This window comes from Sciurus carolinensis, chromosome 10 (assembly GCF_902686445.1).
Source record: "Sciurus carolinensis chromosome 10, mSciCar1.2, whole genome shotgun sequence".
NCBI lineage: Eukaryota > Metazoa > Chordata > Mammalia > Rodentia > Sciuridae > Sciurus > Sciurus carolinensis.
Genome location: NC_062222.1, coordinates 69,224,305 through 69,470,535, shown reverse-complemented (window position 1 = coordinate 69,470,535; position 246,231 = coordinate 69,224,305). Strand labels below are relative to the sequence as shown.

Genomic DNA, 246,231 nt, shown 5'->3' with positions numbered 1-246,231 from the left:
CACTATATTATAAATGTATGTATAATTTATATATATATACACATGTATATATACCATGTATGTTTATATGTACATATATATACATATATATATATATGTATATATATCCACCCACCCTTCAGTTGGTCCCATGAAGAAAGAAGACCACCACTAGGAAATAATTCTTCTCTTATTCTGAAAGAAATTATGTCAGTTATTTCCACTACTTGCTTAAAATAATTTATTTTAATGCTTAATATTTATTTTAATATTGTTAAACTGCCAAGCTAGAATTCTGAGAGTCACTCTCCTGGAGACATCTGAGTATTGATGGAACCCAGCACCTGGGAAAGGAGGTGGTGTATGTAACCCATGCCAGGCAATGTTTGATCATTTGTTGGGTTCAGGGTATGCTTGTCATACCTGCTCTACATGGTTGGTGAGAGCAGCAAACTAAATTACAACTGGAAATAACCATATGTTGAGCAACCTCTAAAACAATGAGAGGGAGTCTGCTTTTGGCACTTGGAAGAAGTTGCTTTGACAGAGAGTTCATCTGATGTAGGAAAAAATGGTACCTGCAAACTGAAGTCTACAAAGGAGATCGCACCTACCCACATTCCAATGCTGGGTAAGTTTCAAAGTAAATTGCAAGTTTTTAGAGTGAAAGCGGATTGGTAAAAACAAAGGAATTAACACTAAACAGTGTATTTGAATGGGAGATAGGGACCTAGTACTAGAAAATCACAAAATAGAGCCTGAGGCTCCTGGTAGGATGGTTCAGACAACCGTTCCCTTCTCCACAGATCAATTAAGACTAATAAATTATGCCCATTGTCACAAATAAAGTAGGCCAAGGTCATTAGGTTCTTTCGTGGGTTTCAGTACACTTATTAGAACCGGTGCTGACTTGCCATGGCTCAGCACTTCCAGGCATTGGATAGGGAAATCCATCTTATACTAAATTTTAGTATGGAACTTTTTTGCCCCAAACCAGCCATGTTCTTCAGTATTTGCTGCTTTCTCAGTAACACAGCTGATATTTGAGATTCCTGTTTACTCTTTTGTCTTAGTCCACTCGGTTCCCCCTCAAACCTCTACCATCCATTACACTTAACCAGAAATGTTGAAAATTAGAGTCAAATTTGGGGACCAAAACATCAAGAATTTTGTTGGGGCCAGGGCTTTGGGCCTTGGAATTAAGAGGACAAAACATTTTGACCTTGAAAATTTCCACAGATTACTCCTAGTAATGAGACTAGCCTTTAGAATTTTGCCCTTAGATTAACTATTGTGACCTGGGCAAGCAGCTGTAGCCGAAGACACGGATCACATGAGTCCTCATCTTGCCAGTCACTAAAGTTCTGGAAGTTTTTTGAGTACCATTTTTAAAGAGAGGGGGATGCAATCACTGGGTCCAAAGCAAGAAGCATATAGACTTTCATCAATGTAGTAAAATTAAGTTATTTACCATGCATGTGGGCTAGCAAGGGCCTTACTTACTAAAATGCTGGTGGAAAGGGTCTTCAGCAAACACTGGATGCATAAGTACTAAGTAAGCAACATTTACTGGTCCTAGCAAGCAGCACACGTGGCATTGGCAGGTGCCTGGGAGCCTTAACAACAGCAAATCATCCAGGCAGGACTTCAGCAGAAGCAATAAGTCACACATGCAGCCAGGTCAAAGGTGGACCAAGTAGGTGGCTGAAGAGCATATGCTTCTGGAAAAAGATCCCTTGGAACTCACAGGGATCTACAATCCCCTCTCGGTTCCACTCCTGTAAAAGCCATGTCACACTGGACGTGTTACAACTCCCTCACTGATCTCCCAATTCCTTCAGAACTAAAATGGGGATGTGAAAATCTGCCAGGATTAATATGTGCCTATATACCCCGAACAAAAGAAATGAAGGCTATGCCCACACAGAACTGGCAACAATCCAAATATTTATCAGTAAGTTCACAGATAAACAATGGGTAGTATATCCATAGAATGGAATACCCTAGGCAAGAAAAAAAAAAAAAAAAAAAACAGATGCACAACAACATGCATAATTTCAAAATAATTATACTAAGAAGCCAGACTTTTAAAAATGTACATAATAAATAATTCTATTTATATAAAATACTCAAAAATTCAAAATAATTTATGGTGCCAGAAAACAGATAGTTGAGTTGTCTGAGGCTGGGAATGAAGTAAGCGCGGCAAGGGATGGATTATGAAGGACAAAGAAAACTGTTGGCAAAATGGGCATGTTCATTAGCCTGACTGTGAGGATGGTCCCACGGGGCGGACATATGCCAAAACTCATCAAAGTGCACACCTTAAACAGGCGCAGTTTATGCAGTAGTCAACTACCCTCAATAAAGCTGAAAATAAGTGTCAGAAAACATGTAAGGAGGGACGCAGCAGGAATCAAATCCGTGAGCCACTCTTTTCAAAAGTGCACCATTTCAATACTTTTTAAGGTGATACAGTCATTCAAAAAATACTGACAGAGTGTCTACTTTGGGTAAGTACTAATATAGATGCTGGAGACCATGGGTAAGTCATATAGTCCAATAAGTCACTGCAGATGGTGACTTGAGTGCTAGGAAGGAAGTAAAGCAGAGACTTACTGGGCACAGTGGTGTGAGCCTATAGTCCCAGCTATTCATGTGACTGTGGCACAAGAATCACTTAAACCCAAGAATTCAAGCCCAGCCTGAGCAACATAGTGAAACCCTCATCTCAAAAAATAAATACACAAAAAGTAGAAATAAAAATTCCTTTAATGTAGGAGCTGGGGTTGTAGCTCAGTGGTAGAACACTTGGCTAGTCTGAGTGAAGCACTGGTTTTGATCTGCAGCATCACAAAAAATATTTTAATTTAAAAAAATGTTTAAACCAGGGTGTTATCACTACAAGTTACTGGGTGAAATAAAGGTCAGTTGATCTAGGTTAGTCACAGAAGGACTCCCTCAACAGATGCTATTTAACAAAATCTCCAATAATTAGGAGGCAGCAGTGTGGAAAACTGAGGGCAGAGAACTCTGGGAGAAAAAATAAAAACAGCAAATGCAAAGGATCCAAGGCAGGAACAAGCCTGATGTGTCAGAGAACAGAAAATAGGCCACCGTGGCAAACCCAGTAAGCTGGATGACATGTGGAGGAAAGATCACAGAGGAAGGCCAGAGGCAGAGGCACAGGGCCTCGGAGGCCATGAGGCAGCGTGTTTCTCAGGGAGGGAATCTTTCTGCAGTGATGTGACATGGTCATTTCTAAAATGCCACTATAAAATAGGCTATAGGAACGTCAAAAACAGAAGTAGGAGGTCAGCAAAGTCTACCTCTGTAATCCAAACAAGATGATGGGGCTTGGACAAGGGTGATGGAGATGGAGGAAGAAAGGGATTCATTTGGAATACATTCAGGAGGAAGAACCTGGAAGAGCCACTAATGAACTGAATTGAAGAAAAGGTGAGAGATACAGAGAAATCACAGATGGTCTCTACTAAGTTTGTAGCCTAGCAATGAAGTAGAAATGGTGCTGTTTAGTGGATGGGAAGGAAGATACCTGTTCTTGAGATAGAGTAGTGAAGAAACGAGGACAGAATGGTACTGAAAGCAGGACCCTAAGACACTTACAGTGAGCCAGGGGAGGGGTTTCTTTTCCCTGTGCATTGCTAGCTTGAGTACTGCAGCAACAAGACTGAGTCAGGCCCAAGTCACAGACTTTCTTCCCCTGATGTTAGAAGTCTGCTCTACTTTGTTCTTCCCTCTCTCCCTGGCAGGATTACTGTGAGGATACAAACAGAGCACCCAGAAAAGTTTCTACCATGTAGCAAATTCTTACTCATTTTTTTTCTTTCCTTTTTTCTTCCTCTGTTCCCACATAAAATGTTTTTACTGAAAATCACTTGATACACTTTGTCAACTTAAAATGAAAAAAATCTTCTCAATTCCAATTATTCACTAGTAACTTTCTGTCCTGAAATATTGTTCACTTAAAAAGAAAATTATAGCAGATAATTCACCTGAAATTTAGGTATCCAGTCCATTTTTTTCCTAAAGGTCTGCCTCTCCTCTGTAGTCAACAGGTTTTAGAATGTTCAGTGTTCTTTTTCTCTGTGCACTCTCCCTGGATGAACTCAGAAACATCCATGGTTTCAGCTTTCATCTCTACACTCTCTCCTTCCTGAGCAGCACATCTGGAAGCCCACTATTACTGGAGATTTCCACCAAGTGTTTCAAAAGAGCTTCAAATGTCAATGTATTTGAAATGAAATGTACCTTCAATATGCCCAAGATGATTCTTCCTTTCTCATTCTCTATATTATTATGTAATAACACAATTTGCCCTGTGTCCCAAGCCCACAATTTGAAAGTCATCCTTGATTCCTCCTTTTCGTGCATGTCTTTTTCATTCAGACATCCTATAATTTCTACTTCTTCCAGGACCTCTGAGTTGCAGCTGTATTACGGAGTCTACCTTCACTTCCTTAAGCCCTATACTTTGTCACACCTGAATTAATGTGAAACCTTTTAAAACAACACAGAGATAAATAAATAAACAGAAAACCATCTTTGAAGAAACACAGTACAGAGAGAAGAAATATAGTTTGAATCATCAAATGGATAAAATTTCAGCAATTGTGGATAGAACAGGAAAATGGCAAGAATTTAGAGGAAAAAATGAAAACCAGATGACAGTTAGAAGATAAAACAGAGGAAATCCTAGAAATTAGAGCAAAAGAGGAAAAATGGAAAAGAGGAGAGAAAAGATTTTTAAAATTAGACTAGTACAGAAGATCTAATACAGGAATAATAATACCTCTACAAAGATTAGAGAAAGTAAAAACATGGACATATCCACAAAATAGTTCAAGATAATTTCCTAGAACTGTGGAATATGACTTTCCAGACCACAAGATCTGAGGAGCACCAATTGCAAGGGATTCTGGTAGACCGGCTAACACAATCGGTGTTGGGATTTACTCTGTGCCAGCCACTGTTCCAACTGCTTTACGTATTTACTTACTTACTTGTCACAACCATTATTACCCATTTCTTGCAGATATAGAAACTAAACTCTGGAAACATTAAATATCTTGTCCAAGAGGACCAAGGCAGAAAGTGACAGAAATGGTATCAATTCCAAGTGCCCATGCTCTGCACTCGAGGCCACAAATCACTGTGCTCCCCTGGCTGTGAATAGTCTTCCACCAAGATTCCTGTCAGTACACTGGGGGCTAAGAGAAGATGCCTTCAACTTCCAGACAGAAAAAGCAGGTCTCGAGGAAAATGCTAGGTAACAATAATAAACAGAAGGAGGAAATGGAGGAGAAGGTGAAGGAGGAAGGACAGGAGACAAGGAGGAAAAGGAGGTACTAAGGCTTGCAGTTTTGAAGGAACATTGGTTACAACCTAGAATTCTATACCTAGCCAAGCTAACAGTGACATCTGAGATTAAAATAAGACATCAGACCATAATACCTCCAAAAATTTCCCTTTTGTACACCCTCTCAAGTAACTACTAGAGAATATGCTCCAATAAAAAAAGGAGTAAATCAAGAAAGAGGATAATCAGACACATAAGAAACAGGGGCACATACACAGAAGAATGTGAAATAAATCCCCAGTATGATGACACAGAATCATAGAATAAGACCTTACTCTTGAGTAGGGAAATTGGTCAGGTTACAGCAAGAAAAGACTTTTCAGGGACTTCTTAGGAAGGTGAAATGAGAGAATACACCATGATATTTTGAGAAAACTGACAACAGGGGTTATTAAATAATGTATTTATTTAATGATAAATACTAAAAATTAAGGAATTACCAAATCCAACTAATAAATCTTACCCCAAAGAGTGGAAATTTAATCTTAATTTACTACATGATTCAAAATATATAACTATTTACATAATGGTATGGTCTGAATGTTTGTGCCAAAATTCATACATTGAAATCCTAACCCTTGAGGTAATGACATTAAGAGTTGGGTTCATTTAGTAGGTAATTAGGTCATGAATAGGACTAGGGCACTTATAAAAGATACCCCAAGAGCTAGCTAGTACCTTCCATCATTATAAGAACACAGCAAGAAGTGCCATCTATTGGCCAGAAAGCAGGCCTCACCAGACACTAAGATTATCTTTGATCTCAGATTTCTCCACCTCCAGAACTGTGAGAAATAAATTTCTATTGTTTATATTTTGTTTCAGCAGCCCAAATGGAGTAAGACATATAATCATAAAAATGTTAACATTCAGTATTGATCTAAGCAAAATTAAAATACAATCTAACTATATTTAGAGGGTGATGACAGTATTATGCATGTGGGATGCAATTGGGGAAGAAAATAATACTCTGTTCTACACTGGTAAATCAATATATTATACCTAAAAAGGAAAAATCAATAGGTAGCAGTAACAACTTGTTATTCAGAAACGTGGAGGTAAATAACAAAGTAGGTGGAAGAAACAAAATTAGCTGTCTCTGTAGAGATGAAAATGAAAGTAGAGGTGGCACACACCTGTAATCCCAGCAACTTGGGAGGCTGAAGCAGGAGGATCACAAGTTTAAAGTCAGCCTCAGCAACTTAGTGAGCTCCTAAGAAACTTAGACCCTGTCTCAAAATAAAAAATAAGAAGGGCTGGAGGGTTGTGATTCAGTGGTAGAGCACTTGCCTGGCATGTGTGAGGCCCTGAGTTTGATTCTTATCACCACATATAATAAATTAATTAATTAAATAAAGGTCCATTGACAACAAAAAAAAATATTTTAATAAAAGGGGGAAGGGGATTGAGGATGTGGTTCAGTGGTTAAGTGCCCCTGAGTTCAATCCCCAGCACCAAAAAAAAGAAAATGAAAGTAGGGATGGGGTGTAAGGAATTATTGTTTTTAAAAATAAATCTTTATTTGACCCTTTAAAACACATTTTTTAATTTAAAAAAACTGATTTCCATTGCAATGCAGAAATTTTTCTCAAGGAAATATAACTAATAGAGTAAAGGGGATGTCTAAAACCCAAATCTATTAACTAAAAGCCTAGAGTTTTCTTTCCATTACCATCTTACCTAAATCTGATTTTTAAGAAATCACATGTAATTTTTAAATTGTCAGATACATTGTATAGTAGATTTATGGACTTTATCTTAGGAAATATACAGAATTTCCAAATAAACAGTTGGCTATATTATTCCTGGAACTTGATGGATCAGTGACAGTGACACTAAAAGGGAAGAGCCTGCTCAGTGGACCATGAACTACAAAAATAAGCATACAGCATTAATCTCATCACAATTCAAAACATATTGCTACAGCTGGATGGTATTAAAGTTTTCAAGAAAACAATGAATTGGTTTTGATTTCCAAAGAAATAGAAACATGCTGAATTTTTTACTAAAGACTGATCTTTGGCTGAGTAATCATAAAATGGTACTTTCCCAGACTTAACAACCCAGCTGTCATATTTATGATAATAATCTAGGTAGAGGAAAAACACAGTCAAAATGGCAGTAAAAAACAAAGTAGAGGACAGATGTGTAAAGGAACAGAGAAAAAGCAGTAGATCAGGGTAACAAAGTAAAAGTCTAGCTCCCTATACTTTCTGCCAAAAGAAGTGGGAGTATTTCTGGTTGGCAGATAAACATCTTACACAAAGCACATTTGAATTTCATGAGGCAAACATGGACTAGGAATGTGGAAATCCCACCTTCTCAGAGTCATGCAGCCAAGGCAACATACAAAGACTGCATTCCTGACAGCACTTTACAGGGCTAAGTATCACTAAATCAAAGGAGTTAATCCCATGAAAATGCCTGAGAGCAAGTGGTCTTCCTTTGAGTCATTATGTGAGAAGTGGAAGAAAAAATCAAGAGAATTCAGGTAATGGCATCTAAATGTTTTAGAGAAGCAAATACCAGATAGAACCTCTTAATTGAGGTCACACTATAAGCTCCCATGGATTATGTTTCTCTAGGTATGCTTTTATGGGTCCACATCTTTGCAGAATAGGACATATTTATGAAATCTGCATTTCTATCATCATAAATGAACTGATATAACTTCTATAATTTATATCAAAATAATCCAGTGGTGAGAACTGGGGTATGGAAAATGAGTCAGCATAAGTAACATAGATTGGCCATGAGTTAAGTGCCGTAGTTGGGTAATGGAAACTGAAGTTCACTTACTTATTCTTACTTATCTTTTGTGTTTGAAATTTCTCACAATAATAAGTTGTATTCTTTCTTTCACCTTTATTATCAATTTCTTTGGAAAAACTGGAAGATGTTCCACTTTGAGAAAACTGATGTCACTCTAGCAGAGCATGAACAGGCTAGAGCTGAAAGTCTGCTGACCCTTAGGAGGAGGCACGTGTTTGTCACTTCTCCAATCTCTTTTATGTCTTCACTGACCCACTTTGTTGATATATATTTTACCTACTTGATACTAAGATGTATGGGTTTGCAACATTAATCTTATCCATAATCCTAAAATTCCACAGTGATACCAATATATCAAACAATGTATGGTATCAGACATCATGGTGCATAACTGTAATCCCAGCCACTCAGGAAGCTGAGGCAGGAGGATCACAAGTTCAAGGCTAGCCTTGGCAACTTATCAAGCCCCTGACTCAAAATAAAAATTAAAAAGGGATAGGAATGCAGTTCAGTGATACTAGCCTAGCATGCATGACATTCTGGGTTCAATTCCCAGGACCAAAAATAAAATTGTATATTTGGGATAGGGATAAGGCTCAGTGGAGCGCTAGCCTAGCATGCATGAGGCCCTGGATTCAATCCCTAGCACCACAAACACAAAACGAAACAAAAACTATCTATTGTTGAGTGATATCAGCACAATGGCCAAATAGGAAGGCCCGGGCTCCCATTCCCCAAGAAGACACCAACATAATAACTAAATATAAATCTAATCACTTTTGTAAGCATTCCAGAAACCAGTTAAGAGGTTGCAGCAGCTCAGGCAAGTGCAAAGCCAAGAAGAGATGCAATGAAGTGGGAAGGAAAACTCATGGCAATTTACTTGCCTAGCTACTTCCCCTTCACTGCACAGGGCAGCAGTCAGGAGAAAAACCCCAACCTTAGCTTCTCCCTCAGAAGGAAAAGAGAAAAGTGAACTGTGCACCTAACATTCTGGTTTTTCAGTGGGCTCTTCAAGGAACTATAATTTTTTTTTTTTTTTTTTTTGCCTGATTTGGAATGCTGCATCATAGAACTATGAATTAGAAAATGGTTTGGGTTTTTTTGTGTGGTTTTTACTTTCTTTTTTCTTTTTTTCCAGTGCTAGGGATTGAACTCGGGGCCTTGCTATGCTAAGCAGTTGCTGTACAACTGAACTACATTACCAGCCTGGAAAATGGTTCTTAAAAGAATCATGGCTTAAATACCAGGTTGAGAGCTACTGAGAAGAAAGGCAAACACCCCAGTGTATTTCAGCACTGGAGCACTGTTTTTTTAATGCTCAAATCTCAACAAAAGTTTGCAAGGCACAAAGAAAAAGGGACGCATGGCCTAACTAAAGAAACAAAATAAATCTCCAGAAATCAACCCTAAAAAATGCATACTATCTGACAAAGATTTCAAAATAACCCTTTTAAAAAATGATCAGTAAGCTAACAGGGAACATAGATAAACAACCACACAAGATCAGGAAAATCATGCATGAACAAAATGAGAATATCCACAAAGTGATAATAATTATTAAAAAATCAAAATCTTGAGCTGAAGAATCCAATAACTGAATTGAAATATGCAATAGAGGGGTTCAACAGCACACTTGATCAAGCAGGAAACATCCAGAGTCAGTGAACTAGAAAGCAGGTCATTTGAAATTAACAAATCAGAAGAACAAAAAGAAAAAAAGAATAAAGATAAAGATGACCTACTTAAAGAAATAATGTCGAGGTGCAATAGTACACACATATAATTCCAGTAACTCAGGAGTTTGAGGCAGGAGGATTGTAAATTTGAAGCCAGCTTCAATAAATTAGTAAAACACTTAGCAACATGGCAAGATTCTGTCTCAAAATAAAAAAGACTGGGGATGTAGGCTCAATAGTAAAAAGCCACTGGGTTCAACCCCAAATACCAAAAGGAAAAGAAATAATAGCCAAAAAACTTCCCATAGTTGAGGAAGACAATGGACATACAAATTCAAGAAGCTCAATGAAGCCAGGCTTGATGGTCAACACTTGTAATCCCAGCAGCTCAACAGTCTGAGGCAGGAAGATCACAAGTTCAAAGCCAACCTCAGCAACTTAGTGAGGCCCTGAGCAACTTAGAGAGACCCTGTCTCTAAATAAAAAAATTAGAAGGGCTGGGATCAAGCACAGTGGCACACACTTCTAATCCCAGCAGCTCAGGAGGCTAAGGCAGGAAAATTGTGAATTCAAAGCCAGCCTCAGCAACTTAGCAAGGCTCTAAGCAACTCACTCAGACACTGTCTCTAAATAAAATATTAAAAACTGCTGGGGATGTGGCTCAATGGTAAAGTGCCCCTGGGTTCAATCCCTGGTAGCAAAAAAAAAAAAAAAAAAAAAAAGCAACTCAATGAACTAAGATAAACCAAAGTGACACACACCAAAACACATTATAATCCAACTGTCCAAAGTCAGACATTCAGGGGGGTGGGGTTGTAACTCAGTGCTAGAATGCTTGCCTAGCACATGTGAGGCGCCGGGTTCAATCCTCAGCACCACATAAAAATAAATAAACAAATAAAAGTATTATGTCCATCTACTAAAAAAAAAAGAATTCAGGTGTAATGGTGCACACCTGTAATCCTCTACTTGGGAGTCTTAGGCAGGAGGATCTCAAGTTTAAAGTCTGCCTGCACAATTAGCCAGACTATCTGAAATTTTTTTAAAAATACCAGGAATGCAGCTGAGTGGTAGAGCACCCCTGAGTTGAATCACCAGTCACAAAAGAAAAGTGATAGTTCTTATTAAGGTATCAGCAAATTTCTCAGAAGAAACCTCGCAGGCCATAGGGAGTGGGATAGTATATTCTAAGTACTGAAGGAAACAACTGCCAACCACAAATACTGTATTTAGCAAAACTGTCCTTCAATAATTAAGAAATTAAAACTTTCCCAGACAAACAAAAGCTGAGTGAGTTCATTACCAGTAGACCTTCCCTACAAGAAATGCTAAAGAGAGCGCTTTAAGTTGAAACAAAAGAACACTAGACAATAACACATAATCATACAAAAATATAAAGCTCTATAGAACAAGTAAATATACAGTCAAAACATAGGCTTCCATAGTATTGTAATGTTGGTGTGAAAATCATTTTTTTTCCCCATGAAGACAGCGTCTTACTATCTTGCCCAGCTAGTTTCAAACTCTCGGACTCAAGTGATCCTCCTGCCTCAGCTTCTAAATAGCCGGGACTAGTGGTGTGCACCACCGTATCCAGCCTTATGAATCAAACTTGGTATAGAATCTAAAATACCAAAAGCATAAAAATATAAATTGCTGGGTTGCAGGGCACCATCCATGACCTGCAAAAGAATTATTAGGGAATCTGGCTTCCAGAACTCACAATTATGGAAAATTGTTCGGGATTGCCTGTAGTATGTGGTTACCCTCCTGTTGGTTCACTGCCGAAGTTCAAATGCAGGCCCCAGATGTGGGAATGTCCCGCTAGAGCCAAAAGGCTTGTTTAACTCCACCCCATCCAGTTTCTCAGGGAAGAAGCTCCAACCGACTGCTTTTGATCTGTACCGCTATAAATAAACCAACCCTCCACTCCTTAGTTGGTTAGACCAGTCCCTTATGGACTGCTAAATCGGTCATACCCCTGCTTCAAAGATAATTCTGTCTTCTGTCATGATAAATAAATTCCTTAGATATTATTTCACAGCCAGTCCATCCCTTCTACAGGAACCCCTTCTCTCACGCATGTGGGAAGTGCAGCAAGATTGGGTGTGGTGGCACACACCTGTAATCTAGCAATTCTGGAGGCTAAGACAGGAGGATTGCAAGTTTGAGGCCAGTCTCAGCAACTTAGTAAAGCCCTAACTAGTGAGATCCTGTCTCAAAATAAAAAAATAAAAAGGGCTGGAGAGGTAGCTCAGTGACAAAATGCCGCTGGGTTCAATCCCCGGTATAAGTTTATATAAATGGATATACTACATAAAAAGATGTAATTTGGGACATCAATGAAAAAGCGGGGAAAGGTAGAGATGTAAAGGAGTTTGTGTCTGTGCCATTGAAGGTAAGTTGCTATCAGTTCTACTTAGATAGTAATAACAAAGATGTTTCATGTAAAAATTGTGTATTTGTTAATTTCCATCTTAAACTATTTGAGTCCCATAGTCAATCATATCATGGCCATAATCCAGTAAAAAGTATTCCACTACAAGAAGCAAGGATATAACTAAAAAGTACTTTCTATTATGGAACTCTTGACCATTTAGAAAATTTCCATCAATACATGTATATTGAGTTCTGGGGATGTGGCTTGGAAGTAGAGTGCTTGCCTAACATGCACAAGGCCTGGGGCTTAATCACCAGCAACACACACACACACACACATACACACACACACACACACACAAAAGTGAAGTAAGTGTATACTGAGTGCCTGCCTGAGTTAGGCATTGGACTAGGCACTGGAGTACTGACATAAGATAGCATCCCTGCTCTGGAGTCATTTCAAGAGAAGGGACACACATGAATGCATTTTTACTCAAATTTATTTTACTGTGTAATTTTATTTCAATATGGGCAATTTTAAGAGGTCCAAAATATCTGTCCAAAGACATGACTAGAAGAATCTTAAAGTTATAAACAAGCACTGTTCCTCTCAAGAAAATGAAGAACTAAAGCTTTCTCAAATCCCAGCTTTCCTCAAGGACTATTGAAATGTTTTACTCTGGAAAGCTTTTTGCAAACACATACATGTTTCATTCATTCTCAAAGCCGTACTGAAGAAGGATGGAAGCATAAGACTCATTTGCCTAGTCTAGATAGGTGTGAAATGTTTGAGGTTCCCTGATGGCTACTGAGACAGACCATAAACTGACACATTGGGGACATCAGGATGTGGCCTTTTCCACACACAGTTTCCATGCTACCACTTTTTTTTTTTTTTTGAGGCTGGGTGTTGCTATGGTTCCCAGGCTGACTTCGTGATCCTCTCCTGCTTCAACCTCCCAAGTAGCTAGGAAAACAGGTATGCACCATGCCTAATGTCCACATTACTTTTAAAAGGAAGATATAAGTGAAAAGTTGATTATCAGGGATTATTGTTTTTAAACAGATATGATCAGGAATTGCCATAGCTATAGGGGTCATGTACCGAACTAAAAAATTAGGTCATCTGATCTGAGATCATACACATTGACAAGAACAAAACCAAATTTTTGAAAATTCAAGATTTCAGGTTTCCAAAAGGTCAACAGTCATCCAAATATTATACATGTTTGATACCTAGATTACAGTGGTGCAGGGTACTGATGTTCCAGTTTCAGCTAAAACCAGAGTAATTTTCACTGTGCTCCAGGAAATTTTCATTTAATCACCATGACAACCTTATGAATTAGGTGCCGTTACTATCCCCACTTTACACATAAGATCACAGACTCAGAGACAAAGTCAATTATCCCAAATCACATCACTATAAGCAACTGAGCTTGATTTGAAGAAAGGCAGGTAGGTCAAAAGTCTGTACTTTTTTTTTTTTTCTTCCAGTGCTGGGGATGGAAATCAAGGCCTCTTGCATTCTGGGCAAGTGCTCTATCACTGAGCCACATCTCCAGACTCTCTACACTCTCCCCACCCCTATAGTAGGTTCAACCCCAGGGGAACTCAACCACTGAGCTGCATCCCCAGTCCTTCTTATCTTTTAGTTTGAGATGGGGGTCTCACTAAGTTGCCCATGCTGACCTCAAACTGAGGTCTTTCTGCCTCTGCCTCCCTGGAGTAGGTGGGATCACAGGAGTGTGGCACTGCACCAGCCCATCTGTACTTCTAAACTCTACGTCATAGTGCCTTTCATAATAAGGATAAGAATATGAGGGGCTGGGGAGATAGCGCAGTTGGTAGAGTGCTTGCCTTGCGTGCACAAGGCCCTGGGTTCAATCCCCAGCACCGCAAAAAAAAAAAAAAAAAAGAATATGAGAAGTTCCTGAAATGCCTACTGAATCACCTAAAAAGCATTAAACTATGCTTACATAATATTAATGTCAAGTATGTTTTATTGGGTTCAAATTCTAGAAAAACGGTTCATCCACATCCAGCACTTTCCAGTCAATTCCGCGTTCCCCAACCATTCTACAATGTGAGTGTTCCTCATAACAAGACCTTCTGTGTACTTTCATGTCACTTTTACATACACATGTGTGTTCCACATGCTCCTGGGTCATTCCAGAGAGAAAGAGTGAAATTGAGAAAAAAAAAAAAAAGACTATTTTTTAGGAAAACAAAAACAAAGTTCTACTTGCTAATGTAAAACACCATGTGAGAGAATTGAGTGATGATTCTCTAAAAATTGGAAACTAGAGTTACCAAAATGAAGTCTACCATTTTTCTTAACAAAAATTTCCACAGTTTATCCTTTTTAAGAGAATTTCTCTCTCACCTTCTTTTTGGTTCTTCCTTAGGATCTCAAAGATGCCAATTCAAAATGTTTCTTCAAAATAATACCTCTGACAATGAGTTTGCTCATTCCATAGTGCAGTTTTACAAAAATCAAAACAAATAGCACAAATGATTCAACCCCAGATGCATTGTCATGTACTTACAGTGCTGTTGTTTGTGATACCAAGGAAAAAGAGTGTGCCAGGGACCCAGATGATCTGCCAAAGCTGTTCACTAACCCACGCCAATGTGCACTGGCTCATCCACCAGTGGGCATTCATGCATCTGCATCTTTACACAGTGAGAGAGTTCTTCATCCCCTCTGGGTATAGGAAATAGAGCACAGACTCGATTATGAGATGCTTGCCACTTGGGTGGAAGAGGTCTTCTCAAACCAACTTTCTTTTCCTTGAGGGAAAGCTCAATTTCCTCAGAGGCTTGTTCTTGGCATTTAAGTGCAGTTAGGCGCTTCATTTCATAATCCCTTTCAAGTTTGATGGCTAAAAGAAGAAAACACATGAAGCAATCCCAGTGGCATTTTTCAACGGGCATCATTTACTCAAAACAATATCATAAAGTTATGTCGATAGCTTCACATTGCTGAATAATTAAAAATATGACAAAGCTACAGATAGAAGGTGTGGGAAAAAAAGGAAGTATGGCATAAGAAAGATAGGAGGTCTCGGGGTATATACACATATTTAAACATTTCTCTGATAATAAGCAACTGATTCACGTGATTATAATTTTTAAAGCTGATCTTAAAAAGCTTACCTTCTGCTGAAGGGAGCAGACCTTTCTTGGTTTTGCATTTTGAGAGTTTTATAGGACGACCAAGTGTAATTTGTTCCAAGAAAGGCAATTTGATATCAGCTAGGTTCTGGTACCAAGTCCTTGTAAGCACTGCAAGATCCCAAGGTTCCTGTCTGGGGCAAAAATTCATTGATTCATTTAAGAAACACTTAACACACACACTGTAAGGAATACAGAAGACATCTTGGTAGCCCTGAGTCCTATTTGCCACATTTGGATTTCCATGGAGGTATTTAGGATTTTCCAGAGTTGTAACTCTAGCCTGGAGAAGAAGTCTTACATTAACTAATGCAGAGACCTATTGAAAAATGACCAGAAATTACAATTTCAGGAACTTTTGTTTACAGTGCATCCTCCCTGGAGTCAATCCAATCTTTCCATGTAAGTGAATGTAGATAAGAACTGTGGGCTCCAAAGTCTTTTATGGCTAGTTAAATTAAAATATTGTCAAATTAAGGAAGTATAGAGGATCATCATCATGCATTGATGACATACTCTAAGGCTTTAGGTGTATGATCTGGGGAAGAATGAAACTCCAAACTACCACATTATAAATAATCATTATGTGTTAGGTCGGAATTTGAGCAACTATATGAGGGATAGCCGAGCCACTGAGGCAAAGGGCAGCGTACCACTCAGTGACCAAACAGGGGCAGAAAAACACTAACCCTTACCTCCACCTGTCACTCAGCAGGACCCCCGGCCCATTCTGGCCTATAAAGACCCTTGGCAGCCAGAGCCATGTGCGATTTTCTCTGATTCCCTACCCTGACCTGTACTGGGTGTGTTGGGGGGTACTGGGAATTTCGCCCGAGAGCCAAATGCCAATAAAGCTTGCTTCGGCTGCTTTCTGTCCGATTTTATTTGGCCACTAGCCGTGCCCCCAATCTTACACTATGAGCTGGGCACAGTGGTGCTTGCCTGTAATCCCAGCAACTCAGGAGACTAAGACTGGAGGATCTCATGTTCAAGGCCTACCTCAGGCCTTGACTTAGTGAGACCCTGACTTAGTGAGACCCTGACTTAAAATGAAAAATAAAAAAGGGTTGGGGAGGTAGTTCAGTGGTAAAATACCCTAGGGATCAATCCCAGTACAAATAACAATAATAATAATTGCATGAACCCTAAATGAATTATTTTATTTAGCTTAATACTGAAATTAAAAATCTGCTACATGTTTCTCACTACAGACTATGTGGGTTCAGCCCATGGAAAAATGGAAAGACTTGCTTGGGTCTGAGTAGGAGAAGCACAAGTGTTACACACCTGTTTCAGACAGGTTTTGCACCTCTGTGGCCAAAAGACCTGACAAGAACAATTTTAGAGGAGGAAAAATTTATTTGGGGTTCACAGTTTCAGAGGTCTCAGTCCATAAACAGCCAACTCCATTGCTGTGGGCATAAGGTGAGGCAGAAAGGTGTGGAAGAAGAAAACAGCTCAGAACATGGGACCAGGAAGAAGAAAGATTGCTCTGCTCACCAGGGACAAAATATATAGCCCAAAGTCATGCCCTGAGACCCACCTCCTCTAGCCACACCCTACCTACCTAGTAGGTAGTTACCACTCAGTTAATCTATTCAAATGGATGAATGCCCCGCTTAGGTTAAAGGTTCTTCAAAACCCAATTAATTCATCTCTAAACTTTCTTACATTGTCTTATACATGAGCTTTTGGGGGACACCTCATATCTAAACTACAACACCACCTAACTGAACAAAATGTAATTGTGAGTTTTCTCTGATTTTCCTATTGCTCTGGTTTTATAACCTTATAGGAAATCCCCATTTACTTCTTACAATATTAACAAGAAAAATTCACTTGACTAATAGTAAATATATGATAAGCAGAGGGGTTAAAAATAAATCCAAAAAATGTGTAATAAATATGCAGCACTATAATACCAGAGTAAAATTACTGTGTCGGCAACACGTGTTCATTATATGTTCTCTATATTCCAGGCAACCTGCAAGTACTTGACACACATTCCTTCATTCACAATTCACACCACATGGATAGGCACTTTCATATCATTTTATAGATGTGATAGTCAAGGCCAAGGCCCTGAGGAGGTTTGAAGAGGGAGTCAGAACCCAGGTCCTCTTTTTGTTTTGTTTTGTTTTGTTTCAGTACTGCAATACTAGGGATTGAACTCAGGGCCTCATGCATACTAGGACAGTTATCTACCACTTAGTTACTAAGTTACATTTCCATCCCTACCCCATTTTGTTGTTTGTTTGCTAGGGTGTTTGTTTGTTTGAGACAGGGTCTCATTAAATTGCCCAGATTGCTCTTGAACTTTCAATCCTCCTGCCTCAGCCTACCCAGTTGCTGGAATTACATACAGCTTCCAGGTCTTATTTGCATCACCACACCCAGCTCCTACATCTTATTTGCAAAGCCTAGCTTGTCCACTTCCTACAAAGCATGTAAGATGCTGAACTCACCCTTTGTGCCAACTAACGAAATGCTCTAAGGTAACATCTGGCACCGGGGTATTTTTAAGTAGATCTGAACTCTCTAAAAAGGTATTTTAAGATGGTGGGTAATAGAAAAAAGTGTTGTTTTGGAATAAAAAGCCTCAGATCTCTAGCCCTGTACTTTGTTAACACAGGTCAATGATTTGGTCAAACTCTCTGAACCTACATTTTCTCATTTGTGTTACTTTGGGGTAAAGAGCAAGTAAGATCATTTGCATATTCTTATAAAAGCAGTTGCCTTTAAAAATAAAATCAGCACCATACACAGGAAAATACCTCATATAGTCCAGTATCACATAAGGAATACAGGGGTATCCAGTATCTATACTTTAACAAAGACTCCCCACCCCAGAGGATGCTTACTATGATAAAAATACTTACACTTTATAACAACTGCCTTGCAAAATGGTTTTCACTGTGTTCTTTCTTGGTAAGCCATAAGCCATCGTGGTCCACAGTCCAATTTCCTTACATAGGTGCCTGATGTAAAGTCACAGGTGTTCTGTTCACTTTGCCTGAAGATTACAACATACCTAATTAATGACTTTCATTTGAATTTTTTTTCCTCAGTGCTGAGGATGGAACCCAAGTCTTCTGCATGCTAAGCAAGAGCTCTATCACTATGCTAATCCTCAGTCCTCACTTGAATATTTTTACAGCAAAATAAATATTCAGAGAAAGTGTTTCTGAATTCAGAAGGCCTTTAACAAACGTTCACTGAACTGGAACCCCAAATGTAAAAGCTTTATTTTCTATGAACTCATCAATTCTTGCCTCCTTTTTTTTTTTTTTTTTTTTTTTTTTTTTTTGGTATTGGAGCTTGAACCCAGGGGAACACAGAATTTTAACCACTAAGCCACATCCCCAGCCCTTTTTATTTCTTATTTTGAGACAGGGTCTTGCTAAGTTGCTTGGGGCCTCACTAAGTTGCTAAGGCTGACATCAGCCTCCCGAACCGCTGGTGTTACAGGCATGCGTCACCACACACAGCTCTTGCCTCCACTTTAGGAGAAAATGCCAGGCAAGATTTGCCGTTCTAAGTGGAGATTTCTTTAACTGCATCAGTGTTTTGTCATGACATTTTGTCATTGCCTGAGCATACCAAACCATGACAATCCCCGCATCACACAATATGTGTGCTTACAGCAGTACCAAACCATGAATGGCTCTGCTGGCCCAGAACTTCTTGCCATCAGCCCGAGACTTTTAAACCAAGCAACCTTTTCAAATTTTTCCTCAATCAAAAATCTGAATCTAAACCAGGTAGCAGAATTCCAGCTACTCGAGAGACCAAGGCTGGAGATTCCAGGCCAGCCTAGGCAATTCAGAGAGACCCTATGTCAAGATCAAAAAATAAAAAGGGCTAGGATGTCGCTCAATTGTACAGTCGATTGCCCAACGTGCTCGAGGCCCTGGGTTCAATCCCCAGCACCCTAACCGAACCAAAGTCTGAGTTTAAAATGTAGCCAACTCTTAGCACTATTGCTGGGTCCTGCCCTTGCGCACGCATTCGGGCAAGTCTTCTTCCCTTCCCTGGACTTGCAGTTCCTGGTAGGAACCGGTTCCCGGGAGGGGTGGAGGCCTCTGCAGCCGCGGGGCCCCGACAAGGAGGCAAGAGGCGGGCAGGACCTCGCATCTTCCCACGCCTGGGCCCCGCCCTTCCTCCGCCTCTCCCCGAACTCTCGGCGGGCGCGGCAAGGCGGGTCCCAGCGAGCCGACCCCGGCGGCCTCTTTACCCGGGCTCGTGGGTCTCCGCGGTCGCGGTCCCCCGCGGACCGAGGGCGGAGCGCGCGAGGGCTAGGCGCACATGGCGGCGCACACGCCGCGGGCCCGCGCCGCGGGCACACGACTCCTTTCCTGCTCGCGGGCCAGAGCTGCGGACCCCAACCAGGGCCGAGGCCGGGCAGCTCTGCGTCACACGGAAGCCTCAATAAAGGGCTTTGTGGTGCCCGCCCCGCCCCCGGGGTTGGCTCCGGCGGAGTCCTGGGGTTACCGCGCCGAGGTGAGGGTCTCCACGAAACAAAACCTGCGAGCAGCTAGGTCTTTCCCTGGAAACGACACTTTCAAACGTCAGGGGATGTACCGAAGCTATTTGCAGTTGGGGCTTACGTTGGTGAGCACCATCGGGGAAAAAAAATGTACCTAGTTCAGACATGTTCACTATGGGCAGTCGTCACTGGTGACCCTCGATGATAATGTTCACACGCTCTAGTGGATAAAGGCAGTTTTACGCGCTAAAAGCTCGAGGTTCACATGGGATCTTACATGTTCCTGTTGAGAGAGTCGACAGTCAAGTCATTAGAAATTAGTCAGTATGAGTTCATATTTTAATTCATCAGATGGTCAGCAAATAAGTTCACATGAAAATAGCTTACACTGTCATTCTGCGTGAGGGTTTGGGGTCAGAGCCGGGTTGGAGTTCTAGCTCTTCCACTTGCTAACTTTAAGATGTTTAAGTCACTCTCTAAGCCTCAATTTCTTCACCCATAAAAAGGGGATCCTACTGTACACCTTAGGGAGTTGTTGTGAGGATTAAAGATCATGCCTTTAAATGCTCTGCTACATAAGGGTGTAATTGTGAGCCTAGGAGCAACTCTATGAAATAGGCAAAGGGGACACTACATTTTATTCCAATTGTACACAGGAGGAATGAGCTAGGAGAGGTTAGAGAACTGAGCAGTTACATACCAAGCTCCAGAGCCAACTTTTGAAGTTAAACAGAGCAACCTGTCTACCTGATAGGCTGCTCTTGATCCTCCTTCCTGCCTGATTAGGAGGCTCAAAGGGTTGATTGATCTTTAGAAGGGGATTTCCTGCCAGTCAGAAATCACCTCTTCAGCATTTTTTTTTTTTTTTTGTTCCAATGGAAAATGAGCACTAAGGAGTGAAAGTGTGTGTGTGTGTGTGTGTGTGTGTGTGTGTGTGTGTGTTTTAGTATTGGGAATTGAACTCAGGGCTACTCTACCACTGAGCTACATCCCCAGTCCTATTGTTTGTTTGTTTGTTTGTTTGTTTTAATTTTGAGACAGGATCTCACTAAATTGCTTAGGGCCTCTAAAGTTGCTGAGGCTGGCCTTATACTTGGGATCTCCCTCCTCAACCTCCTCAGTTGCTGGGATTACAGGCATGCGCCAACATGCTCAGCTCAGGTGTTGATTTTTAACACAATAAATGGTGAAGCCCTTATGGAGTGTAAAACCAAAATAGTAGACTCATTCAAAAGAAGGAGCATAAAATGGGGAATAAAATGAGAGTACATCATACAAACATTGTAAGAAAGCACTGGGGAGATTTCATTTCTGTCATATATGTACATTATACATACACATATGTGTTCATTCATGTGTATACATGCACATACATGAATATATTTATGTGTTGTGTTACAATGTAAAATATAGTTTTTAGAGTGAGTCTAAAAATTGAAAACTCTCTAAGGTGATCTTAGAGATAAAGAGAGAGAGAGAGAGAGAGAGAGAGAGAGAGAGAGATTTCTGGAGACACACCCAGATAGAACAGAAAATGCCTCCTTAGAGTGAAAGTGCTTCATGAATACCTGGACTATTCCCCTTCATGGATGAAGAAATCTAAGTCTGTGGAAATGATGTGATGGGTTCACAGCCACACTGAAAGAAATCAGACAGTTTGTGATCTTTCTATGTGGGAACTCTTCCCTGTAAATGTATAAGATCACTGAAATTGTGTTCAGTTATTTCCTTTGTGACTCACTTTGGACAAATATGATGGAAGTTACAATATATGACTTCTGAGACGAGGTCATAAAAGGTACTGTGGCTTCCTGGATCACTCTGGGAGAGACCAGCTGCCACGCTGGGAGGACCCTCAAACTGTCTTTTGGAGAAATTAATGTGCAAAGGTATTTTCAGGTCTTTTGCCACCAACTTGTGAGTAAACTATGCTGGCAGCAGATACTTCAAGGCTCAGTCAAGCTTCAGATAACCACAGCCCCAGCTGTAGTTATGCAGTTCATGAAAGATCCTGAGTCAGAAACATCTAGCTGAGCAGTTCCAGGATTCCTGGCCCTCAGATAATACAAGATTAATAAATGTTCATTGTTTTAAGCCAGCAACCTTTTGGGGAATTGTTACACAATAGATAACATTTAATATACCATTAATAGTATAATAAAAATGAACAGTAAACCACATTATTATGGACATTGACTATGTAGCTAATTTTGCTAAATCTCATCCGGGATCACTTAACATCTTTAAATATTATCAACACGAGAAGTATCTACCACTCCCCCACAGGTAATGACAAAGAAAAATGCAATAAATTTTGTAGATGATGAAAGGCTATTCAATAAAAGTCTAATTTCCCCCCATAATGACTATTCCAGTATTTTCTTTTGAAATAATAAATCTAAAAATTCCCTCTCCCCACCTTCTTTCCCTCCCTCATCTTTTCCTCCTTCCCTCCTTTTCTATCTCTATGTCTGTCTCCATTTCCATCTCTGTCTCCATCCATCTCTCTCCTCTTACTTTGCTGACCCTACACACATCTTCCTATTAGATGAGGCTTTATTCACTGGTTTCATCCATTTCAAAGTTACCATCTGTCATTTGAATTGGTTAAAGGAGCATTGCTGCCACCTAGTGTTAAAACTAAGGCTCAAAGAAGAATACAAAGAAACATAACAAAAACCTAAGTGTGATAACTTTGACTATTTTGGGTGCTGTTCAATGTGTTTCATAATCATTTTCTTACTTAATGATTGCATAATAAATGCTACAAATAACTTAGTTATGGGATTACAGAGAAGAAAAAACTGAGGAACCTTAAGCATTAATGATTTTTTCAATGTCACTTGATTTGAACCCAAAACTACCCAATTCTGATTTTAGTGTTCTTTCCACCCCACTACACTATACATTCTCCAAGGGTGATGATTAGGGCAAGGTTTTAGATGATTTGCTTATGAATGATTTTGAAACTTCCCTTTTCAAATATTCTGATGAACATGAATAGTTGGTCTACTTTTAAAGAGCACTGTTTATATCTTTGAACTTGGTGTGCAAATCACAGATGCAGCTTACACTTGTTTCATGGCTCCTTCTTAAATTATTCTAGTAATAACACCAACTCTCTAATATTAAGACAAAGCAATACATCTGCAAAAACTTCAAAATCATCAAATAACAGCACCAAAAACCCTAAATGTTCTCAGTCTTTCTATATTAGCATCTTTGATTCTTTCACCTCTCTAGCCATTCCTTCACTTGTTTCCTCTCTTCCCTTCCCTTAGATATGTGCCTATTGTAATGGCATGAGTCTCTTTTTCCTCTATTCACTCTACCTCAGTGCTTCAGTGGCTCTGTTCTCACAAATGTAACTCACTTCTCTTTGGATCAGTCCCAATCTGATTCTCTTAGCCTGTCTTGGCTTCGTTCCTGAACTCATATCCTTCATTTCCATCAGTTTGAGGAAACTTCCTACCTGACTATCCTGTTCTGATGAAAATTTCAACATTACCAAAATATAAGTCATCTCCTAGGCCCCAAACCATCACCTCTATCTTTCCTTATCTGAGAACAGCCCATGAGTCTTCTATGAACCAGGCTTAGAGTGTTGGAGTCATTTTAAAAGCATATTGCCGGTATCTACTGCATGTCAGCAATCATTCTTCGCCTCTTCACATGACATCTGATCCTCACAGATTAGGAGAAAAGAAGGTGATAGTTTTCCTAGTAAAGAAAAAAAGAGTTTAAAGGGCTGTAAAATGACTTATCATTACACAATTAGTATATTACAGAGTCCAATTTGAACTAATTCCTAAGCTGCCTACTGTGGGATCTTTGGATTCCCCAGCCATGAGATCCCATTGCATTCTTAAAATAATACTCACCCACCCACCCATTGTGTTTTCACCAGACAAAATGGGTCTCTCTACCTTAACCATATTACTATCTGATAAGAAGAGAATAATGACCCTCCTATTGTCCAGACCTCTCCACTCTCCTTAGGAGCAGAAGTTACAATCTCCCAGGAGCCCTCTTCCTTGGGAGGCAAAGCCAGTCAGAATCCATTATGCTGAGATAATGAATATGGTGTTTGATTTATAGCCTAGAATTCTTCCCAAAACACCATCAGCAGTGATAAGGATCCCTGGCTTCTCTCAAGCCAGCACTACCCAAAACTTGTATCTACCAGGGAAAAGGCTTAAACTGACCACCAGATTTGAATTCTTCCATTTCCTAGTCTTAGCATTAGTTCTAAAAATAGGAAGACAGGTCTATCTTTACACATCTGAATACATGAGGCCTTTGAGGTCTTACAATATTGCCCTGAAAAGTACAAATTCAAGGATTTATATGCTTCAGTACATTTGAAATTTTATTTTCATGCTAAATTATAAGTTATTTAAGAGTATATCATTAGCTCGAAACTAAAAGCAATCAGAAAGTTGAGAGAACTCCGGTTATTAATCAAATATTTTTAAATGAGTCATATTTTATTGACTTTTCAAATATATTTAACTGAACACTTCTTGAGGAGGGAGAGCCCAGATAAGAGTCATGTGCTCTAATAGAAAGTCTAACTCTGAGGGGATAGGGGTGACTTAGGGATAAAGCCAGCATTTAGAGGCCCTGAGTACAATCCACAGCACTGGGAAAAAAAAAAAAAAAATACAGTGGCTACCCATGTGTTCTCTGATTACTCACTTTGTGGGATTCCAGCTGTTGTGTTGAGAAGCACTATAAAAAAGTCATAGGACGAGAAAATTCCTCTAGCCAACAACCATATGAGTGAGCCATCTGAGGAGTAAAACTCCCAGCCGGAGTCAAGCTTCAGATGGCTACAGCCTTAGCCAACATCTTGACTGCAACTTCATGTGGACCCTGGGCCAGAAACATCAGCCCAGCAAAACTGCTCTCAAATTCCTCACCTATAGAAACAGGGAGATAAGATGGTTATTTTAAGTCACTAAATTGGACTAATTTGTTATTGCCACAGATAAGGGACACAATCTACTAGGTTACTCTTACACAAGAAAGAGATAAGGAGACAGAAAGAAAGATAGGGGAATGAAGAGGAGTTGTGAGAAGAGATGGGAGAAGATGGAGTGAGGTGAATCCAAAGGCTTTCCCTCTCCGAAAAACAGGATGAGTCTGGGGCAACTGATGTAAGAAGTGGAACTTGGAAGACAGAAAGATGTTTGCTCTCGTCTGTGGTATAAACCTGTGTTCCTGAGAAATTTTAAATAAAGATCTATATTGTGGTGGGTTTTGTTTTTTGCAGGATAGAGGATTGAACCTAAGGCCTCACCTATGCTAGGCAAAATACTCTACCACTGAGCTACATCCCCAGCCCTCTTTGCTTTTTATTTTGAGACAGGATCTTGCTGTGTCACCCAGACTAGCCTCCAACTCACCATCCTCCTGCCTCAGCCTCCTGAGTAGCGGGGAATCGCTGGGACTGTAAGGCGTTCACCTCCCTGCCTAACTTCTATTGTTCTTTAGTAATAGTAATAATCCAACATGTCCCAGTCCTTTAACCTGTGCTGTGGTTGATGAACCTCTTGTTTAAGTCACCCAGACTCATCTCACCATCCTTACTAGATACCCAGTCTCTGGTTTTTCTTATAGCCAGGGGAGCCCTAGACAAAGATCTGGTCAATGAGACTCCAGAGGAAGCCTGCTGGGAGCTTCTGGGAATTTTTTTTTTTTTCCCTGCAGAGTAGAGAAACACACGAGATGAATTCTACTGAGAGGTTGTGTGAGGCCATGGTCGTGTGCTGATGAGAAGTGTAAGAGGGAAAGGTCTCAAGCAGGGGATGGCTGAGCAGGATAGAAAGCACCTGGGCCCATGAGCTGTTATAACAAACCTGGGCTGCCTCAAGCCACCCTCCTTGTTAAGAGGGTAGTAAACAGTCTTTATTGCTTCTACACTTAAGCAATAAATCATAGTATGATTTTCTGTTATTTGTGGTAGAACCATTCCTAACTGATATTTAAGATCAATATTCAGTTAAAGTAGTGCTCTCAAGTGGGGCAACGTAATTTATATCGACATGAGACACACTGCCAGAGTTTAAATTCTCCTTCAGAGTGGAAGCCTCCAACCAGGAAGTTACCTCTATGCCTCAGTTTCTCACCTGCATGATAGAGATAATTGTATTTATATCATAGGACTTTTGTGGTCATTAATTAAAATGCATATAAAGACCTAAAAGAGTGCCTTTCCAGCATTATGTAATATTATAGTTTGGATATGAGGTGTCCCCTGAAGAGTTCATGTGTTAGGCAATGCTGAAATGTTCAGAAGTAAAATTGTAGATTATAAACACTACATTCTAATCAGTGGATCAATACATTTGATGAGTAGTAGTTTGAATGGACTAGTGATTGGTAACTGTAGGCAGGTGGGGCATGGCTGGAGGAAGTACATCACAGGGGACATGTGGTATATATTTTGTACGTGGAGAGTGGAGTCTTTCTCTGCTTTCTGATCACCATGATGTGAGCTGCTTCCCTCTGCCACCCTCTCCTGCCATGATGTTCAACCTCACCTCGAACCCTGAGGAATGGAGCCGGCCTTCTACAGACTAAGACCTCTGAAACCGTGAGCCCTCAAATAAACCTTTCCTCCTCTATAATTGTGCTGGTCAGATCAGTTAGTCACAGCAGTGAAGAAGCTGACTAAAACACTAACCATGGACTGAACTTCTGAAAACTGTTACCCCAAACTTTTCTTTCTCTAAGTTCTTCTTGTCAGGTATTATGGTTACAGTGACAAAAAACGGAAATAACAAATGTAACAATTACAAATTGTCATTATTTTGAGAGTTTAAAAAGTAAAAACATAGAATTCAGAAATCTTCAAAGGGTGGAGAGGTATAGCTCAGTGGTAGAACACAGGCTTAGTATGAGTAAGGCCCTGGGCTGAATCCACAGCACCGAGCAAACAAAAAAACTTCAAAGGTAGCAGGATTCTCTCAAAGATATGAAGTCTGTTAACTACAGATGTATATTTTGCAGATAACCTGCTATTATAATCACTAGGTCACAAGGAGAAATGTAGATTTATTTTTAACTCTTTAGTGAAGAAAATATTAAACAGTTTCAAAAACAAAGAGATTCATATGATGAATCTCCATCCACCCATCACCCAGTGTCAGTCACTATCAATACATTTCCAATCTTATTTAGTCTGTCACTTTACCCACAAATACTGGGTAACTTTTAAAAATTCATTGATTATCTATGTCACTTTAATTTTATTTTAAAAATTAAATGTTTATATACACATAGATCTCTCCAGATCTAGCAACTTTTTAAAAAGAATTTTCCTTTTATACCTCCAGGTTTTTTTTGTTGTTGTTGTTTTTTTTTTTTTTTTTTTTTTTTTTTTTTTCTTTTTGTACTAGGGATTGAACCCAGGGCTTTGTGCATACTAGGCTAGCACTCTACAACTGAGCTACATCCCTAGCCCTTTCATCTTATGTATTCTAAATATAAGATCTCAGACTAAAGTCTTAATAATTGTAGTTGGAAATGCATGGGTTTTGGGGTTGTTTAGACTGGGTAAAAAATTCTGGTTTCAGTACTTTCTAGTTATGTGACAGGGAGCAAGTTACCTTCTTTGAGCTCTCATTTTTTTCACCTGCAAAGAGAAGCCATCTGCAGACCTGACCCACACTATAAGGTCACAAGAAATAAAAAGCATAACAATGGTGAATAATAGCTAAAATTTACTAAACAAGCGAGCCCCAGCCCTGAGTACTTTTCCTATAATACTTTGTTTAGTCCTTGGCACTTGGCCCTTGCTTAGTGCTCAGCAAATGTTCCCTCCAGTCTAAAAACAGGTTTTACAGTGGTAGAGGTGACAAGGAGCAGCATCCTAGTTAAGAGAGAGAGGCAGGTGACAAGAGGAAGTGCTTTATAGGGCAGAGTCCACAAAAGGAAGGCTGAGGACACTAAAGAAGTCCTTCCCAAATTTGAAAATAGTCTGAGTGTTGCAACAGGGAGGAAGAATGAAAAGGAAGGACAGACATTAAATGGAAAATCTGGGCATGGTGGCTCATTCCTGTAATCCCAGCTTCTCAAGAGGCTGAGGCAGGAGGATCACATATTGGAGACCAGCTTAGGCAATTTAGCAAGCCCTGTCACAAAATGTAATATCTTTTTTAAAAAGGACTGGGAATGTGACCCAGTGGTAGAGCATCCCTGGGTTCAATACCCAATACCATAAAAGGAAAAGAAATTAAAAGGAAGGGTGGAGTCAAGAAGAAAGGAAAGCCTCCACACTGAATGAGTCTCTTCAATGCTCTCTTGACCTCACAGGGCCTCTCCTGCCAACAGTGTCATCACTCTGGACTTAACCTTGGGAGTTGGTCCAAACTCAAGCTTTATCAGGGTGAGGCCAAGATTCAAATCCACATCCATCCCAGGGTTCTATTTCATTCCACACAGCCACAGTGTGCCCTTTGAATGGTCTGAATGACAGTTATTTTTTACAGAAAAGGTGTCTGGTATGAAATGTTAGGCAAGATTTTGGGGTGGGCTGGGGAAGCAGCCTGGTGACCTGAGATTGGCCCCAGAAAGAGCACCATCACCCAAAAGACAATCCCTAACACTGCTCAGGCTTCTGGGCTTCCGATTACTGTTGGATAGACCCAAAGATAATGTTTAGTTGGCAAATCAGGGCTCTCTTAGGCCCATCCACAGTCCTGATCACCTCACAGTGCAGTTGGCTGACCTTGAGAATAAGCTGTCTCCCAGGAAATTCTCAGGTCAGCAATAAACTGGCAACATATCCTGAGGGGTAGGAAGGGATGATTTTTAAATCAATGTTTATTAGAGAAGAGGGCCTCGCTTTCCTCTTTTTATCTCTCCAGAGGACTTCTGTGACTCTACCATACAGCAGGAGATACAATACTTCTCAAACAGGGGTCTCTGGATGCCATGAGAGTCAAAAGGAAATTAATTTTTAAATATATTTTCCTGGACCCTGCTGCCAAATAGTCTGGTTCAGGTGGTCTGGGGTAGAGATCAAGGACCAGATTTTTTAAATAAGTGCCTATGTGATTCCCTGAAATGTTTCTGGATATTTCTCCAAGAATGGCCTGAAGAGACCCCTGGTCTGAGATGATCACAGGGAGTCTTGGGAAAATGAAAATTTCCTAGGAAATTTCTGCAACTGAGACTAGAGGAAGGAAACTCAGAATTCTGGATTTCCAAGAAGCCTTCCAGTTAAAGGCTCATTAGAGGCTGGGGAGATAGCTCAGTTGGTAGAGTGCTTGCTTTGTAAGCACATAGGCCCTGGGTTCAATCCCCAGCACCCCCAAAAAAAGAAAAATTTTGGAGCTGGGGATACAGCTCAGCTGGTAGAGTGCTTGCCTCACATGCACAAGGCTGTGGGTTCAATCCCCAGCACCTAAGAAAAAAGGCTCACTAGAAATCTTTAAGAACCAATTACCAGGGAATAAATAATTAAACATTCTTTTGGGTGGGTCATGACCTGGAGGATATACTTTGCTTAATTCCATTCAGCAACTTCAGGGGTATGTTCATGAGAAAACTACAACCCCAAGACTCAAGTGAGGAATGAGACAGAGACAGGGTATGAATATGAATTAGGCAAAATCAAGATGGAAACTCATAAAAGAATTTGTATAAAGTTTCTCCAGGAAGAGTACAATACATGTTTACCCTCTACTCAACCTTGTTTTGCCTGCACACAATTTATTTTACATGTAGATGTTCAATAAAAATCTGCTGAATTGATTAATACATTCCCCTTTGGAGAGCCATATGTTCAACCTGTACACACACACACATTATTGGTGGAACCTAAACAAGCATATGTGTGTATAAGGACAGGGGCAGAATAGGTGGTGGTGGTGGTGGTGGTGGTGAAAGGAAGTGGGTTTGATAAGGAAAGGAAGATAAAATTCCATAGACTTTAGTTGTAGTTAGAGAAAAAGTATAACTACAAGTTGAATTTTGTTTTACTTCCTCTCCTATCCTGGGATGTTAAGCAAGCTACTTTCATTTCTCTATTTCAACCATGCCTCTTTTATTTTTTTTTTTCAAAGGAACATGCCTTGTGGAATTATTTTAAGAAGTCAGTAATAAGAGATTGGAAAGTACCTTTCCTCTTAGCCAAAAATGCACAGAAGAGAATTTCCATCATCTGAGCCAGTTCAATGAAGAAGTTTTCTTGTCTTGTCTTGTCTTATCTTTCTCCTCTCCTCTCTCCCTCCCTCTTCTCTCCTCTCCCTCTTCCTATCACTCTCCTTCCTTTCTGTAAACTACAGATCATTAGTTTAGTAAAATTCTCAAAGAATTCATTATGTGTAGAAGCTCTGATGACTTCTGGGATAGCAAACAAGACAGTTACTACACACTGTTGTTGGAGAAGCCGCAGAACTCAGGATCCAAAAGCAGAGGTTAGGGGATCAAAGAAGAGTCACTGACTAGCGCTTTTAAAAAGCACAGCCGGGCACGGTGGCACATGCCTACAATACCAGTGGCTTGGGAGGCTGAGGCAGGAGGATCGTGAGTTCAAAGCCAGCCTCAGCAACTTAGCGACACCCTAAGCAACTCAGTGAGGTCCCGTCTCAAAATAAAACATAAAAAAGGACTGGGAATGGGATTTAGTAGTTAAGTGCCCCTGGGTTCAATCCCTGGTGCCGAAAAAAAAAAAAAAAAAAAAAAAAAACCACTGGTATAGGGGGACAGGGTCCACTCTGGGAAGTCAAGCACTTCCAGCTGTCAGAGTAGGCCTGCAGCCTCAACCTCACTCTTGGTCAACAGGGTCTGTGCTTGGGAAGAAGAGCTGGGTATGAAGCAGTGAGAGCAAGGACATGTGGATCCCCCCACCATATTTGTCTTTCAATATGGCAGAGAGCAGGGATACATCAGCCTCTTTGTTTTCCTCCCACATATAGCTACTGGTTCACTTCTAACTACCAAATCCATGTAAGATTTTCAATTTCTAACTCTAACATAAATAATACAGGGAAGGGGCTCTAGGCACTGCAGTTCCCCCTTGACCAAGCTAACATGACATTCATCAGGAGTTGGGGCAAACTATGTTGAAGATAATTCCCAAGAAGCTAACACATGCCTGAGGGTGGCAAAATCAAAGAGTCTGAGGAACAGTTCTAAGCTGTTCACAACTACTCAAAAGTTTCTCTGGGTGGTCTCTTAAGTCAGCACTACACATGATCTACCCACAGCGAACTGATTACATGGAGGCAGAAGATACCTAGTTTAAAAAAATGTAAGACTGATAGACCACAGGTACAATAATTAAGGATGATCACTGAATTTCCATATCTCAGTAACACAACAGCTATTAAGACTCACTTAAAATTTTAATTTGTTCTCAGATTCAGATGTATGTGGCATGGAATGCTTATCTGTTCAAATAGGTGTTGGCGCTCACTATATGCCACAGGAAAATGAAACATCTTGCACAAACCAAATACACACCTTCCTACCAGTCCTTGTTTATAATACTTCAAATCCCCTTCCCAACGGATTCCCCAAAAGATTTAAAATAAATAAAACTTGATGATAAGGGGGAGAGAAAGAGGACCTGAGCCACGTAATAAAATCTTAAGTTCTGAGGTTTCATAATCTTAGTCTAGAAGAATTGACCATAACTCTGTGTGTGTGTGTGTGTGTATGTGTGTGTTACTGGGGATTAAACCCAGGGGCACTTTACCACTCTGCTACATACCAGCCCTTTTTATATTTTGTTTTGGGACAGGTTCTCACTAAATTGACTAGGCTGGGCTCAAACTTATGATCTTCCTGCCTTAGCCTCTGGAGTAGCTGAATTATAGGCATGCACCACAACATGCAGTTATAAACTCTTTAAATAAGGTGATTTTGCTAAAAACAGCAGAACTTCCAGGGAACTAGATTAAACCAAAGGTGGATTTATAATAAGAATATTGGCTTATCTCATGGAAAAGGAGCACAGGAATGCAGCCAGTCCTTAGGCAGGGCTGAAACCAAGAGGTGGAAAGCCAGGAACACCCAACTCCACCTCACTTCATTTTCTCACAATGCATTTATCTCTGAGCTCTTGCTCCTTCCCCCTGCAAATTGAAATTATGTGTACTTCAAAGCACAAGATGGAATACAGTTACTCTTTTGAGTTTGAAGCACATGAAAACTAACTTTCAGTCCTAATACCGCAGAGAGAGAATATAATTGGTTAAACTTGGGTTCAATGCTCTCACCTAAACCAGTCAGCCTTGGGGAGGTGGGGGTGATGGAGGGAGTAGGAAAAAGCTTCAATACACAACTACAGTCAGGGGCCCATCCCTGTGGATGACAAGGATCCATTCAGAGATAAGGGGAGAGGGGAGTCTCAGACTTGGCAAACATTTCCTAAGCTACAAACGCTCTTTCTTGACTTACAGAGGATATAAGGTTAATCTAATGTCAAGCAAGCACCCAGAGATAACTAATTTCCTAGAGAGACTCCAAACATCAAGCTCATTTTTCAGCTTCCTACAAAGGTAGCAAAAACAGCAGGAGTCAGTGCAAAATCAGAGGCCTAGCCAGGTGCAGTGGCACATGCTGGTAGTCCCAGCTATTCTGAAGGCTGAGGCAAGTTCAGGCCAGCCTGGGAAATTTAGCAAGACCCTCTCTCAAGATTTTTTTTTTTTTTTTTTTTTTTTTTTTTTTTTTTTTTTTTTTTTGTGGTGCTGAGGATCGAACCCAGGACTTTGTGCTTGCAAGGCAAACGCTCTACCAACTGAGCTATCTCCCCAGCCCTCTCTCAAAATTTTAAAAAATAAAAGGGCTGGGGATGAGCAGTAGAGCACCATTAGGTTCTACCCCCAACATTGAAAAAAAAACCAGCCAGAGGCCTAAAGATATGAGTTTGGGAAAAGTGTAGTGTAATTAAGTCAGGATCAATAACTAAGCAAAGTATTTCCAGAAATGTATAGGCATTGTTGGTTGCCTTGCCCAAACCATTTCTTCCTTGTTACACAGCTCTAGTTTTATTCAGGTATCTACCCTCCTCCCTTCTCTACTTGGTCACAGGCTGGTGGGGATGCTGGTGACCTTCCAACCCTTAAGGGTGACCCCTGATTAGGCTAAGCCAGTCAAGATGGTATCGTTCCCCTTGTCCCTCATTGGGTTAGGCCTGTGCCTATTGAGACAGGAAATAAAATCAAACAGAAGTTTCTAGGAAAACTTTCCTCCTCCCCCAAAAGATACAGATATAGAGACTATCTTTCTTCCACTCCATCTTCTCTGTCTGGTTATTGGGTACACCTGGAAATGCAACTATTCCTACTGATGATAATGTCATTTCTCAATGAATTACCATCTTGGGAGGCATCCTAGATTTGAATTTCTTATGTGAGATAAATTATTTTTAAAGACACTTTGAATTTTTTGTTTTTTAGTTTTGTTTTGTTTTCATTCACTTGATGCTGAATTCATCCTAACTAAAGCTGGGGGTATGGAGAGAAATAAGCTATAAAGAAAGCAAAGCAGATGCCCTGTACTGAGTCAGCAACAACTCTGGAAGCTGGCTGACAAAATGATAAAGGATACCAGGTGCAGTAGCTCACACCTGGGTTCAAACCCTAGTACAAAAAAAAAAAAAAAAAAAAAAAAAAAGAATTTCTGCCCAACCAAATTATTATGCAAGTATAATAATTTACATTATTATAAGAATAATAAAGAATAAGAATGTTTCAGCCAGGTGCAGTGACACACACCTGTAATCCCAGCCACTCTGGAGGCTGAGGCAGGAGAATCACAAGTTCAAGATCAGCCTGGTAATTTGGCCGGACCCTGTCTTAAAATAATATAAAAGGCTGGGGATGTAGCTCAGTTGTAGAGTGCTTGCTTAACATGCATTAGACCCTGGGTTCAATCCTTAGCAACACACACACACACACACACACACACACACACACACAAAGGAAAATTTTAACATGCAGTCTCAAAACAAACAAACAAAAAAACACCTACACTGAATTCTTTCTAGGAAACTCCAAAATGAAGGAATAAGAATAATGGGATCCAGTAAATAAGACCTCCATCATGAGAGGTAAAAAGAGGTTCATAGAAGTGGACCAGTCTTTGTGTAAGGTAATAGTACAATGCCCCAGAGAAGATGTCTTCAAGAAAGTGAAATGATTAAAAAAAAAAAAAACCTGATGAATCTGGAGATGACAGAAGTTTTACAAACCTGTCAGAATTTGAGGAAATGGGAGAATTATGCAGAAAACTTGTCAATAATATATTACCTAACTCAACTTGGAATATCATTATATGAATATTGATTTAGCAAAATTTTGATATAATTTTATAGGCAGGATGACTGGATAGGAAGAGAGAGAGTGTGTGTGTAAGAAAGAGAAAGAGAGAGAGAGTTGAGGAATCTTCAGTAGTAGAGAGTGAGTAGATAATGCCTAAAATTTTAAAACTAAGTAGCAATAAAAGCATTTTATTTAGAGATATAAAAGGAAATACAAAAATTCTCACCTAACAAGAATGAAAGTTGTAACCTATAAGGAGAAGGAAATTGTGATGGGCAGGGAGCAGGGAACTTCTTTTCATATAATAATCTTTTGAAACTCTTTGTTTTTCTACAGTCATATGATTTTTTTCCAAGGCTGGGGATGTGGTCCAGTGGTAGAGTACTTGCCTAGTATACACCAGGTCCTGGGTTCAATTCCTAGCACTGAAAATAGAATCAACTGTGATTTTTTAAAAAAATTAATGGCAGGATATAAAGAGAAACCATCATTGCAAAAGGGAAAAAGGAAGGAAGACGAGAATTTTATGTGGAAGTGTGAAAATATCATCCCAAAGGAGAGGCATGAAAGGCCCCTATTGGTTGTAGCAGATTATGTCAGGAGGTCCTTAAGTGCCATCTGAGGGTGTGAAATTTATCTTGAAAGAAGTAGAATTTGAGTCATTGTGGGTGTTACATACAAGATTTATGCTTGGGGGAAAAAAGAAAACCACTCTATGCAGGGTGGAAAATGTTTTGGAAGACATAAAAACTAGGCAGAATGATCAGGTAGAAAGTTTTGCATAAATTAATCAAGTCAGAATTGAGGGCTGGAAACAAGAAATGCTTGCAGAGGGTCTGAGAAGCAGAACAACTTGAGGAAACTGAAGTGGAAATGTGGCAACTGCTTAAACACAAGCACCACTGGGGAAGGAAGGAGTCTTCGAAGGTTCTGGTTTGAGCAGCCCTAAGAGCCCAGTAGCAGCGCCTCTTCATAGGAATTTCCCCATCTCATTACTTCGGTGGAATAAAATCAGACTGGCATAATTCCTCTCACGCCACCCTCATCCTTCGCGCCCACTCTTGGGAATATCCAACACGCAGGTCAGATCTCTTACCTCAAACCTTAATAGACTTAATTAACATAAAAGTGCTGCATATTAATTTCATGTCTGTTGTCTGAGACAGGAAAACCCCTGGAACTTCACCAAATCTCTGTCCTTCTGAGTTGAGATGAAGAGTGTGGAAAGTTTTACAGGGTTTGGGGAGGTGTGTATTTCTTGATTGATTTTGGTTCTGCTTGTGCCTTCCCAGTGTTCTCAGTGAGAACATCTGATGCTGAGACATGTCATCCTTGAATTCAAGTCCAGCTCTTCCCCAATGGCTAATTACCTGTAATATTTTCATATAATTTATTGTGAAGCAATAAAGACAAGAGAAGGCATACCGTCATAAATACCTATTATTTTTTCTACCAAGCAAGACTCTGCCTTGTTTAAATTACAGAACCCTTGGTTTCCTTGGGAAACTACCCATTACCACTTTTGGTACCCATGGATTGGGTGGAACTGGCTTCACAACAAATCCCAGGGATGATTCTCTGGCACTGGCCTAAAGTAATCACTGTACATGCCCTCTGCCTGGTCACAGTGACAGGTTCACAGGTGAAAAAAGGAATCACCAGGCTGGGGTTGGGGTTCAGTGGTAGAGCACTCACCTAGCATTCATGAGACCCTGGGTTTGATCCTCAGCACCACATAAAAAATAAAGGTATTGTGTCCACCTACAACTAAAACAATATATTAAACAAACAAACAAACAAACAAACAACCGGAATCACATTAATCCAACCAGCATCATTCCCAGAACTTTGGTGAGAGTTTATGGTAAAGGAAGATCTCTCCTTTTTGGAACTACAAACATATAAACCTGAAGGTTCTGGGGACACTAGACAGGACAAAATTGACTCAGAGATGGAGAGATCCCTTCCTAAAATAGATTTTGAGCATGTGAATCCAGTCAGGCTAGAAGCTAAATCAACCCATGAACTTTACAGCTTCAAAATCAGGCTGGGGATATAGCTCAGTTGGTAGAGCGCTTGCCTTGCAAGCACAAGGCCCTGGGTTCAATCCACAGTATTGAAAAAAAAAAAAAAAAACCACAAGACAAAAGTCTTCCCTATCCATTTAAAAAATTCCCACTTGAAGTGGGCTGTTTGTGACTTCTAAATGATAGAATACTCCAAGGTATAAAAGGACATAAAAGATCAACAATAACAGCAGGAGGATGTCCAAGTGGGAAAAATGCTTTGATGGCATGCACCTGTAATCCTAGCAACTAGGGAGGCTCAGACAAATTCAAGGACATCCTGAGCAAGACTCTGATTCAAAATAAAAAATAAAAAGAATTGGAGATGCAGTTCAGTAATAGAGTGCCCCTGGATTTAATCCCCAGCACCACAAAGGAGAAAAGAAAAAATGGCTGGATAGGGTTGAATTCTATTGTTAGTATGTTGCAAATGTTGTCTTTGTTGCCCATCCATCTTATATGTATAAGAAAGCTAGAGTTCATAGTCACATGTAGTTAAGTGAAAGAGTCACAACTTAACCTTAGGCCTTGTGACCACAATTTTTATTCCCTATATAATATTGTGCCACAAAGCCATTATGCATAACTGCACTCTAAACAACATGTGTATATTTTATACCCCACCTTGGCTATCTCCTCTAAACTTTGACATTGTGACATAAGGGAAAATCAAATAGATGGAAGTCTGTCACTATTAAATTCCTCAATGTATTCCATCTGACCCTTTCATTCCAAGTATCACTGTCTGTCCCCCAAAGTTCAGCCAGTGTTTTGTGTTCTTTTTTTTTTTCCTTCAGTATTATGTTCTTAATTAAACTATTTAAGGCTGCCCAGTGTGGTGCACATGCCTATTATCCCAGTGACTTGGGAGGCCAAGACAGGAAGATCATAAGTTAGGTCAACCTCAGCAACTTAGTGAGAGAATTCTTTTTTTTTTTTTTTTTTTTTTTTGTACTGAGGATTGAACCCAGGGCCTTGTGCATGCAAGGTAAGCACTCTACCAACTGAGCTATATCCCTAGTCCATGAGAGATTTTTCTTAAAATAAAAAAAATAAAAGAACTGAACTCTACCAACTGAGCTATATCCCCAGCCCACGAGAGATTTTCTTAAAATAAAAAGATGAAAGGACTGGGGATGTAGCTCAGGGGCAGAACATTCCTGGGTTCAATCCCCAGTATCATTAATAATAACAATAAGTAAAAATTTAAAATTCATCATGTTTCTCATGCCAGTTCATGACTGAATATTATGACGGATATCTGCAAGCCTACTCTTCTCTGTTCATACAGTTTCTTTTCCTTCCACATTACCTGTCCATTTTTCCTCACATGAATAATGGTTTGTTTTATTTTACTTTATTTTGCTGTATGGGGATTGAACCCAGGGCCACATCCACTTAGGCAAGTGTTCTGTCACTGAGCCACATTCATCCTGGACAACCATTTTAATGCATTAATATGTATTCCTTTATTTTAATGTCCCTCTAAAAATGTGTTTTTATGAGGATTTGGAAAAACTTATATAATGATAATATGATATATATGCAATTTGTTGTTGTTTTCATTCAGGTAGCTGGGATTTCAGGCTCAGGGCTGTATTTTCAAGACCCAACCATGTTCTATGTGTATGAGCCATTACTTCTAATTGGTACTCCATGGTGTGATAAAATTTTATCTATCTACCTTTCACCCCATGGCAGACATTCATTCAACATTTATGGAACAGTTACCATATCCCAGGCATTTCTAGGAAGTTGGGTTACCTCAGTAAAGAAAACAGGGGGAAAAAAAAGAAAAAAACTGCCCTCACTGAGCTCACATTCTAGTTAGGGTCGGCGTGCAGAAAAAAAAACAAGAGTACCTAACAATATATTAGAATGTGTAAGAATGCCAAAGGGGATGAGGTAGGGATAAGTTACAGGTTAAAATAATGTGTTCAGGATTATTTTTACAGGGAAGATGACAATTTTAGCAAAGTGTTGAAAGATGTGAGGCAGACAGCTAAGAAGCTAGCAGGAGACTCCATGTCCAGGTAAAGGAAGGCCACCTTGAAGACCCTGTGAGGTGCTGACTTGCACATTCAAAGAAGAATATGGAGGTCTTCAAGCTCAAGTGCAGGGAGTAGGTGAGAACAAAAGAGAGTGATCAGTTGTTCTGTGGTCGGGTTGGTAGTAGGCATGGGTTCATTCGGTATGTCTGTCGCATTCCGCCGAGGCTGCAGTTCAGTGTTGGGAAGGCCTTTTTGGGTATCTACCCGCCTGCAGGCCCCTGATCCTCCCAGGCCGGTCTGCGGCTTAGCGATGGAGTTTTAAGACATTCATAGATGTGTAATCCTTAAATAAAACATGAGAGCTCTGCAAGCCCAGCTAGGGGCAGTGCACCTTCACAGAGATCCTGAGCTAACCTCAAGACTGAAAACTTAAGGTTTTGGAATCTACCCCTTTGTAGACTGTTGGGATGCTTAGGATTTTGCTGACCCAAAGGTTGGCCTCTGATGTTAGACAGTTCCTATGAATGTAACACCTTGCCTGTGTTAAACTGAGCAGCTGCCAGTGGGCAAAAAACTGTCTAGAAATTTTGGGACTAAGTAGAAACTATTTGCTTGTGTTTTGTCTTATACAAGTACATGGTTTTCTTTTTAAAATTTCAATAAACTATTTTAAAGCAAAAAAAAAAAGAGAGAGAGAGAGAGAGATCAGAGAGGTGAAGCACCAGCAGAATGTGTTGGACCCAAAGCACTTTAATGACTTTGACTTTGGGGCTGAGAGTGTTAGGGATGACACCCACACCCTCACACATGCTGGGCAAGCAAGCACTGTCACTGAGCTGTATCCCCAGCCTAAGACTCAACTTTCACTCAGAGTGAAATAGGGAGTCAATTAAGAATTTGGAGCTGAGAAGAGGCATGAGCTTTCTTATGTTTTAAAGGGATTACTCTGGTAGTTGCAGGTCGCGGGGGGCAGATATTGAGTCTAATTTCCTCCAACACTCCATCACAAACAGTATGTAATAAACAACCTTATTACAAATGTCCCCTTATAGGTCAGTGTGAGAAATTACATTGTTTATAAACCCATGGGCTGGCTTAATTGCTGGGTCATGGGGAACGCTTATTTTTAATGTAGTGTTAAAAAGAACTGTAGCGAGTTAGTCGAGTCCTTGCCCTGGCTTGAAACCGACGTGCGTTCCGCTTCCCTTGTTCTTCCAGTCTTCGGTTTCCGCCCTGTCGTGCGCCGGCAGTATGGCCCACAAGCAGATCTACTACTCAGACAAGTACTTCGACAAGCACTATGAGTACCGGCATGTCATGTTACCCAGAGAACTTTCCAAACAAGTACCCAAAACTCATCTAATGTCTGAAGAGGAATGGAGGAGACTTGGTGTCCAACAGAGTCTAGGCTGGGTTCGTTACATGATTCATGAGCCAGAACCCTTCTCTTTAGACGACCTCTTCCAAAAGAGCAACAAAAATGAAGTATATCTGGGATCATCAATTAAATCTTTCACAAATTTAATGTATATGTGTATATAAGGTAGTATTCAGTGAATACTTGAAAAATGTACAAATCATTCATCCATACCTGTGCATGAGCTGTATTCTTCACAGCAACAGAGCTCAGTTAAATGCAACTGCAAGTAGGTTATTGTAAGGTGTTTAAGATAAATTTTCTTCTAGTCAGTTTTTCTCTTAATATAAGTGCCTGTTTGACATTACCTGTTACTTTTGTTAAATAAAGTTTGTATGTTGCATTTAAAAAAAAAAAACTGTAGCTGGACAGTAGGTGAAGTGATGAAAGCAACTTTATTCAGGTCTACTGCAACAGAAGAGATCTCAGTGTAGAACGGGGGATGGATTCTGAATGCAACAAAGATAATGGAATTTACAGTCACGTGAGGGAGGGGAGGTGTCAGGGCATGGAAAATTACAAGGAGGGCAACAATTTTGCGCAACTGATCTAATAGGTATCTTGCTAATGGCTGGCTATTGAGCAGACATCATATACAAAACTGTGGGAGAAGAGGAATTGAGTCAGATACAGAGTGGTCAGAGATTGAGTTCAGGTGGTTCTACCTAAACTGACTTATTAGGATTCTTGCTAAAATTGGGTAGGCAATGCAAAGAAACAATTGGAAACCCAAGCCAGGCATGGTGGTACGGGTCTGTAATCCCAGCAATTCAGCAGGCTGAGTCAGGAGGATCACAAGTTCCAGGCCAGCCTTAGCAACTTAGTAACACCCTAAGCAACCTAGTGAGATACTGTCTCAAAATAAATAATTGAAAAAAGGGCTGGGGATATTGCCCAGTGATTAAGCACCCAAAAGTCACAACCTACTTGGGAAGATTTAGGGGAACTTGACTAAAGTTTCGTCAGGGAGACAGCCTTTGTTACTAAGAATTTGCTCTCCAGAAAGACTGTGCATTAACACTCTCATCAGCTGAGCATAGAGATGACTACAGTTGTATGTATAATTCCTTTTTTCTTTTCTTTTTCATTTTTCTCCTTTTTGCCGATTTAATATGTGTAAATTGTTATTTTGTTGTTTTAATTAACGTTTATTATTACTCCTAAGTTTGAGCATCTCTTTGCCTCTCAGATTTTTTATTCATCATATTTAACTTGCCCATGGTTGGTTTGTTTGTTTGTTTGTTTGTTTGGGGGGGTGGCAGGCTGTTCCTTTCTCTTTCTTATTGACTCAACCTAATCCCCTTGCATATTCTAGTATATTAGTTCCCTATTCATTTTAGATGTTGCAATACCTTTCCCTGTTCTCTCGGTTAATTTTGCCCATGCTATCATGGACTGTAAGAAACCCTTGATTTGGGTATAAGGTATCATTATTTTGCCTTATTCTTTGGACTTTTCTAGTTTCATTTAAGATGCTCTTACCCATCCCAGTTTTTAAATTTTTTTTCTAACATTTTCTTCAGGCTCTCCATATCCTTGAGTATCATTCCATGGATTTAATAAAAAGCAGATGGAAAACATTTGAAAAACAACAACACCACCAAGACTTGGAAAAGGACTGGGTTGTAACCTGCTTTATATGTTCAACTCTCAGCATGGGAAGAAAATAAATACTTGGGAAAAAATCGCACCTGTATAAACACATGCAGATTTTTCTTGTTATTATTGCCTAATTGGCACAGTATAGCAACTATTTCCATAGCATTTACACTGTATTAGGTATTATAAGTAAACTAGAGATGGCATAAAGTATGTGAGAGGTTGTGCATAAATAATATTTAAATACTATATAATTCTATATAAGGACTTGAGCATCTGTGAATTTTTTAAATTTATTTTGGGGGTGTTGTTTTTGTTTTTTGTTTGTTTGTTTGTTTTGGTATTGTGGACTGAAACCAGGGTTGCTTAAACACTGAACCACATCCCCAGCCCTTTTTATATTTTATTTAGAGACAGGGCCTCAATAAGTGACTGAGGCTGACTTTGAACTCACAATCCTCCTGTCTTAGTCTCCTGAGAGGCTAGGATTATAGGTATGTACCACTGAGCCTGGCCTGCATTTGTGGATTTTATTATAGGTGGTCAGCCTGCACTCAGTTCCCCTAGAATACTAAGGGATGAGTATATATTGTTTTGTCTTCCACATTTATGCACTTAGTCATCTGTAGTCTATCTTGTACATAATGTGAGGAAGAGCCCCTGTTTTATTATTTCCATTTGATGACCCAGTTTCCCATTTATCTATTTCTGTGCCAACAACACCCAATAATTATTAATATATCTTTGTACTGTATTCTAATACCTGGGAGGGCAAGACCTACAAGATTCTGTTTCCAAGGTTGAACTGTTTAGTACTTACTCCTTTGTGTAAGTTTACCAGTTTCCTTAAAATTTTAAATAAAAATTTGATTCGGTTTATTTGAAATTTATAGATTATTTCAGAGAGATTTGATTCTTTATAATATTAAGTCATCTCACTCAAAAACATAGAATATCTTCTCACTTATTCATTTTTATTTTTCTCTCTTTTTTCTTCTAATTTTTTCAGATCTTCTGCTCTCTTTATTGCAATTTTAAATTTTTCTCCATGAAATTATCTTTGCTGTTGTAAATGGTGTTTTTTTGTTGGCTCGTTTTTTCGTTTGTTTTTGTTTTTGTTTTTGCAGTGCTGAGGGTAAAACCCAGAGCCTCACACATGTTAGGCAAGTGGTCTCCCACTGAACTGTACCCCAGTTTATAAATGGTGTATTTCTTTCTTTTTTTTTAATTTTTGTGTGTGTGTGTGTGTATGTGATACTGAAGATCAAACTGGGCCCCACACATGCTAGGCAAGTGCCTCACCATTGAACTATATTCCCAGCCCTTCCTGTATTTTTACTATTGCTTTTTGTTTCTTTGGTTATTACTTTTCTTCATATATCATAGTTAAATGTTTAGACTCTCTGTTTAAAATTGATCATGTTTCTTAATAAATATATACAAACTATTTTTTTCTTAAGAACTCTCTGGCTGGACCTAAAAGTTTCTATATATAGTATTTTCATTATTATTAATCTCTAAGGATCAAGTTACTTTCCTTTTTAACATAAAGTTTAGTAATATGTAACTTAATTTTCAAGTGCGTGAAACTGTATCTATTCTTTTATAATTAAACTTTACTTGCTTTGCAATATGCTCAGACAAAGCTCTACTCAGAATGACCTTAACTGACAAGGGAGGAAAATTCTTCCAATACAATAACCTACTGTACTTGGTGTCCCCCCCAAAATTCATGTCTACCCAGAAACTGTGAATGTGACCTTATTTAGTAATTGTCTTTGCAGATGCAATCAAGTTAAAATGAGACCATATTGGATTAGGGTGGGACCTAATCCAATGACTGATACTCTTAAAAGAGAGAAATTTGGACACAGAAACTAAGGAAAATGTCACGTGATGATGGAGGCAGAAATTGAAGTGAAATGTCTTCAAGCCAAGGAACACCAAGGATCTCCAGTAACAGCTAGAAGCTAGGAAGAGGCAAAGAATGAGTCTTCCCTAGAGTCTTCAGAGAGAGCATGGCCCTGCTGACTCTGGTTTTAGACTTCTAACAGGGCTAACTCAGTGGTACAGTGCTTGCCTTCAAGGCCCTGGGTTCAATCCCCAGCACCTCAAAAAAAAAAAAAAAAAAAAAAAAAAAAAGGCAAATGTAGACTTCTAGCCTCCAGTACTGTGAAACAATAAATTTCTATTGTTTTACACCACTGATTCATGTGCAGTTGCAAACAATCTGACAAGATGGTCAGAGAATGAAGACTGAAAGATTGATGACAAAGAAGTTCGAGGAAGAGGTATAACAATAGGCTTCTCTTGGAAAGGACACAGACTGCAAAGATATTTATGTCTACATGAATGCTCACCAAAGGAGATTCACTGCAGAGGAAGCTCTTAATAACCAAGTGGGAAAAAATGGCATCCTCTGTGGATGTCAAACGATCCCTTTGCCAGACACCCAACACTTGCTCAATGGGTCAATAAATAAAGTGGACATGAAGGCAGGAGTGGAGGCTAGGCACAGGCACAGCGACATGGACTTCTTACCAAGGCGGACCAGGCTAATGCTATTGGAGCCTTATCAGCCGACAGCAGACACAAGCGAGGACTCCCTGATACGGCACCATTGCCAGTGATCAGCAGCCACCTGGTAGTGGGTTGATTACATTGAATATCCCATTGCTCACAGGTTAGAAATCATCCTCATTAGAATGAACACACTCTGTATATAGATGCTTTCTTTACCCATGATGATATGGAACCTCCCAAACTCACAGAATGCCTTATTCAGCATCATGGTATTCCACACAACTCTACTTCTGATCAATAGATTCGGCTATAGATTCATAACGTCTGCCCCAGTATCTGCCCCAGTTTCATCCTTCTAGGGTTTGAACTAGAACATTCTCAAGTAGGTTCTCATCAGTTGGAGGTATATTCATGTTGATATTCATTTGCATATTAAAGCACCTTTTCATAATCATATTCATGTACGTGTACATGTGCACATTCATAGTCCTATTCATGCACTTTTCATGTATTTGTACATATTCATATTCATGTACATGTACACATCCATATCCATATTCATATTTGTATATATGTACATATTCATATTCATACACATCAAGAAACCCATTCCACAGTAATGGGAATGCAGCAATGAACTCATGCCTCTAGAATTTAGATACTCTATCATCTATAAGCAGCTACCCTAACTTAAAGGTAGAATCACTTACTTAAAACTCATTTGTGGGGGCTGGGGAGATAGCTCAGTCCGTAGAGTGCTTGCCTTGTAAGCACAAGGCCCTGGGTTCGAACCCCAGCTCCAAAAAAAAAAAAAAAAAACTCATTTGTGGTCGACTGTCAGTCTATTCAGAGTGCTCTAACAAAATACTACAGATGGAGTGGCTCATGAACAACAGAAATTTACTACACTCAGTTCTGGAAGCAGGGAAGTTCAACATCAAGATGCCATAAGAACTGGTGTACAGGGCTGGGGATATAGCTCAGTTGGTAGAGTGCCTGCCTCGCAAGCACAAGGCCCTGGGTTTGATCCCCAGCACCACAAAAAAAAAAAAAAAAGAAAAAAGAAAAAAAAAAGAACTGGTGTGCAATGAGTTCTCTCTTCCTCATAGACATTCCACTCTTCCTCTCTTCCATCCCTCCTTTTCACTCCAGTCTCATAGTGAAAGGGGTGAAGGGAGCTCTCTGATTCCTTTTATTTGTAAAGAACTAATTCCATTCATGAGGGTTCTGCTCCCACAACCTACTCACCTCACAAATGCCTCACCTCTACACACTATAATCTAGGGGGTGAAAGTTTCAACATACAAATTTTGAGAAAGATATGTACATTTAGACCACAGCAGTGCCAGCTGTGAATTGGGAATCCCCAGTATAGGGGATTTCCGGGGACCTGTCTTCATGCTTCCATGTCCAACAGTAAACATTATTAAAAATTATCAAAAACAGGCAGGAACATTGAAGACTCTCATACTTTATAAATGAAGCTTCAGGTCACTTCACTAGGACACCTGACCATTTGAGCTTCTGGCTGAAAATAAAGGAAATACAGAATAGGTAGTGGAAAAAAGAAGTCATATGTATCAACTTTGGTCTCAGTACCAGTTATAAAACAAGGACTATAGTAGCGTTGCGTATTTTTCTCTTTGCTTGTTATATGTATGTTTTGGTTTAATTTGTAAGTATGAGCCATTTCCTTTTATCCCCTTATAAAAGTTTTGGAGGTTAACTTTACTATTAAGACTTTATTTGTTTTTTATATTTTTGGCACTGGGGATTAAACCCCAAGTGAGTTACATCCTCAGCCCTTTTTCATTTTGAGAAAATATCAGACTAAGTTACTTAGGGCCTTGCTAAGTTGCTAAGGCTGGCCTTGAACTTGCGGTCCTCCTCAGTCTTCAGAATCACTGGGATTACAGGTGTGCATCCCTACACCCAGCTACGATTTAGACTTCAGGTCACAATATTTAGTAGAGTTCTGACTGAACTTTAAAAGCAATTAATACAGTCAGTGGTAAAATGTGATTTTTTAAATTATAATTTAAAAAATTATGGTGAAATATCCATAACATAAAAATTATCATTTTAACCTTTTTCTTTTTTCTTTTTTTCTTTCTTTCTTTTTTTTTTTTTTTTGGGTACTAGCGATTGAAACCAGGGTCTACATATAGTAGGCATGTGCACTGTCACTAAGTAACCCCCTCCTAGACTTTAACCATTTCTAAGTAGAAAGTTCATTGGCACAAGGTACATTCAGATTTTGTGCAACCATCACCACCATCGACCTCCTGGATTTTCTCATCTTCCCCAAATAACGTTCTGTACCCATTAAGCAATGTCTTCCCGTTTTCCCCTTCTGGGCTCTGGCAACTACCACTCTACTTTCCATCTCTATGACACTGACGACTCTGGGTACCTCATAAAAGTGCAATCATATAATATTTACCTTTTTGTAATTGGATTATTTAGGGTATAATTTTAAAAATTTTGTTGTAGCTACAGATGGAAATCATGCCTTTATTTATTTATTTTTTTAATGCAGTGCTAGGGATCAAACCCAGTGCCTCACACATGCTAGGCAAGCACTCTGCCACTGAGCTACAGCCCTAACCCCTAAGGTACAATTTTAAAGGTAAAATCATAGCTCTTAAGACGACATAAAATAAATGTCAGAGATTTTATTATCTCATTAATTAATGGAGGAACCAGTAAGATATTACAAGTAGATTTTTAAAAAAGGAAATCAAGGAACCATACATACATAGGCAACAAGGAATTCTAGAATGAATTTCCTATAAAATGTGCAAAATAATCTGATCAAAAGGAAGTAAGCCATTGTATTCCTCTAGATACAATATAGTCAGCGTTCAAGTATGATGTTGTTATTTCAACTTTTAAATCAGTCTCTATGGGATAAAATAATTTGCATTATTAGTAGTTTTCTACAATTTACAGTGCTGTAAAATAGCTCAAAAGTAAGGAAAGGAAAAGATAACCAAGGAATATGCTCTAGACAGAATATCTAGTAACCATACACATGGAACATGGATGAATATTGTCAATATAGTACTCAGGAGAGGAGAGTTGCAGGGGTCGCTGTTCCAGTTATCAATTTTTTGCTACTCAGCTCCAAAGTCATTTTTCTTTGTCTTGCTTTGAGTTAATGATCTGGATCCCAACCCTGTGAACATTGTTTGCCGACTGGTTCAATGTTATGTATATCAGCAGGGGGCACTAGAGGGACACTACAAGGCACAGCAGAGGGGATGTTTCTTAAGAGTCTTGTTCCGGGCCTTTCTCCTGTGTAGACAACCACAACCTCTGTCAACCTTCCACCACCACTTCAGTGGATGTCTGCCAGTTCACCATTCCCACATACCAATTTGGGGTTGCATCAGACTGGTGAATTTCTCTGCCATTAAGTGGGCTACGCCTCACCCCCTCCCAGGAGGTCTGAATCTCAGCCTTTGGGGTGATGTCTCTTCCAACTTTGTTCCTCCCCTAGGTATTTCCCTCAACCTTAAATGGAGCAAAATTGCTTATATTTGCCATTCCATAGTTACCTTTGATTTCCCTTAATAATTAACCAGGTTTTATTAGTTAATAAACTTTATATTAAATTTCCCTGTTAAATTATTGATATAATTCCTGTCTCCTGACTGATACAACCATACCATTTGCTTTCTCCCATTTATTTCCTTTTAAAATTTTTTTATTTGTTCTTTTTAATTAAACATGGTGGTAGAATGTATTTTGACATATTATACAATTGTGACAGAGCCACTTCAGTGTTTATAGCAGCTCAATTCACAATAGCTAAACTATGGAACCAGCTTAGGTGCCCTTCAGCAGATGAATAGATAAAGAAAATGTGGTGTATCTCCTTATTTATTTCTTAAACTTGGGCCTGGAGATGTGATTGTGTGACCCAGTGATTGAATGCTTGCTTACCTTGCTTGAGGCCCTGAATTTGAGACTCAAAACTCTGCAAGAATAAATAAATTTTAAATTTTAACATAATGTGTCTAATGTGGATTTTTTTCCCTTATCTCTTTGACATATTTGAACCTTTTCAATCTGAAATTGTTTGCCTTTAATTATATAAAATTTAACTTTATTTCTTCAAATATGTCCTCTTGTTTTTAATTTTACCTTTTAGAGCTCATCTTACATGAATGCTGGCACTTCGATCCTTCTATCCTCCGTAGCTCTTGGGTATGTTTTATTCATTATCATTTCATGCTGCCTTCCCATCTGTTTAGCTGTAAGTTTTTAAAGGAGAAATCAGCAAACTACAACCTGCCACCTGTTTTGGTAAATAGTGTTTTATTGTCATAGTCATACTTATGCTTTATGGACTGTCTGTGGCTGTTCTGGTGCTAGAACAGCAGAGTATACAGTTGCTACAGAGACTACATGACACATGATGTTTAAAATGTTTACTACCCAGCCCTTTTCAAAAAAATGTTTGATAATCTCTATTCTAGAGAACAGGAAAAATCTTGCTCTTCTTTCTGTCCTGAGGGCCTTCACTAACCTTGCCCAGGTTCATTGAATGAGTGAATAAATAAACAAACTTTGAAGGTACTGTTTCAAAAGGTAGAACTGAGATGTTATTTCAAAAGGTAGTAATACAGCATTCTCCTTTAAGGGAACAGAATTAAGCAAAGACACAGAAATAAAAATCCAAGGTAGCTTTCCAGTGAACTGTCTATCAAAAGTGAAGTCAAAAAGACAAATTTAAGAAAGAGTCGGCAAGATCTTCAGTCTAGAATGAGGAGTTGATACTTAATTCTCTTTGCAAGTGCTATATGTGTCACATGATCAGAGACATGCTTAAGGAGGATTTGTCTGGTAGCACTGTAAAGGACAGATTAGAGAGAGGAGATAGAAGACACTGGGGTTGAAGAAAGGTGTGTAGCAACAAGTTAAAAACTCCTATGCATTATGAAACTCATACTTGTTAGAAAAAAAGGGCAGTCAGGTCACCAAGACCCAGGTTTTCTGCAGAGCATTCACGAAAAATAGTTATTTTAATTATAATGATTGTGCACCTGGCTCTTACAGCAGGGTTACATTCGCATTTCTGACTTCCAGGTAGAGTCATATAACTAGGAATTTCTCTATCTGCCCACAATCTATGCCTGGCATTCTATACATTTTCTTCCATGGCTTCAGGGATTATGATTGCAGCCTCACTGATTCCAATCCATTTTCTCAGGGGAACGACTATAACCTTTCTTAAATGCAACATGGTCAAATCAATTGCCTACCCACTACATTTAGGATAAAAGGAAAATTTCATAGGTTAACGTGTAGGACTCTTCACCATCAGTTTCCAGTTGACCTTTCTTTTCTTTCTTCTCTATCTTTTTTTTCTGGTGGTGCTGGGGACTGAACCCAGGGCATCAAGCATGCTAATCACAGTATACAACTGAACTACACTCCCAGCCCCTGTCTTATTTCTATCACAATCATATTTCTATAGCCTCATAATCTTTGCCTTGAGTTCTGTTCTCCCTCTTAGTTTGTGTATTTTGGGGGGTAGGGAACCTCTACTGCCTCTTACCTGGTTTAAACTGATCCTTCCTCCTTCCCACTCAGTGACAGCATCCCTGTCCTCATCTATACCACCTTCCCCCAAGTCTGGGTTGTTTGTTTTCCTGCCACAAATATATGCTCAACTCTCAATTTAATCATGGTTTATTTACATTTTTCGGAAAGAAAGTAATACCCTTTGAAATATACATGCAGTCCTGTTGGAGTAACATAATTTAAACGGCTGGTTTAAAGGACTTGGATCTGGTTGGGCAAGGTGGTAAACACTTGTAATCCTGACGAATTGGGAGCCTGAGGCAGGAAGATCACAAGTTCCAGGCCAGTCTCAGCAACTTAGAGAGACCCAGTCTCAAAATTAAAAATAAATAAATTAAAAATTAAAAAGTTAAAGGGCTGGGGTGTACCTCAAGGGTAGAGTACCCCTGGGTTCAATCCCAGTCCTGCAAATTAATAAAAATAAATAAATAATGCTTGGATCTTACTGATGACAGTTTGGAGTCCTTCAGGTTTGCCATGAAAACAATTGTCCATGTTGTGATGCTAGGCACATTCCATGCCAGTCTCCCTCACCCCCACCCCATTCAAAAAGAATTTATATGCCTTTGATTGTAAAATAGAGGGAAAAAGTGAGGATGCCAGCTGTAAGCCCTTGGTTGCACATCTTCCCAGCCTACACACCTCTACTCCTTGGTACATAGCAGGTGTCTTCTGCCATTCTGATAGCTGCAAAGTGTGGCATACAGCCAAGTGGGAAGAGGGAACTGGCACAGGGGTGCAGAATGCCCCTCCCATTTGTGTTCCAGTTCACTTTTTCTAATACTGTGACCAAAATATCGGGTGGTTATATCTGTTATCCAAAACTCTCATGAACAAACAGGTCATAAGTTGTATCTGCTCAACTCTTAGAGCTGTCTTAAAATAACCTCATGGGAAAAACTTCTTAAGTGAAAGCAGTGACTTCATCTGACCCCAGGCTGCATATAGCACTTGAACAGCTACCCCTGGGTCCCCCACATCCCAGGACAGTGATAAAGAATGGGCAGGTCTGTCTAAATGTGAGACATAAACAGTCTTTACTGGGTTTAGACCAGGAGTCCTTGGGTCCTGAGGGCCTCTGTGAATTGGTTAATTGTCCTCTTCACATACTCTCCTGCCTGTCTACTTAGCCTTATAAGCTGTTTTTTCTTCTGGCAATGGATCTTGGCCTTCTCCTTTCTCTTCTCCAGGGTGACTGTATCACTGCGTGATGTTTCCAGTGACCTTGTGAGCCAGGAGTCCCAGGTAGGCAGACTTTCTGGTAGGGTTCAGACACACTACCTCAAGGGCAGTGGGATCCCATGGAACACTCTCCGGGGCAGCCTGGCCTTGTCCTGTCATCCAAAAGTAGGGCAGTGGGCATTTGTCTACTTATTTCTGTAGAAATTACCATAAATGTTGCAGTCCTTATAGCTCAAGACCATTACCTTCGGATCCAGCAGTACCTGCTTGGTCATGATGACCACCAGGTGGCCCAGGAGATGGCCTTGGCTGCTCAGCACTAGCACCTGCTCCTCCACCATCTTTAGCAGTCACCTAAACGTTAAGTTCTCATCCCTTGGACTATTCAGGTGTTCTGGGGATACAGCTTATGAGCTCCTCTAAGTCCCAGGGGGTTTTCTTGTTTATTTTACAATCTTCAGTAAAATCATAGTTAAAAATTGTTAGGAAACATCCCAGGAGTCTCACATGAAGTACCAGCAAAAAGAATCATCACTGAATTAAAAGGAAGAATTTTTTTTTCATTACTGCTAAAAAAGAAAAACAAACAAAAAACTAAAAACCAAACAGACAAGCTTCACCTTAGCAGAAATATAATCAGCAATAAATTTATGTGTGTGACTAGGTTGTCAAGGTCAAGAAAAAACAAGAATTTTACTGACTATGCTAAAAATGTAATTGAAGGATTCCTATAGTGAAGATGAAGAGTAGATAATGAAGCTAAGTATCTGCAGCTCTGTTGCATATTTGCTTTTCTTTCATTTGTCATAAATTTAAAAATTTAGATACAGTGTAACTACCTTTAAAAATACCCTGCTTATGAACCATTTATATAATATGATCTGGAGAAAAGTAAGTTTTTAAAATAAACTCTCTGGAACCAGGTGCAATGGCTCAGGTCTGTAATCCCAGCTACTCAGGAGACTGAGGCAGGAGGATGCAAGTTCCAGGACAAACTGAGTAACTTAACAAGACCCTCCACAACTTAAGAGAGACCCTGTCTTAAAACAAAATTTTTAAAAGGACTGGTAGCTCAGTGGTAAAATGCTTCCTTGGAATGGCTCTCCTGCTTTTATAATTTTTTTTATTTTTATTTTTTTATGCTGCAGGTTGGAGATCAAATCCAGGATGTCAAATGCAAGTTAGGCACACCTCCAATCCCTGCTTTTTCTTTATTTATTATGAGAAAATTAATTTTTGTTCATTTTTAAATAAACTGTCACCATTCAGGAAGCAAATCAATAAAAGTGCATTGGAATTGCTCATTTACTTGCTTGTTCCCCCATACTGGAATCTGATGTAAACAGTTCTACCTTTGTCACTGATGTGGCACATCACTTGGCACATTGCCTTAAGAATATTCATATAAAGCTATTAGCAGTTGTGCGTGCATGTAGCCCTTGTTACTTGGGAGGCTGAGGCCAGTGGGTAGCTTGAGTCCAGGAGTTTAAGACCTGTCTGGGCAACATAGAGAGACCCAGTCTCAAAAAAAAAAAAAAAAAGTATATTCATATAAGTGGAAGCAACCACACTCTGAACCAAAGTTGCATCTTCAACAAAATTTGCAACTCCACAGGCAGGAAGAAAATATTATCAAACTTCCAACTTCCATTTTAATATCAATATAATTTCCTTCCTTTCTCTCAAACTTCTCTCTTTTTTTCCCCCCTTTTAAGAGTTGGGCGTCTCAGTGTGTTGCCCAGATTGGCCCCAAACTCCTGGGCTCAACCAATCCTTCTGCCTCAGCTGGGACCACAAGCACATGGCACTGTGTCTAGCTCATTTTCTATATTCAGTACAGTACAGTACTATTGAAAAAGCACTATAGACCATATTATGGAATGATGTAGAAAGAAGAAAGGAAAACATTTTAAATAGAAGTAGTGAAAATTTTGAGATTATAGAATATTACTATGCTTCTATATATTTTACAATGAAATGCATTAGTTATATGGCAAAAGGTTAAAATATTTGTTATTGATAAGAATAGATATAAACCTGTTAGAAAACTGTAAGAACTTTACAAACACTCATCTGTTAGAGGTGACTCCTGTCCCACCCTGCTCAGAGATGACCTCCAATGTTTTCAACTTAAGACACCACCAAATTTCATCAGGGATACCTTAACTAGTTTAGCTGTTAAGATAAATTAAACCAGTCTCACTATGGGGGCATAGGGAGCAAAGGGAAAACAATCTATGGGAAATTAAGTGAAGTATCCCAGGGTTTCCTTTGGAAATGCAAAATTATGTTTTCAAGTATGTGAACAATGAAGGACTCATGAAGGGCAAAGCAATAGTTACCCTCCTCCCACCTCCAAAGAAAATAGGAAAGAACACAGAGTGCATGGAGGGATTTATTTTTCATACATATATTAATTCACATTATATATTTTATTACATTTAAGTAAGGTGATTTTCTTCATCCAAATGATTTCACTCATTTAAATCATTAAGCTGTGGGGCGGGGGGAGCAGCTAATCATTTGATGTAATCTTTTCTCATCTCTTTTAGGGAGGAAGATGAGATGAAGCAAAGACCGCTTTTGCTTTACTTGGTTATGTTCATAGCAGGAATTGGCAGCAACTTACCTAAACTTCAAGTTTTCCTTTCTTCCTTTGGGTCTATTTGCCAAATACCCCTATGCCCATTAGAATTTCCTGGGGATGGGTTAGTGGAGGATGGATTCAGTTTCCCACACCAACTTGTGACATTGAGCACAGTATTTATTTTTCAGCACTTCGCTGTCATTATTTGGGAAATGGGAACAATATATCTGTTTTATAAGGTTGTTGGGAAGATGAAACGGGCCCGTGTGTGAAAAGCCTTTTTAAGTTGTAAAACGCTCCCCAGATGTTAGTTATTATCTCCTTTAAAGGGCACAGAATCTGTTCCAATTGTATAGAAGATTGCAAAAAGCCTCCTTGACACTTTTAGTCAGAACTTGACCCTGAGCTTAATCTAGCTGTCAAACCAGGGTTCTTGTGTCCCACAAGAGCCTGGGGCAGGGTCACCCACGCAGTTGGTGCGGTCACTGCAGTGTTCCATCCGGAGCTGCAATTTCCCCACGATCCTCCCACCAGTCTCTTGGGTAGAGCCGCGACGTTCCTCGCCATTTGGGTGGCGCCAGCTAGAGGGCGTGGGCCGGGGAGGAGCAGGGTACCGCAGCTCCTGGGATAAGGGGCGGGGCGGGGCCTCCCGCGGAGGGCGTGGTCTCGGCCTCCCTGCCTTCCTGGGGCTGCCGGCTCGCGGATCTGGCTAGCGAGCAAGCAGACTATCGCGCGCGGCCCCTGCGCACTCGGCCGTCTTCTGTGCGCATCTCGGTCGGAGCTGCTTCCTTGCCTCCGCTGCTCCGGAGCCAACCCCTGCGCTCGCGGCTGCTCAGCCCGGGTAGGACGAGCTCTCCTGGGCTGTCTACACCCGCGCCCCTTCCCTCCGCACAGGTCAGGGGAGGTGACGAGGGTGCCTGACCTGGGACGCGAGAAAGAAGGGGTCTGAAAGGTAAGCGGAGCCCGGCGTCCCCGGGGCCCGAAAACCCATTGACCCCAAAAGCCGCAGCCATGGACTAACTCGGAAGCAGAGACGCTCGCTGCCTCACTGCCTACTTCCCAGCACCGTGACTCAAGTCCCTGGCGTTCCCACTTTTCCGGTGGAACCCTTCGGGGTGAACGGGTGAAGGAAACGCAACCCTCGCACATCTTGTTGCAAATCCGCAAGCAGGTAGCGTCCAGGAAAAACTGGATGGGGACTTAGGAAGAAACCCGTTCACCTTCCTCATCGTCCACAAATCCAACATCTGCTCTTGCTCCCCGAGTCTTGCGGAAGGTTGTCCCGTTGTTGGAACTTGGTCCCTTAGTTGCGTAATAGACGAGTCCCAGAAGTTTCTCAGGGAGTAAAAGCGAGGCTCTTCTCTTTTCCACTTCGAAACCCCTCCCCCATGCATCTGGTAGGGAGAGATTAGTGGTACCGATTCCATCAAATTGTGATTAAGGGGGAGGCGTGGGTCGGTGGGCTGCACCCTCTAGAAAGCGATGGGGAAAGTTGGAGGCATCTTCTGAGACTGACTTCCGGGGGCAGAGGGAGACTGCGTCTTAAGAATATGGGACTGGTTAATTTCTCTTGATTTTTTTCCATCAAGTGTCTGATCCTCTGTGACTGTCGCACTGCTTGCCCTCCGACGGCTCAAGCGCCGAAATCCGCGAAGGCGGGGGGGGGGGGGGGGGGAGAGGAATTGAGCGCTGTGTGAATCATACCTTACCTTAATGGTAGTTACATTAATGCTGTGAGACCTTCGAGCGTCTCAATTCTCCCCCCTCCCAACCCCCAAATTCCTTTGCAAATCTTAGAAAGACCCCTTGGCTTTGTAGGTTGGAGATGTGTCCTAATCTTCAGTCTCTGTTGGGGGAAAGTCCTTGCTGCTGCTGATTGGATTCGCCTTGTTTTGTTATGTTTTCCTTTAAGGGTAGGGCGAGGGTGATTTTAATCCTGTTGGTGCAGGATGGTGGCGGGGGTGGGGTGGGGTATTATTGACATACTGCCGTGGAACCAGACAGATTTAAAACCTTCAGTGAGAAACCGTAAATTTAAGTCGAAAACCCAGTGTTCTCTGGGACGGTCGCGAAGTGAGAAGAGCTCAGTAATGGAGGCACAGAAACATCAGGCAGAGGAGTCAGAGAGGTATGGGGATTTTGCTTGTGCAAGATTATTTTAGAGCAAGGTCATGCAGAACGCCTAGAACATAGCAGGATACCTGTCTTCTATCTACAAGGTGTCAGACTCCCCAGAATAGAGGCACAAAAAAGGAAAATGATCTTTGGACTCAAGAGTCAAGTTCTCTGAGGCTTAAGAACCTAGGCATGGCCCTGTTTCAATATTTACTTCCTCTGTCTAATGTATTTCCTCAGCTTGCCTTTCATCTTTAGTGGAAAGGATTCCTTGAGTGGATATTCTGGAAATAGATTCATAGGAGAATTGAAAGTTCTGGATGGTTCGCCTTCTTTAATTTAAAGGTATTGTCTCTTGCCAGTGTTCAAAAGTGTTGTATTTGAAGATAAGTATACAGAAAAGGAATGGAGGGAACTAAAGGATAATGATCCCAGGAGACAAACAGAATTCAAGAGAATAGATAAGTAGTAATTAAAACTAGGAAAACCCCATTTGTATTTAGCTATTTTTAAGGAATGAAAGAACCACGGAAAGAAACTGGGATAGATTTGATCTCTGTGAGGCAAAAAGGGATTAAAGAATGGGACTTTGGGGGAGAAAATAAGTTTAGGGACTTTTCATTTTTCAAATATAACTTACATGGACAATGAGGCTGGTGATCATGTGGGACTTGCAGATATATTGCTTTGAATTCTTTGCTTCTTATCTTGATAAAAAGCATATTATGACATGTTAGAGCTAATATGTCTTATCCATTCACTGTAGCAATTGAATTTCCATTGTTAGTATCTATCATTTAACTCTTCAACTTTACAAATATACAATTTTGACAAATCATAATGTATTCAATTAGAATACAAAGGTAACACAAAGATTAAGAAAAATGACAAAATCAAGTCTAGATTATTTTAAACATGGTTTTCTTCTGCAGTATGCAGAACATGCGTACCTTTTTTGCCACCAGAAGTCACTGTTCCACTATGCGGGCAGTCAGACCATATCAAAACTGGCTGTCTCTCCCATTTCCTATTTGGTTTAACTGAATTTTGTAAATTGTTGGTTGAGCCAACAGTTACTTTTTCAATTGGCTAAGATACTTGCTTAATTTGTGTTTGAATTAAATTTGGAAAAGAGACTTTTCAATTCAGGTGTATATATGAATTGCATTTTTATTAGACACCTCTACAGATTTTGGCCATGTATTTGTTCAAAGCTACTTATTGTCTTGGGAGTAGAAAAAAATGAGTGGTGAAAAAAATAAAAAGCTTAGAGAAACAAACTTTCCTAGCATTCACAGGGCCCTAGGTTCAATTCTCAGTGTAGGAAAGAAAGAAAGAGAGGCAAACTTGTTTTCAATGTTTTTTGAAAAGCAAGTAGAAAGAATTTCATGCTCAGCTCTGTAATGTATGTTTTCATTGAACAAATTTGCACAATCCTTTTAACATTAGTTGAATTATATCTTGAGATTGCCTTATACTTTCACTTTTTAAAAGTTAAAGTTAATTTATAGATATTTGGATAGTTATAAGACATACTGGGATGATATACCATGAAGATGTCTCTTTTAAGGTATGGCAACATGACTGGATTTTGTCCTTACTATTGAAGTCCCACATAAAAAGCTGTCTTGGTACTGAACTCATGTGTATGGTAGATATATCTGTTGAAGATAAAAGCCCGAAGTTCCCCTATTATAAAGCTCTGGACTGTTGACTCATTTTTCAGGAGATTGAGAAAGTATGTTAGAACACAAATTTAGGAACTGCATTTACCATAAGTACACAAAAGTTTTGGAAATAAGTCATATTTTCCTCATTAAAATATAAATTCAACCATGGTTTCTCTTCCCAAATGATATTTAATTGGCAATGACTTTTTAATAGTCTCTCTTTTATACACAATAGGAATTTATTTAATATGGAGATTTGAATCTCAGAATTTATTAAAATAGATTACATAAAATATAGGTTATATAAACCCTATAATCTGATAATGAAAATTCTATCACAGTGTAGAAGTAAATGTAAAATATATGGTCCTTTGTAGGTACACATCCTTTGTTAGTAATTAACTGTTTATATGTGTACAACAGATTGTTATAGATATTATGAGGCACTAAGGCCATCAGGGTTGCTAATAGGAGTTTCTGTCTTATGCCTTAGGACAGAACTCCTTTAGTAGTATTCTCCAGGGCAAGAAAATCAGCTGATTTTCTTAAATTATCTGGCCCATTTTAAACATGACTAAGGATTTCTTGTTAGAATGACTTTTTCCTATTAGATGACTGAGATTATTGTAGCAAGTAGAGCCTGAAGAACAATTATATCATTAATAAAATATCTCATATTCATTCCTGATATGTCATGAGTACTGAGCGTCTTCTTTGTGACTAACAGTACTCTGAGCATTGGAGAAATTCTGATAGTACCATGATCAAGAAAGAGCAAGGACTCAGGCAGGTAGAGCATAAATTTCAAAGCACTTCAGTGTTTACTTCACTTCAGCTTTCCTGTGACATATCATTTAAGCCTAATTGTAACTCTGAAGTTGAAGCTCATTTTCCATTTTAAAATCAGGAAATTGAGTTGAAGTTAAGTTACTTGACTCTGTGACTCAAAGCCTGGTGCCCTTTCTACCATGGTACACTATGTTGGCTATGTTGATATGTGGTTTCCTGTTTTTCAAGAATTACAGCTTGACTTTAAAATATAAATAGTTTCTCCTTGGTTAAGTAATTCTTTCTGATCATTATGAGAATGAAAAATGTATTTTTTATTTTGCATTCTGGATATATATTTGTACTTCCAAAGGAAAATATTATGCAAATCTATTTAACAGACATATGAGATAGATAGATAGATAGATAGATAGATAGATAGATAGATTTTTTTCACTGAACATTCTTACCTTCCTAAAAATTAAACACAAACACAGGGCCTTACAAACTGGCTCCCTCAGTGCAAGAAATTCATTAATCTTATAAAAGCTCAGATTATAGACTTTAAAGAGCACATCCCTGTGTAAATCAGATATTTTCATACCATTTCCTTCAATCTTATAGTGACATGTGCAGTGTACATTAGAATATTCTGGAAGGCTTCTTAAAACACAGATGTGCCCTGCCACCACCAGAGTTTCTGATTCAGTATGTCTGGGGCAGAGCCCAGGAATTTGCATTTGTATCATATTCTCAGGTGCTATGCCTGCTGCTATTTCTGAAACCACACTTTGAGCATCACTACAATATAGAGAGTATACTATAGTATAGAGAGTTTAAAAGCATGGTTTTCTGAATGGACAGCTTGAATTTTAATTTTTGACATGCTACTTGCTAGCTGTCAGAATTTAGGCAAATTACTTCTCATCAAGAACTGTGAAGGCTAAAGTTTTACCCTACTTGCAAGTAAGCAAGTTAACCTGCCACAGTTTTGAGAACTTCTTGGTTAAAGAGGAATGACTTTGTCACTCAGATTATCTATAGCCAGAGGATCAACAAGTTTTTACAGTGGTTTCCTTCACTGGGGTATTGCATTATAGGAAAGGAACTCCTAGCCTAGAAAATCCCATCTTTTATAATTGGCAATAAGTATGTCTCCCTATTCCAGAGGCAGATACCTTGATTGTGCCATATAGTAAACATACTGCACTTTGCTCTAGGAGACACTATTTTCCAGGGCTGTACAAGTATCCTGTTAAAGAGAGTTTATTCCAAGAAATTTCTTCAATGTCTTCAAATTTTAAAATGGGTATAATGCATTGTATGATATTTTACCAACCTATGAGAAATGAGGTCAAGAAATTTCCTACTAATATTCATGTGCTTTTCTTTGTTTCTCAGCTACTTCATGGTTACCCAGAACCAAGTGACTAATCTTGCAAAGTGGGAACAACATGTCACTTTACTTCTGAACCATTTAACTAGTTCCCCTGCCTCACTGACATTGAGGATTGAACAGGCCTTGTACATACAAGGCAAGCGGTGTAACACTGAACTACATCCCCAGCCCTTTAAATGACTGTCATAGGATCTTCCAACAGGTTGAGTTCTCAGTGTGGAACAAATCTCCCCTCCTTCCTCCCTACCCCAACACATCAATGTGTAATAGACATAGGAACATGGAATAAACCTTTGTTCTATCAAGCTCCAGAGATTTGCATTTATAGCATACCCTAGACTATTCTCACTACATTCCAGTGTCCACAGGGCCTATGTACATAGGAAAGTTAATGGTCGTTCATTCAAAAAATATAGGCTCTAGGGATATATGTGTAAAAGTTGGATATGGAAGCTGTGTGCAGGGGTGCACACCTGTAACCTCAGCTGCTCAAGACACTGAGGCAGGAGGATTGAAAGTTTGAGGCTAGCCTGGGTAATTTAGTGAGACCCTATCTAAAAATGATAAAGAAAAAAAGAAGAAGAAAAGAGCTGGGATATAGCTCAGTGGGTCAACACTGTTGTTTTTCTACATAATATCCATTTTGTTTCTTTCATTGTTAAGGTAATCTTAATTTTGTATGGTACCATATTTATTCAGCCTTAGATGATTGATCATTTTTGCTCTCAGTCAATAATGATTTGTATCCTGATTTCCTGCTTCCTTTGAAGCTAGAAAATACCAGATTACCTAGTTCTGTTTTTTTAATTTCCAAGGTTTTTTCAAGACAGGGTCTTGCATTGTTGCTCAGCCTGCTCTTGAACTCATGAGCTCACATAGTCCTGCCTCAGCCTCAGGATTAGCTAGGACTTCAGATGTTGTTTTAGTCAGATTTTTTGCTGCTGTGAACAAAAGACCTGACAAGAACAATCAGAAAAGAAAACAATTATTTGGGGGATCATGATTTCACAGATCTTAGTCCCTGGATGGCCGGCTCCATTGCTCAGGGACTGAGATAAGGCACATCATGGTGGAGGAAAGCAGGTCAGGACATGACTACCAAGAATCAGAGTGAATGTTCTGTACTTTAGAGACAAAATACATACCCCACAAGAATGCCCCCAATGACCCACCTCCTCCAGCCATATCCTACTTGTCTGCAGTTGTCACCAAGTTAATCCCTATCAGGGGATTAATGCACTGATTAGGTTAGATTTCTTATAACCGCATCAGTTCATCTAAATTCTCTTGCACTGTCTCACACATGAGCTTTTGGCAGACCCCTCATACCTAAACCATAACAGATGTACATCACCATGGCCATTTGGGTAGCCAAGGGTTTGGGGAAGAGCTTTTCTTTCCTGATAAAAGGAAACAAATATGGATAACACAGCCACACACCTCCCTTCTTTTCTTTTTTTTTTTTTTTTTTTTTTTTTTTTTTTTTTTGCCTTGTATGTGAATGAGATTTCTGAATGGCAGCAGTCTTTTGTACCTTAGATGACAGGCAAGCAGATGAAATGGCAGAGCAGAAAGAACCACAGTACACAATGCTGTCATTGATTGGCTAAAAGTACACCAGGAGCCACCCTCTTATAATTTGCTATAGGAGAAACCTAAACTTGTATTAAACTGTTGTTACCTGCAGCCAAACACATTCCCAACCCACACAGTGGATATAGTGGAAGGGAGAGTTGGTTGGTGGGGAAGTGTGGTTGAAGTTACATTCCAGGGCTACATTAGGTTCAATAATCTAGGAAGGCCTCTCTGAGAATGTGTCTTTGAAATGAGAACCAAGTGGTGAGAGAGGAAGTCAACAAAATATGGAATGTATACTGAGTGTATATGAGTGTATATGAGTGTGGGCAGCACCAGAATCCCACTGAATGGGCTTTGAAGTTATTTTAGTCAGTTTTTTCACTGCTGTGACAAAAAGACCTGACAAGAACAACTAGAGGAGGAAAAGTTTATTTGGGGGCTCATAATTTCAGAGATCTCAGTCCATAGATGGCCAATGCCATTTCCTTATCCTGAGGTGAGACAGAACATCATGGCAGAAGAGTGTAGTAGAGGAAAGCAGCTAAGGACATGGCACCAGGAAGCAGAGAAAGAGAATGTTCCCCTCACCACAGACAAAATGTAAACCCCCAAGGAACACCCCCAGTGACACACCTCTTCCAGCCACACCCTCCATGCCTACATTACCACCCAGTTAATCCATTGAAGTGGATAAATGCACTGATTTAGATCAGTGCTCTCAGCCCAATCATTTCACCTCTAAACTTTCTTGCATTGTTTCACACATGAGCTTTTGGGGGGACATCTCCATATCTAAACCATAACAGAAATGAAAAAGTCATCGTTGGGGGAAATTGGTTTCCATTATAGATTTCTAAGTTTGTGTGGTCTATGTAGTATAGGAGAGCTGGAGGATCTGTAAGTGGTTAAGTCAGTTTGAGATCTTGGGAGATTACAATCTGCTTGGGGTAGAATTCTGGAGAATGAGACTAAAACAGAATGTATGACTCATGACTCACCCTGACACATTGCCTGTTACCAAGAGAATGTTATTTATGGAAGGTATGTTTGGATAAAAGGGAAGTAGAGAATACCAGAAACTGACCAGTCCTAGAGTTCTCTGGCCCCTGGACAGAGTAGTTTTCCTCATTCTACTTTGGAAACTAGGTCATGGTTATGGAACTTTGAGACCTACCTAGCTAGCTCTGTTTATCCCATTGAAAGCTTTACTGGTGTATGGAATCTCCTGGGCATGTGATTTGGTTGGCTAAAAATAGCTAGAACAACAACAACCATTTATTGAGTACTTTCCATGAGCCAGTCATTGTGCTACAAAATTTACAAACATTATTTTATGAAAACCAACACGAACCCCATGAAGTCCCATAAACTGATGAGAAAGCTGAAACCTTAGTGAAGAATAATAATTTTCTGACATCCTGAGTTGCAAATCAGTTTTTTACCAGCATGTCATAAAGATTCCTGAGAGTAGGCTTCACAGAACATACTAGATTTTGGAAGTACTTAATGACCTAGGGCAGAATATTTGACAACAGTATCCTGAATCTTTTTTTTTTTTTTTGTATTCTCCCTTCTTTTTCTTTCCTTTTGTTTATTTATGTATGTCATGTGAGTCTTTATTGTACATATATATGTGTATGTATATACATACAAAATACTTTGTTATATACTTTGTTTTACCTGCTGTTTTGGAAGGAAAAGCAGTTTGGTGCACATGATGTTTTAATTTCCAAGCAAATTTGTACTGCACAGGGGTAAAAGGATGACAGAAGGGTGTCCTAAGAAGACCTGGCAGAGTATATCCCTAAATGAAATATAATCTGCATCATTTACATAAAGTTGAATGTGGATATTGATGACTTAAATAATAAGATCCACTATTTTTTGAATATCTGTGCTTTGTGGGTGTGCTAGACATGTTAACTGAGTGATATAAATTTACTCTTCTCGGTAACTGTGAGACTGGGGACCCATTCTCATTTCACAGATGGGAGCAGTGAGGCCAACAGAGCCTGACCTTCCTCTGGTGGCCTTGGGATTTTCCTTCTGCTGTACAACACCACTCTATTATTAAATAGAACCAAGTCAGTAATTTTCCTGCTTTCTTAATAGGAGGATTTGTAACTGTCCTACTCTGTTATTTTTTTTTTTCTGTATAATCTAGTAAAATTAATGTGATTTCAAGAAAACCTTCTGATTTCAGTATTTGTAGGCCAGCACCCCCATAATTTTTTCAGCATCCCCATATTTAAAGAAAACACTCTTAAAGCCTTATAAATTAATGAATTTATAGGTTATAATAAAAGATTTATAGCATTTACAGCATAAAAAGTGAAAATGGCTTTTCACATTTCCTGCTCTGGCCTCCTCACTCAAATCTCTTCTAGAGAAGCTACTATTAACAGTTTGTTGTATGTTATTCCAACCTTGGTGTGTAGTTGTGCACAAGCTTAAAAATTAAGCATTTTCTTTTTAAACAAGTGAGCTTACATTGTACGTTTTATTCAGATCTTGTTTAGATAAGCCTACACCTGATTCTTTTTGATGTCACATTATACCTCATTATGATACACCATAATTGATTTAGCTGTTTCTGTGATAAGCATTGGGTTATTTCTAGTGTTCTTTCTATCATAAACAATGTTTTACTGTACCTAGCTCATTAGATGCTGTGTGACTGTGTCTTTTTCTTTTTTCCCCCTGAGCTACATCCCCAGCCCTTCTCATATTTTGAGACAGGGTTTCTCTAAGTTGTCCAGGCTGACCTGAAACTTCTGATTCTCCTGCCTCAGCCTCTGAAATAACTGGGATTATAGGTGTTCACTACCATATTCAGCATGTGACTGTATTTTTAAAGAAGGATCCTTTGAAAAAGAATTGTTAAACTGAACCATATGCTAAATTTCTTTCTTCGGTTTTTGTTTTTATATTTTACAGTGTTGGGATTGCTACATACATTTCTTAGTAGTAGTGTAGAAGAACAATTTCCTGCTATGATTGGCCTCTTCTAACCTAACCTTATATCAGAATTGCATGGCCACCCCCTTGGAGCTGTGCAAATCTTGCTTCAGTCCCTTAACAGCTTTTCATAGGCTGAATTTGGTCCTTCCTGTGAGATAAGATTCAATAATCTGGTGATACAGCCTGCTAATCTGCCTTTGTAGGGAATGCTCCTGCCTCCCAGCCAAATTAGGAATTTGAGTTGAACAGACAGGCCCTTCAGGGACCATGGTCTCTTTCAATTTGTATCCCAGCCATCTACCTAAGAAGCTGTGGGCCTCCTGAATGGTGAGACCCAGAGGTGTGCTCACTCCTTCGGTCTTCTACTTATCAGTCCCTCTAGAATCGTCTTACTACAGATACATGACTTACTGCTCACTTGCTTGAAGTGTTTTGTTTTGTTTGGGGTTTGGTGGTGGTAGGGGGTGAATACTGAGAATAAAACCCAGTAGAGTTCTATCACTGAGCTACATCCCAGTCCTTTTCATTTTTTACTTTGAGACAGGTTCTCACTACATTTCTGAGGCTGGCCTCAAACTTGTGATCCTTCTGCCTCAACCTTCCCAGTTACTGAGATTATAGGTGTGTACCGTGGTGCCCAGCACTTCCTTTAAATCTTTGTTCAGATTTTTTTTTTTTAATCAACCACCTTAAATAAAATTTCAATGCCCTACCTCAATTTCTCTCTGGCATTCTGTACTCTGGTTTGTTTTTCTCCATGACATCTTTTGAAATCAAATGTATATTGTAAGCTCAGTGTGGCAAGCACTTTCTTCACTCTTAGTACCTGGTTTAGAGCAGATGTTCAGGAAATGTTTGTGGGTTCAGTGAGTAAATGAATACACACGTGAGTTCAGGGCCCCTCACTCAGATCGGCACCTACAAATAACACAACCTGCCTCCTTCCTGACTGTTCTTACTCTCGCCAAGGAGCTCTAAGGGTGGATGCTGTTTGGTTTTAAACAGGTTGGGCATCTTCATTGGGAGGGTCAGGTGGGGGACTGCCATTGGGGACTCTTCAATGTCTTTACAGAAGTATTATGAAGAATAATGCCAACACAAATGCAATAGTGTATTATTGATTGCTTACTGTGTGCCAGCAAGTTAGAGCAACTAAGGAGGTGGGGAAGAGAAAGTAAGCTATTAGCCGGGAAGAAAGGGGATGGGGAGAGCCTGGGAATATAGCTCAGTGGTAGAGCATTTGCTTAGCATGTGTGAGGTCCTGGGTTGGATCCCCAGCACAGCAAATGCATAAGTAATAAAATAAAAGAGGTAAGGTAAAGAGATGGAGAAAGAGGAAAAAAAGAGTAAGTGTTGGGGGAAGGAAAGAGAAGATGAGTAGGGACTGAGTTGGAGAATTTAGGGAAGTTGCTTAGGGCCCCTAGAGCTGTTTGCAGGATTGACTCCAAAACGTGGTTGACCCTGAAAAACTAAAGAACTCTGCTAGCTGTGAATTTCTGTAGATATTTGTAACATTCATGTTGCAGTCTCTTGGGAGAGGAGATACAGTAACAAATGCTATCTACCAGAGTGGAAGCATTGTAGATAGCAACTTACCAACTTAAAAATGTCATGGGGCGAAGGAGATACAAGACTTTATCAGGAGTCAGAAGGGAGCTCTGCAGGGCTGTATGCAGTGTTTTGTCCTTAAATGAAATTGTAACAGTTAGCTTTTTAACCCTAGGAGGCTGTAAATCTGTAAAATCATTACAGCTTTCATGTAGTATTGCCATTTGTATCAATTTGTTAAATCTGTATTGAGATATTTTGGCAATATACCTTTGCTTTAAGAATGTTTGAGGGGAAAAATAAAGAAACTATGTAAAGCAAGTTAGGATAAGTGCAGTAGGTTTACAAATAGATAATGAGGGGAGAAGGAAACAGCTGTTGAAAGAGTTGTTTCTAGAGGTACATAAGAGTAAGGGGACCATCTGCCCAGATTGGACAACAAATTTCTTTTTCCAAAATCTAGTCTTGTTTTGAGAGAAAGTTCAAAAATTTATTTATTTAGCATTATTAAGTACCTCTTATGAGTGGAAGTAAAATCTTAAAATAGATTGTTACTTTGTCCGAAGTGTTTTGGGTTTTGTTTGTTTTGATTTTGCAGTACTGGAGATTGACCCACTGCGTGACACACCCAACCCGTTCAATTTTTTATCCAGACTGATCCTCCCTCCTCATCCTCCACAGTAGTTGGGATTACATGTGTGCACCCTTACCTGGCTGATTTACCTTCTTTCTCTCTCTCTCTCTCTCTCTCTCTCTCTCTCTCTCATGTGTGAAGGGCAACTCTTGATTTCCTCTCTTTTGTATAATCAACATTCTTACCTTTCTTCTTAATTTTAATGAGGATGCTCACACACCTGTAACCTCAGGCGAATTACTCCTATCTATAAAATGGGATGTTAGTATTTATCTTGCAAGTTTATTATAGTGTTTACATGAAAAATAATTTCTAAAAGGGCTTAACACAATGCTTGGCAGAGAACAGGAGATGTTATTTTCTTTCTTCCTCATGATAAACTTCTACACATTTATTTATTTATTTATTTTTGGAAATGGTTTTGAGTAGTGACCTCAATTAAAAATGTATTTGGCCTTTGATATAAGCAGTTTGTCCCTGCAGCTTGGGAGTTGGCAAGGAATCATTTTCTAATTCAAATGAGAACTTTGAATTCTGTCTCCAAGAAGGTTTCTTACAGTTCATATATTCACAAGCTGCTGTTTCTCCTTCAGATGAACAGACCAGCCACTTTCCACTGACCGGTAGCCATGGCATTCACTGAAAGAGTCAAAAGCAGTGGCAGCAGGTAAGTGTGAAATCTGTGATTCAAAGACATGATGATATTTAAACTTAGATTCCATTTTTAAAAGAAGACGTTTGTTCTTTTTCATTTTTTGCAGCTTCAGAACTCTCTGGTACAGGAAAGTGTATGAAAATATCAGTTTTCTCTCCTTGGGTCAAATCTGTTAGACTGCCTACCCCTGCCCTTTATTGGCGGGGGTGCAGGGGGTTGCGGGTGGTACTGGGGATTGAACCCCAGGGATGCTCTACCACTGAGCTACATCCTCAGTCCTTTTTGTCTTTTATTTTGCGACAGGGCCTCACTAAGTTGATGGGTTGGGCCTTAACTTGTGATCATTCTGCCTCGGCCTCTTGAGTAGCTGGGATTATAGGTGTGCATCATTGTGCTCCTGTTTCTTTTTGTTTGTTTTGTTTTTGTTTTTGTTTGGGGGTGGTGCTGAGGATGGGGCTCTAGGCAAGCCCTGCTGCTGTCTTACCCTCCCAGCCCCATATTTTCTCTCTCTTTTTTTTTTTTAATTTTATTTATTTATTTATTTTTTTAGTAGTCGATGGATATTTATTTATTTATTTATTTATACATGGTGCTGAGAATCAAACCCAGTGCCTCATACATGCTAGGCAAGTGCTTTACCACTGAGCTATGACCTCAGCCCCCCACATTTTCTTTAAAGCTAGCAATTTCTTGTGTACCTTCATTCATTTATTTAAAATGTAAACAATTAGCTCAACATTCTAATTCTGTGTTCAAGATACTAATCCACGTTGCTCTGATTTGGGAAAATGAACACATTTAGCATCTGCAGAAACAAATTTGATAAATCCACCTCATTATGACAGCTTGAGGGGCGGGGACCCTGTAATATTATTTGTATTTTATCTTGCCCTTTTCACCTTTCTCCCTTATGCTCTGCACACTGACTTCATAGCCTCCTTGGATGTATTGAGTGTAGGCTCTGGAGAGAAAACTAACATTCTGAAGTAGTTTTCAAGAATCACTCAATTAAAAAAAAAAAAAAGAATAACTCAATTGATGTACAGAATTCAGAGTATCACCAATTAGTTTTTATTCCAGCTGTTAAAAAACAATAGGTGTGCTCACCTATGATCCCAACCATTTGTGAGCCTGAGGCAGGTAGCAAGTTCTAGATCAGACTAGCAACTTTCAAGACCATAAACAATTTAGTGAGATCCTGTCAAAATAAAATAAAAAGGTCTGGCATATAGCTCAGTGATTAAAGCACCACTGTGTTCAATCCCTACTACTCCCCACCGAAAGAAGTATCAAAGCATAGGAAATGGAGACACAAACTTGCTCAATTAATTGTTTTGATTTGTCTAGTCCAATGAACTTCTAATCATCCCCTCCCTTGTTGTGGGTTAGCATCCACATATCAGAGAGAACATTCTGCCTTTAGTTTTTTGGGAATGGTTTATTTCACTTAGCATGATATTCTCCACTTCCATCCTTTTACTGGCAATTTCATTCTTCTTTATGACTGAGTAATATTCTATTATGTTTATATACGACATTTTCTTTATCCATTCATCTGTTTTAGGGCACCTAGTTTGGTTCCATAGCTTGGCTACTGTGAATTGCACTGCTATAAACATTGAGTGATTGTATCACTGCACTGCGGTGTGCTGATTTTAAGTCCTTTGGTTTGTTGGGGTTTTTTTTTGGGGTGGGGGCTACTAATATTGAACCCAGGGGCATTTAACCACTGAGCCACATCCCCATCTCTCCAGCCATTTTAATTTTTTTTCTTTTTTTGGAGGGAGCGGGGGACGGAGCCTGGACAAGTTGCTGAGGCTGACTTTGAACTTGTGATCCTCCTGCCTCAACCTCACAAGCTGCTGGGATTAGTGGCCTGTGCCACTGCACCCAGCTTATTGGTAGATTTTTGGTGCCTATAATTTTGAACTGTCCTGTTGATTTCCCTTCTGGATCATTCAGGAAATCCTTCAGTTTCAGGTGGTTCTGATGGGACTGCTGTGGAACTGTGTATTCTCTTCCCCCACCCCAGGGAAGGCATGTGACCCAGGCTGCCATTCCACATCCCCCTGGAGCCTGGAAAACACTGTCGTCATTTGCCTTTAGGTTTGTTCATAATATTCAGTTACACATAAGTTTTAAATTCTTATGTAGTTAAATGTCTTGTCCTTTATGGATTCTGGTTTTGATTGTGTTTACAAAGGTCTTTCCTACTCCAAGATTGTGAAAATAATGGCATGTGTTCTTTGCTGGCATTTGTGTGATTTCATTTTTTTGCATTTAAATCAGAACTTGTAAGCTGGTAGCCTGTGGGATGAATCTGGTCAGCATATGGGTTTTGGTTAGCCCTTCACAACATTCTGAAAGAAATTATCTGCCAGTGTTCTTATATAACAAGTTATACTTCTATCTTCTCTTGAAAATTTTTAAGGTTTAGCAATGCAGGGCCTGCATTGCCATACAGCAATACTCAGAATTGAATAGCTGTAGCTCTTTTCAGTAGTACATAAGCTTTCTGATTCTGAGCTTGCCATCAGTTCTTATCAGTTGTGCCAGGTGATTCCCTTCAGCCTACAGATGGACCAGAACTCCCACATGATTTCCTCCTATGGACATCTGCTTTATCAGTTTGCCCAGAGAGACTTGATGTTGCAAGAAACAAAAAGTTGGGAAAGCTACACTGATATTTGCCAGTGCATTACAATTCCTGCACAACCAGATTCATACATCAAGTTCTTGGCTTTCTTAACTTGCAACTCACTTTACATTTTGGACTTTTTACTATTTTGCTCCTTCTGTAAAATTTTAATTAAAGTCTTGTATTTTTCTCTCCCTCTTCTCCCCACCCCCACCTCTTCAGTGCTGGGGATTAAACCTGGGTCTTGAGCATGCTAGGCAAGTGCTCCACCACTGAGCTACCTCCCTGACTCCTGTCATTAAAGTCTTAAGTATATGTTGTAAATTTTCATAATAGTAAGAAAATTAAAAGATGAGGGATATTAAGGAGCTTTTTTGTTGTTGTTGTTGTTGTTGTTGTTGTTGTTGGCGGGGGAGGGTACGAGGGATTGAACTCAGGGGCACTCAACCACTGAGACACATCCCCAGCCCTATTTTGTATTTTATTTAGAGACAGGGTCTCACTTAGTTGCTTAGCACCTCACTTTTGCTGAGGCTGGCTTTGAACTCGCGATCCTCCTGCCTCAGCCTCCAGAGCCCCTGGGATTACAGACATGCACCACTGCGCCAGGCACTTTTTTGGTTGTTACAGTGAAAAGTTAGACAATCATTTCAAAAATTATCAAATCTTCTCTTTCCTCCATTTAATTGAATACTGTGTTTAAATTCTGTCGCATTCTTTGATCTATTGTTGGGGTCTCTTTTGTTCCACATGTTGTGTCTGCTGACAATTGGCATACCGTTCATTGTTGTTATATAGCTTAATATTCAGACAGATTTTTTATCAATACTTCTTCATAGCTTGTCGCATCTTGTTGTATTTCCAGGCATTCTCTTCAAGTCACAAGTCTTGAAAAATTATTCTAGAAAAATTATTCACTGTTTTTCCCCCCAGTGCTGGGAATCCAACTCAGGGCTTTATGCATTCAAGGCAAATGGTCTGCCACCAAGCTATATCCCAGCTCCATTCTTGGTATTTGGATTGGGTCCCTTTGAATTCATCTATGACAGAGAGACTTCCATAGAATATTATATCTGGGTCTTTCTATGGAAGCACCTAGATATCTGATTGGTGAAAACTTTTTTGGGGGGGTGAATTGGAGTCTGGCGATTGAACCCAGGGCCTCGTGCATGCTGGGCAAGCACTCTACCACAGAACCACATCTCCAGCCCAGATGGATGAGAATTTAAGAGAATGAAGACATTTTACCTTTCAGTTATAAGATTTTTGTAGAGGTTTGATTTTTCAAAAATTTCTAGTTATTCAAATTGCATCCATTGTCTTTTCTGATACAAAAAAATCAATTATTTTTAATAATTAGTTAAGAGTATTTTCAGTGGAAAGATTTAAAAGGTGTTTTGCATTACATATATTTTCCGTTGTTGCTCATTATTTTTTGTAGCTATCCTTGCTCATTATTAAGTTTGAATGAGTAACTGCCCTTTGTAGTAACATTCTAACAATTGCAGTTATTTTTCTTTTATGTTATATTTATTTTCCCAGATCCTTATCTCCCTGCTATGGTCCTTTTAATTTTAATACTTAGTACAAGTAATAAGCTAGGGGAAATCCTAAATAGAGGTCTATTTTTAATATATGTAATAAGCTAGGGGAAATCCTAAATAGAGGTCTATTTTTAATATATATCAGTAGCTCAATTATGCAAATGTTTAACCATGATAGGTATTGAATCATTAAATAGTCCAGAGCAAATAAAATCATAGAATTCATGTGGAACTGATCCACAACTGGGACATATTTGCAAAGAAAACAAATGTGTATGGAGTAAGCAGCTCTAATAACTCAAAGTAAATGAAAGTCTGAGTGTGAACCCTACATTGCTCAGGGCTATAAAAAATCATAAGCATGAACAGTACAAATGTAATGTGCAAAGACAATTTTGTTTTGTTTTAGGTCTTGTTTTTTTTTTTTTTTTTTTTTGTACCAGATATTACCTTTTTTTTTTTTTTTTTTTTTTTTTTCCCCAGACAGGGTCTCACTAAGTTACTCTGGCTTTCAACCTGCTATCCTCCTGCCTCAGCCTCCCAAATTGCTGAGATTACATGTGTGCACCACGACACCCAACTTGATTTAGTTCTTATAAATAATAGCACAGGCATATTCTGATTTTCAGATTTATCAGCATTAGATACCATTGAATATGAGGCCACTTAAATTTCCTGCACTTTCTTCTCCTCGTCTCTCTTTAATTCTTTTTTGAAAATTGTTATTGGAGTATAACAGGTTGAAAAGAGCAGACATTATTAGTAGCGTTCAATGCATTTTCACAAAGTGAACACAGTTGGATAACAGATTCAGAAAATAGATACCAGCTCTTTAGACTTCTTTCACCTCTTTTTCAGCTGCTTCCTCCCTCAAAAGTCACTACTATTCTGACCTCCAGTTTCATGTACTTGTTTTGCCTGCTTTGGGAATTTTTTTTCTTGGTACCCTTGATTGAACCCACGGGTGCTCAACCACTAAGCCACATCCCCAGCCCTCTTTATATTTTATTTAGAGATGGGGTTTCACTGAGTTTCTTAGGGTTTGCTAAATTGCTGAGGCTGGCTTTGAACTTAAGATCCTTCTGCCTCAACCTCCTGAGCCTCTGGGATTATAGGTGTATTCCTCCATTGCACCTGGAGGAATTTTCTTTAAAAAAAAATCATACTATGTATTCTTTTGTTTTTCCACAAGTTCAACCTTATTTTTATCCCATTTATTCAGTACATTTAAATATCTTCATAATGATACATTTTTATTAATATAATACTTTTATAATCAAAGTTAAATATTTTTAATATTCTCTTTTCATCAACTTGTCAGTCTAATCTGATAATATAATAATCCCTACTGTCTTCTACCTCATTCTCTTCTACCTTCAAACTATTCAACTTTCAGTTTTAAATTGCTCAGATTGATGACATATTTTTTTATAATTATTTATATCCTTGCAAATTTTGTCTTTAAATTGATACAAAAGTTGGAAAGCCTGTAACCATTACTTACACTGTTTTAATCAAAAAGCAAAATAGTAGCCAGGCATAGTGGTGCACATCTGTAATCCCAGCTACTAGGGAGGCTGAGGCAGGAAGATCACAAGTTCAGTGACAGCCTGGACAACTTAGTGAGCCTGTGTCTCAAAATAAAAAAATTTTAAAGGAGGGAGCAGGGCATGTAGCTCAGTGGTAGAGCATGCACAGGCCTTGGGTTCAATCCCTGGCATGCAGCACCACCAACTCCCACACAGGAAGCAAAATAGTGTTTTAGGATTTCATGTGTCTGTGTTTAAAGTCAACCCAAGTATCACTTGACAGAGAAGGTTCATATTGATAAGGTCAAATGAATTCTTGAGTAAATGGTTCAAATTTATGCCTTGTTTTAAACCACTTCATCTTTTAACAGTGTTTGAATTTCTGGAGTTTCTAATTTCCTTTTGCTTTATTGAACAGAGCATGCCTTTTTGCCATTTTAGTAACATGTTTAACATCTCACCCTTCTGTATCAATTGCTTGAAATCTCTCTTTTTCTTCTTCAAATATTAAATTAAAAAAAAATTTTTTAAGTATGTGTTAAATTACCTTCTGAAATTGGGCCTAGGTCCTCAAAACCAACATAAGGCAAGACTATGTTCTGGGAAGTGCTTGCAGGGTGACTGGGAGAAAACATGTTGAGGTGAAACAAGAGAATGAAGGAAATTTCAGTAAGCATGTACTACCGGATATGCTTTGTCTTCTGCCATCAGTGTGGGTACTTCTTATAAACGTTGTAGGAGATCTGCTGATATACTTGTCAGTATTTGGGGAGAACTGAAGGACACAATTTTGTGAAGCATGACTCACTTTGTACTATGGCACCCTTAGAAGCCTTCTTTACCTAGGAGAGTCTGAAATAATGTTTAACTCTCCTAATTGAGAGGAGTCTTCAATTAGTGAGGAAGCTACAAGGTGTTAAACAGATTAACACCTATTATATGGACAGATTTCCTTTGTGTGAGTAAATCAGGGACTAAATTTCCAGATGCTTACCAAGGAGATTAATGGCTAAAGACCATGTTTTCCTGAAATAGTGATTGGCTTGGGCATTGTAAATAATCCGCACCTGGAATTGTGAAATGGGGAAATCAGGTTTCCTGTATTTTCCAAGTGAAGGAGTTTCAGATGTGAGTTACAATCACAGTCATGCTTCTTATACAGAATGTGTGTTTTCTTTATTTTGGAAAGAGTTGCCGATTGGCAGGTATGCGTTGTTGCCTTGTGCAGCTTCAGATGAGACACTCAGTTTGATGGATTTAGAAGTTTGGTTTTAGGCTTATCTCAGATCTGAGGAAATCATATTTGAAATTAGGTATTTTCCAAAGAGACAGTTAAAATCTGGGGGGAGAAAAGATTAAACTATAGAAATAGTAATTTTCCAGTAAAACCTTCAATCACATGTCAGATAGTAACACAGTTGTATGTGAGAATCTGAAGCCAGTTTGTGTTGAAACCTCTTCTCTGACAGGGATTAGGTGGGTAAATTGACACTTAACTTTTTTTTTTTTTTTTTTTGGTACTAGGGATTGAACCCAGGGGTGTTTAACCACTGAGCCACATCTCCAGCCCTTTTTGGTTATTTTACTTTGAGACAGGGTTTCATTAAGTTGCTTAGAGCCTCACTAAGTTGCTTAGAGCCTCAGTAAGTTGCTTAGAGCCTTGCTAAGATGCTGAGGTTAGTCTCTAACTTGTGAATCTCCCTAGTCACTGAGATTACAGGTGTGTGCCACCATGCCCAGCTAACTTTTAAAACCTCATTACAATAGGAATAAGAAGAATAATGATGTGAAGTGCCATCACAGTATCTGGAACAACATCAATCCTCTGTAAATGATTAACTTTCCTCTCAGGTGATGGTGGTGGAATGGTGGGCTTCAGGGGAGTCAGTAGCTCTGGTAATTCTCCTTCAAGGAAAAGGGCTTTGTTTAGAAGCAACTCTTTGGAATGAAGGGTTTCCTTTATGAGCTGCTCCAAGAATAGCACTGATAGGACAGAGAATGAAGGAGAAACAAAACTTTCAGAAGGAGACATAAAGTACAGTGATTTGCAGGGCATATGGATTCACTTAAGAGGTTTGACTTTGGTCTATTTTACATTTAATATTGGCTACAGGATTATCCTAAATCACACACAAAGAACTGTAAGAAAATTCTGCCACACACCATTTACTCTTTTACAAGTGGCATAGTCTTCTTTAAAAACAACAGAAATTTAATTGAGTATGATTTTACAAGTTGTTTTAAATATAATCATTTTTAGTAAATTTACTGAGTTGTGCAGCCATCATGACTGTTCAATTTTAAGAACATTTCCTGCAACCCAGTAGATAGAACTACCTGTTTACTTAGCAGAAGATTTTCAAGCTCTATTCATATTTTATCACAGATCAGGTTTTTTTTTTTTTTTGTTTTGTTTTGTTTTGTTTTGTTTTGTTTTCTGATACTGGATTTTGAATCAAGGGGTCTCATGTATACTAGGCAAGAACTCTATCACTAAGGGATAGCCTCAGCCCTTTATTTTTTATTATAAGATAGGGTCTTGCTGTGTTGCTCAGACTGGTCTCAGACTTATGATTGTATCAGCCTCCAGAGTCAAGTTGCTGGGATTACAGCTGTGCACCATACATAGCACCTGGCTTTCATTCCTTTTTATTGTCGAAAAATATGCCATTGTATGGATGTATCATCTTTTTGTGTATTATTTACCAGTTGGTAGATATTTAGGTTGTATCTCTTTCTATTTTCTATTATGAATAATGTTGCACATATATTTTTATTTCTTCTGGGTAGATATTTAGGAGAGGGATTGCTTACTTATAAGGTATATATGTTTAGAGTCATCTTTACATTTTCCTAATCTTACAAGTTAATGGACCTATGAAGCAGTTTCAAATTCACTTCCATGTGGCTTTTCTCTCGGCCTTCAGCCTGAACTTTCTGCTAACACAGACAATTGGCGAGAATGAATTAATGTCCATTCAGGTCTTTAGTATAATGGACGCTATCTAGATATTTGACATTATACCATGTTAGGTGAGGCCTTGGTTCAGATGGTAGATAAAAGGGACATTGAGGGGCTGGGGTTGTAGCTCAGTGGTACAGCGCTTGCCTGGCACATGTAAGACACTGGGTTTGATCCTCAGCACCACACAAAAATAAATAAATAAAATAAAGGCATTGTGTCCATCTACAACTAAAAAAAGTATTTTTAAAAAATGGATAGTGAGGGCTGGGGTTGTGGCTCAGTGGTACAGCGCTTGCCTTGCAGGTGTGAGGAACTGGGTTTGATCCTTAGCACCGCATAAAAATAAATTAAAAAAATAAAGACATTGTGTCCATCTTCAACCAAACAAATTTTTTTTAAAAACGGACATTGAGTTGCTTAGGATTATATTATCTTTGTGTGAATATTAATTTTATACTGGGCTGGGGATATAGCTCAGTTGGTAGAGTTGGCCTTGTGCATGTGTGAACCCATGCACAAGGCCCTGGGTTCAATCCCCAGCACCGCAAAAAAAAAAAAAACAAAGAAAAAACAAAACAAAAACACTAATTTTATACTATCTTCATGTGGGGAACACCCTTTCTCTTCTTTTTTGGAGATCTTCAGTCATAATAATCCTTTTCCTCTGAAGTTGTAGTAGCCATCCTCCTTTGGAATTTGTGAAACAGGGTTAGAAAGAGAATTTCAGTTCCAGTTCCCCCACGTTTCAGAACTTTGAGAGACAATATTTCAAACCCTGAGTTTTGTTTTCTGTACCTCATGATAAATCACCCTGTAAAGGACTCAGATTAGTAGTCTCATGTTACTAAAAAGCAGCAAAGACCTAGAGAAGCTCCTTGCTAAATATGCAAGTCAGACTCTGAGGAATCTGGGTGAGTAGCTTGTTTTTAGTTGGGAAAAATTTTTGATTTCTATACTAAAATATACATGAGGCCCTGTGTAGTTTCATTTCTGCTTTTGACCAACAAGTCCTGATGCCTTCATCAGATGATATCTTTTTCCCAACCTGCAATATAGAAGGACACCATTTTTGTTGCCTTAAAAAGAACTAAAACATGGTACAAAGTAATTGTATGTATTTACCGAGGTAAGATGTTATTTGGCTGGATGAGATGGTGCATACCTGTAATCCCAGCTACTCAGGAGGTGGAGGCAGGAGAATCGCAAATTCAAGCCCAGCCTGGGCAACTTTAGTGAGACCCTGCTTTCAAAATAAAAGGCTAGGGATGTGTAACTTGGAGGTCGAGCACCTCCGGATTCAATCCCCAATACTCCCCCAATTTTTTTTCTTTTGGATATTGTTAAGTGAACAGGTCTTTTAAAATCTACCAAAGATAAGAAGTCATCCAAGATTTCTTCTTAGTGAGTCTAAAGACTATGAAAGAAATAGAAAATATCTCATACATTATAGTGACAATAAAGAATTTGAACTGGGAATGTGGTTCTGTGGTAGAGTGCTTTCCTAGGCCTTGGGTTCGATTCCCAGCACCATCTATAAACAAATAAATAAAATATTGTCTGCAATTAGTCATGATAACCTAATTTAGATTTAAGTGCACTTCTCTATTCAGCACCGTAAATAAAAATTTTTATTTTGGAAATCTTCAGACATTAGTAGAAATACAAAGAATTTTTAATTTTCACATATCCTTTTCTCAGATATGACATTTCTCAGGAATTTGCCACACTTTAAAAATGTCTATCCTTTCTCTGCTGAAGTATTTTACTTTTTTCCTGCCAAAATATTTTAAACAAATCCCAGACATCTCTTCTTTTACTCCTGTATACTTTGTGTTCATCTAAAAAATATATGGCTATTTCCCTGTGTGATTACATACCAATCTCAAACATAATAAAATTAACATTTTGTTTTTATTTTATTTTTATATTTTGGTAACACTAGGGATTATATCTAGGGTTTTGTGCATGCTAGGCAAGCACTCTCACTGAGCCACATCCCAGCTTTATTTATTTTGAAACAGGGTCTCCCTGACTTGCCCAGGCTGACCTCAAACTTGTGATCCTCTGGTGTCAGTCTTCACAGTAGCTGGGATTACAGGCATGAGCCATCTTGCCTAGTTCAAAATTAACATTTTATATCTATCTAGTTCCAGACTTTACAGATGCCTTTTAAATGTCTTTTGAAATTGTTTATATCCTGATTTTAGCAAACCAACATTCACACGTTGCATTATTTTTTCTCAATTCTTTATTTGTAGCATTTACCCTACTTATTTAGAGGGTGGGGGGTATTGGCTGGTTGAAGTAGCTGAGCTGAATATATGTCACAGTTTTTGGAGTTGTCTGTTTGCTTCCTGTGAATGTATTTAACTCACTCCTATATGCCAGTGGTTCTCAACTGGGGCTAATTTTGCTTCCCCTCCCCCAAGAGTCATGTGGCAATGTCTGGAGAGATTTTTAGTCCACAGTCTAGTGGGGGGAAAGTCAGAGATGCTGCTAAACATCCTACAATGTACCAGACAGTTCCTGACACAAAGGCTTTTCTGGCTTCAAAAGTCCAAAGTGTTGAGGTTGAGAAACCCTGTGGTTCTATCCCTCAGGAATGAAAGTTAACTCTAAAGCTTGGTTACAGTCAAGATAAGTGTTTTTGCTTAAAATAGCTTAGTAGTCCTGGAGTGTTCTGCATCTTGATCTGGATGCTTGTTACAAGGGCACTCTGTGGAAATTCATGTGAATTGTGCTTTTTTTTTTTTTTCTTTCATGGTTCCAGGGTGGAACCCAGTCCCTTGTGCATACTAGGTTAAGTGCTGTGCCACTGTCCTACACCCCTAGTGCTGTGTACTTTCTAAAGTGAATGTTGTATTTTAATTTAAAATGTTTATTTTAAAAATTTTTATTTAAAAAAATAAACTGGATATGGTAGCTGATGCCTGTAATCCCAGCAGCAATTCAGGAGAGTGAGATTGGAGGATTGCACATTTGAGGTCAGCCTCAGCAACTCGGTGAGACCCTGTCTCAAAATAAAACTAAAAAGGACTGGGTCTGTAACTCAGTGGTAAAGTCCCCTGGGTTCAATCCCCAGTCCAAAAAAAAAAAAAGTACGTTACATTTAATTTAAAACATTTACTAAGGTGCTGGGGTTATAGCTCAGTGGTAGAATGCTTGCCTATCATGTGTGAGGAACTGGGTTTGATCCTCAGCACCACATAAATAAATAAAGATATCATGACTACCTAGAAATAAAAAAGATAAAATAAATAAAACATTTACTAAAACAAACAAAAAACACTTCATGCTATGTACTTTCCTCTTTTTGATCACCACCTCAGATTCTTAGATACTTCAAAATAGCTTTAGATCCTCTTTCTTTTTTAAACATCCTTAGTATTCAGTTCCTTTGAATATGAGAGACTGACTAGTAGAGATGGAGAAAGTGGATACTTCTGGCCTCATTGTTAGAATGGGCAAGCGTCATGGCCAAGTTAAGGTGCTGGCTCATTCCTTGCTAAGGAGAAAATTGTAGAGTTGCCTTAAGAGAGGAATACTTAAACCATAAGTAATGGTAGGCCACTTGGGCTTTCTATGAAGAAGAAAGGAGAGAGAAAGTCATTCCAGATGGAATGGTTTAAGACAGGAGTTTGCCTTTCATGCATGGTGGGATTTTGGAAAGGGACATTCTTGGCAGAAAGGATCAGTGAAGATAGGGAATGCATTAGGGGTGTGCTGGGAACCTTTTCTTGAGAGATGCCTTAAAGCCAGTTTCTCTCCCCTGTCTCTGATAAATAATTGGAAGGAAAGGCAATGAATTTTTTTCTGACAGTTGGTTCATACTAGGGGCCAGGGCTTCGTTTGCAAATGAAAGGACTGCTGTTGGAGTAGTTGAAATCACAATGGGCCCTGACTCTTTTCACATCAAAGTGTAAAAGAATCTCCAGGGGTGATAAATGGGGGCTGCTGGACTCATTACTTGTAAACAAAGCTGAGGGATGACCTCTAAATTTTTTTTAATTAAAAGAAAACAGGGTTTCCTAGTGGTGAGCCTGGGGCTGCTCTTCGTTTGAATTTTGACTGTTCCGCACTGGAGAAGATCTTTGTTAAGGTTACAGGGAAGGAAGCCGTCCCTGTCGCCTTGGGCCTGCCTTGATTCTCAAATTCTTGAAAAATGCTCCATGCCTAGGGCAGCCTTGCAGGTAGCCTTCCTGTGTTGAGAAGCAGAGGAGTCTAGGTTCAACCCTGCTCTCCTGGGACGATTTAAGGATTTAGACCCTTCCTCTACTTTTTTCCCACCGAACATCAGGAGGAAAACATTTACTTCTGTGTCGTATAAAAAGTTCAGGCTTCAGGAAAAACCTTGCCCTTTATAAAAGGAGTTCAAAGGCAGTTGTAAAGTTTTCATTTAAAGTTTAAAGATAATATTTTTTATTTGTGTAGTTATAGGGTTTTGCACATGAGCAAAACCTTTAGCTAAAACTATAGTATTAAACAGTGTACTGTATTGAAAGCAATACTATTAAAATAATATGCATTTTATGGAATTAGGACTTGGGAATGGCTGTCCAAATTCGACCCTTCAGTTGTAGGTCCACCTGCAGTAAAATCCTTTCCTTGTGAACTCAGCTCCCCACCAGGGTTATTGCACTGCTTTTTTTTTTTTTTTTTTTTTTTTCTTTTCCCAGTCCAAGTCCTAACCAGATTTTAAACAACTTGAGGTCAGAGACTGCCCTCCGTAACCTGAGTAAAACTAGCAAGGTACAGAGTACACAATAGTTCTAATGTATTTACTGACTTTCCAGATGTTTAGTGATTGCCTTCTGAGTCTGTCTTCCACACAAGTGCAAGACTTGAGACACTGAAAGTCCCTGGATGGTTGGCAGGGAAAAGCCATCCACCAGCTTAAGTGTTTTCAACTACAGTTAAGAGAATACTCTTGCTTGATACCAGAATGGTGAGGATGTGAGGATACTACCGGTTAACAGTGCTTTTGAGATGCTACAAGAATAAAGCAACTTTTTTTTTTTTTTTTCCTTTTAGTGCTGGGGATTGAGCCTTTGTACATGCTAGGCAAGTGCTTTACCTCAGAGCTACACTCCCAGTCGTAGAGCAAATGATATTTAATGGGTACAGTGAGCAGACTCACTGTACTAAGCATGTGCTAAGCATCTGATACACATGCTTTAATTTCAATCTCACAGCTCCTATTGCGGTTACATTTTACAGATGAAAGAAGGAAAGGAAAGGGTAACTGATTTATCAGTGGCAGAGAGTCTAGCTTCTTTCTGTCACCAGACCCCAAATTCTCAAGCTTTCTTCCACACTGTCCCCTTAGAAGCTGGTGGCAGGGTAATACTTTTTGAGCTCTGATTTGACTCTCTGAAGCCTGGGCCAGAGATTTTCTGTAGCTGACTGTTCTTTCCTCACACCATAAGTGAGTATTATTAGATAAAAGATTGTTCCTGGGAGAGAGTTGCAGTGTGGTCGCAGTCATCAGAGAAACTTGTACCTTTTCCAGTGAAGGAACAAAGCTGATTAATATGGGAGGTAGGTGGGGAGCTATGTGGCAGGACAAAGTGGAAAAGATCAGTTTATTTTAAAAATTGAAGCATGGAGGTGGTGCCCCTCCTAAGTCAAAACCTCCCCAGGTTGCCTCTCTCAGAAATGTTTTCATCCCCTGCCCACGTGATGATGTGTGCTCTCTCTGAACGAGCCCTATGTGGTCTGTGTAGCACTGCACAGATGTCAGGTGGTGGCCCTGTTGATAAATCAACCTCTCAACGGTTGGAAGTTGTAGCAGTTTTCGTTTTTAGATTATCTTTCAACATCCGGCAGAGACTTACTTTCCCCTGGTGAGCACTTGGTGACTGAGATAGGAAATCATCTTTAAGAATGGAGGTACTGGCTTTCAAATAAGACTACGGTATTTCATAAGTGAGAGTGGAGAAAATACCTTATTTGTCTTAAAAACCTATTTAAAAATATGTGTTCCTTAGTAGCTTGTAAAGGTCAAAACCAAAGAGCTAAGAGCAAAGGGAATGAGTGGAGGGGTTGAGAGGACATTTGGACCAGTTCTTGACCTCCTTGTTACTTTTGCCTTCAGTCCCTGCATCTACCTCTACTAGTGACTCTGGGCTCCCTGGGGCCCTACCACTTTCCCCATGAGAGGCAGCCTATGGCCAAGGGAGAGTTTGCTTTGAGACCAGTTACCTCTACTTTAGAATTCTAGCCCCATTAGGTATGTAATGCTGGCATTTAACTTATCCTCTCCAGACTTCATTTCCCTTATCTGTAAAGTAAGAATAATAATGAGCATTAAATATATCTTTTTAAAAACCCAGTAGGGTACTCCAAACCTGGAGTTGATGATGTTTAATATATAGTTTCTTCCCTTTTTGTTGGTCTGCTTTTTTTTTTTTTTTCTTTAAAGGAACTCTTTTTTTTTTTTTTAATATTTTTTAGTTGCCAATGGACCTTTATTTTACTTAATATGTGGTTCTGAGAATCAAACTCAGTGCGTCACAATGCTAGGCAAGCACTCTACCACTGAGCTACAACCCCAGCCCTGTTGACCTGCTTTTAATAATTTTAGTATTTAGGGCCAGGGGAATTTGAATTTTATAATGTTCCTTAAATGCTTGAGAGTTTTTAAAAGTTAGGGCTCCATTGGGCAGTGTAGGGAAAGCAGTTTTCCCATGCTGTGAGACCTAAGCTCTGAAGCATCCAGGATCTGGCAGTGTGTGTGAACTGTTTAATCACATGTTCCTGCCAACTATGGGCAGGTTCAGCCGATTATGAGACCAATTTTTTTGTTGTTGGTTTGGAACTCTTGAAATATTTGGGTAATTTAAAGTGGTAGGTGACTATGAATCAATGTTTCAATAAAATTCTTATTTACTTCCTACTGAAATATTACATAAAGCTGTGGATAAATGTGGAAAATCACGTACAGAGAGTAGATATGTACTTAGTAATACTTTTTAAAAAGATATTGATAGTCCTTTATTTTATTCATTTATTTATACATGGTGCTGAGAGTTAAACCCAGTGCCTCACATATGTTATGCCTAGCATATGTCTACTACTGAGACACAACCCCAGCCACCACCACCCGCCCCTTTTTTTTTTTTGCGATGCTAGGGATTGAACCCAGGGCCTTGGGCTTGTAAGGCAAGCACTCTACCAACTAAGCTGTCTCCCCAGCCCACCCCTGCCCCTTGATAATACTTTTTACCTTTGTGTGTGTGCTGGGGGAGAGGTGTGTACTGGGAATCAAACCCAGGATCCTGTAGAAGCCAGGCAAAAGCACTGTACTGCAGAACTACACCCCAGCCTGATTTTTTTTTACCCTTTTACTTTGAGAAAACAGAAAACATATATTTACCGCAGTCCACTTTGATTTTACATGGAGTTCTTTGTTCTCATGGTAATCCAAAATTCACTCAGTCTTTCAGCAGAGATTTGTGGAGAGCCTTCGATATCTAATGTGTCTACTAGAAGCTAGTGGGAGGGAAGGGGCTAGAGCAGGCATAGATTAGTCCCCTTTAGAGCTCATACTAGCTAGAGCTTGCCTCCTAGTTGCTGGGTTAAGGTATCACCATCAAGTATTTTTCTCCTAATGCTTTAAAAATTTTCAAAGCTTATACTTAGTCTAATGATGCAATTTAACCTCATAGGAATCTTACAAGGTAGGTCAGACCAGTATTTCCATGGAGGCTTAAAGAGGTTAAGTGATTTGATCATGATCTCAGGGTTAATAATAAAACTCTTCTCAGCCAGGAGTGGGTGTTCTTTCCCTTTCCCAGACCCCAAGTCTATCAAAAATTTCCTCCTCCTTCACATTCAGCTGAAACACCACCTCTTTCAAGACTCTAGGCACCCAAGAAACTCATCGTTCTTCTGGTGCATGCCTCAATTTGCCTGCTCTGCCATATTTTAATTTAACATGTCTCTGTTACCAGTTCTCCCTTCAGCCCCACTGTGTGATAATGGACTCAACATTTTTCCTTCACAGTGAGCACTGTGTAATACTTGGTCAGTAGAGGGTGCCGGTGGGGCACTGCTGGAATTAGGAAGATACTCTTCCTGGTTCTGTTTGTGCAAGTATGCGTGTCCCATGTGCATAGGAGTGTGTACACACTTACGTTCAATGGTGCTTGGCCCAGCCAGGTGCCCCAGAGCATGGAGTTCCTTGGAGACCTTGCAGCCCCTGCCTGGCCCCGTAACCAACTTACCTTGAGACTTCAGTGTGGATACATGGGTATACTGTAGGCCTCATGCTGACAGAAGTATCCAGCTTCTTCTGTGCACCTGCCTATCAGCTATAGCTCCCCTGTACTCCAAATGGGTATTTCTTGTTACTTTGCTGTTGTGAACCTGTTTCAGTGAACCTCTCTCTACCATCCAGCAGACTGTAATCCTGTCCTTTCCAATAAAATCTCAACTCCACTTTGGGGGAAGGAGGCCTCCTTCAAGTTGTCCTTTGGGTACCTTCTCTCACCTTAGGGTAAATTTTAGAATTTTCTTTATATTTTTAATAATTATTCCCCCAACACAGATTCACATTTTAAAAATATTAAAATTTTATTCACATTATTGTGTGGCTTCTCTTTTCTGAGTAGTCCCAAACTAATATAACCCCTGGTAGTTATTTTCTTCAATGTCACATATCTATGTAAATTGTAAATGACTTGTATATTAGAGGACGGTTAATCCTTCAACAGTGTCTCTAGGCTTTTCAGATAACTAGCAATTACTGAGTGGCTAAGTTTGCTGCTATTGGAATCAACTGCTATCATAAAGAGATGGAAGAGGGTTGATGTGGAGAATGACTATAATGTGTATTTATTTGACCTTTCTTGAGAAAACAACCCAAAGTTCTTGCTTTATTACTAATGTTTCTGTGAAAGCCTGTAACTGTTGAGACAATTACTTTTGTTGACCCAGCTGTTGAAAACTTCATTTTGCAGTCTGTATATAAAGTCTTCAGAATTGTGTGAACAGTGATTTACTGCTACCTATTTGTCTTCATTGACCTTTTAAAAACAAATTGCTATAAAGTACAGGCAAGCCTCATAGCCAGTCATGCCTGAACGTTACCTGTATTTCACTTTTCAGGCTAATTTGTCAGTGTCATCTCACAGCAGAGTTTTTGTCTGTTTTAGTCAGGGTATTGGGCTTGTGTTAATATTCTGAATTGCACATACTCGCTAAGTCTTTTCACCAACTCAAAGAGAAATGAAGGGATACTATGCTGGGGGATTTCCCCACTTCATTTGGCCTGCTAAGCCTCTATCTAGGAAAACACTGTGGCCAAACATCCAGGAATATTATCTGCATTTTGAAGATATTTGCTTCATGATGGCTCACAGGAAGGAACACTGGCAGTATCACTATTAGGCTAATGAGCATTTTGGGTTCTGCTGACTGACCTGTTAAGATTTGCTGACAGGGCTGGGGAGATAGCTCAGTTGGTAGAGTGCTTGCCGCGCAAGCACAAGGCCCTGAGTTCGATCCCCAGTACCGCAAAAAAAAAAAAAGATTTGCTGACAGCCAGGGCATCTGAGTATGCCTTCCCTTCTGCCAAGACCCTCACCTCCACCAACCTTTCCTTCACACCCCTACCCCACTCACGCCGAATCATGTAACCCTTTCACACTTCTGCAAGGTTTCTTCCCTTTATGAAGATGCTTTAAACTCCCCAATTTATATGAATGAAAGCAAACTTTTTTCTTTTCAGGACTCATGCTAACATCCTTGAATTGGGTATGGTTTTTCTGTATATTCCCCCCTCCCCAAGGGAACAATTTTTGTAATAATGACTCAAAAATCTGAAAACTATGTAGCTTCTCTGAAGTACAGCACTTCCCAAATACAGGTGCTGTAGAATATTTTGCACTTCAACAAATGCTCCACACCAACTTAATTTTGCATATAATGTGGTCGATCCTTCCCTCTTCCTCTGATTTCTGAAACACTTCTCGACTCATGAATATCACTGTTCTGATCAGGCCTTCCTAATTTCTCACCATACGTCTTTTCATCCTGTTTGATATAAGTCATCATCCTCAAATAACTATCGCTTGCTTCTTATGCTACTGATTTCTCTGTATGATCATCTTTTCTTTCTTATTTGTTAATTTTTTTTTTCATGCTTCATAGATATAGTTAAAGGTAGATGATGCTGTGGTGTATTTATGCATGCACATGGTGTAATTTTGTTATATTTAGTCTACATTCCCCCTTTCTTGTTCCTCCTCCCTCTCTCTCAATCTCCTTTGACTACTCCACTCATCTTCCTCATATGTACCAGCATCTTTCAAAGTGGCTTTACCCATCCAATGGGTGGTTCCCACATCTGGATTTCTAAACCAGAACTGCTTCAGAGTACTATCATCTCCCTCTGCCTCTTCTCTACCCACCTAAATGTAAGTCATTGTCTCCCTGTCTTAATTTCTTTCCTCTTCCTTTTCTTTTCCTGAGTAGGAGAAACTTAATTATACTCGGAGGTTTCCGGGGCTTTCATTTTGCTCCTCTCCCTAAAGAAACTCCCAGGGCTCCCTACAGACTACCATTTAGAATTTGAGGGGCTAGGGAGATAGCTCAGTTGGTAGAGTGCCTGCCTTGCAAGCACAAGGCCCTGGGTTCAATCCCTGGTACCACCAAAAAAAAAAAAAAAAAAAATTATAGAATTTGATCCCCTTTGTGTGGCATTCAAACCCTTCATTCCCTGGGTCTCATTCTGTTTCTCAAGACTTATCATCTTCCATCACTGCTGTCCTTCCACCAACCCTGGTGCCAAGCTTTATAGAAGGTCTCACATTCCAGATGCCGACTTTTGTTTTTCAAGTTCCATACTTTGGCATATGCCACTCCTCCCATCCCTGCTTCATCTGTAAGTGCTAGCAGGGAAGTACATGGCTTTACAGGAAAAAAATAGGAGGGGTACCTGGATGCAGAAGTGGGGATAATCAGGAAAGACTTCTGGTGGAAGAGGTGATTAGGCAGAAAATTGATAGACACTTAGGAGTTGAAGAAATTGCATGGTAGAATGGGGGAAATACTTTCAAATGAAAACTTGGGTAAAAAGGAAACAAACAAGACCCTACCAAATAACAGGCAGCTTTGGAGGAAATGAATGATGTTTGATGTAGAATGGGAAAAGAGAATAGCACATTGGGAAATGATTTGGTGAGCCACACTTAGAAATACAACTTTATATTTAGAAGCATGGAAAGCCATCAGAGAATTTTAAGTGGGTTAGGGGTTTGATATGATTTTAAAAGGTCATTTGACAAGTGGAAGGTGGTATTTAGTGGGACATAAGTGGAAGCAGAGCACCCTGCAAGGGAATTAATTAAGTAGTCTGTGGAAGAGATGCAGAAGACCAATGGGTTCTGCAAAATTTCAAAATAATGGAAGATAATTTGTTGGTACATTTGATGTAAAAAAACAAAGGGTCAAGAACAATTTCTAATCATTTGACTTTGTCACTGGGAGATGCTGTGTCATCAAGATAGGGAAGTCTGAGGTAGTTTGTGGTTTGATCCTTTTTTTGGGGGGTGGGGGGATATTGGGGATGGAACCCCGTGCCTCCTGCATATTAAGGCAAGTACTCTACCACTGAGCTTAGAATCCCAGTCTGAGATACCTTTTCGGGTAATCTAAGTTTGAAATGCCTATGAAAATCCTTTCAGGTAGAGATGCCAAGTGGGAAATCTGTTATCCAAGTCTGGAGTTCATTGGGGAAGATCTGGGATATCCATTTATTCAGTAGAAAATGAATCTATTGTGCATGAGATATCCCCAGGGGAATGAGAAGATAAGAATGCCCAGAAAGAATAAACTAAGTAGCAATTTGGTGTCAACTAAGTAGCAAGAAAGCTCAAGAGGTTGAGAAGGCACTGCCAAAGAAATAGGAAGTACTTGGGGGTAGAAAGCGGGAGGGAAAGTGAATGAATCCTGTCCTGGAGCAAAGGAATAGAGTGAAAGAAAGAGAGGTTTAGAGCATTAAATGCTGTTGAACTCCTGGTTCACTCCCCTCTTCAGTTAAAATCTCCCTTCTCCCTGCTTCCCAAAGATACGGCTTTTTAATTATGGCATATATTTTCCTAAATTGCTTTTTTGTGTTTTATTTCCTCATAAGATTCTGTGATAGGACTGGTGATGAAGAGCTCTCATCTGTGTTTCTAAGCATTGATATCTTACCTGGATATAGTGGATACTCAATAAAATAATAAAAAAATACATAAAGATAGAATTGGCCTCTGCCATCAAGAAAAAACTATCTTAACATTCCTTTATAGCCCTTCATAGAATTATCTGCACTCACAATGTCAAAAGTATGGCATTTTTGACTGTGCCTGGTTCTTATGATGGGCAGAGACCTCAGGAAAAAACTGTGGTGACCTTTCATAGGGGCTTACACTAAGGGAATATGGGAAATGGCACCTCTTGTAAAAATAACCTGGCCAGTGGGTGGTAGGTGAACTGAAGGAAAAGATTTATGAGCAACATCCTGTTCTGGAATCACTGCTAGGGACAGAGGAGGGGGAGAAATGGCTATATAAATCATGAAGGCAGCTCCGGAAATAAAGTCTGCCATAGAAGGGCAGTGGGGGGTGCTCTGTGGATATCTTTTGCATAACACATGGGTGAAGAAGGACCAATAGGTACTACTCTTTTAAAGTCCATGTGGGGTTGGTGCTGGGTTGGGATCATCCCAGAGGGAAAAAGTTGCAGAAGAAGAATGAGAGATGGCACAGTGGACCCAGAGTCACCTTTAGTTTTAGAGTAACTTGCTACGAATTGTGAAGACAAAAGAAGGGTGGGTGGGAGAGAGCCAACTGGTAAGGAGTGGAAGATTGTCCCAGGTACAGTGTGGGACCCTCCTCATGTAGAGCCTCCTTGTTACTTTCATAATCTGCACCAGTTTTTACTCAGTGCAGGATGTTTAGATAAAATCCTAATACCTTATCCAGAGGCTGCACTGGTTTGAAAAAAAATTTTTTTTTTCCTTTTCAAATGAACCAAAAAATCAGTCCATCAATAGGGGATTGAATTCTACATTAGGATGTACTATAAAATAGGAAAATAAATAGATTTGAAAAAGGATTTGATTGTTATATGAATCTCTAAGGTGACGTGATATAGTGTACACATTACAGAATAGAATCAATGATATCCTATTTTATGGGTAGGAAGATAATTTCATTTGTCTAGATAAATGTGTACAAAACCAGTCTGGGAATAGAACTATTCAGGTTTCTTAATAATATGAATTTTATTTATAGACTTAAAAGTAATATTTGTATATTTTTAGTGATATGCATAGATAAGTTTTGATTAAGTTACGATTACAGTGAGACACTTACTAAAATGTTATTTGATCCTGGGTTCCATCTCTATCAATGCAAACACACAGAGATACACAGAAAGGTTTTATTTGAATAAGTGAAGAAATAAACATTCATTCTGCTACTTCATTAACAAAATTAAAATGTTTCTCATTCACTGTGTGGTAGCTTTCCGTCACTGTTGACGAAATGCCTGAGATCATTGACTTAATAAGGAAACAGTTGCATTTGGGCTCATGATTGTAGACATTTCAGTCCATGCTTACTTGGTCCTGTTGCTTAGGGCCTGTGGCAGCACAGTACATCATGGTGTGGTAGAGGAGGCTGCTCACCTCATGGCTGATGGGAAGCAAAAGGAGAGGGAGCAAAAAGAGGGGGCTGGTGTCCCGATATCCCCTTCAAGGGCACAAACCCAGTGACTTAACTTCCTTTCACTAGGACTCTTCTCTTAGAGGTTCCACCCACTCCCAAAAGCACCAAAGACTGCGGACCAAGTTTTTAATATATAGGTCTTTGGAGACCAGATCATACCTGAACTGATAGCGTTTGCCTATTCAGTCAATAAATTTGTGAGTGTGTTGTACAGCAGGCATTGTTCTATGCAGCAAGGTATTGCAGCAAACAAGACAAAAGGGCTGACTTTCCCAGAGTTTATGTCCTGGTATACAGATAGGTAACTGTGTCATTCTGGGATTACAAAGCAGGGTCAAGGGGGATAAAGAGTGTCAGGCACATGAGGGAGGGAATGCTATTTATATCACTCTTTGGGAAAAGCACCTCTAATAAGGTAATCTTCAAGCAGAGACCTGAGGGAGTGAGCCAGGCAGATGACTGGCACTGGGGTAGGAGAGAACATTGCAGGCAAAGGGAACACATATAAAGCCCCCGAGGTGATATGTGCTTGGTGTGTGTGAAAAACAGCAAGGTCGCCTGTGAGGCCAGAGCAGAGTGAAGAGGGTCAGAGTGGTTGGGATAAAGTCTGGTATTTGCAGGAGGCCAATTGGAGAGGGCTTGTAGGTCACTGAAAATTTGTTTGGAGGGTTTCCAGAGGGTTTCCTTTTTGTTTTTTTTTCCCCCCTAGGGTGCTGGGGATTGAACCTAGGGCCACATGCATACTAGGCAAATGCTCTTCCACTGAGCAACATCCTAACCCTTAAATGTCCTTTTAAGAGGATAACTTGGGATATTTTGCAGTTTGTATTGTGGTGGACCTGGGGAATACAGTTTTGGGGGGAACTATCTCTGCGGTGGATGGGAATTATCCTTCCCTCTCATTTCATAAGTAGAGAAAGTCAAATGTTTGGTGCAGAAACAAAAAATATCACTGAGCAAGGACCAGGTTCTGAGCTTTACTGGGGACCACTTCAGCAATCTTATTCAGAAAAAGGAATCTAATTTTAGAACTTTTTGTAGCATGCCACTTTAATGCGTTATTTTTAATATTTAGGTTAATGATCAATTATTGTAAATATTGCCCATGATGGTATGTAGAACACCAGGAGTTCTGGCTTCAGTCCTATTCTTGCACAAAGATGATGCTTCTAAAATCTATGATATTTTCTAGAATTCTGGGTCAGAGTATGAGTTAGTGTCACTTTTTCCATGACAGGGTGAGAATGCACCCACACTTTCAGTTCCTGGGTTGCCAGCAGGTATTAATTAAGGAGCAGTTAGCTTATCTTGGAACCAGCTGTTCCCTGGTTGTGCACTCATGTTAAGTGTACAGTTTTCTGTTATAAGGCTGGTAAGTTAAAAAAAAAAATTCACCTCATCAGAAGCTTATCAATGGTTTTCTGTGTACAGAGCACTCTGCTATATTTTTTGACAGCTGTAAGGTGAATAGCAATACTATGTCTTTAAGGAGTTTACAATTTGTTGGGCACAACAGGAAAAAACACTAATGTTGTCATGGAGTTGCAAGATGAAAGTGCAAAGGAGGTAGAGATGAATTTTGATTGCCGAGTACAGGAAAGACTTCATGACTAGGGCAGCATTTGAACTGGGTATTAAAATTTGGAGGGTTGGGGATAGAGCTCAGTTGGTGGAGTGCTTGCCTTGCAAGCACAAGGCCCTTGGTTCAATCCCCAGCACCGAAAATAAATAAATAAATAAATAAATAAATAAATAAATTAGTAGTGAAATTTGGAGAGGCGCAAAAAAGGCATTTCATGACTGTTGGAGAGCTAATTTGGTGACATAGAAGGAGATGGGTCTATTACATTTTCTTCTATTAAAAGAATGGTTGATTACAGCTGAGATCAAAATTTGGATGCAATAGGAGGGGATGGAAAAGTGCCTGTGAGCACTTCATCTAAGCCTGAACTGTCTACTGTGGTCTTCACCAGGCCACACATGCCTGTTGAGCAATTGAAATGTGGCTGGGCAGAACTGAGATGTCCTGTCAGGGTATAATGCACACAGATTTCAAAAAATGAGTCTGGAGGAAACATGCAAAGAAGTCATCTGCAACTTTAATTACAAGTTAGAATGAAGACACTTTTGCAATAGATTGATTTTATTATTTATTTATTTATTTATTTGATTCATTGTACACAAATGGGGTACAACTGTTGTTTCTCTGGTTGTACATGAAGTAGAGTCGTACCATTTGTGTAATCATACATGTACATAGGGTAATGATGTCTCATTCTGTTATTAATAGATTCATTTAAAATAAAACATTATTAAAATTGATTGCACTGGCTTCTTTCCCTTTTTAATGTGGCTGCTTGCAAATTTAAAATGACATTAATAGCCCCTATTATGTTTCTGTTGGTAACCTAATTTAGGTTAGGGCTAGTAGCCCTAGAAGAGGAATTGAAAGCAGAGTGAATAGAAAAAGTGGAAAAAAGGAAAGGAATAGGAAAAACTGTGTAGGAGATTCTCTGGGACTTACACAAGGTGCTGTGGGAGGGGAACCTCCCAGGCTCCTGACTTGGTGTTGCAATCAGCTTGAAGAGGTGCTGCTTCATGGAGGCACTGAAAGGTGAAGGATAATAATGATTTCATGGGGTACTTGTTCATCACAGGCTGTACTGTAGGAGCTGAACATGGCAGCAAACCGTGGTGTGGATTAATGCTGGCAAAATCTGGAGGTGGGGAAACCAGTTAGGTTGGGTCCCATCACACCTGGTTGCTGCAACTCTTGGAGAGGGTAGCAGGAGAATGTGGCTTCTGGGTGCACAATAGATATAATTTACAGAATTGCTTTAAAGTTTATGCTGAAATTTACTTTAGTATTCCCACTTCTGCCTCAGTCAGTCTCTAATTTTTCCCCCTTAAATTACTGCATCATTTATAGTAAGGAAGAAAAATGTGCAAATTATGGTGTGGTCAAAAGTTTTAATGTATTACATTGAGATTGGTATAACACCTTATCTTTTGCCTTATTATTCCTGGAAGCAGATTGATTTGGTAAAGAGAAAGGAAGTATCTGAATAACAAATTGCTAAGCTTTATTTCCTAGAATCAGGATGGCAGCTAGCCAGGTATGGTGGCACATGCCTGTAATCTCAGCTATTCAGGAGGCTAAGGCAGGAGGATGGAAAGTTCCAGGCCAGTTGGGCAACTTATCGAGACAGTGTCTCAAAATTAAAAAAATAAAAATAAAAAAAAGACTGAAGGGTATAGCTTAGGGTATGTATAGTGCTTGCATGAAATATGTGAAGCTCCAAGTTTGATTCCCCAGCACAGAAAACAACAACAAGAAAGAAGGTTTTATAAGGAGGACTCTCCTTTTTGAGAATTAATGCTTTTATTGATACATTCATTGAACAAATTCTCTTGAACAACTGTGTTAGGTGATGTGTTCAAATCTGAGTCTTGAAGATAATAAAATGGGATCCCTGTTCTACTTATCCAGGGAGAGAGGGAAACAATGTGATAAATGCTCTCACAGAGGAGAAAGTGAAGGTTATGGGATCACAGAAGGCAGTGAAGTATCATGCATAAGATTTTTCTGGTGAGAATCACATTTTGGTCACACAAGTTAAATTCTGAGAACTTTCGTGGCTAGCTAAATCAGAGGTTGTCATACGGAAAACAAGCTGTCGGGTTTTGGTGTAGGATGTTCTGTCTTTCTTTCTGGCCTCTGATTCTAGGCCTTCTTTCCTTCTGAGTCTACTGACCATACTGCCTGGACTTTTGTAACAGGCTGTGGTTGTCTGCATCTCCAGTTAACTGTGTTCTCTTCCAACTCTCTGTGTCAGCCCGAATGATTGGTACAAAACCAAACCTGCTTAAAAAACTCACATCAGGGCTGGGGATATAGCTGGATTGGTAGAGTGTTTGCCTCGCAAGCACAAGGCCCTGGGTGCAAATCCCCAGCACCACAAAACAAAAACAACAAAAACAAAAAACTCTCACATTTTTGCTGCCTAAAGAAAAATACTGCAAGATTGCAACCCAATGTATACTCACCTCTTTAGAGTTTTCTCTTCTCTCTTGTGCACACTTCATTTTTTGTTATTTTCTCCCAAAGTCCATGCTGCTTTTCAACACTACTCTGTTTTCTTGGGGAAATTTGTTGTTGTTGTTGTTGTTGTTGTTTTTTTTTTAGTGCTAGGGCTTGAACCAAGGCTCTCCTGCTATCCCAAGCCTGTTTATTAATAGTTTTTCTGTGTACTAGGATTAGGTGTTGGAAATGCAATGGCAAATAAAATAGGTACTTATACTTTCTGCTCAGCGAAGTACATGGTCTAGTGGGAGAGGTGGAAATCACAATTTAAAAATTGACCTATGAATGCTAAGAGTATATAGTTTTGTGGTAAGATACTTGCCTTGCATGTGTGAAGCACTGGATTCAGTCCCTAAAACCTCCAGGATCAGGATAGGCCTCTGCAAAGTGGTAGCATTATTTAAAAGACATTTAAACTAGTACTTAGAGTTAAGTGTAAGAGTGGCTGGCTATCATTGGGGAAGTATGAGACCTAGGAGAAGAAATGTAAATGAGGAGTTGTGTAGTGTGATATATTCAGTGCTGGAAAGGTGTAACAAAGAAGGGACAGTCAATGACAAAAATATGTTTTTGTTGCTCCCCCACCCTGCCCTGTATCGGGGATTAAAACCTAGGGGTGCTCTGCCACTGAGCAACACCCCCAGATCCCCAGCCCTTTTAATTTTTGAGTCTTTGTCTTGTTAAGTTGCCAAGGCTGGCCTGGAACTTTCAATCTTCCTGCTGCAGCCTCCTGAGTAGCTGGGATTACAGGTATGTGCCACTGGACCTGGCATGTAAATAGGGTTTTTATTTGCCATACACTGGAAGAGGTTTGGTAATGGGTGTCTGAAGTGCTTTCTGTGCTGAAGTATAGAGATTTAAAACAGTTTGGCTCCCGTTTCCAGAATTTCAAGTATTTGGTATTACTGATATTATAATGCAAGGAGCCCAGAGGTAGAAAATGAGGTGGAGAGGTGGATGCTTTAGAAGGGGCTGCAGAAACTGGACATGGTGGCACAGGCCTGTAATCCCAACCACTCAGGAAACTGAGGCAGGAGGATCACAAGTTGAAGGCCAGTCTCAGCAATTTAGCGAGACCTGTCTCATAATAAACAAGGATTAGGGATGTAGCTCAGGGATAGAACAACCCTAGGTTAAATCCCCAGTGCCACCCCACTCCTCCCTCCGGTATCAGAGCTGGAATATATATTTTGGTCTCTCATTTGTATAGCCATGTCTGATAACTAGGACATGGTTTTTGTTTTGTTTTGTTTTTAAATCTCTGTGCCTCATCTAGAGCACACAAATGATGATAGTAACTGGTCTTGTCAGATTATTGTAAGGATTAAATAGGTGAATTCTTATAAAATGCTTGCAACAGCATCTGGCACACAGCAGGTGCCCAGTAAATGCAGGTGATGATGGTGCCTGTGGGCTTTGTATTGCTGTTGGCAATGAGCTTTGACCTGTTTCAGACCCATGAAGGCTTATTTGCAGATATAACTTGATCATGCTTCTGTTGTTCAAATACAGTTTTAAAGGGAGTCTGAGTGTGTATGGAGGGTGGAAGGAGCTGGAATTTCATTTCTCCAAATTCTCTGACCTCACCTTTTCCCCCTCACATCCTGTTTAATTACTTGTTCCTTCACCTGTGTTCCCACAGCGTTTTATCTCCACTGTGGCATTTTCCCATTGTGTTTTATACTTTGTGCTTCTTGTCCTGGGCTGAGTCCCCTCGGGGTGTTAAGGACTATGCATTAGTCACCTTTACATCTCAGTGCCAAGAATAGTGCTTAGCACTGGCACACACAGGGCACCCCATAAATGTTTGTTGAATCTGTGTGAAAGATTTACCAGGGAGTTGCCCTAACTTATAATTCAGGAGAAAGGTCCTCCCATGGAAAAGCCTGGGCTTGTTGCTATGGGAGGTTGTTTTCATTCTTTCATACACCAAGTATTTATTGAGTACCTATGGCACATGGTGCTGTGGCAGATACCAAAGTGAGTCAGATGCATGCTCTTCCCTGGGTTCTGTTGACTCTGATAGTCTTAATTATGGGTTTAAGGGAAACCATAAATGGTTACTGATAGATTTAATGAGAAAGAAGCTATGAAGTGGTTCAGTTGTATTGGGATTTTTGTTTAGATATATAATTACTCGATCAAAGAATCTCAGAATTATTTTTTTAATAATGTCTTTTTGGTGGTAACTTATTTTTCATTATTACATTTCATTTTTTTTTTTTTTTTATCACCACAAAAGCTGTCTAGTAAATCACTTAGTGCTAAGTTTCATAGTAAGCTGCCTTGTTTTTTGGATTTTAATCCTGAGGAGAAATGATTCCACCTGTGTGAGGTAGGGATCTATCCTTGTCCTTAGCCAACATACTTTCATGGGCTCTTGTTACTTTTTCTTGTATTTACTTCATAATCAGTGGTAGGTATTACATTTCATTAGAGGTGCCTACTTACAAGTTTTTATTACAGCTCTGAAAGCTTTTGGTTAATCTGCCTCTGCTTTTCTCACCACAATTCTCTGGCACTGGTATGCCTGTTAACCTACATTCCCCATGCACTTACTTTCTTTCTTTCTTTCTTTCTTTCTTTCTTTCTTTCTTTCTTTCTTTTTTTCTTTCTTTCTTTCTTTTTCTTTCTTTCTTTTTTCTTTCTTTCTTTTTTAAATAGGAAAGGGAGACATGTTTTGTTGTGACCATTTATAATTCTGCTCAAATCAGTTCTCAAATCCAGAAAATTTCCTCTTTTGGTCAAATGAAGTGCTTCCCATTGAATTTGCCTCAGGTTCTCTCAACTCCAGTGGTCTTCAAACCCCTAAGACCACAGAACACTCAGTCCCTGGCAGACCCATTCCTTTGCCCCTGTGTTTGTTAGCACACAGGGGCAAGTACGGTTGCATCAAAAGCCCTCAGTAAATATGCATTGATTAGCTGGGCGCAGTGCACTCTTGTAATTCCAGAGACTTGGGAGGCCGAGGAGGGAGGATTCTAAGTTAGAGACCAGCCAGGGCAATTTAGCAAAACCTTGTCTCAAAAAATTAAAAGGCCCAGGCGTGGTGGCGAATACTTATAATCCCAGCTGCTCTGAAGGCTGAGGCAGGAGGATCTTGAGTTCAAAGCCAGCCTCAGCGAAAACAAGGCACTAAGCAACTCAGGGAGACCCTGTCTCTAAATAAAATACAAATTAGGGCTGGGGATGAGGCTCAGTGGTCAAGTGCCCCTGAGTTCAATCCCCAGCGCCCCCCCAAAATAAGATAAAAATAAAAATAAAAAGGGCCAGAGATATAGCTCAGAGGTAAAGCACCCTTGGGTTTGATCCGCATACTGAGAAAAAAAAAAGAGGACTATACATTTAGTCTTTATTCTGTTTGCTGGCACACAACTCCTAAAGAAACCTAAGAGATATAGCAACCCTTTTATTCGAGAATACTGACTATACCAATTAAATTTGAGAACTGGACATTTGATGATATTAATTAATATTAAAACAATAAGTAATAATAGTTGATATTAAATTAATTTTAAGACATTTTGGATGGGATCAGAACTGTGGTTATGTTACTTTAAAAAGTGTTCATCTTAAAGTCTGTTTAAAACTGGAAAACCCTAGTCCTTGAATTTCTTACTCGTAAAATGAGGAAGAGGATTAAATGTTACTTTCTCTGATCTGCACTGCTGTTATGTAATAGCCACTCCCTCTTGTTTTCCTTCTCAGAATCTTACATTATTACAATGTGCAAGCAGTGGTGTTGCTTGTGGCTAGGGCTTTAATTCACCTACAGATACAAGAGCTCAGACTAGAAGACCCAGCAGACCCTAGTAAGCCTCACTCTTTTCCTGGCTGTTTGCTACTCCTGAGCAGGAGTGTATGTGTGTATTGGGGGATTGGCAGGGGGAGGGTGTGGGGGAGAACGATGTGTGAACCCAAAACCTCACAAGTGATAGGTAAGTGTTCTACCACTGAACTGCCTCCCCAGCCAATTCTTTATTTTGAAAGACAGGGTCTTGTTAAATTGCCCAGACTGGCCTCAAGTTCACAATGCCCCTGCCTCAGCTTCCTGAGTGTCTGGGATTATAGGCTTAGGCCTCTGCACCTTGCTTGGGCTAAGTCTTACTACAACAACCTCTTGAGTCAGGCTTCAGCCAGGGCATTGACAACCAAGAATTTATAGATGAGAATGAGTCAGACTTGGGGAGAACCAGCTTCTGTATTTGAAGCCCGAATTCTTCAATAGACGATAGCAGATTAATACCCATGTGGAAGCCAGAGGCAATAACCACTGGAGAGCAGTAGTGATTTAGTCCCTCCTTAAGGATGCATAACTTGTAGAGAAGCGATCAAGACCCTGCCCTGGAGTATATCCAAAAAATGCCAGGTAGCTGGTTTACACAAAAGAAAAGTGAGAAAATTCAAGTCCACAAGATTTATCTCTAGAGAACTGCACATGACAGAAACACTTGAACTACTACTACTACTTCTTTTTTTTTTTTTTTTTTTTGGTACCAAGGGATTGAACTCATGAGCACATAACCACTGAGCCACATTCCCAGCCTTTTATATTTTATTTACAGACAGGATCTTGCTGAGTTGCTTAGGGCCTCACTATATCACTGAACCCATGATCTTCCTGCCTCAGCCTCTTAAGCCCTGGGATTACAGATGTGCACCACCTCTTATAGTGATGGAAAGGAGAGGGAACGAAGTGTCTTACCAGTAGTGTCTTGAGTAACATGCTATAGTTGGTGGCAAACTTCATCTAAAGAAAGTGAAGCTTGGGCTTGGTGCAGTGGCCCATGCCTATAATCCCAATAACTAGGGAGGGTGAGACAGGAGGATCATAAGTTTGAGACCAGCCTCAGTAATTTAGCGAGGTTCTAAGCAACTTAGTAAGGCTCTGTCTCAAAATTTAAAAGGGAAATAAACAGAAACCAAAACAAAACAAGCCTCAAAAACAACAAGAATAACAACAACAACAAAAAAAAAAACCCTGGGGGCTTAAGTCTTGAATATAGACAGTTTAGCTGTCTAAAACAGTGTATTTCCCAGGAACTTAAATTCTGATAATAAATGTATGAGTGTTAGAAAAACTGTAGGGTTGGGTTGACTCTGGTGAGGTGGCACACACCTATAATCCAGCTGGGGAGGCTGAGGCAAGAGGTTTGTGAGTTCAAATCCAGCCTCAGCAACTTAGCAAGACCCTATCTCTAAATAAAATATAAAAAAGGACAGGGGATGTGGCTCAGTGGTTAAGTGCCCCTGGGTTGAATCTCTGGTATTAAAAAAAGAAAAAGAAAAACCATAGGGTTGAAAAATGGTTTTTTCTTTGCTGTTTTATCTTGACTTCTCAATGATGCTGCTTTACTTATTTGAGATTGTTGGAAATAGGTATCTTCCATATGCAGCCCCTTGCAAGTGTACATTTGTTTAAGAGAGAGAAAGGGAAACATCTTTTAGTTGAAATTGTTTTGGCCTAGCTTAGTGCAACTGAAATCATATATGATGAATAAATATATATATGTATATATATACATACCTATATATATATTCATAAAATGATTGTTCTAAATGATACCATCACCAGAAAATGTGTTACTCCTATCCCTAATGTTCAAATCTCTGCAAACTTTCTTTTTCTAAAGGAAGGGGTAGACTTCCCTGAACTTTTTTTTTTTTTAATTGTCAGTGGATCTTTATTTTACTAATATGTGGTGCTGAGAATTGAACCCAGTGCCTTGCACATACTAGCAAGCACTCTACCACTGACCTATGACCCCAGCCCTGAACTATGTCTTTAATGTAACTTGCTAATCACCATGAAAGACTTCAGTGTTCATAGTTCCTGAAATGTCTAGTAAAGAAAACAGGACTGGGCTTCCATGTTTACTTCAAATAATAGCTTTACATTCTTTTCTTTGGTTATTGGAATATGACAGATGTTCTAGTCCAAGTATTGAGTCCCCCCCCCACCCCCAAATCCCAAACACTCCTAGGGGAAACCAAATTAACCAATCACGATAATACCTCACTCTTTGTCTTTTGCAAAAGCCATCTATTTAGCTGAGCTCAAAAGGAATGTCCTTTTGGGAGTGCTGTGGTGAAACATAGCCAGATACCAAAGGGCTGTAAAAGATTGTGGGGTTCTGTGCCTGCTTCCTCAAGGGCATAACAATAGCTTCTCAAGAAAGGCTGCATAGCAGAGTGATTATGGTTATGGACCCTGAAGCCAGTATGCCAGGGGCATATCTCAGTCCCACCACACACCAGCTGCATGACTTTGAGAAAATTTCCCTTCTTCTTGGGCCTCATTTTCCTTATCTATATACAGCAAGGATGGTCATACTGTACTTGGTTTAAAGGATTGGGGTGGGAATTAATTCAATATGGGTGAAGGACTTAGAACTAGCCCAGGTAAGCTGGGTGTGGTTGTGCGCACTTATAATTCCAGCAACTTGGGAGGCTGAGGCAAAAGGATCTCAAGTTTGAGGCCAGGCTCAGGAACTTAGGCCCTAAGCAATTTAGCGAAAGCTTATCTCAAAATTAAAAACAAACAAACAAGCAAACAAACAAAAAACCCCAAAAGAACAGCTGGAGATGTAGCTCAGTAGTTAAATGCCTCTGGGTTTATTCTCCAGTATGCACCTGCCATACCCCCCAAATAAAAGAACAGGGCCAGGTATATGATGAGTGCTCAGCAAATTCATATCACTTTCAAAATTATTCCCAACACCTTGCTTGCCATTGAGCTGGAGCTTTGATATCAAAGATGATTACTAAGTATCCCAAAGTACACCTGCTGAGGGAACATTATCATGGGAAAAAGGCATCTTCATGTTAACTTTTAGAGTATAGGGCCCATTAAGTTGTTAAACAAAGAGGAAAGAGGCTTGTAAGGGTACTAACAAATCTCAGCTGGGAAGAGTTCCCAACTGTGAGTTCCCACCTTGGCCAAGTTTTAATTGGATTAGCAGGGGGAGTCCCCTCCTTTCTGAGAACATAGGCTACCTTGGTAACCTCAGAAACTCTATTGCTAAAAATTTCTGTTTTTTCTTTTCTTCCTTCCTTCCTAACTCACCTAGGGTCTCATGCATACTGAGCTACATCTTCAGCCTTGTAATTTTCTTCTATGAATCCTTGAGCTATTATGCTTAAAAATAATAACTAGCTCAATAACTTACAGATCCTCAACATGAAAATATTTAATTGGGTATTAATCAGTTTTTTTTTTCCCCCAGTTCTGTGAATTGAACCCAGGGGTGCTCTACCAGTGAGCTACATCTCCCACCCCTTTTTATTGTTTGAGACAGGGTCTCACTGAATTACCAAGGCTGACCTCAAACTTGCAATCCTCTTGCCTTGGCCTTCCAAGTCTCTGGGATTACTGGTCTGGGCCACCATATCCAGCTCTGCTGTTTGTTCTTTAGATGTACTATATTTTCAAGATATTTAGGATTTTGAAAATGGAGTAGGTATTTCTCTGAGTTAGTAAGTGCTTAGAAGACAATTAAAAAAAAAAAAAAAAACTCTCCTGTAGGTTTGCACAGGGCTTTAGATATAATAGGTACTTAATAACTATTGATTTGATTTGGTTTTAATCTTATTTTGCATATGATTTAAGTAAGAGGCAGAGTCCATGACAAAAAATTCTCAAATAAAACTTCCCTAAGTTTTTGGGAGAGCCTCAGTCTTCAGATGGAACTTAAAATTCTTACCGCAAATTAGGTTTTGAATTGTTTGGATTCAAACATTTGCTAGGAATAAAAACAGCACATTTAGGACAGGCTGGGACTCATAGAACATGCCAGTTGTTGATGTAGCCACTCTTATGTGGAGGAGGCCAGATCTTATTGTAATTTTTATGCTGCAATTTACTGATCATTGTGGCTTGTACAAATATGTAATTTTTTCCCCCCTCAAAAGGAAAAAACATCCTTTTAGAGACTGGGAAATATCTCCTATTTTCCAATTCTTAAATCCTTTCTTCTTTTTATAAGGTATTCAGGAAAATATACATAAATGGGGATAGTTTGAAGGGAAATAAAAGCCACCAACTATCATAGATAACTGCACTCAATTTTTGTTTAGGGATTAATGTGTTTTTAGATTAATATTGGATATAATGCCTGTTAACTTACCTTCAAGTGTATAAAATTCTTTTTGTTTTTCGGGGGATACCATGGATTGAACTCAGGGGCACTCGACCACTGAGCCACATCTCCAACCCTATTTTGTATTTTATTTAGAGACAGGGTCTCACTGAGCTGCTTAGCACTTCACTTTTGCTGAGCCTGGCTTTGAACTCGGGATTATCCTGCCTCAGCCTCCAGAGCCACTGGGATTATTGTAGGTGTGCGCCACCATGCCCTGCTAAGTGTGTGAAATTCTTAAGTGTTGTGCATTCTGTAATACTGTGCCTCTCAGACTTTATTGGGTATATGAATCACCTAGGAATTTTGTTAAAAATGAAGGTAGTTTGAGTTGGAACCCAGGACTCTGCATTTGCCACATCACCCAGTGTTCAGAGAGTAGCTGCTCCTTGCAGTGCTTCTGTTGAGTAGCAGTCTCCAAAGTAGAAGTTCTCAAACCTGGAAGCACATGAAATCTACCTGAGGACGTTTGAACAATACTGATGCATTTCTTAGGAGTCATTGACCTGGGGTCTGGCCTGATATAGCAGGAATTTGTAAATTTCCTTAGGTGATTCTCCTGTGTAACCAAGACTGAACCCACTGCTTAGTCTAAGGGATCTGAATTGTTCTCACTAGTTCATACCTGAGGGGAAGTAACTGTTTACAAAGTGATATTGTCTCTGTGTTTTAAGTTATTATTGTTTTCTATTATTTTTCCTATCTCCTCCTTTGGACCCCAGGTTTTGTAAGAGATCTTCTATTAAACAAACTATTTCTATACAATTTGCCACTACACCCAGCTTAAAGAAACTAAATTTGAACACGTACTGTTTTCTTCTTTTTAAATTAATCTGCCAACTGGACTTCCTGATCAGTGTGTACTAACTGATGTTAGCACTGTGAATTGGCATAATATCCGGAACGACCCAAAGCAGAGTCCTTCACACATGTTCAGAAGGCAAATATGTGGTTTCCATTGGACTTTCTGAAATGCTGAAAGGGTTTCAGGGATCTTCACTTGTTTCCTACGTGGACCCCCAGGTCAGAGTCCATTGAGTTCATTATGAGAGAAGCCCTCAAATTGTGCCTATTTTGGGGCATATTTCACCCTCAAACTCTTTTTTACCCCCTCAAGTGTGAGGAAATCTCATCAGCAGTAACTGTAGCAGAGTCCTCTGCAGCTCTGTGTCGGTGATCATTATCTTTTGGCTGCCTTTGCACCCAAGTGAGCAAGCTTTCCTTTTAATCTAATCCAGTTTCTTGACTTGACATGCACAAGGGTGAGGAGCTTGTGGTTGGTAAAGAGGAAAGGTTATGCTAGTTGGGAAGGCTTCTGAGAAGCTCTGTATTTGTTGGGGTTTGGATAATGGTAGTGGGATCTCCTGCACTGGAGAGAAGGGAAAGGGCAGTCCAGTGAAAAGACAGTGCTTTCTGCAAAGCTTCTGACCATCTAAAAGAAGCATGGGCTGGAAGGCATTCCTCTTAGTGGGGAGGCCAGGACAAGTTGGTGGATGAGGAGGTTACTAAAGGTGATCAAGGTGGAGATCAAGGTTGTTGGGTACTGTGTAAGAGATTTGTGTTCTGTTTTTCCCCCCCTTACTCTGGAGGCTGCAGAGACTGTTTTTGTTTTTGTGATTCTATACCCTGGTTGGTAGTAGTGCTGGAGACTGGAAGAAAGGATTGGAAAGGAAAATAATTCTCATTAAGCGATTGAAGCATGGATGACCTATGAAGAATCTGAACTAAGTGAATGATAGAGGGGTCTAGTAAGATTGGGACACACTATATATATATATTTTTTTTAATTTCAAAAAGGAATTGAGAGAGAAATGTCAGCTGTGAAGTGATAAAATATTGATTCTAAATAGCATTTTATAAAAATATACACTTTTAACCTTAGAGCAGTGGTTTCTAAACTTGATTTATTTTGAGGTGGGTAGATTCTCGTAAAGTTACCCAGGCTGGCTTTGAATTTGTATCCTCCTGCCTCAGTCTTCTGTATAGCTGGGATTAAGGCCCACATCATCATGCCCAGCTATATCTAAACTGTCGTGTACAACAGAATCACTTGAAGAGTTTAATGAAACTCAATTGTTCGTACAGAATTTCTATTCTGTAGGTTCTGTTGGGGACTGCCTGAAGTTTTGCAAAAGAAAGGAGCAACAGACAAACAAAAAATTAGAAGAGACAACTGGAAGACAAATATCAGACTGATAGGACTTAAACCCAACCATATCAAATCATTAAAATAAATGACTGAACATTCCAACTATAAAGCAGAGAGCATCACTTCTGCCCAACATAACAATCAGCTTGTAATAGATATATTTTAAATATAAAAACCCTGCATAGTATAAGGGAAAGGATAGAAAAAAAGATAATCTAACAGTAAGTATAAGAAAGCTGAGCTGACAGTTATATTAATATCAGGAAGGAAGAAGTAGGACCTATAGAACCAGGACTCTAGGGAAGATAGTATTAGCTTTGTAGAGGACAGAACTTTCTAGTGCTCATTGTTGGCCAGCTGTGGAAGGGGCTGGGCTGCCTTGTAATTACAACAGATGTCCCTGGAGATATGCAAACAAACTCCTCTGGTAGAGAAAGCATTCTTGCATGGAGAAGTGGATTAGGTGACCCCTGTCTCCTTCCTGGAGCTTAAGATTTGAGTATAGTTGTTTTGTTTTTATAGTAATTGTGGTTTTTAATTTTTATTATTTGTTTAGAACTACAGAACAGAAATATGTTCATTCTACAATATTTAGAAAATTTAAAAATTGCCCAGAAGAAAATAAGTCTAGATTCTTTCATCCAGAGATATCTACTGCTAGCATTTTGCTATTGAGTTCCACTTTAAAAAAAAACAAAACAAAACATGTAGCTCAATTTTGATGAAGCAGAATCCTTACGCTGTATTGAGCTTGCATTGTAACACAGGAGGGTGAAAGTATGTTCATGGGGGTGGGTGGTGAGATGAAGGCATTAGAGATCAGGTGTTTAAATACAGAAAATCAGAGGAATATCCAAAGTGAGAATCTCCCCTCTCCTATCCCTGTACTTTCCCTATCCCAGGAAAGCTCTGGGGTTTTGGTGCAATTACATGTTGAGAATAAGCCAGGAAAGGGAGCGACTGATCTTTAGTTAGGATGATTGATGACTGGCGGATCAGTAAGGGGCCTAGGGAGAAGAAACAGGTTGGATTTGGGGCCAGTTGGAGTCACACTTGAAGAGTCACTGATGATGTTGTACAAGATAGCATTTAGATGGAGAGGAGACAAATGAGAATCTCTGAAGTTTGATCTTTGATCCTGGACATGTAAACGAAAAGAACTGAAAGGTAAGATGAGTTGGCCACAAAATTAGAAAAAAGTCCACAGAAAACTTTTCAAGGAAGGGAGCCACTGGCATCAAGGAGGGAAGTAGACTTCTCTTGATCTGATATAAATAAATGATTGAGTAAGTAAGAAAATGGAAAGAGCAAAAAATATATGTACATATTTTTACAGAAAAATTCCAAATAGGTATCTGTGCGCAACTACAGAGGTGGAACATAATTCACTCCTCCCTTGCAGGGAAAAACACAAACTAACCAGTAGAGAGGGACTTTCTACAGAATATCCAGCCAGAACTCTTCAAAAGTGTCCAGGTCATAACAAACAAGGAGACTGAGGAACTCTCAGAGACATAATGCAGAGTGAGATATCCTGTGTTAGATCATGGGACAGAAGGAGAATGCTGGTGGAAACACTGGTAAAATCAAAATAAACTCTAGAGTTTAATTCATAGTAATTTACAATGTTGATTTCCCAGTTTTGACCAATGACAAATAGTAGTGAAAGATATAAACAATGGGAAAATTGCCTAATGGGTTATATAGGAGTCTTTTGCAACTTTTTTTGAAATCTAAAATTATTGTAAACATTTTTAAGAGTTTGTTTTAAATAGCTGCATTTGGACAGGCGTGGTGGCATGTGACCTGCAAATCAGCTACTTGGAAGGCTGAGGTCTGAGTATCTTGAGTTTGAGGCCGGCTGTGGCAACTCAGTGAGACTCTGTAAACAGACAAACAAACAAAAAGGGTCAGGGACATGCTGGGTTCAGACCCCAGTACCACTAAATAAATAGCTGTGTGAGTGCATATGTGTTGGTGAGGGAATGGGGAACCTGTGTTCTTTTGTAGGCTGTGAGTCAGTCATTGGCATGGATGGGCAGGTAACATTGGGGAGGGTGAACAGGAATATTTTATTAATGCACAAACAGAAGGAGATATAGAAAGGGAAAGACTAGAAGTAGTCACTCAGTGAAGAAAGGGGTGAAGTTGGGCAGTAGTCTACATATTTTTTGCTTGCAGTCTTCCTTAAAAATGTTGATTCCAAGATTCCAAGACCTCATTCTCAAATTAGTTAAATCAGGTATACTCTGTCAGACAGTCTGACTTCTGATGGCTCTATCTCATTTTCTGATTCTAATCTATAGCTAGTGTGTAAGGCCTGGTGACCTTGTGACAGGTTTGTTACCTGGATATGTTTAATGAGGACCCACCCATTAATACTTCTTAATTTGAGCTCAGAGATTCTCCCTGTCTACAGGGAACTGTTCTTCTGGGGCCTTGAAGGTGTTTAAACCTGGAACAACGCATCAAGTAAGTCTGACTTAAGATGGATTAGAGGACTGCTTTTGCAAACAGGGAAAGGCAAGGGGAAAGTGAGAGTCTGAATGCTGTGGGTAAGGAGAGCATTTGGAAATTAAGGACCTGGAAATAGAGTTACTTAAAACCCTCTTTGCCTTCATGCCTCCTGAGACTCTCCAGGTTGAAGTTTGAACCAGTTACATAACCAAGGTGGAAGACCTGAGAGATGTGGAGTAAAACTTTGGAATAGTGCCTGGGAACAAGGAACTTTCTGAGGAAAGGTGGGGGGGGACTTTGTGTGGAGGCCACAGCTGAAGGGAGAGCCAGTTAATTTCTAGCTGTGCTTATTAGCACTTTTCCCTGCTGTCTCTGTCCTGTAGGGAATAAGCAACCCCCCTCTCCCGCCCCCATTCCTTTTCCTGAGTCTGCTATGTTTGAGATCTTCCACTGGCAACCTGGAGCACTTCTTTTAGCAAAGTGATTTTAGCAGTGTCTTCATGAAACGACATTCCATTGAAATGGCAGTTCTTGGATCTGACTTGCATAACTTATAGATGAAAAATCCTATAAGTAGAACCCTTGAATGATCATTGTGTAGAACTACATACACTGAGGTATTTTAAAAGTTCTGAATAAAGCAACTTGTTTATATCTTTTAGAAATTTAAATTAGTACATTAGAAAGATTGTCTTTTACCTTGTAAATTCAAAACAGGAAATATATTTTGCAATGTTTCAAATATGCACCTATATTAAATCTATCTGTATATTTTGCCAAATGAACAATAAGCACTTGAGTGATTATTCTGTTTTCACAATTATTTCATAATTGAATGCTTTTTAAAAATTATATTTAAGATGTATTACATATATCATATATTGTTGACATTCCCAGCATGCAGATGTTATTTATAAATCTCATTAATTTTAATTGCTAATACAAAGGTACTTTTACCTTTCAAGAACCTATTTCAGATAGTAAAATGATCTGTCCCACTTATATTATAGATTTTGCTCTATTTGTAAAACAGTGCACCTTACTTTTTTGGATTTAGTGCTCTTGATCTCTGTAGGATTAATGAATTCAGGAAATGTAGAACTGATTGGCATATGCTCACTGCTCAGGAAAACCTGTTCTTTTATTGTATAGATGATTCCTGTTGTCATGCAACATCTTTTCATTACTTCTGTGAAAAATTTTCACCATCATGGGCAATTACTAAGACAGCTCTAAGTTTTTAAATGGTCAGTGAATATTGTTGGGTGATCTTACCCATTATTTGCAATGTGAACTGGGTCTGTTAGCTGGACCAGAGCCTAGGCATTCTGACCTGAAGTCCACAGAGCCTCAAATGTTCCTTAAGTGGGCTCCAGGGCAATCGTGAACCACATCAAAGTATTGTAGTGTGGGCCTGTATTCTCATATTTCATCAAAGAATTCTGTGCCCCAGAAGGTTAAGAATTTCTTTTTGTTCCATTTCGTTGCTGAACAAGACTGGGTTGCATACAATGATGTTTTCAAAACACTTGGAAATCATAATGCTCATGTTTGTATTGCAGTAGTTCCTCAATCACATATAGTATTTACTTGGAGAACAATTTCTCCTGTACCTCCCTCTAGTATTTATAGATGTATTATAAATCTAGTGTAATCCTACATCTGTTTCAAATTACCCTAATTAAAATTATAAACCAGTTTGAGGGCCCAGGGAATCTCAGATGTAATTATAATCTGATATTGAGTCTGTATTTCTTTTTTGGTAAATATTGGTTGTTGTTGTTTTTTTTTCATTTCCTCATATTTAAATGGTATCAAAACAATTAGCAGTTCACAGAGAAAATATTTAATTTTTTAATTAATTAGTTTATTTATAGTGCTGGAAGAAGAACCAGAGTCTGGAACATGTGCGGCAAGCAAGGGTTGTATTACTGAGCTACACCCTCAGCCCCTGAAAAGTATAATTTAATATTAGCAATGGACATTTGTAGCCTCCTGTGGCAAATAGAAATTCTGAATAAGTGATATTTAAAAAAATGACTTTTATGTCTGATATAATTTTGTTTACAGCATAAATGATCTTATAGTTCCTTATATAATATGCATATAATCTATACACATCCTCTAGTATACTTTGAATCATCTCTAGATTACTTAGGATACCTAATACCATGTAAATGCTATGTAAACAATTGTATTGTGTTACTTAGGAAATAATGACAACAAAAAAAGTTTTGTACTTGTTCAATACAGATGCAGTCCCCTGGCCCACAAATATTTTCAAACTGAGATTGGTTGAATTCATAGATAATGGAGGACTTACTGAATAACATCTTCATTAAATTATGTTTTAAAATCCCTTTACATGTTAATGTTACATTTTTCCCAAAATGAAAAAAAAATTAGTGAGAAGATTGGCATTCTTACATTTATGTAAATCTCTTTATTGTCTGGTAACAGGTTTGATGTAAGACAGCTTAATTCTTGTATCTGCTTCTCCATACATTCTGCAGTGTTGTTTCCAAGTCTACAACAATAATTTAGCTGCACACAGAAGTTACTTTGATACCTTCTTTAATATTATAACTATACCAAATTGTACATGTGGTTATTTCTTAAAGGTTAGTTACATTGCAAGATCTGAAATGAGCAAGTTCACCTTTTTTCCTTTTTTCTTTGATACATTAAAAATCATTGATCTGTCTTGCACTTTTAGTGGATCTTTTACCTATGCATGATTTTTGTACCATCCTATGTTGGTGATTGGAAACTATTGGTTACTAAGTTATACAGATCTTCTAAAATCACACTTATCACTATCACCAAGATCTTGTCAGGAAAATCGTTAAGTATTAGGAAGTTGTTAAATTTAGAGTGGCAGATGTAAAGTTTTCAAAAATGTTTGAAAGTTCGACTTTTATGATTGGCAATGAATATTGCCAGTTGATTTTCTTGAAGAAATGGGCTCACTTTGTTCATTTTCAAGAAAACGTTTGCCAAATCCAAGTCAGAATAACCACAGCTTGTGAATTGTTCTTTCAAGTAAAAATGATAGTCCAAGAAAAAACAGCTAGTTCAGTTTGCCACTTAGTAGTTACATGAAGGCTTTTCTTCTAGACAGCCATTTTACCTCAGTGTGCAGCAGAGTGCTTGATGTGTGCTTTCTGTTTTGTTGCAAAGAACATCAAAAAGACCCATGCTCAAGGGCCAAGATTTATGAAAGCCATAACTCTAACTGCTTGCTTCTTTAAGGACTTTCATAAAGGAAACTTTTCTATTTTTTTTTTTTTTAACTACTAACGTGTGGTGAACAGTGACTATGAGTTTCGTTTGCTCCCACTGCCTTGATTAGTCGCCAAAGTTCCTGTAGTTTCCCCACAATTGCTTTTGCATGATCCGTACTAATGTGAGCACAGTGAAAAGACAAATATTGTCTTTGTGTCATTCTAAAAATAGTTCTGACCTCGGAGAAGGTTTTGGGGACTCCCAGGAATCCTCTAAGCATACTTTGAGATGCACTGGGCCACCCTCCCCATCATCGTAGTTTTGGTGCCAGGCGTTAACATGGCTGTACCCACGACTTCTTACTAACACAGTGTGGACTACCTTTTTGTGAGACGGACAACATTTTAACGATTGTAGGTCAAATGGGGAGTCCACAGAGTAGGAATTCATTCAGCATTCATCTAAGCGTTTCTAGCACCTACAGTGTGCTCGTGCCTAAGTGATGCTGAAGCACCACCTCCTTTCATCTCTGCCCCTTGGAAGGTTATCCGCCCCCCTTATCTTTAGGTACGGCTTTAATACTTCTCCTGCTCCTCTGAGGAGGACACGGTTTCATTTGTACTTTGAGCGCCTACTTTAGCGTGAGTTTCCATCCAGTTTTTTGTCAGTTCCTTAATCACTTAAGGACCCAAATGAGTTACTGTTTTCTTTGTAATATGCATGTTGGCCACAAAAGGGAAGATGTTTTGTAAATATTTGTCTCAACGTAATGAAATCAAAACTGAAAGCAAAGTAAAACAAATGTGCATTAGTCGTTCGTTTTCTGATTGCAAGCTCTAGAATGATCAAAAGTAGCGAACGTGGTTTACTGCTGCGGTTGTTCCATGCGGTCTGCGGCCTCTTGGGCCGCAATATTCAACAATATTCAAATTGTAGCTGGAGTTCTGAGCCGCGAGTACTTAGTGTTCCGGCTTGTACGTCGTTAAAACCTGGCCAGCGAGCGCTAGTGAGGAGGCAGGGTCGGTGGCGGAGAGCTGGGCTGCGTCGGCGCTCGCGCTCCGCGCCCCCGCCCGGCCGGGCCCAGCCTAGCACGGCCCGGCCCGACCCAGCCCGGCCCGACCCGGCCCGGGCCGGCCTGGCTGCGCGGCGCGGCGCCTCGCCTCGCCTTGCCTTGCCTAGCTTCCAGCTCGGGCCGGCAGAGCGCCCTGCCCATTTAAGGAGGCGGGCCGTACCACCAGAACTTTCTTGAAGGGGGTATTCCGGCGAACTCGGACAACTTTGAGGGAGCAAAAAGGCAATTCCTTTTTCCTTTAAACTCTGGCCCGATTCGTGCGGCTGCTCTTTGGGAGCCGTGCGCTGGCGGGCTTTCCGCGTGGGCCCGTTTGCTTCCCTGCCCAAGAAATCGCTCCAGGCTCTCGCTCGCTCCGAATCCGGACGCGACGTTCCCCGGGCTCAGCTAAAGTGTAGTTCTCCTGCAGAGGCCCCAGTGCCCGGATGTCCATCAGGATTAGAGCGAACCAATACGCTCCCAGCCCGAGGCTACGCTGAGGGCGCCCGGGGCTCCGGAGCAGGTAGTCCCTTAACATCGGGGCTTCGCGCTGGGGAATCATCCCCGCACGGCCCCGGCAAATGGTGAACGCGGCGCTGGCAGCAGGTCCCGAGGGTTGAAGGCTCTGATGGACAGAAGACATTGGGCTCTGTAAGCTGAATGATGGCAGCCCACTCAAGGTAAGGCAGGCACCGAGAGAAACTTTTTAAATACGCTAGTAGCTAGGGGAAATGAAGGTTGCGGGGGGGAGGGATGGGGTGCTGGGAAGGAGACCGGCAGGAAGCAGCTTTGTCATTGCTTTCTCATCACTCTTGATGCTGTGGCTCATAACTGAACGTCAGATAAAAACCAGTTTGGAGAACATACTAGACAGTTTCTGCACAGTGGAGAGGGTGACTAGGTTAAAGTTAAGATTGAAGTTAAAGATCCCACGTCTTCTAAAAATAACTGTTATTTTTTGGGAAATTAAGTTGATTTCACTAGCCTGTCTTTGCCCAAATTTTCGTTATGTTCTTTGTGCACCCACCCTTTGGTTCTTCTGATAGCTTGCTGGTGTCTTAAGAGGAATTTTAGAGATACAATTAATGTAAATCATATTTTGCCTAGGAGAGGATGGGCGAGAAATTGCCTGGTGATTGAAAATTTTACTGCTAGAACGTACGATTCTACATAAAACGGCACAGCTTGCGTGAATCTGCTGAGTAGGCAAAGACCGGGAATTCACCGGGGTTGGTGAAGGGGAGAGAGGATAATGAACTGCAGTTGCTGTCAGAGGAGCACTATTGTAAGAACCTCAAGCCCTGTCTTTCCATGGTTGGTTACTGGTTTTGTAACGAGCGTTTAAAAAGAGTGATGACAAGGCATTAGTGATTAGTATAAGATTCAGACTGTTGTGTGTGATCTGTGTGACTTCATTTTAGTTGTGACAGCAGTCGGTGTAAGGGAAACTGAAGAGTTATATATACATTCTTTCAAACTTTTACTAGAAAGCACCGTGGCCTCACATATTTAAAATAATAGGAAATCTCTTCAAGCTATTATTTGTCAAAAGATAGTGATTTGGGATGTTTTAGAAGGCTAAACAAATTTAGGTCTTAAGTCTCAGATCATAGAAATAGGTGTTTGAACTTCTAAAAATTTCAATATTTAAATATTGAAATTTGGATATAACCTAATTTTTTTTTTTTTCTGAGAAACAACTTTTTAGGAAGGAATGAACATGTCTAACTAGAGGACCTCTTGTGTGCCACCTGCTTTTTATGTTTAATCCTCTGAACTCAGTGGTTTATCTTCAGCCTCCATTTTATTGATTGTTCTAAGAAAGGAGTTCTTAACCAATGTAGTAGGAAAACTTGAATGAGAAAATAAAGTTGCATGTTTACTTTTGCTAAACCCTAAGTGAAATTTAGCGTTTCTTTTAGTAGGAATATATGTGGGGTGAGGGAGGGGGAGAAGCAAAAACAAAAACAAAACCCTGTAGTACCAGTACTTTGGATATTATCACAAATAAAAACCACGTTTTCATAATCTCATTACAGTTCTTACATATGTCTTAATATCTTGTACATACCACTTCTACAAAATTAAGGAACAGCTTTATCTTGTTTAATAATAAAGAAAAGCATAGTACCGTTAATTTGTCTAATAAATATTTTGGTTGGTATATCTCTATGTCATTTGTTCCCTTTGTATTCTTATGTGTTTTATTTAATGTAATTAAAATCTTTATCCTGAGAGTGCCATTAATTTATCAAATTACCACAGGGGTCCATGGCATAAAACCTTGCATTAGGATATCTTGATTTATGAAATTAAATTAAGGCTGACAGTGCTCCCTAATATAGTGCAGAGAATTGAACACAAGTGTGAGTGATTTCAATGCCTGAACCCTTAAACTAAAGATAAGAATAAAATGAGATAAAAGGTAAATGGGGTACTGTGTGTGCCAGACACAGCATTGAGCAGCTTTAATTTAATTACTTCTTGGACTCTTCTCACTTAATATTTTTATTATCCACCTTTGGTCATTAAGGAAACTGAGGCCCAGCCAGGGTATTTCTTGCCTGAGGTCAGGCCGGTGTAGCAGACTTCTGGCTCCAGAGGTACTCTGCAGCACTTCCTTGCTTTTCTGCCTGTTTAATGCACAGATGAGATGTTGAAAAGGGAATTACAAAGCCTCAGTATAAGAGTACAGAAAGTGATTTCTGCTAAAATTGCTTTGCTGCAAGATGTCATAATCTGAGTTATCAGTAGGGTGGTACAACAGGCTAGCAATTGAAATAAGAGGACTGTGCGTATTTTTGATGTGCTACCTGGCCTTCAGATATGTCCTTGAACTAAGAACAAAGCAACAAGGCCCTTCCTTGTGTCTGTTTTATTAGTGTGCATGTTGGGGAATATATTTCATACTTGTAAATAACCCTTTTCTTGAGTTAAACCTAGAATGTGGTCCAATCTTACTTTCAGACATTGTGCTTTATGGGAGAGTAGATAATCTTTGAGATCCAAAAGGGAATATATGGAATAGATTAAAGATATTTTTGGATTTCAGAGTACCCCCAAAGCTGGGCCAAGTTTCCCTGAGTATTGCTAAGAGAAACTGAAACATTATTTGTGATGTATAATCTGGCCAGTAAAATCTTGACCATGTGTCATATTAGTATTCTTGAGACAATTAACTTAGATTTTCACAATCTTTGGACTTAGAGAATCATAGCTCAATGTTTAACCACAGTAGTGTCACTGTGCATTGAAATAATTTGTAGCTGGGAACTTAGATGGGAAATTTGCAGTAATTGTAATGAATAAAGGAGTCAACCTTTGGCCTTTTACTCTAATTAATTGGCATTGCTATCAGGTAGTGTCATTCTGGATTTGATATCGATGGGTGGTATATGGCTAATTTTTTTCAGTGAATTGCCAAACTCTATAGCCTGCTTCTTAGGTGCAGTGTTTCTTCCTTTTAGTGCCCCCTACATAAACTGGAAGTACTTTGAAAGGGAGCAGCTGCCTAAGTATTTCTTGGTTTATGAACTTTTTAAAATTAGGGTTATTTACTCCTTTACCTCATTCCAAAACTTAAAAGTAGGAAATTATTTTGCTTCTGTGGTTGAATTCTTTTCTTAAAAAAGACATTTGTTGAGTAAAGTGTGAATTACCTAACTTTTAAAACTGAGAGTCTTTTGATCAGTAGCTTGAAAACAATATTTGGCTTATGAGTTATAGGAATTGTGGAGAAAGGTAGTCACCCAGAAATGCAATGTTTGTCCCCAGGACATATGCCTTAACTCATGTACTTTCTTTGGAACTATCAACATAGCAGACAGATAGAATACCCTTCCTAGAAGGAATTGTAACAAACTTGCTTTCTTTAATGTGAAATAGTTATAAGATCATAGTTTTAGTTTCTAGCTTTCTGATCTAAAGTATGTGGAGACTATTCTTTATAGAAGTATTAAAAATTAGCATTCCCTCTTTTTGAGAACCAATAAATCTAACGGTTTATGGATCTTTTTCAATATGGATTAGCTTGCTTTATACTGAGGTGTGATGTTGATGGATCAATAAAAAGGAGGGCTTTGTCTGAATCTCCTTCTTCTCTAACCTTCTCATTGAAGCAATCCCTGAATTTTAGAAAGGAATATATACAGACCTTCAACTATTTGCAGGGATTAAGCAGTTTTAAAAAACACTGTGTGCTACCTGAGAAGCCCTGGGCCACCCCCACCCTGGGGGGAAGGGTGCCTGGGTCGGGAAGTGGAGGTGTTGAACTTGCTTCTTTGGGAGAGTTGCTTTTGGTGGCTTAGCACACATGTTCTCAAAAGAAAGCTCTTAGAAACTGCAAAAGGAAATTAGGTTTAGTCAACTTTCCACAGTTTTTTTCTTTTGAATTTGACTCAAGTTAATGTTAATGAAGTTTAAAAAAAGAAGAAAAGAAAACCAATAAAGAGGTAAAGTCAGATTGTTCCCAAGATTAATATGAAGCCGGTTTTTGGTGGATCTCTGACTCTAGTGAGGGAAATTTTCCTGTTGGAAAAAGGACTGCTCTTAAACCAATTTTGCCCCACCCTGTGCCCCCACCCCTGACTTATAAGCTACTGATTATTGTGGAAGAAAATTCATGAACATAAAGGAGTTGATTAAATATGAGTCAATAGCAAAGAAGAAGGATACTGTAGTTTGGAAAGTGTGGTTCAAGGAAGAGAAATAACATACGTACTATTTTGACCCCGTGACTGTCCCCATTTTTCCGTATGACACCATTATAAACAGTGTCCTTGACAGAAGAGAAACACAAGTCTTTTAAGTGATTTCTTTCTGGTTCATCCTGAGATCCCCGCCGAGTTTCCTGACTCACAGTCTAGGCTTCTTCCCATGATAAAGACTGAAGAAGTAATGAGTAATTTTTTCTTAAAGTCAGCTGGTTTGGGGAATGTTGTTTGGCAAAATTGATGCAAAAGATCTCTTAGGAGATTTAGGGGATTCTATATCATGTCCTGAGATGGTATTCCAAGCTGGATCTACACTCTTTTGAAAATGGGAATTAAAGAATACTGTTTAAAAGATTTTAAATTTCAAATGTATTCAAGAATGAAAAATATGATCTTATTTGTAAATAGGACTACATTTCTATATTAACCTGATTATGTCATTCACTTGTTTTGAGCATCCCAAATTTGTGCATTATCTGCTAACAATAAAATAGAGGAAAAATAAAACTGATTAGCTTCACCACTGCTTTGTGGTATGAAGGACAATTTGACAGCTTCTAAATATGTAAACTTCGTTTTCTTTTAGCAAACTTCTCCATTTCATTTGGTTTCCAAGATTTTCAAATAAAGAAGATCAATTCAGTATGTGGTTATAGTGGAAATACACTGTGTACCTTTAGGAAAAAGTTTCTTAGACGTGTTTCTTGACTCTCATACAAATCTCATATAGTGAGTTGAGTATCATTTCTATGTTTTTTATTCAGTTCCATCTTATATGATGAGTTCATAACTTTTACAGGTTAAAATGATTATTTTTAAAAAGTTGGGAGAGTTGAAGTGGTAGTCTTTTAGCTATGCTTCAGAATTTATTAATTTGTTTTATTATGAACTTAATGTGTACTCATTTGCTCAAATTGAGCAGGTAGAATGCAGTCTTGGTTAAATATAAATGTATCAGATGGATAAAGATTAGATTTATACTCAGGAGGAAAAAATAAGATTTGTCACTTTGGGGATAAATGTCCTTGGGAACCAAAAGTAAAGATTAACTTTAAAACCAGCCCTGTGCTGACTTTCTGTGTTTTGGTGGCAATCAGTGTTGAGAATCCTTCTCCTGTGCAAATTCTTCCCTTTCCTATCTGTCCACAATGAGTTAAAGCTTAACCTGATGGCCACTGAGCCAGCAGACCCATACCCTGACAGCCCTGTTCTCTGCTGAAGACCCGCTTTATTGTGTTGGTTTATTGGCTTTGTTTTTAATTTAACCAGATTAAACTCCTGTCACATTCTTAAGGCAGTAACTTGGTGTCAGATTTAAAGTATTAAGAGGAAATCCCAGGGGTGACATTATCTTATCCAAAAAAACTGAAGTAAACAAAGGGAAAAAAAAATTTAACTCTTGTCTTTATTTTGTTATTAGGTATTATATTTTTGAAGGGCGCCCATGGTTTGACCACATGCTAACAAGTACAAAGAATACTTTCCCTACATAGTAGCTCTGGTGCAGAGTACTTAGAGCCCTGCACACTGCAGGATCCTTTTGGGTGGGTTGGGGGAGAGTTAAGGTTGTGACTCTTGAGTCACTTACTGACCTTTGTTTTATCCTAAAGGATCTTGCCTTCTCAGTATTGCTTGCTTCTGGACTGGCTGTTAAACAAGGGGAAATAAAAATATTTTCGGGATAATGTGTTCAGATTAGGTTCTCAAACTTGACACAAGAAACACCAGGTGCTAATTAATATGCAGGCTCTGCTCCCTCTTCCCCCAGACAGACTGATTAGACAGGTCCAGGGTGGAGCCTGAGTTGAGCCCTTGCTGGCTGCCTGTGGTGGGTGGGGGGGTTGAATACAGCTCCCTGAAATGGTGTATTTGGTGTTGCATGTCCATAATCCCAGCTGTTCAGGAGGCTGAGACAGGAGGATTGGGAGTTCAAAGCCAGTCCCAGCAATTTAGTGAGGTCTAAGCAATTTACCAAAGACCCTGTCTCAAAAAAACAAAAAAACAAAAAAACAAAAAACTGGGGATGTGACTCAGTTGTTAATACCTGTTACCATAAAAAAAAAAAAATACATACACACACACACACTCTACTGTACAAGGCAATTAAATTTTGATTTAACGTATATGTACCAATTTTCCCCTTTTATTTAAACAGAATGGAACTCAGTAGAGAACAGAGATAAATTTTTCTTCATATAAATGCTGACTGAAATGTTGAAATGCCGAAATATACCTATGTTTAAAAAATAAGTAAAAGGTACCAAGAAGTAATGCACAGTGTTTGATCATGTAGCACTTTTCCAGGAATTGTTTCTTCTCAAGGATCTGGATATTTAATATACCCTTTTCTATGGCCTGTGTGTTCCCTCCCTAAACTACTGAGTCACTCTCTCTACCCCACACACCTCAGTTTATCAAACAAGTTGTTTTCCTTCCCAGGGAAGAGTTACACTTGTGAATTGGTAGTGATTTTGTCTAAACATCATGAAATGAAATGAAAGCTTTTTGTTTTGTGTTTTTAACAAAAGCTTTGCCTAGGTGTACTGTTGTTGAATAAATAATGTTCAATAAAAAATTTTAAATGACTCTCCTACTGGGAAGTAAATGTTAAAATTATAGCAGATGTCACTTCCTGCAACAAAATTCAGGAAACACTCTCTGGTATGTGGGTGTTGTAACTTTTCAGTTCTTGGAACTTTCCTTCAGGAAACTGTCCTGTCAAAAGCAAAGCAGTCAATAAAATATGAAGCACAACTGAAACTGTGTTGTGCAGTGTAATTAAATTTTGATTTGGTGCATATGTTTTGGTGGTTATCATGTGACTTCCATCCTGGGTAATGTGTGTCTGGATAACTTGTTAAGTTGCTTCCTTTCTCCCCCACTCTCCCTGCTTTAAAAATGCAGGTGTATCTGATTTATTCTGTAAGGCAATTTATGGAAAGTGGTATAAAATGAACCAGTTTTTACTGTTTTGTACAAAAGTAGGAAACTAATGGGAGACTTTTGAAATATAGTCAATAATCATGAAAGTCGGCCTCTCTCTTAGGCTTTTTCTTACTTTAACTTTTCTTTTACCTTTTAAAATTTTCTTTAGTTTTTCCCTCCACTGTTTCGTCAACTTTTTTTTTTTTTTTTTTTTACAATTCACTGTGCTATGTATTTCATCTTTTCATCATTTCCAATATAGGTATAAGTTATGTAAAGACTGTTAGACAGTTCTAATTCATTTTATGCATTTTTTCAAATTATGCATTTTATTTTTCAAATTTGACTCCTAGTATGTGTGTTATCACAATGTTAACTTCTTATGTAAGTATTGTGTGTCATGTGAAAATATTTAAACTTCCTTGGAAAAGAATTTTTTTTTTTAAGCAAAAAAACTAGGATTTCTGTTTCTTATGCTGTTTTTCAGAAGTTTTTTATCTTTCAATTGAAAAAATGTTTACCTTAGACATTTTCTAAGTAATTAGGCCTATTTGGTAAATTGGTAACTGGTAAAAATTTAAGTCCATAATATCATGATTTTTGTTTTAATTTTTTCCTTAAAGGAAAATGTAACATCTCACTGTTAATTTGCTATGTTTTAAATAGTTTTTTTTTTTTTTTTTAATTGCTTAAAAAGAGGTCTGTTGTTACCAAATTAGTTAAAACTCTTGTCATTTTGCATTTTTCAAGTCACTGGCTTAGCAGTTACACTTCCAGGAATTAGTTTTCCTGTTATAATCTGGGTGTCTTCTCTTCCCCTCTGCTCCCCTTTTAGTGTTAGGCTATTAACTCTCTATTTAAAAAAGCTGTATAAATATAAACTGTACCATATGGAAATATGTAGGCAGTAACATTTTACTATTAGAATATTGAAAGGATCCAGTGAATACTAGTATGTTACATTAAAAATAAATTTCTAATACCTGTAAAAATTGGAAAGAACTAGTTTTATTTAGATTATTATTGTCTCCTTATCACACACTTGGTTTTAGTCAAATTCGAAGTATACCAATTATACTTAATTTCTGTTTTTAAATGGAAACTATGTCCAGACAACCAAAAGCTCCAGGTTAGCAGTTTAAAAAGATTGGATTTTATAATTCCATTTTTTTGGGGGGCAGTATTGGCCATTGAACCCAGGGATCCTCTACCACTGAGCTACATACCCTATCCCTTTGTATTTCAAGACAGGGTCTTGCTAAATTGTCCAGGTTGGCCTGGAGCTTGGGATTCTCCTGCTTCAGCCTCCTTAGTAGCTGTGATTCCAGGTATGCGCCATTGTCTCAGGCAGATTTTAGAATTCTCTTATTGTTTATAGCGTGGGGTTTTTGCTTATTTATGACAGGTGCCTATTCTTATAAATGCCTTCATTATTCTCATTTTATCAATCATATTACTGTAAGGTTAAAGTAGAAATCATGAGACTGACTTAATTCTTAATCTGTGTCAGCTTTTAAATAATCTGGCAGTTTTCAGGCTAAGCCTAGTATAAATATTGATTTCTGCCTGGGGTGACACCTGCAGAGTGCAAGTTCTCCCCATTTTTCTGGCAGAGCATTTTTTTAATTTAAAAAAATTTTTTAGATGTTTATGGACCTTTATTTTATTCATTTATTTATATGTGTTGTTGAGAATCGAGCCCAGTGCTTCACACATTCCAGGCACGTGCTTGCGAGCATTTTAAAGAGTAAAGAGGAAGCTTCAGTCTGACTTGACTTTTGGTAGCTGGTAAATGATCCTTTTGGGAAGGTGGGATGGCTGACTTTACTCATGGTATGTTTACTGTCACCCAGATCCCTTTTTTTCCCCGCCTTTCATTCTTGTTTTTTTTTTTTTTTTTTTTGTGGGGTGAAGGGGTACTGGGGATTGAACCCAAGGGTGCTCAACCACTAGTCACACCCTCAGCCCTTTTTATTTTTTATTTTGAGACAGGATCTTGCCAAGTTGCCTCCCAGATATTTTTTATCTCCTATGTTATACCTCATTTTATGAGTGTTCCTTCTCAGCCTAGGATTTCTTTTTGTTCGGGTTTATTTGTTTTTGGAATAACTTCGCTGAGACGTGTCTTGTATATCATAAAATTTACTCAATTCAGGTATATAATTCATTGCTTTTTTTAGTTACTGAGTGGTACAGCTATCATCATAAATTGGTTTTAGGAGATTTTATTCTTTCCCTTAAGATCCCTTATATCCACTTATAGTTAATTGATGTTTCCAGGCCTGTCCAACCATTAATCTGTTTTTTCTTGATGTAAATTGGTCTATTCTGGACATTTTACATATTTGGAGTCATAAATGGAATCTTGTGGTTTCTTGCATCTAATTTTTTCACCCAGTTTTTTTTTTTTTGGTGGCACTAGGGATTGAACCCAGGGTCATTTAACCACTGAGTTACATCCCCATCCCCATCCCTTTTTATTTTATTTTCTTATTTTGAGACAGGGTCTTACTAAGTTGACAAGGTTGGCCTCAAACTTGATATTTATCCTGCCTCAGCCTACCGAGTATCTGGGATTACAGTTGTGTGCCACTGTGCCTGCCTCATCCAGATAATATTTTGAGGTTCATTTATGGCATAGACTGTGTCAGTAATTCTGTCTTTTTTATTGCTGGATAGTATTTGGTTGGTTGGATTGTGATAAACATGTTTCCAGGTTTTTCTTTTTTGGTCTGTTTAGAATAATTCTATGAAATTTGTGTGCAAAATCATGGTTAGATACTTAGGGGTTGAATTTCTGGATATCATGATAGTTTCATGCTTTATTTTTTGAGAAAGTGCCAAACTGTTTTCCAAACTGTATGCCTGCCATAGCCCAGGTTTGTGTTGATCTAATAGTTTCTTGCAAGTCATTCAATAGAATCATGGTCATTTGCACTATGAAATGATTCTGACATGTGATCAGTTTTGCATTTGATTATTAGAAAATGTATAAAATTCTTATAATTTAAAAACCCAACTCAACTTATATTTTTCTCATAGTAAATTCTTTAGTTTTTTTTTTTTTTTTTATGGTGCTGGCGATTGGGTGTTTTGTTTGGTTTTGGTGCTGAGGATCAAACCCAGCGTCTAGTCCTGTGTACTAGACACTTGCTCTACCACTGAGCATAGACTCAGTAGAATTTAAATACATTCTTGGTTAAATATAAATCCTTTATTTTATAATTGCAAATTGGACCTTGACATGTTCTTTCAGTTTGATTTTAGATGAATTTTTGTTCAGGTAAAAATTAGCTGTTATAATTCACTAGAAATTCACTTGCAAATATATGTTATCTAAGTGAAGCTTCTAGAAATTATCACTAAAACTTGGTTCCTGACTGGGGAACTTCAGGAAAAGATAGATCTGTTTCATGAACAAAAAATATTTCATGAAATGCTCTGAAAATATTTTTAGGCACACTTCTGATGGTAGAGAAAGTGAGTTGTCTTTGGCATTCCTTAGCTATTCTGTAAAAGCTGTGAAGCCTTGATTATGTGTCTCCTTCATCTCTGCCTTTGAGTCTTCCCAGTTTTCTTTGAATTCGGGGATCTCCACATGTTATTGGAACTCATTGCTTTGGGTATAAACTTATACTTATGGATTCTATCAGTATTACTAGCTTTATGAATGTGGCCAATTCACAGTCAGTAGCAATACATGTTTATTAGCTGTCTATATTATGTATCCTTGCATGCTTTGTTCTCTAAAACCCAGCCATTGTATATGGTATGTGTGGGGCTCTAAGATGGTTTATGATAGACCCTTTCCCTTCCTCTGAGGAGCTAATAGCTGTTTGTTTTGGTACCAGGAATTGAATCCATGGGTGCTTTATCACTGAGCTCCTTTCCCAATTTTTTTTTTTTTAAATTTTGAGACAAGGTCTCACTAAATTGCTGAGACTGGCCTTGAACTTGCAATCCTCCTGCCTCAGCCTCCCAAATTTCTGGGATTACAAGCATGAGTCACTGTGTCCATTAAGGAGGTCATAGTTTGATGGAGGAGAAAGACTCAAATAATCAAACAAAATGGCAAATAAGACAAGTGCAAACTATTTTAAGTACTTTGACAAAAACAGTGTACTGTGACAGTGTACTGCGACAGCAGTACCCAGGCCAAGAGGACCTCTGAGGAAGGTGAACGGAGGTGGAGAAAAAGCGAGCCATGATGTTTCAGAGAAATGTAATTGTCCCTCCAGAATGTCAGGGAAGTAAGTGGTAGTGGTGGGACTGATGGTATTTTTTAAACAGGTGAACATGGTATTAGGAAATAACCATGATATGGCAGTTCCTTGAAATAAAAATTTGATTGTTTTAGTGGGTTACTGTTCTTGAAAAGTTAACCCTATTTTTTAAAAATTTAATGATTTCAAAATGAATATCATAATATAACTTTGATTTTTAAAGTAGAGACTGTAGTTTGTAAGAGTTGGCCTTAATTGATATATAAACATATTAGTGTTGAAAAGAAATTCAGGGGACATTTTCTTTAAATAAGGGATGTGGTAGAATTAGAGAAGTCCCAGCTCAAGTGAATACAATCATAAGGAAGTGAAGATTTAAACAGTAAGGAGGACTTTGACCTTGCTAGTAGGTACAAAGATTAATACACAAAATAACTTTTCATCATGTGAAGGACTGTTCATAAGAAGTGGAGAGAAAGATAGCCTCCATCTCTGCCAAAAACAGATATTGAAGAGATAAATAATTTATATATGTTAATCAAAACCCAGGAATGAGCTTCTCAAGGTGGGTAATTAAACATGAAAACTTAGTACAAGTGGTGTTAATATATTTAGAGATAGAAAATAGTAATCTTTTACCTTGGATATTTCAGGAAGTAGCAGAAGGTGTAAGTACCTTTTTCTCAAGGGTTTTGTGGCTTCTTGAAAAATGTGATCACAACAAACTAGAAGCTGCAAGTCCTTGTCTTCTGTGATGGTATGAAATTGCTTCAGGGATCCTGGTTTCATTATCACCTCATCTCTCTTGTACCTCTGTTTACAGTTATTTTCAAATGCATGTATTCAATTGTAGACCTTTGGTGGCATAATATGTGATAATTTTTGTGAATGTTTCATAAACATATAAAAAGAAAGTTATTTTCTTTCAGAGTCCAGAGTTAAACATGGGTTTGTACATTAGCCCTATCTTTTTTTTTTTTTTTTTTTTTCTTTTAATGTACATTAGGCCCTCAGTGTAGTGTCCCCATGGCTCCTACAGTACCTTTGAATGGCCCTGATCCCACCTGGCTTCCTCTGCTGATAGTTGTTTTCTCCTACCTTGGGTCTAAGGCAGGAAACAAGAGCCTCAAGCCCCCAGCCCCTCCCTAATTGGACAGCAGGGTTGGATGTTGTGTATTGCTTTGTTGTTATTTTATATTGTTCTAAAATTAAGGTATGCAAAATAAAAATGTATATTAGCCCTATCTTCCTATCTTAATTTATTTCTGCATTTTAAGTTTTTGTTCAGTTGATCTGCCACAGACTGGGAGAAGAATAAAAGTCTCCAATAATGAATGAGTTTCTCTTTCCCCTTGTATCTTAGGTTTTGCTATACAAATGTTGATGCAATGCTTTTTTTTTTTTTTTTTTTTTTTTTTTTTGGCGGTACTGGGGATTGAAACCAGGGCCTTGTGCTTGCAAGGCAAGCACTCTACCGACTGAGCTATCTCCCCAGCCCGATGCAATGCTTTTGATGCATAGCTATTAATAATTATATATATGTGTGTGTGTGTGTATTTTTTTTTTTTTTTTTTTTTTTTGCTACTGGGGTTTGAACCCAGGAGCACTGTACCACAAAGCTACATCCCAGCCCTTCGTATTTTTTAAATTTTGAGACAGTCTTGCTAAGTTGCTGAGGCTGACCTTGACTTGCACTCCTCCTGCCTCAGCTTCCCATTGGTGGGATTATAGGTGTGTGCCACCACATTGGCCTATATGTTCTTTTAAAATCACCACCTTTGGCAGCATTAGTCTGTTGTATTTTCTTTTTTTAAAAAAATATTTTTTAGTCGTAGATGAACACAATACCTTTATTTTATTTGTTTTTATGTGATGCTAAGGATTGAACCCAGTGCCTCACACCTGCAAGGCAATCACTCTGCCACTGAGCCATAACCCCAGCCCTTGTTATATATTCTGTATTCTTACAGAAGGTTTCTTTGAGTGTTAGTGGTATATATATCTCATACACACACACATACATACCCGACAGACATATAGACCTTTTTTTTTTTTTTTTTTTTTTAAAGATATGTGGTAGTATACACCTACAATCCCAGCAATTTGGGAGGCTGAGGCAGGAGTATCACAAGTTCAAGGACAACCTCAGTAACTTAGCAAGACCTTGTTATATGGTTTGGATGTGAGGTGTCCCCGAAAAGCTCATGGTGAGACAATGCAAGGAGGTTCAGAGGAGAAACGACTGGATTGTGAGAGTCTTAGCCCAATCAGTGAATTAATCCCCTGATAAGGATTAATGGTGTGGTAATTGAAGTGGTAGGGTGTGACTGGAGGAGGCAGGAATTGGGGGTGTGGCTGCTGTGGGGTATTTATTTTGTATCTGGAGAGGGGAGTCTCTCTCTGCTTACTGACCACCATGTGAGCTGCTTCCCTTCTCCATATTCTTCCTCCATGATGTCCTGCCTCACCTTGAGCCCCCAGAAATGGAGATGACTGACCATGACTGAGACCTCTGAAACCGTAAGCCTCCAAATAAACTTTTCCTCCCCTATAATTGTTCTGGTTGGGTTCTTTAGTCACAGCAGCAGAAAAAGCTGACTAAAACAGAAGTTGTTACTGAGAAGTTGGGTCATTGCTGTGACTAACCTGACTATGTGGTTAATAAGCATTTGGGGTTTTTTGGAATTGGAGGAATTTTGAGATGTGTAGCAGTGCAAACTGGAAATGCTTTAGATTGCTTTAAGTGGAGATTAATGGCTGATTCTGAGAAGACTGGAATGGCAAATAGGACCGTTGTCAGTGAAGACAGGGCTCAAGAGGTTCAGAAAAGGAGTACTCTATTGGACTTTGGAGTAGAGGCCATTCATGTTCTAACTGAGAAGTTGTCTGCATTCTACCCTGCCCTGAGACTTTCTGTGAGGCTGATTTTAAAAGTGTTGGACTTCTTAATCTGTTGAAAGAAATGTCTAGGCAGCATAGCATTCAGTCAGTGGTATGGATATTGCTGAAGGCTTTTAGTCAAATTTATTGTGATAATCAGGAGCAGAAAGCAGAGCAGAAAGATTAAAAAAACTTGGACTTGAGAGGCAGGAGCTAAGGAATTTACTGTTGTTAAAGACATTACTGCCACTAAAGAAATGGTAAAGACTGTGCCTGGAGACAATAAGAAAGATGACTTGAGGGCATTTCAGGAGCTGGCAAGACCACACCCATCTCAAGCTCAAAGAAGTAAAGGTGAAAATCTCTTGAGGAGACACCAGTGGGGAGTCCTTCTTGCACTAGGGGCCTAGATATTTTTTTTACAATGTGCTCAGCCACCCAGACACTCATAGGCTGCTGCAGTCAGGGTCCCTGGAGGCTTGGCTACTATTTGGTCTGCTGCCAACCACGTGGTGCTAGTTATGCAGGAATGCAGGATGCTGCAGTTAGTGAGTGGGTCATAGAGACTTCCATCAAGATTTGAAAGGAAGGCCTTGGAGGCCAGGCAAAGTGCAGCAGGGTCAGAGTCCGTGTGGCCACTCCCAGAGAAGGCAAGGTGTGGAGATTTGAGGATGCTGCTGCTGTAGAGGAGACCCCCAAGATTAAGAAATGCCAGTAACATGGGGCATTCTCCTAGGAAAACTGCAGGAATTGGTCAAAGACAAGCCCACAGAGAGGCCACTTGACTGCAACCAACAAGACCACAGGGGCAGAACTACATAAGCCCTTTGAACAGAACATCAAGATGCCTTGTACCCTAGATGCCAAATATGGAGCTACAGGAGGTGTTTGCCCATCCAGATTTCAGGCTTGTTTTGGTCCTATCCCTTCTTTCTATGCCTTTAATTTTGTGAATGGAAATGTTTATCACTCTATATTGGATACTTATAAATTGCTTTTAATTTTATAGGACCTCACAATGTGAGGTTGCCTTGAGCCCCAGAGAAGACTTTGGACTTGAACTTTGAGCAATCTCAGAACTGTTGAGACTATGGGGACTGTTGGGAATGGACTAAATGTATCTGGCATTGTCAGATGAGTGTGAACTTTTGGGGACCAGGGGCGGGATGTTATGGTTTGGATGTGAGTTGTCCCTCAAGAGCTCACTGTGTGAGACAATGTAAGAAGGTTCAAAGGAGAAATGACTGGGTTATGAGAGCCTTAATCTAATTAGTGAATTAATCCCCCGATAGGGATTAATTGGTAATTGAAGTGATAGGGTGTGGCTGGAGGAGGCAGGAATTGATGGTGTGGCTATGGTGTATGTATTTTGTATCTGGAGAGGGGAGTCTCTCTCTGCTTTCTGAACACCATGTGAGCTGCTTCCCTTGCCTTACTCTTCCTCCATGAGGTCCTGCCTCACTTTGAGCTCCCAGGAATGGAGCTGGCTGTCCATGAACTGAAACCTCTGAAACCATAAGCATCCTGCCCTACAATTGTTCTAGTAGGGTCCTTTGGTCACAGCAGCGAAAAAAACTGACTAGAACACCTGTCTCAAAATAAAAAATAAAAAAGGGCTTGGGATGTGACTCAGTGGTTAAGTGCCCCTGAGTTCAATCCTTGATCTGAAAAAATAAAAATAAAAAAAGAAAGTTTATCTTTAAATCTTCATCCGTGTGAATTTTATTTTGGTTTAAGGAATGAGGGAGAGTTCCAGAACCTTTCCTCTCTCCCCTCAAAATAACCATTCTGTTCTCTGTTCATGACCCATTGTCACCCTCTCTGTGTTTCAGGACATGTCAGAGCTGATGTCCCTTATTTACTCTGCTAGTCTTCACTCTTCTAAAGCATACTTTCGGAATTTTCATGGGTGTTTTCTCATGTACATTTTTCCAGATGAACTTCAGTGTTTTGTCAGACAACTTGTGGTCTCTTAATTGGATGATTTCCTCATAAATTTATAAAACCTCATCCTGTTTTTCAGAATATTAAAGTTTAAAAAGGGATTAATCATGTTCTTTGTAGGTTTTCATGGAATGGAAAAAGCTGAATTAGAGTGCCAGGGACTATTGAATCTCCACTTATTTAGTGTGGAGACTTTTAGGAAGTAGTCCTGTGTGCCTTAGGTTTTCCTGAAAGAAGCAAAAAAGGTACTTTAGCTTTTTTCATCAACTAATATATTATTTAGTAACTCTGAGATGGGTCATATTTCCACAGGTAATTTACATCTGTCTTTTGGCAGAAGGAGCCTTCCTGGTCTCAGTATTGCTGTGGATAGTATCTTACTTTATAGCACTTTTTATTCAATTGTTTGTCTTGATAATAATAGATATAATTTAGGCTCTTTAAATTTTTTTTTTTTGTAATTCAGTGAAACTAAAGCAATAATAAAATTAACTATAATTAAAATGAAAGAGAAATGTCTTCCTCAGTCTGAACAATTTGTCCAGTTTCTCCTTGCTCCCTTTCAGCCTTTTCCTTACATGTTAAATATTTTCACATAGTTGAATCACTCTCTACATATGCTTGATAAGTGAGTTAGTCAACATATAGGGAGGGTAAAGGAGGTTGGGATTACTTTAGACTGTGGGAATTCGGGGGGGTTGTCATTTTGCTTTAAATTTTGAAAGGGCATATAGGTTTCCTAAATGTTAGTCTGCTCATGATGCTAGTGGTGGAGACCACTGAGCACCACCATGTATGTGTTTCATTAATTCATATTTACTTATAAGTCCGTCATAGTTGGAGAGCCCAGTATAACCTGCAGAATCAAGAAATGAAGACTCCTAGATTGTTTTCTACTCAGAGATGGCAGATGTATCCATGCATACTAGCTCAGACTCAGCCATTGCTTTAGTAGATAAGTTGAAATCAGACATGCAGACTGAAATCACTTTTAACTGTCAGTTTAAAATTAGCTGGTGAAAAATTATACTTATTTATTTGATCTATGGCAACTGTCTTCAACTTTGTAAACTTTCAAATAGTTTATGTTTGTTTAATTATGTCAGAGCTGGTAAGCTTCTGTAGCCTGAACACTGAGGCTCAATCAGGAGGACCACTTGAATCCAGAAGTTTGAGACCAGCCTGGGTAACACAGTGAGACCCTGTTTCAGAAAAAAAAAACAAAAGGAAAAAACACACAAAAACAACCTAACTAACTTTATATTACTGTATAAGGACCAGACAATTTAGATGTTCATATTTTTAGAGACCTCCTTTCAGAATTGTTCTTCAACTCAAGGACAGAAAAAGCAACTGAAGGTAGCTGTGGTGGTGCCCTCCTATAATCCCAGCAACTCTGGAGGCTGAGGCAGGAGGATTACAAGTTTGAGGCCAGGCCTGTCTAAAAAAATAAAAGGGTTGAGGGTGTAGCTCAGTGGTAGAGCACTCCTGGGTTCAGTCCCTAGGACTGCACACACACACACACACACACACACACACACACACACAAACTACTGAAAATATTCATTTGTTTGAGGGGAAATTTGCTGCTTTAATTCAGAAAATTTCACAATACTTTTATAATTGAGCTGGCCAGGATGGGTGGTTATTTCAATCGGTATTGGGAATTTAAAAACAAAAAGAAGTATAAATGGTTTCCAATATACTACTAACTTTCTCCCCCTGCCTCCTCTCCTCAAAATGTATTTGGGGCACAGAAAATGTTTTGTAAAAGCAGCAGTGAAAGTCACATGATGGCGGTTAGACTCTAGGCTGGAGCAGAATTTTTCTTGATCCAAAATGTCAAACATTTGAAACAAGACTGGAAAATGGTGCAGTTGATTAAACAGCATTTACACATGCTTAAACAAGAAGGTTCATTTTATATTCATGTAAGGTTTTTGTGGAGCTTATTTTGGGGGTGGTTAATGGGAGAGGAGAAGAAGTATAGGAGATCTTTAATTTTCATTGGAAAAGAATGTGGGAAAATGGATTCTTGAGGTTTTATGTTTAATTTTGATGTATAAGAACTGCAGTTGTTGACTGGGGTTGTGGCTCAGTGGTTGAGTGCCTGCCTAGCATGTATGAGGTACTGGGTTCAAATTTCAGCACCGCCATATAACTGAATAAAAAAAAGAACAGCAGTTGTTTATTAAGCAATCACTTATTGGATATTCTGCTATATCCTGAGCCAGGAGTTCTGCATATTTGGTGATATTTATTCTACAAGGCGGTGATTATCATCTCCAGTATGAGAAACTGAGGCTCATGGAAATTAATTGACTTGACCAAGATCTTGCAGCCAGCTGATCCACAGTTTGTTAATCTGCTCTTGACTTTTCATGTGTCTTCTTTCTCCTTGAACACTTGTTCACGCAGCCAGTGCTCCTTTGTTTACTGGTGGAGCCAAAGAAGACAGGGAAAGCAGAATATGGTTGGGGCTGTCTGTCTTTGAAGTAAACTGTGACTGAACAGGAAAAGGGGATGAGTGGGGGAGTCTGGTGTGTGTAAAATTCCTCTTGGAGTAAAGAAATGTGAGGTGGGTGTTTCTGAATGCTGGCTGATAGGAAGTGCCTTTCCCTCACGGTTGGGTTACTACATGGGGAATTTGGAGAGAGGTGATGATCTACTTGTAATTCAGGAATATCTGCTGCTCAGACAGCTTTGGGAATATTTGGGAAGGAGAATGTATTGGTGAAGTCTTTTTGTGGAAAAGGTCTGAGATCCCTCCTATGCTTCATCCTTCAAGATCCTGTTTCTTTAAAAGAAACTAGTTTTAGAATGAAACCAATAACATCTACCTCTTCCTTTTTAGTATGAAATACGTGCATTACTCTGCTTCTGCTGCAAGACGTCACATTTTGTGCCGTCTGTGAAATCACCATCTTCCTGGGGTTTTCTGGTCCCGCTGTGTGTGCTGTCAGCTCTCTGTACCATTGTATTGTGTTTTATCTTGAATTATTTTACTTTCTCCTTGGGAAGGAAATGGGTGGGATGGGACAGAAAAGGGGAAGCTGGACCAAATTTGGACCAAGTCCTAGCACTTGGACCCTAACTGTGTATGTCTATTAATAATCATCCAATTATTTAATACTTACAGTTCTAGGCACTGAGCTCAGCACTGTGTTTGCATTAGTTTATTTAATTTGTGCAACAGCCTCAAACCCTTGGTATGATTTTCATCTCAGTCTTGGAAAATGAGGAAACTAAGTCCTAGAGAGTTTATGACTTGCCCTGCTGATCATTACCTAGTAATGACAGGATCTTAGTTACATGATATCATCAGTGTAGATATTGGGGAAAATTTACCATGTCTTTCTGTCCTGCGCTATTTCGGTGGCTGCTGTTCCAATAGGAAGGTAGCATAGTGGCCTTGGTAATACTTCTCAGTCTCATAGCGGTGGTTCTTAAGAGGGGAAGGAAACTACCCTCTGCTAGGGGATATTTGGTAATGTCTGGAGACATTTTGGTATTCACAACTGGGAACGGGGTGTACTACCATCATCTAAGATAGGACTCAGGGATGATGCTAACATCCTGCAATGTACGGTGAGCGCAACCCCACCACAAAGAATTCTCTGGCTCCAAGTGTTAATGCCATGATTAAGAACCTTTGCTCTGCAGGTTCTCCCAGTTCAGGAGTATAGGGATATTTGTGCTTCATGGGGCATCTGTTCTTTGTGATCAAACTGAACCTTGCCAGCCCAGGTGCTAGTTGCTCAACCTATATTTGTTTTGGACACAGTATGTGCAAGACACTGCCCGGTGCCATGTGGGTTCTGCAACCTGTGGAAAAGGAAGTAGTCAGACTTCTCATAGAAGTTAAGAAAATGAAAGAAACACTTCTGAATGTGGTGGTGAGAAAAGGAGTTCGTGGCAAGAAAAGCAGAAGTGATGTGGGATGAGCAGAGGCTTGGATAAGGGCCAGTGGCATGGATAGATGGAGCAGTGGTTGCTAATTTGGAAAGTGTAACACCTGAGATAAAAAACACTGTGTTTCTTTCAGGGCTGGAGGGGCATGTGGTGGGACATTTCAAACTTCTCCTTTCTCACCCTGCTGAGTGTTCTTGGTTGTACTGTATACTTCAGCAGCCTTTAGCTCACTTAGTCCTCACGTTAGCTTTGTGGAGTTGCTAGGGCTCTTATCATCTTCTCTCCCCCCCCCCCCCCCCCCGCCCCAACTGTAAATGACTTGCCCAGAGGATCACTGCTAGGAAGTGGCAGAGTCTAAGTTTCAGCTCTTCATTAACTCCAGAGGCCAGCTCTTAACGAGCTTTCTGTGCTGGTGAGCAGAATGTTCTATCCTGTGCTGTATTGCTCAGCCTCATGTCTGCCTTCCTCAAATTCAACAAAGCGAAGCAGGAGGCCCAGAGGCAGTCTCCATTTGGGACCTTGAATGACCTTCAGTTGCTGTGTAGCAGAAAATGATAGACAGATTGGAGCCTGATAGCAGTGAGCCACCAGGAGCCTCTGCAGGAGCAAGGAAAGGCTTCTAAGTGGTGGTGCCTCAGCATGTCTTTGGCACTAGTGCAAGGCAGCAGTCCTTTGAACTAGTGCAAGGCAGAAATCATGCAGAAGAGAGATTGATACTTATAAGGAAACCATCATCTATTGCATTACAGATTACTATGTGAAATGCTTTTTTTTCTTTTTAAACCTGGGTGTTTGTATTTTTAATATCAGATGTGACTCAAACTAGTGGAATAGAACCATAGACTCAGTTCCTTTTTATAACTCAGAACTCTCTGGCTTCGGTAATTTTGTGGGGAAGGACTTATAAGAAAAACACTTGGAAATATGAAGAAGGAAATGTGATCGTGCTGCTTTCTGTACAGGTACTAAATCAGTACATGAAGAAATAGGACAAGAACTAGAGAAGACTAATTTTCTGAAACCTCACAAACAATTTAATTCCCACGTAGGGAAAAGTAATGAATTTTAAAAGAATGGAGATTGGGGGAGGCGCCAGGGGAAAGTCAATTAAGTCTTCACAGTGGCCCCTAAGGAGTTTGCCCTGAAAACTTTCCAGGCGGGAATCTGAAACTTGCTCCTGCAAATGCATCAGTGTGTCTCTACTGGATCACTTGTTGCCCAGCAGAGCAAAAAGCAGAAGCCAGAGCAATCCATTGGAGTTAGGCAAGGACCCTAGTTTTGTTTAATGTACATGCACATATACACGCATGCACACATCTGTTGTTCAGTTCTGCCATCTTGCAAGTTGAGGGCCACTCTACTTTCTTTCCTTCCATTGATCTGCTGCACCATCTCATAGACCCAGTTGTGCTTCCAGACCACTCCTTTGTGATAAAACTTGAGTGTTATCGGGAAGCCCTCTAGATAGCCCAGAGGAGGGTCCGATGGAAAGATGTGGAGGTACCTCACTTGTGGGCAGCCTCTCAGGTCCTACCAGAGCGCTCTGACCAAACTCAGTAGTTTATTCTTGTGATTACTTTCCCTAATGTTAGGGTAAAAATTTCAAGCACTCAGAAAAGGTGAATAATAGTACAGTTAAAAGCCTCATCCCAGATTATAACTATTACCATTTTATTCTACTTGTGTTACCATATGTTTATTCGTTTCATCATTGAAGTCACCCATGAATCTGATTTTTTTGTGCTTCTATAAATTCAGGTATCAACATGCTTTTCCCTAATACTTTAACTTGTATATCATGAACTAAAGTGCAGTTTTACAGCTTCTTTTTCCATAAAATATGCAAAGAAAGGCACAAACCTTAAGTGGACTGGAATGTTTTGACAGTACATCCATCTGTGTAACTCAAACCTCAAGGAAGATATGGAGCTATTCTTAGGGTGATTTTTTTTTTTTTTTTTTTTTTTTTTTGGTGCGCATGTGGGAAGATGATTAAAAGATGAGTAAATGGACACATACCTACTTTATTTTTCCTCCACACATAGTATCATTTCTGTTTTTTTAAAAACTACAAAGTGAGTTGTATGTGCTTCATAGTATGTCAGTTTGTAGAGATTATGTGGGTGATTCCTTGAGTTCCCACACTAGAGCCCTTGGATTTAGGTACTTTTTCCTCTACTTAGGTTCTCTCTTACTGAGAATTATTCTGGATTTTTATTGATTACTGGGATTTTTGACCTACCTACAATATGCTGAATATTGTTTTAAAAATAACTTTTTTGTGACTGTCATAATTAAAATTTCTTCTGTGACTAGGGATATAATAACGACTGTTTTCCTTGAAACAAGCAAAGACCACAATCATTAGAGATAATTTTTTGGGTACGAACACTTCCCCTGGTGAAGATCTTGTAAATAAAGACCCCTGTTTGTTCTCCAAAACCTCCCTGTTTTTATGTAACAGTAAAAAGCATGTGATAGAATAGAACTCAACCAGCTCCTGCTGTTTTAATAGTGCATTTATTGGATAAATGCTGAAATAATTGGATTGTTTTTCTCTAGGATTATGCTGTTGAAGTGAGGGCAGGCCAGCAGGGTTCCCCCTAAAAGAGATGGCCTTAGTTGGTGTCTGTCATCCTGCATGAGTAGGGCCTTTTATTTCTGTTCTCAGGACCCTTTAGAAGGTCAAGGTAAGAGAAATTGAGAATGATTGGATTTCCTTCCAGGTAGGTGTATCTATCTGTAAATGACCAGGGGCCCCAAACTGAAGTTGGGCAGGTTGTGATTTGTCAGTAAAATTACTTGATTGCAGTTACCTACTTCTCTCTATTGTTGTCCATCCAACTTTGGGTAAAATGTAATGTAAGTACTCCAGCCTTTTCTCAACTACTTTATTGTAATGGAGTAACCGAGAGTTTCTGAGGGCATATGGTGAGTAACTGCCTTTATTAGTGAGAGATCTCCACTGTACACGTTTTTTTTTTTCCCCTTGGTACCAGGGACTGAACCCAGGGCATCTTTACCCGTGAGCCACATCTCCAACCCTTTTTATGTTTTATTTTGAGATAGGGTCTTGCTAAGTTGCTGAGGCTTACTTTGAATTTGTGATCCTCCTGCCTCAGCCCTCCTGAGCTGCTGGGATTACAGGTGTGTGTCACTGTGTCTAACTCATTGTACAGGTTTTTAAAGTGGAAGAAGTAAATGGTAAGAATGTGTAAGAGGTTCCCTCTACTTCTGTTTGAAGTTGGAAGTTTCATTTTATGAAGGCTGTCGATCTGTTTCCTCTTTACCATTGACCTGATAGATGAACTTTTCTTTAAATAAAGGTATTCAAATCTAGTGGTGCAATCTCCTGCCAGACTTCCATAGAATCAGGGCATTTGAGGAATAGTAAATTCTGACCTTTAATACCAGCCACTGCCTTAATTCTTCATATTTTCCAGAAACCACACCTACTGGTGGGATAGATATCTTGGGTATGTTGGATGGACTTACTGTTCTTTGGGAGTTTAATCTCAGAGCTTCTGATGTTTTCTTATGCTCTGCTGTTTCCCTTGCTTTATCCTGTCCCTTCCATTTATTTCATCCTGAAATTATAAAGAAATTTAGTATAAAATCCATTATTCCACATCATATGCAGCCAGAATCAGTGACTGGAGTGGTTTTATACCTCATGGATCTTCTGTACTAACTTACCTCACAACCCCTTGGACTGTTGATCTCAGGCCAGGTAACATTTTGGAGATGGGGAAGTGGGGTTGTAACATCACACACACAATGACTACCACTAGAACCCCAGGTGCCGCCAGCTTGGCACACTTCCCATTACACATTACAGTGTGCTCATCTTTTGGAATAAGTGGGAAAGGCATTTAAATGAGATAGAGATAAGCAGGGAGATTTTATCTTTTTTCCCTCAAGTCAGGAAAGTGGATAAGGAGAAACTGATGTTATCAAAAGACCTTTTATTCCAGAAGAAATGACTTCCAAGGCAGTCTCTACTATTTTTTTTTTTTTTTTTTTTGCGGTGCTGGGGTTTGAACCCAGGGCCTTGTGCTTGTGAGGCGAGCACTCTACCAACTGAGCTATCTCCCCAGCCCAGTCTCTACTATTTTTACAATGAATGATCTCAAAAGGAACTTTTAAAAATCCCCCTTTGTTTTTCTTTCTTAATTTAGGGCTAGTCCAGGGGTCAACAAATCTTTTCTGTAAAAGACCAGATGGTAAATTATTTAGGGTCTGCAGCCCATGTGGTCTGTGTTGTAGTTCTTCAGTTCTGCTTAGTAGGACCAGAGCAGCCATGAACAATGTAAAAATAAATGGACAGGACCAGTAGATCTTTATTTACAAAGATAAGTGGGCCACATTTGGCCCATGGGTCATTCTTTGCCAATCCCTTGTTTATCTTTTTGTTTCTTGCTCACTTTGTTCAACATACATTTTTAGGTTGAATTTTAAACAAAGTGTTAAATCAGTTTTTTATTTTTTATTTTTTTTTGGATAATGTAACTTTTTTTTTTTTTTTTTTTTTTTTTTTTTTTTTACCATTGGTAATCTTATCCCCTTTAACCAATTTGATTTCCAAGTCTAAACCTTCTGGTATAAGCAAGTCTGGAAATAAGCAACAGTTTGGGGTAGGAATATTCATCTAAGTGTTCCTTTACGTTTATTATTAAACATTTTTTTCTCAATCTGCAAAATTGTGAATGCTGATTCAGCAAACAATGCTATCTGAGTTTACGTTAAAAATAATGTAAAATCATTTGAATTAGGAAGTCAGGCCAGACTTTGCGTAGCAAGGTTTGAGGTCACCCTGTGGAGACCTAGCTCTGAGCAGTTCACACTCCCAAGAGAGGGCCTCTTTTGGTCAGGGAGGAGGAAAAGGACCTGGGAATAGTGATTGGTTTTGTTTGATCATCTGAGGCTTCACGTAATTCCATCTGCATTCTCAACTCTGATATCTACCCTCTGTTCATTTCCTAAAAGGGATAGTGTTCCATGTACACAGTAATTTGAGATCATTTTGTCAGGCTAGGGGGAGCCTACAGGCCATTTTGTGGGGGGATTGTTGCTCTGGAAGATAGCTGAGCGTTCTGCCAGCTCAGTGGAGTGGGTGGCTACAAGCAGCGATCTTCCTCACGAGTTATCACGGACATCTTTCCTAAGAGAAATTTGAGTTGGGGAAGTGGGAGAGATGGGTACAGACACCACGTGGTGATTCCTCCTCCACAGGGGGGCATGGAGGCCCCTTCTCCTCTTAGAAACTTCTGCTTGTCCTTCAAGACTCAGCTCAGATGTCACTGCACTGAAGTCAGTCACCCCCAGGCTCCTCCATTTGAAGTTCTTGTTTTTCTCCTTAGTACTTTAACATTTGTGACCAGCCTTTGCAGTCACTCTTAGTGTTTTTTTTTTCCCTTCCTTCATGTATCAGTCTAGATGGTAGAATCTTTCTTATCTTTAGGTCTAGCATGTAAGGAGTCAATATTTACTGAAAATAAGTGGATTTTCTGTTTTCATTTTGTGAGGCTTAAGAATTTGCTTATAGAAAACCACAGACAAATGCATTTGTGCTCTTAAATATATTTAATTAAGTGAATGATATTTGAAATGCAATTCTGTTTGAAGAAACTGTTTCATAATCAGGCCTTGTAAAATATAAAGTATTTTGAAAATTTGCTCATTGTTTACCTACAATGAATATATTAGCATCTGATTTTCAGAGACTGCAAATGAACATTTGAGTACTAGAGATGTGGCTCAGTGGTAGTGCTTGCTTGCCTAGCATGACCAAGGTCCTGGGTTCAGTCCCCAGCACTGCAAAAAAAGAAAGGAACATTCTAAAGCTTTATCAAGGACACAATTTTAAAAAAATCCATAAGTGTACCTCTTTCCCTTTTTAATTAATTGAACTTTTAGATTCTGGTTTCTAAGTGTTGAAGAAAGTGGAGGCATGCTTTATTAAGATTGATAAATTCCCTTCATTTTAGGGAAGTGAACTGCCTGTTGGTGCTAATGGGTAAAGGATGATATATTCTGCATGTAAATGTTGATGACTGGGTGAAAGTCCAACCCAAAGAATCCTGACAAACTTTGTAAGACTCACAACACCATGTAGCAGAGGTCAAATGGAGACAGACTTCTCCAGAAAAACAATGACTTACTGTTTAGCTTTAAGGAGATGCCAATTATAGTGAGTGGTAGGAGGTGAGCTGGGTTATGATGAAAATGAGAATATTTAGAGACGTGTGATTGTTGCTTGTTGCCATAAAAAATACCAACACGTTTCCAACTTTCTTCTCCTATAATAATCTCCCTGTTCTTCCTACTTGAAATGTCTGTGGAATGGAATGGAATAGAAACTGCCCCTAGTTTTTATGACATTAAACTTTCTGTGGAAACAAGTGTGGCATGTGTAATTAAATTACCAAAGGGAGAGATAAATAGAAGTCAAGTTGTGAAGAAATGCTGACGATTCTTTAAAAACACTTATATGGACAATTTATTCTTCCATTTTTGTTGTCTGCTTTTTGTAAAAATGCAAATAAGGATAGAGATCTGCTTTGTGTTGTGTCCCTATGTCTGCTAAAACTAAAGCCTGAAAAAAACTCCTAGGAAGTTTCTCTGTGTGTATGATTGTGTTCGCAGCGGCCTGTTTAACGAGGTTCTAGACATTGTGTACTGACTGACGGACGGAAGATCCTGAATTTAGTTTTAGATGTACTCTCCATGATGGAAGAGCTTATTAAGTGGAGAGAGAGTAGCCCTACAGTTTTTTTTTCCTTGTTTGATTTATTTAATAATTGAAAAAAATGTGTTGATGGTTCTCTCTGTACTTATTTAAAGAACAAATGTTTCTTAATACCCCATTATTTAGTGGAATAAATTGCATCTTGCCAGTTTCCTCATTATCCCATTGTCCCCTCATGGCTCTTATCAATACTGTCATGACTTTTCCTTTCATTTTCCTAATGGAGGCCTTTCCTGTTGCCTTTTGCAGCTGGTTAGCAAGTCTCAGGGCTGAGCCTTGGTTCTGGCCGTAGCTGTGCTTGGTACATTGGCCCAGTTTCAAACAGTTCTCCTTATTGTGTGTGGTGCAGTGGGTTCTCCGGAATGTGTTAGGAGTTCAGCGATTGGGAGGGACGCTTCCTTTTGCAGTGGTAGATCCTGCGTTGTTTTCTAAGCTGTCCACAGAATGTACCTCACTCATTTGGCATCATGTTTGGAGTTCTCTTGTGCTCACACCGTTAGTGGGGGAAAAAATTCTGTTTGGTATATCTCTTACGGATTATAGAGTTAGTAGTTGTTTTTTTCTTAAAACCAAAAAACTTGCTCCTGTGTAATTTCTTGAGAGGAGAGTTGCTTTTTTAAAACCCTCTTGGGGACATTTCAGCAGTCTCATGATACACAGATGAATTTGGGAATGATTTGTTTTTCTCTTGTTTTCTGTATGTAACTTGAAAATTCGTTGATATATTAGTTATGTAGAGAATGCCATTGACAACTGCCTAGTTTTAAATATTATGATCTTTTGAAAATGCTTAACTTCAAAACGAATATATATTTTTTTTATGTGAAGAAACTACTGCTCGAAGCTCTTTATCTGCACGTAGAGCGGGCATGCAGAATCACACCCGTTACACCAGGTTTGTGCCCCCAGATGAGTGCAGGGTAGATCCCAAGAGGCAGACTAGTGGCTGACCTTTAGCAACCTGCATTCTTCCTGGGGGTGGGTATGAGGAGTCAGAGCCTAATTGAGCAGATAAGTGAGTAGACAAGATAATTTTAGGTAGTGACTGAAAGATAAAGCAAGGTGAAGTGTTAGCAGTGAGCACCCGCTGATGGGGTGAGGTGAAGCGGCCATGTGGCTGAGGAGTCCATACTTAACCTGAGCTGTTGGTGACAGGAGTGAACCAGCAGTCCTCAGCTCCAGGACCTGTTCCAGGGCTGAAAAGAAGGCCAGTGTGGCTAGTAATGGAAGGAGGGCAGGGAGGAGGATGTGTCTGGGAGGGAGTAATTAAGGGGAAGGATGCTGGGAAGGGGGTTGTGTAGGCTAGGCTTCTAGATTTCATTTTGAACGCTCTGGGAAACCTGTATCGGGCTTTTGACTGTGCAAGGAGTGAATCTGATTTGCGCTTTAAAATATTCTGGATCCTTTATTTACTCGTATGTTTTCCCCTGTGCCGCATCACAGTGAGCTTTGTTTTTAGTTTTAGTCCTACAGATAGCTTTTAAAAATTATTTGAGTGTGTTGATTTTAGAGTTAAGTATTTGCTGTAGATGTTCCCCCAAACATCTCATCTTTTCTCTTCTGTGTAGTATGGAGTTTTATGACTGACTAAGTCTGGTGAACTGAAGAATCAGACTTGTGACATTAACTGATAAACACATGGTGTCAGCTGAGGCCACTTTCTTGGCTGATCTGGGAAGGGGTGATGTCAGCTTCCTTCTAGGTTTGAGTCATTTGATGGGCAAAGCAATCTGGTGAAATTGGTTTTATATATCAGACTGTGAATCACATTTTGTCACCAATTAATAGACTGGCAGAACTCAGAATCCTGGATCATCTGAGTAGTGCTTGAGTATCATCATTCCAGGCAAAGATCCATGATAACCTTCACTTTACTAAATACTGTGCAAGGAATTGTGCCTTCAAGGGATAGTCCTTGTCCTTAAGTAGCTCATTGATAAGGAGAATCTAGAGTTCATCTAGTTTGGGCAAATGTAAATAGACCACAGGTATAGCCCAGGGATAGAGGCAGTGGGACTGAGGAAGACCTTTGGAAGACAGGTTAGGAGTTCATTAGGGACCTAGCAGAGAGGAGGACTGTGCTTCTCAGTTTCCCAGCCCCTGAACTGCCAGGGTGGATGGGTGAGGCCTATGCAGAGTGCACTCTGACTCCAGAGGAGGGTCTGGCAAGCAGAGGCCAGTGGTGAGAGTGTTCCTTGGATATCCACCTAGGAGCTGCAGTCCTGTAGGCAGGAAGGTTTTCAATAGGGGAATAACAAGATCAGACTCATGGTTTTTAGAAAGATCAGTGAGGTGGCTGTGCAGACATAGATAATCCAGGAAGAGTTGCTCCAACCAGCTCCAGTGGAAGCGAGGAAGTTCACACAACTCCTCACTTGATTTTGGATGCTTAACAGATTTAATACCCAAAGCATTTTTTTTTTTTTTTAAGTTGGGGAGTGGTGAATTAAATGAAGTAAGCATTAAAATAAAAAAAAGAGAGACTTTAATCTTACTTGTCTACATTCTTTCTTAGTTTGTGATTGCAAGATTTTAAAAAAATTGTGGCTGTAATAAGACTGACTTTTCAGCAGCCTCATTATTTTATGGGTATGTGATGTGGTCCTTCATGGTCAGTTGAGTATGTGAGAAGACTGGCATGTTAATGAGGCAAGTGCTCTGGTTGATCCTAGTACGGACCAGACTTGCAGGGGAAGAGCCACCCGCTCTGCCTGTATTTCGATTGGTGCCAAATGAGCGGTGCCAACAAGGCAGGCAGTCAGAGGCAACTCTGATCACCAGGGACCTTTAAATAACCAAAGGAGGAGATAGAAATAACTAGTTGGGAGAGAGATTTTATCTGTTACCGTCATGGGTTGGGGGGTGTATTTTCTGCATATTCCTTCTCTGGACTGCAGGTTGATACTCTGGGTAGTTGAGGGAACACTTTAAATACTTTGATTTAGAGACTGAATTTTCTGAAACTTGTGACTAACATTAATAGGTTCACATTTCATGTAATATGAAAACCACATTAACCCCTAGGTCAGAAGTGATTTCACTGGTAAGTTTTGTATAATTTTTCTATTTGCGTGTTGGCCTTGCTCAGTCAGTAATACTAGTTTTTTACTTTTAAATATGTGTGGGGACTGAGGTTGTGACTCAGTGGTAGAGCGCTTGCCTAGCATGTGTGAGGCACTGGGTTCGGTCCTCAGCACCACATAAAATAAATAAAGAAAGGTATTGTGTCCATCTACAACTTAAAAAATATTAAAAAAAAATATGTTTGGAAGGCAGAATTTTTGGTGGACTGTAGCTAGGGAAACTTTGGCTCACCTATCTCCTTTTTCTTTACACTTGTTTCCCCATCCAGTTTTCTTTACTCCCCTTTAAAAACCAATTGAGGAAGAGAAGTTCTGTGCTTTTCCATCTGTAGGTTAAAAATGCCTCCTGAAATATATTTGACCTCTTAACAGACACAAATGGGTTACACTGACTACCCTAGTTAAAAAACATGAGCTCATGCTGTCTGGTGTCTGAACCTTGGACCATATTCTCTAATACACTGTGGATAGTGAGGTTCTGCTTTGTGCAGATGGGTCTGAAACTATCTGGTGACAATGTTAGACTGTTTTCAGAGCTCCTAACAAGCTACTGCAGAAATGATCAACACCCCAGTATTTCTTCTTAAAGATATCGTAAAATTATTTATATATATATTTTTAGTTGTTGATGGACCTATATTTTATTCGTTTATTTACATGTGGTGCTGAGACTCGGACCCAGTGCCTCACACGTGCTAGGCAAATGCTCTACCACTGAGCCACAACCTTGGCCCCCAATATTTCTTTACTCCTGATCTTATGTTGTATATATATGTGAGGTCTTTTGTTTTTAATTAGAACTTCTAACCACCGAGGTAATAAATACTGTTGTGGAAAGAATGTTAAAACTCAGTGTTGACACACAGTGCTCCCTAAACCACATTACCACTTCACCTCCTTCAGCCTAATCTCAGGTGTCTACTTATAGATTTTTGTAGTGTGTGTTCTTTCAGACCTTTGCTGCACATGAGCATGCACACAGAAAGGCTTGGCAGGTTCATTTTGAAAGGTAAATTAATTACGATGCCTCATTAGAATCAGTGTGACTTACTTTTATTCAAGTTTGCCTAGGTAGAGTTTGCCTCAGTTTAAAACTTTCAGTATTCAAGATATGGAAAATATCTAACTGGCGCTGAATTCTGGAGTGAGTTTGTGATGGATGAGAAGAATGTAAATTTCATGATCAGTATTACCCTCTCAAGGCGAGTGAATGGACAAAAGGTTATGAGAGTAGTGTTTTCAAAGTTGATTAAAATTTGCAAAATGGGCTCACCTCAAACTATTTTTCCAGCATTATAATCAATTATAATAAGTCTGTGCCTTTGTGACAAGCAGAAGCGAGTAGCAGACAGTGCTAATATATGAGATGTGAGATGATCCCCTGGGGTCTCCTCCAGGAAAATAACGGACATAATGTTATTTTGTCATTGCACATGGCTTATATATTTTATATGAAATCTCATTGTAAGACTTTTATTTTAGGATTAAGTCCCTGAGTTTTTTCCTTCGTTTATTGTGTTTTAGGTGATGGGGAAGGAGGTAGAAAGGGTAAAATTCTTGAAAGTCTTACATGATTTTTTTTTTTTTTTTAATGAGAAAGCCTGCTGTAAATTCTTTCACATGCATGAAGTAAGAAAAATTCTTTATTTTTTTGAAGGAAATTTATTCTGTCTTCATACATGGAGCCGCTCTGAACACACTTCTTATATTTGAATTGTATCTGGAGAGACATAGTTTTTATGGCAAACTAAAATTGCACATAAAAATGTGTTTTTTTTTTTTTTTTTTTTTTTTAAAGAAATCCAATGTGGAAAGTGTTTTCCACATGTTAGATGGTAGCAGTAGAGGAATGTGGAAACAAAAGGCCAAAAGATGAACTTAAACAGAGGTAGTTGCCTGTATGTAAAAGTGACTTGCCTTTCGAGTAAGGATCAAAAGAAAAAAGCATCAAATCTTTTCCCACCTTTCTCTAAATCAATGTTGCTCAACTTTTGTGAGTTTTATGTTGCTCTAGCCTTTGTACGTTCAAATCAGAATGGCTTAGATAGTGCTTTTCAATCAGCAAGACCTTATCTTTTCTACAGTTAATGTGCGCTGTTGATTTTAGAATTTCCTCTTTCCATCTGATCAAGTGTCTCTTCCATGCCTACACAGATAAATACATAGGAACAATTACCCTGGATTCTCTGAGGGAGAATTAAAATTTTAAACGTGAGCTCTAGAGGGAATTGGTGACATCTTTCCGAGGTAGGGCGATGTGAAGTGACCAGTCAGGGGTGATAAATGGGCAGTCAGCTGTGCACAGCCAGCCCTGTGGGCTGCCAGTTGCCATGGAAGCACAGAAGGCATTCAGTGATCTTGCATGACTAACCTAGTTTAGCAGAGGGCCCGTGGGTTTGGCCTGGGAGAAGGTGCTTTAGCCAGATGATCCCAGAGCAGGCATGCTGGCTGCCCCAGGACTCAAGTCCAACCTGGACCTTTCTGTTACCATCTTTCCTCATCCACTTATGCTATTTCCTTTTTTAGTTCAAAGGAAAGGGAAAAAAGAATCTCTCCCACTAATCCTTACAGAGTTGTGATTGCTTTCATTTTATCACAGCATTTTAACACCTCCATAACACATTCCAGGCCCCCAAGAAGAGAAGTTTGAAAAGTCAAAGTAAACTTGCCCCAGCATGGGGTGTATTGAATTGAGTACTCAGGGGCTGACCCAGCAGCTCTGAATTTCTCAGGATTTTCATCACCTTTCTGAAAGTGAGAGCATCCTGACCTGTTTTAGGTTTCCAAAGCTGTGCTGAGTCAGTGGGGAACTCTCTTGTTGAGAACATCTGTGGCCCAGTCTACCTCAGTGGGCTTGCATCTGTGTTCTGCAGGTTGAGTCTTCCACTGTGACTGGGCTGTCACCATACATTGGAAACTGAAGGCTGTAGTTTCCTGCAGAGTCTATATAGCTGTTCACTTAATAGAAAACGTGGAGGAGGTGGTTCGATGCATTCTTGTGGAGTTTTTTTTTGTTTTTGAGATAGGTTCTTGCTCTGCTGCCCAGGCTGTGCTTGAACTTGCCACCCTCCAGTTACAGTCTCCTGAGTAGCTGGAATTATAGGCATGTGCCACCATGACCATTCTCTTTGATTCATCCAGTTGAACCTCAAAGATGGCAGACAGTATATGATCTGAATGTAAAAACTTGGCTGCTGGAAGTTTTGCCCTATCTAATAAAGATTTTTTTTGAAAACATGGTAGAATTCCTGGTTATCTGAGGGGTGGTCAGACTTCATACCCTCTCGCCACCCAGGGGCATTGCAGCACATGTTCTTGTTTTTGAGGGCACTCAGCTGCTTCCAATCACTATGTAACTTCAAGTTTTTTCTCCCCAGATGGGGACACCTGGGCTGACCAGAAAGGTGGCATCAAGGGCCCAGGAACACGGCCTAGATCAGCCAGTCAGAAGTTAATGGAAGCATGCCTGATGTTAGGCATATTATGGCTACTTTGGTGCAAGTTTATTTATAGCATCTTCTTGAAAGAACTTAATGTGGAGTCCCTTAGTACCTTAAAGATGACATGTGAACCCAAAAGTTATTATGGGGGTGAGTGACCTCAAAACTTATTAAAAGGCTCTAAAATAAGAATTGTAACACAATTTTTATAACTTGAAGAGCCAACTACATGTTGTTGGCTATCCTTCTAAGGGCCCTCTGTGAGGTCCTTAGACAAAGACCTGTGTGGACACATTTAGCAGACATCTGTTTTGTGACTTGAGCTTACTCTGCCGGCAGGAATGATCCTGGCTTATCAACATGTACCTCCTTGAGACTAAGGAATTATGAGTGGCTCTAGGTGAGCACACCTTCTCTGTTGTTGTAGACCTGTCTAACATAGCCGGAAAGCTCTGCTTCCAAAACGATGATTGAGAGCACACACTTTACTGCCAGGCTTTTGGACCATCAGGCCTATAGTTATGAGCAAGTCACTCCTTGAGCCTTATTTTTTTTTTGAAAATGGAGTTTACAATCCCCCTGTCACAGGGTGGCTGTGAGGATTTGACTAAGTCAGGGTGGACTGAGGATCAGCTGCAAATGGCTCACCCTTGGCAGGCTGCTTCTGACCTGAGTGATATGGCTTTGAGGTAATCCCCCATCAGAGTGAACCCCGATGTACCCCTCATGACCACCCAGAAACCTGGTCACCATACCAGTCTCGGGCCCCACCTCCAAACTGCTGAGTGGAAACTCTGTGGTTCTTGATGATCTGTTTTCACCAGCCTCCACGTGACTCTGCTCACTCAAGGTGGAGAACCTCTTTAATGCAAAGTGCCTTGCAGACGCCAGCCAGGAGAACTGGTAACTCACTGTATTACGAGGGGATCAGTGAGAACCTCTCACCAGACTGATGTTGGGATGAGGTTATCCCGTGTGTCTGAGAGTGAAGATGCATTTTTTCCTCCGTGGGGAGGGGGAAAGCCACCTTTCATTAAAGCGATAGTTAACTTGTAATTATTCAAGGGTAATTACAGAGTTTGTGAATCACGTCTGACATTTTTGCTGCTTCCTTAAAATCCCCTCATTTAGCATTCTTCTATCTGCCCACTCTTTGCCTTGATTTGAAAAGCGACATCTATTATAGGCTAAACAAAAATTTACTCATGTTATGAACTGTTTGTATTTTTTAAAAAAAATTACATCGCCTCTGTTTTCAAGATGGAATCCCAAAAAGGGAAATATTCCTGAAAAGTTTTTGCCTGGGAACTTTTAACCAACTATTCCTTCAGCCATTGCAGATTTGTTTTAAGTAGAAAGTGGAACAAACCATAAATCCACCCAGTACAACTGGCAAAGGCCTGTTAGTTGTAAGGAGAAGGAGGCAACTCAGCGGGTTTCATGGCCCCACAACGCACCTCTGAGAACTTCCTGCCTTTTTGACCTTCCTCTACCCTGCCCGGGAACCTTGGTGAGTGGGGCCCAAAAGGGTGTTGCCCCAGAGGGCATGAATGAGATTATCACGAAGTCTGAGCCTTACAAGATTCATCCTAGAAGTAACATGCATTATGTCTTGATTTTCCTCACTACTTACAGGTTTTTCAGTTGAAGAGTGAGAGTGAATTAAAACAAACAAAAAAAAAAACAAAACAAAATAAAGAAATCAAAGTTTGTTTCAAAATTGGCACAGTTTTACAGATGTCTGCCAATAAGATCTTGGTGTGGGTTTTAATTTTTTTTTGAAACAAATGGAGTAAAACCTTAATTAACCAGAATCCTTAATTTAATAGGATTTCTTCTATGGGAGGCCCCTTGACTTTAGAATCACATAGTTATAAGCCAGTGTTAGGCATTTTATGAAAAAACAGCCTAATTACTTTTTTCCTGGTTGTTTCTGTAGCAGTTTTCATTAATTGGGAATGAAAAACCAGAAGTATGTTGAAACCTAACTGATCCTGAAATGAGGCTGACACAAGACCAAGCTTGATTGATGTAGAAATGTTTTAGTAATTTCAAACCAGTGTCACTTTGCTTAAGAACAGTTGCGTGTAGAATCAAGGAAAATTAAGCAAGGACCCCTGAGCAGCCTTAGTTGAGACACTATTATTCACACCCTCCCTTTTTAGTTCTGAACTGAGAATTTTGCTGTCTGAGGTTCTCTTTTCTGAGACAAAGGTAGAGACTTCTCAGAAGTGACCAGAACACTGCTGTTCAAAGCAGAGCCAAAAGCTGTGAACACTGAAGAGCAAATAAAGCTCTTGGGACCCCACTGCTGAAACTAGCAGTAACAGAAGGGGAGAAAACAACTCCCCTGCTGGTGAGCCCAGCTGATCAGAGGCCCTGGGTAAGCCCCTGCTTAACCACCCATGCAGCTTGGCCTGACCACAGCAAGGTGCAGGGCGTGGTGCACAGGGCAGTTTTTGAGGGAAGACTGTTGGGAGTTCAAGTGGCTCCAGAGTATATATAGTTGCATATATCACCACTCCCTGCAAATTGGCCCAAAGAGGCTGAGAGACAAGTGTAAAGGAAAAAAATTTATGTTCTGATCAGCACTATCAAGTAACTTATGCAGCTGTATGCTAATGTATGTCACCTCTTGAAACAACCAGAGGAATAAGCAAAATCTTTAAATAATTGAAAGGAATCCTTGAGTGGTCAAGTCCATTGTGCTGCTGCCAGTCAGACCTAATTCTAAATATTCAGAGCATGTGACATCCAGACTCAATTAGAAAAGACTCCAGTCAGTTATAATTTATTTTCTCTTGTAGTATGTTCACTATCATAAATGGTTACCTTTGTAATGATGAGTTCTGTAAAAATCTAAAATTGCGATATCTGTTTTCTAAGGAGTAATGGTCTAAGTAGATAATTCTTGACCAGATCCTATCAAATTCAATCAAGTAGCTTGGCTCTCCCCACTTTTAAATTGAAACACTGTGGTAATAGCAGTCTTTACGATGAGTCTAATTTGTTTGTTTATTTTTATTCCTTTTCGTTATATGGCTCCATTTTTAAAGACAATTGTATGTCTTTCAGAGTTTAAGAAAAAAGTTGCAAGTAAATTTACAAAAAATATAATGAAAACTCAGTGACTGCTTTTTAATTTAAAAATATTTAATGATTAGCTTCTATGCAAAGTATCACACCTTGGAATCAGGAGGGAGGTCGGTGCAAGAGGTTCTGTTCTACTGGAGCTCATGTTCTAGGGGAAAAGAAGGGAGAAGAGGTAACCAATGATATGTTCCAAAAGCACATACTTGGTGAATTCAAGGAAGCCTTTGAAATGGGTGACATTTGAATCATTCCAGAGATCTTCTGGAAGCTGACAATTGGGGATGAAGGTGTGAAGTTGAAAGAGAGGCCATAGAAATTTTTGTGATTGAAATGAAACCATCAAAAGTCTAGGATATCACTGAGGAGTGGGGAGTAGTCTGGTGTGACTGGAATATAGAGGTGATGTTTTGGACAGTCTTGCTTCCTAGGTAAGTTGGTCCTGGAAGAGTTGTCCATCTTTCAGTAAAGGTCTGAATGGGCATGAGAGCAAGCGGCTGCTCTGATAGGGAAATGATCGTGTGGGAATCAAGTAGAATGCATGTGGTAGGCCTTGTTGGGGATACAGTGGGGTTGTGGTAGAGTTGAGCTATACCAGATTATGAAGGAATTTAAATGCCAAAGCAAGGATTTAGTTTATTCTGTAATACAAAGGAGCCATCAAGTACAGGTTATTTAAATATGGATAGTGACATGAGATTAGGGACTTAGGTCAGGCTTCTTTTCATGGCAAGGCTGAATTTGAGGAATATGGGGCAGCCAGAGAGCTACCAGGCTCTTGTCAGAAGAAATAAGCAAAGTCAAGAGAGAGGAGGGGCCAGGGAGGTTAGAGTTTGTAGTAGTGCACACAGCCAAGACAATTGAATATTTTCCTATTTGTTTAAGTAGCAATGGGAAAAATGATTCAGGGGATTCTCTAGAAGCAAGTCTATGAAGACAAAAGACTTTTTATAGTTCTAATTTTTATTACTTGTTATCAGTAATGAACAGGGGAGGGAGTGGTTTGTGTTGCTAACAGTGAGACAGGCCCACTTTGGTTCTTAAGATAGCTAAAATCATCCTTCTTTCGGAATCCATTTCTGTGATCTGTTCCTCAATGGATGCATTTTAAACCTGTGGTGCCAAGGTTGATGATGTAGATATATTATATGGTTAAGTAGGGCAATCAGATGGTAAGACATTCTCAGTAGGTAGAACTGACATCTATAATTGGATTTTCTCATCCTTGACATTTGAAATAAGAAATAAAAATCATCTTTTTGGATTTACATGCCAAGACACTCCTAGTAGAGTAGGCTGAGAATAAAGTAAATGCTGTTTTGGGTGCCTCGTAATCTTTTAATTATAAAATAAGCCTTTTGATTTTAATCTTCCCAAACGTAAGACACTGATCCAGGAAAACAGCCTTTTTAAAGTTCACATCCTGCTGACTCCTTCAGATGAAAAGGTTCTACATCTACCCCATATTTTGCAAGCTGAAAGTCAAAATATCATTACTCTTGTCTCAGTTCCACACTGCCTATAAAAGACTGTTCATCTTGGAATCAGTCCTGAGCCATGGTGGAGGCCATAGCACAGAGTGGCCGCTTGGGATTGAAGAGCCAGGACAGAGGCTGGCAGGTCACAGCCAGTTGACTGAAGCCTCAGTCTAGGGGTGGGTTAAGGGACTTTCTTCAAGTCATATCTCTCTCATTTCTTCTTCTTAGACCTATCCTTATCTCGCTCCACACATGTATATATGCATGACAAAACTTGAATACTGATAGGTTTTGTTGTTTTTGTTCTTTTGTGGCATCTGAAACAGCTTGTACAATGAAGACAGAAACCTGCTTCGAATTAGAGAGAAGGAAAGACGCAACCAGGAAGCTCACCAAGAGAAGGAGTCATTTCCTGAAAAAATCCCCCTTTTTGGAGAGCCTTACAAGGTATTTACTATATACTAGAGTGTGGAAGTCTGATTTATCATAATATTGAGCTTCATGATGAAATGATTCAATGTAATTGAGTTCAAATAAGGTTCACAATTGTGAAAATTTCTTTTAGAGATTGTTTTTGAAAACAAATCTGAAAATTCTCTCCACATCATTAGTTACAACTACCAAAGTGTGTGGTTTTCTTTTGTATTGTAGTCTTGTATAATTAGTAATATGTGTCCATGACAGGCTTTACAACAGGGGAAATGAGTTAAAACTTCACATTAAATTCTGTAAGTTACTCACGACATTGAGAATTTTTGTCTTAATGGTATTATGTAGCAGTGTATTAAATGTTTGTTCTCCTTAGATTTATTCCCTCCAATAGTTGACCATGCCCTTTTCTTTTTCTCAGACAGCAAAAGGTGATGAGCTGTCCAGTCGGATACAGAACATGTTGGGGGATTATGAAGAAGTGAAGGAGTTCCTTAGTACCAAGTCCCACCCTCAGTGCTTGGATGCTTCTGAAAATAGGTTGGGAAAACCAAGATATTCTTTATTTCCTGACAAGGGGAGCAGCATTCCATCCAACTCCTTCCACACCAGTGTCCACCACCAGCCCATGTATACTCCCGCCTCCGGACCACTTCCTGTTGGTAACATTAGCCACAATCCAAAGATAGCACAGCCAAGAATGGAACCATTACCAAGTCTCCATGCCAAAAACTATGGCCCACCTGATAACCAGCACCTGACCCAGGACCGCCTTGGACAGGAGGGGTACAACTCTAGTCACCACAAAAAAGGTGACCGCAGAGCTGATGGAGACCACTGTGCTTCGATGATAGACTCAACTCGAGCAAGGGAGCTCTCTCCCTTAATCTCCTCTTTGCCTTCCCCAGTGCCCCCTTTGTCACCTTTACATTCCAACCAGCAAACTCTTCCCAGGACACAAGGAAGCATCAAGGTTCACAGTAGTAGCAATAACAGTAAAGGCTACTGCCCAGCCAAGTCTCCCAAGGACCTGGCGGTGAAGGTCATTGATAATGAGACCCCTCAAGACAGTTTGGTGGCAGTTGTCAGCCATGGGGTCGCCCCACCCCAGCCACCTTCTCAGACATTTCCACCCCCCTCCCTTCCCTCAAAAAGTGTTGCAATGCAGCAAAAACCCACGGCTTATGTGAGGCCCATGGATGGTCAAGATCAGGCTCCGAGTGAGTCTCCTGAGCTGAAACCACTGCCGGAGGACTACCGGCAACAGAGCTTTGAAAGAACAGACTCAAAAGTGCCTGCCGAAGCCAAGCTCACCAAACTGAAGATGCCTTCACAGACAGCTGAGGTGAGTGGAGTGTCTTATCCTGGGCAGTTCCAATTTGAAAACAGATTTGAGATGGAAATGTAAGGATTATAGGAGTGGGGAGGTGACATGAACTTTTTGGTGGGACATCCTTTGGTTTTAGGATCTTGTCAACTCTTGAAGATCTTAAGTCTGAGATGAATTACTGATGATAGACTTTGAAATGCAATTTGTGGAAAGGTTTAAAGAATCTTTTTATGAACAACTGGTAAAATATAGAGATCCTAAGAGTATAGTTTATGTGTACATCTGCACACCCCACATTCCCACTCAAAATGGGGAACGTTTCTAGTACTGGAAATTCTAGGAAAGTTTTTTGAGCTGTCTTGTTTGGTTGGGAGGAATACTGTCTCCTTTAACAACATGGAGGAAAAAAACCCTTTTTTTTCGATTAATATTTCCTCAACTCAGGTTAAAATTTTCCTTAGTTTTAAACCATAAAAAGCAAAATCCAGATGTCAAAATGTTGAAGGGAAAGACTTTACTTTTTTAAAAAATTTACCCTGTGAATCATAAGGAACTTTGAAGCTAGAGTTCTAATAGTTTGATTTACCACTTGAAAACAGACAGTAGATGTATGGTGACATCTCATTTGAGGGTGAGTCACAAATACAATACAGAATGTTATTCAACTGTGGAGTTTAAAAGTAACCAAAATACTCAATTTTTAAACCAAGAAAAAAAATTCCCTTTTCTACTGCTTTGATAAATGGCAGCATTGTGTTTGAATGAGAATCAGAATACATATCCTATCACCAAAATTTTAAATAGTATCTGTTACTGCAAAATTAAAATTAGTAGTGCAAAGTGAATTTTACAAGTTAACCTGTTAATGTAAAGTCTGTGTTTTAGTTATATCTGTTGTATAAACATTCTGTTGTGAATATTCATTATTCAAACATTTTGTACCATCCAGATTTCAGTTTACATAATGACTGAAGGTTTAAAGAATGATTTGGGATTCTTAACTGGAAAGATAACCTTGATCTTCAAGGAAGGGAATTTTCTCCTTTGTAGTTAGTGTCAGCTTTTGGTTTAGAGGGATGCTGGGGTTCTGTCCTGAGTTGAGCATTCAGCATTCCTGGATATCTTCAGAATGTGGTTTTTGTTGGGGGTTGAGGAAAAATGAGAGGGGAAGAGTAAAGCAAATGGATCTCTAACTCCACCTTTTGAAGAGTCCATGCAGTGAACCATTGATTGAACATTTTGTGCTGCAGTGAAGGCAGAATAAAGCAAGATCCTCCCTCCTGAAAATGGTCTGTCAGTCTACCTTATAATTTAGACAGTAAAAAACTTAATTGGGGTTTCTTTGTTTTATGTATTAAATAGGGTCCATTGTAACTTCTTAAATAAATAAAAGCAAAACCAGAAAAGCATCTACAGAGACAATTCAACATTTTTCTTAAAGTATGAAACAACTGAAAAAACTTCTTCAAAATAATTTTAGGGTGTATTAGCAAGTATTTTGCATAGTCTACCAAATGCTCAGCCATATGCTGCAGTGGAAAGCCAAAGAAGTGTCGGTCTTGCCCCAGGAAAGCTGACAGTCTAGTATGGACACCAGTCTACACTCCGGAAACAATTGGAGAACAGTTGAGTACCAATTGCCTGGGGTGGGTATACAGTGAACTTATGGAAATTCAGCCAGTAGGTTTCCCAGCAGCCACTTCAGGGAGAGCATCTTGGCCAACTTACTGCTTTCTTGGGGGCAGAGCTTATCTCCTGGGGCAAGAGAAGCTGAGTCAAGGTTTCTTCCAGGACTAAAAGACTCTCCTGCTTAAAATTAATTTTAGTCATAGGACTGTGTCCTCTATGGCCCTTGCACATTTTCTGAGGAGTGAATATTTGAAATGCATGAATTCCTCCATAACTTTGGTGACTGGAGAATGGGATTTTCTTGACACAGATGCATCTCCTTTCAACATTTGGGTAGATGTAAACTTGTCATTTGCAGTCAGTGTTTCTTGTAATGTGACAGCTCCCTTTGGTCCCTGCCTGTGCCCTCACACCAGTGGCAGCTGTAGTGCCAACTGCCTGGGATCCCTGTGGTACTGCTGGTGAGCAGGAGGATGAAACTGAGGGGTCAGCAGATGGAGGGGTCTGGGGAGAATTATGAGCCAGGAGCTTGGAATGAAGGAGGAGTAAATCTGGGAAGCAGAAATATTGGTGCTCTCTGACGAGGTTTTGTTTTGTTTTCTTTCTTTTTTTTAATTAATTTTTTTCTGGCTAGATTTTGGATTTGATTTAGCTCTTTTATAAAAGATCTCACCTTTCACAGATTTACCATCAATTTTCTGTTTACACACAATAAAACATGTATGTTAATTTTTTTTATTTTTAAATGTAGATGAAACTGAAAATCACACAGTTGCATTTTCTGGTAAACCCAAGAAAAGCATAGAGATGGGGGACTATGAAAAGCAATGAATTAACCCCAGAGCAGGTAAACATTGAATACAGAATCAGAATACTAGCAGTATCATGGGTTATTTTGAATTTGGGGCAGCAGGGTAGACAATGAGGGTTAGAAGAGGAAGTTGGCTGTTGGTGGAACTCAGAGAAGGGGCACAGAGGGAGATAGCTAAGTGGTTGTCTCGTCTTTGCTTAATTGGTCGTAAGGCCAGCCAGGAGATTTTCTCTTTCCTGGCTCTTGAGTGTGAGGGTGGTTGGATTTTGTGGTTTATTTCATTGCCCCTCCCCCCCATAACAGTATTTTTTTAAATGAAGCCAGATAGGAAAATATCACTTCATCCTTCTAGAATTCCTTCATTCTCAGGGCACTTACGTGTGGATTCCTTACACCATTGTCGGTCCTTTTACCTCACAGGAAGTACTTGGTTTTATATTTTCTTTGGTAATCTTAAAAAGTGATATTTTTTTCAGAGTAAGTCATTCTCACAGTTAAAACTTAGTCTTTCCTAAAATCCCCAAGGAAAAAAAATACCCAAAGGTCAATATTCTGACTAAATAGAGGCCTGGATCACAAAACTCTGCCCTTAGTTTTCTCTGGGAGTGTCCGTTTGTGTCAGCTGGAAGATGCAGAGTTGTGAGCAGTGATCTTCTGAGAGCCGGGCAGGACTCTGTGATCTCATGCAGGTATTTTCCAGCTGTGGAGTTGCTACATCAGAGATGGAATTGCCCAATTGGAAGGTTGAGATCATTTTACATTCCTCTTTTCTGTGCAGAGATAACAAATGAAAGAGAAAAGCTATTGCCTCCCTGGGTAGTTATTCAGAAACAGGGACCTCCAGGTTGTGGGGTAAGGTGGACTTGGAGGGAAGGAGGTGTGCCTAGACACAGTTTTAGAACACAGGATTGTGTAATAGGCTTTTATTTGAAAAGAGAAATGGCAGAAGCAGAGAAGGGTCTACCAAATTTCATACCTAACTTAGGTTATTAGCATTTTAAAGGTAAACACACAGCCCTTTCATTTCAAAAATAAGGTCTAAGAGGATGAAGTCACTTCATTGTGCTAAAAATTGTAGTTAGCGTCAGGGACAAAGGTAGAACTCCCAGTTCTTTGGTCTTTCTACTTTGATGACTTGCCTGGTGGTAGCACTGGCTGCTGAGATGGTGGTGGTAAGATGTGGGTTTGGTTGTGCGTGTGTGTGTGCGTGTGTGTGTGTGTGTGTGTGTGTTTTAAACTTGGATTGACTCAGGACCTCACGCATGCCAGATAAGTGCTGTACTGTTGAGCCACACCCCTGGCCCTGATGTGTGTATTCTTGACCAGAAGAACTGGACTTTGTCACCCACACCGAACCTGTAGCAGAGCCTTGGGGAAATAGTAAGTTTCATTTCTTATATGTGTTTCTTGACTTCAGACTTCTGTTCTTTCATCCTTCCTTATTTTCTGGTTTTTTTTTTTTTTTTAAATTCATGTAACATATTGGCATTAACTCCCATTATGTGTTAGACACAGGGATTGGCCCCGGTGATGTAGCTAAGATCAAGCTAGATATGGCCCTGACTTGGAGATCTTTTTTTAAAATAGTTTTTTAGTTGTTGATAGTTGTTGATAGACCTATATTTTTATTCATTGATTTATATGCAGTGCTGAGAATCAAACCCACACATGCTAGGCAAGTGCTTCACCACTGAGCCTACACCCCAATCCGGACCTTTTGTTTTGTGGAGGACATTGATCATTAATTCATACATAAGCAGTAGTCTTTGACAAGAGAATTGCAAGAAGTTAGAAGAAGGGCAAGGAGAGTGAGAAGAACCGAAGAACCAGGGGAGGCCACTTTAAAAAGGATGGCCAGCAAAGGCCCCTCTGAGGGGACAACATTCATAAACCTGAGTCAGCCATGTAGAATTAGAAGAGGCATTTCATTCTGGGTCAAGAAACAAGAAGTGCAAAGGCCTGAATTTGGAAAGAAGAATGGCTTTGTTAGAAACAGAAATGAGGGGTGTATGACTGGGAGACTGGGAGGGGGGAAAGGATATGAGATGAACATGGAGGCGTGGGCAGGAAGGACCATGCGAGGCCTTATAGGCCATGATAAGACATTTGGATATGATCCAAGTGTGAGTGGAGACTACCAGGATTTTGAGCAGGGGAGTGACATATCTGCTGTCTTTTTGGAAAGTCATCTTTCTGGCTTCTGAATGGACAGTAGATTAGAAGAGTAAGGGTGGATACTAATTAGGAGGTGAAGAACAACTGTGGCTTGGAGCAGGGTGGTTTCAGTGGACAAGGAGACAAGTAGACACACTGGATATATTTGTTAGGAAACTGATAAAGTTTTGGTTTGAGGTGGGGGTAGCCTGAAGTGAGAGGGAATGAGGTATTAAGGAAGAATGGTGGATTTTTTTATTTGAAAGGTGAAGATGGTGGGATGATACCAGCTACTGAGATTAGGACAACCAGGAAAACCAAGAGCTCTGGATAGATGAAGTGTAGATGCAGTTATATATCCACGTAGAGATAACAATATGACAGTTGTAAATAAAAGTCCAACTCTGGGAGAATGTCAGTACTGTAAATAATAAATTTGGGATTGCTCTGTGTTTCGTATTAAAGCTTTGGGACTTAGGAGGTACACCCTCCTGAGAAAACTTTTATGGTCCCACTCCATCCCCCACTCCAGATGAACCTGGATTTCAGTCCCAATTGTGACTGATTTACACACAGCGGTTGCTCTTCTCCTTGAGGACTCAGCTCGTGTCATCTAGGAACATTTACCTGAAGTGTAACCGGTAGCTGTGAACTCTCTGTTGGGCCACTTGCATTCATTACGGTGTTATCTCAGGTTGAGCCTTCCACTTTCATGAGGCACCAGCCTAACACTGAATTAACTCATGGTTGAAAACAGTGACAGTGATTCACGTTGCATTCTCATGTGCAGGCATTCTTTCCTGCTTCAATGTTTAGCTCTCCAATTTTTAAACTTCAAAAAGACTTCCCCATTAAGAATTGATTTAACGGTAGTTTCCTTTTGGGTATGCATACTCCTGCTGTATGTCAGTCCTCGTGCTGACTATGGGGTTATAGTAGTGAGCAGAACCAGATGGTCCTCTTGGACCTTAATTCTCTAGTTAATTCTGATGTTCTTCAAATAGCCACTCAGATCAGTATGTAAGAAGTTTGTCCAGTGCTGTGAGGGAAACTACAGACTATTAGAAGATCAGTAAAAGGGGATTGTGACTTAGAACTAAAGGAGCTCAGAGAGCTCAGGAGCTCTGAGGGAAGCCAGGTTGCCAAAGTGAGGAGTGTTAGGGTTAAGCTGCATGGAATTCCTGCCAGAGGGCATGGCATAAACCAGTGTATTGTCCCGTACGTACTATTTGCAGAGACCACTGCAAGATGTCCTCCTGGATTATCAGCCCAGTGCTGTATATCGAAGGGAATTTTCATTCATTCCAAAATTTGTTGGCATATCAGAACCATGTCGGGGAAGCCTGTTAAAAAATTCAAATGGGGGCTGGGGATATAGCTCAGTTGGTAGAGTGCTTGCCTTGCAAGCACAAGGCCCTGGGTTCAATCCCCAGCACTGCAAAAAAAAAAAAAAAAAAAAAAAAAAAAAAAAAGAAAAAAAGAAAAAAAATTCAAATGGTTAAAAATAAAGATTCTTAGGCCCTGGTGAATAAAATGCCCTAGGTGGGCTAAGGAATCAGTATCTGTGATTCTCATGAGGTTTGTTTCCTCATAGCCTGGAAATGAAAACTGTTCCAGAAGAGCTGAAGGGCTCAGGCAGTTAGAGAGGGGCCTCTTTCCCACTAACTCAAGAGACCCCCCATGGGGGTGGGTTTCAGACTAAAGGAACATGTGGATGGGTCTTTAATTCATGAGCTGGACATTGTAGGAGTCTCGGGGGAGAAATATGAGCATGGCATTTCTGTAGCTATCCTGTTCCTGCTGGAGTTTGCCTTTCTTCTGCCCCTAGTGTTGTTTAAATTTCTGGGGAAAGTAGATTTTAATCTAGCTTCTCAGGTTCTATGTTCTAGAAATGGTTTTTATTATGGGAACTGTTAAAAGTAGAGCATCCCTAATCTGAAAACCTGGAATTCTCCCAAATCCTGAACTTTTTGAGTACCAACTTGACACCTCAAATGGAAAATTCCACACCTGACTCATAGGGTAGGTCAAAATCAAAATTCAGGTGCACTGAAGACATAAAATCATCTTTATGTTGTATGTATAAGGAATGTGTGAAACATTAATGAATTTCATTGTTAGACTTGGGTCCCATATCCAAGGTAATCTCGTTTTGTATATGAAGATATTCTAAAATCCAAACAAAACAAAACAAACCCTTCAGTATCTGAAACAGAACTGGTCCTAAGCATTTTGCATAAGGGATCCTGAACCTGTACAGCAAATTTAGATTTGATTCCATGAGCTAGAGCTCAGTGAGCTTGAGCCGACCCACATGACCTAAATGTTTACTTTAGGAAATGGAAGGCAAAACAGGACGCTTATCCCTGTGCAGAATTTCCTGGTGATGTTGTATGCCGGAGTACAAGATATCCACACCATGTACAGGAGAGAACCAGCATGATCTGGCTTTCTGTAGAGTCTTTAGTTTTAGATCAGCAAAATATCTAAATATAGAAGTTAAAAAATAGTAGTAAGTAGTGAACGTATTTTTTTTTTTTTGAGCAGAAACTGCAAGCAGGTATCCTGAAAGCTGGATTGGGCCTGAGGGTGTTTTGTTCTGCCTGTACAGTGTGTGTGTGTGTGTGTGTGTGTGTGTGTGTGTGTGTGTGTGTCTAACCCCCCACCCTCTCTACTCTTCAACCAGTGTTTATAAATTAAAGAATTTAGGTGAAAAATCAGGTTTTTAGTCTCACCTCTGAAACTGTTGGTTAGTGCTGAGTAGAGGTTTTCACTTTTAATTTCTAGAACCTGGCAAGTTTTTGAAAAACACTTTAAAACTCTGAAGGAAACGTTTTAAGTAATGTAGGAAAATATTTCAGAAAGTCTCTAAATTGCTTCAAATGAGTTAGTGCAAAGAATAGAATTGCTTATAGTAGTAGCCCATGAGGAAAGCATAAAATTGAAACTGGAAGATCTTTTTGGGTGGTATTAATTGGAATTGTTTTCTACTTTCTGTTCCTTCTCGAAAATGCCAGAAGTACATTTGGTACCAGGATAAGAAATTCCTGTTCCTCCTTGTTGTTTTCACACTTGAGATGTTTGTAGATGGATATTGGATCTCCCCTGGGTCTCTCAAGTACAGATTCTGCCAAGACGGAGACGTGCAACTCTTTGGACTCTGCCTGGACTGCACGCTCTCCCAGGCTCTCCCAGAGCCACCCAGAGTCATTTTATCTTAGATTAATTGTGTTTTATTTTGAGCCAGCTGCTAGTCTTCAGAGACAGAAAATCAGATATTCTAAGGGGAATGCTGTCGATTGAGTTAGTGGTTTTGACTTCGGCTGTTTGGTGGGGTGTCCAGTACTCATGAGACATTTGAACAGAATTCCTCCCGAGAGAGGATCCTGGTTCATGTTATCATAACAAGCTTATTTTTTGGCCTTGTATTTCTCCTTTTCAGTTGCCAAGAGCTACAGTATTTGAAAATCATTATTTTCCAAGGGTAATTTTGCTGCATGTTCACATTTTCTAAGAACTCTTTAAGCAGATATTTTTACACTGATTTTATTCTTTTCTTTAATTGTTGAAATCAAAGATTGACAGTTTTTCTCCCTTATAGAGAGAGGTTCAGGTACACACACACCATTAGTTTTCTCTTGAACGTCATTTCATTCCTGTTTAAGCTTGGCCTACTTTCTCTTTGCATTTTTTCCCCCAGCCCCTTGGTAATTTGTCAAGCCCACTCTAATCTCCTTAATCCCTTTGGCTGAAGCGTTTTGAGGCTTAATGGTTTAATTTAGGGGGCCTCAGTATTTAAGTAATTAGAGGTCCTATTTCTAGCTCTATCCTTCAGATAAATCACCTTTTTTATTCCAATTTGCAAATAATAGAATTCTAAGAAATTGAAAGAATTTGAACTTTGAATTGAACTGCATGCATGAGGAAGGAACACATCCTATGATAGTTTATTTCTTGAACTCATTCTGTAGCCTCAAGCTTTATGGATTCTATTTTTCCTTGGAACTCAATCTTTTAATTATTCTGTAAAATTATTACTTTATGCATATTTACAGGGCACAGTATGATCATTTATGTATGTATACAGTATGTAATAATCAAATTGGGATAGTTAGCATTTCCAACTCCTTAAACATTAAAAATTTTTTTTTTGAAAATATACTTTTTTTTTTAATAATTTTTTTGTTTGTTTGTTGATGGACCTTTATTTATATGTGGTGTTGGGAATTAAACCCTGTGCCTCACACATGTTGGGCAAGTGCTCTAGCACTGAGCTACAACCCCAGCACCTAAAAATTCTTTGATTAACATAATAATTTTACATGTTAATAAGGTCAACAAACATATGTATACAACATGTACTGATCAAAACAATTAACATTTCCATTTTCATATTTGTGCTTGGAGTTTGTCATGAGAGCTCAGTATTTCTTAGTACATACATATATACATACTGGGGATTGAACCCAGGGGTGCTTTACCACTGAGGGACATCCCCAGCTCTTTTTATTTTTTTGTTTTGAGATAGCTTCTTGCTCAGTTGCTGAGACTTGCCTAAAACTTGTGGTCTTCCTGCCTCAACCTCCCGAGTCATTATATGCTTGTACCCCTGTGTCTGGCTTAGAGCTCAAGTTCTAAAATACACTAGAGGAAATCTTAGCTATTTCATTTTAGAAGTTTTTTTTTTTTTAATTCTATGGTATACTTAGTCCTTTTTTTTTTTTTTTAAATAATGATACTTCCAGTAAGAACATGTAAACTTGTAAAAGAGTTCTTTTGTTTTTCCTTTCATCAAATTATCTGAACATCCTCACAAAATGTTAAAAAAACCTTCCCAGTTAGAAATAATTTAGTCATAGAAGAATTCACATTGTAACATTCTAGGTTTCTGCCTTTTCAGTCAACAAACATTGGAACCCTACCAGGCATAAAGGGAGCTCTGGGAGACACATGCACAGTAAATTTATTGTGATATAGCATTAAAAATGCAAAATAGTGAGGATGCGAAAGGTAGTTTGGAACTGTTAATACTAGCCATTTAATACTGGCTCTGTTCCACTGTTGCTTTATGACTGGAACTGTTCCGAATGCTGTGTATGGATTTACTTTATCCTCACAGTGATCCATGTGGTAGACACTCTCTTCATCCTGTTTTATTGAGTTACAGAGGGACAGGGATTCATTTGTCCAAGCTTCCTCAGGTATCACTGTGAGACGCAGAATCTAGTCCCACGTAGTCTGGCTCCAGAGTTCACACCATTATATTACTTTTTTTTTTTTTTTTTTTTTTTTTTTTTTCTTTTTCCCCAAGAGTTGACTTTTGAAGCACTTTGGGTATTGGTGAAAGAACTTCAGGCTAAAGGGTTAGGGAGAAAAAAGACACAGAAGCAAGTCATGAGAGGAGTCTAGTAGGAGGAGTGGGGCTGATGGGTTCCAGGAGATTGGGGTATAGGCAAAGCTGAGACATGGGGAGAGAGCCTGTAGGGAGTCAGTTTTGAAGTTATTTGGTTACATATTGACTAATTTAGACAAGAACAACAGTCACTAATGACAAGGAGAAATTACTTTGACTTTATGGCAGAGAGCATAGCTTGGGGTTACAATTCTGAGTCCTGGGGCAAGGAACTTAGCCTCCCTGTGTCTCAGCTGATTCATCTGTGAAGCAGGTCTGTAAGACTGAGGTAATCCACAGGCAGTGCTTAGAACTCTGCCTCCATGCAGAGCTCAGGAGGGGTGCTGAGACTGATTTGAGTTGAACTTTGAACTGGCTGTAAGAAAAAGAGAATTTGGATAGAGGGTTATCAAGATGAGGAGTTTTGTGATGTTGGGGAGGTGGGAAGACTGAGCCTATTGCTAACTTTTGTATTGGAGTATATTTTAGAAATGTAGTGGGATTAGCAAAAGAGGACCATGAGTTCCCAGTTAGGATTTGTACATGAATAAAGGTCCCCTAAATTTATTTTAAAATAAATTTAAAATTTTTTTCCTCTTTTCACATTTTTTATTGGTATGTTATATTTGTACATAATGATGGGGTTTTTTTTGTTACATATTTATATGTACACATAGCAATATAATTTGGCCAACATTACTCCCCAACATTTCCTGGCTCCCCCCAATTTTAAAGGATCAAAAGTAAACTTGAAGCCCAGGAAAAGAAAGCATTTGATTTGGGGTTACCAGCCTTTTAAGGATCGGTTTGCCAGGGTGTTAAATCTCCACCCCCTGCCTCAGCGTTCCCCTCCCCTGCCTCATGTCCTGGGACTGGACAGACTCTTTCCTGAAGAAGCATTCCCATGGCTTGGCAGTCTCTGGGGTAAATGTTTCACTTTATAAGAACTTAATGCCTTCTGAAATATTTCACTGCCCTTTTGTTTTTAACTTCCAAAGCACTGGCTTATTTGTTTCTTTCTCGATTGTCACAGCAACCTTGTGAGTTGGGCAGGGCAGTTGCATGAATCACCATTTTACATGCCATGGAACCAAGTCTCTAAGGAGTTTAATGATTTAAGATAGTAAGTGGCAAAATGGAGCAAGAAACCCAGACGTCTGGCTCCTAGTTACCATGCTCCATCTATCACAAAACGCGTTTCTGTGGAGTAAGGACGATTCATGAAAAACTTTCATTCAGAGTGTTGAGAGCTCTCTGATTTTCTGTGTGGCTCTGCTGTCGTTTTGACACCTGATGAATAATGCAAATACAGAATTCAATGGATGATTCAAATGAAAGGATGATTAAAACTCAATTTTGGTGTTGGTGGCTCTGTGCCTTCCACGGAGGCCTTTAAACTTTGCTTTCTACCTTTCTGAGATGACAGCTTTAGATTCTTTCAGTTCTTCTATCTACAGTGACTCCGAAACAGACCTATATCTATACTCACCATTTACTTTACCCTTTGATCCTAAGGAAGGGGGTGTTTTTCCTCCTGCACTTCCAACTCTTCCCCACTCGCCACTTTTTGGTTGCCTTTGCCCAACACTCAGTTCTTTCTTAATCATCTGTGGTTACATTTAGAGCTTTCCCAGCTTACAGAGCAAAACAAACCCTTCTCCACTGCTGTGTCCTGATCTCATCACTACTTTTTGTTCCCTTTAAAAAGCCAGGACTGTGGAGACAGAAGTAGGTAAACACTTGGTATCTGTTTCCCCTCTCAAGTCTGTCTTGTGCCCTTAGCACTCCATGGCCTCTGCTGGTAGGAGCCACCAGCAGCCTCCTGATGGATGAGTTCAAGAACCTCCCCAGGCCTTATCCTGTTTGATATCTCTGTGGCATCTGACAATGGTCCCCACCATCACTGCTTCTCCCCCAGCTCTTCTTACAAGCCTTGATCTCCCTGGGTGAGGTGGGGGTGGGGGTGTGGCTTTGTCTGCCCTTTACCCAGGACTCTGCACTCAGCACCCTCTCTGATTCTGTAACCTTTCCCAGATGACCTCGTCTGTGTTAGAGTTTCAACTTCTGAAATGCAGAGGGCAAACCAAGGGGTTTTTTCTAATCTGAAATACTTAGAAATGCTAAGAAGACCCCTGAACTCTAGATCCTTTTGCTCATCTGACCCCTGGACTTCATTAGTAGTTTCCACATGCTTCTCAGGTTCAACTGGTCTAACATGGATTAATTTCATTGTGTTTCCCTTTCTCTGTACCTCTTCACACATTCAAAATGATTTCCTGTTTCCTTCTTCTGATCATCAGTCTCAATTTCTTTCTGTTACCTACTTTATCCGTTTGGCATCTAAAGTCCATTTGAAACTTCAGATCCATGGAAAGCTTCTCCTTTTCTTTGTCCCTCACTGCCCCATCTTTAGTTCAGATTTTTATCATCTTTCTTGATCATCTTTCTAACCTATCGTCCTCCTCCTTTCCATCTCTTCAAACTGCCACACTATCTGGGAGCAGTGGTATAGTCCTGTAATCCCAGCTATTTGGGAGACTGAGGCAGGAGGACCACAAGTTTGAGGCCAGCCTGGGCAACTTAGCCAGACCTTTCTCAAAATAAAAAAAAGTTAAAAGGATTGGAACTGTGATAAAGTGCCCTTGGGTTTAGTCTCCAGTAACTCTCACCCTGACCCCTGCTAAGACAAAAAAGAACCACACTGTTCTACACAACAGTGGTTGAAGATTGATCAATTTGTCTTAAGTTCTTTTAGCATTCTCTTTTGCCTTCAGGATAAAAATCCAAATACCGTCATTTGCTCTCTCCCGCCCCTCCCATCCCCCCCCCCCCCCCCCCCCGCCCACGCCACTTTTCTTTTTTTAAAGAAATGGAGTCTTTTGGCTAAAGATAGAGGCTTAGTGGTAGAGCACTTGCCTAACATGCAGGAAGCCCTAGGTTCAATCCCCAGCACTCGATAGAGTTGGGGGCGGGTGCACGTAGAGACAGGGTCTCACTGTATTTTCCAGGCTGGTCTCGAACTCCCTGGCTCAAATGAGCCTCCTGCCTCAACTGCCCAAGTAGCAAGGATTACAGGTTTGTACCACCATGCCTGGCTCGTTTGCCTTCTTAGTAGCACTCATCCTTGTCTCTGTGTCTTGAGTTGTAGCTTTTCTGCCCATACTGCCTTGTCCCCCGGCAACCTGTTAGGCCATAGAAGCTGGGTTTCTTTGTGCCCCTGCTTCTTGGACCTCTGCTGTCAGCTCTTCTCCCTTTGTTGCACTCTGTCTGGGTCTTTCTCCACAAGGTCTGCTTTTGAAGGCAGATATCAGTTGTGTGTCCTTCGTGTTTAGCACAAGTAAGGCCTGAGGCAAAACCAGAATTTTTCCATTCTGTGCTCAGCTTGAAGATTTCTTAACCCAATTCACTGTTGATCTGGAGTGCGAAAGTTAATCTCTTTTTGGGGGTGGGGGGGAAGGGAAAAAAATAACAAAATGAATCAAACAGCATTACTCTATGTAAATTTATGATTACACAAATGGTATGCCTTTACGCCATGTACAGAGAAACAACATGTATCCCATTTGTTTACAATAAAATAATAAAAAAATAAATAAATAAAAAAATAAAAAAATAAACAAAAAAAAAAAAAAAAAAAAAGAAAATCTCTTTTTTAATGTGGGACCGAATGGTACAGGGGGAACAGTAACACGTGGGACTGAATTTCCAACTTAGGATAGTTGACTGGGAAACTGGTGCTAAGGTCAATAATTTTTTTTTTTTTAAGAAACTGTTTTACTCTTTTTAACCTAAGTATTTCTTAAGTTGTTGTAGGCGTTCCTACATGTGTACTTGAAAATAGGCAACCTAAGCCATTCATTAGCAGTTCTTAATTGAATTCCAGCTTCATAATTGCTATACTTCTCAATAGTGAGTCTGAAGATTAATCAGATGATTTTATATGCTATAAAAATTGGAGAGCAATGGATTTTATGTACCTGTCATGTATATAGGTGCTTTCCTCTGTTAAATGAAACACAGGATTTCCTTTACTTTTTTTAAAAATAAGTGATACATGTAATAGAATTGTTGATCTAGAAAAAGATTCAGTCTTAAATATTTTGCCATTGAGTGAGTCACTTTTTCTGGGAATGAGCCAACAGAGTTGGGTGGGGCATTTACTCCTCCACCGCAAAGGTATCATTAGCTGGTATCCTAGTAACTGAAGAATCATTGACCCTGAAAATGTCTGACTGCAACCTGGGCTGAATTTTCTAGTAAGATTAATGATCTTGCAGTAAAAGGTAAAACAGAGCCCAGGGTCTTTTATCTTCCTAATATTCTGTCAAGATCCTGGTGAACTATTGCAAAGACAGGGGAAAACACTGGTCTATTGTTCTGAACCTAATTGAGTCTTTTTATTATGTTATGACTCACCTATATTTCACAGATTTATTCCATACAAGTCATGTAAAGTAATACACTGTGGTTTGTTTTCCCTGCTTGGTTCATGTTCCTAGTGATCTGTTGGGCTGCCTGTGCCAATCCACTGAAGCAGACTTTGGCAGGAGCTTGTGCCAACCTTAGAGGAGACCATAGCAGTAAGCAACGAGGCTGCCTCACACTTTGTCCCCAGAACAAAGTGTCTGTTCAGAATCTTCTTTGGACCAATGGAAGATATCCATAATATATCTCCTGTGTAAAACTGGGGCCATGTTTAGCATAAACATGAACACATCTCCTGATCTCTTATTTCCCCATCCCTGTCTTGTGATGAAGGAAGAATTAAAGCTAACCATGAAGAGTGGTTACCCATCTTGGGGGGTGGGGTGGGGTCCTTGAATGGCATATTTAATTGCCAACATTTACAAATTACTATATTTCACATTGGAATGTGAATTTTGCTGTTTTTCACTAAAAATCGGAAGCATTGGAAACAAAGGTCTTGCTTTCTTACAAAGTAGTGATTAGTTGACCTCTTAGAGCACATGCCTTGTCTTGTACAAACCCCCCTGGGCCTTTCTTTCAGCTTCTTAACCCCTGTGAATATTGCTGTTCTTATTCTGTGAATTAAAAGATGTCTTCATGTGACTGCTCTTCATATTGTAGACTCAAAAAATGAGAACCTAGACCTTCAAAGGACATGTCTTTTCAGGAAGATGTCTGATGAAATGTGTGTAATTTTGTCTAGTTAAAGTAAAAGTGATTGATTTCCAAGCATTTAAAAGAAATTATGTAAAGTAGAATCTGCTTGGCTTCTTTTGACCTTGTATCCAAATATGTAGATGTTTTCCTGTAATCCTTTAAATGTATGATTTAGCTACTTGTTCATACCTTAGTTTAAAAACAAAACAAAACACTTACAGTGTTAGCCTACACAATAACTTTACATTTAGAGTGCTCTGTGAAAAATGATGGAATATGGTTTGCTAGCCTCCATCAAGTAGGATTAGTTTTTCTGTATATGTAGTGAGGAAGTGGATTGTTATGTCTGTGCATCTATAGCAAAATATCTTTGGTTAAACAATTTATCAATAATAGAAATATATTCCTCACAGTCCTGGAGACTGGGACATCCAAGATGAAGGCACTAATAGATTCTGTGAATGGTGACAGGTTCCTTGCTGGTTCCAAGATGGTGCCTTTTGTTGCATCCTTATGATAGAAGGGGCCAAGCAGATGAAATAACTGATTGCTGTGTCTTCATGTGGAGGAAGAGTTGGGACAAAGAAGTGAATTTGCTTCCTCAAGTCTTTTATTTACTTATTTAATTTATTTTTATTTATGGGTACTGGGGATTGAACCCAGGGCCACTGGGCCACTGGGTCACTGAGCCACATCCCCAGCCCTATTTTGTATTTTATTTAGAGACAGTTTCACTGTGTTGCTTAGTGCCTAGCTTTTGCTGAGACTGGCTTTGAACTCGTGATCCTCCTGCCTTAGCCTCCTGAGCCGCTGGGTTTATAGTCGTGTGCCCCTGGCATTAAGCCCTTTCATGAATATGGGTTCATTTTCCTTCATGTTTAAATGCTGCAGTACTACCTGAGCTACAGGACTTTTCTGAAAATTAGATGAGATATATGTGGCTACCTGTAGTAAACTGTATGAGGTATCACCTTCCCTTGACATATAGAACAAAATTATATATTATATAATTATATATTATGCATCTTCAAATTGTCTTTATTGACCTTACAGCTATGCTTAGAAGTCGCCAGAATGTCACAAAGGATCCTAATGTTTTGGCTTAGTATGATGGTGTCTCTTAGTTATTTGGTGAAGTAATGATATTCTATGTCATGGATTTAATTTTAGTCAATTTTAAAATGTGCTTTTTTAGTAAAAAGACTTAAGTATTTTGTATCACTAGTGAGAGTATTGAGTACCTGCTGTATCTTTAGGATTCCCTGGATTATATTAGTTGGAGAATTATATGTGTCAGGTTCTACCTAATAAAGGACTTTCAGTTATATTTGGGCGTGATGACAAACATTGGAAAAACTTATGATATGGAACTATAAACAATAAAGTGCTAATTTTGCTTTTGGTTCTTATGGTATTGATTAGTACATGATTGTCTCTAGAAGAGATTAGGGATAATCTTTTTTTCTCTTAATATAAATTATAAAAAAATTATACTAGCATATTTGACCTTTTTAAAAAATATTATTACTTAGGATGAAGTCAAGTAAAAAGGTGAGTTAATCATAAACTACTTTTTAAAAATATGCAACATTATAATATGGTGTCATTATCAAAGTAATGTGGAAAAAACTGAAGTGTGTTTTGGATTGTTCTTTCAAGTCGTAAAGGAAAGAATGTGTGAAGTTCCAGTTAGAGATGGGATAGTGTCGCAGACCAAAAAATAAGCTTCAGGGCTTTCTTTAGGTGACTTAAAACATTTTCTTCACCAATGAAGGGTTTCTTCCTGCTTAAAGAACTTAAATCAGCACAAAATAAAATTTTGCTTATTTTCTTCTCTCTTCCTGAACCCTTTTTAATACATGTTTTTACTATTAACAGGTGCTGCTGCTAATACATACTGAAGAAGTTTTTTTTTTTTTTTTTTTTGAGTAAGGAATATTTTTAGGTTTTTATGGTGTCAGCTGCTTTCAATGTGTTTCTGACTATGCCAGCAGGTTGTCCTGAAGGTTGTTAGTTTTACTGGACTCAAAGGAGAATGGGTTTAGAGTCTGTTTGAACATTTTCAGAGGTGAAGACAATATAAGGGCCATAAAGATTTCCTTAAGGTTATCAGAATAGGGTAGGGTGCAATCACTACATGGTAATAAAGATGATTTTTTTTTTCTTTTGGTATTGAGGATTGAAACTAGGGCCTTCCTACCACTGAGCTTCATATATATCCAACACTCTTCAGCCTTGTTAGTTTTTATTTTGAGATGGGGTCTAAGTTGCCCAGTCTGGCCTTGAACTTTTGATCCTCTTGCCTCAGCCTCCTGAGTAGCTGGGATTATAGGCATGCACCACCACACCCAGCCAATAGAGATTTTTATAAAAAGATTTTACAGCCTGTATTTTATTTGCTGTATTGGCCTGTAATTTTTATTTATTGATTAGCACCATGGGATAAATTCATGGCATTTTTTCTAAAGAGGAGGATTCACGTCAAAAGCCACAGTATGGAGATTTACTCCAGTAGTTGGTTACATTCCAGTGTTTGCTTTCTAATGACTCAAGTCACTGCCCTGCAGACTCTGTAAAGCGACAGTCAGGGAGAAGGGTAGTACTCACATGGCTAGTCCTTGCTTTCTTCTCTCAACCCTGGAACTCTTCACAGGGACAGCTTTTTGGTTCTTCTCCTTGTCCCATCAATGGTCTGGCTTAAGAGGTACCTTATAGATAATCTCAACCAAACCTGCAGTGCTTCTCAGCACTTTTGTGCTGGACAGCGCCCCAGACCCTGCCCCAGCTCCCTTTATCCTCACTGCCCCCCAAAACCCAGTATCCAGCCTCTAAGGTTATGATGTTTCCCTCACATCAGTTAATTCGGAATTTATTAGGAATGTATTGCACATGCAGGTGTCAAATAGGTGATGGCTTCTTCAGAGCTGAAGGGTATCTGGCTATTTCATCAAGGAGGAGGAGAAAAGGGAAAATAGCAGAATGGAAGAAAGGAAAGGAGTGAGACTTTCATATCCCTGGAAGATAGTGATAAAAATGATCACATCTATATTTTATGAGGTATGTACTTGATGTCCAAGCATTATGTTCAGGCTGTTCCCAAACAGTGAGCTGAGTAGTTGATCCATGGTAGAGCTGTGGTTGGAAGCTCACTTGTCTGAGAATCTTCCTCATAAACACTACCGTGCATAACCAGAACAGTAGATGACCTTGACAAACATCTGAAATTTCTGAATCCCTCAATTTTCAAAGTCTGCTTGTGTTTCTACCATAACATGCAATAAAGGATAACTTAACAAGAAATACTGTTGTATTCAGCAAGTAGAGAGTGATGGCCTATGGTGAAACTTGGATTCTAGAGTGTTGAATGGATGTTTGTATTTAAGCAAGATTATAAATTCATGCATGTTGTGGGGTTTCAGGGACATTGCTAAATGCACAGGGTCAAGGACCTGCTGGGTGTATTTTCAGTGTCAACAGCTATCACCCAGTCTTTTCTGCTTCTGTAAGCATTCAGTTAAAGACTTGATGAGAACAAACAGGTTAGCCTGTCCTTTATAGTTGGAACTGAGTTCCAGTCGAATTTCTTTGAAAACATGTGTTTATAATACATAAAAATTGGTTTGGCTTAAGCTAAAAAGAAAATTGTAGTCTGATTTGTTTAAAGGAACAAAAAAAATATCCACATGCCAAAGTTTGAATGCACAGAGCCTATTTCAATTCTTGGTGGATTTTTATGCTTTTTCCTCACTCTGATTATTATTTTCCCATCAATGTGCTAGGTAAAAAGTAAACTCTCATGTAGAACTAGAATACTACCCATAAAAGTTATAATTTTTTTTGTTACTTTTCCTTATGTATAAAATTATATTGTTATGAGCAACTTTAATGTTAATGAGTAACCTACATAAAATACTAAGGTGACTAGGTTGGGGAATAAATAATACAAAGAAACTTAGAAACCTTAGGATCATTTCTTTTGAAATCCATAATACTGAAGTTACATGATTTTTTTTTTTTTTTTTGGGCTTCCATGCAATTATAAATTTCTTTTATCAATGTGCTCTGTGTGTGTATCTATATATTTATGTTTCTGAAGTTGGGCTGTAATAGCATGAAAATTGTTGTGCCGTGGGCCGGGTGTATAGTCCAGTGGCAGAATGCGTGGCTAGCACATGTGAGGCCTTGGGTTTGATCTCCAGCACCCCAAAAAGAAAAAAAAAGTATTTATTCTGTGAATTGCCTTTATTTATTTGTTTTATTTTATTGTATTTTTATTTTTTGCAGTCCTGGGGATTGAACCCAAGCCCTTGTGCTTGACAGGCAAGCTCTCTACGAACTGAGTTATATCCCTAGCCCTGGATTTTTATCTTAACTAATGCACACAATGCCTTGTGATAGAATTAGTTCTGAAAGAAATTGTTAAGTAGATGGGATTTTTATTTCAGACACATCCTCAGGTGTAATTGTGTAGACACAGTACTTATTAGTTGGAGTTTAATAGGAACTCCCACTGGTGGCCTAAATATTTTGCTTATATGCTACCAGCTGCCTTAAATCCTGTAGATTGTTCTATTGGCCTTGAAAGCAAACTAAAGAGTAAAACCATTTTGGAGTCTTTACATCGCTGGCTTTGCAGAAAGGCAGGAGGAGTTGCGGGGGGCTGCCCATTTCGTAAAGCCGTATGTTTTTAAACTATACACATGGTGCTTTGCAGAAGTCAAAATTGCCAAAGGGACAGATGTTGCCAATTTCAAATGTACAGGGGGAAGGCAAATATTGCTAAGCAACGGTGTACTTGAGAGAGCATTTTTAGGAGCAGAGCCAGGGGAGTTGTGCCTGGGAGCACTTGCTGCTTCTTATGGCTCAGTACCAGGGAAGACATGCAAAGTTCTCTGTGTCAGGGCCACCATCGCAGTCGCCAGCACACACGACAGTGGCCTAGTGGCATCGAGTAGGGCTGGCAAGGGGATGTGTGAAAACAGGAAATCTTTTTTGCCATGTAGGAAGGCATTAAGACATGCTCACGGAGGTAAGTGCCCCCCAGTGTTCAGCTGCCCCACAGTAAGTATGCAACCTGACGGTCAGGTGGGGACCTGGGCATAATGAAATAAGGCAAGAGTGTGAGACCTCAGAATTTGAGTGTGTCTCTTTCTCCTCCTTTCACCTTTTCTTTTGCCCCCTGTTAGTGGTTGGCATCGGAGAAACCTCTGTGCTTTAGTGTGGCTGTGTATGATTTTATAAATAAGGTAAATAGCTTTCCAGACATAGGTATTTGGCCCCTCCCATGTCCCTCCTTTTGTACACACATGATAGGTAGCACACAGGTGTGGTGGGGTGGCTTTTTTTTTGGTTTGCCTCTTGAGGCTTGGAATACCTCTTGAGATTCGATGGTTCTCGGTTTGGATTATGGATTCTCCTTGTTTCCCTTCTTCTTGCCTCCTTCCCTCCCTCTCTTATGAAATAAAATGGGAGCAACAGTAGAGAAAATAAAGTTTTGTATTTGTAGAAAATTACAACATATTTTTGGCAATGTATTTGAATATAGAATTTAAGTCTGATTTTAAAGATCCAGGAGCCTCCTACCCACGTTTTAACATATAGGTAGTACTGCTTTTCATCGGTCTAGGGAAATTTCAAAATAATCTCACTTGAATGCAGGCAGGTATGCTAGAGAAGCTTCAGTGTACTTTCATCTTCATGTTCTTACTGATTTATTATTCAGCAGAGTTTGTGATCACATAGTCTGCATCTGTCTGGGGTGTAAATTTATGTGATGAAAAGCTAATAAAAGATGACAGTGTTTCCATTTTTCTCTCTTAGAAGATGGAACTTGTTTACTTTATGGTTTAGCTGTAGTGAAATCACCCAGAGCACAGTGAAAAAGGAGAGAGAATCCCCAAATAATTATTGTTTAATTACGTCCTTGATTGAATGTAGTTTAAACTTTCTTTTGACTTTTTTGAGTAGAGACTGTCATAAAATTAATTGGAGGACCTATTATAAGCAGTTTTAAGAGGCAACAGTTTTCTGGTGTCTTTAAGGTCCCCAAAAGTGATTTTTTTTTTTTTTAAGTCAGGATTCTAGTTAAGTCCATAAAACTGGTGTATTTCATTCTATAAAACGCTTTTAAGAAATATTAAGGAAACAACTATTTGAGATGCCTCTTAAAAGTAGACCTAAAAGAAATGAGAAAACAGATAAGATTTAGATTGGCTTCTGAATAGTTAAGTCTTTTCAGGTTCACTTACTGTATTGTTCATGCCAGGGCAGCTTAGTTTGATTGTGGTTATATAAATGATGCAGCTCATTTTATGGAGGATATTACTATATACTAATAAATTCAATTTAAAAGAACCTTAAAACATTTTTTTTTTTAAAGAGGCCTGTGTCCGCCTCTATCTCCCCAGTTGGCCACGTGATTATGATGTCAGGAAGGAAGTGCAGTGGGCTCCATAAGTGTTTTCCCATGGGCTGTGTGCCAGGTGTGTGAAATATTCAGGAGGGCCAGAGTTGGATTCATGTACAACTGAGACGTAATTTACCTCTGCTGGTGTGACCCTCCCAGCTTTTAAAGGCAGTTTTCAAAGGGAGTTGCTTTTGTTTTTACTGTGAGAATGGTTGACTGTTTTCCATATCTCTTCTCTGGCATCTAGATTCTGTATTCAGGAAAGTATAGGAGGAAAGGTAGAAAATGAGAAAGACAGTAAATGTAAGAGTTTGAAGAATGTGATTGAGTTATGTTGTGCCTTGAAACACTTGGGAGGTTGGACTCCAGGGTCAAGTGCCCTGGGTTACTTTTTAAAACTTTTTCATTGCCTGTGCCCATATGTATGTCCATATGGAAGAGAGAAACAGGTGGTGAGAGAATTATATTGAAATGGAGAAAGATTTGAGAAGAGTGACTGACTGCCTCATATTTCAAGATGGGGACAAACCCTAATGTTCCCTAACTTTTAGAACTATGATGTGTGTATTATAAGAACTTTATATTCAGAAGGTTTTAGAGTACATTTGTTTTATAAGCAATTTTCTTTGTCATATATTAAATACCTATTTAGAAGAAATTTTAAAAATAACTATTTTATGTATATATCTACTCTGCCTTTTGTATTTATTTAAAAACAACAAGGTGGATATGGTGACACATGCCTATAATCCCAAGTGTTTGGCAGGCGGAGGCAGAAAGACCCCAAGTTCTAGACCAGCCTTGGCAACTTAGCAAGGATTCTATCTCCAAATAAATAGATTCTATCTCCCACTAACTACTACTGCTAAATAAATAAATATCTGAATGGATAGATAAGTATTGGTGCTCATCGAGTGGTTGTTTGTTCAAAAGTTTGTTATTAAATATATTTTCACTTTTCACCAGTTTGTTAAGTTAATATATCAGATAAACTTTGCTGGAAGTCTGATGCAGTTTGTGTATACTCCCAGAAAAAATTTATATACAAACATAATGCAAGAAAAGATTAACTCTTATTTGGGATTCAGTGAAATTACTAAGTTTTCATAGTTGTTTAATGACTGAATCTGGTTTTTAATAGGTAGTAGAAAAGTGAAATAGGCCCTTAAGTTTAGATGTTCTTTGATAGGATTATATAAATGATTATAATACTTTGTAATGTTCTGATAGTAAGAGCTGTGCATTTCTAGATTAGTTTTCTTAGCACTAACAATTAACCTGGTTGTCTGTTACTCAGCATTAAAGTTAAAAAAAAAAAAAAAATAGAAGAGGAACTTGTTGAAATAGTTCACATTTAAGACCTGAAGGGCCAAGTCATCTCTATTTGCCTTTTCTCTTCTGTGTTTGTCATAGTATCACTAATCCCCTCGGGCAATTTGAAGCTTGGTTTGTTTCCTCAGAGTATTCATGCCTCTAGCTTACCACTTCAGTAATTTTCTTTTCCTTTTTTTCCTACTGGATTCTGGTTTTTGTTTTTCAAAACAATCGATGCCAGGAGACAGACAACCAACACCTAACCCAGAGGAGGCTGCTGGAATATAAGCCCAGGATAAAATCTTTATGTCCTTTTAGACAAAGCATGGATTAAATGGTTTATCATATTCCTATGACTTCAGTTTCTTTCAACCTCCTCCAGAAACTGATGGAAAGTTTTTGGTTTTCTCCTCCCCTGGCACCTTGGTAGTCTTAGCTTCTGCTCAGCTTTGAAAAAAATGTCCAGGCCCTCTGTGAAACAGAATTAGACATGGCTCCTGAACAGTGTTTGCCACTTAAATTTGATAGACACATACACTTTAAAGAGGGAGCAGCAATACAGGTTTATGTATCTATAAATCCTGTCATGGTTGACTAAGTAATTTAGTAGTGTTGTTTTAGACCTGGAGCCGTCTGTTAATATGATTTGTGAGAGCAAGTGAGCGCGTGTGTAGGGCAGGCTGGAGATGGAGAGTTTGCAGACAGCAGATCCCACTGCAGGTCCACATTCTCCCTGTAAAGAGGGATTGCAGTTGGAAGGCTGCTCATACTTCCCACAATTGATGTTTCCACTCTAAAATTAAAAAAGTCCTTCCTCCAAATACTCCGAAGACTGTTTTCGTAAGTAGAATTGGTTGTGAGAAGGGGAAGATCGGATAGTTGAGGCCAATTGAAAGACCTTGTCAGTTTATTACCACTGGGATGGAATGTCTAGACTTGTTCTTTGTGGGGCTTTTTCCTTTTTTTTAAATGGTGTCTTTTTAGCCCTTCTTACTAAATCATTCATGGCTGCTTCGCCCACAATGGGCTTCATGGGGCCTCGTGTGATTTTTCATCAAAGGCACAGTGTTTTAGAGCCTGAGACCATCAGGGGATTTCTGATTCCCTCTAATATAAAGCGAATGTAATAGATCACAGTCTAATAGTTAGGAAGTTGGTGAGTAACTCAGATTAGATGTATTTACTCTGAAACAGTGATAAGTTTTTTTTGTTGTTGTTTTTTAAAACCATTTTCCAGCCAGGTACTGGAACTTTAAGTGAATTTAAATCTATCCCAGGTATACCCCAATTTCATAACTGTTGCACTATGAAGTTAGTTGATATATCATCATAAATAATAAGTACTGAAAATATTTCTCCATATAGTGCATCAGCACTAAATAGTAGTTTTAAATAGGTACTGATTCATGTGACTGTACCTGAAACCTTCCTTGCAGACATTCAAAATTGTAAATGCACATATGGTCTCAGGATATGTAGTAATTTTACTAGCAGTAAAACTAGTAAAACCAGCACTTTTATTTCTCCCTCATTATTTGCATATTTGTATCTGGGGGAGTGTTCAAGACAGTTGTGTATGTAGAGAATGCTACTTCTGGTTTTCAGTTATTTAAACCAGATCTCAAGAACTAGAATCCTTAGATTTTATAATGATATAAGATGTCTTTTAACAGAGCTCAAAACAGAATTACCAGAATGTTTCAAGTAACTAGCTCACATAATACAAATTGAATTTTTAGAAATTTTTATATGCTTTAGAAAAATAAATTATCTTTATGACACTAACTAGAGCAAATTGTTTCATTTGTATAATCAAAGTAACTAGAACTGAACAATAAATTTTTCCAGTTGTTCATATTGATTCCTACCCCCCCGCCCCAGTACTGGAGATTGAACCCAGGGGTGCTCTACCACTGAGCTACATCCTCAACCCTTCTTATCTTTTTAATGTTGAGAGAGGGTTGTTGAGATTTCTCCTCGACCTTGAGATCCTCCTGTGTCAATCTTCCGAGTAGCTGGGGTTACAGTTGTGGACCACTGCACTCAGCCTTCATATTGATCTTAAAAGACAGATACTTCAAGAGACTTCTTCCTTATAAGGTTTTGTAGGTGTCAGTAACATTTTAGTTTAGTTTTTTTTTTTTTTCATTTTGAGCCTATTTTTACTTTAGTAAAATAGGAAATATTGTAGTTTGCCTATAAAACAACATTTTATGTAAAAGTATACTTAAAAAAATTAGGGATATAGTCTCTCACTTATTAAATGAACTGGGGTGCTAGTATATCTTCCATACTTCCAGTATTCTCTCTTAGTGTTTATCTTGGAGTATTTCTTAATCTCCTGTCTCACGGAGAGACACACCCTTCCTTCACCCCACCCAAGTGTACGGCTTGATTTTCCCAACCAGAGATCTGCTGTTACTCTTACATGTGAAACTTTACTTTATGGGAAATTCACATCCTTAAACGGCATTTGGGCAACTGTTGTAAGTGAAAACATCTGATTAGAGTAGTGGTGGTGATTGACGGATTGTAAGTAAAATAGATATTACTTTTTTTTTTAATTGAAGATTTCTGTATCTTAAAACATACCTTTGTTCTCTGAAGTTGTCTGGAGTTTTACAAATATGAGTATACATATACTGCTTCCCAGGAAAAAATTGAGATTTCAGAATAAGATAACTCCATAATTCCTTTTTGGTTGGCTTATGTTTCTAAATTTCATTTGCAGTGCCATGAGATGACAAAATTAAGGTCATTCATTTCCCAGATATTAATTGCTTATCTACATTAAAGAATTATGATAAGGCTTGGAAAATACGGAGCTGACTAAATCCCAGCTCCTGCCTTGAGGAAGCTATGTCTAGTTATTTGAAAATATCTGGGGAAGGATGAAGTGAGATGAACAATTTTAAGGGAGAATTTAATAGTTAAAATTAGTTTTACGTGCAGTAATGGATTCCACTATCATGTATAATTATAATGCACCAAAAAAAAAGAAAAAATAAAATTGGTTTTGCAATTTACTTGATAACACAGTCTAAGGTGACTTATTCCTTATAGTCTAGTGTAATATCCCTCCTTCCATATTAACAACCTCTAGCAAAGTTGTTGTTGTTCTTGTTTTAATTTGGTCTATAAGCATGCTTGTATATCTGTCCAGGGATCTTAAAAACTCTTACCCTAAAATTCTGGGTGCGGAGGTAAGACATTCACATAGTTGCCCTGCGGGTGTGTTGCTTCTGGAGAAGCAGTACTGCTGGTCCTTTTATACCTGTTCCAGCTGAAGTAGGCACACCCAGCAGTTATGAGCATGTTCTTGGAACAGGCTTAGCTGTTCAGGGAATTTATTGCATATTCACAGAATGCAATTAATTTTATGTCAAAACCTTGCTCAGCCAAGATTTTTGGTCTCCTCTAATCTGCCTCTTAGAAATGGTGATTATAGTGTCTCTGTATAAACCCATGTATTTATTTGCATGACCCTGACTTTAATATGCCTTAAATTTATATCTTCCTCTTAACAATACTACAAGGCTTTGTGTGTTTCAAATATGTCTGATGAGTATTTAAGTTTGATAAAAAAGAAGAGAAGAGAATCAAAACATGCTCTCCCTGTTTGTAGTCTAGTTTGGGGAGCAAGAGTGATTTAGCAAGCAAGCTTGGGGCCAGGCCTTGACTGCAAGTTGGGTGTACTGGGTAAGGCTGCTTGTGAATATATAACCAGCAATTCTGGGTAGAAAGTATTGGATGGGACGAGCCCAGAGCACTGAGAACTGAGCTGGGGAGATTGAGTATAGGTGTTTGGAAGAAGGAAAGTGACATGGAGGAAGGAAAATAAAATGCAAACACAGAAGTAATTGAGGACATGCTACCATTATTCCCAATGGTATTTTGTACATAGTCATCAATTCTGTGTACATTGTTTTTGTCTCACTGACACTTTTTCATTCATACAAATGCTGGCATATAATGAACCTTTTTTGTTTTTCTCCTACCCAACAATATTTTTTAGAGATTACCCCCTTAAATCAGTATGCAAAAGGCTTCTTCGTTGTTCGTCATAGCTGCATAGTATTTCTTTGAAAGTGATGTGTACCTTAGTGTTCTTAGTTACATGCAGATAGACATTTAGATTGTTTATACTGTCTTATTCTTTGCAAACTGAAGTTATTTTGGACATGTAGAAGTCAGTGCTGTAAGTCAAAGAGAATATGTAACTAGAACTTGGTAGCTATTGCTAAACTGATATTTTTGGAGCTTATACCACTTTGCCCTCCCACCAGTCCCAGTGTTCAAATGCCTATTTCCCCACATCTCATAGGTACAGTATTGTTAGTCTTTTGGTTGTTTGCCAGACTGATATGGGAAAAAGAGTTTCTTGGGGTAATTTAAATATTTTCCAGGAGAAGGCAATGCAAAACAATTTCCTTTTATCTCTAGTATGTTTTATTTCCATTTAGTCTGTTAAGATGGTCATTTATAATTCAAACACCTGCAGCATCTACTAAGTTTTAAAGCCCTAAATGTTAAAAACTTATTTTCGAACTCTGAGTTCTGAGGGTGAAAACATACCAGCAAATGCTTTCGGTGGCATCTGTGAGGCAGGCAGCATGTGACTGATGAGTCAGTGAGGTCGGACTGTCCCCTGCTTTCATGGAACTTGTAACCTAGAAGCAGCAGAGATGATACATTGACAGAATACAGCATTCTGAACATCAGAACATCTGGACAACTGAGGGGTAAGGGAGTGGCTAACAGAATGTTTTCCAAAGGATGGTTTTCACATGCATCCTGAAGGCTGTGTAGGAGGGTTGCAGGCATTTGGGGGTAGGTAAACAGCAAGTAGATAATCAAAAACTGAACAGTAATCCAAGAGGTGACATATTTTAAGAAAAATAGCCATTTTTCTTAATATTTTAAAAGTTAAACTTCACATAGTGAACCTTTTGAGTTTTTTTTTTTTTTAAACTGTCACTATTGAAGACTGTTTTGGTGATTAATGTTGGCATTGTGTATTCCATATATATATATATATATATATATATATATATATATATATATACTTTTTTTTTTTTTTTTTCCCTGTGTTTTCACATTTGACCTTCATACCAACCATGTGAAGTGGTTAGGTTTGGTGTTATTATCCCTTATCAAATGAGGAAATACGCCTAAAGAGGTTGAATCTTATCCAGGACTGCAGAGTGCATCTGCATCTGAGCCAGATCTGGGATCTAAGCTCTTTTGGCTTCTCTCTTCTGCATGCTGCTCCCCGTATTTCCTGGTTAGTGATAACTAAGCCTTTTTGAGAATAGCATTGTTATAAAAATGCTGCTCTGTTGAAACTTGAGAGGCTTAAAATATAATATTGCCAAGAACCTCCTGTCTCACTGGTGAGGTGCCTTTTCCCCATCCAGTTCTTTTTAGCTTATAAACAAACTGTATCATGCTTAGAAGACACCAGCATATTTTAGTATCAATGCATTTCTTTATGGTTTCACAGTGTCATTCCAGGAGGAGCGAGAAATCAGACCCAGGTGAACTTATTGCCTTTTCTGGTCTGAAGCACTTCTAGGGGTAACAGGCAGTTAAATATGAATACCAAAATGCTTGGTAGAAACCAGTGAAAGACATTGGTCTTTAAAATAGGACTTTGGTCATGCAGAGGAGGACTGGATTCACACCACCTCCTAAGAAGCTGAAATGTTAGTCTCCTGTGCAAATGTTGGACTTTTTGGAAGGTCAGTTTGATAGGATTCTGAAGCCAGGCTTATCCACTTCAGAATTTTTGTGTGACCATAGGCATGCAATTCCAGTCTCCTTGTTTTAAAAACTGAGGTATTACCTATAACAAAGGTTGATCTGAGAATTGAGCTTTTTCAACATTACTGAGACTTTATTTTTCCATTTTAAAACTTCTGTAATAGGAATGTGTCTTACATTTGATGGGCACATTTAGTGTAGTAACTTGCCTTCATGCTAAGCTAGTAATTGATTTTATAACTGCATTGAACAATTAATTTATGTACAGAATTTAATGCAATATGCATTCAATAATTAATTGCTCCATGAGACACTCAGCAACTTAGCAAGCCTCTATCTCTAAAAAAAAATTTAGGATTGGGGATGTATCTCAGTGATAAAGCACACTAGGGTTCAATCCCAAGTATAAATGAATGAATGAATATACATTTAAAAATTTGAGTAGAATTATGATTCCTGTGTTAAGGCCATACCCCAGAGGGGAAGTGAGGTCCCTGCTAGGAGGTTGTTCTCTGTACAGGAAACCAGATATGTGAAGTGACCACAAATAGGCAGAGGGGAGAGCCCACCTAGCTTAGGAACCTAGATATTGAGGGTGGGAGACAGCAGTGAGATTTGTGGTCATAGTAGAGTTAGTGTCGTCATATACCATTGAGGGAGAACTAGACAGAAAGGACCTGCTAACTAGAGCATCCTGATCCATACTGTTACAGATGTTTGTTGTTGCTTTCTTTAAATCATCTCTTGAATCTCAGCTGTGTTACAGAGAGACTTAGCCAGGACTAATTGTTCTTTGGTCACAGTGTTAAGAGGAAAGCCTGGTTCTGCTTTGTAGGAGTGACAGTATTGAGCTGGAGACCCTTTGGGAAATGTGTATTTTAAGAATGGGATTAGCATGCCATGGTTATTCCAACAACCCCTTCTTCCCTCTTAGGAAGTCTCCTTCCAGGGGCCAACTTGGAGGTACCAAGTTGTTGTTCTTTAAATGAGACAGCCTGTCCTTACAGATCTTTCTTTGCAGTCACACCTGAAAGACCTATTCTGGTTTGCCTCTAATTTAGATGGGCAGAAAATTGGAGATGTGAATCTCAGACACATGGAACATAAAATGGGCTCATACTATACAGACTGTTTTGTAACTGCCCTCTTTTAAATGCAGGCTTCAAAAGTGGCTTGGTAATCATAGAAGTATTTAAGAGTAAAGGGGCAGTAAGTAACTTAATCTCAGAGAGATCTCATTGTATGTGGGTATGAAGATGGGTAGGAGAGAAAAATAAAAACAAGTGCTAATGTTTGGGGTATTTGAGTGAAGGGTTTGTTGAATTCCTGTTAGTTATTATGGCAGTTTTTCCTGAATGAAATGATTTCTAAGGAAAAAAGTTCAAAGTATATTATCTTGAGCATCTTTCCATAAAAGTGCAGTTTTATACTACTAAGTCTGCATAACATAACTGTGGTATGCAGGCATGGTAGCTGGACTTCTGTTGTTGAGCATTTGATCACTTTCAATTATTTGCATTGTGAACAGGGTTGCTTAGGGTTTTTTGTTGTTGTTGCTCATTTTTTAGTACCATGGATTGAATTCAGGGCCTCACTTTAGGCTAGGCAAGCACTCTACCACTGAGCTACAAATCTTTCAAAAATTTTTTAAATTTTGACTTAAGGTTTTGCTAAGTTAATCAGTCTGGCCTCAAACATGTTATCCTCCCACCTCCCAAGTAGCTGGGATTATAGGTGTGTGCCATCACACCTGACTGGGACTTTTGAAAGAAGATATATTCTTATGTAGTTGGAATAGAACCCTTGCTCCACTTTGAAACACTTCTGCTCCATAAAGGAACTCCTAGGAAAATTCATAGTAATTTAACCAACTGAAGAACCCAAGACCTTATTAGAATTTTAAATGGGTTAATGGAGGTTCTTCACGAGGATCCGGGTAAGGTCAATGTTGCTAATCTATAGATAAGCTCTAGAAAAAATTCTTCAGTTTTGGTTCATCAAGTTGTTTTTTTTTTTTTTTTTTTTTTTTTTTTTTAAGTGTATCTTTGGCGATATGAAATCTAGGTTAAATGTTAAGTGATTAGGAATACCAAAAGTTTTTTCAGTGTCTTGAAGGTCTAACTTTCTGACCTCATTCATTCTTTTGGAACAGCGGATACATTTTTATTTTATTTTTGCTTCTATACAGTGTACTTCATTATTTCATTGATTGCCACGTATTTTAATTGGATTACCATTTTCATGCCAGCGATAGGTAGAATGAGGGGACTATTTGTCTAGAGTTAATATAATCATAATGCTATTCCATCAATTTACCTTCATTATGTAATTGTTATTTTTTCTAATAATACATGTAAAAAATTGAAACCACAATATCTTGTTGTATTTTTCTCTCAGGTAAAAACAGCATTCATTTCTCTATCTGTGCTAAAACAGAGCAGTAATGTTGGGTTTAGTTGTTAGACATCCTTTAATGTTCTGAAAACCAAAAAGCAGGTCTAGTTGTTCATGTGCAGAATGTGCTAGTGGGTGCAGATTTTATGGATACCTTTAATTCTTTTTGTTATATCTCCCAACTTCCTGGTCCCACCTCAACAATAACAGAGTGTGCAGTTTTGAATAAAGGTATTTCCAGGAAACTTAAGTGTTTTAAATACACACCTGTTCAGATCAAATTGAAGCTGAATTTTGACATGTCCATTAGATTCAATTATAGGACAGTGTGAATGTTGTATGCTTTGTTTTGTCTTTTCTCTATACATTTGCTTCCTGGGAAAATTTTGTATGCACATGTATGTATATACGTGTGTGTGCGTGTGCACACCTACACACATGTATAAGATGAAAATGCTGACTAGGGTGAGACATCTTTAACTTTAAAATAAATTTTGGATTAATCTTTTTTTTTTTTTTTTTTTTTTTGCGGTACTGGGGATTGAACCCAGGGCTTTGTGCTTGCAAGGCAAGTATTTTACCGACTGAGCTATCTCCCCAGCTAAAATAAATTTTGGTAGGTTAGAATATTAAAAAGCAATACTAATAAAGAGTTGTTATTTTCTTTTCTGGTAATATGGATTGAATCCAGGGACACTTTATCCTTGAACTACATCAAGTTCTAAAAGTTCTTATTTTGAGTAGGGTCTCATTAAGTTGCTGAAGCTGGCCTTGAAGTTGCAGTCCTCTTACCTCAGGTTTGCTGGGATTACAGGTGTGCACCCCTGTGCCTGGCAATAAAGATCTATTCTCCACTGGACTACTAAAGAGTTCAGATGTTTGCCATTTTTGTGTTTATTTAACTTGGGCTGAAATTATGGTGCCTGTTTTAATCCCTTTCCCTCCATTTTTGCTGTGTGTGTTATAGCTCTAGAGATACTTATGTATTATTGTACTATTTCTTTAATATACAAATTTTCCATTGTTTACTTTTGACCTAAGGGTCACAGTTAGTCTGCCATGGTCTCTGCTCACTGATTCCTTGTGTGTTTCCCCAAGATCAAGTTAGATGAATCTCTTTGGTCTTATTCATCCAGAATCCAAAGTTGCTAGTGCAACATGAAGCTGAGGTGAGCTAGCCTTTGGGTGTTGCCGAGGTGGCACCAGCATCAGTCATTACCCTCACTCCTAGCTGTTGTTTGTTCACTCATCTTTTCCTTCTTTTCACTTTTAGCAGACCTACTCCAATGAAGTCCATTGTGTTGAAGAAATTCTAAAGGTGAGCTGATTTTGTCATTTAAGAAACATGTAAGCAAGCAGACATGTATTTCTTTAATAAACAACCACCATTCCCAACCCTCTTTAAATAGGTTTTACCCCTTTACACCTCCAACCTCCAAATAAACCAGAACAAGGACAAAGGGAGACTCAGGAATCCCCTAACAGATTTTATTATATTAAAATAACATTCCCAAACTGCAAGGTATTTTGACCAGAGTTTTATGGTAGTGTTCATGTTTTTCTTCTGGTTGTCCTTGAAGATCCTGGAGAGCAGGTCATAACTCAGAGAGGAAACCCCTGTGTTGATGTCATCTGGGAGGCACCAGGGGTTAAACAATGTGGAATCTGTATATGTGGGCGTCTAGTGACACCTGGTATGTCTGGCCGCCTCTTGAATGAGTCAGTGAAATTTTAAAAGGACCCCCGTACCCCCCAGAAAACCCAAAAACAAATAAGAGGAAGTAAATTCACATCTTTAGTTCTACCTTAGGGGTTTTTAAATTTTTTGCTCTTTTATTGGGACTGTTCATGAACATTTGGGCTGCTTCTATAAATAAGCCTTTGAATACGTTATCCACTTGTTCAGTTTTTCTTGTACAAGGATGGCATTCCTTCTAGAATTCAACTCTAGAAAAAAAATATCCTTATAGAACTGAAATGCTTTTTATCAGAGAAGAGCTATATATAAACTATATTTCCCAATTTGGCTTTTTTTTTTGTACTGGGGATTGAACTCAGGGACATTCGACCACGCTACATCCCCAGTCCTATTTTATATTTTATTTAGAGATAGGGTCTCACTGAGCTGCTTAGCACCTCCCTTTTGCTGAGGCTGGCTCTAAACTCTCGATCCTCCTATCTCAGCTTTCTGAGCCACTGGGATCATAGTCATGTGCCACCATGCCCAGATCCAATTTGGCTTTAATTTCTTGAAAATCCAGAGCTGAATTTTAACACTCAAATACAGTTAAATTGTAATAATAGAGTTTTGTGTATTTATCATTTATGGCTTATAAGAATATCATTAAAGATGACATAAAAATTCTTGATATGTCATTTATTGTGAAGTTGTGAAGTTTCTAATTTTTTTCTAACTAGAAGACTGATATGACATATTTGCCTTTTTACTCTCTAATTGTCATTGTTCCCTCAAAATGTAAATCTATTCTCTTTAATTTTTCATTGTAAAGTCATTAATTGATGGTGGCAACTGCAACCAGCAAATAAGCATATTGATTACTGTATTGTTTACCTTGTCACCTGTGAAATGTTCCACATGAGTTTCTAACCAGATCATTGGAAAACACGTCCATCACTTTCATTTTATAATTTTTGGTCCCTTCTTACACATTTACTTTTCTTGAAAATTACCTCTAAGGAATCACACTTTGAACTGCTAAAGATCAGAAAATGTTGACAGCCAACAAATAAGATTATTAAACAGGTTACCTTGATTAGGTTTTTGTATCATCCATTCCCTCCCCTATTTCTGAAATTCTTTCCTACAGTGACTCATAAAAAGAGTAAATGACTGATGTATAAAAAGTAAATATAGATTTGTCATCGTATATTTAAATGTTTCCATGCTTAGGTTTTGTTGTGTGCGGGTATGAGACAGATTACATCCTTTCTTTAGAAACAGTGGTATTATAACATTAGACAAACATTTTAAATTTAATAAACCCATCTATCCTCCCTCCCCTTTTATCCAAAATCACTTTAGTGAGTTCTTGCCTACTTAGAAGCATTTAAGAATAAGTGGTTAATGTAAGTGAAGGTGTGTGTTTTCATTTGGAAATTGTAAGTGGGGAAAGCAAATACCACGGTGCCCAGAACTGAAGAGGCATGGACCTTTTTACAGTGGAGGCTGTGAGTTTGTTCCCTCCTTTGTCTATGACTTCACTTAAATCCCACATCTACCTGGGTGTTAGTTTCCTCATGGTAAAATGGGGACTCAGGACTAGCAGATGATCTCTGGGGGCCACACTAACTCTCTCTGATGCAGATCCAGACACCATTCCCTGCCTCAAGATTCCTGTTTTTTCTTATCTGGTACCAGCAATTTATTAAGATTGTCAGGAATCCAATCGCAGATCTTTCTCATGAGTGCTAGAGGCAGCAAATACTTCCTTACCAGCAAAGATCAAGCACAGAAGATGTTGTTTGGTTCTCTGAGGGCAACATTTAGGGTGGAATGATCTAATAAAGAGGAAGTGGTGGCCTGTCACTTCTACAGGTTGACAGGGTAGGCAGATAGCAGATAGACTGCTAGTGCAAGACCAGAAAACGGTCTTGCACTAGGGCCAGAAAAGACAGCGTATCCTCAGCAGGCATATGGAAAAAGCTGTTGCTTCCTACTTAGAGTAATCTGGTCTCCACATCTGCCCAACTTGCCAGTGAGACTGGCACAGTACATGGTAGCATTATTATTTGTCATTCATTCATTCAGCAAATATCTGTGAAACCTTTAGATACTCTTCGAGGCACTGGGCTGCTACAGTGAAGAAGACAGAATCCTTGATCTCCTGGACACCATGATGGGAAAGGAAAATATATAATATAGTGATAGGCTACGAAAGATGTGACAGGCCAGTAAACAGTGGCCTTATGGGAGAGGGAAAGCCTTTGGATGGGAAAAGAGGAACAACTAGAACTAGACAGTGTTGAGAGCAGAATAGCAAGGAGAAGAGGAGGTGCAGCTTGGGGCCTTGAAGTCAGGCGGAGGATGGTGCCACCTGCCTTGGCTCAATCTATGTGGTAAGTCATCACTAAGTAGGGAGCAAAGTCAGTCTTATGGCTCTTTCTGGTCAGCCTTCTCTCCCTAGTAATGGCCCCAATTCTCCTCATCCCTAAGTCCCTCTGGCAAGTAGGTATTTAGGGAAGTATATAAATTCTTTCAGACTACCAGGGAACCACTTAGGGTCTGAAAGAATTTATGTACTTTCCAACTGCTTGATTTAATAGCTGGGACAGCCTTAGGCATTGAGAGCTACAATGGATGTTGTTGGGGAATAATTGGTGACTAAAAGTCATAGATACCATCGGGATTCTAAAGAAACTCTTATAAAACATAGGGTGATGCTTTCAGATGTCCTCTCAACTAATTATTACATGGTTTTGTATTGTAGTGATTCCATGCCCTAAAGTATTGCCAAACGAATAAAACAGCAGGGAGTACTCTTTGGTGCAATATTGAAATTCTTTTAAAACTAGACTTTTAATTAAAAGTTGTAATGCTTTCCATTGATTAAGTGCCTTGGATACATGGTGTATCCAAGCACTGTAGTTAAACTGTCCTTTTAATACTTTGAAAAATAAGTGGTTCTAGTTTACCCTTTACTGAGAAACAACGCCCAGAATTCAGGCAACTTTGCCAGGCTGACGTGGCAGATTTGGGTTAAAGTTACAATTCCATTTGAGGTCCCTGGCTGCAGAGCTGTTACTCTTTCCAGTATGTTTTAGTACAGAACGCCTGTTGTGTACTGAACAAAGCAGATGGTCAGTCAGCAGATACGAGCATGATTTCACTTTCCACAAAAATTATTCAGAACCAGCATGAGTTATGTTGTTCATCACTACACAAGGTCTCTCAAGTCTGTCCTGGGGCCATAAGCAATCCAGAATGGTGGTGGGAAAAGGCAGGGAAAGAAGTGCAGAAGGTGGAAGTGGAAGTACTTGCTCAAACACCGCCTCCTGTTGTGGCAAAGATCAGATGGCATACTAGTGCAAATAGAGAAGTTAGCCAGCATTTGAAAAGAATGAAGTGTTAACTTGCTGGTGGAGAGTTGTCTGTTGATTGTTAAGCTAGTTTGCCTGGCAGTCGCAACATGTGTTGCAAGAGAGGCCTATAAATTGTACTCTCTGGCCTTCAACTTCCTGTGGTGTCTTGATCCAATTGTTTGGACCTCAGTTTTCTCATCTGTAAAATGTTGGAGTTAATGATCTCCAGTGCCATTTTAGCCCTTTGAAAAAGTGTGTGTACGTGCACATGCTCACCAATGTATATTTGTGATTAAACATGTCTTTTATCTGATATGTTTTTCCATGAGTTTTTTAGCAAAGCAAAATCAAGTTCACAATCATGCCTAGGAGAATTCATGTCAATATAAACATATTAGTTTGTAAGTTTTAGAAAACTTGCCTTTAGCTAAGAAATTAATGAATAAAAATTATACTTCTATTAATGAAAATGAAGGTAATTTTTAAAGGCCTTTTCCTCCAAAAAAGTTCTTATCTGCTAATAGTGTGTGTCAGGGAAGGGTCAAATCTACTAAAACTCTCCTAAGTGGATCAAGTGGCCTGAATTACTTGTTTGCTTAAGTCAAAAAGGGAAGTTCTTCCTTTGAACTTCAGTAATTCCAGGACAGGCAGTAAAGAAGTTGAGGGAGAAAGAAAGCACAGAGTGGAGATGCTTGCCAGCACAGCCTGTTGTTCTTGTCTCATGGTTACATAAACTCTGCCAGCACCTGTTACAGTTTGTGTGTATTACAATATTCAGAGGATTGATTCCATTCATCTACATTCTTGTTTTTCCAAGCTGACTTTTTTTTTTCGGTTTTGTAAATTGGAGTTCTTCAGCTTTTCAACTTAACCAATTCAAATGTTACTTTCAAAATTTACTTCAAATTTACTTTCCAAAAAGTAAATGACTTTTCAAGATTATACTTTTCAGCAGGGTGTGGTGGTGCACATTTGCAATACCAGAGACTCAGGAGGCTGAGGCAGGAAGATCCCAAGTTTGAGGTCAGTCTCAGCACCTTAGTGAGGCCCTAAGCAACTTAGTGAGACCCCATTTCTAAATAGAAAAGGACCAGGGATGTAATTCAGTGGTAAAACACTCCTGGGTTCAATCCCCAGTACACCCCCACCCCCCCAAGTACTTTTTATTTACCATAAATCCACTGCGTATTAAGTTTAATTTAACCTAAGTAGAAATGAATGTTCTATTTGTAACTTACCTTTTCTTCCCTTTCCAAACCCTTTTCAGGAAATGACCCACTCATGGCCTCCTCCTTTGACAGCAATACATACGCCTAGTACAGCTGAGCCATCCAAATTTCCTTTCCCTACAAAGGTAATTCCTTAAAGTACACAGACATGGTGTCCATGCCAGTGAAAAGTGTGAGTTGTTGCTGCAAGCCAGGTTGCCGAAGTTTTATTTGTTGAAGTCTTTGGAGATTAGGTTAAAATCACAGTGCATCTGGCCCTGCAGCGCTTCCTTATGCTTCCAAACACTTTATTCTCCAACTTGTGTTAGGAGGAACATCCTATATTTGCATAGGACTTTATGGCTTATGTATATAGCTTATCTAGCACTTTGGACTTTTCAATACATTCTCTTCCTTTGGAGATGGGAAATTGAGTAGATGATCTGATTCCTAGTTCAGACTTAAAGACACAAATACATGCACATATCTTAACACGTCTCATACTTCCTAAATGAACTGCTGATCACATTTTTCCATTGTAGTATTTGTGAACAGTGTATTAAACACACTATTTTTCCTGGTTTGTACTTGTACTTGTGAATGACCTTCAGGATATAGATGTAGCACCTTCATATCTGTGTTCTGCCCAGCCTACTGTGCATGTATTTACAGCTATTTCTTCCTATGGCACTTTTTTCAAAAGAATTTATATCTCCACAAACGTAAATTTACCACAAGTTAGATATTTCCTATTTTATGATGATTCTTTTATGAAAAGATGATTCATTATTACTGCTTTTAAAGTAAAGCTTTAAACACTGTAAAAGTATCTTTGTTCAATGCCAAAAGAAAGATTAACTCTAGGAAAGGAAAGAAGCAATAGGAGCTATTTTACGTAAGACTTAATTAATCAGTATTAATTAATCAGTATTAATCAGTATTTGTAACCTATGCATAAAAAATAAGATTGGCTAAAGAGGGATGGATAGCTGTAAGGGTCACAGTGAAATATTAATTATAGAATATATGTGGTGGGTAGTATGGGTATTCTCTGCACTATTTCCATTTTTAGCTATTTTTTTAGTATTAAAATCTGTGTAGTTTTATTCTTAGATTTATAAGCATCCTTAATATTTTAATAAGTAGTGGTTTTGTTTTGTTTTTAGGATTCTCAGCATATCAGTTCTGCAACCCAAAACCAAAGTAAGTAAATATGTGGAATTATTTATTGCATTGGAGAACATGACATAATTTTACTCATTTAATATAAAGCCATTAGTAATATATACCCCAGCAGAAATGAGGTCTTCTTATATGGAAAAGAATAGGGAAGGAGAGCAAAAATTTAGCTGTGCTTTTGTTCTGATTTTTTTTTTTTCTTCAGTGCTGGGGATTGAACCCAGGGCTTTGTGCTTGCGAGGTAGGCACTCTACCATCTGAGCTATCTCCCCAGTCTAGCTGTGCTTTTGGTGGAATTTTAGATTGTTTCAAAGAGTTAAGATGTTATAGTATAATACTAAACAAATATAATTTGATATTACAGGATATATGATAATTAGTTTGAACATGATGCTCAAAACTCAGGAATTGTAGGCAGGAATAGGCCAGGATGTTCTTGTGCTGATATTTGTGCTTTTTTAATACAAGGGATTTTTGTAAGGGACGTAGCACACAACTTGTCTATCCCCTGCATATCTTTTGATCTTGCAATTTTTTTCTTGGTCCCTTTTTTATGGATTATAAGTACTTGAGAACTCAGAAGGAAAAAGAAGGAAGCTAACAGGTCCAGGTTTTCTCTTCAACAATAACCCCTCAGATCAGTAAGTTCTTGGTGTCCTGACCATACACTGGCATGTCTAGCCTTGAAAAGATGACCAGAATATTTGCAGCCATTTAGTTCACCAGAATATTATAAGGGGAGTGAGACACTTGTACTGGTGAAGACAACCTCCTGCAGGATTTGGTGGTTGCTAACGGGCTGGAGTGCTGGTCTTCAGAGGATGAAGGGGCCACTTGTAGGGTACAGGAGACCGGTGTGTCTGTTGAAGGAGGGTAGTTCATGGATGTCTGCATGGAGATTCTTCCTTCACATCTTCTTGTCCCTTTTCCCCCACTTATATTTTTTTCCTCGATGATTTTATTGGTTGAATTGCTAGGATATGAGGAGAAAAAAAGATTAGAAAAACAAGGAACGGAACAACCTTCTTCTGAACAGGGATGAACAAACTACAGCTTGTGAGTCAAATCTGCCCTGCAGTTATTTTTTGTAAACAAAGTTTTATTGGGCCATCGCCCTTGCCACTTACTTATTCTACAAGGCATAGCACCTAAGATACCCTATTATCTGACCTTTGTATAAGGGGTTTGTTGTTCTCTGCTGTAGAGATATTGAATAAAATCTCACAAAGAACTTGTACAATTTCTCCCAAATGTGGGGAAATAAGCCTGACACTTTTGCCTCAGTTTATTGTATAAGTAGCAAGATAAGATTAGCTAAACTTTGTGGCCGCTTGGGGAAATTAGGAAGTCTTTTTTTCCTCAGTATTTTGGCAGCCATTCTAGGGACAGATGGCCAGTGCAGTGGCATAGGTCTGAAGGTGGAGCGCAGTCTAGTTGTGCATAGGGTTGCTATGTGCCTCTTTACCTCTTGCTTCCCCTCCATTCTCTAAGACTGCCAGTCATGCACATTATATGCCCTTTTGGTTTGCTCTTGGCCTGTGTGCTCGCTGAATCCTGCTTTAGAAAGAAACTTAAAGCCATTGAATTGTTTGAAGACACTTGTAAGCACTTTCTTAATCATGGATGGATCATCTTTTCAGTTGGTGCAGTGGTTTGGGCTGATCCCTTGTTACTCTGCATGGCAGACACTGGAGGGTCTCCTGTAGGTGTTGACTCACTAGCTGCTTGTGCCAGATCTTTCTTGGTATTCTGGGGGTTTGTTTATCTTTTTGAGAATGTGACTTTTGTGGTCTGGAAAAGTGGGATCTTGTTTGTTGGATGAAGAGAGGGTGAGATGTGGATTAAAATAAAGAGTAAAATATACATATATTTCTTAAAGTAAGTCCACAGTGAATTCAGGTTTCTTCAACACTGATCTTATGATACTGGTACGTACAGGAGAGGAACAATGTAGGAAGTTTATGTGTGTGTCCCACTGTTTATGACCATGTTTGCAAACATGGCTGCCCAAGGCTGCCTAGAACCTGTGATGTGTGGAGGGCAATCAGGGTGACCATGTGGGAGTCCAGGTGAATGGCCTACAGAGTGACTTTTATCACTCGTAATTTGTATTCCTGATCCGAGCTGTCTAGACATCTGTCCCTTGAAAATACCGCATAAGAACTGCTGCCACCCGGAGGATAAAGTGATTAAGTGCAAATATGCGAGGGTCTCTGTGAGGCATTCTTGGGAGGAACCACTCACCCCTGACTAAAAGGCACCCATGCTTCTTTTCCACTTCAGTTCTGTCTCTGCTTCCTGTTACCTCATGTCTAGACACATACAGCTGCCTTCCAACTGGTTTGTTGCCTCCACATCGAACACTTTTGTCTCCCTTCTAGGCTTTACCAGGTAGCACCACAGAATTACTTGTTCTGAAGCGCCACTGTCATCCCTGTTTAGATAATTGATGGCATCTTGTTGCCCAAGAATTAAAGCTGCAACCCCCCCACCCCCATCCGAGCTTTCAGAGTGCTCTGAAATCTGACTCTTGCCTGTCTTTAGTGCTGTCCATCACAGAATTCCACACTCGGCCTTACTAATTACAAATCTGGTTCATTTTAACTTCTCCCACTTCTTTATATTTGTTCACTTCTGCTGAAGGCCTCCTATGGGAGAATGCTGTGAGAATCCCACCCTGTCCCTTGTACCCAATCCATTTTATTCTTTCTCTTAATTTTTCTTCTTTGGTCAATATCAATAGAGTGACTATTGACAGTGAATTTATGTAATGTTGACAGTGGATTTATGCAACTGATTAGTGTACTTATCTCACACTGCTTAGGGGTGTGGGCATTTGTGATCTTTTCATGTCCCACAGTCAACTGGAAGCTCACTGAGGATCGGATCAGATGCCTCATACATATTGGTCTCTACTGGGCAGTCTATAAATAGATGTCGAGTGAATGAGTTGGGGCACTGCAAAACCAATAATGGAGGGACAGGTGGGATGGGAGCATCTTAATCAGGCAGGGACTGAGGCTGTAAAAGGAAGGGTAATCAATCACTGATAGACATGAGAATCAAGCCAGATCAGGGGTGAGCAGCCCTGCCATAACCTTCTATCAGCTGTCATCAAGAACAGAAAAGTCTCCCACACTGAGCACAGTTCCTGGCAACATGGGAAGGCATGCGTGCACTGCTTGTCATAGTGTTTTTTTTCTATTAAGTTGTCTCCCCTCTCCCCCAGCAAGCCTTCTCTCTCAAAGCAGCATAAATGATATAATGGTGAAATCGTACAAAGTGCCATAGATAGTATTCTGGTGGATGGAATTTGTACTGTTTAGGCAAAAGGGAGGAAGGGGCAAAAGGGGAATTTACAGCTAATCTCGTAACTGTGTGTCAGTGCTGCTCTGATGATATCTCCCTCCCCACAGAACAATATGATGCACCTTCAAAAACTCACCCTAATTCTCAGCAAGGAACATCGTAAGTAAAATGCTTTCATTTATTAAAAGTTTTTAATATGACATTGTGCTTTCTCATGTCAATCCATTGCTTAGATCCCCCTACCCCCTGCCCCGCTTTCAAGTAATGACATTCATAAAATACCGATGCCTTGTAAAGGGAGGAAATGACCCACCTTTATATTTGTATTAAGTTCTCCTACTGCAGGTTTATATGCTGTAGGAAAGTATGCTAAGGGTTTTTTTTTGAGAAGGGTTTTTGAGCTGTTATGTACATATTAACTTGGGGGTCAGGGGAAGCCTTTGACTTTTAAAATTTTAGTCTTAAATAGCTTTAGGTTTTAGAAATAAATTTGGGGGGATGTGCACAATTCGATATTTTCTGCCACCTCCCTGGCCTACTTTTACTAATAAGGAGCTAGCTTTATTGCCCAGCTGTTCTTTATTAAGGCCAAGCAAGTCCATATATAATTTGGGATTTTGAAATATTTAGATTTCATATTATAGATCTTTAATTCCTCATTTTGACGTAATTTATTTCTTGAAGGTATTGAATTCGACTTCTTGCTTTCCTACTAGTATAAGTAAGTGGTAATTAGTGACTGAATGAGGTGGCCTCTGTCTCCTTCAGAATCTGCTCAGTCACTAACACGCTTAGTCGCTAGTCCCAGAGGACTGCAGGTGCACCAGGGCTTCAGACTCCAGCTTTCTTCTATTTTTAGGCACAGTATTTGTTCCATGTATTTTGAAAAGTGGGGATTGCTGTGGATGAGTTTAGAATTGTATAGTTGAGTTGAAGAGGTTATTTACCTTCTGGTTATGGCTGAATGTGGGGTTGGGTTAAGTCATTGTTCCCCCCAATGCCACATCCTTACTGTAACTTATTTTAATTTCACCATAGCAAATGAGTACAAAAATAATAGATTTTTTAAAAATAAAGTTATTATAGTTTGAAGGATGAATTTTTTTTTGTGTGGCATTTGTAAATGCAGAGATTTTGTTTTTAATATTCTTTTCTAGGAAAAAAAATGTTATCTTGAGACATTTATCCCCTTTCTGTGTTTTGCTTTACCTTTTCTCTTTGGAAATTTTACTGGCTCCTGAATTCTGAGAGTCTAGAATCACTGCCTTAGATTACATTTATTTAAGGAAGGAGAAGGCTTACTGAGCCAAACCTGTTAGGTGGTAGGGCACAGAATCTACTGATCCAAGGACCACAGCTGTGAGAATTCAAAGTGCTCCAAGCTTTCACACCCAATGCTGTTTTGTAGAGGTTGATCATCAAGGCCTGCAAACCACAAAAGGTCCTGGCCATTATCAGAAGTGGGTGTTGAAACCTGGGCATCCCACTTGGCTGCCAGAATAGAGGGGGAGCAGAGTGGGCAGAACAGCTGCCAAGGGAAGGAAGTGGCTGTGTCCCTGGGCATGGGTGCAGGAGGAATGGCTGCTGGGTCTAAGCAGCCCAGACTCAGCAGGCAGTCACCCCTGCCATTCCATCATTGCAGGTTTGTTAGGGACCATTCCTGGGTAAGATGTGACTTCACTACTAGATGAAATGGCTAGTTCTAGTAACAGTGCATTAAACCTCCGAAATCAAACATGCCTGATTTTCAAACATGAAAATCAAACAATGTATGCAATTATCTAGGCAAGAATATGTGATGATTCTTTTTTTTGTATGTATGATGATTCTAATAGGTTTAGGGAAGGAGTAAAAGTAGGACCTAATGGAGGTGAGGAAAAGGTTATATAAATGGGAAATTATTATTGAAGCTTGGCAAATAACGAAGGTTGATAATGAGGACTTAGTGATTGCGTGGGGTATGACATTGGTGGCATTGATGAGTGCCCACGTGAAAGGTACATTGGGTATAACAAACACTTTTTTATGAACTAACTTTTAATGGAGATTGGATGAAAGTGGTGTCCTGGTTAATTTGTAAAGTGCTGTCATTGTTTCAGATGTACTGTAGCAAATCTCTTAGTGCTTGCAGGTTAATTTGATCTAGTGTCAGCATTCAGGTCCTTTGACATGCAGTTAAGCTATTTGAGTGGCAGATGGAGTGCCCAGGAGATAGTCTAATGCACTCTGAATGTCAGAAAACATTGTTAATTACAGGGTCATTTATACTTCAGTTAAAAAAAAAAATCAATCTAGGTCTTAACACTTTTTCTTTCAGAGTTATTAATACTTAGGAATCCTTAGAAAAGTCACATTAATATATGCAAAAGAAAGAAAGGGGCCACTTAGTAAAGAATAAATTGTGAACAGTTGGTATTAACTCTTGTATCTGTCTAGAAGTGGTAGGGGTAGTGAAGTGGTGGAAGGATGTAGGTGTGAAAGAAATATTTACTGTATCCATTGCTTTTAATCTCTGCATTTGAAATTCTTGTTATTTCTCAAATAATGAATCCCTTCTGTGAAGCTCTATAGGTAACTGATTAGAATATTAGTGCAGTTTTCTCCCAAGTTAAGGAAGGGTATGTTTGTTTAAGGGCCATTGGCTTTGGAATCCTCTTCCTTTCCAAGATAGAGCTCTGGGGAGTTCTCAGAGTAAGAAGAAAGTGTTTCCTTTTTCTGTAGTTATTGTGTCCTTTATATAATTGTGGGCAGTTCCTTTCTGTGTACCTGGATTCACTACCCAGGTGTTAGTGCATGGTAGGCCTCTCAGAAGAGACAATATGTTAGTACTTCAGAAACCATAAAGCACTTTATATGTATTATTGTAACTGATTTTCTCCTGTCTCCTCACCAGACTCCCAAATTGCTTAATCCTTGGAAACAGACACCCTCCTTTACTTATTTGCTTTTGCCTTTGAAATCAACACCTACATAGAATGAGACAAATTAGTTATTTGGGCAATTCGAAATATATTTTGGAAAGTTTTTAAAATTTTTTTTTCAGTTGTCTGAACCTTTATTTTATTTTATTTTATTTATTTGTATGTGATTTTATTTATTTATTTTATTTTATTTATTTGTATGTGATGCTGAGAATCGAACCCAGTGCCTCACATGCTAGGCAAGTGCTCTACCACTGAGCTACAACCCCAGTCAAGAAAGTTACTTTTGAACTGAGAGAAGTACCTGGGGGGTGAAGGCTGGGATTGGGATTGTCCCTGGAGTTGGGTGAGATAGAATGGTCAGTGCAAAGTTAATAAATGCCATGGTGAGTCAGAAATGTTTTTAAATGAACATGAGTTTTAAACTTTTCTCAAACATTATTGGTTTTTAAATATCTAGGTAAAGGACTAAGTAAGGAAGGCCCATTCTGTCAGCTTACTGGTTTATGAAATCATCACATCAGTACATAAATATCAGCTGAAATGCACTTCAGAATTAAGTTTGAAGATATGGTTTACTTGTGCCAGTTAATTTAAATCATATTTAGCACACGGAAATTAAATTTTTTGTCTGTTTTTTACATATTAGTTTATTTTAGTTAAAAGGAGTTCTATCTACATCCTTTATTTCATTGGCAATGTTATGAAAGTGCTGTTTTCTGATAAATATTATGAGAAAGAAATGGTAGAAATTACTTCATGGGTGAATGTTCTGTCACCGAGATATAGCCCCATCCCTTATTTGTAATTCTTTAGCTCTCTGAAGACAGACATTTGTGCTTGTCATTTATACATTTGTAGAACCTTAATAATTCTCAGTACTCCATACTACATTGCTAAAAAGAATATACTTCATTTTCAAGTGATTGAGAAACCAGGTCCGGTGTGCATAATTATTTTGGTATAATTCTTATAGAAGGAGGTCTTTTATTTATTTTCAAGAGGAAAAGTAGAGGTGTAAATTAAGGAGAATAAAAACAACAGCATATATAAAATCATAGCATATATTCATGTATGTATGTTAGCCAGGATAAGGAGGAACATGAATTTATAAAATTTGGTATTGAAGAATTTCCACTCTTAAGCCCAAGCAAATGAATAGAACTGTTCTGTGCAATGTTCAAAAATCTATTTTGTTCAGAATTACAGTCACAAGGATACATTAAAGCAATATTTAGGAAATACTGGAATTCTAAAATGTAGAATTGCCTCATTTCATCATCTGCATTGACAAGATATCATGACTTTAGGTCATAGTAGAAGTATAGTTTCTTGGAATAATCAGTTTAACTCTTAGATTAGTACTATTCTAGTGAATAATATTGCGGGACAATATTTGACTAAACATTGTAGATAACAGATTTATGCTGGAAACTTATGTTGAAGCAATATTCTCATGAGACTAAGAAAGGAGGCAGATTTTTAAAAAGTGTTTTTTTTTTGTTGTTGTTGTTGTTTTGTTTTGTTGATACCGAGGATTGAACCCGGGGTGCTTAACCACTGAGCAATATTTCTTAACCTTGTTCAATTTTCAGTTTGAGACAGGGTCTTGCTAGGTTGCTTAGGACCTTGTCAAGTTGCTGAGGCTGGCTTCAAACTTGCAATCCCCCTGCCTCAGTCTCTCCAGTTGCTGTGATCACAGGTGTTTGCCACTGTGCCTGGCCAAAGTAATTTTTTTAAAGGCAAGTAGAGTGATTTTATCTGGAATATTATGATGGATCTATACTTCCTGGAATGGTGGAGGCGTTGCTTGAAATACTTCGGAGGTTTCCTTTAGGATATTATATGCTACTGTTTTTGATCTTATACCAAAAGGTCAAATACAATAGAGAAAAATAAATTTATTATGTGCTTATTATACAGTAGGTAAATGTTAAGTAAATGATTTTCAGTTCAAAAAAGAAAAATTATTTTCATCATTCTTTAACATACTTTTGACCCAAGTTGTATAAATTAATATTATTCTTTGACTTTATTTCCTGGTGATTCAGGTATTTCCAGTAGTTGGTTCCATTCAACCGCAGAGTGTCTTGAACTCAGGTCATGCATTTGGTGCTGCTTTAGGGACTTAGGAAAGCAGTGATGAATAAGACAAAGTCCTGGACTTCCATATTTTTTAACTGAATGCAGGTCGCCTATCATATGGAACAAGGTGGTAATGGCAGAGTGGTAGGGAGGGGTACTACTTCAGGGAGTGGGATCAGGAGAGGTCTCTCAAGGGGAGGTGACATTTGATCTAGAGCCTGAATGATGAGAGGAAGGCAGAGGCTAATTATGTGGAGGTGACTACTTGTCACCACTATAGGAACTGGGTAGGTTAAGCTCCATCTCTAAAGGCATTTGAAAACCTCAGGGAATAATTCTTTTGCAGCAGCTTCTTTGAAGGAATTCATTTGCATATGCAAATCTATTTCAGGGGACTTCTTAAGGGTCCACATACGCCTCTACCATAAATGACTCCAGACTAATTTAAACATGGACTGAGCATCAAATAAAATGCTGTAATTCTGCGCAAATCTGTTAGCCTTTTTGTACATTTCATCCTCTGTGGGATGCTGGGCTATCACACAAACAAGATGTGGTCTGCTTTCACAGGAATATTCATACTCTGTTTCTCTCTTCATTTCTTCTCCATCTCCCTCCCTTCCTCCTTCCCCTCCACCCCTGGTCATGCAGGAGCACACACATACTACAAAGCCCTCCAAGACACTTCTTTTCCTACCCTGCCCCCGTATACAAGTTTGCTTTCCATTTGGCCATGTTGACCCCTTGCTCTTTTCTTGGCCCTGTCCACCTTCCCCACAATATTTGCCTTGTGCGCGCGTGCTCTCCCCCCACCCCAGGTCTTGGATGAATCTTCTCAGTGGAGTCTTCCTGAACTGCCCTCATGTGAACCAGCAACCCACAGCCATCCTTTGTCTTTTATCCTTTCCCTTCCATACATTTATTACCCATTGAGAAAGTCCGTATTTGAGTTTCCCTTCCTCCCTCTGGGTTATGCTTGCCACCAAGCAGGGCTCAGTCACACCCGCAGGGTCTAGAGTAGCGCCTGGCATAGATAAGTACTCAGAACAGACACGGGAGGAAAGGTATCACACACAGACAAGATTGAACACGCGTGAATCACATGTAAGAGACATGATTTTAAATAGTAATGTTTATAGATTTTATTTCTAATTGAAAGTGTGTCACTAGTGAATATAGGGTGTCATACTTACTGGTTTAATCTTATTGACTAACTTCAGATTTTCCTTGATTCATACTCTTGTGATTTTTCCTGTTTCCTTATTTGATCTCAGATAATCATCACTTCATCCACGGAGTTTAAATAATCTTTTAAATCCTCTGAGACGGTTTCTACCTAACCAATCAGAAATTACATATTAAGTAATTTCTTCTCCATCCTGTTTTCCCATAATCTCCCTGGGACATTCTCTTCTTGAATGTGAATTTTGCCTCCCGCCCACCGTTCCCGTTGGTGGAGTCCTGTTACATGTTGTTAGAGCTGCCCGAGAGCTGCTTTTTCACTTTTTCATTTATTGTGTGTGGAGCCCTCTTTGTAATTTGTAACTTCCCATCATCTCTTGCAAGCCATTTGCAGTCCTTATTTTTGCCATACCTCCAAAAACCTGATTGAATTTAAAATATGGGGAATTAGATATGTTGTAGAGCCCCGCTCCTTCTTATACTCTGTTCTATCATCTATTTCTCCCCAGATCAATTTCAAGTTTAGGAGATGATATAACTTTATACATTCTCACACGCTCAGTGCTGGTGTCTGAAAAGCATTACTTTTTGTACCATTTTAAACATACTTAATACCATGGTTATAACTTATTAGTTACAAATAAGTACCGGGAGCTTGCCTTCACTTGCTGTTTCTCAAAACGATCATGAGAAATGTTAAGCCAGGAAACAAGTTTACTTAAGTAGTTTTGGGTTCTGAATGGAGATGTTACAGAATATTGGCAGTGAAAGTTCTGGGCAAGCCTAGTACTAAGAAATGGAAAAGAAAGAAAGGCTTGCCTCCATGTCTCACAGTAATGATGGGACTGACTCATAGAAGCGTGCCTGTCAGAACCTGTACGTGGTTCCTTCAGCTTGGCTGGAGCAGCTGCCTGGAGAATGCATTTACTCGAAGAGTTTGGAGGACTGCGTGCAACCTGTAAGAGAAAAGTTTACCTTGCCAGTAATGTAAAATTTGGTGAAGCCTATGTGGTAGTTCAAAGAGTTGCTTTACCTGAGCAGTTTGGTTTCTTTTGAACAGTGCCAAAGTAAGCCGTATCATGCCATATGCTTTGAAGTAACGGCTTTGCTTTGGAATTTGGAAATGAAATTAGTTATTTTACCAGTTGAAATACATAAGGTTTAATTTATTTTCAAAAGGAAAATAGCATGGTTATTTTAGTCCCAATAGATTTTTTTTAAATCAATAAAAGAAAACAATGTTGGGTTGTGGAATTCAACTCCATCAGGTTTCCTAACCTTTGTGTCATATATTGGCCAGAGCAAGGGGATCTCATGTCAGATGGAGTGGACTCCACATCCCAGCTCCAGCCTCTGCCAGCCTGGTGATCTTGGGCAGGTTAAGGGACCACTTCCCTTATCTTTAGTCTGTGAGGGGATAGTCGCAGCTCCACACAGTTGCACGTAGAGTGTGTGCCTGTGAGGGTCCGATGCCCCTGTGGGCATGGCTGTGTGGTACTGTCACTTATTCACCAGAGGGACTGCTGCTCACTCAGCTAGCTCTTGAGGGCACCTGCCAAGTTCCAAACATAGAGAATGTGAAGTTGAAAAGTGAGAAAAATTTATGGAGAAGGAGGAGACATTCCCTTGGGCCTTCTTTCTTATGACGTAGGTTTCTCATGACACTGGGGCCAAGAGATTTCAATTTTCACTTACTGGCACAAAGGTGCTCACCCACGAGCGCTGTGATCATCTCCTCATCGTCAGGTTCAAGGACTAGTCTTCACAGGTGGGACATGCTCAGCCTCAAGGATAGCTGCTTGTGGGACAAGCAGGGTACTTTGGTACTCATTCCTTTAAAGTTGTTCCTTTTGTCTAAAATTCTTCACAGGATCATTTTCCTTTGTTAGCAAGACTTAATTATGATTTGATTATGATTTTTAAGAATTTTTTAAAAATTTAGGTTTTATACATGTTTATTATCAAAAGCTTGAGTAAATATCTTCTCTCGCTCCTGTCCTACCCACCAGTAGCATGTTGGTTTATGTTGAGCCACCTACCTTGATATCCAGAAGATTTTGGTGGTTATTGTTGGCTGGATCAGCAGACATTGACCATCTACCTCTGTCTGCTGATTCTCATGAAAGATGTATTATTTCTCCTCCTCCTCCTCTTCCTTTATCATCATCATCATCATCATTATTATGTAGTACTGGGGATTGAGTCCAGGGCCTCATGTATGCTGAGCAAACATTCTAAGTAAACTAAACTTTACTAAATCAAAGTAATCAAACTTTGATTAAGTGAAATACTTGGTGTATAAACCCCACCTACTTCTTAAATAAATGATGGGTTTCATTGGACCCTACTGGTATATTTTTTTTTTTTTTTTGAGTGTTCTTTGTAGATTATACCTTTCCCAATTTTCCTTCAGAGGCCACTGTCCCTACTCTTTAGGTCCTGAATAACTTCTGTACCTGCAGTTATATTTTATCATTGTCTACATTAAATCTGGGGCAGCATTTTCATGGTACTTGTTATTTCCAAAGAGCAAAGTGGAGCTAGAAGGCAGTACTTTCTCTTAAGAACTAAGTCAAGGCAAAGAAGTTAAGGGATTTGTAATCCTCTACTTGCAACGGAAGTGTGGTGGAATTACATGATCCTTGATGTTACAGGAAATTGAGACAAATCGGTTTTATGCAAAACAAATCTAGTGACTAAGAAACAAAGAAGTCCATTTATATAGTTTTGTTGATGGTTAATGTCAGATTTTTTTTTTCCTGGTTGTACTATACCTTACATTTTTCTAAAGACATATATTTCATCTTTAATTTTTGTGTCCCCCAGCCAAGCTACTACTTAGTGACAAACCTGTTGAGTAACTCTTGCACATATTATGATTGCTAACTGCCAAGTCCTGTGACTGAAGGCTGTTTTTTTCTAGCCTTGCTAAAATATGAATTTAGCTTCTATTTGATAAATATTGAGTGAGAGCTACATTTACAAGTAGCTAGCAGTTTTCACTTATTTAGAAACTTATCACAGGGTGTTTTCAGTATATTTGTTGGTGAAAGTTGTTCCTTGGCAGAATTACCACATTGCATGTAGGCGGTCATTTATGAAGGAGCCAAGTTTTATCACTTAGTTTCATTAGCAAATAGAGTGATTTTTTTTTTTTTTTTTTGTAAACCAAGTTTCCCAAAATAACCATGCCTGCTTCCTTCAGTGGCAGTGGTTTCGTAGTAAAAATTGTTGGTTGGATCATTGAAGAGGTATTTTTAGACATACCACATGATTTTCAACTTGTAATTTACTTTTTGGAACGTAAGTAATACTTAAGCAGATTTTCTTTTTCTTTTTTTCTGTTTACTTGTAACATTTCCTTAAATAGTTGTGCTCATAAAATTGGGGGGAAGTGAGAGAGGAAGTGATTACTGATTTGTTCCTTGATATTTGGTCTCCATGGAAGACGTTTAAGGATGGGGAGAGGGTGTTAAAATTTGAGAAACCATGTTCAGGTTGGAAAATGTCTGATTTTAATATTAAGGCTTGTTATAAACCAGAATGCCTGGAAATGAGTATTAATAAAAGCTTGAGAAAACAAACTGACTTTTTTCCCCCAGATGATAGCAATAAGGTTAAAACATATTCTCTGAATAATAATATTAGTAATATTCCTGGTCTTCCTATTGATTAGTGTTCAAGCAGACAAGAGAGAATAAATTTTTACATGTGAAAAATAGCTCAATATTAATAATGTTCCCCAGACAAAAGTGTAAGAGAAGTGAAATAGTTGACTTGATAGTTTCATATATCTTACTATGTATTTACTTCTTACTTATCTCTTTATTTTTTGTGGTTCTGTGGATTGATCCCAGGGGCATTTTACTCCTATGCTACATCCTCAGCCCTTTCTATTTTGAGACAGGGTCTCACTACTTTGCCAAGGCTGACCTCAAACTTGTGGTCCTCCTGCCTCACTCTCCCAGTTGCTGGTATTACAGGTGTGCACCACCACACCCAACTCTATTTAATTCTTATATAACACCTTTTGTAGGTCTGCTCGTTTAAAGTGCTTTATAAATATCATTTAGCATTAACTCATGTAATGACTAATCATTTATTCCACGTTCAGTTAGAGACTGTAGGAAAAAAATAATTTGAGGGTATCATGTATATTTCTTCTTTTTCTTCTTCCTTTTCTTTTTCATCTTATTTGTATCGTTTATGTGGACCCTGTCCTCACTGATTAGGAGTTGGGTCTTGGGTCTGCCAACAAATCCCTGTCTGTGGTCGTCTGTTTTAGTGTTCAGGAAGAACATGTGAAAGATTGGGTTTTGAGGTGGTAAGAGGTTTGGACTAACCGGTGTCTGTGTCATATTGTAAAACGTACACTTCAGGAAAGCAAAGCATTTTATGAATAAAGAAACTTACTCTTATCTTGCCCCTCTTTGGTATTATTTGCCATGCTTTCCTTTTATATGCTAAAAAAATGGTCCTCAGACATCATCTCAAATTCTCTGCTCTGTCCCTGCTTCTTCTAGCATGCTTGAAGATGACCTTCAGCTCAGTGACAGTGAGGACAGTGATGGTGAACAAGTAAGTTATGTACACTCCATGATGCCAAGACTCCTTTTAATTCTATCTACATATCCGAACTGTGTCCTAACCTGTTTTTGTTCTTTCCTGGTCCTTCTTCCCCTTATTGTGAATGCCTAGACCCCAGAGAAGCCTCCTTCCTCATCTGCACCTCCAAGGTACCGTCTGCGGGTTTCTCCCCATCTGACAAAGTTTGTATATTTTTCCAAGTTGAAAAAATAAAGCTCTGCCTTAATACTTTCATACAAGGGGAAGGAGATGGAGGATCACAGTTACAGGAAAGTGCCAGTTTAATATTTTGGAAGGTTGAACCTGCCACAGGGAGGTTATTAGACCTACATAAGTGAAAGATTTCTGCACGCCACCTGTATTATCAGTTTGGACATTAAACTTTTTTTTTTTTTTTTGAATTTAAAAATTTAAAAATGTTTATCATCAGTATTGTATAACTATTGTTTACAAAATTAGACTGAAGAGTCCAAGGTTTTTATGAAGGTGACAGCTTTACTTTGTTTTCAGAATTTGTAAAGCTGAATTATTTTTTAGAACTTGTTTTCTACTCTGCCTGTTTTCTTAATTTTGTAAATTCTGAAATTGTTTCAGCTGCTTTATAAAAATGACCTGCAGTACAGTTTCATGTGATGAAAAATGGCACTGTTTTCATTTTGTAAAAAAAGCCAACCCTGTATTTTAGAAAATGTGATGCATTAATTTTTGGAAATGAGAGCTATTTGAACTTATTTTACAATATTTCCTCCATGATTTAATATGACAAATATATGTGTCTTTCAAGGACAAAGAGTTAAATTATTTTATTCTGTGGAAATGTGCACACGCATTGAGACAAGGTTAGCAATAAAAAACTTAGCTATCATAGAGGTGATGTGTAGTTAGTATGGAGGAAGCCTGTGTAATTATATAGTTTTATAGATTCGAAAGGTTTGCTTGTTTGTATCCAATTTTGTGGGAATTTCTAGTGGGTCATGTTGACTCGTAAAACATGAAAAAGTAACCTAACCTAAAAGTGGAGAAAAAGGGGAAAGAAAAAACTCAGGGTGGGGATAAGTTAGAGGCAGGAGCGCACTGTTTAAAGGTGTGTCCTCCTCTGATGCCACTGGCTTGAGCTGAGCAGCCACTACTGTGTAAAGGGCCATAAAGTTAACACAGCTTTTTATACGAGATTAAGTGGAGTGACTGTGTGTGTTTTAAAATTATCTGCACTAATGATTTTACCTATTATTTAATAATTTTCACTTTATACTATATGTTATTTAAAAATTTATTTTCAAATTTTTAGATAGATTTGGAAACTTTCCGAATTATAATTAAGGAATACCGTATTATGTCTGCTTAGAAATTCTACCCGAATCTAGCAGTGTGCCCAGTGCTTTCTCATTGACTTCGGTCACTGCTTTGTTGTCAAACTTGGGAGTAGTTTTCTCAAGCCGCTTATAAAAAATGGCTCATTTTATAATTCTATCCAGGAAGCACAAGTAAATCATTTTCAAACTCACCCTCCAAAGGAACACTGTTTTTATATTCAGTGGTCTTGGGTTACCATATAGGTGGTGCTAATACAGAGGATACAGGGAGACTTTAACTTATTCTTTTTTTTTTTTTGGTACTGGGGATCGAACTCAGGGCCTTGGGCTTGCAAGGCAAGCACTCTACCAGCTGAGCTATCTCCCCAGCCCTTAACTTATTCTTTAATTTCTTTTGGTTTTCTACATCAAGGGCCAGCAAACTCAAAGCCAGTTAGTAAATAGTTTAGCCTTTGTGGACCCTGTAAGTCTCTGTTGTAACTACTCTGAACTTCGCTTTTATGGCCTGAAAGCAGACACAGTCCTTAAGAGAATGGATGTGGGTGTGTTCTAGTAAAACTTAGAAAACAGGCAGCCAGCCCAGGCCATGGTTTACCAAGTCCTGATATCAAACACCCAGTATCTTAGATTTTGTACAGCTTGACATGTTCTTAAGAAGCAAAACTTCACAGGCTTCTCTTTTATGCAGTTATCTGGTGAACTGATTTAAGGGCTTTTCAAACCACCATGGGCCCCTCTCTCTACTGAGTGATTAGATAATACTGAGGCCCTTTCCAATAGCAGAAAAATGGGCAGTGGGTAAAGAAGGGAGAAATCTGACTTGCATGGTGCCTTCTAATTTTATCCCTTGGTTGCTTTGCAGTGCTCCACAGTCGCTTCCAGAACCAGTGGCATCAGCACATTCCAGTAGTGCAGAGTCCGAGAGCACCAGTGACTCAGACAGCTCCTCAGACTCGGAGAGTGAGAGCAGTTCAAGTGACAGCGAGGAGAATGAGCCCCTAGAAACCCCGGCTCCAGAGGTACTGTGCCCCGTTGAGAAAGCCATCCAAGATGGCAGCATTCTGTCTTTTAGAGCTGGAGTCAGTGCCACACTGACCCAGGATGGAACAGTTCTGCCCCAGGGGCATTGCTCTCCTGCTCCTCTGCCATGTAGAACCATCTGTTTCTGTTTACGTACTTCTTACCAAATACTTGGCAATGGAGATTTGGGAGAGATGTTTTCTCTCGCCTGGTTAAAATGATAGGTTCTCCTCTGTCATTGCTAGCGTTGTTTTGAAGATCACCTCATTAAGAATGTTTGCACACCATTTTCTTTTCCCTCCTTTTGAAAAAGAAACTTGTTTTCAGTAGGTTGCTGTTTTAATATTAATGAGAATTCTTTTTGAAATTTCAGGAATGTATGAATTAAGGAAAGCAAAAGGAGACTGCCTGATTTAGCAAAGGGCAGGAACGTGAACTAGAAATAAGTCATCAGTTCTATTTTTGAATCACTTAAAGCTGAGCATTAAATTGATGGCAAAGTGATTTTGCCAGGGCTCTGATTCTTGTTTCCCTTCCGCTCCATATAAAACAGATAACTGTATGTAATTGTCACCTACTCTCAGGAAATACTGTAAAGATGAACAAACTTATGAGACTGAAAATCTCAAGCACTAAATTTATCTAGAGTATTTATGCTATGCACTGGATGGCTGAGTATAAGAAATTGTTAGTAGCAGTTAACAAGGTTGCCAAAAACGTTCAAAACTTGGGTAGGAGTTTAAAAATTATGCTTAAGAAAGGTAGTAATGAAAAGGGAAAAACATACTTACTTTTGGTGAATAAGACCAGCCCACATAAGAGAAAATGGTCTGCATATATAAGATGAAATGAGACCAGGAAATGAGACTTTCTGATTAGGAAAGTATTAAAATTTTTTATATTCATCTCTACTATTTAGAAGGGAGGCAGTTCCATCAGCATTAACCAAATACAACTGGAGATCATATAGTGAGACATAAGGGGTTTGTCTGAGGTTAAGGGAGGCTGAGAAAATAACAACATGTCATTTTTTGTTAGATGTGAATCTATGTCTGGCACAGAATAAATGCTCAGTGTTTTGTTTTTCTTTTTTTTTTTTTTTTCTTTTTGAGTGCATGACAGTGGATCAGCATTAATTGCACTTGAAATACCTTTCAGATTTCAGAAACTACTGTGTGTGTTTCTAGGGCTCTTTGTTTTTCTTGTATGATATTAATTACTATTGAAATAACTTTCTATGCTTCAGAGAAAAGGATGCCGAATATGCTATGCAGACAGGTTGTGTGATGTTCATTGTTAATGTTTATAAGATCTTTGCTGTATGTTTTACCTTCTTCCGTAAGAAAACTGCATGCTTGTTAGATTATTGATATAAAGAAGATAATTTGATTAAATAAAATCAAAATGGTACAGCTTTGGTTGAATAATTTAAACTTAAAAGATTTAATCTGATGTTTGTAGTAATGAGATGTCTGTCTCAGTGCTCAAGAAATTATAGAAATAGATTGAAATTTCTTAGTGCTCCATTTCTTAAGTGTTATATCTTGCTTCATTTTTTAGACTCACTTTGCTAAAGACTCTTGTACATATGTATTGATGTGTAGATCCTGGCTTGTGGAGTGTTTTTGTGTTATGTGCTAAGGCCTATCTTCCCAGGAACATTTTCTAGGTTTACCTTTAATTTTCACTAAGGTATTTAATGCTTTTCTTCCCTTTGGTAAACAAGTCCCTGCATTATTATAAATCTCCTGTTTTGTTGAGGATAACAAGAATTCCATCAGCAATAGATACTAGTTTTATTTTCTCACCCACTTCTATTTTTAATACTAAGAAACTTGGTATTTATGGCTCTGTTTTCATTCATTTCATATGATGAAATAGTCCCAGTGATTTAGGAGATCTGGAGCATTATATGCATGCCACTGGGACACTGCTGAACTTGGGAACCAGCCACTGTGGATTCCATTTCAGTATCTGCTTTATACAGGGAATCCAAATGCAAATCTCAACTTTTCAAAATATGTGGGACACACTACCTTTCTGCTACTGAAGAAAAGTTCAGAAAATATGATTACATCTGGGTTATTTAGGAATCTACTTCATTTCTTCCTTTGTTCATGGTCCAATGTCTTGATAGTAAAGTACTTTGTGTTGATTGCCTCCTGCACTGCTTTGTCATGAATTGACTTAACTCTCCCCACCTCCATCAGCCCTACAAGGTTAGCAGCTTTTGTTTTGCCTGCAAAGAAGTAGTGGCACTGAAATTCAGACCTTTGATCACTTAACTCTAAACTGATTTTTTTCCCCCTTAGTGTACCTATTTTTCTTTCTTCCTTGCTATACATGCATTTATCTTAACTCTCTTGTGTCATTTGAGAGTAACATGAATTCCATGACATCCATAGTTTTAACTTTCTCTTCCTTTTAAAATGTATTCTATTTTAATGTTATTTTTCCTTTTAAATGTTGTGCTTATATTTTCCACACCTATGAACTTATTATTTAAAAGGTAAGTACATATTGTACATAACTCAAAACTTCTTATTCAGAACTGTAATCCATTCTGAAACCAATTAATTGCCAATGTAAGCGCTTAGGAAAAGTAAAAGGACACATAGCCAAACATTTATTAAAATACCTAAAATTTAGTCATATACTTTTTTTCTACTTCCAATTGACAGTATTTGTGTTGTACCAACACTGAGGGTACAGAGGGGAGATAAGGAAGGGCAGACCGAGAAATAAAAGCCAATCTTGCCCCTACTTGGTACTTACCTACTTAAAAATTATTTTACAACCTATTTGTTAATCAATTCTTTACATAAACTTTTCCCCCATGTCAATAACCAAATAATATCTATCCTTCAAGGGATCTTATGTCCATTTCACAACTTTATATTGGGTATACATGGAACAGATTGCCCCATTCTTTTCCCCTTTCTGGGCATACTCAGTTTTGCCCTGAAAATGGGCCATTGGCCTCCCTTCTGGACATTCAGACTGCAGTGGAAGTAAATGTGTTATTTCTGTAACCAGGACATTCCTTTAGGGACTACCAAGTGTATCTAAATACCGCCCTATTTGGGGTTGAGGGAGCAGATGTGCCTTACATCAGGAATGACTTTCCCTTTGGGTTCAAACATAAATACCCTTCTAAGGAGCATGTCAGTGATTGGCTGCAGTTGTCAGTATAGCTGGTGGTGAGATGCACCCATACCTCTCCTGAGGAATGATGGGAAGGCTTCAATACCTGATGCTATTGGCAAGTGCTATATCTTATTGCCTTTTCTGGTCAGTTAACCACTAGGTGTATTGTACCCTCAGATCTTTGCAAGAAATCATATTGACAAGTTGGTATTGTGCTGATCTTTTCTCTACCCTTAAAAATCATCTTGCCCTGTTAAATATTGGATACAAATTTAGATTTACATGTGGCAAAATGCTGTGCATGTTGCAGTGGTTTTCTTCTTCCCTTTCTCCCTGCCCTGAAATTCAAAGGAGAGGATGGGTATAGAGTTGCTGGAAGTGTAGCAAACTGTCAAGGAGATATGTGATCATAAGCCTCAGTGTGGGGGGAGCAGACAGAGAGGAATTTGATCCTAACTAGTTTCTTAAAATTCCTTTTAGTTCTATTACAAACACACTAAACCCAAACTAATGACCATTTCCCTGACCAAAAGCCATTGCTTTATATTCATAATTTTTGCATTGTTAGGTTTACATGTTTTTGCAGAGTTGAATTATTTAGTATATTTTACTTGGAAAATTGTCAGTAGTCTTTCCCTTAAAAATCCAAAATCCTCCAAATTGGGGCTAGGAGTGTAGTTCAGAGGTAGAGCACTTGCTTAGTATGCAGGAGGCCCTGGGCTTGATCCCCAACAAATTCCTCCACCTAGTGGAGTGGTCTTCTTATCATAATCCAATAAGTTAAATCCCAAGTGGACTGTCTTTCCACTTCCTGGTGCTTTGTGTTCATGATTTAGTCATTTATACAAACCATGTTTTTCTTAAGAAAAACATGTAGCAAACCTTGATATATGGCCCTTTAACATTGCTCACTCTATTGGACAGTGATATTTTTCTATGATATAAAATTCATATGCATAAGAATAATCAAATATTTCATGTATATCCCTGTATTTAAGGCACACAGAATTGGAAGGTGAAAATGCAAGAGTCTCTTGTCCTGTTAAGATTTTATAGCCTAGTTAGAAAGATGGTGGTAAACATCAGTAGTTAATTTAGCAACAGTGGTTCAATTAATAGTTAAAGTTACTTAGGAACTTCTGCTGATTTGCCGTATCAGTTGTACAGGAAATCAGTATAATATCATTGCTCCGAGAGCCTCCCTTTGTGTCTCAGACTGGTGCTGTTTTAGTCCAGGTTGCCTCAAACAAGAAACTAAATGTCTAACTTTTAAGGAAGCTAAGTCAGAGGTTTGGCTAATGTAACTTCACTGGATTATTTTTATTAAAGAATAAAATTTAAAAATCAGTATGTATCTGTGATACATTGATAGCTTTTTCACATGTACATGTTTTTAAATAAGAAAAATCAAATGGTAAAGAAAAGTTATTTTCGTTGAAAAGTATGTCAAAACAAAATGTTTATTTATTAAAAAGAAAAGAAAAAAGAATGGAAAGTATGCCAAAGACGGGACAAAGTATAACTCCTGTGGGTATTTACTAACACTGAGTGCATGCATTAGCTGCCTTCTGAAAATTCTTTATAAAAGGAGTCTTTTTATTCTTCATTCTCTTTATTATTCTCTCATAGAGTAACCTCCAAGCCAAGACATGTCAGTGCTCTTCAAATTATACCATAATTCCCATTGGGACAAAAGATTTATGTTACAAAGATTTCTCATCAGTTGTCAATAACCTGTTAGTCAATATCTACTGTAACAAAATCCCCACATCACAAACATGTTAAAGATTGTTGTAAGATTTGTTAGAGAGTCCAACTTAAAGTTTGAGGAAGATAAATAGAATCTAAATTCTTTGGCTTGGAATGATTGCTTCTTGTGGGACAGTCCTGTTTAATTAGATGACAAACACAGAAGAAGAGTTTGTCATTGTTGATCAGTTAACACTTTTCTTTATTTCCTTATTTTCAGCCTGAACCTCCAACAACAAACAAATGGCAGTTGGACAACTGGCTGACCAAAGTCAGCCAGCCTGTGGTGCCTGCCGAGGGCTCAGGGAGCACAGAGTCCCCTCGCCGGCGCCAGGAAAGTAAGGGTGGCAGCGATAGCACCACGGGTCAGGAACATTCTGAGTCCAAAGATCCTCCCCCCAAGAGCTCCAGCAAAGCTCCCCGGGTCCCCTCTGACGGCTCCCACCCTGGAAAGAGAAGCTGTCAGAAGTCCCCTGCACAACAGGAACCCCCACCTAGGCAAACTATTGGAACCAAACAACCCAAAAAGCCTGTCAAGTCCTCTGCCCAGGCGGATTCTCGGGCCAGCTTGCAGGTGGAAAGTGAACCAGGACTTCTTCCCTATGGCTCAAAAGACCTGACCTCCAAAGATAAGCCCAAGGTGAAGACGAAAGGCAGGCCGCGCATTGGAGGCAGCAGAGAGCCCAAGCCCACAGCGCCCGTCCCCAGTGAGAAGAAGAAGCACAAGAGCTCCCCCGCAGCCCCCTCCAAGGCGCCCTCAGGCCCAGAACCCACAAAGGACAGTGTGGGAGACAGGAGCCCTGAGCACTTTGCTCTTGTCCCCCTGACTCAGAGCCAGGGCCCGCCCCATAGTGGCGGTGGCGGTGGCAGGACTAGTGGCTGCCGGCAAGCAGTGGTGGTCCAGGAGGACAGCCGCAAAGACAGACTCCCGTTGCCTTTGAGAGACACCAAGTTGCTCTCACCGCTCAGGGACACTCCCACCCCACAGAGCTTGGTGGTGAAGATAACCCTAGACCTTCTCACTCGGATTCCCCAGCCACCAGGGAGGGGGAGCCGTCCAAAGAAACCAGAAGATAAACAGCTGCCTACAGGGAAGAAGCAGGACTCTGAGAAGAGAAACTCAGACAACTCCAGCAAGTTGGCCAAAAAGAGAAAGGTGAGTACTGGAGACAGGCCTCCTATGACTCTCTGGGATGGCCCTGGTGCAGGGTTGGGGGCTGCTGGGGAATCTTTGATTGGCTCTGTTTTTACCCAGCTCTGAGTTTTCTGAGAAGAGGCTGGAAATCTTTACTCTGATGAGGTGCACTTTGCCCCTTCTGAGTTCCTCTTTCCCTGCACTTTGATGCTTCTGGGTCCACAAATAGTCACAGCTGTCAGGTTTCATCATCACTAATTGAAGAGAATGGATTCTTTTAGCATAATGTAGAATTAAGGATACATTTGTATGCATTCAGATAACACTGGGGTTTACCCCTGAATTACTGAAGTAACTGCTTTATTTAAGTTTTATTCTTATAGTATGAACTTTTTATTACCAACATTACATCCATAATTTATCTCCTGACACCTCACTAGAGCTGTTAAACATATGATAAGGAGAGCTTATTGAATAACATGCTGCTGGGTACATTGCAAAGTACTGAACATCTTTCTTGATGATTTTTGGAAGTTTCATGTAAGGAATGGACATAGTAAACAAAGGGGGACAACCTCTGCATTATTTAAGACCCTCTTACTTGGACACACCACTGTTTGGGCAGTCTACTTTTCTTTACTTTGAATCACTGAGCTCTGGGCCTATTATTTGCTTCTTCAAGGTGATGAAAGATGAGCACTTCCCCAGTGGTGTTCCCCAAGCTAGCCTGCTCAGGATCCCAAGACAAAAGGCACAAGAAGGGCCAGTTCTTTCTTGCTGAGAAGGAATAACATTTTTAACACTCTTATAAGCACATGAAAAATGTCTTACTCAGCTGTGGAACTTGAGCTAAGAATAACAGAGGGGAAAAAAAATCATGAAGCCTGCTGTCATGTCTGAGATCCGACTGATTAATCCACTAGCTAAAAATAAAACACAACTTTAACAAACAGTAAAGGGCAACTGTTATCTCCAGAACCTTCTTGCATGGGACGTGAGAGTGTGCACTGCCACCACATCAGTGGCAGGTCAAGTGAACTGGGATCAGGTGCTCACTGGTGGTGCTGTTTCATTTAGAACAGCATATTTTCATGCCAGAAAGCTTCTAAAATGTTAAAAATGGAGTATATATGCATGTGTGTACATGTGCAAAGTACAAAACTTTCAAAAGGAAATTGTCATGGACCTGCTGAGGAGAAAGTTGTCTTCATCTAATGTCCTTGAGAAAGACTCATGCACTCATTGGCCTCCTCCTCCAGGGAAGTCTTCTGTTGCCCTTACCCCTGGCTGCCAGGCTTCTGTATGGTCTCCAGTGCTAACCAGTTGCGTTTGCTGGAGTGGGGAGAAGCTTTCACCTCACCAGGTGGAAATGTTAGACATTGGAGGTTCCCTCAGAGTTCTTAGCCTTCTCCATCCCCCAGTGCAAATCTAGAAACATTGCTTGTCACTCCAGAAAGAGAAACCTCAAGCTTTCCCTGTTGGCTGTCAGAACTGTGCCCTCAGGTTTTGGCTGAGCTCCTCCAGGGCAGCTCATTTATCTTTCTATTTAGAGCATGGAGAAATAATGATCCCTCATTTTAATCGAGTGCATGATTTCTTTAAAGCTCTGGCAAGCAGCTGAGAGATCTGGCCTAGAACAGTCCATCTGTCTTAGTTATTGACAGGGTGGAGGTCTGACCCACTGGTTCCCAACCCTGGCTGTATTACAGTCACCTGAGAAGACCTTGGCAGTGATGGCAGGGTGCTCATCCCCATTGATATTTTTGAAATTCCTTAAGTAATCCTAACGCCTAGCAGGGCTGGGAACCACTGGAGCAGAGCTTGACTCCAGGGCCCCGGATCACGCAAAACTACCTCTGTGGGCTCAGAAATCCACCAGGTGTGCTGCATTCAGACAGCTCAGATCTGGGCAGCCAGGAACTTGCCTGAGGTATGTCTTAGTTAGCAACTTACTTAGACGTTGTCAGATGAATGAGTATAGTCCACTGCATGCTTAGTTCCTAAGCATTTCCTAAGCGTGTGTCCTTTGTTGTTTTGTTTTACTTCCTGCTGGTTTGGGTTACAGGTGGGAGGTATTGGGCATATTATATTCATATCCCATCCTTCCTTGTGTGGGACAGGCTATCCCCTTCTCCTCTCCCACCCTGTTTGTTCAGTGCTTCCTGACTCTAGCCCTGACGAGCACGGTGGTTCCAGGAGGCAGCTTGGCATGTAGTACAGCCAGGATCCTGTGGCAGAGGAAAGGCTGTTTACTTTTTTAAAGCTTGGGTACTTCCCCCTAAATTTGGATTGTGGAGACTTTTTTTTTCCCATTTTAAGTGTGAACACTAGAAAAAGCTCTCTGAAGATGTAGTCAGAGCCACTGAAGAATATGCCTGATTCTTCACATAAGTAGAATTTAGTGCTTTTATTTGAAGGCCCACTAGAGCCTGTTTCTCTCCTGAGCAAAATTTAGCAAATATCTTCTGAGGGTTCCCAGGTTCTTAACAACTATTTGAGACTTAAGCACATGTGAAGAAGGCCATAAAGAGTTGATGGTAGGGGCTGGGGGTACTTCTGTGGCAGAGCACTTGCCTTGCATTTGTAAGGCTCTGAGTTTGACCCCCAGCACTACAAAAATGCCACCCCCCCAAAAAAAATTAATGATGGTTAACAGCTGTGGTGAAGCCATCAAATATGGCACCTATGGAAAGATACCCACTTTTCTCACCGCCGTAAAGGAGAGGGGAAGGAATCCTTTTGGAGGAACTGTGAAGAAATTCTGAGGGAGAATAGGCATGAACTCATACAGTGTTCCTTGCATAAATTACTGAATTTTACCAATCTGATTGCACTTTAGAATTTAAAATATCGCCTTAGGTTTTCTTTTATTTAATTCTTAAGCCAAGTTTATGTTTTCCAGATTTGGAAGAAAAACTGGAGTTGAGAGTCACAGTATAATACACAATCAGGCCAGTGCCATTGGAAGCATTCTGAAAATGTACCAACAGGCACCGGGGTATGAGCCCTGCCGTGCGCTAGGCACGTGTGTAGCCAATACCTCTTTTCACCCAAATCATCTTATAGATGGATGGCATGTCTTCATGGTCATTTAGACCAGTAACTGAACAAGGGGGCACATTTCTAAATAACTGCTTTACTAACCAAGAAACTTTGACATTTGGTGGGGAGTGCAGAATTTCAGTAATATTTATGTGTGTTTTACACAGTGGGAAAAGTAAGTTGTATGTGGTAGGCAAAAGTGTATTTTTGTTGCTTGGGATGCTTTTGGTTTTTTACTTCCCTTCCATCCAAAATCTGTCTTTTCTTGGCTTGTCTCTGCAGATCAACATCCTCTGACTTTATTCTTAAAACCAAGGGGTTTAAAAGCCCATTCCTTATAGTGTACTGAAGTGACTTCGATCCATCTCTTTATGCCTGTCAGTTGTTCTAAGAGCATCATACCCGCAGGCTGGTGCAAACCAAGGCTGTTTCTAGACATTCCAGTGCCTTTGTGTGTGTCCTCACCAAGGACGAAGAGTGATTAATTTGCCGCAGTGAACACAACCTGTCTTTTCATTAAGTCCCTTGGTGTGAGCTTGGATTAGGTGGCCCTGTGTCTTTCTAGAGGGAATTGATAGACTTTCCAAAGTATTGTCTGCTTCTCCTCTTTTTGCATGCTTCATGTACTACCAAGCTCATTTGCTTTTCTTTGGGAGATTATAGTAGAGTCTTCGACTTGGTGAAAGAACCTTAGCAATCTTGTTCAGACTGCCCACTTTTGTGTGTGTGTGTGTGTGTGTGTGTGTGTGTGTGTGTGTGAGTGTGGTACTGGGATTTAACCCAGGGTGCTCTACCACTAAGCTATATCCCCAGCCCTTTTTAGTTTTTATTTTGAGATTGGGTCTTGCTAAATTGTTGGGGCAGGCATCTGACTTGCAATCCTCTTGTCTCAGCCTCCCAAGTCAGTAGGTTATAGGTGTGTGCCACTGTGCTCTGTCAGCTGCCACCTTTTCATAGATGAGATCTAGAAAGGTGCTAACTTCACTTGACTGCTGAGTAAAAGTAGCTCTGGAGTTCAGATAATTCCCTGACCTCTTTGGTGACAGGCTCCCTGGGCACAATTAGGTACCTAATTGACAGGGGGGTTTCCACAACCTATGGCAGTTTGGTGCCACCTCCCAATCCAGTGAGTTTTCCTGTTTCTCACACAAATTTCTATATACACATGTCGCTGGGGAGCTTCTTGAGAGGTGCGAGATCAGTATGTTGACTCCACCCCTTAGGATGTATAGGACAGTTTCACTATCATCCCTGGCTCAGTCTAGTCCATTGCTCCCACCACTGCCACCTTGAGGCCCACCCACATCTGCCATCATTTCAGCTTCCCTTTCAGACTCTTCCATCTTCCCTCTTCACAGGCAGGCTGTATCTTTCCAACCAGAAACTCTGAGGCCCAAAATAAGTGCTTGTCCTGGAAAAAGCCACCTTCATTTACCCCTGCTACCTGCAAGTGCCTACACGACAAGCCAGGTGCTGGGGCAGGCACCCCGGTGCCCTGGAGGCATTCTCCTCCAGAAACCAACTTGGCCAAGCACAGCCCCGTCTCTTCCTTTTATGGTCTTAGTTCTTGCCCTTTAGCTCTGCTCTGTAGGTGGAGCAGCACTTGGCAGATCACCCAAGACTGCCTGACCCAACAGGTTAGGAAAAGCAAACAAGTGAGTTAGGACCAGAGTGGCAGCCAACAGTCTCCTCTGTGGTAGGTGCCGGTACCCTTGAGATACTTATGCTTATGGAACAAGAAATTCTGAATTCCAGACCATTAGATTCCCTGAAATGGAGGCAATCTGGGGATAAATCACAGGGCAAAGGCACTTCATTTTTCTTCCTAAAGAGAATATGTTACTCTCATCTGATTTTTCATGAGGCTGCTTGACCCAGAAGAACCTAAAGAACAACATGCCTCCTATTTTTCAGCGGTACTTGGAACTTTGAAATTCAAGTCTCAGTTTCCTGATACTCAGTATTGCCTGACCCCGACTTTAATGATCCTTCCCCCGGTCTATTCACTTGAAATTGCTGTGTAGCCCTGTTTCCAGGGACCTCAGCCATGTCCCTGAGCTGCTAGGCTTAGTTTCCCTGCCAGTTGAGAATGCTGAGTGCCTGCTCTGGGGAAGCCTCTGACTGTTTCAGACAGAGAAGGACAAAGTTCCAAGTGCATAGTGTACAAGGATACCCTAACCTCAAACCCACAGGTGCGACACCAGCTCAAGAGTTAGGCAGAATCAACAGATTTACTTTATTTAGTTTAATGGCTGCTTCTGCAAGCTTCTGGAGTATTATCTACATCTGAGTTGTTAAATATCAATTTAAAGCATATTATTTCCATAAGTTGCTAAATGCTAGCATTGTTAAGTGCTAGTATTGGAGTTAGTGTCTGGTGATTTCTTGTTTGTTGGCTCTTCTTTTGAGTCTACGATTGGCATAAGCAGAGTTTGTGGGAATTAACTCATTGTGAGTCTTATTTTCATGTGTGGTTTATAAGGTCTGCCACTTTTGTTTATAATAATAATTAACACATCCTAAGCAACAGAAAAGTATACAAACAAAAATGAACTCTTGTTTCACCTCTGGACTAGTGTTTTCTTGAAGAGAAAGCTTTATGGATGGTTTGTGTTAGTTTTGTCTTGGAGACTTCTGTTATGTCATTAACTACCTGGAAATGACTTTCTTGTGTGTATGTGTGTGTTTCACTAGCTCATCATGTGCAAGTTAATATTCACCTAGATATTTTTGCAAATTCTGACTTTCCCCAGTGATAAATTTCCCATTTTATTGTAGTGCTTGCTATGCCTGGTGTGCCACATCTAAGCTAAAACTTAAGATAATTCCCTGACCTCTTTGGTGACAGGCTCCCTGGGCACAATTAGGTACCTAATTGACAGGGGGATTTCCACAACCTATGGCAGTGTTCTGGTTTAACCCTATTAATGGTTCATTTTCTCTCTACTATGATGTACTCTCTGAAGTGCTACCACTGTGAATTGTTGAACAGAGTTTGTCACAGTTTCCCTGCAGGCTTCTCCTGGCCTCTGCCAGCGCCTTTCACTTCTGAACTTTGCTACTGGCTGGTGCTCACAGGACAAGCCCCCATGTACAATGTCCTGTGGCATTTCAGTCATGGGTTTAGGCCTTGATCATGTACCTCATATATTATCTGTCTCCTTATTAGGTCCTTCAAGATACAGTTCCCCCATTTTCCCATAATGAATGGTTACATTTCTGCTGATTTATTTGTACATTATGCCCCCCCCCCCCGCCTCCCCGCCATGTGTCTATAATTCCTTGTGTTGGCTAATTAGAAATTCAGAGCCAATATGTGGCAAACTGTAGCAAACTATGTAGAACAACACTGCCCAATAGAAATATAATGTGAGCCACATATTAATATTAAATTTCTTTTTTTTTTAATAAAAAAAGGGAAAAGAAAACTAATGGTGATAATTTTACTTAATACAAGCTATTAATACAACATTCTATCTACCTGAAAATCATTACGTTCCCTCTTGGCACTACTTCTTCAGAGTCATTTCTCATTTCACGACAGCCACGTTCAAGTACAGGTGCTCTGTATGGACCTGCTGCCCAGGCTGCTGGCGGGAGCTGGCAGGGCAGTGAGAGCTGATGGCCTTCAGAGGGTACGCACCTTCCCTTGGCTTTAATTCCTCTCTTCCACCCATATTTTTCCTTTTAATGTTCTAAGTTCTGCACACAAGACTAAAAACAAGTATCTTGGTGAGGCATGAATGAATCTATTTTGAAACAAGATGGTACATAAGTGAATAAAAGGGTTTTTCCAAAGGACTCTATGCAGGGCTGGTTCAAAGTACACACCTCAGGCACATGCATTTGCAGAAGGGAGGGATTTTGATTTTTTTTTTTTTTCCCTATTTCTTGTTCTTTTGAGTAGTTCCAGGCTGTTTGTTAATGTCTGGGTAGACCTTGAGCCTAAACATCTAAATTTATTAGTTTTTCTTGGAGAAGTTCAGGGAAGGCGGAAGACACAGTGGTGAAAAATCAGTACCTTCCACAGTCAGTTAATTTGTTGTTATTCTTTATGACTTAAGAGGATTTGGGATTGGTTGGGGATTGTCCTAGATTGACTGGTGTCCCAGATTTCTAACTCTGTGAACTCACAGTCGGGAAGTCTTGTTCTCACTGTGCAGCAGAGTTGATTGAAGGACTCCTACTCATCACGTCACTGCCACTTGCTGGAGAGAGCATGTGCTCCTTCCTGAGCCAGTCCGGTGGCAAGGAGGCCACCGTGAAGTCCTTATGTTAGACTTCTTGTATGGCAGGTGTTCGTGGCCACAAGTAGCACAGGAGAACATGGAAAAGGCTCAGCTGTTTGTTCTTCTAATGATTAAATATATTTAGCACTTTAGTTGTATAAATGGGTGCTTTTGAATTACTTAAATCCTGTAGTTAGGTTCCTTTCCCTTCCATAGTCCCACTAAAATCATATTTGTAGTCCTTTATTTTTTATCACAATGTTTGGAAAAATACAAATGCATCTACATATGTCAGATGAGAGAGAGAGAAAAAAAAAGACAATATTGGAGGTAGTGAGATAGAGAGGGAAAAGACAGAATCCCCCAGTAACTATTTTTATTTTGTGGCATATCTTTGTAATTCTTTCTGTGATACTTGTAGAGGATTTTGTAGCCAGTTTTTTTTTCCTTCAGCAGTACCCTATTTTTCATTAGAGGTAGGTTTTAAGTATTCCACTCTGAATTTTATACAAATACAATTAGTTGGTAGATGTAAGTAGATAATTGTTTTGAAAGAAGTGAGGGAAACTTCATAAAATCATCCCTGTGTTACTTGATGTGAATATGGCATGTTTTATTGATTTTTTTTTAATCTTTTTTTTTTTTTTTTGGTGCTGTGGCCTTGTGCATACTAATTATTGAGTTTTTAATATTTAGAAAATCATCAGTGATGTGTTGAAGTGTGTTCTTGTTGTCCACTATTACTTTAGACATCACCCCCACCCCTTTCGTTTTGGTACCAGGGCTTGAAATCAGGGGTACTTAACCAGTGAACCACATCCCTAGCCCTTTTTTAATATTTTAGTTAGAGACAGGGTCTCGCTGAGTTGTTTAGTCCTTGCTAAGTTGCTGAGGCTGACTTTGAGCTCACAATCCTCCTGCCTCAGCCTCCCAAGCCACTGGGTTATAGGAGATGTGTGCTACTGTGCCCAGCAGACAATACCCTTTTCCCTGGTATATAGTCTCTTTTGTGCAAAGTCTTTCTCAATACAAACCTCATCAAATTTAGATAGCACCTCCCCTGTGCCCCCACCCATCACATACGACATTTTAAGTACTAATGAGATCACTTTGAGTACATAGATGTCTCCAAAAGTTGAATTATTCTCTTTGTCTCTTCTGTATTTTCTTTTCTATTTTGTCTGTACATTTATCATTTGTGACGTTTTTTGCCTTGCTTGTTATATTTCAATTAATAGGGTGAAACAGAAAGAGACTATGATAACAAGAAAATCAGACTGGAGAAAGAAGTCAAATCACAGTCCTCTTCAACCTCATCCTCCCACAAAGAATCTTCTAAAACAAAGTGAGTATGGAAATTGGATTGGGAACAACCTAGAAAGGTGACCAGCTCTTCTTGAGTCTTCGAAAGGCAAAGAGAGTTTTCTGCAGTAGAACCAGTAGATTAATGAACTTGTTCTGGCTATTTTGAGGTTGTCGTTTTGTGTTCTCATCCAGAAAGACTTTCGGGAATTGACAATTTGGCACAAATTTATATTTAGCAGGAGCATTTTCAGTAAGGAAAGTTTCCTAAATATATGGAATTGTTTTTTCTAATGAGAAGTAAGAAAGGTATTATTACTTCCCCTACTTTGCTGAATGGGCAGTGGTGGCAGAGAGAGAGAACAATTTGCTCAGAGTCACGGAAGTCCTGCCAGTTGCTGTAGCTGGGTTCAGACACCACAGGGAGGCTGGGTTCAGTGTGCTTTCGTTTAGAGATGAGTAAGGATCTGAAGGCTGACCAGCCTCTCACTGGGGAGAAAGATAACAGATGAGAATGGTAGTGCCAAAAAGGAGAATAAAAAGTAATTGTTATTTACTGATTTATTCAAGAAATTGCCTCACAAAGTGACTTGGCAAAAACAGTATAAAGTGTCATGATTGGGAGCCCACAGGGAGGTGGGAGAGGGAGAGGAAGGTTAAGTGTGGAGGCAGCTGCTGGGCTTGCCTGTTCACGAGGGCAGGGCACAGGCTGGGGAGCCACTGAAAGGTAGCAACATTTGGGGGGGAGTTAGGACCATTGTCACACTCTGCAAGCTGAATGAAAAGCTGTACAGCTTCATTTGTTACTAATGAACGGGGATAGATTTCTTAAGGCATCAAAAGTCCCTAAAATTTGGCTCTTCTACAACACGATTTCATACTCTGGAACACTGCAGTTTTTCATGCCAACAGCCATTTTATCTTTTTTTAAAATGAAACTAAGCTGTGTGATTTGTGTTCTGCCTCAGTTGAGTTTTGTGTGATGTTTCACTCCAGGACACCCAGGCCCTCCTCAGAGCCCGCAAAAAAAGAAATGCTTCCCCCTCCACCTGTGTCGTCCTCATCCTCGTCCTCATCCTCATCCTCGTCCTCATCCTCATCCTCATCCTCCCAGAAGCCAGCCAAGCCTGCACACAAGAGGTCAAGGCGGGAAGCAGACATGTGTGGCCAGGACCCTCCCAAAAGTGCCAGTAGCACCAAGAGCAACCATAAAGATCCTTCCGTTTCAAAGCACAGAAAAGTACAGGGGAAAGGCTCTGGAAGCTCCACTGAACACAGAGTAAGTAGGGAAGGCAGTAATTACACAAAATGGGATGTGTCGGTGTGCCTGTAAGTTTCTAATGATGGCACCTCAGCGCTGTGCCTCTGTTTTAATATGGCAGCGATGGTTCTCTTTAAAGTCGTACTCTGGGGAGGGGGATAAAAGGTAGTGAATATTATACAAATGTTAGGGTCAATTTGTTCTTAGTAATTCAAAGGTAGAAAAATCAATAGGTTTTTGTACTAATTCTCTGTCAGATATTTTGCAGTAAGAAAAGGTTACCCTAGTTCTTTCTTTAAATATTTGATCACAAATATTTCAATTATTGTTTATAATGGGAAAAAAATTAACAACTTTCTCAGACATTATTTCTTCCTATAATCCGGTCTCTCTGTGTTTGTATTGACTAAGAGATGTTCTATTTGGTTCTACGAATTGCCTGTTCTCTGGGACTTTCTTAACATCTTTTTGAGTTTACAACCAGACCTAAAAGCTTTAGTTGCATCAGCAGCTGGGAAAGTACATGACCCAGCTAACTTGTGCAGTGATTGATTTAAAATTTCTTTTTCAAACTATTTTGGGCTACTTAAGAGAGATGTCACTTTAGGACATTGATCTTAGGGTTACAGTATAATTCATGTGATTTTTTTTTTTTTTTTTTTTTTTAAAGGGAACTTCTGGAGATACTGCAAATCCTTTTCCAGTGCCTTCTTTGCCAAATGGTAACTCTAAACCAGGGAAGCCTCAAGTGAAGCTTGACAAGTAAGAATTTGGATGCTTTCTTATTTTTCCTTTCCTGGTTTCCCTCTCCCCTGCATCTTCCCCTTCTCTTTACCTCTTTTCCTTCTTTATTTGCCCCATCCTCTCCTACCTTTCCCCTGCTCTTCTCTGTCATCTTCTCGGTCTTCTTACATTACCTTAACCTCATCTAGTAATTTTAGGTTCCTAAGACCCATCTCTGCCTTTTCTTCTTCTTTTTCAGACAGCAAGCTGATTTTCACATGAAGGAGGCCAAAAAGTTGAAGTGCAAAGCAGAGTCAATGGTCAGTCTTGGCTTTTATTCCCTTGGTTGAATGTTTTGTGATTAAAAAAAAAAAAAAATGAAGCCAGGCATGGTGGTACCATTCCTTTAATCCTGGTTATTTAGGAGGCTAAGGCCAGAGGGTTGCGAGATCTAGGCCAGCTTGTCTCGAAAAATGTCAGGAGCTGGGGATGTGTGTTCAGTGGTAGAGCACCCATGTTCAGTCCTCAGAACCAGGGCTGGGGATGAGGGGGATACCATAGTTTTCATAGTCTCTCTTCTACCATATTCCACATCATTAAATATGTGCATGGGGGGTCATGAAGAGGGAGAAATCTGTTGACCTACTATTGGCCATAATATATTTAGAATAAGCAGGATTTTAATGAACAAAGGATAGGGAGTTTCAGTGGACTTATTTTCTTCTTTGACTCTGTTGATTCAGTCTGATTATGGGCAAATTTATAGAGTTCTAGTCATAAGTATTCTGTCTAAATGAGTGAAAGTTGATCTACTTGGCAGTGATCAAATATGAGTGCTTCTTTTTGTCCCACTGTTTCAATTCTTTGGATGTGAAAAATGAGTCCTGCTTTTGAAAGTCAGTCATTTTGTGCTCACCCTGAGACAGTTTACAAGGTGAGGAAGCCTGTTTGCATTACACAATTACCTAAAAGCCCCTCAAGACTGACCTGAAGGAATAGTTGACCAAGGCCAGTAAAATTTAAGAAGAAGGTGATGATTGCACTATTGGTAAACATGCTTAAAGATATGAACTCTCTTTACTTATTGACCTGTGGATTTTCTGGAAGATGGTGCTTTGTTGTTAATGATATACATAAGTAAAAATACGCTTTTTCATCTTTACTGCAATATAATGAGATCATGTTTGTCCTTTGTCACATTTAAACTTCTAAGACCCTGTGGCTTTTACTGAGTGTGTCCCCAAAAGCTAAACCCAAAACTGCATGTGGCAGGGTCCACAGGGACCTGAATGTGGCTACTCTGCAGGAGCCATTCCGACCTTGGCCTGGTGCTTTCACCCGAGCCTGCAGATGTACACCTGTTCTCCAACTCTCTAGGGAGGGACACACTGAGACTCTTCAGCAGGTCCCCGTGTAGCAGGCAAAGTGTCCTTTGATTCCTTCCCATGCTGGGTGCCATGAGGGAGCTCTGAAAAAGATGCTCTGGCCCTATCCTACAGACACCCTGTGCCAGGATGACCTGAGTCAGATCATGGCTGCACCACACAGTGGTGTTCTTTCAGCTGCTTCCTTACTGGAACTGTATGACTCTTGTGAGTTTTGTAAAAGAGTAAATATTTAGCACTATTATCCAGTTATCTAAAACCTATCTTGACTTTGGACATATTCCTCATTAGATTCCCTCATTATTCAAATAATGCTCCAGGAAACTTTGTTGTTTTTTTTTTTTTTTTTTGTATGTGTGTGTGCGCTGGGGATCGAACCCAGGGCCTTGTGCTTACAAGGCAAGCACTCTATCAGCTGAGCTATCTCCCCAGCCCCGGAACTTTGTTTTTAACCTATACATAGGCATGTCTTCTCTCTACGTAAGGCAGCTGGCCACAGGACCCCAGTGTGCCAGGACAGTCCTGGTTTATGTCCACTGCATCCCATTGTAGTAATTATACCCCATTTTGCTCTCAAAATCTGCCAGTTTGGACTGTAACCTGTCTGGCCACCCTTTTCATGATATTCTATCTTGATGGCATACCATCTCAAAGAAGTACACTTGGCATCCAGAGAGTTAAGAAGTGCACAGCTAAGTGCAGGGGAGTGCATTTCATCTTCACGTTTGCTCATCTTCCTGAGTAGGGAAATCAGAGCTCCACTGCTCTAACACTGCTTTGGGAGGGTGATCACAGGGATCATGCTTATTAGCCTTGCAAAATACTTAGGGAAGTGGATATTCACTAATCGCCTGTTAGATGGTAGTTTCTTTTGCTTCTGCCCTACAGCCAATATTAATTTTGGAAATTCCCTGACATAGATGGTTTTACATAAGATCATTTTGAGAATTAGATTCCCATCAGTGAAGCAAATGAATTGTGTGTCCTCTGCTGCTAATTGAGGCATACTAATTTGACTTCTGTTCTTCTTTGTCACTTCTGAGCCTTGGCTCTCTAGGAAAAATATTTTGAAAGTAAGTTATTTTTAAAAGTTAAAAATTTCAGGGGACTAAGAGTGTTCTGAAGTATATGTATGCCCCCATACATCTGTGGATCTGTCACACCAAGTCAGGATTCACACGCATGTGCATATAGCAACTCCATTCGTTCCATTGCTGGTTAGACACAGAACAGTATGTGCACTCACTGAGGGGAAGAGCTGTTTCTGCTCCTGCCTGTGGTGTGTAGCAGCAGCCTGTAAGTTAAGTAGCAGTCCTAAGCTACCTCCTTGCTGATAGGTCACTGCTCTCCTGTGTTGCTATTTTTATTGTCTTTGAACATATCAAATTGAGAGCATTGGAAAAAACTACTGACTTGTAATTGTTAATCAGCTCCTCTCAATGTGTGGTGTGTATGCCACAGGTAGAGAAAAAGTGAGCTGCTTATCACAGTGAAGGTCATTGGTTGAACTGGCTATGTGCCACTTAAGGAGAAGAGCCTTAAGTGACAAAATGTATATTTACTTTTAAGGCGGCCAAGTTTCTGATTTCATTTATATTTCTATATTCCCTTAAAGGAACTTTGAAATTTTGTCCCTGGTATCTCAGGACTAAATGTCCCTGATGCCTTGTACTGAATCTAGGTGCCAAAGAAGATTAATCTGTTGGGCTTGAAAATGAATGAAGATTATTAGGGATTATATTTAAGATGCTCCTAATCTATGATAAAAGTTTTCTACTTAAGATAAACCTCAACACCTACAAAGAAACTTGTGTCTGCGTTACTGTAGATGTGTAGAATAACCTATTTCTCAAGAAAGTTATGTAATAAGTAATTTTGTGCTAAAAACAAGGAGTCTTGGTTTGTGTGCTTCCAGAGGTAGTGAGAGAGTTGTCTTAATACAGATTTGTTTCCTTATTTCTAATGAATTTTTGCAAAAAAATTTTTTTTGTGGGTGAGAGCTGACAGGATTTGGTTAACTTTTAGTTGGTTTATTTCCACTTTTCTCTAATAATTAAACCAAGACAGTGGAGGAAAGTTTAAAAATACAGGGAAGGAACTAAGTAAAGCCTGCCTTAGGCCTAACAGTGGCTATGTTCTCCTACAGACGGACAAGGTTGGAAAGGCCTTCAAGTACTTGGAAGCCATCCTGTCCTTTATCGAGTGTGGGATTGCCATGGAGTCTGAGAGTCCGGCCTCAAAGTCTGCTTATTCAGTGTACTCAGAAACTGTAGATCTCATTAAGTAAGTGCCAAGTCACTTTGCTGTTCGCTCAAGTACTTCTCTTTCCTCACTTTATTGCTTTAATCTTTGAACCTTAGTGTGAAGACTGCTGCAGTAAAGGGGAGCCTTCAGGTGAGCTGGGGCTCAGCTCAGTGTTAGGGCACTTGTCTGGTGTGCACGGCCCTGGGCTGCATTCAGCACTGCAGAAAGATAAAACAATAAGAAGGTGGTGGTCCAAGAACTAAATTAAAATTGTGTTCTAACTGAAGTGCTAGCACAGAATAACTGAGTCAGCCATATCATTTTGCCAAGTACTGAGAAATGCTACACCTTTCAGGGACAGGGTGGTTTTTCCAGTTTAGCTTTCTTATCAGATGCCCTCTGGGCTCAGGTGTGTATTTACCTGCATTCAACAGGGGGCTCAGTGAGGGCACAGCTGCACTTGGTTTCAAGAGGCAGACAAACCATAGGTCCTGGTTTGCTGAATGGCCGGCATTGTTGCTCACTTTTTCTGTGTAGCACTCATGATTTCACATCTTCAGGAAAAATCAATTCAAAGAACAGTACAATACAATACCAAGATGAATTTGTGCCTGGGATTTTCATATTATCTTTGTTTAACCTGGTATATTTTTATGTCTCTCTGTAGATCCACAATGTCATTAAAATCCTTCTCAGATGCCACAGCACCAATACAAGAAAAAATATTTGCTGTTTTATGGTAATTTTTTTCTTTAATAGCACTAAATGTCTTTTTGTTTCTTTTGATGTTAAAACATTTTGAAATGGGATTCCTTAACCTAATAGTAAAAGGCTAGTGAATACTTGGTTGAGGTTAATCCCACTGATGATTTCTGGGAAATGGCTCCTAATGCTGTTTTATTGAGGTTTTGGTGAATTCTTCGGTCTTACGGTTTAAACTGTATCCTTGCACATCTGTGCCTTTCTGCCAATATTGACTTTGGGCATTAGTCTGAAGGTACAGATTCTTGAGGTATACAGAAGGGAGCACACCCAGCGTGCTCATGAGACTTTAGGTTAATTGGCTGTTTTCCTGTGGTAGAGCTAGTCCTGTCCACGAGGTGATACATATGTCACTTTAACTTCTGTTCTTGTTCACAGTATGCGTTGCCAGTCCCTTTTGAACATGGCAATGTTTCGCTGTAAAAAAGACATAGCAATAAAGTATTCTCGTACTCTTAACGAACACTTCAAGAGTTCTTCCAAAGTGACCCAGGCCCCTTCTCCGTGCATTGCAAGGTAATTATAAGTCTAATTTCAATAATAACAAAATTAAGTCATTCTTTATTTACCTTTTACTTTTGCACCTCTCTCTCTCTCTCTCTGTCACACACACACACACACAACACACACACTTACACTTTGGCTTTTCAAAATTGAATGCTTCATGTATGTGCTGATTTGCTTCTTTTGTGAACTATTTATAAACCAAGGTTGAGGCAGATTGGATAACAGAAAAGGCACAGTAGTCCCCTTTTATCCATGGTTGATACATTTCAAGACCCCCAGTGGATGCCTGAAATGGCCGATAGTACTATATATATATATATATATATATATATATATATATATACATACACATACAGACTATGCTTTTTCCTATACATATCTTTAAAAGTTTAATCTGTATATTAGGCACAAGTAAGAGATTAGCAGTAAGGTCTAGGGTTGTTGCTCAGTGGTAGAGCATTTGCCTAGTGTGTGCTAGGTCCTGGGTGAGATTAACAGTATTAACTAATAATAGAACAATTATAATAATACACTGTAAATGGAAGCTGTGTGAATGTGATCTCTCTTTGGAATCGAGGCAAGACTATGGTTGACTGTAGTTAACTTTTGTGGAAAACAAAACAGTGGATAAGAGGGGGTTAGAATAACTGCAAAGAACATAGAGTCTAAATTTTAGAGCTTTGAGAATCTTGGATATGCCTAGGAACACAAAACCACCAGGGGCAGAACCAGAGCCAGTGTCCTTTCTCTTCCTCTGTGATGTATCTTCTTGGCATATCAATAAACAAGAACTTTCCAGAACCATCTACCTTCTACCATCTTTAGAACCCACACCAGTGATACTAATGAAACAATTATAGCTAGCAAAATTGGTTCTCCCACTTTGTGAACCGGCAGTTGTTTACCTGCTGTAAAACATTGGAAAAATAGAATCCGTGTTCACTTGTTTGTAAGATGAAGATGGGCTAGTCTGCCCTGTAGTCCATGTCTAGTTTTTTTTTTTTTTTTTTTTTTTTTTTTTTTTAATTTTAATTTGGTCAGATTCCTTGGGAAGTTCCCAGTTCTGATAGGTTTTGCTATTTTAAGAGTATCACTTACAAGACTGCCCGATTTCCAGAAATTCAAAAGAGACTCCCATATGGCCTCTCTTAAAAAAAGAAAGCCCTGGTTGAGAAGCAACTTCTTATTTATGAAAATTTCATGGCTCCCACTCTGAGATATTTTCTAATAGGTTGTTAGTCACATTATTTTAGGTAACTCCCAGCCAGAGCACCTCCTTCATCTTAACCCCTGTAGCCACTGTGGAAACAGCAGTAAACAAAGAGTTGCTGCCTTGGGAAGCCCGATCTCTAGGCCTTGGAAATGTGTGTTCTGCCGGGCATGCTTAGGCTTATACAGCCCACAGGGCAAATGTCACAGTGTGAAACTGCTGCTGCTGACTCAACTTTCCATTTTATGTCCATTTTCTTTTTATGTCTGAGTGACCTCCCTGGTCTTTTCTCATTTGCTCCACATTGAGGCACATGTTAACTTGCATGGCCAGATATTTAACCAAGGGCAGAATACAGATAAGATTGAGTTTCCCAGTGTGTGACACTTCCCTGCCCGGTCTTTTTGCAGTCTACGCACTCATTCATTGATTCTGTGGGATTCTATTCATAGCATGTACTTGTTAGGTGCTGTGGTGCACACCTGTAATCCCAGCGGCTCAGGAGGCTGAGGCAGGAGGATTGCGGGTTCAAAGCTAGCCTCGGCAACTTAGCAAGTCCCTAATTAGACCCTGTCTCAAAATAAAAAGGGCTGGGGATGTGGCCCTTGGGTTCAATCTCTGGTACCAACCCCAAATTAAAAGCCATTTACCATGTTAGGTGCTAATAATGGAAAGATTAATAACACATGATCTCTACTTTCATGGTGCTGTGACCTGGGAAAAGGCAGATAAATGTAAGACGAGATAAATTCAAGTGGTGGCAGGAAGGAAGCCATGTTATATCCCCAGTGACTAGAAGAGTTGTCAGATGCAGAGTAGGTGCTCAGTTTAGTGTTCACTGAGTGGATGAAAGAATTGTGTGTGTGTGTGTATGTATATACGTGGGGTCTTACTAGCATAAGTTGGAACTGGGCATGGGGAGAGGAAGGAACTCCTCCATGGAAGAGGAAATAGACTCTGCAGGGCACGGGAGCGCGTATTGGGACTACAGATCGGTGCAGCCAGCTTTCTCCTCTTCAACTGCACAGGATTTACTTTAGCCATGATGATTTTTTGGTGGATACATGCTGAAACTTTGTGACATTGATTGCAGCCCTAGATGGGGCTGGGGAGATAGCTCAGTTGGTAAAGTGCTTGCTTTGCAAGCACAGGGCCCTGGGTTCAATCCCCAGTACCCCCCAAAAAAAAAAAAAAAAAAAAAAAAGTGACTGCAGTCCTAGAGATAGGAAATCTGCAATCTGGGAGGCTTTAACCATGTCTCTCTCTAACCTTGCAGAAGCACAGGCACACCATCCCCTCTGTCCCCAATGCCTTCTCCTGCCAGCTCTGCAGGGTCCCAGTCAAGTGCTGGCAGTATGGGGAGCAGTGGAATGACTGCCACCATCAGCACCCCAGTCACCATCCAGAACATGACCTCTTCCTATGTCACCATCACGTCCCACGTCCTTACCGCCTTTGATCTTTGGGAACAGGCTGAAATCCTTACAAGGAAGAATAAAGGTAAACGTCTCTGGTAGTGATTAGTGGGGCACAGAGGCCGGGAGGGCATGTTGCTGGTTTGTATTTTATGTTCAATTTTTGAAGGAAAGGACACGGGCAGCTGTTTCTCCATTCCTCCTCGTTACCTACTTGCATTCTCCCCAGAAGTCTGTGACTTAGAGCTGGATTTCTGGAGCTAGTTGTTAGGAAAATCAAATTAGCAGTGGCTTTAGCACCTTGCCCCTTCACGAGCTCTGGTGTCATTTCAGTCTGAACCAAAATGCTAGCAAAAGGGCAAAGCAAATAAAGAAGGAAAGTCACTGGCTGCTCCCAGGCCCAGATCATTTGAGATGGGAAGCAGCACAATCCCAATGCGTTTGTTTTCAGTATATGTTAAGAAAAATGATCAGCTACACCATGAGCAATACAGCACAGTAAACGGCCTTGAGACTTGTTTGGGGAAGAAGGCCCTTAGAGAAATCCAGGGTTCTGGATCAGCAGAACCTGCAGGTAGGAGAACTGGTTGGTATCAGTGCCAGCTACCATTAAATCAATGCTAACGTAAGTGAGCGCCAGAACACTTACGTGAGCAGTGTGAGATGGCCAGGGTGTTTGTCCACATTTATCTCCCCGGCTGTAGAGAAGAAGGCAGCGAGCTGGCAGTAACCTCTGCCTTTCTCCACAGCCTCTTAGAACTTTATCTGTCTTAGGAAAATAATAATGCTTTTATCATGGTTGGGTTTTTGTTTTTGTATCCATGCATCCATGGATTAAATGTATAAAATGGGTATTTCAAAAGTGCCAGTCACTCTACTAGGCAGGCATTAGGGATCCCCCAACTCTAAAGCAAACCTGGTTTGTGGCCTTCAGTTTAGAGGAGAGGTGTGGAGACTTGGCAGGCAATTTTTTTTTTTTTTTTTTCTGAGATGAAATGTGGAATACTGTGGGGACATCGATTCAGAACCTTGACTTTTTTGTGTTTTCATTTTAATTTGTGTGTGTGCCTTTGTATTTACTAGTTTGGGGCTTTTTGTTTTGCTTTTTCAGAATTCTTTGCTCAGCTCAGCACAAAAGTATGCACATTGGCCCTCAACAGCAGTCTGGTGGACCTGGTGCACTATACAAGACAGGGTTTTCAGCGGCTAAAACAAGTAACCAAAACACCTTAATGGAAGCCCAGGTTGACTCAGTGACTTGGGGACTTTTTCTTTTTTGCACATTGGAAGCCTCAAAAACAGTCTTGACATTTGTCTCATCAGGATACCAAACTCAAGAAGAGAAGCAGCGTGAGATGGCGAGGATGTTTGTCCACATAAACTCTCAAGAGCTGTGTTATCATTGGTTGGACACTATGGTTATGCAGAAGCAGAGATGGAAGTCAGCCCCAGAGATGATCTTGCCTTTCCTAACTAAAGGATAGAAGTGCAATGGAGCCTAATGGGCATATGAATGGTCTGGAAACATTTCTGTGGTCTTTTGTTTTTGTTTTTTAATCAGTAGGATGGATGTAAGCTGCAAGTGAAATGAGAAGGAATTTTAACTCTGAAAGCAAATTCACATCATCTCAGTAGCCATACTAAGTCCATTCACAGAAGAAAATTTTTTTTAAACAATGATTTTTGGTGAAGGGTTTTGTGGATAATTTTTTTTTTTTTTTAATTTTAAGTTTTGGGGAAACTTGTTTAACAAATTGTAATGGCCGTCTATAAAACATAAGTTGTGAAGGACTCCACTGTACCCCACGTTTCTGCCAGTGAAGAGTGACTTTGATAATACCAAGTATTGTCATAATTTATAAAACTGAAGGCAACCCCCTCCCATTGCCTAGCGTACTGCACATTCTCCCCAGCTTGGATTCCTGACTGTGCTGAAATGAGACCCACAATCCACGGCAAGCAGTGGAGGAAGAGCAACTGCATACGCGAGCCACCTCCAGGTCGGCTCCCAGAGGACTTGGCGCTGCCATCTCCACCCTTGAAAGGGTCTAGCTAACAAGGTGGTCACCATTGATTGTATTCTGTATTTCCTAACTTGGGGAAGAAGGGAACAACATTTATACCTGACCAGATGGCTAAAACGCTTTTTGATTTTTGTTTAAGTAGAGATGGAATTTGAGGTGCTGATTGGTAGTCTATAGCTATGTGGTGACTCATGTCTAACCAATCCAGCTTTGTCAGTGAAGAAAAATGATATCTACTTAGAGGCTATATTTTTCTGCTACAAATTATTTTATATTTATAGCAAAACTAAACTTTGTGAGCCCTTGATTGCCCAGGGAAAATTGACTCCCTGAGAGGATGTGGAGATGTGGGGATGAATTAGATTTTGTAAAAATTTGTCACCACATGCCTTCACTCCAGAGTGTTCTCAGACAACTAGATTTGAATAGGTTGAAGAGGAATTGTGGCCTTCCCCTGAATTAATGTCATACTATATACATTAAGCCAGGTTCGGTTTGAATGGCCTAAAATGAAAGAACACAATCAAAATTCCCACATGCCCGCAAGCACAGATTGCATTTTCACTGAAACATTGAAGGTTGTTATTGGAAATACTCAATTTTGAGTGCAGCCAGTTCTTTTTGTCCCTTTTAAAAAGTAGAATTTGCACATGCTAAATTGGAGTGAGTGTCTTCTGTGTAACTATTTGATTTCCTGTCATCCCGTTCTGCACCTCTGCACGTTGTTCCCTACCAAGCATGTGTCACATTTTTATATTTATTAGTGAAGGGAGAACCGTCTCTATAGGGAAGGCACCCAAGGTCCCTCTGATGAATACTAGGACTTTCTGGTTTCCTAAACATATAAAGGGGTGTGTAGAAGCTGGAGCCATGTCTGACTTTTCAGTGTAAATTGCGTGAAGCTGCTCCTTGGTCTCTCCTCTAGCCTGTTCTTTATTGCTAACTAGGTTAAAGCCAGAGAATGACAGTGGAGTTAATATCTGAGCATTAAAGCTTGATGTATGACGTGTGATCCTGATGAAGCAATTTCCTTTACTGATGTTCTGAAGCAAAGCTATTGTCTTTTTAAACTACTAGTTTAGAGGGCCTGTTGTTAAATGGACAATAATTGCCTGGCAGGTTGTATGGCCCGGCATTGCGTGTGCTCCTTGTATGGAGGGGACGAGGCGCTAGTCTCAGTGAGATTGCTTACCATCCTTCTGTCTTACTCCTTTGGCCAGTCCCTCCCTTTCCACTGTGTCAGGCCGCCTGTCAGGTGAAGGGTTCTGTTCTTTATGACAGGTTCTGATCTATGCGGGTTGTACCAGAGCACGTGTGAGTTCTGTCGGCAAGCCACCGTGCTCCCTTGACTGAAGACATTCCCAAGTGGATTTCTCAGCCAATTCTAACAGATTGCTTTTTCAGTGGCCTTATTCTTTTGTGGGTTTTTTTCCCCCCTGAAATCTGTATTGAAATTTTATTTGTCCCTTGAAAAAAAATTAACGAATCTGGATAGACCAATTTGTACTACTTTGGTTATTGGATATTTCTGATTCTTACTGCAATAGTCATTGTACCTAAAAGAGAATTCCTAATGACTACCTTTTTAATAGAGTATGTAAAGGGTAGTATCTGATGAGTCCTTAATGTTCATAAGCCCTTTTTGCTGTTACAGTTGTATATAGAAATCTGAAGGATTTTTAAACCGTTTGCACTTTTTCACTGCATGCTTACAATTCCCAAAGGCCAAATTTGTACTGAGGTAGATATTTCAAGAGGATTAGATTATAAAATTAAGCCTTTGTATATGTGAAGTTCTCATGACAACAGTGATAGTGCACACTTCAGAGTGAGAAAAATAGAAAAAATAATCTTATTGAAAATAGAGTAAATCTTGCCTTTGCCACTACAGGTGTGTGTGTGTGTGTGTGTGTGTGTGAGAGAGAGAGACAGAGAGAGAATGAACATGAATGAATGGAAGAGTACTGTTTTACTTTAATGAAGTGTTGAATGTTTCTGCCCTTCTGAAGATAGTTAAAATGTGAATCAATGAAAAGTCCTGCTAAACAATGAAAAAACACTTTTCTAAATCTACCAGGTTACACTTGGGGTTCAGATTATGAATATACAGATGACAGTATGAGAGGGTTCAGCAAGTAGTTATCAGGAACAAATTATAAGAGGATAATTTGATATCATGATTTTATCACACCATTGAATGAGAAAAGCAACCAATTTTTAAACAAAAGTCTTTATTTTATAGATCTCTTTTAGCCAAATTGTGTGGCTACTTCCCCTAGACAAATTGAACATTTACCTCCTTTATTCTGTACCCTTGGTTCTAGATCTCAGGATGTTTAGAAGCTAACCAACTCTCACTTACTAGCTAAAAACTTGCCTTACCTGGTACTTTACATATTAAGGTTGGTGGGATTGGGACCTTACTCTTCTTTTGTGTTGTTATTTTGCAGTGCTGGGGATTGAACCCAGGGCCTTGTGCTTACGAGGCAAGTACTCTACCAACTGAGCTATATTCCCAACCCAGGAGCTTACTCATGATCCCACTTTTAAAAGCAAAAAGAAAACCACTGTGTTCTCCACAACTGCTATCTCTGATATGCAAAAGGATATATATAATCTCTACACAAATAGAAAACCAGAGCTGATTCAGTTTTATGTATAGGTTGTGCCCTTCTTGTTCAAACCTTATTTTGAATTAATGCTGTTTTGCCAGTGTCAAGGTACGTTATATGGGTCTTATATCATCTGCTTTATGAAGTTTAAAGTGCATTTGTGCATATTAAGATAAATGAGGTTAGTTTTCTTTACTTTTAAATTTTTCCATGCCTTCTACCAAATTCTTGTTTTTTTCTTAATGATTTATTTTTCCCAACACTACAAAATACCTTTGAAAAACTTTTACCACTTCATTTGAGACACTCTTTTCCACTGAGTAGCAGTGTTTAAATTTTCCAAGAGTATTTAGGGCTTCTTTTAGAAACACAGAAGTATAGATATTCTTACTGAAAAGTGAGTTACACATTGCAGCTGTGAAGAGATTCCAGGATTGATCATGGTGGTACTTCCTCCCCGCTACCTTCTCTAGTGGATTGCCTCTTCTACTTTTGTTCCACTGGGAAATAATGGATGTAAGGTATTTTTTTCTGTGCCTTTATTATTTGTTTTTGTGGGGAGAGGTATAATGGCAGAATAGCATGGTGCTGGGGGGTCTTCCTTCACACATTGCAAGTGGTATTTCTGCCGTGTAGTTCTCCAGTCTGCAACCCAGTTATGTTGGTTTCTTGGTGGCTGAGAATGCACATCTCTTTGTGAATTGTGAGCACTGGTTATGTTCTTTAGCTCTTATCTATGAGGTATTGACAAGCACCACCTACTACTTTTCTTTAGGTGGCTGTATGTTTCTCATCACTTTGGGGGAAATCACACTCCATCCTGTCACTCTGCGCTACACATCATCAGGTACTGTGATGGGTAGAGATGTGCCTGTACTTCTCTACCTAAGAGGGTGTCTCTGAGGGCAGGAAGGAAACCCTGCAGTTCCTCGTAAGCCTATATGGAAGTATATGGGCCTGGGAGGACAAGGGAATAAGACCACTGACAGCAAGGCTGGCCAAGCTGCATTGTCCCACCAGGTGGTGGCCAACTAAAGATGATAACTTGCTTTGCTTAAAAGTAGATGTTTAAGAAATACTCCTCACAGGCAGTATTAAGTTTTCTTTTTGTTCAGGCCATGACATGTATTGTTAAGCTTACTGCACATCCTCCCTTCAGACATCAAGTATACACTGTTCTTGTTGGTGTGTGTGTGTGTGTGTGTGTGTGTGTGTGTGTGTGTGTGTCCCAAATCTTGTTTAAAAATTTTTTCTTTTTCTGAATGTGATCATGTTTGGATGCTATCTGAGCAGGGTTGCCTTTTTTTATTTATTACCATTATATATTATATTATATTATATATTTTTGCTTTCTTATAACTTTAGAAAAGTCAAATCTTGGTATTAAATTGTTTAAAAGAATAAATTTTCCAGTTGATAAATGAAAATCACTGGGCTATCTTTGAAGTAATGAATTTTTCTTTCATTTCTGTGGAATAATGTGCCAGCTATTGTCAACACAATGATTTTGTATGTAGGATAGGAAAGCAGTGATGCTCTCAATGGGAAGATGTGCAACACAAATAAGGGGAACTCCATGTATTTTATCTACTTCAGCAATGGAACTGCAACTTGGGGCTTTTGTGAATAAAATTTAGCTGCCTTGTATAGTCCTTTGAAAGAGACGTATGTGATCTCTGAGAGAATTATAGTTTGTTTTTTTTTAGAAGAAAAATTTGCAAAAGATCTTTCCAAAGATAATGTGCCACAGATCTTTTGTTTGCTGTTCTCCGTAATGAGGATTAAGTGCTGTTTAAAAAAAGTGTAATTGATTTGTTCTTCAAATTCTTTCCTTTTCGCAAGAGGATCGAACTGTTGAAAAAATTAATAAAAATATAGAGAAATCAGAGTTGAATCCTTGCTTTTACTGCTTTGCCTGAATAATGTAAGTCTTAAAATGGCTATATGAAATTGCATCTGTGGCCAGTTTCACAGGAATTGTGCTCTCATTCACAGTACTTACTGCTTTTTGTGGGGAGATATATGTGGTCAGAAGGTAGTTTATTCTTCTGTTGAGTTCATTCTCAAAAGTATAAACACATACAAATTAACCTAATACTACCACTGGGGCTTATTCTAACATCAGCGGGCAGGTGCATCAATAACCAAGTTTGCCTATTTTCAATTTGTTGGGTAGAATGTTGGTGTTGAAAGGAATCTAAAGTCTGTTTTTTTTTGTTTTTTTTTTTTCTCCCTTTACTCACCCTAAAGAAATCATACTTCAGTATGGGCCATGAATCTTTGCTGGGTGACACTTTTCACAAGAACTTCCCGTGTAATGTCTTAGGGAACTATAAAGGTGAACTTAAGTTGTCTGGGTATGGTTGTACCAATTTTTTTTAACTGGCCACCTGGTTAGAACTGAGATTATTTCTAATTTGAGGATATTATAAAGAATGTTCCCTGACCATCCCTGAAACAAAAAAATCGGGGCAAATTTCAGATTATGTTCTTGGAATAAATTCCTAGAAGTGGGTTGTGGGGTGAAAAGATATTTTTTCCCTATACTTTATCTTCAAAAATTTCCAACATATACAGAAAAGCAGAACAAGTCATAATACAATGTTTGCATATATACCCACCACCTAGATTTAACAATTAACATTTTACCTTGATTTTTAATGTAACTGTGTATATTGATGCTGAATAGTAAGTTGTAGACATTATTTCTCCACTAAAAATTTCAGCACACATCTGTCTGAATGCTTTCCAAGGTAACTACTGTATAAGAGCATCTAAGAAAAATTTCTCAATGTCTAATATTTGGTCCATATGCATATTTCTCCAGTTGCCCTCAAAGTGACTTGAAGCTTAATTACTATTATTATTATTATTTTGGTTTTTGTTTTCTGGTTCCAGGGATTGAACTTGGGGAGCTTAACACTCTGCCACATCCCCAGCCCTTTTTAAAAATTTAGAGACTGGGCCTGTTGAGTTGCTTGGGGCCTTGCTGAGTTGCTAAGGCTGGCTTTGAACTCACTATCCTCCTGTCCCAGCCTCCTGAGCGGCTGGGATTACAGGCGTGTGCCACTGCATCCAGCTTGTTCCTTAATTTTTGAACATGGATTCGACCGTGTTTCACGTATTACCTTTGTTATCATGTCTCTTTATACTGAGAACAGTCCTTCCCTCCCCCTTTTTAGTGTAATGTCCCCCATCCTGAACTTGTTTCCCCTCAAGCATCCCTTAATTCATTTCTTTATCTCCTATAAACTAGTTAGGTGTAGAGGCTTGATTATATTTTGCAAGAATCCTTCACAGGAGATGGTGTGCTTTGTGCTGGGTCAAATCCAGAATTACCTAACATGGTTTTTCTAATAGTAATGCTGTGCCTCACTGCTCCTTGCTGAGTCACTGGAAGCTGAGAAGTGTATCATAGGCTTTTATTGTCAAGTTGCTAGAGAAAAGTTGTATCAAGTTTTCAGAGTATTTTTCCACTCCTACATTCCTGGGTATTGTTTGGAAAACGGGAAGGGGAAAACACTGAATTTGATAGGTGGAAAATGGTGTCCCTCTTGTTTACATTTCTTTTTAGTGCATGGGTTATTTGACCACTATTCTAAATGCAGTTTAAAAGCCCATCTTGGCAGATATGGGGAAAGCTGTTTTCACCTAAATCCTATAGAATGAGTTAACTACAAGGAAGTGTTGTTAATGGAGGAGGAAAGTGATGCTGAGCAGTAAACACACACAACACACACACACACACACACACAGGCTAAAGAGAAGCATTTTTAAATTTATATATTCAGGATATTGATTTTAGTTTATGTATTTGTCTCCAAATTATATTTTATTTTTCACTTTTATTACTTTTAGCAGTTTTTGAATTTTTAAGTAGGCAGGCTTCTACCAATGCCTATGGTTTCTGCTCTTGGTGTTTCAATGAGGTAAGTGAATATCTTAGTCACTGTGGATGAGTTTTGCTAACATTGAATACGGTGAGGTAAGTGGTAATCTCCCTTTGTGTCTTTCTCAGCCTTTTTATTACAAGAGTTTAGGCATTCTTGGTGCCTGCATTTGCCCACTACTTGCCAGGGTTGTTGGAAATTTAAATCGTCATGATCCAGGCTACTTGTAACAGTCATCTCCTGGGTGTTGAGAATCCTCAACTCTACTCCAAACAATTTTGAAGCCCATTGGATCTTTACCAGAACATAATCGGAGGTTTATATGTCGTTACTTTGGTTGTGATTAGGTAACTGTACCGTCTGGCCTGTTTAAGGAACAGGACTCTGCAGCATTTGTGGTTTTCCAGTAGACCACACTCAGCTGAAAGTAAGACTTCACCGAGACACTAAGGCTCTGATAATAGAGGCCTTTGCCCTTCTAACAGACTGAGGGCGAACCTTCAAATACTTTCCAAACAAGACGATTCTATTTTAACTTTAAAAGACCACGTACCTACTCTGGATAAGTGCTTTTAATCACCCCTCTATGTTACTGGGCCCAGTCATAACATCTCTTTTAGTTTATAGGAGGAAGAAACGATTATGGATTTGTATCTCTCCATTGCTAAGTATTTCTGTAAATTATCCTCCAAGCAACAATGTACACCAAAAACAAAAACCAGGTGCACATCTTTTCCTACACATGCACTCACTAATGGATATGGAAAATGAAATGTACTCAACTGAATGGACTAAAGAAAAATGGCTGTAATTGACTTTAGTTGCAAGTGAGGAGTCTGGAGAGGTATGACCTGATGGAGTGGTTTTGCAGTGGCTCCACAAATACTGCACTGAAGGAATCTGATGCACACACTTTTTGGCATTTTTATTTTATTCTTGGTACCTGGGGATTGAGCCCAGAGGTGCTTTACCACGAAGCTACATATCCAGCCCCCCTTGTTTTGGAGACATGGTCTTGCTAAATTGCCGAAGCTGGTCTCAAACTTTTTGAATCTTTTTGCCTCAGCCACCCAAGTCACTGCGATTATAGTCATGGCTGTGAATTCTTCAGGATAAATTCCTAAAGGACAGATTCCTGGAAGGGCAATTTCTGGGCCAAAGCACAAGCCAAATTTAAAAATTTTAATGTTACCAGACTACTTTCCCACCAACTGTGGATGAACTTAACATTCTTGTCAGTTGTGGATACAATGTAAAAAGCAATATTATACGGTTCTTTGCATTACATTGATGACAAATGAAGTTGACTGTTTTGTCATAAATTTGTTGTCCCCCCACCCCCACCCCCACCCCCATCTTGGTGCTGGGAGTCAAACCTAGGCCTAATGCATTCTAGCAAGCACTTTACCATGGAGCTAGAGCCCCAGCCTCTGGCTATTTCTAATCTATAGAATGCCTGTGTACTTAGCTCCTTTTCTATGAGATTTACGCCACATTTCAACCAATTTGTAGATTAAGAAAGTTACATCATGTTGATTGTCACTCACTGTAGACTTCCACTTGAGATGCAGACAACATTCCCCTCCACATTTCCCCCCAAATCCTATAGGAAGTAATAAGCAATCCCCAAGTTAAACTTCCATGCATGTCACTGCTTTAGGGTCTTTATTTAAATCTTACATTTCCAAAGAAAATGACATTCATTCTGGGTAATAAACCAGCAATTTTGGTTAAGGCTGTGTGTGTGTGTGTGTGTTGCTGGATTTTGACCCCAGGGCCTCACACGTGCTAGGCAAATGGTCTACCTGAGTTATGTCTCCAGCCCTAAACTGGCAATTCTGAGACTCCACTGGATGTAAATGAATTTCAGCATCATTATTTCTATGTCTCTCTGATAGAAAACCCATTGCCAATAGTCAATCCCGAGCTTTACTTGACTACAGCCCAGTAAACATTTGCTTATTTTGAATGAAATTTTAAAAGTAAGGGAAGACGGGTTACTTGTCCTTGTGAGACTTGCATCTATTCAATCCTCTGAGTGGTTCCTTTGTATAAAGCGACATGTTTCAGGATGCATGCAGGCATAAAGTTTTGGTCAGCTTCTGGATGGCGTGTGTCATCCAGCTTCATTCAGATCTGGTGTTTTGCCATTCAAATAGCTACTTTCTCTGCTTGAAGCCCTTCATCTATTTACAGATGTCACTATTCCAAAGCTAACACCCTGTGGATTGAGTTATTTCAAGCTTGACAGCATGGCCTAAGCCAGTTTATCTGCTAAGCAGAGGACAGTACCCCTCATCAAAAAAGTAAAAATGTGAGGAAAGGAGTGTGTGATACTTTCCATAAATTTTGAGTCATTTTCATGATTTATTGATGAAATTTGAGCCCAAGGTAGGTAATTTTTCCCTGGTCAAGCAGCTAGCAAAAAGGTGACACTGATTATGCCACATTTGTTTGACTTCAAGTTATGAAAAGGATTTTGCTTATGAGAATTGGAGATTTGTATTTTATCAGCCCTGTTAATGTCAGTCACAGCCAATATGTAGCCATTTTTTGATTACAGTAGTAAGACTGAGGTTAGTATAACTGGATTATAAGTAGACATTAAAGAGGTTTATAACATGGAGTTTCAAAAAGTAAGTCCTGAGAATCTGCAGTTACTGGAAACTTCCAATGACCAGCACAGGATTATCCTGTCTGATGGTGCTTTGTATGTTGCCCTACAGAGTTTCTTGACTTACTGATACTAGTCAAGACACTAATATACCTATTTAGTGACTGCTGAAATTGATATGTTTAATAAAACACAAAAGTAAATTCCAGTAGAATAAACTTTGAAGGACATGAGCATAAAATTTTAAAAAATCTGAATATGAAAATAAGTCTTAATAAACAGGAAGTAAGCAACTATACATTTCCCCAGCATTCTCCAAGTTTGAGAGTAGAGGTACAGAATAAAACCTTAGCTTCAGGTGACCCTGAAGACTGAATGCCTTGGCCTCTCACCATATAATGTCCAGGCAAAACAACCAGTAAAAGCCAAAATAAAGAGTTGAAATATAGTCTAAAGTATATGAAATGAAAATTAGATATTTCCCTGTTAAATATGGTTTTAGATACAGAACTTACTTAAAAAGACTTCTTCAAAAATCATCATGTTGTGGGTTTCTACATGTTTGTTACCATGGTTCAAGACAAATTTAGAACATTAATTCTTTAAAACTACCTTTGGAACTACATGGGCAGACACATACCTTTATGTTATGATGGCTTTTCTGGGAAGAGTTCATACTGTATGTATAAACAACTCATAGGTTTTGGATCTAAAATTTTCAAAAATCCTTATTAAGCTGGGGCATAAGCCTGTAGTCCTGGCTATGTGGGAGGCAGGCAGATCACTTGAGTCTAGGAATTTAAGGCCAGCATGGGCAACACAGTGAGATCCCTCTTTTTAAAAAAAGTTCCTATCAAATAATTTCAATATTTACTTCAGTTAATTTGTCTCATAGTAACATCTTAAAGGTTTATAAAGCTTAGTTATTTTAGTCCCTGAGCATTTTAATTTTCCCTCCTCATATCCAGTGCTTATCCTGAAGGTAAATAAACTTAGTTTTACCCTAATCTTTATACCCCTTTATCCACTCCAATTGATAGAAAGTGGATTGGACAGTATTTTCCATTCTACTGAATCACTACCAAGATTGTCACATCATTGGATAATATAGCCTCTCCTCCTTGCTTCCATTTGCCTAAAGCAATAAGTCAATCACAGACCCAACATCAGGAGTTCTCTACTATTCTACACTCATGCATTTGTGTGGGTATATATGCATGCACTATAATACACATATAAATCTGTAGATATGATTCACAGACATATGCCAGGACAGTAAAATATCCTGCTGTCTGGAGATATATGGCATAAGAGCTTAGGGAAATTTCAAGTGTATGCATTCTTTCCCCTTCCTAAAAAATATGTGACATCACTTGTGTGATATCCTGTAAAGCAAAAACTTGTAGGGTCCTACCTTAAGTCATTAAATGTTTGGTTCTACTGCCCTAATTTCCTGAAGCCCCGTCTTTCTTTACTTGAAAACCACACATTCCTCAAGTTAGTCTCTCCTCAGGTTCTTAGCTCAACTTCTTTGCTACCTTTTTTTTAAAAACATGCATTATGTACTGTTTTCAATAGAGTCCCAAGAGCTTGGGGGCAGCTGAGACCCATTCTCCTAAAATTTTACAACTCTCCATAGACATATTTACAAAGTGTTACCTGAAAATACCAAGGAGCTACCAGACACTCCATTTGTGCGCAATTCATTACATTCATTCCACTTGTAAAAATTATTTACTTCTCTGGCTCTGGTTTGAAAGAAGGTGATAGATTTGAGTTCATAGAACCATCTCTGGCCTTTCCCTCCCATTCTTCATAGGCCTTAGCCACTTTACAGGTGTAAACTCTTATACCAAAATGAACTTAGTGTATAAAATGCACAAAATTTGAAGCACAAAAACTCTGTTTTGACTATAATGCACCTCCTGGGATTAAGTAAAAGCCATGACCAACCAGCCCAGCTCCTGGGGAGTATTAATGGTAATGAGGAAAACATTTTGAAACTGGGCTCAAGTTGCACTTAGTGTGCTAACAGTGCAAGCACAGTGAAATGAATGTAAATTTTAACAAGCCTATTTTGAGCTGTGGGCTTCTCATTAGTGTCCTTTTTCCCAAGTGTAATGTGCAGAATTAGCCACTAGAGGGCGACCACTTCCTTTAGGAAAAAGACGCTGTGTCAAGTGCATAGATTTAACCACATTGACATTTCATATAAAGAAAGGGACAATAGTATGTGTTAGAGGGAATGAAAAGAAACTAGGAAATTCTCATTTTTCTTGTGGTTATATTATACAATACGGCACAACCACTTTGGATAATAGTTTTGCAGATTCTTAAAAAGTTAAAAATCAAGTTACCACAAAACCCACAAACTCCATTTGCATGATAAATGGAAATGTTCACATTAACATATTCATAGCAATACACATAATAGTAAAAAGTGAACAATCCAAATGACCAGCATGGGTGAATAGTTAAAATTTGGTATATGCATATGATGGAATACTATACAGTATAAATGTGAATGAGGTGAACCTCACAAACATGGTAAATGAAAGAAGCGAGACAAAGAATTATAGTAAGATTGGAATTATATAAAATAAATGGAAATGTAAGTTTATAGACAGAAAGCAGACCACCTGGGGCTGATGGAAGGGGAGAGGAGGAGTGAAGATGAACTGTGGAAAGGCTTAAGAGAATTTTGAAAGGATGATGAAAAAGTTCCAGATCTAGAACTATGGTGAGTCTGTCACAATGCTATAAATTTACTGAATCACTGAATTATACACTCGGGTCAATTTATACAAATTATGCCTCAATAAAGGCAACCTAAAAAACAGGTTTATTTAGTACAACATTACATTGGGTACAAAGAATGAGATGAAACAAGTCAAAGAAAATAGAGCACTGTGTATTAGAATGTAAAACAAACAGCCACTATGTCATTTAGTCCTGAGCTCTGGTTTCCAGACAGGAAAAGTGATCACTGTTGGCAAACAGATGGGGAAATTAGGAAATTTATGGTCAGCTAAGAATTTTATTACTTTTGGCAAAAGGCCATTCCATTTGTTATTTTAAACAGAAACATTTGTTTAAAAAAAGAAAAGCTGTTTGTTAAGTTTCAGGCAGAATACAATTATTTTCTGAATCTACATCAATACTTCAGAGTCATTTACAAAGTGATTTATAATCAATGTGCTTAAGGGGCTGGTACACCTGAAATAACTTAGATATTTGAGGCATTAAGGGCACATAGAAATGTTTGAAGTGACAGGAATGTCTATACCAAGTCATCTTATATTTCCTGAATTATCCTTTTTAAACTAGTTCAAATTTACTTAAGAAACTTCAAGTATGAAGAAAAATATGATTAAAAAGTTCTTTCTGTTAAGGTATCCAACAAATAAACTTCACAGAGAAATAGCATGGTACATAAAGATGATAAAGACAAAACTGCCTTTTTCTTTGGCCTCTTGCAGATAAGGGCAACATTCTGCTTATGGATGAGAGATCATATAGTCTGAGACCATCTCCTGTTATTCTATCTTCTACATTATACATAACATACTTTTAAATACTTTACTGGGCTCTCAAGAAAACAGGGAAATCGCCAAAAGCCAATATATGAGCTGGTATCTGAACAGGATTGGTAAGCCAACAGAGAAGCCAAGGTCTTCCTGAGGACCAATACCATTATAAGAACTGGAATTGGGAGACCAAGTTCTGGACCAAAGCAAAGGGAGGAGCCAAGAAGAGAGAGCAAAGACATCCCAGGCCGGTTTTGTTCCCTGGCCCAGAGAAGCAAATGCAAAATTTCACTGCAAGAGAACATTTCCAATTTAAAACCTCTATACAGTTGCAGAGATATACCCTTGTAAATGTATACATTTACAAAATAAAACTCATCGAATAGAGGTAAAATGGCATACCACAAGGAAAAGTTAAGCAAAGATACATATTTAGAACACTAGACTTCATATACTAGAATTATCAGCTATATAATGTAAAAATAACTATGTATGAAATCCCAAAGAAATAAAAAGAATTGAAGAATTAAGCAATAGAATTAATAAAAATGACTAAGCATATCTAAGACAGAATGAAACAGGACTTTTAAAAATGAAAAACATGGGGCTGGAGTTGTGGTTCAGTGGTAGAGCACTTGTCTGACATGTGTGAGGCCCTGCGTTTGATCCTCAATACCGCATATAAATAAATAAAGGTTCATTGACAACTAAAAAAAATATTAACAGATAATTCTTTTAAAAAATGAAAAACACGGTAAATGAAATAAAAAGTTCAACTGCTTAGAGTCAGTTATACAGAACTGAAGTGAAAATTAGTACACAGAAAAATAGTTCCAAGTTATAGGAAAAAGAAAATAAAAAGTAATATTCAAAGAGTCCATGGTTGAGATTTTTAGAAAAGAAATATCGTAAATATAAGAATCAGAATGTACACTGGCAGGCCATATCTAGACAAACAATAGTGAAATAATTTTAATTATTATAAATTTAAAAAATAACTTAGAAGTAGCAAAGAGGAAAGAAAAGGAGATTCTACAGGAAGGGAAAAGACAATTAGTGGCCAGTTGACAGTGGAAGAATAACTTCAAAATATTGAGAGAAAACTATTAACTAGAGTTATGCCCAGCAAAACCATTAAGAATGACAGTAAAATAAGGACATTTTCAGATAAATAAAAACCAAATGAGATTACCTTGAGCAGAATATCCCTAAAGCAATCTCTCCTAGAAGTATGTCCTTGAGAAAGAAAATGACCTCCAGAAATGTCTTACATACAAGAAAGAATAATGATCAAAGTATCATCTAAGTAAACCCAAACCAACAGGGAAATAATCTTTTTCAGTGAGTTGGAAACAACGAAAATACTGTGCAACAAAGACTGCAAAAAAAGATGACTGAAATGTTCTAAGGTTCTTAGTATGCAGGAAGGCACTTGGCATCCTAACTTTAGATTGTTCTTATTAGCATAAACCTAATCAGACCTCACAAACATACAAACTCCAAACACCCACACAAAACTAATATGAAATTTCAACACACTTTCCTTTCTGCTGATCAAACAGCACAAAAGAAAAAATGTCAAATTATATAAGACTTGCACAATAAAATTCTCTAGTTCTGATATAATGTACAAATACACTGAAACATTAGTCGTTAGGCTTTTCAAGAATACATAAATAATTAGAGTTTACATAACAGACCATAAAATAAGTCTCCTAGAAGAAATTGTAGGGTCAACATTCCAGCTTTTAGGCACAGGCAATGACTTCCTTAAGAGGCCCCCTAAAGCTGAGAAAATAATGCCAATGGCACAGCATCAAATTAAAGAGTTTGCATAGCAAAGGAAACAATTAGGAATGTGAAGAGAAAACCCACAGAATGAGAGAAAATCTTTGCTAGCTACTCTGATAGGATTAGTATTCTAGAATATATTAAGAGCTCAAAAAACTATACCACAAAAAATTCAAATAATCCAATTAATAAATGAGCAAATGAACTAAACAGACACTTTTCAAAAGAAGAAATGCAAATGGCCAACAAATACATGAAAAAATGTTCAACATCATTAGCAATTAAGGAAATGCAAATCAAAACTACACTGAAATTTCATCTCATACCAATCAGAACTGGCAGTTAGCAAGAATACAAATAATAAATGCTGGAGATGATGTGGAGAAAAATGAATACTTTATACACAGTCAGTGAAGCTGTAAATTACTATGGAAATCAGTATGGATGCTCCTCAAAAGCCAAGACATGGAACCACCATATGACCCAGCTATACCACTTCTCAGTATCTACACTGAAAGAATTAAAGGAATCTTACTACAGTGATACATGCATGCTCATGTTTGTAATAGCCCAATTCACAGTAGCCAAACTATGGAACAAGCTTAGGTGTTCATCAACAGTTGAATGGGTAAATGTGGTATATATATACAATGGAGTTTTCTTCAGTCATTAAAAAAAAAATGAAATTATGGCATTTTCAGGAAAATGGATGGAACTAGAGACCAT

At 39.3% G+C, this 246,231-nt stretch overlaps 2 protein-coding genes and 1 pseudogene across 4 annotated transcripts; 2 read left to right on the top strand and 1 right to left on the bottom strand.

Moving 5' to 3' along the window:
* Positions 1-14,762: 14,762 nt before the first annotated feature.
* Positions 14,763-18,365, bottom strand: C10H4orf36 (chromosome 10 C4orf36 homolog). Its single transcript, XM_047565789.1, has 3 exons — positions 18,246-18,365; positions 15,349-15,500; positions 14,763-15,074 (listed from the first exon to the last, which is right to left on the bottom strand). The coding sequence occupies exons 1-3, from the start codon at positions 18,308-18,310 to the stop codon at positions 14,809-14,811; spliced, it is 483 nt and encodes a 160-aa protein (XP_047421745.1). The 5' UTR covers positions 18,311-18,365; the 3' UTR covers positions 14,763-14,808.
* A 21,074-nt stretch (positions 18,366-39,439) lies between these two features.
* Positions 39,440-39,672, top strand: LOC124994082 (cyclin-dependent kinases regulatory subunit 2-like; annotated as a pseudogene).
* Positions 39,673-53,807: 14,135 nt separating this feature from the next.
* Aff1 (ALF transcription elongation factor 1) lies at positions 53,808-235,571 on the top strand. Of its 3 annotated transcripts, none has more exons than XM_047566158.1 (21): positions 53,808-54,040; positions 66,355-66,428; positions 148,673-148,793; positions 149,197-150,120; positions 182,369-182,410; positions 187,400-187,486; positions 188,507-188,543; positions 191,936-191,987; positions 202,540-202,594; positions 202,715-202,752; positions 204,779-204,935; positions 210,053-210,988; positions 219,477-219,583; positions 220,537-220,819; positions 221,472-221,563; positions 221,784-221,844; positions 225,056-225,192; positions 225,821-225,892; positions 226,294-226,431; positions 228,909-229,132; positions 230,159-235,571. In XM_047566158.1, the coding sequence occupies exons 2-21, from the start codon at positions 66,391-66,393 to the stop codon at positions 230,278-230,280; spliced, it is 3,723 nt and encodes a 1,240-aa protein (XP_047422114.1). In that variant the 5' UTR covers positions 53,808-54,040; positions 66,355-66,390; the 3' UTR covers positions 230,281-235,571. The 3 variants fall into 3 exon arrangements, with proteins under 3 accessions (XP_047422114.1, XP_047422113.1, XP_047422115.1); XM_047566157.1 differs by having other exon boundaries at positions 182,366-182,410; XM_047566159.1 differs by lacking the exons at positions 53,808-54,040; positions 66,355-66,428 and adding an exon at positions 110,133-110,591 and having other exon boundaries at positions 182,366-182,410.
* The last annotated feature ends 10,660 nt before the right edge of the window (positions 235,572-246,231 follow it).

Coding starts and splice junctions, on each gene's coding strand:
- C10H4orf36 (XM_047565789.1), bottom strand. CDS start 18,310: ATGGCTTATGGCTTACCAAGAAAGAACACAGTGAAAACCATTTTGCAA. Junction 15,501..18,245: donor CAAGGCAGTTGTTATAAAGT/GTAAGTATTTTT, acceptor TTTTTGCCCCAG/ACAGGAACCTTGGGATCTTG. Junction 15,075..15,348: donor TCTGCTCCCTTCAGCAGAAG/GTAAGCTTTTTA, acceptor TTCTTCTTTTAG/CCATCAAACTTGAAAGGGAT.
- Aff1 (XM_047566157.1), top strand. CDS start 66,391: ATGGCATTCACTGAAAGAGTCAAAAGCAGTGGCAGCAG. Junction 225,193..225,820: donor GAAACTGTAGATCTCATTAA/GTAAGTGCCAAG, acceptor GTCTCTCTGTAG/ATCCACAATGTCATTAAAAT. Junction 229,133..230,158: donor CCTTACAAGGAAGAATAAAG/GTAAACGTCTCT, acceptor TTGCTTTTTCAG/AATTCTTTGCTCAGCTCAGC.